At 39.0% G+C, this 285,937-nt stretch overlaps 8 protein-coding genes, 1 long non-coding RNA gene, 2 other non-coding genes and 2 pseudogenes across 14 annotated transcripts; 7 read left to right on the top strand and 6 right to left on the bottom strand.

Moving 5' to 3' along the window:
- Nucleotides 1–8,583: 8,583 nt before the first annotated feature.
- Nucleotides 8,584–35,690, bottom strand: LOC127430971 (steroid hormone receptor ERR1-like). Of its 3 annotated transcripts, XM_051681101.1 has the most exons (8): nt 35,280–35,690; nt 32,146–32,247; nt 21,124–21,513; nt 20,772–20,888; nt 20,517–20,630; nt 18,545–18,712; nt 15,148–15,417; nt 8,584–12,267 (listed from the first exon to the last, which is right to left on the bottom strand). In XM_051681101.1, exons 3-8 carry the CDS (start codon nt 21,506–21,508, stop codon nt 12,014–12,016), a joined length of 1,308 nt encoding a protein of 435 aa, XP_051537061.1. In that variant the 5' UTR covers nt 21,509–21,513; nt 32,146–32,247; nt 35,280–35,690; the 3' UTR covers nt 8,584–12,013. The 3 variants fall into 3 exon arrangements, with proteins under 3 accessions (XP_051537061.1, XP_051537060.1, XP_051537062.1); XM_051681100.1 differs by lacking the exons at nt 32,146–32,247; nt 35,280–35,690 and adding an exon at nt 29,988–30,168; XM_051681102.1 differs by lacking the exons at nt 32,146–32,247; nt 35,280–35,690 and adding an exon at nt 23,021–23,315.
- An 8,382-nt stretch (nt 35,691–44,072) lies between these two features.
- On the top strand, nt 44,073–57,475 carry LOC127430540 (hatching enzyme 1.2-like; annotated as a pseudogene).
- LOC127430970 (potassium channel subfamily K member 4) lies at nt 53,245–67,679 on the bottom strand. 2 transcript variants are annotated; one of them, XM_051681097.1, is made up of 8 exons: nt 67,435–67,679; nt 63,332–63,451; nt 62,909–63,169; nt 62,017–62,131; nt 61,714–61,874; nt 60,600–60,786; nt 57,486–57,628; nt 53,245–55,637 (listed from the first exon to the last, which is right to left on the bottom strand). In XM_051681097.1, exons 3-8 carry the CDS (start codon nt 63,095–63,097, stop codon nt 55,020–55,022), a joined length of 1,413 nt encoding a protein of 470 aa, XP_051537057.1. In that variant the 5' UTR covers nt 63,098–63,169; nt 63,332–63,451; nt 67,435–67,679; the 3' UTR covers nt 53,245–55,019. The 2 variants fall into 2 exon arrangements, with proteins under 2 accessions (XP_051537057.1, XP_051537059.1); XM_051681099.1 differs by having other exon boundaries at nt 67,462–67,679.
- A 5,669-nt stretch (nt 67,680–73,348) lies between these two features.
- LOC127430539 (protein RD3) lies at nt 73,349–87,750 on the top strand. The gene is given in 6 exon segments (XM_051680353.1): nt 73,349–73,371; nt 77,021–77,072; nt 77,074–77,127; nt 77,129–77,307; nt 83,647–83,842; nt 83,845–87,750. Coding segments are annotated over 6 exon segments (648 nt in total). The 3' UTR covers nt 83,989–87,750.
- A 33-nt stretch (nt 87,751–87,783) lies between these two features.
- Nucleotides 87,784–97,234, bottom strand: LOC127430996 (syntaxin-5-like). Its single transcript, XM_051681164.1, has 11 exons — nt 97,098–97,234; nt 96,202–96,430; nt 94,769–94,827; nt 94,561–94,616; nt 94,409–94,479; nt 94,192–94,308; nt 94,044–94,100; nt 93,847–93,928; nt 93,671–93,756; nt 93,455–93,576; nt 87,784–89,229 (listed from the first exon to the last, which is right to left on the bottom strand). The coding sequence occupies exons 2-11, from the start codon at nt 96,409–96,411 to the stop codon at nt 89,070–89,072; spliced, it is 1,020 nt and encodes a 339-aa protein (XP_051537124.1). The 5' UTR covers nt 96,412–96,430; nt 97,098–97,234; the 3' UTR covers nt 87,784–89,069.
- Nucleotides 97,235–113,565: 16,331 nt separating this feature from the next.
- Nucleotides 113,566–121,037, bottom strand: LOC127430483 (adenylosuccinate synthetase isozyme 2-like). Its single transcript, XM_051680287.1, has 13 exons — nt 120,777–121,037; nt 120,531–120,633; nt 120,182–120,250; nt 119,967–120,017; nt 119,776–119,842; nt 117,306–117,413; nt 117,120–117,201; nt 116,895–117,021; nt 115,335–115,489; nt 115,089–115,213; nt 114,853–114,950; nt 114,611–114,760; nt 113,566–114,428 (listed from the first exon to the last, which is right to left on the bottom strand). Exons 1-13 carry the CDS (start codon nt 120,999–121,001, stop codon nt 114,376–114,378), a joined length of 1,413 nt encoding a protein of 470 aa, XP_051536247.1. The 5' UTR covers nt 121,002–121,037; the 3' UTR covers nt 113,566–114,375.
- Nucleotides 121,000–143,107, top strand: LOC127430538 (CAAX prenyl protease 2-like; annotated as a pseudogene).
- A 10,518-nt stretch (nt 143,108–153,625) lies between these two features.
- Nucleotides 153,626–156,778, top strand: LOC127430482 (endosialin-like). The gene has a single exon (XM_051680286.1). The coding sequence runs from the start codon at nt 153,765–153,767 to the stop codon at nt 155,790–155,792; it is 2,028 nt and encodes a 675-aa protein (XP_051536246.1). The 5' UTR covers nt 153,626–153,764; the 3' UTR covers nt 155,793–156,778.
- Nucleotides 156,779–157,133: 355 nt separating this feature from the next.
- On the bottom strand, nt 157,134–157,215 carry trnas-gcu (transfer RNA serine (anticodon GCU)). The gene has a single exon. It is a non-coding gene; the product is annotated as a tRNA-Ser (tRNA).
- Nucleotides 157,216–158,382: 1,167 nt separating this feature from the next.
- LOC127430489 (uncharacterized) lies at nt 158,383–161,142 on the top strand. The gene is made up of 3 exons (XR_007895455.1): nt 158,383–158,598; nt 159,294–159,803; nt 159,899–161,142. It is a non-coding gene; the product is annotated as an uncharacterized LOC127430489 (long non-coding RNA).
- An 857-nt stretch (nt 161,143–161,999) lies between these two features.
- Nucleotides 162,000–229,292, top strand: ankhd1 (ankyrin repeat and KH domain containing 1). Its single transcript, XM_051680282.1, is given in 35 exon segments — nt 162,000–162,443; nt 193,492–193,645; nt 200,339–200,495; nt 202,093–202,240; nt 202,616–202,763; nt 202,904–203,137; nt 205,900–205,994; nt 206,089–206,326; nt 208,677–208,868; nt 208,962–209,071; nt 209,668–209,755; nt 209,926–210,053; nt 210,161–210,304; nt 210,423–210,525; nt 210,856–211,376; nt 211,378–211,765; nt 212,125–212,258; nt 212,377–212,488; nt 212,578–212,723; nt 212,894–213,036; nt 213,585–213,798; nt 215,077–215,252; nt 215,394–215,556; nt 215,678–215,773; nt 215,904–216,020; nt 217,789–217,954; nt 220,003–220,498; nt 220,854–221,009; nt 221,772–221,921; nt 223,981–225,635; nt 225,745–225,918; nt 227,246–227,500; nt 227,687–227,862; nt 228,031–228,195; nt 228,713–229,292. Coding segments are annotated over 35 exon segments (7,878 nt in total). The 5' UTR covers nt 162,000–162,167; the 3' UTR covers nt 228,773–229,292.
- Nucleotides 229,293–229,408: 116 nt separating this feature from the next.
- On the top strand, nt 229,409–232,879 carry LOC127430488 (eukaryotic translation initiation factor 4E-binding protein 3-like). Its single transcript, XM_051680292.1, has 3 exons — nt 229,409–229,971; nt 231,560–231,724; nt 232,337–232,879. The coding sequence occupies exons 1-3, from the start codon at nt 229,746–229,748 to the stop codon at nt 232,366–232,368; spliced, it is 423 nt and encodes a 140-aa protein (XP_051536252.1). The 5' UTR covers nt 229,409–229,745; the 3' UTR covers nt 232,369–232,879.
- Nucleotides 232,880–238,026: 5,147 nt separating this feature from the next.
- Nucleotides 238,027–238,108, bottom strand: trnas-gcu (transfer RNA serine (anticodon GCU)). Its single transcript has one exon. It is a non-coding gene; the product is annotated as a tRNA-Ser (tRNA).
- Between the last annotated feature and the right edge of the window lie 47,829 nt (nt 238,109–285,937).

Here is a 285,937-nt window from a genome sequence, read left to right as displayed (position 1 = left end):
TTTTCTAGCACCAAATTAGCAATGTAGCATGATTACTCAAGGATAAGGTGTTGGAGTGATGGCTGCTGGAAATGGGGTTTGTCTAGATTTGATCAAAAATGACTTTTTTCAAATAGTGATGGTGCTGTTTTCTTCATCAGTAATGTCCTGACTATACTTTGTGATCAGTTGAATGCCGCTTTGGTGAATTAAATTACCAATTTCCTTCAGAAACAGCAAAATCTGTACATTATTCCAAACTTTTGGCCACTAGTGTACATTTTACAAATTTTATTTTATCATCATTGATTTAGTTTAGTTTTTCATCATTTTGGTGACATTTTAGCTTTTTTTAAAATGTAGTCCATGTATTACATCAATAAATATGGAGTTTTGAAATTGCATATATTATATTGCATATATACAGTATATTGTTACATGTTTGTTGTTTACATGCCTAATTTGTACTATTTACAAGTTTTACTTAAATATGTAGAACAAGTGCTAAAATGCTACTGTCTCTTTAAGACCTGTGGCAGGGACTTTGACAGTATGTTTGTTTGGTTGAATGGCTTCTTTACAGCATACATGCTATGTTTGATTAGAATTAAATTTTTGTTTTGTTGTTTTTGATAAATAACTGACTGTATAGAACAGAAAGGATATTAAAAGAGACATTACTAAATAATAAATGGTTTGCTTGGATCTAGTCTTTGGGCTCACATACACAGAAAGAGTGAAAAGATCTCGGTGCTGAACTTCTATGCCACAACACCACTCAAACGCTGGAGAGTGAAACCTAAAAAATCACCAGACAATTTCTGTAGCAATTGGGAAGTATTTACGCACATCTGATTGTTGGGGATTGCAGATAGATACAAAGAGCGATCTTGGAATTTTAAGAATCGACACTGGGATCGAACAAATGAAAATTAGAATTAGTTTAATTAGAAAATCGATATTTTTGCTCAGCCCTAGATCCAAACGCATGAGAGAGGACCAACATGTCTGTGAGAGAAACCGTGAATCCTGCAGGATCAATTTGTCTCTTGCGTGCCTCATAAAAGCGTCTCTGACCACTGAAAATATCACGATATATCACGATACATGGATCATAAGTATCCATACAATATTGTGAGAAAAAATATTGCAATATATCGATATTTAATTGTATTGACACAACCCTACAGTATACATACTACAGACAACAACATAGCCTAAGTCAGTACAGTTCAGAGTGATGGTATCCTATGGATCAGCAGGAGTGTGATCCACCACCAGATAGTCCAAACAGAATGATTGCAAGTGGAAAGATAAACTGTCCAAACAAGAGGTTCCTGCTGGAGTGATAAAACAAACCGCAATGACCTGCAGCTCTCACGACATCAAGCGCCCTGAGCGGAGTGCAAATTCAAGGTGTTTACAGTCGTCAGAGTGTTCACGACAGTCCGGTCGCAGTGCAATGCCCAACAACACGCAAACATTATTTTGGACTGAATCCAAAAAGGTCCATTATGTGAGGAAGACAGAGGCAGAGAGATAAACAAACAGCTTCTGTGTGAAGCGACATCCATAACGATAGGTGTCAGTATAAGAGACAGCTAAAAACTTGCTGAGTGCCACTTTAAAAAGTCTGAATGACATTGCATATAACAACATTTCAAAACCAAGTGGCATCTGCAACAAATGATACTAGGCATTTTCTCAGCACAAACTTAACACTTCTGAGCCGGTTTTTCAATCACTTTTAACAAATTGATGAGAAGGTGATTTTTAGTTGACACAGATGTCCTAGCAGAGTAACCACAGGTATAGTGCATTATGTCGTATACCATGTTTGCCAACCAGAAAGTGTCCATATACCCTTTGTCTTCATTTTGAACAATATACCAATTATCATGTAAAACCAAACAAACTTCTTTTTGTGAAATGTTTTGCTATACATGTGTTTGCTCTATTTTTAAAACTTAACACCACTTGGTTTATTTAGTTAGGCTATATAATGCAAAGACATTTATGCATATTTAAGTTTGTCCAAATACTTCTTTGGGGCCACTGTATGTAAAGTAATGCAAGATTATGTTTATTTCTATGGAGCATTTTGCAATCAGGGATTACTGGCACAGGATACTTGTAATGTTTGTGGAAAAACTGACATGCAATTAGAGATGTCTGCATAAATCAGAGAGATGCATATTTACTGCATTTATTTATTGCTGTCACACCTTTCACATATTGAATTTAGCTGTTACAATTATCTATAGTGGAAATATCTACAGGAGTTTAAACCTCTGGGGTTATTTTAATGTCATGAGATTCAGTTTTTAGTCATTTGGTTATTATAGTGTTTACATAAAAACATAAATTATTTTTAAGGCTAAACCATATTTTATGTGCTCTATAAAGAACACAAGGACTCAAGAATAAAAAAACAAAGGCAAGATCCAACACTCAAAAAAAAAAAAAGAAAAAAAAAAGGATTTTTGCTGCTTGTTCAATGTACAATACTTAATTAAAATGAGCAACTGTAACACAATCACTGAACATTTTGCCACAACTTAATTTCATAGCATGCAATCCACTTAAATTTGCAAAATGGAAGTTTACTTAATCCATTTGTGTTGGGATAACATAAATAAATTTTGTTGGTCGAACTAGAAATGTGTTTCCTAGCATGCAATGCGGCATGCGTAAAAATAGTGAATTAATGTTTTAATATTTACTATTATTGCAGTATTTGCACTGGTGGTGTTGTGTTTCTTGCTTGAGTTATGTGTCATGAGATGTTAGCTTAGAGTGTATCTCCTTCGATTTTTGAGTGTCACAGTCGTTGTGATTTGTGGGTTGGATGTTAAGTACCACATATGCCTGTAAAAATGATTATTTCAAAACTCATGTGCAAGATGTCTCCATTATGTAAGACTATGAGCTCACAAGCCTGTACATTTGCAATAACAAAAGACTGGTCAAAAGCTAAAAGTGGTGAAAGTTATGTTGCCTCAACATAATTAAAATGATGACCTTTGATACATTTTTAACTAATGGACATGACAAAATTAATTTAAATTCACACAAGAAGATTAGATCAATTCCATTCAAACAAATTATTTTTTGTTGAAATAATGTAATTTAATTGCACAGAAAAGTTTTCTCTAATTTTATGAAGTTCATTCAACATTTTTAATTTTTGTGTGTACAGTACATACAATAATGTTTTTTTTTTTTTTTTCATCAACCATGTTTTTTGGACAACTTGTGATACAAAACATATTGTAGCCTTAAAGGTGCATTCAGTAATTTATTTCCTCATTTAAAATTGTTTACTTCTAAAGAAATTAATAGTAATTTTTAAACTTATGTATAAAATCATGACCATTCATGTGAGTTGAAGATCAGTCCTGTCATAACTTTATAAAAGCACTTTTATTCTACATGGAGCAGGGACGCCTCACGGTGGCAGCCATGTTAACATCACATGACCAGCTGAATGCTACTTGCTTAATTTCAGTAACTGCCCTGTTATTGGACACTTTCACTCATGGATTAAATTAATCCTGGCTCACTGTGCATAGTGAATTTCTACAATGGCATTGATAACTGAAACTGTTTCCCCCAACAGTCCCTCATCCTCTGCAACTGTACTGCAACATCACATCATTGAGTTTCTAAGCCATGTCTTGTTTTGATTTATTCTTTAGCTACTCATTAAAACATACTCCCTTTCCTGAGATGTTTATTTGCAAGACAATTTTGAGGAATTGTTACAACTGTCAATCAAATAAAATAAAAAATAAAAAATCTAAGTTTTAATAATTTATTTAATAAAAAGTTACACAATTCAATTTGATGGAATTTTGTTATGAAATTAAAATACGTAAATCTTAAAAATAGGCTAAAATATTATTGTTACGGCGTATGTCCATTCATTCTTTCGTTGTGGTGTTGGGATTTTGAGGAGATCATGTATGATTTCGTATGGACATACATCAGTCACTATATCAGTGTCTTACTGAATGTTAATAAACTGCAAAAAAGTCATAAAGACAAAGAAAGTTCAAACAAAACCGGCACACTGTTTCTCCCAGATGCAGTTGAGATTTAATCTAAGCACAAACGCAACATTTCGAGCAAAATTATCGGTTGTTTTTGTGGAGTACTTGTGTTAGTTCAGTTTCAGGAGTGTGTGCTTGTCATCTTGTCACCCTGTCCAATTAAAAAAGAATGGCCTCTTGTCTCCTCGCCAGTGGACCATCATAGAATGTCTATGAAACGGCCGCATTACGCTAATCTATGCTAACCTTGTAGGCTTCCTATCAGAAGTGCTTTGGTGTAGTAGTGTAAAGCCACAAGAGGCGGAATAAGGTATAAGTAAACTCAGCAAAAAAAGAAACATCCCTTTTTCAGGACACTGTATTTTAAAGATAATTTTGTAAAGGGTTTAAACAATGTTTTCCATGCTTGTTCAATGAACCATAAACAATTAATGAACATGCACCTGTGGAACAGTCATTAAGACACTAACAGCTTACAGACGGTAGGCAATTAAGGTCACAGTTATAAAAACTTAGGACACTAAAGAGACCTTTCTACTGACTCTGAAAAACACCAAAAGAAAGATGCCCAGGGTCCCTGCTCATCTGCTTGAACGTGCCTTAGGCATGCTGCATGGAGGCATGAGGACTGCAGATGTGGCCAGGGCAATACATTTCAATGTCCGTACTGTGAGATGCCTAAGACAGCGCTACAGTGAGACAGGAAGGACAGCTGATCGTCCTCGCAGTGGCAGACCACGTGTAACAGCACCTGCACAGGATCGGTACATCTGAATATCACACCTGCGGGACAGTTACAGGATGGCAACAACAACTGCCTGAGTTACACCAGGAACGCACAATCCCTCCATCAGTGCTCAGACTGTCCGCAATAGGCTGAGAGAGGCTGGACTGAGGGCTTGTAGGCCTGTTGTAAGGCAGGTCCTTACCAGACATCACCGGCAACAACGTCACCTATAGGCACAAACCCACCTTCGCTGGACCAGACAGGACTGGCAAAAAGTGCTCTTCACTGACGAGTCACGGTTTTGTCTCACCAGGGGTGATGGTCAGACTCGCGTTATCGTCGAAGGAATGAGCGTTACACCGAGGCCTGTACTCTGGACCCGGGATCGATTTGGAGGTGGAGGGTCTGTTATGGTCTGGGGCAGTGTCACAGCATCATCGGACTGAGCTTGTTTTCATTGCAGGCAATCTCAACACTGTGTGTTACAGGGAAGACATCCTCCTCCCTCATGTGGTACCCTTCCTGCAGGCTCATCCTGACATGACCCTCCAGCATGACAATGCCACCAGCCATACTGCTCGTTCTGTGCATGATTTCCTGCAAGACAGGAATGCCAGTGTTCTGCCATGGCCAGCGAAGCGCCTGGATCTCAGTCCCATTAAGCACATCTGGGACCTGTTGGATCAGAGGGTGAGGGCTAGGGCCACTCCCCCCAGAAATGTCTGGGAACTTGCAGGTGCCTTGGTAACATCTCACAGCAAGAACTGGCAAATCTGGTGCAGTCCATGAGGAGGAGATGCGCTGCAGTACTTAATGCAGCTGGTGGCCACACCAGATTCTGACTGTTACTTTTGATTTTGACTCCCCCCCCCCCACCCCTTTTGTTCAGGGACGCATAGCTCCATTTCTGTTAGTCACATGTCTGTGAAACTTGTTCACTTTATGTCTTAGTTGTTGAATCTTTTTATATTCATACAAATATTTACACATGTTAAATTTGCTGAAAATAAAAGTAGTTGAAAGTGAGAGGACGTTTATTTTTTCGCTGAGTTTATATGCAGACAGCATGATGATGGTGAGCAGTGTTTCTCCCTTAAAAAGTTTAGAGCGAATGATAATAATAAATACTATCTGAATTTGCAGTACTTCTCTGAGTGACTCCTTAAAGATAAGATATTTAGTCAGGGCCGTAGCTGGGTATTCTGGGGCCCCTGACTGTATATTGCTTTGAGCCCCTTTCCTATTAAAAAATAATACAGTTTAGAATCTGTTGTGGGGCCCCCCTGGACCTGTGGGCCCCTAGAATCATTACCACCTTTCACCCCTCTAGCTACGGCCCTGGTTTTAGGGTTTGTTGACATTACATCGTTATGGTAATGAAGTTGTAAAATTAGCTATAACTTTACACAGAAAAGGTTAGTAAGGGATTTAAATCATACTAAAATCATGTTTACACGCATATCTTTTATATCCTGTGGCTATACATTTGAAACAGTGAGTCTTTTAACATTCAAAAATTGCCCCCCATTCACTTCCATTATAAATTACCCATTGTAACCTTGATTTTTGCTTTTTTTTAAAGAAAAGGAGCGAGGAGTCAAAATTAATTTTTGTGGTAACCAAAATTAGGCCACAAATGCTGTCAATTGAGCTTAACTTGTATTGAACCCGGAACATTCCTTTAGAAGTACTAAATTAGATTAGAATATTATTAGATCCTCACCGACTATAGTGACTTAAATCTCATCTTAAAATCTCCTTTTTTAATTTGGCATTTGAAACAGAACAATGAAAATGGTGTTGATGAGTTGTTTGAATGTATGATGTTTGATTTTATGTTCTTATGTGTCTTATTTGTATTGTCTGTACTTTCTGGAAAGCACTTTGGACAACTGAAGTTGTTTTAAAATGTGCTATAGAAATAACATTTTTTATTGTATACAGGGGCGGAATTAGTGATTTGAGGGCCCTAGGCAAAGTACAGGAATGAGGCCCAATTTAATGACACACATTTACGTCGAAAGTTATCACTGAAATATAGTAAGTGTCCTCAGTCTCTGTGACAGCACTAGATTGCAAGCAGCAAACAAAAATGTGTCTGTGGTTGTGTCTTTCCCCCTGGTTGTGCCAACTTTCTAAAAAAAGATTGAATAATAATGTCTGACAACACATTATATAAAAAAAACACAATCTGGCTACTATGAATTACAGTATATACTACTACAATACCTCTTTCTCCCTTTTTCTTAATGCACTTTTCCTCCATCATCTTGACCTTGAATTAACTATATCCAAATGATTAGACTAAAACTTGACTTTGCAGGTTTCCAGAAGGCTTTGATCAACTTTTAAATTTGAAAACATACAAAAGTTTGCTAGATTTACATTGCTAAATAAGGCAAAAACATGTCTGGGTTTCCATCAAAATGTTTTACATTTTTATACGCATTTCTAAAAATTTGACTAAAGAAAATACGAATCGTTGCGCTTTCCATCCACTGCTATGTCATGCGCATTATCTTAAGGGAGCCGCCTTACATTTTATGCAAAAGTTTATTCGCATATCAAGCATTTCCATTCAGGATTTCTTATGCGCAATTTCAAAATGCGCATAAAAATAATCGGATGGAAACCCACTCTGAGAAAAATTTATTTTTTTCTTTACGAGTGTCAACGCCAAGAACACAATCATCACCAACACTGTGTATTAGCGACTATCGATCTTATTCACACTAGCGCCATCTTTGGCTGTGAGGGATAGAGTACCATCTCTTCAATGGCACGAACGGTATAAAGCTGTAGAAAGCTCCTAGATCACATCTGATTTTCCACAACTCATGTTTTCTGGAGTTCTTTGTATACTGAATGTTCTTGGAAATATTTTTTTCAAAGTTTTGTCCGCGGAACGATCAAAAAACACTTTAAACTGCAGTACAGCCCATTGAAGAGACTGTAAGTCTACCCCTCACAGCCTCGTTGTAATTCCCATTAAAAAAGATGGTGCTAGTGTGAATAAGGTCTGTAGTGAGTGCTGTGCAGCCTGTGCTCGTGGGAGCAGTGGCGGGCGGCGGTGCAGGTTGTGCAGCAGTCTGATCGTTTGGTAATACAGTGTTACCTTAGGAAGTTCAGATTCAGTTTATTTTTTTCTCTCCACAAATTCAAACCAAACTGAACTAGCAACAATCTAGCTTAACTTGTAACTTGCAACAGAGTATATGGTGAAATCACACAAAACTTTCAGAGCGGTTTGGCTCATGTAAATGCAAAATAATCTTGGAATATTCCACTACAGCCTGATCTGAGGGGGAAAGGGGTTGCTTGCATTGATGGTGGTGAAAATAACAGCAATATCAATCATATCGGTGTTGTTACAGTGATATTTAAAATTTCAGCACATGTTATTTAGCATTAATGATAATAACAAAGCATATTATTTGTATTTTTAGGGGGCCCTTGGCTTCTGGGGGCCCTAGGCGGATGCCTACCTTTGCCTAGTGCTATGTCCGCCCCTGATTGTATAGATTCTAAAATCAACAGTTGGATGGACATACAATCACTCAGGCTAATATTTATGTAATTAACATGGATATATCTCTCTTGTTGATTTTCTTTCTTTTTTTTTTTTCCAAGATTGCTACAGCTAAATGCTATTAATGAAAGGTCTTCACCACTTTTAAGGATTGCCTGCAACATGACAATAATGGAATGGACCAGAGACTTCATATGAATGGTGTTTATAAACTGTCTTTTCTCTTACTAATGGACACATGAGCCTTGAATCTACTGAACATTTGTTTTAAAGACATGAGAAAATGGACAGGATGACAAAATGACATAGAAATCCAATGACAAGTGATGACGTGTGCTAATTTATTACAAAACACAATGACACTGACAATATGTTAAAATACCTCTATTGTTCCTGTAGTGTTTTAGCGTTTGCTCTTCACAGTGATTCAATATGAACAAAGTTTTAAAATAGTTACTACTGCAGAACCACTGAGCTTTACAAAAAAAAAAAAAAAAAACAGACATTTACAATCATTTGACCTAAACACGCACAAATACCAGAACAACATTAATAAACATCCGCAAATTGAGTAAAAAATAGATTTTAATCTTTTAAATACAACATTTTTGAATACAAATATTGATTTGTTCTTTACCGTATTATTACTATCGACTGTTATCACTAGTTTTACTGTTGAGGTTTGATTTAAAGTATATCAATATACAGAACAATTTGAAAACAAAACGTTTTGGTAAATTCTGGTATTGCTCATTTACATAAATATACACAGACACACAAACACCTAGCCATGAATTTAATTTATCTCTCAATCATGTTATGCTCTAACTTCGACAGACAAAATGGCTTTATATAATGCTTAGCCTTATGAAAACACTTCAGTAATATCATTGTTATATTAGAGTTATTATTGACACAAACATTGACATATTTTACAGCTGTCTTTAAATGGACCCAGTCATCCATGGTTATGTACACATTCCACCCAATAACCACTTAGGAGAGACATTAACTCCTGCATACAAAAGAGAAAAAAACATGTTAAAAAAAAAAATAAATAAAAAAAAACATACTGAAAAGGTTAAAAAAAGGAAAAGCATATTTCAGCTCTTTTCTTAGCTGTCTACATTGAAATGAATTGAAAATAAACTGATTTTATTGAAGACTGACAAAGTTCCCTTAACAGACAGACTGGTTTCATGTATCTAAAAGAAAGAAAGAAAAAAAAAAAAGGAAAGAAAAAGAAAATAGGAGTTTTACAGCATTCTGTAACACTATGCTTTTGTGTTAGCGCCTGAAATCTGCAATATTGTCATAAAACTTCACAACAAAGAGAGAGGAATAACTTCCACTGGCTTTCATTTTTCTTTCAAAGTTAGTATGTTAATCACAAAAAGAGAAAGGACATCTGAAAAATAATTCAGTACAAAACAGACATTTCATAACATTCTCCCAAATGGATTGCTTTATTTCAATACCAAACCTGAGGCCAAGCTTCATGGTGAATATATGGAAAAACTAAAGTTAAATTCAACCAGAAACTGATATTAGCTGATTAAAAATGTTCCTAAAGGCCTTAACAACAATACATCCCCTCAGTATTTTGGACTAGTAATCTGAAGACCCAGATTTAAACTAATCTTGAGCTGAAAATATTTTTTAAAAAGAGATCAACCGTGGACTGTACTTTTCAGTTCAGAATGCGGTTTAATCTGCGGCTTTATCCCTTACGTATATTTGCTATTAGTTGACGTGAACCACTTTCAGAGTGCACATACAATCATTGCTGCTAACAGAATACAGTGAAAGCACCCTGAAGATGTGGCGTCACCTCAGAGGTCCGACTGTAGAACAGTTGTTTTCATTTTAGTACTTAAATTGGTAAGAGGCCAAAGAGGCAACTGGCTTTTCTTCCTCCTGTTTTCAAATGTGTATAATAAATAAAAGGTAGCAGAGTTGTAGCACTCTGAATGGAGTGAAGACTGAATCGTCTGCAAACAAACAGCTACGAATAGACCACACAGCAGTAAAACCAACAAATACCTTGAAAGAACCAAAAAAATAGTCACAGACTGAGGGCTCTGGTTGACCCCATATTGTGAGGCTTTCCAATTTGCATTAAATGTTGCTCTGAGCCACATAGGCTTTCAGTATGAACATGACACAGACTCAAAACCTCCTGGTTTAAATGAACCAACAGAGGTCGTCCTGCTGTGTCCATGTATAAATGGAGGATAGAGTACGACATTTTTTCTTCTCTCCGCCGAGTGAATGAAAACATCGTTCAGTCTCTCGAAATGTCTCAGAATGCAGAAGCGATGAATGGATTTGAGTTGAGTGACACCAACAGTGCTGGCTCAATCTGTCACTAGCAGGCCAGTGTCATGTTGTCATCTGAAGAATTCAGGACATCGCCAATGCGACAAGGTCCCACAGCGTCTTTTAAATGGGAACCAAACACAAAAAACTCACAGCAAAAAGTACAGTAGTAGCTGGAGCAGGCTGGCCTACAGGAGCTGAAGACTCCTCATTTACCCTGATTTAGATGCACCATCGTCGGTTCAGCTCAGCATGTGCACTTTGCATTTGTAGTACCCATAATCTCTCATTCACACAATCCACATCTAAAAATGATTATGGTTAATCTATTGGAACAACAAGCAAATACACAAAGGACGGTGGCGTATACCAGAATTATGAAAAACATTTTCTACAATCCTACGCAACATCCTTTTTTTTATTATAAAACTGTCTTTGCGATGCAACTACGCCACTACTAAACTGCGCTTCAAAGCAGGACATGGCAGGCCAGCTCAGTGCAGACATTTTAAAAATGACTGACATCAAATGAATGAAATCTTTCCTATTGCTTTCCATAATATTAAATGTTGCAGTAAATTTTCTTGTAGTGCCAGTGTATACCAGTAAACTAAGCTGAAATTTTTCAGTATACTGTGTAATCACTCCTGTAGGTCTTCGCTTATGTTCATCGGTTTTGCATATTAAACCAAGAAAAAAAGCTATTGTAGCTGGAAAAATTTAAATAGCACTTATAGTATGGCGAGTGCATTAAAAAGACATTAATAACTGTACATTAGTGCCTTTAATGCACAGTTTTAAGGAGAAAAAGCTTACTCTCTTGACTATTGTAACTGTAGTTGTGGTGCTGTGGTTTCAGACACGTTGTTTTGTGTTTCAATGGGCAACTATCAGTAAAGATGGAGATATCAAAGCGATATCATTAAATCAACTGTTTGTGTGATTCCGTGAAGAGTTCGTATTGCTGCAGTCTCAGTAGGCGCCCTTGGCAGGTGAATTTCTCTGAGTTTAAAGTAATGGTTAAATTCTATTAACACTTATCTTGAAGAAACAGTGAAAGAATGAATAACGCATTGTCTGTGGTTCCCCTAACACTGATAGAAATATTAACTTTGTCTAAACTGACCCAAAAAGTTTGGATGACATGGTACCTATAGAGAAAATGGAAGAGAATTTGTTGTGAAAGACCATTCCTAAGGAGTAACTCAAGTTATCAGCAGACAGCTACGATTACACAAAGCAACCTCATATTCTTCATATTCAACCCTTCTGTCAAAAAGTTTCTCTTTTGGGTTCTTTAGCCCTTGCACTTGTTCCACAAAAAAAGACTTAGGGCTATCTTTCGCCCGTTTCCTTCGTCCTTTCTCATTCACTCATTCATCCATCCATCCAAGTGTCTTCTCTTCTCTAGGGTGAGTCCATCATGGCCTCCAGCATCTCCAGGAAGAGCTTGTGCATTGGCACCCCGCCACGGGTCTTGATGCTGTAGAAGGTGGTGAGGGCCCGGCCGGCGGTCTGCCTAAGGAGGGGCAGGGTGAGGAGGAGACGACCGGCACGCTGGGGATCATCAGGGCATCGCTGGACTTCCAGCTCCAGAAGAGCTTGGTGTAGAAGGTCCCTCAACTTCTGCACAGCTTCCATGTCCTCAATGTAGACCGAATCTGAGAGGGAAAAAAAGAGAAAGAGATTATTTTAGGGTGAGTGTAGAGTAGGATAAGAAATGAACTTTCCCATTAAGAGGCAATATTTGCCCCTTGGGTTTGATATTCAGGGGCATTTTGTACCTTGTGTTGGCCAAAACAAAATATAAACTGTCATCTTTTAATGTCAAATACTTAAATTTAATCAACCGATTAACAAATTCTCAATATGAATAACTTTATTGAGAATTTATTACCTCTTAAGCATAAATTCAATCATCATCTCCTCATACTTTATACAATAATATGTATAATTAGGCCTAAATAGATGATTTCATTGAGGCATTTTTTGCCCTTGTATTTTGAATTTCAGGGGTATTTTTGTCACTATCAGTGGCATTTTTGCCCGAGCCTCCCTTAATTTCTAACCTTGGTGTAGAATAGAGATGTGCATGAGTAATTGACTAATCTAGTGGTCATTAGGGTTTAAATATTCGGTTAGTAAAAACAATATTTTATTTTCCTTTTCGCTTTTGCCTGCCATAAGCAACAGTGAAACCTCTTCTATCACTTAAAGAATCACAATATCACACTCGCCATTACAACTCTATGCACGAGCAACATAAGTGACATTGGAGCAACATTAGGGGAAGTATGTGATGACATCATTTTAATTTATGGGTGAACTATTTCTTTAACAGGTTACGGAGCAGAATTCACCATGTTTTTCTGAATAATAACGTGATGTGAAATGATACAACGTGATAGCCTTTGTGTTGACAGTGTATATGTGCATTATGCTGATGGCAGCAATCTAATTTTCAAGTTAGTGTCTATGTAAGGTCTCTGTAAACGCAAATGCTATTTTTCAGTTATCATATTGGAATCTAGATTCTGTTATTTATGTTTGTTGAAGTTACTAAAGTTATAAAACCCAATAGGACATACATTTAATGTAGGTGTCAGTCTCTTTATTTTGAACTTAAACTCTTAATTTCAAGTAATTGATTACTCAATTTTAATATGTGTGACTACAAAATTACTCAAAATGCCCATCCCTATACTGAACTGCCCTAATCCACCTCTCTCTATTTTTTTCTTCTTTTGGAAAATCGTGGGAACTAAATAGTGGATTTTTTTCTTTTGCTGTTGGAGCAAATGTGAACGCAAGAGTTGCTGTGGTGTCCAATTCACTGCTATAAAAAGATTATCCAACAATTGTTTCCTTCTGTGTTCTAAATACGGAAATAAAAAATAGTCCACTGGTTTCTATCTAAGCTCTGTGCGAGTGCATCTGTATTTTTAAACAGTCATTTTTTAATCTAGATGTTGTTCATGCATAGTGCCCATTTTTGCAGAAGAAAAGCATCGGTTGTTGAAGTTTGCTTTTTTCAAAACTTTTAAAAGGGTGACATTTGTGAATAAAACCCAATAGGCTACACATGTAATGGACGTGTCATACATAATTTCTTTTTACTTAAAATCTACATTTGAAGTATTCAATTGCTGATTTTTTATGTGTTAGAGTCAGTAGCGATTGCTTTGACAACACAGGAAGCACGGCTTCCATTAAAATGTCATTAAAATTGCACAATGACATGTTTATCAAATTGCATGTAACCTCTCTATAATTCAGATAATTATTGTCCCAGTTCAGTATTTTAGGTAACAAAAGTGTGCAACAGCATACAACACTTTAGCGATGTTTGTTCCGTTAATGTTATCTGCATGATTATGTCCGAAGCCCTGCTTCAATGGGAGTCTACAGCAAATGCATGTCCTATTAAAATTGAGTTCAGTGGAGCAAAAGATCGATATTCATTGGACAAGAGGCTATGCGCTATTTTGGGTCCCGTCGGGACACCATGCGTCTCTGGGGGTCTACGGGAGCTTCATTAGCGCTATTTGCATGATAATTTATTGTAGAGTGGGCTTTCAATGAATGTATTTCTATCCCACCTGAAAGCCTGGCTTCTCTACTGTATATGATGACTGGTCAAGCTCTCAAACAGGCTGAACTATGTAACAAATAGCCAATCATTGAAGCGATGATGTACGTGAGTGGCAGCATTTAGAATTAATACACAATCGTTGTCATCCATTAGGTGCAGAGCGATCAGTGGTGCAGAAGATATTGATTGGGGTTTATTTAACCCAATTCAGTTAGTGATTATAAATCTTCACTTTTGCCATTGGCAAAAACTGGCAAAAATAAAATTGTAAATATAAGGTTCTGTATTTTTGTATTTTATTTTCGTTCAGTACGTTTTTTGTGAGTTAGCAATATAGCTTCTTTTGGGGGCAAAATGACAGATACTGCTAATGTTGCTGACTTCATTTTGGAGAAGTCAATAAAAAATAAATAAATAAATAAATAAACAATAGGAGAGCAGACTTCACACTTTTGTTTTTGACTGACATCTGTTCTTACCCTCTTTTTTAAAACCACCAGTCGCCACAGGTTAGAGTGCTCAACAACAAATGTAGTTAAAACATCCATTGGTGGGGGTTCATGTTTAGCATGTACACACAGATATGCGAGATGCTAGGAAGAGATCCTGGGTGTGTTCTTTATAAAAAAGTTAGATCCAAAACATGTGACTCCCAGTATTTGCAAAACAAATAGAGATTCTGTGGGTAAGGCAGAGACGAGGGTTGTATTTACTGTTTACAGTAATCAAAAGCATCATGGGTCTTTCCGGGTGGGGGGGGAAATTCATACCACCAAACAGTGACAAGACTGTTAAGTTTACAATTCAAAACAGAATGTGGTCTGGTCTCAATTAAGTGAAATATGACTCTGGTTTTACATCAGAGGGTAACCAGTCAGTCATCGCACCAAAATAGAACTGGAATGAATGAGTCATTAATAGGAAATGTTGAGTGCAATAGGAAGTTCACCTGAGTTGGTGAGCGCGATGGCTTTGAGCATGACAAACTCCTCGCGGTCCAGCTGTAGGGCCCTGAAGCGCCGCGCGAGCTGGCTGATGGCAGCGTTGAGTTCAGTCAGGCCAGCCACACGAGACATCTCCTCATCCAGCACAAAGTCCTCTGCGAACACCACCTCATCCTCACAGCCAAGAGAACGGTAAGCCACCCCCAACACCAACACCTCCAGCCACACCGACTGAAGCACGGACATCTGGTCTGCCAGGGATAGGGAGAGGAAGCCTGGATGGGGGATAAAAAAAGAGAGACAGAGGTTAATGGTATATGTCCACTGGCAATGAAGAAATCTGCTCAATACAGCTCCAAACACTTGATGCTTTGAGTCTAAAATGTAGTATGGATACCTTCTGTATGGTCTATGACTGCATACAATACACAGTCAGTCATTGCACTACAAATAATTATTTTCTTAATCAGTATTTGTTTTTGTTTTCCAGTTAAAATATCTTAATATCTTTATAACAAGACATATTTACTTGAGAAGCAAAATTACATAAGAAATTAAGTCTTGTTTTCAGAAAAATCTAACAATATTAAGTGAGGTTTATGCTTAAAACAAGAAAAAACTATTTGCCAAATTTATTTTACTAAGCAGTAAGAAAAATAATAATATAAAAATAATATTTGCAAATATTTCATCTTGCTTTAAGCATAAACCTCACTAAATTTGTCTAGACTTCTCTGAAAACAAGACTTAATATGTTAGGTCATTTTGCTTCTTGTTTAGTTAAAAAAAAAAAGAACAAAAACAAAGAACAAAATACTGATTAAGGAAATTCTTTGCAGTGCATACTGTATATACGAGACTACAGTTGGAAATACGGAAACAGCTCTTTTAGAAAGCCCAAGGTATACATGAAGTGTGCAGACTAAATGTAAAATCTGTGAAATCTCTCAATGCGATTCAAGCAGTGAGTCCAGCTCTATCGTCAGATTTTGAAACGCTTATGAATGTCACTGCCTTCACCTCACATTGAGATTAGGTGCAGCCAACCATTTTTCATTTCTCATTGGCATAAAGTTTAACATTTCTCAACTGACCTGTTTTCCCTCCCAATTCCATCCAGTATATATTGGTGAAATAGTGACAACTGAAGGAGGTAAGTAATAAAACCAAGTTGTTACACAACATTTACCAGTAAAAAGTGGCTGTATAAAAGGCCCGGATATACTTCGGTCAACTGCGCTGCTCTCCTGAGTATACTCCATTGACTCTGAGTGCAGACGGACACGTTCAACACATGCGTACTACGACTGCTTTGTGATACTCTTTAGTTGAATCAATGACCACGATGCTCACAGACGATGACCGCATCTGCAAGTCGACAAAATCTGGCCAGCGCGCGGTCAGGTGGCACAGACTAATAATTAAACTTACAGTACGTTACGCATACTGTGCACGGAGCAATCGGCAACGCGGACAACCGAAGTACACTCAGGCCTTAACTACCCAAATCACTATTACATAAATTTGATGAACAACCTCTATCACAAAGGAAGAGAGGTTTCAAGAGGCTGTCTGTTACATCATGCACAGGGTTAGATTTCAGTTGATGTTTGCCACTACAATTAATACCAGCGGTTCTAAACCGGAGGGTCACAGGTGTGTTTTGATAGGATTACAGACAGGAGGGTAAAACAATTCTAAAAAGTACAACCCCAATTCCAAAAAAGCTGGGACATTGTGCAAAATGCCAATAAAAATATTTAAGTGATTTTTAAATGTACTTTGACTTGTATTCAAACAAAAACAGTATAAACACAAGATGCTTTGTTTTACTGAAATCAGCAACATTGCTTTTTAAAGATAGATGCTGTTTTCTGAAATTGATGCCTGCAACACATTCCAAAAAAGTTGAGACATGCAATTTAGGACTAATAACAATCTGCCAAATTGAAATGACAAGATGATGTGAAACAGGTAATGTAAAACAGGTGAGGCAGTAGTGTTATGGTATCTAAGGAGCCTCCAAAAAAAAGCCTAGTCCTTCAAGAGCAAGGATGGGTCGAGGCTCGCTAATTTGCCAACAGATACGTCAAAAATTAACCCAGTGCCTTGAAAACAATGTTTCCCAAAAACAAACTTAAAGGATTTGGGACATTTCACCCTCTACAGTGCACAATATAGTTCAATCAATGTATTCCTTGAAAAGATTCAAGGAATCCGGTCAAATCTCGGTGTGTAAAGGGCAAGATGAAAACCACTTCTGAATGCTTGCTGTCTGATCTCTCAGACATCACCGTCTTAAAACCGTCATGTGTCTGTAATGGATATCATGACATGGCCTTGGGAATAATTTGGTAAACATTTGTCAGTCAACTCCATTCACTGCTGCATCTACAGATGCAAGTTAAGGCTTTTCTATACAAACCAAAAGCCATACATCAACACTGTCCAGAAGCGCTGAACCGTGGAATCATGTTTTGTGGTCCGATGAGTCCACATTCCAAATAGTTTTGGAAAAACAGTCATTGTGTTCTCCCGGGCCAAAGAGGAAAAGGACCATCCAAGCTGTTATTAGCGTCAGGTCCAAAAGCCAGGTTTGGGGGTGTGTCAGTGCCCATGCCATGGGTAACTTGTACATCTGTAAGGGCACCATTAATGCAGAAATATATGTACAAATTTTGGAGCAACATATACTGCCATCCAGACACAGTCTTTTCCAGGGATGTCCCTGCATTTTCCAGCAGGACAATGCCAAACCACATACTGCCCGGATTACGAGTGCATGGCTACGTAAGCAGAGGGTGCAGGTGCTAGACTGACCTGCCTGCCCTGCAGTCCTGACCTTTCCCCAATTGCGCTGTGCATAATGAAGCACAAAATACAGCAAACCTGTAAAGGCCCTGTACAATTGCACAGCTATGGCTTTTATAAACTCCTTGCTAGCACATCCGAATCCCATGCTGGGGATCACCAGCTCGAATCCCGCCTGGGGCGGGTCGAATAATACCGGTGACATATACTGTCCTGACGTTTTTGTAAATAATAAAAAATAACTGTAAATTCTATCTTTTATTTTTGAGGTCATATTTTGGTGCATATTCATCAGTCACTTGGTAGTTGCATGACATCCCCTCATTCTTGAAAACCATGAACAAAACTATGCAAGGTAAAAGAAAATATAAATACTCAGACTACATTAAATAAGGTTTAAGAATTTGGTATTGTTTTGGGTTGCCACTTCTTGTCCAAAGTGAAATATTAGAATGCATTAGACTACTAAGTTCTGCTGAAAAAAGAAGAGAAACAAGAGAGCGAGTAACTAGTAGCTCAACACCAGAATTGCCTCCTTGACACGGTCTCCTTGCCAATCCTCTTGCTGTTCCTTTTCTTGTTCTCACTTACCAGGAATGTGCTTGGCCCACCCGATGATGACAACTAGTTCCCGGTCAGCCAGGTCACAGAGAGTGGTAAGCGTGCGCTGGGCCGTGTCTGGCTGCAGTGGGTCTGGCATAGCAAACAGCTTTTCTGGCTCCGCCACCAGCAGATGTGACACGATAATGCTGGATGAACCTGACAGACACATCAATAACATTATTCTGTTGAATGGTCATTATAATTAGGCATTTATAACATTATGATGATAAGGGATGAGCATGAGTAACCATGTACACTGAAAAGTGATAGTGATGACTGATCATGAAATCACAATAACTGCTAAACATTTGAGAAGTGTTTTTAAAAGTTATTGTAAACTTCTTTTTAACTTGATATGCCAATCTTTTTTTTTTTTTTTCATAATTTGGAATGCCCAATGCGCTCTAAGTCCTCGTGGTCACGTAGTGATTCGCCTCAGTCCGGGTGGCAGAGGACGAATCCCAGTTGCCTCCGCGTTTGAGACCGTCAACCTGCGCATCTTATCACGTGGCCTGTTGAGCGCGTTGCCACGGAGACATAGCGTGTGTGGAGGCTTCACGCCATCCACCGCGGCAACCACGCCCAACTCACCACGCGCCCCACCGAGAACGAACCACATTATAGCGACCAAGAGGAGGTTACCCCATGTGACTCTACCCTCCCTAGCAACCGGGCCAATTTGGTTGCTTAGGAGACCTGGCTGGAGTCACTCAGCACGCCCTGGGATTCGAACTAGCGAACTCCAGGGGTGGTAGCCAGCGTATTTTATCACTGAGCTATCCAGGCCCTTGATATGCCATCTTAAAAAGCAGGGACAGAAAATGGTTTAAGGAACGAGAAAGGAAACTGAAAACATTATTATTATTTTTTTTGCAATGTGTAAAGGTAACACTTTACAATAAGGTTACATTTGTTACATTAGTAAATGAATTAGTTATCATGAACAATTAACAATATATTTGTTACAGCATTTATTAATCTTCGTTAATGTTAGTTAATAAAAATAAAGTTGTTCATTGTTAGTTCATAGTGCATTAACTAATGTTAACTAATACAACTTTTGATTTTAAAAATGTATTAGTATATATTGAAATTAACATTAACTAAGATTCTTAAAAAATATTATTCATTGTTAGTTCATGTTAACTAATGTTGTTAACTAATGTTAACAAATGGAACCTTATTGTAAAGTGTTACCAGCGTAAACATAAACTAAAATGAAGTCTCTTTCAATTGTTCTATAATGAAAATGTTATTTTTAAATGCTGGTAACCGGTTATTAACATTATTATGTTATTCCTGTATTTTTTTCAGAAAGACCGAAGGGTTTAATTCCAGTAAATTATCGTAGTTGGATCACTTTCAGTTGCCTGAAAAAATTAGGTTTGCCTCTTGTTTTAGATGGCCAGCTGTATATTTGAAATATTTTCATTATTTTTGGGGAGATATTTAATATTAAGGATACATTTATTGAAAAGACATAATTTTATATAGGCTACTGTATAGCCTACTATGCATGTTATGATTTATATGCTGATCAATCCCCCACACAGGAGAAAATTGGATAGTTTATTTTCACTTATTTTAATGAGGCAAGTGGCTTATTTGGGCTTGTTTTTACAGACCAGGTCACTCGTTTCTCTTGAGAGATCTGGCAACTCTGCAAGTGGTATATCACTCACCCTTAGCATAGAGTACTGTGATTTTAAAAAGAATGCTATTCACCATTCTTTTTTATTTCGTTGTAACCGGTTACCATTTGGAAAGGAGGCAACGAAATGTTGGACCCGAAACGAGATGCTGAAAAAAAAGCAAGATGCAATGACCAAGGATGTACAAAAAAAATTTGCACATATAAATCTTGCTCCACCTTCCTGAGTAGATTTAAAGTACTCGTACTCAAATAGTCAAAACGCTCATCCCTGGTTATGAAATAATTTTAAATATTACATTGAATTACCTTTCTCTCCCTCTTTCCTTAACGGTATTGGTGCACTCTGGTATGTGGCATTCTCCACCTCTGGACGTCTCTTGTACTTCTGCCGTCCTCCTCTGACCCGGTCCAGGCGAACTCCTACAGCAAACACACACACACCAAAGATAGAAAGAGGATTAGAGCATTGGCATTGCCTTTGTATCACACTACACATTGCTGAGGTATTAGGTATTGTAAGACAGAGAAAGGATTGGTTAAATTGCCCAGGTGCCACCTCACCTTCTTTGAGCATGCCTACTTTGAGGCACTTGGTGAAGCGGCATGCCTGACAGGCCTTCCTGCGGCGCTTGGTGATCTCGCATTCATTGGAGGCTGGACAGCTGTATTCAATATTGCCTAGAGTGGATAAAAGTGATGATGTTAGATGAGCATTCAAGGACTCAAATAACATGTTTACACCTGCTATTAAGATGCGTTCTGGGTGATCCAAGTCGATCGTTGTGATCAGATCACCCAAGACAGATCTTAATACCAGTTGTAAACAGCACCAAAGACACAACTGGCTGTTTAGGCCAACAAAAAATGTATCTGCAATGACAAGTGAATCTGTTACGCAGTACGACAAGCTCACCCTGTATGGTTCTTTTGAAGAAAGCCTTGCAGGCTTCACAGGAAGCCACTCCATAGTGATAACCAGAAGCCACATCTCCACACACCAGGCATAGCCTTTTGGGAAGTGTGCTTAGCGCATACTTGCAGCGGCCGCCCCCACTACCTGTAGAGCCCTCCTCTGCTCCATCCGCGCCCTCCTCCTTAAAATGGCATCGCAGTGCGGGCGTGTACAGGGGCGGGGAGTAACGCCCAGTGCCTTCTCCTCTGGATCCGCCTCCTGCACTTTGTGAGGAGTCTGAGGAGGCACCTCCAGGGCTGGTCCTCCCACCACCACCTCCTCCTCCCTCGGGACTGCTGGGTTCAGCCTTTATGTAAAGGTCGGAGCGTCGCTCTCTGGAAGACATGATATCTGTGGAAGAGTGGAGAAAAAAAGAGGGACCTTTGCTGTTTTAGCTTTATCATCACTTCCAGGTCACAAAGTCTCCTTTAAAACAAGATGTTTAAAAGCAGCAGGAAGTGGCAGGATAAAACATATGCAGTTACTAGGCATGAACCAATATCATTTTTAGAGATAGTGTGACTACAAATAATTTCGCCCACAGTTGTATTTGAACAATTAGTTAGTTTACATGCATGATCTTACACCTTAATAAGGCAACAATGTTTATGGTCGTGTTTGTGTCTAAATTGTTTTCTTTTATAAGGGTAAGTTCATAAACAGTTAATGGTAAAAACCAATCAGCAGGCATGGATTTCTGCACATTACCCTCATTTCTCTCTGCATGTAAACACCATTACCAGCATTCTAATATGTTTATCTAATGTGCGCAAATGTTGTGCACATGACTGTTTACGCAATGACATCAAAAGTAGTTTGAAACGTTGAAAAACACATCCGAGATCCCTGTATTATGTTGTGCTCAGTCCAGCTATCTTTGAGCGCAAAAGCGCATCTGTGAAAGACTGCTGCCTGTTGTCCATGTTGGCTGGACAAGGCGTGTAGCCTATACAGCAAGAGCGCTTACTGCCCCCTTCTGCCACATCAGGGTGGTACGTCAAGCTTGAATTGCTCCAATGGTTGGAACATTTCTTACTATGGAATGAATGTACGGACAATTAATTATCTTTATATTATTTTAGGGCTGTCGATTTAACACATGAATTTAGTGCGATTCATTATATAAAAAATAATGTGTTAATATCACTGATATATAATATAGAACTGCATTGCCCATGACATCATAACAGTGAAGCCACTGCGCCGCCATACTGCTATGCCTAAACGTTCCAATGTCTCTATTGACTTAATAGGAAATCATCTAATTTCAGCGAGTAAACATTAGTCATACAATCACCGATTTTATCTGCCTGTACATCCCTACAATGCAAACATCCTAAACATGTAATTATTTATTTATTTAAAGTCTGGAATTTTTCCTGTTTTTTGAAAGCCAGAGAGAGTTACGTGTATTTACAGTATATCAAACAGTATCCACCTCTAACAAATTTCAGTGGCGAGCTGAATGTAAACGAGTTCACTGAAACTGAGGTAAGACACAAACAGACATTTTCAGACTAATGTTTATGTTTTCGTCAAAAAGTGCCTTGTTCTCGTGGTCACTTGAATTAGAGCACGCTTTCTCTCTCCCTCTATCACACGTGCAGCGGGCGCGCAGAGAGGGAGACATGCAAAGGTGGTTCAAATTAAACTGATACGCTAGGATTAAATGGCAAACGAACATGTATTCATGATATGTATCCATGTATATTACTACAGAGAACACTTCAATATGAAAACAAGCAAATCCCGATCATTTAAGGTGATTTAGAAATCCAGGTCTGAATTTTTTAAAGTCCCGTTCGGGGGTAAGAACGTATTGTCACCCTAAACAAGCAGATATTACAGCCTTTCCTACCTTCGGTGATTGTTGTGCTGCATTGACCGGGGCATGTGAATGCTTTGACATCACAATCCGTGTATATCTTCTCCCTCGTAACGAATAATATCCAGAATGAGCAAATTAAACATTAAACAGGATTGTCATTAGAGGGTGAAATGCGACTATTGTGTCCGGAGATCAGAAATGGTGAAATGGGGGCTTTTTTCGCCTGTCAGTCATTGATGCTCTATGAGTTTGAGCATACCAAGATGGCTGCTCGAACACTTCCAGTGGCTTCAACTCCTGCTGGTAGTTTACCATTGCATCAGCGATCCAGTTCTATATATATATATATATATCAGTGGTTAATATGAACACAATTGTTCATGCCCCTGCCACACAGCACAGCCACAGAATGAGAATCGCTCACTTAGGAGCAAGCACAACAGAATACAGGGATCTTGAAATGCAATGTTCAAATTTTCCACTGCTTTTAACTAGACACAGCATCCTAAAAATGCGCCGTTTGAGAGACGAAATACCAGAGATGCTCCAAACACATCCATCGGCACACACAAGTACATAGAGTGACAATTAAAAATAGTGCAGACGGAACGCAATAATGCGTACTGCGAGAATTGGACATACTGACGAACTCAAAGCAAAACAGGTTGCTGTCAACTGTAGGCTTGCTCAATGATATGAGATTAAAACAAACAATATATTGAGTTCAAAAGCCCCTTTTTTTTATTGTCCAGGGGTTCTCAACGGGGGCAGCACCACCCCCAGTGGGTGTTCAAAGGATGCTAGGGGGAGCTGAGAGCAAATTAGTAGAGAGGGGGTGTTAGGTTACAAATGGGGGGCGTTTATCAGTCATGTTAATGAAATCTATCGTCGAGTTCCTGTTTGCATTAAAATGTTTATTTAGACTCCATTATACGGGTTGGTATGCATTTGTACCGCAGTTCATCTGATTCTGAAGTCTAGCAACGCATCTGAATTATCTGCTTTAGCAGCATCAAATAGACAGGCGAAGTCACAACCTCCACTAATGCACCTGTATGGCTCTGCAGGTGGATACAGCTCAATGGACAGTGCAGTGCGAGCGCAAAGCAGGTGCATTTTTATTCACAGACTGGTCTCAAGCTCTTAAACATGCTCCTCTGATCATTGCAGCACTGTGAGAACCAGCGAGAATCATGGCGCAAGACGTGGAAACCATTTGAATTTGGCACAGAATTCTACATGACCACCCTTGAATTTATTATAGTAACACTAACTGTACTTTAGGCAGAAATAGATTCATAACACATATTAGCATATCACTACTTCAGCTCTATTAAATTTGTCATTGGCTACATTCGGGGAGTGAGGGAATATAATACATTTTTGTTACAGCTTTTAAAATTTTTATATTTTGTCTTTATTATTTTTACATGTTTAGAGTAGGCCTACTGTTTGTAATTACAAAAATGCCATAATTTGTTTTATAGAAATCATGTTACTTCTAACCACGGTAGTGAAGAAGATCCATGCTTCTAGGTGCTTACTATGGTCTTGTTACAAATACCACTGTAAAAACTATAAAAATAAATAAATAAATACATTTAAATTTTCATAAGGGTAAATGCAAAATACACAAATTATTATTATTATTTTGTTTTTTGGATGAAATAGAAATGCGTAAATCCTAAAAGATATATTTATTTATTTATTTAATATTTTTGTAAGAAAATATAACTGGTTGTGTTTGCCTTCAGAAATTCCAAGAGATGACAGAATTTGAATCAATAAGAACCTAATGAAAGGAGTTCCAACTCAGCCACACTTTCAGAATAATTTAGTCACATAAATTAGGTGTTAACTTTTTACTTTTTATAGATGTTATAGATAACCTTACTGTTGTTGATACCAGTAAATTTACATCTACATCCAACTCAAAATCAATGCTGTAATGTAGAATGAGCATTTCAGTGGGACAAAATATGCAATATTATTGGTATTTTCATTTATTTTTTAACTATAATAACAATACCACTTTTATTACTAGTTTCTGTCTTCACATTTTCATTTTATAGGCCCCAGATATAGCCCTCCATCTGCTTAAGTTTAAGAAACGAAAGTTTTGGTCTCACATTCATGATGCATAAGCCTGATGATTTTATTAACAAAACTTTAAAATTATGCAATGCATCGAAGTTGCATTGAGCAAATTAAGCAAATAATACAAATACTGAGTTTTGTGTTTTATGTTTTTTTCTCGGTAACACAAAGTGTCCACTTTCAAATTATGTCACATCATTATTATTATTTCAGCTGGTATTATATATTTATTATTTTATTTATTTATGCATTTGGCAGATGCTTTTATCCAAAGCGACTTACAGTGCACTTATTACAGGGACAATTCCCCAGAGCAACCTGAAGTGCCTTGTTTGATGACACAATGGTGGTGGCTGTGGGTTATAGGCCCTACATATTATATTTATAAATATTTGAATTATTTGCATTATTTATATGAATTATCTTTATTTGGGGGCCTTTCTCTGCAAATGATTAATGCAATTAATTTGATTAATTAATTGGCATGTCATGTAATTTATTCCATAAAAAAATTGAATCTATTGACAGCCCTAATTATTTTTCTTATAATTAATTGCACTAAATTAACATGTAAAACATCAGCCCTAGTTAAAAGCAGAGAAAATCTGATTATTTCAAATCTCATGTAAACGCAGGTTTCTTATGTTGCCATCAGCATGTTGTTGTAATTTTTGAGTACAGAACAGTGAGACTCATGATTTGAGGTTAGTGTGTTTAATATTTTTGCAAATTGTTAAATCGACTATTAATCCAATCAAAAACAGGACACTATAGCTGATCAGCAAGGCATCATAATCCAGATTTATTTCATTATTTTTTTTATTTTATTTTACATATACCAATCTATTAAATAAAGATAGGAATATATCAGGTGGCCTAATTAGTATAGGAAATACAGATAACTACTTTTTAAGTCATTTTACAGTATGTATAACAATAAGAGCTCCTGTTACTTTCACTGGGCTTCACTTTTTATAGCATCAATTCAGGGTCACATAAGAGTCGGTGCTGAACACTGCTGATCACATTTTCCTGTAATGAAGTAATGTATTGTGTTAAATGCATGATTTTGTTTTGATCACAATGATTCCACTTCCTTTCATTTAGTTGTCATGCATGAGCATGATGAGCAGACTGCAATCGAGTGCAGTGAAGTGTGGTGAAGAGTGAGTGTATTGAGCACACTGCCCTGTGTTCACTTTCAAGTACTGTTGCAAGTTGCATTGGTTTTTTTTTTTCTTCAACTAAACAAAAATGAACCAATTCACAACAATTAATCAAACTTCCCAATGCTACTCAAGGGATGGGGTATTCTAGGAAAATACACTTGCGCATCTGTATGCTCATGCAGTTATCAGCTCACAGAACTGTAGCTCTACACAGGCAATGCATTTAGATGTCGTTAATCTTGCTATGTCTCGAATATGCTGGATTTTGTTCTGCTGCAGGTGTTTATTTGCATGGTAACATTTACAGTATGCAACGAATGCTGTATGTAGGCAGCATTCTGACAAGTACGAGTACACAAACACAGTATTGAACCTAATACCAGTATTGGTATTACCGCATCACTAGCAGTTACAGTTCAGGAACAGCGGGACACACATACTGTCTGTCAACCCTGACGTTTAAAGAGGATAGGATGGGTGTCAGAGACAGAGTACATTCAGCAGGCGTAAAGTGTAGGAAATGACTTAACATCAGGGCCAGCGCTGACCAAATCGATGTCCTATGTAGAGTTCTGCGATCGTTGGATGTGGGGGTGGGGGGGTGTGAGGGCACCCTATGGAGTTTCTTGGTGCCCTACGCAGTCTGCGTAATATACGTATAGGGATTGGCGGTACTGCATAACATGTAAACTAGATGGTAACAATGACCACTAAATGTTACACGTCCATAATTGTTTACTAAATATTATGCTTTCTGAACAAAGTAAACAGTATGCATGTGTGTACAAAATAATAATAATAATACATGTAAATTAACTTCAAACCTTGCAGTGCAGATCTATCAAAACTCAACAGCTAGACTAGATTCTTGAGGTAGCAGCTACAGGGCAGCTTGCATAGCTAATGAAAATGGATGAAGCTGTACCAGGAGGGTTCTCCCAGTGAGCAGAAAGCACATGTGTGCATGGTAAAATTCTGCTCAAAGTCTGTCCATAATCCCAGTATCATTGCCTCTGCCCACACCATATTATGGTCATTAATCCAGGAGTGAGGAGAACCAATCCTCTAATTATACCTCCACAAGAGATGCCCTACTCTCAACCACTCTACAGCCCCCACACTTCACGAGTGCCTCTCAGGGACAAACTGACCTATGATACCATTCCTTAAATTTGCTGATCTTGCCATTTTATACATTTATCAGAGCTTTTCCCATTAGGACATACAAAATTACCCAAACTGCAGAATGACTGCCAAGCAGGGAACACAATCAGACACTAGCAGCTCCTTGTGGTTGTGGACCTGAACAAATGTTGGGCTGCTAGTCATACAACATGATTAATATACTGTATACTATATAGGCTACTGTAAATTCACTGACTCGTATTGTGGCCATACATTGTCTCCTTCAGCCTACATTTCCACCTTTATCTGTCCTCAATCAACATCTCTCTCTCTCTCTCTCTCTCTCTCACACACACACACACACACACACACACACACACACACACACACACACACACACACTCCCCCCAACCCATACCAACAGAGATGCTCCCTCTACTAGAACAGAAAGACGTAAGAGAAAACTGTGTTTTTTAAATTAAAGTAAATCCACAGGAACAATTATGTCATTAAAATTTAACTTGTTCTTATCACTTGCTCAAGTTTGCAAATCCCTAATTTAATACAAATGCTTCTAAACCTTGTAATGATCATGCGGCTAAAGTGAGGACACGTGCTACTGCGCTGGTTCAGGGTGGGGGGTTAAACCAGAAAGTAGGGATGGGTGGATCGATCTTGAAGTATCGATACTTCCAATACTGATGTTATATCAAAAATATCGATCCTCACACAAAATAACATTTTGTGAAAAATTTGGTAAAATATTGATTCTAAAAAAAAAAAAAACAATTAAATAGTGATTATTATTTGGTTACCATGAACATGAACAATAATCATAAGCTTCAAAGTGAAATAAAAAGGATTAGGCCATATTAGCAAACACTTGTGCAGGATGGGAACTATTTCTTCTTCCGCTCATCTTAACATGCATGCTGAAAGACACAAGCAGACAAGCGCTTGCACCTTCACAACAATCGTTCAAACAAGAGGGATCACTGTCATGTAGAGGTAATGATAGAAAATAAGAGAAACCGCTTCTGGTCTGGAGTAAATTCACCCTAAAATAACAACATATCTAAAGGTGACATTTCTTCTTTCTTATAATTTTACAATTGTGTGTAATTGTTGTTAATAAGTAATTAAAAAAATTGTTAACCATGGTTTTACTATAGTAATTTTGTAGTAGTAACCATGGTTAATTGTGTGGTAACTATGGTTTAACTAAAAACCATGGTTAAACTATATTACTGTAGCAAAACCATGGTTAATTTTTGCAAGGGTAAACAAAACAGAAGTCTAATAATTTTGTTTAGTCTCACAAACGTAAATAAATAATGACTTGAATTATGACTAAAAATACAATTTTAAATTACGCATTTCATCCCAAGAAATCACAAAATAATAATAATAATAATAATAATAATTTAATAGAAGTATCGGTATTGGTATCGGTATCAACGATACTGGACTTAAAATTACTGGTATTGGACTGGTAGCGCCCATCCCTACCAGAAAGACTTTGGTTCAACTCAATCACGTGACATGATGTCAAAAAGCAATCTCTAAATCCATCTGTAAACTAAAGAACCGGATGATGGAGAACCATCCTGGGCTGCGTTCCACTTCATTTTTAACATCACTGGCTAACTCCCCTAAGCACGTCCCCTCTAGGGAAACCCTGCAGCCATTTTGGAAGTCTGTTCCACTTCATTCAGTGAGGAGGGAAGTTTCTGTTGACAGACCCTCAACCCCTCGGTTTTGACAGAGGGAGCGAGCCTACTCTGATGTACGCTTCAGGCAGCTCCATATCCCACAATGCAACTCGACTGACAGCAGATTGCACTTCATAAACCCCACCGCCACACAACTCTAATATATGATGGAAGTGAAGTTAGATTAATTAAGCAGTTTACTCTGAAATCAATCTCCGAAAACATTGTTTTCTCAGGTGCAAAAGTCACTAAATAATTCCACAAAGTGACATGAGCCTTCAACATGCTCCAAGTGATCAAGTGTTCAGGGTGTTCCAGTTAAACCCATTGCAAGTCTTCCGCCATTAGTGGACACTCGCGCAACGTAAGCAGTGACGTACATCCGAGTCCATGAGATGGAGTGAAGTTTGCGAGGGAAGGGTTTAAAAATGTAATGAAAATGGAACGCAGCCCTGTTCAAATATATGCAAATAAGGGAAAACCACAAAATGAAAAGTCGTAAACTGATCGCGTGGCGTTAACGACAGTAAACACACGTGCTTCTCTCCGGCAGGGGTTCACCTCGTCGACGTGACACTTCCGGCTCGGTTCATCACACCAAACTGAAAGATTTCAAACTGTGGTCACCTTTGAAATGTAAAATGTGGAAATTGGCGATATTTTGTGCGTTAATTTACACCTTTATCAACGGTGTCAGACGTCTTTCTATAGATCAATAAAGCTTGTACAGCTTAAATATGTTCACAATATGTCACGTTTGAAACAGCATTTTTGATTAATTATGTTATTCCCTCGCTGTAATTTTACAGAAGCTTTAAATGCCCGATTCTGCGCCACTCTTTAGAACCAGTCAAACTAGCTTTGCCAAAATAAGCTTAGCTTTCGCTAACTTACCTTTACACATCTAAGAAATATGGCCCACCTCCTCCAAACCTCTTCCCCGATGTAATTTACCCCCCAAAAAACATCTATTCATTGACGTCCCGGCTTTTAAAAACTGGTTTGTACTTCCATAAAATTGGCTGAATATGCGCCGAGTTTAGTGTGCAGTGCTGTTGTTGTGTGCATTTTTTAACTTCACTTTTCTCCCGACAAACGTGAGTCATTGGCTGCCTTCAGGAGGGAGGAGAGTTGCTCATGGGCAGCCACATAAACACTCTAATTATTACAAAATACATTAAAATAATTACGCAATAATTTAGAGGACGGGAAATGATTGATAAAGAGAAAAACCTTTTGCATTGCTGACAGATTGTTCTATAATATAGTAAAAGTGAAGGGAAATGAATGAGCCCCTGATGAAAGTCGTTTGTTTTTCATGTGCTTGAGGCAGTTATGTTAATAGGTTTGATGTAGTGAGAAACAGAAAAGGCAAGAGTGAGTCAGAAACTCAAAATATAGAAAACAAAAGTGTCAAAAATATATATTGTAACACTTTACACTAATGTTTGATTTGTTAAAATTAAATACATTAGTTAACATGAACTCCTCTTATTTCTTCACATACAGTATATTGTACATTATGTCACTTATCAATCTTGGTTAATGTTAATTCCAACATATACTAGTAGGGTACAATGGGGCTAAAGGCCCCCTAGGGTAAAAGACACATTATATTAGATTTTTCCCCAAAACAATAAATAGCATTAAAAAACTACCACAGTACTTTATTAACCATCCTAATGTCTAAAGGCTGATTTTGAGGCAGTTTGATCTAAAATGTTGCACATTTTTGTTGCTAATAAAAATCCCTAAAATGATCACATTTATTCTGAAACAAAATACTTATTTGTCATTTGTCACTACCCATTTCCGAGCGGGTATGCACAATTAAAATTTGCGCCCCGTGTATCTGTCGAGATGTGATGTTGGAGGGGTGGAGCGGGCTGATTGTGCCCCCTTTAGTGAGCCACCGGTGCCCCCTTTACATGGCGTCCCTATGTTGCATACCTTGCATATATGTATTTTGCTCCTCTGGTTGCAGAGGCTAAAGGCCCCCATTAAATACATAGATTTTCTTAACCTTGTGCATCCCTGGGTCCACATGCTTGGACGTAGTATTTTGGCTTTGCTATACACAACACATAATTTAAACCGACTGAATAATGTTCACAACACTCTATACTGTCATTTAGGGTTAAACATCTGGCGCACTGAGTCATGTGACACAACAACATGACGTTGATTTTCATGAAGCCCTTCTATGGGTGCAGAGCCAACAAAAGTGCCTCTGGTAAGAAACCCCTTTTAGAGTTTTCATTTAAACCTGTTGGGTGTAAAGAGTAGCGTCTCTAGTTTTGTTTGATATGCCGCTTTAAAAAAATGCATTCAATTTTTTACACGCCAGCGTCATATGTGGATTTTGGGACATTAATCCCTCAAAAGTTGAAAAAACATGTTAGTTATTTTGAATAACTTTCATCATTAACAGATTTGTGGGTCATTTAGCTTCATTTTAATATAAAGTTTGTTATATTTTATTTTGTTATCACTGTACAATACGGTTCTATTCATTAACATTAGTAAAGACATTCCTATTTTCACTGTGCATTTTCCTGGTTTCATCCAAATGTTGAAAAATGTTGCTTTCAGAGGCTTTATATGGAGTTAGGATGTACATAAGGTGCATTTGAACTTACAGTCTTGATACACTTTGTGTTCAGAAAAAAGCTAATTTTCCTTAATATGTGCCTTTAGCCCAGTTATACCCTACATTGTTTCCATTAAAATATGTATATTTTAACTTTAATTAATGCATTATTAACATAAACTATAAACAATTGTACATTTATAAATTAACATTAACCAAGATTAACAAAAACTGAAACTACTAATTAAAAAAAAAAACTATTAATTGTTAGATCATGATACCTAAAGCATTTACTTACGTTAACAAATCAATTCTTATTGTTACGCATTACCATTTATATGAAATTAAAGATTGATTCATGATTATACATTGATCTATCTCTAATATTTTAAATGTATTAATGCTAACTACAATTTGTTCTACCGTGAGGTCCAAAAAAACTGTTTAGACAACAAAGCTTACCTTTTTACTCAAGAGCAGTTGGTCTTACGTATACTGAAAAAAAAAAAAAAATCTTTTGGTGCCAGAAGACTACAGGTCAGTTTAAAGTGAGCATCAGGAACCCTGTCAAGAAAAGAGAAAATTAGTGAGACATTAACCAATTTATGAGACTGAATAAACACAAGTATAAATGTAGTCCAAAATAAGGCCCATAAATTACACTGCTAATTGTATCAGCAAGTCTAACAGCAGAGGCACATTTTCCAAACAAATGGCTAATTGATAAATAAAAGAGAAACCAACATTAGCCTGAACCACATCTTCTTGAAACTAAAACTAAATTAAACGCCCCACAAAAGCTGTGCAGGTATCCAAAATGTACTTCACAATGCCAGATTCAATCAGAGACAACATTAGTGGTAATAGTGGTCTCAGCAATAGGACTTGCATACTGATTTATCTCTCCCTTGTTTAAACAAAACCTGTGAGCCTGGTCAATGTCACACAAACATCTTTGCAGCACTGTATAACACAGCCTGATCTTTACATCAAAATAATCTGTGTCTATTACACCATATTAATGTTTTCCCCCTCTCCACCTACACCGTTAGGCACACAATGCTGACTGGGGGAGAAACAGTTTCTTAGTCTTTCACCCAAGCACCTAATCACTGGTCTTGCTCACTGTCATTCACTCTTCACATGCATTCGGACACTTGGATACTCTCATATGATTTCTGCACACAACATTCCCCCTCCCCCTTCCACCCTGACACATTCCAAATGTCAAAGTCACTGGAGGGGTTTGAAGGACAGGCACAGTAACTCCAAAAGGTCTCTGGGTGACAGCAGTTATACATGAAGAACAAAATGGTTTACAGCTGAGAGATAATTTACTAAGTTCAAAGAATATTGAATGTAAGAACAGATACGGGCAGGCGATAGCCTGGATATGTCTCTAGTACAAATTTTTGTTTTACTTTGATCAAATATAACAGGTATTTTGGTACAGGCATCTGAAATGTTTATACTTGAGAGGGTCAAACATTGGAACATGCCAATAAAAAGGTTATATATTGTAAACTGACAATCTGAGTTGGCAAATTTGTCTTACCATTCTCAGAGAAAACCCTAAAGCCTAAAAAAATTTGCTCAAAGACTGGACATGTCTTCATACTTGACAAATTAAATTTAGAGACGACTCAGATCATAGCACCCCCAATATAACTTTCAGTAACCCTTATCCCTTTGAAGATCACCTGCAGTAAATTAAATCACTTGGCATAACAAACAGCATTGATTAATAACGTTTTTTTTTAATTAACTACATCTTTTTTGCTCCTGTTTTTACATTTACAAATGTATAGTAAATTTCATTGTTTCATACTTCAATGTTGCAGTTCTTCTTTAATGTTAGATAAAAAAGGTGGCTATTTGGTTTTTTTATGTCAATTAAGGTACACTGTTCAAAGCACTAATTAGGGACAGGTCTACTTAAAATTGCGGCCTATGACATCATAGACATCATAACTTCTTTGTGTTCTGTTATTGTAATTGTCATTTGGTGCTATGTGTCGAATTAAAGCATAGTAGCAGTGATCAACTGATTTCCTAATCTGTGTTAATCTGAGATAATTAGTGTGTGTTAGCCTTTGAACTTCGGCTACAATGTGAATGCATGCAACTGTAGAGCAAAGACTGTCAGGGCAGACCTCAAGAGGTGACCTTGTTCACCGAGCCTTGACCATTGAAAGGTTAATTGCTAAACTGGATTACAACTTCTTAAGAGCAGAGATTCTCAATCCCGTCCAAGAGGGTTCGTCACCATGCTGCACTTCAAAGAGAGGTTCTATATGCATAATACACAGCCATTACAATATGTATCCCACCCAGCCATATGTGACTAATCTATATTTCAATACATTAGTATCAATGCAATTTGTGTGAAACACACTCTATAATGCAGCTTTACAAATGACCATAGTCTTCTTGTCCTCTCTGTGAACCCTGACCCTTTAATTGAATTTTGAGGCAGAACACTAACCCTTTCCTCATCTGTTATAGTTATAGCCTATATGCAACAGCTCACAGTTGAGTGTTCCTCAGTTTTTGTGAGCATACCACTACTTTTCCAAAACATTTGGCACAAGTGGAAACTGCCTGAGAGCACAGAGTTATAGAGTTTCTGATTGGCTGAGCATCTGACACTTTGCACTGAGTCCGTTTAAAAGCACTTTAAAAGTTTTATTTCAGTCGGACTGAAGCAATGATTTGTCTTTTTAAAATGTTATGTGAACACGATAGTCCGACTGAAATCGTTCCAGTCCGGTTTTTGCGAAATCGAAATAACAGACCTAGATAATGCGATTGTAGCTCGGCTCCGTCCAGAATTAATCGATTAAGACGCTGCAATGCTTTTGCTTGCAATTTAATATAAATTACAGCTTTGATCAGGTTGGACTACATGAGCTCTCAACACTAAAGGCAGCTTCTCAGAGGGCACCCAGACTTATCATAGCCAAAGAAAAGTATTGCATTCTTGTACCAATTTGAATACGTCGGTCACGACGTAAAATGCCTTGAATACAAGAATGCCAAACAGATCCGTCGCGTCTAGGCAGTTGTTTCCAGACTGAGGGGCTGAACTGGGAAATGCGACATGAATCGAGTACTAAGTAAAATCTCCCTCGCTGACACAATGTATGGGCTAGGGGACAACTCGATCAAGGTCAGCCTACTGCAAAGTGTTACTGCGGACGTTTTCATTTTTTTTCCTCCACTCATTTCCACTCAACCATTCATTTATATGCAATGAATACAGTCAGACAATACAAATGTTATGAACTCAACTGGATATACCAAGGCATGTTAGTAGGCATACAAGCAAAGTACTCGAACACACTGATCCATTTATAGTAAAGTTTTTAGTCTTGAACGAAACATGGGAATATTGGTGGCGACAACATGCATTTGCCAGCGATAGCCTGTATGACATCAGAATTATGATCACAGACTCTCAATACCAGCGACCATTTACACCCACATTAACATTAAGCGTGCTCCAACCATCAGTTTAAATGTGAGCGACACTACACTCGCATACAATAATAGAGGATCACTGCGTTGCTCGTTGTCGGCTGAATGCATCTACTTACCAGTATTTTAGAGAACATTGCTGGTGTGAGATGCCTTGAAGCCGACCAAAGAAAGTCTTCAGCAAAACAGTCAATCCGATTTTTATTATTATTATTATTTTATTTTACATAGGCTATATATCATTTACACATAGGCTATATAGCAGCGCTGTATCTTCTCATAAAGGCCGATTTACGAGCAGATGCTCTGCCTATTTGCTGAAGTGGGCTGCTATCTTAAATTTGCGCTACTTTAGCAATTCTGGTGCTCTAATAAGTAAAAAAACAAGGATTTTGTGAAATAAAATAAATGCAACAATTCGTCGATGTCGTCAATGAATGGCGGCGCAGATATTAAGTGCTATCAATTGAGCTAAAGTATATGTTTAATCCATAAGTTTGATTCGCTCTTCCCTGGACTAGTTCCCTATATTGCTGTTTCGGTTGTCACTGGGAGCCTCAATCCTGTCTTCCGCTAATACAGCTGAGATCCCGGTTACGTATAGGCCTATCCTCGTTTTTTCTCCTCCCTCTCTCCGCTTGCGTCTGCTGTTTCTCATTTACGTCCGCTCGCGCTGCCAATCACGCTTCCTCGCGCCTCCGTCACCACCAGCAGCAGCAGCGCTTGAAACAATATAGAAACTGACCTACTGTATATGTGACTCGCGAGTTAACACACTTTTGATCTATTAGCTGTAGACATTCATGCAGATTTCTTCAAACCTGTGCTATTTTGGGGACTGCTCGAGGGGTAAATAAAACAAAGAAACGTGGTTTAAACAGTCCGTGACTGTCAGGTTTCATTTTGAGGACATTTAATCACCAAATAACTGTCATGATTCGTGACTACGTAGCCCAATGTAATTCGGCCTTCCCTCAGGGTTCTTCAAAGCTCCAATCCTAAACTCTGAAGCTAGCGCTAAAATGTTGCCTAACCTGAATTTCACTTAACGCAGTCATTTAAGAAAGGAAGTCACACCATGATAAATTTTCCCACGAATAAAGGGCCGTGTGAACCCGTTTTTGTGTCCGACAGAGCTCCTTTTCCTAGTCGGACGTTTTGGCCGCGGCCCGCGGTCTTTGCGGCGTCTCGTGCAGCATTTAAAACAATAACGCAAACTTTCAAAAGTGCGTCTCGAGACACCGGCGTTCGACCTGAACTGGTGTGATTTAATGCAAATCATGAAAACCATACAGACTAAACAGTCTTTATGAACGGAACGCAATTATATATGCTAGCCTACTCATTTATTTGAGTGTAGCTCGTCCAATACGTTCAATTCAAATAAGTGGACGTAATGCGGCAGAATGCATTGCATTTGTCTCACAGAAGCTCACACGACAGCTGTTAATCACATACACATCGCTTTAGATGGCATGGAAAATATCAGTATGCTCTCGGTCTTGTGACACTGACCCAGCTCGCTGCTCTAGGCCTCCTTCAGTCAGCTGGTTCGTAGTTTTGGGCTCTGAGCCAGAGAGTTCACAGTGACTGCGGATAGACGAGAGGAGTAAAAGAAGGAGATAGACTACAATTCTCCCCGTATTGATCACGGCAAGGTGTTGAGGGGTGCGTCTCGAGCTACCGCTGCTGCAAAGGAGAAGAGTCCCGTGTTAAGGAAATTATTATAGTGGTCTATTTTAGGAATGCACACCAGGCAGCGTGACTGAAACCTGCCCACCTGCTCAGAAAACCGTGGCATTTTTGTATAATGAGTGTATGGCGAATTAATAGGGAATATGGCACAACAATAGAGACTAATGAAACCAACATACATGTTAATGCGTGTGTGTGTGTGTCGAAGCAAAAGGCATGGAAAAAAGGATTAAAGGAAGCAGGAAGCCCTAGTGTTCCCGTTGTCATTGAGAATGTGCACGCGACCTTGAATCAACGTCATTCCAGACGCAGCTTACGCTGCATTTGATCCGAGCTGCACACTTCCAGTGCTGCTGCATTCTGTCTGGAGCTCTTGGGTTCCTTCAGTACATTTCGTTAAATGCATTCTTCATTTTAACAGTTCTGTCGGTTTTACAGTTTGATAGGGTTTACTACACGTTGTCTCTTTTACAGAGCATCATGAGACCTTTTCGGATTGAAGCTTCTGTGTGAATTTGGTTTATGACTTTACCACAAAAGGTCACACCTCGGTGCTCTGGAATGCTGAAAGAGGTCATGACCCCAGAAACAGGTGTGAACAACTGCACAAACACTAATAGCCCCACAGACAACAGCTGGGAGGTGAAGGCTGTGCAATACAGGGGCACTGAATCATTCTCATGTTAAACAACCTTAAATGACACCTTATTTCTCTTTTCAACAAATGCAAACACATATGATTCTTCTGTCCACACAGGCATGGTGCCTGCACTTCATTACATTTTTAATTATTTTGAGTCAAACTATGCACTGGCTTGATGTGCAAAAGCAGACAAATGACCCTTACCAGCCATTTTAAAGGGTATTTTCTGTAATAAGCACCAAATTACAGAACAATTTATAGTTTACATTTTTTGTCATTCATTTAATCAGGGGTTGTAGTTATCATAAAATCAGTTTGGAAAGTCATCACTCTTAAAGGAACAGTTCACCCACAAATTAAAATTCTCTTATCATTTACTTACCATCATGCCAACCCAGATGTGTTGTGTGTGATTTTCCTTTTTCTGCAGAACACAAATGAAGATTTTTAGAAGAATATCTCAGCTATGTAGGTCCGAGTGAATAATGACCAAAACTTTGAAAAAAAAAAAAAAACACACACACATATGGCAGCATAAAAGTAATCTATATGACTCCAGTGGTTTAATTAATGTCTTCTGAAGCGATCCAATCGGTTTTGAATGACAACAGATCAATACATTTACTATAAGATTCACCTTTTACCATAAATCTTGAAAACAGCAGTCTTCTTGGTGATCATAATTTCAAGTGACATCTAGCATGCACATGTGTCAAGTTATGATCTAGCCTAGAGACTGCAATGACAAGATGTACAGTGAAAAATGTCTTATATTTTGGTCTGTTCTCATCTAAAACCGATTAGATCGCTGTAGCATACATAGATTAAACCACTGGAGTCATGAGGATTACTTTTATGCTACCTTTGTGTGCTTTTTGGAACTTTTAAAATTTTGGTCACCATCACTTTCATTGTATGGGCCTACAGAAGTGAGATATTCTTCTAAAATCTTCATTTATATTCTGCAGAAGAAAAGTCATGCACATCTGGGATGGCCTGAGGGTGAATAAATGATTAGATTAGTTTTATTTTTGGGTCAACTATCTCTTTAATTACTCAATCTGATAAAATTACATATACTATTCCTTAATATAACCTATATATATATATATATATATATATATATATATATATATATATATATATATATATATATATATTTACTTTTGAATGCAAAACAAACTTTCTTCATGTATGTGTAGTATAGATTAGAGTGATCAATAATGAATCCTACAAAATAGGCGAATAGTGTAATTACATCACAGAAGAACAAGCCAGGCTATTTTAAGTCACACTGCAGCACCATCTAGCGGTGAAGTGATTATTCAGCAGATAAGTGGATTGTGCCAGTCTGTCGACTAGTGACGTCTATAAACAGAGTGTCCTCGACCACAAGGTCATATGTTTCCGTGCACGAAAGTTGAGACATCCAAGCATGTGGCCCAGTTTAAGCTCCTGTAGTGTAGCAACAATGCGAGAACAGAGTACAATGAGAAATGAAAAGATTCAAAAAGAGGTTATAAAATAAAGAATAGAAGTGAAATGATATAAGGAGCGAAAAGTGATTGGTTAAACTATTTGGTATATTATATATATATATATTTAGTTTTTATAGTTTTATTTCTGAATCTCATATTAGTCATGGTACCATCAAGATTATCAGATTATTCTGTCATTTTCAAAGTCAAATCATGTAAGGTCATTAAACTATTTATGTCAGATAATAAGATAATTGACATCTTTAATCTCTTGGGTTTGTTTGTACTTTTGATTTTACTGCACTTTACAAAGGAAAAATACAGTAACTACACATTTTAGTCATAAATTGAACTATGACTGAAATAAGGTCTTTTCAGCCATCTTTACACTGCAAACGTGGCACAGAATCAGAACTGTCAGAGCAGGCTTTCACACTTGAGTCCTCTTTAAAAAAAAACAAACTCAGACCCCTTTAAGTGGACCGAGTGAAAAAGGACCCAGTTCTTTTTGCATTCACACTGTCTGAGACCTTGTAAGTGGGCTCAGATCTCTTTTTGGTCCACTTTACCAGTTAAGGGGTCTCAGTCCTTTTTGAAAATTGAAAAGTGTCATTTGTGGGACGAGCCCACTTTAAAAAGATAGTATTTATTATAATGAATATTATTGGGGCTATATTTAATGTTTAGAGTACAAATAGCTCCACGGATTAACTTAAGTTAATATAAACATGTTTAATGCTCTCGAAATGAATAAGCAGCATAAGATCAGGTGTCTATTTTCAATAAAACATCATTTATTGATCTTTAACATCGATATTATGTAATTCTTTATTATTACATATTGTTTTATACATTAAAGGAGAAAAGTAATGCAACAGAACTGAATACATTGTATTTTAAAATAACAAACATACAGGAATTTAAAGGCAAAATTCAGCATTCAGTCTTGGTAGATTAGTATTATTAACGACAAACAATAAGATTAATCATAATTTATGTTTGATCTACTGACAGCCTCGGGTTACATCCATTCATAGAACACGATAAATATTCCTGTTGTAATTTCTTAACTTTCATACGGCTTTCAAGGCATCCAGTTAAATGTTAGAATCGTCATTTGCACAGAACACTAAAGAAAAACATTTGAGTTTGTTTTGTGTGCAGTTTACAATAGTTTTAATATGCTTCTCCCTCTGTCATATCCATAGAAATAAACTAAGCAGCTCATCATGTCTCCAGAGACTTTGGTGTCTGACCTGTGCTCGCGTTGTCATTTTCTGAGTATGGGAACCTGTCAGGGTCAAACATGTTTGGCATTACGCAAATGGGAAAATCAAGTGAGCCCAGAGTGCTTTTTATTCACAATGCACGTTATTAGCGAACCGAACCAAAGACTGCAAGTGAACCATACTCAGACCACCTGCCGAGAAAGACTCAGCTCGGTTAGCTTTTAAGGGGTTTAGATCATTTGGAGTGTTCACATATGGGCCAAAAATCCCCCGGATCATGCTCAGATGCCTGAAACAGACCAAGTGCAAAAACACCCTTAAGGGTGTGTTCACACTTGTGGTTCTCTTGGTTCTCTTGGTCCGGACCAAAAAAGAAAATGATAAATTTAGTCCTGGTTCACTTAGCGTTCACACCGGCATTTTTAACACTGAACCTAAAGATACAAAACAAAAGGCATAAGGATAAGGTCACTACCTGATTGGACATCTTTTATGACGTATATTTTGCGACGGAACTTGCCGAACATCCAAAACAATGCTGGCTGCTGGGCTAAATGTGCTCGTTGGACCCACTTTCCCTTAACCTATCACTGAACATTTTGAACACTTGAGCATTTTTGTGCGTTTTTTCCAGTATACTGGAAATATGCTTGTCAGACCAAATGATAATAAGGAACTTTACCTCCTCATTGCTCCATGTTTGCTCTCTGCTCATTCTGTTTTGCGTACACTGCTCTTACCGCTCTTTCTATGTTGTCAAATCACGTGATTTTTAGGGTCACATCACATCCTGTTATTGGTCCGTTTAGATGTCTTTGGTCCATATTGCATTCATATATCAGTTGAACCGCACCAGAGTTCGTTTGGGAGCGGACCGAGACCCACTATTCAGGGGGTCTCGGTCCGCTTGTTTGGTACGCACCAAGGTTCAGATGGCAATGTTCACACTTGTTCAAATGAACCACACTAACAGAGCAATCAAACCAGAGCTCATTTTAATCGAACCAAACCTGCCAAGTGTGAACACACTCTTAGTCTGACTTTTATGTGCCATTGTGTCTTTACACAGAATCTTGAACAAGCACAGAACAGATTTAACTCTTCTAAAAGACACCCTCAATTTAAAATCCACATTTGGCTGGATAGTTTCAGTGTTCACCTTCTGCTCTTCTGTTGACCAACACAGCATAAAGCCAGATTAATACATTTTTCTTGAGCAAAATTTTAAATCAGAAGTCAAAGTGAACATTTTCACTATATTCATAGAGATTATTGAATGTCAATCTTAGACATGTCCTACTTTTTCCAACCCTTTCTGAGGGTTTAAGAATGGGAGTGGTGGTATTTCCTGTACAGTTCAGTGAGACCTTGTCCACAAAATAAGAATGCAAGGACATTTTTTTAAAATCCTACAAAATTGTTGTCATTCAAGGTATTCACCTGAGAATGACAAATCTACAATGCAATAATTTAAACCATATATGATACCTGGAGACTATAGAATAGTGACTGTATCTGTAGTCAACAAAAGAAACTTAATCACAGGTGCAGTGCCAGTAAAACAATGTGTATATTATTATATTACCCACATTTTGGGAGTATAGTTCAATAGTAATTCTCTAAATATCTATGGAATTTGATGGAGTGCTCAGGTGTGGCTAAACTTTGTGAACAGTGTGTGTGGCACAAGGGTCAAACATGGCACTTTCAATATTTGCCCCCTTATAGATATCTGGAACATAAATCAACCCATACTTACAAGAATATTCCAGGTTCAATACAAATTAATCAAAATCAACAGCATTTGTGACATAATGTGCCACAATGATTATCACAAAAAATTATTTAAAAACGTATTTATAAAAAAAGAAATATCTGTTACAATGAGGAACTTACAATGGAAGTGAATGGGGCCAATCCGTAAACATTAAAATACACATAGTTTCAAAGGTATAGCCAAAAGACATAAACATAATACATGTTCACATGATTTTAGTTTGATAAAATCACTTACTAACCTTATCTGTGTACAGTTAGATATATAGAATAAACTGGGATCATAGGGTTTCGTTGTCATGACAACAAAGTTTTCATATTAATTAATATAACTTTACACAGATGAGTTTCGTAAACAAGTCTACCACACTAAAATCATGTTAATATGTATAATATATACATCTTGTGGCTATACTTTTGAAACAGTGTGTATTTTAGCATTTAAATACTGGCCGCATTCACTTCCATTGTTAGTACCTTATTGTAACTGTGATTTTAGCACTTACAGTCATAGCCAAGCTATAGATACATAAATAAAAAACTCAAGAGAAGCTATCCCCAAAGTAAGGTGCATCTACCAGTACAGATGGGGATCTCTGCCATTTTCAGTGTAGTCTTATTTCAGCACTCCATATTGGGTTTTAAGGTAAGCTTTTAGCCAAGGATTATGGCAACCTCACCCACTGAGTCGGATTACATTTGTTTAGTTCACTGTTGCTCAAGATGTTTCAGCTTTCATTCATAATGCATGTCCTTATTTGGCTTACAGAGCAGTTTCATGTGAAATTGAGCTCACACAGTCATAGGTATGAACTGTAATAGACTGATGTTCTCAGTGATTTAAGTCGTAACGTTTCTAAATAAATTCTGACACAAACAGTGCTCAAAGAACATGCTGCTTTTAAAAACATAAAGTGGTGTATCATATCGCACTAGTCTTCTGTGCCATGTGTACTTGTAGAACGATCTCTATATCTTTGCCATCTTAAGATATTGAAATGTAAGTAATACAAATATTCAATGATCTGATAGCTATGATCTGATTAAAATGATGAAAACACTTAAACTCAACTCAAGTAGCTGAAACTACTGATACTACTAAACGACTACTGGTGACATACATTTTTAATACATTAAAAACCTTAACCTTAAACCCAATGGAGGACACTCCCAGATGGGGAATATACAGTATAAGAAAGGCTCCTGCTCAGCTCCCTCACGGTTCAAATCGCTTTGATTTGATTAAAGTTCAGTGAGAAATACTTTTTGAGACACACTGAGGGAAAATGAACCGTGTATTCCTTTTCTCAGTTCTCGCCATGCTGCTGAATCTCTCTCAAGCACGTCCTGCAACGGTAAGATCTGTGGCTCTCAGCATTGAACATCCCTCACTCCTTCACTCAGTGTGTATCTGCTCTCTCCACAGGGTTTAATCAACAATCAAAGTGAGTTTCTATGCAACTCTTGTTTGTCTGTTCTTCATCTCTAGATTATTACAACAATATAATGTAATAAAGAAAGTATGCTTTAATGTTTTAATTTTGTCTTCAGATATTCACTCTGAGAAGCATAATGAAAAGGATATTTCCTCGCAAATTCTGGAGGCAAACAAAGGTAATAGTAACAGTATACAGATAATTCCTCTTAAGTTGTATTTATACAGATAAGTCAAGGCTGCCCTGTGCAGGTTCTGTGACTGTGCCTGCCCAAAATTCTGTGTTATGATTTCATGCCACGTAAAAGTCATAGTAAAATATGCCAAATAGTCCCTAGTATTAAAGGTGACCCTGATACTGATATATCAATGCAGTCATACATTTTATCGTTATATATCTGTCAGAAAGCAAGAGACTCAAGAGCAGAGGAACAGTTCACAGGATTTATTGACAATAAATTAGAATACTGCAGGGCTGGCGAAGCATGGGGAAGTGGCACCGACTGCAGCAGGAAGGCGGTGAGTGTGATTGTAGATGTGTGCATCGTGGTTGTGTAGAGAGCAGATCCGTGAGGAATCCTCCGTGAAGAGTGTTCGTAGGCGTGTATGCATCGTGGTAGTAGGGAGCAGATCTGTGAGGACTCCTCCGTTGAAGAATGTATGGGCAGAAGTACAAGCGCAGCAACAAACTGGAAGGTAACTGCACTCCAGACACACGGGCAGAGACGGGCAACCAATACAGATACATGAGACAGGACCATCTGAGGCAGAGAAAGCAAGGTCAGTTACTTGAACACACAACAAAAATCTAGCAAAGATCATGACACAACGAAGGGTTTAAGTAGGCAGAGAATCAATAGAGAACAGATGCTGTCAGCACGCTAATTAGTGGCATGATCAGCGTTCCTATGGATACAATCAGTGTTCCCACGGAAACAGCGAACACGCATGCTGGCAGCACCTGAGACACATGAGGGAGAGAAAAACAGAACAAACCGGCAAATTCACTGGGACCGTGACAATATCAGGGTATATTTTATGATTTTATGTTATGATTTTGATAATTTCATATTTTATTTCTAATTTCATATTTTTCATGCATAACATTGTTTCTGCAAGTGACATCCTGTGTAAATGCATTTATACCACCTCTTTACATCATTAAGCAGTTTGTGTAAAAAATGCTGTTTGTGGTAAACCTGCCACATCATATGCAGCTTCTGTGCCCCTTTTGCAATGTGAAGATGGCATTGGAGACTTATAAGATGCTCGATGACATGGAGAAATTACATGTATTATCTCATTCTCTTTGTTTTAATGATTCAGAGATCAATGGAATGCTGCTGGAAGGAGATTTGGCCATGCCCAAAACAAAGAATGCCATGAAATGCTTGAAAAACTACTGCAGATGGCCAATGAACACTTCTGGACTGATCGAAGTGCCTTACACCATTTCTGCCTCCAACGGTAAGAGACAATAACATCTATCTGTATGTACTGTATACTGTATGTACTGTATGTACTATTTCAAAATCCAGTAACCTTCATCTGGATGTAATAGTTGTTTGCCTTTCACCCAAATGAAAATATGAAGACAATGATTGAAAGTGCGATGAAGAGCATTGCTAATAAAACCTGCATTCGTTTTGTGCCTCAAAGTAATCAAACCGATTATATCAGTATTGAGAGTCTAACAGGGTGAGTTTGTACAAACCAGAATAATTAACTTAATGCACGCATTAAGTTTATTCACTTAACCTAATTACGTAAATAAAAAAAATATTTAGAACTATACATTTACCATTAGGTTAATAATTAATGAAGAAATACATTCAGCATTTTAAAAGTCATTCAAAAGTGCAGTTCAAAAGTCAACTTGAAAAAAATGTATTCTATTTTTACATTTATATAATTTAATACATTTTTTAAAATATATTATATTATCAGCATAACAGTGATGCATGATCCATGCCAGCATGATTTGAGAACATTCCAAAGAGTGTCTTGTGTGCTTCATTGAAAGCAAAGACATTTGCCCTTTTTTACAAATTAAAAGTCCTAAAACTTTTTTTTATTATTATTTCTTTTTAAATTAGATTTTGAATTGCAGATTTTCAGTGTGGACTTAGAACAGCACTGTATTTCCTTATATGCAGGTGCTGGTCTTATGTATGAAGAATTGGAGGTAAACAGAATATATCTGGACCATTCTACTCAATTGGTGCAAACTCAAAGGTGGAAACATTTTTAAAAAATTATGTTTTTTCCCCAAAACTTTGTCCACATATATATTTTACCATATCTTAGGTACATATATATAGTAAAAGAACAGTCAGTTTTCATATTATATTTTCAGAATTTTTTGTAATGTTTTTCTTTTCCCAAAATGTCACTACCGAAACATAGAAATACACCAAAATAAAAAGGATTATATTTATCTATTAAGAATTTGTTTCCATTCCCCCTCTAAACATTATTTGTATGATTTTTTTTTCTAAAATATTTTTATAGCCAAATAATAAAAAATAAAATTTTTAACAAATTTAAAAGTCCAATTTATAAGTTTAATAAAAATCTAAATGCAAATATTCTCTGTAAAATACATACACTTCATGATACTGATTTAAGAGTTAATGATTCATGAAACTAAATATATATTTAATCAATCTTTATCATAAACTTTTAGTTAATAACTCAATTTTCCTTTATTTATTAAATAACACCAGGTGTTTCGGTAGTGACTTCACTGTTTCGTTAGTGACATTTTGAAAATTTGTTTGAAAGGTTGTGTCATATTCCCTAAAATATTTTGCATAAGCTTATATATATGTATATATAAATGCTTTATGTTGAAAATATTACAAACACAAATGTTTTATGATAAATAAAATGTAGTTTAATAAAATGTTTCTATCATCTGTATTTGGAAGGACAAACACTACTTTGAATTGTCATTGAAGTTAAGGACTGCTTGGTCATACAGCTTGTTTTCCATACACATGAAAATAGTTTAAAATAAAAAACAAGTGGTTTCAGTTTAAAAATAAAAGCTCAACAATAATATTAGTATTAAACCTTAGCTGTCTGACTTTCTGAGCACTTTGTTCACAAATTTATCCTACAAAAAGTCTGTAACAAAATAATAAGATCTCAAAGAAAAATACAACCAGGAAGTGAGACTGCATCCCTGTCCATCATGGCCATATGGTCAGTAGTCAGATCCCATCATTTTGAAGTAAATGTGCTCCAAAGTCTGAAAAACAGTGTGTAACTTTAAGAATGTCACTACCGAAACACATATTCTCTGCAATTTAAAAAAAGGGTTTAAATCTAAAATAATGTTTGTATGTACAACTGTTCAAAGCTTATGACTGTTTCCTTAAAATTAATAGTTGAAAATAAAGTTTTGTCACTACTGAAATAATCACGTCATTATTGAAACTTTATTACTGTATGTCTATGTACAGTCATGTGAAAAAGAAAGTACACCCTCCTTGAATTCTATGGTTTTACGTATCAGGACATAATAAAAATCATCTGGTCCTTAGCAGGTCTTAAAATTAGGTAAATACAACCTCAGATGAACAACACATGACATATTACACTGTGTCATGATTTATTTAACAAAAATAAAGCCAAAATGGAGAAGCCATATGTGAAAAACTAAGTACACCCTAACTGCTGCCATAGGAATTAAGAGGCTAAGTAGGTGCTGCTAATCAAATGCCCTTGATTAATTGATCATCAGCAAGTGTGACCACCTCTATAAAAGCCGAAGTTTTAGCAGTTTTTTGGTCTGGAGCATTCAGGTGTGTATTAACACAATGCCAAGGAGGAAAGATATCAGCAATGATCTTAGAGAAGCAATTGTTGCTGTCCATCAATCTGGGAAGGGTTATAAGGCCATTTCCAAAAATTTAAAGTCCATCATTCTACAGTGAGAAAGATTATTCACAGGTCAGACTGTGCAATGCTCAGAGAAATTGCAAAAAACCCAAGAGTTACATCTCAGACTCTACAGGCCTCAGTTAGCATGTTAAATGTTAAAGTTCATGACAGTAAAATTAGAAAAAGACTGAACAAGTATGGTTTGTTTGGAAGGGTTGCCAGGAGAAAGCCTCTTCTCTCTAAAAAGAACATGGCAGCATGGCTTAGGTTTGCAAAGTTGCATCTGAACAAACCACAAGACTTCTGGAACAATGTCCTTTGGACAGATGAGACCAAAATGGAGATATTTGGCCATAATGCACAGCGCCACGTTTGGCAAAAACCAAACACAGCATATCGGCACAAACACCTCGTACCAACTGTCAAGCACGGTGGTGGAGGGGTGATGATTTGGGCTTGTTTTGCAGCCACAGGACCTGGGTGCCTTGCAGTCATTGAGTCAACCATGAACACCTCTGTATACCAAAGTATTCTAGAGTCAAATGTGAGGCCATCTGTCCGACAGCTAAAACTTGGCCGAAACTGGGTCATGCAACAGGACAATGATCCCAAGCACACCAGGAAATCTACAACAGAATGGCTGAAAAAGAAAAGAATCAAGGTGTTGCAATGGCCCAGTCAAAGTCCAGACCTCAGCCCAATTGAAATGCTGTGGCGGGACCTTAAGAAAGCTGTGCATAAACAAATGCCCGCAAACCTCAATGAACTGAAGCAACGTTGTTAAGAAAAGTGGGCCAAAATTCCTCCACAATGATGTGAGAGACTGATAAAGTCATAACACGATTACTTTAAGTTATTGCTGCTAAAGGTGGTTCTACAAGCTATTGAATCATAAGGTATACTTAGTTTTTCACACATGGCTTCTCCATTTTGGCTTTATTTTTGTTAAATTAATCATGACATGGTGTAATATGTCATGTGTTGTTCATCTGAGGTTGTATTTACCTAATTTTAAGACCTGCTAAGGACCAGATGATTTTTATTATGTCCTGATACGTAAAAACCATAGAATTCAAGGAGGGTGTACTTTCTTTTTCACATGACTGTATATGTTTTGGTAGTGACAGTTTTAGCTAATTTTGAGCATAACTCAAAGTTTGGGTTTTTGGGGTTTTAATCTTAAATGTTATGTTTTATGTATGTGCAACTGTTCAAAGCTTGTAATTATTTCCTTAAAATGAGACGTTGAAGATAACATTTTGTCACTGCTTAAAGTAATCATGTCAAATATTTCCCAATAATCATAAACTAAAATTAGCTCAAATTAAAATTAGCTAAAATTGTCACTACCAAAACGGTCACTACCGAAACATATAAGAATGTTTCGGTAGTGACCGTTTTGGTAGTGACAATTTTAGCTAATTTTAATTTGAGCTAATTTTAGTTTATGATTATTGGGAAATAATCAAATGTTTTAAACAGCTGTACCTACATAAAAACAGAATATTTAAATTAAAACCCCAAAAAGTTTATTTAATTGCAGAGAATATGTGTTTCGGTAGTGACAATTCTTAATGTTACACACTGATTTTAGAGCACATTTACTTCAAAATTATGGGATCGAACTACTCACCATACGGTCATGATGGGCAGAGATGCAGTCTCACTTTCTGGTCAAAAATGCAGGGATGTGGCTCAACCAATGGACTAAAACATTTTGTGTTTCGGTAGTGACATAAAAATGAGGAACAGCATTTTAAAATATAGTTTAATTATTTATAAATTAAACCATCAACAGAATCTAAATAATTTCCTTTAACTTTAAATGAAATTATTCTGATATGTTGAAATTTAAGGGTGATGGTTTGGGACAGCCACCTCCTAATAGAAAGTACTGTATAAATTATGATTTTGTATATATTTAGCTTATTATTTTCTTAATGCATTGAGTTTTAATAGATAATAACATATAATAGATAATATCTTATGACATATCTAATATCGGAATTCATATATATTTTTTAATAGTTCTTTCTACCAATTCGGTAGAATGGCCAATCTATATCTATGAGTGGCTGTGTTAATCATGGAATCATTGAGAACGTGATCCTTCATTCTCTGGGATTCTACCATGAGCACACAAGGAGCGACCGAGACCAGTATTGCCTTATCTGTTGAGAGAACATTGTACCAGGTCAGAGGATGTGTGTGAAAGCAAAGTGCAAAGATCTCAAATTCTTTTTTTAAATTAATTTTTATTTATTTATTTTAGTGTGAGGAAAATCTCATTTTTTCCCTTTTGCTTAGCATCTGTAAACAACTTTGAGATGGACACAAATAATTTAAATACCACTTATGACTACACCTCCATCATGCATTATGGAAGGTAAAACACCACCCTTATTTATTTTGAAAACATGCTTCATTATCAGTTTGTGAATGGAGAGTGAGTTCGGGAGACGAGAGCGGTAAGGATTTATTTCTAACAGCTATTTTGTTTCCTATTTTGCAGTGAGCGCTCGAGGGGTATAAGAGGGAGCCAGACGCCAGAGGAGGGGAGGCACGTAAAGTGCAGTGTGTGTTTTGGGAGCTTCACTGCCAGGCTGAAAAGCAGCAGATTTCATGGGATGCTGAAAAACGCTATTTTTGTTTGTATTACATTCAGAGAGTGTGTAAATAAACTCACGTGGTTCGCTGAAGTATCCGTGGGTCAGAATCCCGGCTTCTTCTCTCTCTCCTTTCTCTCCTCCTTCCACCCCCTTCCCTTCTTCCCGTCCTGTTCCTACTCCCCAGAAACAGGGAGTCCCTACTCCCAAACCGGCTCCCCAGGCTCGGGGATTGGTCAGGCCCAGGTGGATGAATTTGCCACTGCGTGTGCAGGCGTAAAGCCTGTGCCGGTCTGTTGGAGCTGCAGGGAACCTGGGCATTTCAAGGACTGATGCCCAGTGATGGAGGTGGGGGTGTTGGTCCGGAACCCCGATGCGCCGCAGGCTGCCCCTGATCGAGCTGGAGCATACCGGATACCTGTGAGTAGTGGGGGGGTACATACCAAGCCTTGGTAGATTTGAGTTGTAACCAAACCTCCATCCACCAATGCTTGGTTCAAGAAGAGGCTTTGGGTACAAGCCGTCAGGTGAAGGTGAGGTGTGTGCATGGGGATATTCATGATTACCCCTTAGTGTCCGTCATTATTTAATTCAAAGGGCAAAAGCATGGAATGGAGGCGGCGGTTAGGCCCCGCCTCACCCATCCACTAATTTTGGGTATGGATTGGCCAGCATTTACAACCTTATTGAGGGGAATATGTGTGGATGGGCCCTGCAGCAAAGTGTATCTGTGTGTGGTGTGCGATTTGCTGGCTGGGGAAGCGGTGCCAGGGCCGTCTAGGAGACTCCAGGGAGGGGTAGGTCTCGGCTTACCCAGCCCTTAGAGGATTCCCTTCAGGGGATTTCCCTTTGGAGCAGTCACGAGACAAGACCCTAAGGTACGCCTTTGACCAAGTGAAAGTGATTGATGGTCAACGCCTCCGGCCAGACATTGTACTCTCATACCCGTATTTTTCAATTATCAAGGATTGGTTGTATCATGTGATGCAGGACACTCAGACAAAGGAAGATACAACCCAATTGTTAATATCGCTGAGCCGTCGGGAAGTAAGGATCAGGCAGGATGGCTCCCTGGCCTGAGTCATGCGATGGGGGTATGTGGTGATGGGGGCTTGGTCGAGTGCCCATTTGTGAATGGAGAGCAAGTTTGGGAGATGAGAGCGGTAAGGATTTTCACCTGGAGGGAATTATTTCTTACAGCTGTTTCCTATTTTGCAGTGAGAGCTCAAGGGGTATAAGAGGGAGCCAGACACCAGAGGAGTGCAGTGTGTTTTGGGAGCTTCAATGCCAGGCTGAAAAGCAACAGATTTCATGGGACGCTGAAAAGCGCTATTTTTGTTTGTGTTACGTTCAGACAGTGTGTAAATAAACTCACGTGGTTTGCTGGAGCTGCCTCCCGCTTCCTCCTTCCCATATAACAAGAAAACTGCTACACTTTGTTTCTATGATCTGATTATAATGATGAATACACTTAAAATGAATTCTGATTGCTAATACTACAGCAGGACTACTGGTGACTTACCTGTCTCTTTTTAGACTTTTTGACTTAGCAAAACCCATATGGATAACAACACTGCTGAAGCCTGAGGCTGTTAGCCTAATTTTCAAATAAATAAACAAGTGTATTCTTAATCAGTGGGTGAGGCTCACATATACCCATGCTAGAAGCTTTTTCAATTATTTTCAAACTGTCTAGGTTGTTTTAACATTAAACCAAATGGTAGACACTCCTAGATGGATAATATATCAGAAAGGCCCCGCTCAGCTCCCTCACAGTTCTACTCTTAGTGAGAAATCCCTGAGAGATCTGCGGCTCTCAGTATTGAACATCTTTATTGTATCCCTTACACCTTCACTCACACATTCTCACTCTGTATCTCTCCACAGGTGTTGACCGACAGTCGAGGTGACTCTCGTTTGTGTTCCTCACCTCTAGATTAATTTAGATCAATAAAATACAACATAATAAAGTATGATTTAATATTTTAATTTTCTGTCCAGATATCCACTCTGAGAAGCATGATGTAAGGGATATTTCCTTAAGAATTCTTGAGGCAAACAAAGGTAAGAGTAACTGTATCATATTATCTCTCTAAAACGTTTTGTGGGTTGGTGGGTTGCGAAAATTGTAATTTTTCCACTTTTCAAAGTTTTCAATGTCATGTTAATAATTTTGCAACTTGTTGGGTGTATGCAGTTCATTGTAATATTAGTATATTTCAATGTTTGTTTATAAGGACACAGGGCCGTTTCTAGTTATAAGTGGTATAAGCGGGTACTTAGGGCCCCCCAGCTAATTTCTTTTACACTTTCAAGTAGGATCGCTTAGGGCTCCCATGCTCTTCTGTTTACTTTTGTGTGATAAACAATTTTGGTACTTTGTTGGGTTGGCACTTGATGGCCAACGTAAATTTGTGTCCTAAGCTAAACCAGAAATTATCTCACTTCGCGATTCACTACTAGAAGAAGATTTGGCCATGGATTTATTTTTTGTTTGCCTTTGTCCTAGACAACAGTAAGAAGACAATGATTGAAAGTGCGATGAAGAGCATTACAGAAAAAACCTGCATTCGTTTTGTGCCTCGAAGCAAACAAGTCGACTACCTCAGTATTGAGAATCTAGTAGGGTAAGTTTGACCAAATCTAAATAGTTTAATATAAATGAAAGTTGTATCACATAATTTAACCATACATTTATCATGAAGATGAAAATTCAAAAATCCATAACAAAAATAAAGAGAAAGTTTTAGAAGTTTGAAAAACGTTATAATGTAAAATGAATAAGATATGGTTAGGATTCCACACTATTTCTAGGTCACTAATCAAACTTGTGATGTTGACCATGCTAACCTCTTTGTACGATGCTCTTTCTGAAATCATGCTGGAATAACATGATCAGGTGTTGCACAAACCTGCTAGCTTGAGTGCATGTTGTCATTAAAGCAAACAGGGGACATACTGAACACTAAGCAATTCTGAAATTCTACTTTTCATTCAAATTACTATGCAAACGAGAATTTTTTTTTTTTTTTAACTAGTGGACTTTTGTCCAGCACTGTATTTCCCTATGTGCAGGTGCTGGTGTACTGTAGGCAGAACTGGAGGTAAATAACGGTGTCTTTGTCTGTGGACGGCTGTGTAATCATGGAATCACTGAACATGAACTCTAATTCTTTGGGATTCTACCATGAGCACACCAGGAGTGACCGAGACCAGTCTGTCCATATCAACTGGGAGAATATCCCCCAAGGTCATGGTTGTGTATGAAAGCAAAGTGCAAAGATCTTCGATTCAGAATTTTTTTGTGTAATGAAAAACATGTTTTTTTCCTTTGGACAGCATCTTCAAACAACTTTGAGAAGAATAATACAAATAATTTGAATACCCCTTATGACTATAACTCCATCATGCATTAAGGTAAAACATCATCCTTATTTATTTTAAAAACATGCTTCATTATCAATATAAAAAGTGTGTCACTTTCCATTTTCAGGACTGCCTTCGTCATACAGTCTGGGAAGGAAACCATCACTCATATTCCTGACTCTTCAGTGAAGATCGGACAGAGGGTGGAAATGTCTACCATTGACATTCAGAGGATCAACAAGCTCTAGGAATGTGGTGAGTACATTATATGCATACATTAAAGGTATTGTTCATCCAAAAAGCTTAATGTTACCCTCAGTCACCATTCACATTTACTGTATGGAAAAAAGAAGCAACAGAAGTAAAAGGGGACTGAGGCTAACATCTCCTTTTGCATTCCATGTAAGAAAGGCTTTGGTTAAGGATGACAGAATTTTTGGGTGAACTATCCCTTCAAGCATGTCTGCACACATAAACACAGACACACATAGTCTTGTTTATTTTAAATAGTAAGTTGGTCAGTATTCTCATACACTGTACAAAATACTGTCATGACAATGGAATACAAGTGAAATGTATTTCTTTTTTACCTGCAGGTATATAAAGTGGAAGATTTAACCCAGTCAAATAGAGATTGTAAAAAAATAAAAGGGGTTACTACAGCACAGTATTACTGAAATACATATTTTCTTCTTGGGTGTAACTTGACCACATAATGTAATGGACTGCAGTGATGTAGTCCACACACACACACACACACACGCGTGCGCGCGCACACACGTATCGTCTACCTCGCGCGCACACGTATCGTCTAGCTCTCTATGCACAATCACATTATTGACCAAGTAATGTTCAGTTTGATGTACACAAGCAGTCAGCATCAACTGAGATGAGGTTGATTATTAAAGGGATAGTTCACCCAAAAAAATTACAAATTCTGTTACCATTTAACACAAAAGGAGATGTTAGCCTCAGTCACCATTCACTTTCACTTACATTGAAAGTGAATGGTGAATGAGACTGAACATTCTGCCTAACATCTCCTTTTGTGTCCCACGGAGGAAAGAAATTCATGCAGGTTTCGAACAACATGAGGGTCAGATAACAGAATACAGAATTTAAATGTTTGGGTGAACTATCCCTTTAGCATCTGCATCCTCTTAATGGAAGGTGTCATTCCTTTATTATCAAGCCATGAAATAAGGAAAGGAGCAAAAGGCACACAGAATAAAACAGCAACTGAATCTGTACACAGCATGTGCAATAACATTAATCAGCCATGTGCAGAGAATCTGACTGCAGAACTGTCCAGTAGATGGCACTAAGATTCTAATCTTAATGGACTTTCTGCATATGGAGTTATGACTAATGGTCATTGGACCACTATCTGATTACCCAATAAAACTTCTCACCCGTTCGTTCATGCTGTGTTGTCTAAGATGGGACCTCATCCTTTTTTTCCCTTTTCATTTTAGGCACATAGATAGTTTTATACTTTTAGACTTCATTGATATCCCTTGTCTAACTTTTTTTTTTTGCTGTAGGCAAGAGTCCCAGTAAAATTTGAGAATAATGCCAGGTGCCTTCACAGTAAAGCACAGCATACGCTAATGCAAGCAGTAGCAAAACTTTATTCCAGTGACACATATTACATGTCAAAGAGGAGGATGAAGGCTTTTATGAGGAATTATAAACCCCATGAACACCATGCTTGCTCAGCTTCGGTGGAGAGGGTTCTTTTGGCTAAATGTCTCCATTTGGCTTATTATTATCTGGTTCACCTGGACTGGTTTTGGTAGACACGGGTTTCTGAGGATCCTTGTATTTCTTCTGTGGATTTCTCAAGTGTCTCCTTTGACGTCTTCTTTTGGCCTTGTCTTTAGAAGCCGGATTGGATTCAGGTACATCCAGGAGGGGGTCCAGGTGAATTTTCCCACTCACTGCGTCTGAGGACTCATCAATGTAGGCAAGATTTTCCCCAAAGTAATCCAAGGGCTGAGAGAAGATGCGATCTTTGGCAATGGTGGGTGCTTTCGGCTTTTCCTCTTTCTCAACATCTTTGACGACACCTCCCTCCAGCACCCGTTCTGTCTCGGTCACCTCTGACTCAGTCTCAGAGCTGCCCTCCGACTCGTCAGATGAGGCGGAGTAAGAGCCAGATTCTGATTCGTACTCCCCCCTCCTATCCTCTCCAGCTCCACCAGTTTCGCCCTGGCTGTCGCTGCGTCTGTGGCGCCTGTGGCGCCGCTTTCGCCTGGTACGCTTGAAAGGATCTTCCAGTTTTCCAGCAATGTTGAAATCCACGGACATGTTCTGAATGTTCTGAGTCCAGTCTGAGGCATGTGCCCTCAACTCCTCCATCTGAGAGAAGAAAGTAGGGCAAGAGAAATGGAAAGGCTTGAGAGTTATGGAGAGATTTGTATGTCACAAGGTGCAGAATGATAGAAATTTGATACAGATTTTAGGATAATAGTAGTTGTGAAGATGAATTACGGATGTGAGGAAAAATGAAAAGAAGGTATTCATGAAGATAGAAGGGATGGGAATTGAGAGAGACATTAATAATCTGATTTAAGTTGCAGTGTTGGAGAGACACTTCCCTGTGTGAAGCCCCAGTTGACTGGGGTGGGGCATGAGGACAGTGGAGAAGTGTGACGTAGGTCTTTATACCTAAAGAGTGTGGTACTGCTTGAATTCACTACTGGGATGTACTGAGGAAGGCTGTATTCTTTATTGAACCCCTTATTCCGTATGTTGCGGTCAATGTTTTAAATGATTGTCATTAATAAATTTTCCTTGTTAATTTCCAACTTGAGTGTCTTGTGTGGTGTGCCTGGGCAGTCCGAGACTGGACCATAACCGGATTATCAAAGGTGCTGGCAGCGTAGAGTTTAGAAACATCCCTCGAAGTAATAACCCTCAGCCTAGTCTTATTACTGCACCAGTTCTAGCTTTTCCCAATCTCCAGAAGTCCTTTATTTTGACATGGATGTGAGTGACGCTGGTATTGGGGCAGTCTTTTCACAAGCAGAACGGGGTTGGAATGGATAATCGCCTATGCCATCCAGGCACTGACGAAGGAAGAGTGAAAATATGTGACCACCTAGAAGGAATTGTTAAGTACGGTATTTTTTACCAAGTACTTTAAACATTACTTATTGGGGAAGTAGTTCATTTTAAGAACTGATCATAATTCTTTAAGGTGTCTGCATAACTTACGGGGGCTGGAGGGTCAGTTAGCTCGGTGGCTGGAACAGCTGGCCAGTTACCAATATAAGATTGTCAATCGGCCTGTTAAGCGGTGGAGGCAGTTCAAGGGCATCATGCTAAAGGTTGAGGTTGGCAAAAAAAACAGTTTGATTTCCGAGTGAACTTTCAGTATTACATGGAGGGAGAAAAAGTGTGGGTACATAGCAAATCAAGAAAGCGAGGGCTATGTCACAAGCTGCAAAAGGACTATAAGGGCCCATTTGTAGTACTGGAATGTTTATCGGAGGTCTTATTTAAGTAGTGCCAAGGGGCGGGGGTACAGAGGAAGTCGTATATTTTAACAGGCTGAAGCCTTATGTATGTTTGTTACAGGTAAGCCTAATGCTGTGGAGGAGATGAGAGGATATGACCAACGGGTCAGGATGAGGTGCTGGGAGAACAGAGCATCGGCCCGATTGATGCGAGTCCTTTGAGTTTGAGGAGTGAATGGAAACTGGAGGATCCAGGGTAACCTACCATCATGGAACAAGGTGAGTCTTCATTGGGAGAGCAGCTAACTGAGTTAACGGCACCTTCAAGTTCCAGGGAAATTTCTGATGCTGCTCCAGCTCCACGAAGGGATCGACCTGTTCGAGACCGCCAGTTGCAGGTGCGGTTTCGGGATTATGTTGACTCGGGGATGAGTCTCATCTAAGAGTGGGGAAAATGTAATAGACTTCCCTGTGTGAAGCCCCACTTGACCGGGGTGGGGCATGAGGACAGGGGAGAAGTGTGACGTAGATGGAGCGTGACGTCACCTCATTCATGGTGATTCCCTGCACCTGGGGGGACTAATGATCTGGCTTTAAAAGACTGTAAGAGGTGATGAATGGTGCAGCGGTTTGGGTCTTAATATATGGTGTAATACATGCAGGATATACTATTCTAAGTAAGAATAGTAAATAATTATTACAATATTAAAAAAAATAATTTGAAATCATAATTTAATCATAGGCTTACCTCAGCGCGGGTTTTTTTGGTTAGAACCAGAATCCAGTTCCCAATCATGGAAAGAATGGACACAAAGTAGGCCAAACCAAACAAAATCCAGAACCAGACCAGAGGCTTGTACCAATGATTTTGACCTGCATCACCGCTATCACCTGATGGACAGGAAATGCATAAAACACATACAGACTGAGTCATTGACTTAAATCAAGTACATGTTTCTTCAGGGAAGGACTGGACAATGGGAGCACTGGGACTTTTCCCAGTTGTTTGATCATCTTATGCTGTCGGAACCAATTTTAAATAAAAATGAAATATATAAAGATATTAAAGCGGAAGTGTGTAGTTTCTGTGACACTGGAATCACCAAATAGAATTGCAAAAATAAACATTGTTTTCAAACAGATTTTCCAAAACACCTTCTGTCTGCTATCGATTGAACTAATAGATAGTACCGCACCAAACTCAGGCCATTGGTTGAGTCAATGTTGCTTTGTCGGGCTCAATGGTCCACTCAAACAATCAGATATTTTTGAAAACACCTCAGATCCAGTGTTACACTTTTAGCAGAAATCAACCTATGAATAGTTTACCTTTTGTTGGCTCAACATATTAAGCTGGAAAAAGAGAAAGTATATTAACATTGAGAAAATTGCATAAATTAGATTTAAAGAAATGTTAACCAGTGATTGCATTTAATATTTTGACTATCTACCAAAACATTGTACATGCAAAGAGATTTACTGTTCAATTTTATTGCACTGCCTTTGTGCAATAGACATTCCAAATATCAAAATACAGTGACAATCAAAATGAACAAGGTAAATTGTATCAGTTTCTATTAGGCTGTCATAGTTCCAGGCTGTTCCTAGAATAACATCCCAGTCCCAGTCCATACCTGAGTGCAGTAGAGGGAGGTATGTTTAGCATTACTATTCACTTTTTGATTTCTGCTGTAGCATCGAAAATCCCAGTAAGAATGTGTTGCTAAATAATGCAGGAAATGGAGGACTGGCACCATCGATATGTCGTTATGTCGGTCAACACATTTAAAGGGATAAAATGAATATTCTCTCATCATTTACTCACCCTCATGCCATCCCAGATGTGTATGACTTTCTTTCTTCTGCAGAACACAAAGTTTTTTAGAAGAATATCTCAGCTCTGTAGGTCCATACAATGCAAGTGGATAGTGGCCAGAACTGTGAAGCTCCAAAAAGCACAGACAATTGTAGTAAAAGTAATCCATATGACTCCAGTTGTTGAATGAATGTCTTCTAAAGTAATGCGATCACTTTGGGAGAGAAACAGATCAATATTTAAGTCCTTTTCACTATATTTGTTTCACTTCCAGTTGTATTGCATCAGTTCTTGCTTGAACATGCTAATGCGCTTATGTCATGAGAGAGGCTGCATGAAAGGTTTCTCATGACACACACTGGAGAGTGACCGGAAGTAAACAATTAAAGTGAAAAACGCTTAAATATTGATCTGTCTTTGCACATAGCACGGGCTCTCCCATACAAATCACAGTGTGAGCTCTCTCATTCTAATGCAACGCAGGCTCTCCCTTTCAGATCGCAGTGCAGGCTCTCCCGTTCGAATGCAGTGTGAGCTTCATGTTATTTCCATCATGGGCTCTACTGTTCGAATCACAGTGTGGGCCCTCCCATCCTATTGCAGCTTGAGCTCCATTCGGATACAGTGTTGGCTCAGCCACTCGGATGCAGTGCGAGCCTCTATTCATGGTCGCAGACTCTCTCATCCAAATTGCAGTGTGAGCTCTCCTGTCTGAGCGTAATGCAGGTTCTCATGTTCAAATCGCAGTGTGGGCTCTCCCGTTTGGATGCAGTGAGAGCTTTGCGCATGGCACGGGCTCTCCAGTCCGAATCACAGTGTGATCTCTCCCGTTCGTACACAACACAGGCTCTCCCTTTCGGATCACAGTGTGGGCTCTCCTGTTCGAATGCAGTGTGAGCTCCATGTTATTTCTATCATGGGCTCTACCATTCTAATCGCAGTGTGGGATCTCCAGTCCGAATGCAGTGTGAGCCTCCGTTCGGATGCAGTGTGGGCTCTCCCTTTCGGATCACAGTGTGGGCTCTCCCGTTTGAATGCAGTGGGAGCTCCATGTTACCTTCATCATGGGCTCCCCCATTCGAACTGCAGTGTGGGCCCTCCCATTCAGAAGCAGTGCAAACCTCTATGCATGGTCACAGGCTCTCTCATCCAAATCGCAGTGTGAGCTCTCCCATCTGAACGCAACACAGTTTCTCAGGTTCAAATCGCAGTGTGGGCTCTCCCATTCGAATCGCAGAGTGGGCTCTCCCATCCATTTGCAGCCCATCATACCACAGGCTTATTCCCTCGGGATTTCAGCTAGCTCAGCCTTTTGGACACCGTTTTGGACAAATCCAAGTCTCAGTCTAATCACAGCTCCCACTGGAGCAGGTTTTATTCATTTACCACCGGGGTGCGGTACCTTTTACTGCCCTCGCTCTTGTATTTGCACTTCTCTCATAAGCCTAGACATTCCTGCTGTTCTCACTTTTTTGGGGGGAGGGGGCCTAAATGTCATGCTTAATAATTGGCCTGGTCACACCATAATTCGTCGTACTTCACATACATGTCTAAGAATATATGCTAAAGCGCTTGCTGTACTCATTTTACCTTAAGCACTTTTTTGGGGGTAAATTAGTGCTTGAGTCGAGCCTCATCCTTGAGCCCCTCCTTTGTGGACAGCAAGCCACATACGTTTTACCTACATCACTCAAAGATTATATAGGCAGGTGAGCTCATGAAATTAAGTTGATAAAAGAAGGTTTATTAATCTAATAAACTAATTAGCTGTAGAATATATAAGCCACTGTTTACCTCTCCCTGGCAACGGTCCTTTTGGCATCCCTCCACCTCCCATCTCCATCCCCTATTTTAAGAGTTCCTGCTCTATAGCTATTTTAATCTATTCACTAGTCCCAAAAGGGGGTAAATTAGTGCTTGAGTCAAGTCTCTTCCTCGAGCCCCTCCTTTGCGGACAGCAAGCCACATATGTTTTACCAACTTCACTCAAAGATTATATGGGCAGGCGAACTCATGAAAGTTGCCAAGTGAGGAAACCAGTGCTACCTGCAACATAGTCTCCGAAGCCCACAGTCGTGAGGGTGATAACCACAAAATAGGCAGATTCTAGAAGAGTCCAGTTTTCCACCTTCTGGAAGACTAAAACTGGCACCAAGATGAAGAGAACACAGCCCAACAGGATGGACAGCACTGCGGTGATGACACGCACAATGGTTGGGCTCACCTTCCATTTCTAAATGGAGAAAATAAAGAAGACTTAAAAGTGCACGCAATATTTTTTTTTTTAATGTCACCTTGAACTGACACTTAGTGGCGAGGATGCAGCATCATTCAAGCACAATATTTCTCAGTTACCAGTGCCATTGTAAAAATGCACTATTCACATTTAGCCATGATTAATTTAATCCAAGAGTGAAAGTGTCAAATAACAGGAGGGTTACTGAGATTAAGCGAGTAGTATTCAGTTGGTCATGTGATCCTAACATGGCCGCCCTCCATGAGGTGACCCTCTCCATGTAGAATACAACAGGTTTTATAAGTTTACTGATATAAGTCTTCATCTCATGTGAGTGCTGATGATCTAATACATATGTTAAAAAATTACTATACTTTTTTTAGGAGTACATTTTTTTTAATGCGTAAACAAATTACTGAGTGCATCTTTAAGAAAAAAAGATTGTGAGAGGCTTGAAATGAATTAATGCAACAAAACATTTGCTTTAAAATGGTTCTAACCTAAATTATCACCTAAATGCTAAACACTTTTAAACTAAATGCTAAACCAACCTGAAAAACATGTTTAGAAGTTTCTTGTGTTTGTAAAAATCAAAAATGTGCCTTCCAGATCATGAAGTAGGTATTTTCTCTGTAAATGTATTAAAGGAATATTTTGCCCCAAAAATGAAATTCCTGTCATAATTTACTCACACATTATTGTTTCTTTTGTGGAACACTAAAGGAGATGTTGGCAGAATGACAGCCTTAATCAACTGAAACTAACGTCCTCCCTAACATCTCCTTTTGTGTTCCATGGAAGAAAGAAATACATATGGGTTTGGAATAACTACTGATGCTGATTAATTGCTTACAGATTTCAATATTGGGTAAACTGACACTTTAATGATTGAAATGTGAGGTCATATTTGTCATCAACATTTACCCATAAAAGAGCTTCAACTTTTGCAATGGCATTCCTTAGCGAAGTCCCCAGATGATCTCCTGCTGCACCCAGAAGAAATCCAAACAAGGGAATGCCCACCAGCGTATACCAGATACAGAAGAACTGACCCCACGTTGTCTTTGGAGCGATGTTCCCATAACCTGGACCACAGACAAACACTTGCTGTGATCTGAGAGCAGTTATTTTTAGACATGTCACAGTGCCAATGATCCCCAGAATGCAGAGGCCAGGCCAGGCCAGGCTTTTTCTTTAACATGCAGGTGTGTTCAGCCAGTCCCATACCAATGGTGGTGACAATGGTGCCACAGAAGAAGAAAGCACTGGACAGGTCCCAACTGGAACTGTATGTGGCATTGCTGCTAGGATGAATTCCAACACTGATTGCTTCTGCCACTTTCTGCATAGAAAGAAGGGAGTATTGAAACACGGGATTATTCAGAGTACTATTTTATTGTTCAGAGGTTGTTCTTTTAAAGCTCAGGAGACCTATTGGAGATTTAGGTTTCATTTAAGCATTAACTTTGTCTCTGATGTTTCTCCTAAAATTCCTTAGGAGAATTAAAAATAAGAGCTTAATGTGGGTATCGTAGTTCAGATAATCTGGTAAATATTTGAATCTCTTCTGAAATTCTAGATTAGACACGTGAGGTTACATGGCTTTTTTTTCTCAGGAGAAAAATCTGAGAATCAGGTGACAATGGAGAAGTCTCCATTTGTTATACATTTAATCTCATTGCTGTCAGGAGAAAAAATAAATAAATGTAAAAAGGATAGTTGGACCAACAATGAAAATTCTCTCATCATTTACTCACCACCATGTTGTTCCAAACCAGCATGTCTTTCTTCCATGGAACACAAAAGGCAAATGCAATGATGACAGATAATAACTATTCTTCCTATGTCTCACCTTATGTGCTCCACAGAGGAAAGAAAGTCATGCTGGTTTGAATTATCCCTTTCAAGCGATTTGTCAATCCTATTGGTAGACATAAAACACTGTCTGATAAAAATGAGAATATGGATGTTATTCTGTTGTACTATCATGTTTTCATGGTTGATCTGTGTCTATTAACATTTCAGATACAGTACCAAGATTCTTGAGGGCATGTTTTGAAGCCAATATTTGCAAGACAGTTGGATATGTTTCCCTGGAATTGTGTCATGTATAACTTACATCTAACAGCTCCTTCAGATCTTCAGGGTTCACACAGGTGTTATTGCCCAGAAACTCCTGACGGGTGATTTGCAGCCGGATGTGGTGGCCTTCCTCATACGGGGCCTCAAGTGCATTGAACACCAGTGCCCCCATCACTAAGTACAGGAGCACCCCAGTAAAGATCAATGTAAGGGTGGAGCCATGCATGACTGAACGTCTACTGTATTCTGTCCGTTCTTGTGGTTTCTACTACTGGAGTGTGTCCTCCTTGGGATGGAACTGCAAATCCAGCCATATCCATTAAGAAAATTGCAAGCACTTGATCATAAAAGCTTAAATATAATCACATAAAAAATATTTATCAATGATTGTGATCAAACCCATTATAGTTTCAATATTAGTTTTAGTCTATTACACACAAGAAAAACATTAAAACCACACCTTTCTTTTTCCTCCTTTTCCGGCTTGTACAGTTCTGTCTGTGGCAGTGGTTAAGGATAGAGTCTCCGGATCCGTAACCACGTGGAAACCCCTCGTCCTCGCAATATGATTGAAGGGACACTAAAGAGGACAAGTGTTTTGGAAAGAAGGTACATAGTGTAAATATTATATACATATATGTGTGTGTGTGTGTGTCCAGGTTATCCCCAAATGTCCCCACAAGGATAGTACTTTGTAGACTTTGTGGGGGCAATCAGTCGGTCCCCATGAGGAAAACAGCTTATAAATTATACAAAATGATGTTTTTTGAAAATATAAAAATGCAGAATGTTTTCTGTTTGGGTTAGGTTTAGGGATAGGGTTAGAGGATAGAATATAAAGTTTGTACAGTATAACAACAATTATGTCTATGGAGAGTCCTCATAAAACATGAAAACCCAACATGTGTATGTAACATTTGTAACTGTCAACATTTATACTTCTATTACTGTAATGATAATCTATTATCCCATCTAACATCTCCCCAATTTCTTCATTTTTCAAGAATGTCATAAAGGGACTCCCAATTATCTTCAAAAGCTTTATATTTATCTTTAATAATGTATGTTATTTTCTCCAGTGACATGTTAATTGCCATTTCTTTTAACCATCTCCCTATGCTTGGTCTTTCAGTTGTTGTTTTTTCCTAATAAAAAGCGGTTCTAAGTGGTAATAAGACACATTGCTTGGAATATACACAGATCTATAAATGTATATTCCTTTCTTCTCAGACTCAGATTATGTGGGTATAAATGAAAAAACAAAACAAAAATTGGTTCGAGGGATAGTCAATTTAATGACCTTATCTATCATATGGTTTACTTCTTTCCAGAATTTCAAAATCTCTTCATACTACATAATTTAATTATTACAGTAAAGCACACATCATTTAATACAGTACATTGAATGAAGATTGGTATACCTTTATACAGGGGCACCGTAACATGGGGGAAGATTAGGACGATTCTAAGGGCCCTGGACAGGCAAGGGGCCCAGCAGAGCTCCCAAAGAGTTTTTCTGTGTGATTTTGTTATAAATGGTCACTTTGCACTGGTTAGCTAAAATGAAGACTGTTCTTTCTTAATAATAACAAAAGATGATCTAGTGTGTTGGATGACAGGTATCCCCCTTAAGACGTTCAGTGGTTTATCCCAAAAGCGTTTTTTAAGCACTAAATGCGCTTCCTATCTGTACAGAGCATGGCATGCTTGTAAACCAGGCTTGACTGGATCGTGCGGAGCGTGGCATAGACCCCAAAACCTAAATAAAATTGATTATATTCTACTTTGAAGCACTTTCCTTTTCAAGGAAAATTAACTCTAACGATAATTTTATAAGTCATTTAAATGTTTAAATAGTTTATATATATTTTATTTAATGCTTAAGACTGAAGACACATTTGGATGAGAATGTAATATGAAATATGGGCAATTTCCATGTTTGGTGATAAAATGTGAAATGTCTCAACAACTCTGCCCACACAAACACATACATATAAGTACAATGTACTAGGATAAATGTTTTTTTTGTTTGTTTGTTTTTTAAGCTATTTTACTGAACATTTCAAACTCAAGTTTGTTTTTTAGTGTCTCTTATTGAATGTGCAATCATGCTATGTTCACGTTTCTATACTATATATATAATAATAATCAAAAAATGCTGTAAGGGTTGCGATAAGATAGAGGGCCCAAAATGCAAAGTTGTCAGGGGGCCCAAAAATCCTAATGGTGCCCCTGCCTTTATATATCACATATGATAAACCATCAGTAACTAGATAGGTAATGTTTGTCAAGAAGAACTTTGATGTTGACTTGACAAAGCCTTGTCTGAAAGTTAGATAGATAAATAGACAGACAGACAGATAGATAGAAAGATAGATTGATAGATTATATTCTGTAATACAATGCAAAGACATTCATAAATTCTTGAGTGTCCAAATAATTTTTGGAGCCCTTGTATGGATTACAAAACATCTATTTAAAGATATGTTTGCTGATATAAATTAAATGACTTTGATGGAATGCTGTCAAGACATAAAGCAAAAGAGCCCTGGTGCTCAACGTCAAGCTGTTCAGAATGCTTTCCTAACTTCAAACAAATGTATTTTTGGCTTTTGATGGACTGTGCTACTGACAGGTATTACAATGTAGGTCTATGACAGCCAGGTGGCTCCTGTCATGTCACAAAGTTCCCACATTCACATGGTGTTGTGAAACAAAACAATGCATGGGTGAGACAGAACTCATCTTTCTTTGGATGTTACTTAAGTGGACGATGTGCCATGAGCAGCAGCCATAGAACATTAACCAGCTGTTAAGCAAACCTAATAAACAACACATAGGTGAGTTGGGCTTTGAGACGCACTGGCTGAATGCTTTACTAGAAGATGCCTCTCAATACAGAAGAGGAACTGCCGAATCAAATTACAGACAGTGAGAATTAGAAGCACTTTAGAATATGTGAAAGCTGAGTTGTTTGTGGATAAATAATTTCACACTGAAAACATTACACCCTTCACCATTAAGTGGAACTGATTTAGAAATTATTATGCACTTGTCTCATGTGACGTGTGACCAAATGATTAAACAAGATTCATATTTTTGTTTTATAGTATCAAGGGAGATGTTTGTAATCCTATACACTCTGGGTTATACTGAGGACATTATTTTTGTGTTTACGAGTACACAGCTAACTCTCTGTGTGTGTGTGTGTGTGTGTGTGTGTGTAAGAGAGAGAGAGAGAGAGAGAGAGAGATCTGAGATGCTTCAGATGCCAAGAGGGGTCTGTGGCAGTTATTGGGTTCAGAGTCTGATTCAGGGTGCAGTAGGATCTGATGACTGCATAGCTGCAAGCTCACTATAAAATAGTGCATGAGTAAATAGGCAATATATACAGACATGTTGCTAATTAATCAACCCAAAACCAATCATATGAATTAATGAATAAACCTATCAAATAACTCGATTTCATTGTGTGAATGCCTAACTTTGAGTGCTTTTATATTTATATACACTACCGTTCAAAAGTTTAGGGTCACTTGACTGAAATGTTTCTCATGATCTTAAAAATCTTTTGATCTGAAGGTGTATGCTTAAATGTTTGAAATTAGTTTTGTAGACAAAAATATAATTGTGCCAACATATTAATTTATTTCATTATAAAACTAAAATTTTATTTAAAAAAAAAAAAAAAGTTTTTTGAAATTGATGACTTGGACCGAATAATAAAGAAAAGCAGCCAATAAGTGCCCAGCTTATATGGGAACTCCTTCAATACTGTTTAAAAAGCATCCCAGGGTGATACCTCAAGAAGTTGGTTGAGAAAATGTCAAGAGTACATTTCTGCAAATTCTAGGCAAAGGGTGACTACTTTGAAGATGCTAAAATATAACACAGTTTTGATTTATTTTGGCTTTTTTAGTCACAACATAATTTCAATTTCTATTATTCCATAGTTTTGATTACTTTACTAGTTTTCTAAAATGTGAAAAAATAAATAAAATAAAGAATGAGTAAGTGGCCCTAAACTTTTGAACGTAGTGTATGCTTCGATGACATTTCTCTATTTCTGTTGTAATTCACATGTTGGTGACAAATGTCCAAAGCATGCATAGTTTTGGATCAGTTCTGTGAGAACATAATAATGTCTTCATATACATTACACACATATTATGATCATACATATCATTATTATATCTATTTGTGGGTCATTTGATTTATGTCCTTGTTCAAATTATACTGGAAAAGTCAAATATTTAAACTTCTCCTTCCTTGCTCCACGGAAGAAGAAAGTTGTACGGTTTAGAAACAACACGAGGGGGAGTAAATGATGATAGAACTATAATTTTGGGTGAAAATCCCTTTAGATATTTGACTTTTCCATGCACAATAACTGAAATAGTATACCATTATACATGCATGCAAAACAGCCTAAGTAAATCACTTTGTCCAAAACTTCATACGGATCATTACAGAGTCAATCCTTTTCCACGCAAGAACCAGACACAAATTTGTACACTCACATTAGCACTAGAATTACAACATAAAATAGGAGCAGATTCTTACACACACGTCCTCAAGCCCATCTCCCACCTCAGACACGGTCCTGCATGTCCAGAGAGCTGCAGCCGCAAACTGCAGGATTCCTTCCAGGCAATCAATATAGAGGGTGTGTAAATATGTGTGTGTCACTACAGAGGTGTGTAAGTAGATGTGTGTGTGTGTGTTGGAAAGAGACTGTTGCTGAGTGTCTAAGAATGAAAAGGTACTCAATAAGACAGGGTTGAGAGAGTGACCATATCTGAGAGAGCCAGCATGTTTGTGGGGTTTGTGTGGTTGTTTGTGTGTGCATGTGGAAGAGGGTGGGATCTGAAAAGCAGGGAAGGGCTGCTACAGCAATGAAAAGGGATGGAGAATGAGAGACAGGAAACAGAGAAAGATCAGGGGAAATAGAGAGGGTGGGGTTGATGCAGATATTCTGAGATTAAATCAGTTTATTGCACTTTCAGTTCTGATCACTCTTTTTCTGTTGTTCCTCTTTTGGTGTTCACCCCCAGTCCAGTTTCACACAGTTTAATGGGGTGGTTATATGTTCTGTTTTCAGAAAGAGAGAAACTTACTTCCCCTCATCCATGCCACCTTCCATTAATTTGACCAAAAAACACTTTTATTTACTATACATGTTAATAGAATAAAATCATAGAATAAATAGTCTTTTAGAAAGAAGAATAAAACAGTAATGATGTAAAATTCATTAAATGTGTTATTTTTATTGCCTTAAACATCCATCCATCCATCTTCTATTGCCGCTTGTCCTGTGTAGGGTTGCGGGCAGTGCTGGAGCCTATCCCAGCTGTCTTGGGCAAAAGGCATGGAAACACCATGGACAGGTGGCCAGTTCATCACAGGGACACATCCATTCACACTCTCACCAATTTATGGGCTATTTAGGGTCTCCAACTAACTTAACATGCATGTCTTTTGGACTGTGGGGGAAACTGACCAGAGGAAACCCACATGAAAACAGGGAGAACATGCAAATTCCACACAGAATTGCCCAGTTGAGCCAGGACTCAAACCCGGGCCCTTCTTGCTGTGAGGTGACAGTGCTGCCCACTGAGCCACCATGCTGCCGCTGCCTTAAATCTATTTAATTAATATTTTAAATTAGCACATTAAATTTGACAGCCCTATATGTATATTTTGTAAAAATTCTGCAGACCCCCTTGCACCCCTTGTGGCCTGTTTGAAAACCCCTGTCAGACGAATTTGGTTTAAACATGCTCAGATTCAGAATACAAATAAAATAAAAAAAAAATAAAGAAAAACAGAGTGAGAATATTTTATAATCTACATTTGTCTGGATAATCAAAAAAGCTTTTTCTGTCTCAGTGTTGGCGTAGTTACTGTATTTTGGCTTTGTAGGGCAAATTTCTCCCAGAATTACAGGTTACTTTGATCAAACTTTTTTTTTTATATACTGGAAAAATAACTTTTACTGGCAAGTCAGTCCTAATATACTGCTCTGGTGTCTCCTTACATTATATTGCCTAGTACATTTGATTTATCTCCCTTCTCTGTCTGTCTCTCCTTCCTTCCTCCATTTTCTTTCTCTGTTCTTCTCTCACTCACACGCTTCCCACATGCTTGTGTAAGTATCAGAGTGACACGCAGTGCATGCCAGCATGCATAACTCCTTTTTTCACTTTGTGAGACTTGGAGCAGCTTGTGCAGCTGTAACACTGCATAGGTTGCACAGCTCTGCTCTAAGCTATATGCCAGCAGCCATGTCTTCAAGCAGATCTTCTGGAGATGTGCTTACACTTCTCAAGAGGATCTGATGTGACCATGACAGTTACATGTGACAGAGAATGATTGTACATAATAATGTTTCTCCACCTTTTATTGATTTTGCAAGGGCAGATTTCCAATCTTCTGTTGCACCAGGACTACTAAAGAAATTCAAAAAATTATTTGGATATAATATTGGGTGTAACACGATAACAAAGCAGCTACTGTAATCCGGTAATACTTTTTAGTGAAAAGATTGTCTAATGGATTACATTTTAAATAATGTTAATGACTATCTGACTATCTATCTGGCTTTCATTTACTTTATCACTTGGGTTACACATTTATATACAGTACATATATATATATATATAGAGAGAGAGAGAGAGAGAGAGAAAACAGTATAGCGGTGTAACAGTAATATTCTACAGCCATCACCAACAAGTACATTACATAACCAGACAAGGAATCCATCAGCAATACTGTATTATTAATAACGATGTATCACAAGGCCACTAAAGCAGCCTCTACAAAGAGGAAGCAACACTATAGTTTGTACTAGTGGTCTCTGTGTTTCCTTTCTTTGAATCATGCCCAACCCTCTTCACACCAAAAAGCTTGTCTTACAGGGTTATGTCAGTAGCCAGAGATGGAAAAGTCAGTCCCCTGTGGGCTCTTAAATAGTTTAATGAGCAAAGGTGTAACATTAGCACTCCTTTGGATCACATTCAACAGGCACAAACATGCAGATGAAGCTCCATGCCAGTGCACTTTCCCTGACTGTCTGTTGGGGGGTTCTTTCTGTTGAGTCTATTTACTGTACATGTTTACCTGCCCCTTTTGTTGTCTGTTTTGTGCTGTCTGTGGAAAAAGTAACAGGCATATGAAGATTTCATCAAAGCAGCTTGGTTGCATTAATCCTTTGTATCATGACATCTATTAATTTGCTGATCTACAAAGGCAAAACGCAGTAACTACGCCAACACTGAAACTGAGAAAAATGGCTGTAAAGTTGGTTTTCCAGGAAAATGTGTTGTACATACACCCATGACAATGCCCTGATTAGACAAATAAGAATCTAAGACAGGGGTGGGGAACCTTTTTTTCATTAAGGGCCATTCGAGTATTTATGAAATGATTTGCGGGCCATACAATTGCTTGCAATTTCTGATTGTGGGTTGAAATTAACATACACATTTTGTTATATGCTCAAGCACCAAGAAAAAACACTTGGAATACAGTCTTTTGTGTTGTTATTGTTTAAAATAGTTTTTAACCATTATTTTAATTGTAAAAAAAATTTCACAGTTAATTGAATCAAGGCCATTTTTTTGCTTTTCAAATTATTTCTCAAATGGCCTTGTGGGCCTTGTACGGCCCTGAGGCCTGATGTTCCCCACCTCTGGTCTAAGAGACCTGATTTCAGTTCTAACTCAATTTGGATAAAATGTGTAATCACTGCATGGGAGAGTGGACATTTAAAAGACATTTTTGATTATTGTGTGGTATTATATACAAATCATGGGTGATTATCTTTGATTCTTACACATAATTCTATCACTGACTCTCCTTTTTATGGCACAATTTTTTTTTATTTTTTTTTTTTAACATGACAATTATTTATCATTTAATTATTTGTATATATATTATGTATGTATGTGTGTATATATATATATATATATATATATATATATATATATATATATATTTGGGATGTTGATACCATTTTTTGAGAACGAGTACGAATACTACTTTTTTTCTAAACACCATATCAATAATGTATTTCAATTTTATCATCAAAATGGTGTTTAAATAAATGAATTCATTAAAACTTTAATCAAATGAAAATATAACAATTAATTTTCAACATAATATTGTATAATTGTTTTATCAAATGAAGTGCTTATATACAGAACCTCACAGCATAATCCAAAATACAACATTTGAGTTATATTTTGTCAAATAAAGTGTGCTGCATAACAGAGCATCACAGATGTTAGATACTGCTTAAGTATAATACAATTACTACTGATTCATTATTAATATTATTATTATTATTATTATTATTATTATAGTAGTAGTATTACAGTGAATATTACATAACTTTACTGTAGTGATATATTTCTGTCATACTTTTTTCATATAAATTTACCTTTTATTTTGAAGTGTTTCTGTGTTGTTTGACCAAGGAGCTCTGACGTTATGATGGCAGCTTCTCACGCTGGAAAACGAGAGACTCAAAGTGATTATTAAACTGCAAAAGGCTGCTATTTAATTAAATAAGTATGTGCTCTGTATGTGCCTCGCGCTACAATGTGAATTTGCACTCTGTTTACTGTCATCTGCTACAAACAGAACGTGCAATGCTCATGATGGTGTTTCCCTGAGCCTTGGAGGAGCCTTAAAAGGTATGAGCAGACGGCGTCAGCACAATACTGTTTCCACACATTCACCATCGCTCACATTTGAATTACGTACAGACTATATATTTATCTCATTAAATCGTAGCTTTTGAATTTAAATAATCTCACTAGGACATAATGTGATTTTAATTTATGGGCTGAATTTTGTATGTAATATATATATATATATATATATATATATATATATATATATATATATATATATATATATATATATATATATACAGGAGAGAGCAGGTACAGATGTATAATTCTCTCAAAATACATTAAATCTTAAATCATTTTGGAAATAAAATATTGGGAATTAATAAAAATATTTTTCCTTTGTGATTTAACAATTTATGCATTAAAGAGTTAAGCAGAGTAGACATCCCATTGTCAGCATTGTGTTTGCAATTAACTGATGTAGCTGTATGCTGTTTACTGGGCTTGGTGCCAACTCTACTGAAGATGAAATAAGTTTGGCTTTTACTCATTATAACAAGACTTGGACTCTGATACGAAGAAAAAAACATGCTTCAACAAAGACCTTAAAAGCCACTCCCTGTCTTTTTCTCCCTCCGTGGACAATCATTATTGTCAAACACACATAAATACTGTAGGTGACAGCAAACTTGCACTTCACATACAATGATGCCACTACAAAAAGAGTGAAAAAGCGTATCTTCTCTTTAAACAAAAAATTGCTTCGCATTATAGCCAGTATTATCAATTCTTTAATTTTAGGTATGTAGACATAGACATACTGTAGATATAGACCTCAAATGCCTAGTTGACTTTACCTAGACATTTGATTCATATTGCACTCTTTAAATAGACTTTTATACCCACTTTGATCCCTCTATGCAATTTGCAAGAGGGGCTCTGGATCACCTCCTCAAATTGTTGGCTGGGCTCCACAAGCAATGGAGGACTTGTATTACTCAAAGGCAAGCCGAGGTAAATCAGACCCGAGTCCTGAACAGATGCATGCGGGAGATTTATGGTGACGACCTACTGGGGATAAATATAAAAGTGATCAACAAGAAAGGGGTGTTTGTTTGTATTATACATTTGAAGGATGGAGACAATCATAAGGTTACATGAAGAGTTAAAGGGATTGTGAAGCATCAATAAATACATGATGATTTAGTCTTTTTTTTGTAAGGGATCATTATTTTTGATAATATTTTTCCTTTCTATCAATTTATATTAGTTACATTTACATTTTACATTTAAACATTTATCAGACAATCTTCTGTAGTGTTCATGTGTTCATGTTACTCTGTAATTGCTTGTAGAAGCTAACACCAGTGGCGCAACTTGGATCTTACGGGCCCCAGTTGAAAGAAACTGTTGGGCCCCCTCCTTGGGGGGCCTTGATTGTTTTTTTATCACCCCTCGGGCCTGCTGTAATTTTTATGGTTTCTTTTGGTCGACCGTTGCGGTCCCCCTCTCACCCTGGGCTCTAGGGTGGCTGCCCACCCTGCCCTCCCTCTAGTTACGCCCCTGGCTAACACTAATGAACAAACAAGTATGTCATTTTGTGGTGCTGCATGTAATTACACATTGCTACTGTTATTTCGGATGTAATTATTTATTATAAGTGAAAACCATGGACACTGAATTGTCAAGTGTTACCAAAACATTTTCATTAACAAAAATCGAATTCCTTGAAATTTTAAAGGTGCCATTTACTGATGAAGCCATGCAGACCAAGCATATAAATCCCAAAGCCATTACAGAATTAAGCATTCATTTGTTACTTTTACCAACTTATTAAGCAGATGTCAATGGACATTCAGGCAATGTGAGTCAGTGATACTTATTCTCAATGCACATTAGACACATAAATGAATTTTTGGAGATTTAATACTTGAAGACGTCTCAAGTAACCTCTGGGCATGGTTATAATGACATTGTCATTAGAATACACCAAAGCACTGATAAAAAAACAGCAATCAGTGAAAAAATTCAAACGATTGACGAGCAATATGGCTGACCTAGCAACATTAGAACTCTGTATTAGCCAAAAAAAAAAAAAAAAAAAAAAAAGGGACAAGACTCTTAATTTTAGACTTATTCCAAAGAAAAAAATAGATTAAAAAAATTAAGATTTATTGACCAATAGGTGGTGCTGTCCTTAATCTGCTCTATTAATGACAAATACCAGCTTTTGTTTCAGTTGGCCAAAGCGTTGCAAAGATACAGCCTCGCTTCTTGTTTGCAGTCCTCACCATACGAGAACAGTTTGGTTGATCAAAATTTTTCTATTTTGAATAACTGATGACCAGCATGAGCAGCAGATGGTTTGTCCCAAATATGGAGAAGATTTAATGAAAGCTGTAGGAGTTCAAAAAGTTTTTGACAAATGGTGGAAATCACCAGGTGTATTGAACTCAGCATAACCCAAGGAATCAGAGGAAAATGTTTCCAAGCCATTCGGTTAAAAAGTTATAAGCAGAAACATGAATGCAACTTTGAACTGTCCCAGACCCAGAGCAGGGGTGGGTAATGTCAGGCCTTAGGGCCATATAAGGCCCGTGAGACCATATACCGAGCCCGAGAGGCCATTTTAGAAATCATTTGAAAAGCAAAAAATGGCCTTGATTACGTTAACTGCAAAAATAAATAAATAAATAAATAAAAAATACAATATAAATAATGATTAAAAATAATTTTAAATAACAACGCAAAATATTGTATAATAGACAGACTTTTAAGTATTTTTTTCTTGGTGAGTGAGCACGTAATGGAAAGCGTCCGTTCATTTCAACCCACAATCAGAAACTGCAAGCAATTGCATGACCCATGGATGATTTTGTAAATACTCAAATGGCCCTTATTTGGAAAAAGGTTCCCCACCCCTGCCCTAGAGGATCTGAGATAAAGACCCCAAAATTGCCATAATAATAGTTTAGTCTCTTCCCTGTAAGTGTGCCAGATTACTCAGCTGTCTCACAGAAGAAGTTTTAATATCACGCAAACTGAAGTGCTTTCAGTTGGGTATGAACATGAATATAAATTAACTGATTCTTAGAACATTTTCCTTCAGACACTCCAGAATACAAGAATGTCAGTTTTGTCTAGCTGAATGCTATTGTATCACACTGAGCTTTTTAGATACCGATTTCAACAGTAGGTAAAAGGATATGCACATTTGAATGTATACAGTAAATTAATTTTTGTAGAAATGTGTTGCATGTAAACAGAAAATTCACATTTGCATGTCAGTTTTTACACATTTCTTACATATAAAGTCATATAATGAACAGAAAATTACCACAAAATTACATCCATGTAAAAAAATAAAAATAAAAATAAAACCTGCAACAATAAAAAAACCTGCAGTAGTTCTGTAAAAAAAAACGATAAATTGTACCACCTCACAGTACGTAACGCTACAAGTTCCCTTCTTCTTGGTGGACATCCTGTCACTCTTGTTGATCTGGCCAAAGATTTAGCAGACATCACAAACATTCCGTGTCATAGATATTTATAGAATATACATGTATGTCTGACAGATTTTGATAATTGAATGGATCATTTTGCATTTGGCTCACATGATGAAAGAATGTTTAGAAGTTGTGAAGAATATGACAATTTCACTGAGAATCAACTCATCAGTTCTGATCAGCAAGCCATGTTCATTTAGTTATTGTGCAAATTGTAGAAAATTGTACTTACTCTTTTGCACATGTGCCAAAACACGTGCAATTTGCTTAAATGAATAAGAAATTCAAATCTGGTGTGAACAAGAAACTTATTGTTCAGAGGTTTGAACTTACTGTTTTGAAAAAAATAATTCTCATTCGAGAATTGAGCCAAAGCGATTGAGAAAAACTGTAAATATTTTATCTTTTCACATTAAATCCACACTGAAACATTTAAAGAAAAGATGGCAGATAAGTACACTAGCAACCGTAACTGTGGAAAGCGATGTGATAATGCAGAGTGTTTGAAGTTGAGATGGGAGAGAAATCTAAAACTTCAAAATTGATTGAACTTAATGGTAAGTTATTTTAGCAGGAACTGAACTTGCAGAGTGGGAGTGGGTGTGCAAAAGGAAATGATGATGAAGAAAAGGATGTGGATTATGTCCTCTCCCATTTTCTCCCATTGACAGCAGGCAGGCAAGCAAGACCACTGCTATACACATTTTAAATAAATGTACAAAAACAAAATGCAGTAAAAATAAACATTTTTTTTTTTTTTAAATAGTCTTTCTTTAAATTCTTGAAATCATGAACAAATTATAGGGTATGCATTTTCTGACCCATTAAAAAAAAATCCCTTGACTCATTCATAAGATATGACAGATATGAGAGTTTGAAGGCTGCTCATTGAAAGAACAAGAGCTTAGTTGGCTTTTCCCTTATTTCTGCATGTAGTCTGAAAGACATGCAGAGTGGCCTGCTCTCACCTGAACACCAGTACTTAAGAACTCTTATATTACACATTAATCTAATCCTAGCAACTTCCCAAGGCTTTTAACAAGAGTGAGGAGACAGAAGGGGAAAGAATAAAAGTAAGAAGTTCAAATGTATTGGGATCATAATAAGAGAACTTTGATTTCCAACTTCTGTTTGAAAGTGAAGTTCTATTGTAAGAAATTATAGTATTATCTCATACTCTTACTAACATTTAGTTTTTTTTAAAAATCACTTTCCTCCTAAAGTGTAAAATGGGATGAATTATGTGAATGAAACTGCAAAGCTCTTGTTTCTAATTTTATCTATTTTCTTTTTTTTTTTTTTTTTTAATAAAATGATTTCAGGGGGTCTTCGTCTTCAAACAGTGTCTAATAAAATAGGATTTGAGTGTAATCCAGTGTTATGTAATCCTGACAAGAAATAATCCAGTTCAACAGTAAATGGCATCAGTATGAATAGGCTAGATGTCCACCTGAGCACAATTTGTGTTTGAATACGTCAGTATGTGTGGAAGGACATTTACTGCTATCATAAAACAGACTAAACTAAGTTGCTATTGTCTCTGCAAGTAATGAAAATTCACCACAGACTGTAATCATGAAGGATTATCTTTAGCCCTTTCTTAAATTGAGAGGGACAAAACTTACAGCCTTCCACCACCCATATGGAAAAGACATGCATTTTCAGTTTTACTGTGCAATCTTTTGGAAATATTTTTTAATTATTCTATGAAAACGAGAATCTAAACAACCCAATTAATATCAACAAGACTACAAGGTAAGTCCTATAGCTTTTGAGAACTGCAATTTAAAGAAAATCCTTCAGGTGTGCCTCTTTATTTTCTTATATATATATATATATATAAAACTGATGATATTTATTTTAGGAATAGAAATGTGGTTTTGAGTCCTACTCAAATCTTCTAAATATGGCCTTTTCTGTTGTCAAAAGGCTTTGGTTTGCAAATAATTACAACACATTTGCTTTATGATTTATTGCTCACTACACCAGACATTCCCATTTTAGATGTTCATCAGTGTTCTCCAAAGTACCCCAAGTTGGTAAGCACTCACCTCAAGGAACTGGTAACTAACATGCTCATGTTGGAGTTGGGCTCTTAGGTGAAGCGCACTTGAGCGCCTCCGCCAGGAGAGGGTAATGGAGAACCACAGGCGCAGCTCCTCTGTGGATTACAGCTGGCTGACTGCATCATCACAGAAGTCCTCCTATGAAATTCCACCTGGTGAGATGCTGGAGCTCCAGGACCTGTGTGCTAAGATCCCTCCCTCCCAATGCTGACCCCTCATTCTCAGGTATTAAATAGTACGCCTTATAGTACAATAGTACAGCTTTGAAGCAAACAAAATAGGTGGCACTTGGGTTGATAGAATTAGAGGTCAAACTGTAGGCTAGTCTATTATATTGTTATTTATACTGTATGTTGGTCTGTAGTCTAGACCTCTGGTCCCATGAAAACCAGAAAGTAATTGTTTTCAACTAAACAGTGGTGAGCGTGATTCACAGAATGCATTTTCCCACTTAGATTACATTTCTACTCCAATGACTTTTAGGTTTAGTGTTGGGATTTGGGCAGGGGGTACAGTTGCATTCCTGACTGTATCACATAATTTACTACTAAAAATACAACTCGCTTTTGGTGCCATTCTCTGGATATTTCATCCTGCGAACAGGCTGATTTCAGCAGCCCTCTTTTTGATGTGTGGGTTTTCACTTGGATGATGCATTTTTATAGATTGTTTGCTCATCTGCAATATGTACATTCAGCAGATGTCTCTGAGATGTTAGATGACGTTAGATAGACGATTTAGAATGCATGTAAATTAGCTTTTTTTAAACATGTTTATCATTGATTCTTGTATAAAAAAACAGAACAAATATATATATATATATATATATATACACACACACAGAATCAACCCCTGTGAATTCCCCCTCCCCAACCCCACCCTGTCCCTCAACAAACATCCCTGTGGTCAAAGCCTAAATTATACAACGCACACATATAAACAAACAAACAAAAAAAATTATAAAAATATAAAAAATATAAAAATCAACAAACAAAGAGAAAAGAAAGAATTCCACAAAGAACAGAATCCACAATTACTACCACAATTTTGTCACTCTCCACATGGTCCTCACTGAGAGCCTTCCAGAAAGGACAAATATTGGTCCCATTTCTTATCATACACGTCCAATCTGCCAAGCTGCTTATATGGCATCTTTTCAAATGCCGCCACCCTGCCCAATTAAATGAGGGAGCGCCAACTGACTTCAATCCTCTAAGAATTATTTGTCTGCCAATCATTACACTTGTCTGGACCCTGTCACCTACTTTAATAACCGAGTATTTAAAACCTCACGGATAAAATTCTGGACTCTTACCCAGAATTCTTGAATCTTAGCGCAAAACCACACAGCATGGGCTATGTCTCCACCCTCCAACTGATATCGCCAGCAGGTAGGTGTGTCTTTTAAACAAAGGCTAAACAATCTAGTGGAAGTCCAGTAGAAACGATGCAAAATCTTAAACTGAAAAAGGCGTACCCTTACATCCCTAGACATGGTTTTACATTTTTTTTTTTTTATTCTTTCCCACTCCCCATCCTCCAATACCAAGTTCAGATCTCTTTCCCATAACCTCTTAAGAGCTGTTAAGGCCCCTTCACCAAGACTCTGAATCAATTTGGAATAATACACTAATACACAGGGTGTCTGCAGCTTTAGGGGGCTGTGTACTACCACCAAAAATAGTACAAAGTTGATGGCGCAACTGTAAATACCTGAAAAATTGAGATCTAGAAATCCCAAATTGCTGTTATATTTTCAAATGATCTCAAAGCTCCATTTTCATAAAGGTCACCAAGTATAGCAACACCCCTCGATCCATTCTTTCCAGCAAAAGGGGGACTTGTTAATAAATAATTTGTGGTTCAGTCATATGCTTGAGGAAACATTTAGGTAAGTATCAAAATTGAACATACAGGAAACCTTTGTCCATACTGAATTTAAGTGTGAAATAATGGGATTACATTTACATTTATTCATTTGGCAGACGCTTTTATCCAAAGTGACTTACAAAAGAGGAATACATTATAAGCGAATCATCTTAAGGAGACAGTGGTACGAAAAGTGCTGCATTACAGAATTTCACTAGCATCAGAATAGTAGTATTCAAGACAGATTAAAGTGCAACAAGATTTTTTTTTGTGAATGGTTAAGTGCTCATGGAAAAGATGTGTTTTTAGCCATTTTTTGAAGACAGAAAGTAAATCAGCTTCACGGATGGAGTTGGGAAGGTCATTCCACCAAAGTAGTACGATGAAACCGAAAGTCTGGGAAAGTGTTTTGGTGCCTCTTTGTGTTGGTACAACAAGGCGCCGTTCCTTAGCCGACCGCGGGCTTCTGGTGGGAACGTAGCTCTGCAGAAATTATTTTAGGTATGCTGGAGCAGACCCAGTGACTGTTCTGTATGCCAGCATCAGAGCCTTGAATTTGATAGGTGCAGCCAGTGAAGAGAGACAAGGAGTAGTGTAACATGCACTCCCTTTGGTTTATTAAAGACCAGATATGCTGCTGCATTCTGGATCATTTGTAGGGGTTTAATTGTGCATGCAGGGAGGCCTGCAATGAGAGTGTTACAGCAGTCCAGTCTAGTTATGACAAGTGACTGAACAAGAAGTTGTGTGGCATGTTCAGAGACGAAGGGTCTTATCTTCCTGATATTGTAGAGTGTAAATCTACATGATTGTGCTGGCTTTAGAGATGTGGTCTGTGAAAGTTTGTTGGTTATCGATGGTTATCTCTAGATTTCTGACTGTTTTGGAAGGCGTTACTGTAGTTGAACCCAGCTGCATGGTGATGTTGTGTTCAACAGCAGGGTTGGCTGGAAAGACAAGGAGCTCAGTCTTAGCTGGGTTAAGTTGCAGGTGGTGTTCCTTCATCCAGGCCGAGATGTCTACCAATCAGGCAGAAATTCGAGCAGTCATCGTGGTGTCGTTGGGCTGGAAAGACAAGTGTGTCATCGGCGTAGCAGTGGTAAGAGAATGATGGGTCCCAGCGATGTTGTGTATATAGAGAAGTGGCCAAAGCACTGAGCCCTGAGGTACCCCAGTAAGTAGCTGATGTGAATTGGACACTTCACCTCTCCAGGCTACCTTGAAGGACCTACCGGAGGGATAGGAATTACACCAGTCAAGCACAGTTCCTGTGATACCCAGAGAGGGAGGAGAGTAGGATCTGATGGTTGACTGTGTCAAAGGCTGTAGAAAGGTCCAGTAGAATCAGGACGGATAATCTGGATACAGCTCTCGCCTGTCTCAGCAACTCAGTGACAGACAGCAGGGCAGTCTCGGTGGAGTGTCCAATTTTGAAGCCTGACTGATTGTCATCCAGCAGCTTGTTCTGTGAGAGATAGGCAGAGAGCTGATTGAAAACTGCCCTTTCAGGTGTTTCCGCCATGAATGGGATGAGAGAGACTGATCTGTAGTGTTCTACTTGTGTGGGGTTAAGTGCAGTTTTTTCAGCAGCAGTTACTCGAGCCTGCTTAAATGTAGTGGGAAACATGCCTGTAAGTAGAGATGTGCTAATTATGTGTGTGAGTGCAGGTAGGATGGACGGAGAGATGGCCTAGAGAAGATGGGAAGGAGTGGGGTCAAGGGAACAGGTGGTGGGGTGGCTGAGAGGAGGAGTTTAGAGACCTCAGTATCAGTCAGAGGAGAGAACATAGAGACAGAAGAGCTGCATACAGGAGTAGGGTGTTTGAAAGGGTGTGGTGCTGATGCATTTTTACTTCTCTAGGCAGTTTGACAGAAAACTTTACAATGGTGAGATTGGGGTAAGGACCATTTGTTCAATGTTGTACCAGGGAGGGGGTCTCTCAGGTGGAATAGATTAATGAGCCAAGTGTCTGTGACTAAAAGCATAGTAATAAAGTCTTTATTGTGGAGGCCTAAACCTCCTTTGTCAATTGGTCTATGTAACTTATGAAACCAAGGTCATTTACCATTCCAAATAAAAGACTTAGATATTCTATCAAATTGTTTAAAATTAGAAAGAGGAACATCTAGAGGGAGAGACTGTAGTAGATAATTGGATTTGGGGATATAATTCCTTTTTATAACATTGACATTCCCTGCCATATACAAATGTACTGTAGTGAAGCCCAACTAACCACATCACACGAGAACCTTTTGATTAATGGGTCAAAATTAATGAACTAAATCTCTCATATTTGCTTGAAATAAAATGCCTAAATACCTAATGCCTTGCTTGGGCCATTGAAATGCGCCAGGTTAGAAAGCCATGGCAGAGCATTATGCTGTCAGAGCAAGAGCTTCCGATTTAGACTAATTCACCTTGTATCCTGAAAGTTTGGAGAAAGACTTAATAATTTTATGGAGGCTAGGCATAAATCTACTAGGGTCGGAAATAAATAATAATGTATCATCTGCGTAAAGCACCAGTAAATGCACCACACCTCCTGCTACAATGCCAGGAAAATCATCCACTTTTCTTTTTGTGGCTGTTAAAGTTTCCAGGGCAAGACAGAACAATAAAGGGGAGAGAGGACAGCCTTGCCGGGTTCCCCTACCAAGAGAAACAAATTTAGACAAAGTATGTCTGTCTTGCCCTGAATAACCAAAACTCTACCTTCTGTGACAAAATAGTATTGTACATATACTTTAGCTGAGTCAATTCTCTAAGACCACTGGATGACATTTGGCGCTTCAGCTCTGTTTCAACACTTTTAATACTTTTTCCAATTCTATGAATTCCTGTGCTTTGATCTTTTTAGTGAATGAGGCATATTGTATGATCTGCCCCCTATGAACTGCCTTAAGCGCCTTCCATGCCATGCCCACAGAGGACACTGAGGACCAGTTGGTTTCTACATAAACACTGACATCTGTCTTTAACATTTGTTGAAATTCTTGGTCCTGTAGAAGGGATGTATTAAAGCACCATCTTCACTGGCGGCCAAAAGTTTGGAATAATGTACAGATTTTGCTTTTATGGAAAGAAATTTGTACTTTTATTTACCAAAGTGGCATTCAACTGATCACAATGTATAGTCAGGACATTAATAATGTGAAAAATTACTATTACAATTTGAAAAAGAAAAAATTATAGGGTCCCCAGCCCACTAACATTCCACATGGAGAGAAATATTTAGCCTATATTAAAGCGTGACCTATTGACATGCAATGAAATATTGTGTAACCAAGGATAAATTATATAGACCACTATCCAACATTGATGCAACCATAAAATCCCCAACAACCCACAGTTACGACTTTTACTTCCTCTAGATAGTCAAGTTTGATCGTCTTCTCGGTGCTCCGCCAAAGCCCGCAAGGAGCCCCGGCGGGGTCGATCCGAGGACCTCACTAAACCATCCAATCAGTTGTAGCAACAGGCGGTGTGTACAAAGGGCAGGGACTTAATCAACACGAGCTCATGACCTGCGCTTACTGGGAATTCCTCATTGATGGGAAATAGTTGCAATCCCCAGTCACAATCATGAGTGGGGTTCAGCCTCTCGGCACAGGGTAGACACACGCTGATCCACCCATTGTGGCGCGCGTGCGTCCCCGGACATATAAGGGCATCACAGACCTGTTATTGCTCCATCTCGCGTGGCTAAATGCCACTTGTCCCTCTAAGAAGTTGAACACCGACCTCACGGGGCCGTATAACTATTTAGCATGCCGGAGTCTCGTTCGTTATCGGAATTAACCAGACAAATCGCTCCACCAACTAAGGTCGGCCATGCACCACCACCCACAGAATCGAGAAAGAGCTATCAATCTGTCAATCCTTTCCCTAACCCTTCCTGGGGATAGGAAACTCCCAGTTTCCTATCCCCAAAGGGACCCTAGTGTGAGGCTGCCTCCACTAACAACCCCAGCTTGTTCTATCATACTTTGGCACCCCTGCCCACCTCTCACAGGGCTCAGCAAGTGCCTCCCCCTTCCCCAAACTCCTTTTGGGGGGTACAAGAGGTATCATAAATAAATACTTCATCTCATCTCAAATGCAAGAGGTATCATAAAATACTTAGTCTCATCTCAAATAAAAGACTCCATAGACAACAGCTCACTGTCCAGTTTGGTATTTGTGCTCAGGTCAAGCCTTGAGCCTCAAACCCTTCGCCCATGAGAGCGAGCCTCAAATGTTTACACTGTCCTCTAAGCAGCATTACATTAACTTGCGAACTACTGAAACAAGTCTTAAGTCATTATGAGGAAGTATGGCCCCTGGGCTCCTGATTGAGCCCCCATGTCTGCTCCCTCAGTAATGTACAATGTACTCAAAGGTCTCCCAAAAAAGGCCAGTTTAGCCTATAGGGCAAAATGGTTGTAAAGTTTCTCAAAAAGCAAACTAACCTACATGAACTGAATTGACATGTAACATACATTCAGACTGAATTAAAATGTTTTTTTTTGTTTTTTTTGCAGGGCTGTCACTAGAAATCAGGGGTCCTCTATTCCCTGGGCCAGATGAATAAGCTACATTATAGTGGACCTTAGTGGGGCAAGACAGACTGGTTGTCCTCTCTTACAACTGTTCTGTTTCAATGACTTGGGCAAAGAATCTCTAAAACATAACCTTCTTTTGTACCTGTTGTTAAGACTGAGGAAAGTGGTGACAGAGCTAGAGCCAGACATGACTGAGGTGTCTGGCCTGTTCCGTACTGTTCTGTGCAACTACCTGGACGAGGAGGAGGAGGGGGCAGCCAGGGAGAGAGCACTAAATGCCCGGGCCAGCTGCTGGACTGAAAACCACAGTAAGAGCATGTTTATCATTAATTTGCGCTCATGGCTTGCGGAGCCATGGAACCGCTCTGGAACAAAGTCACAGTGGAACGGATTGGTGAGAACCTGCCAGAGGATGATGATGATAATATCCACAGGAACAGGAGGATTAAAAGCATGCCTGATATTACTGTAGTGGAAGAAAGAGCTGAAACCTAAAAAGGATGGAATAATATTTGGAGGCCCAGTTGACACAAGAAACTCTTAGAATACTGACAACTAACTGGTTTTTGGACCTTAAACTGACTATTTTATAGCACTGCTTGTTGGCCGCACAACAAACTATGTGCAGAAGAAAGCTTTACTAGAATTATTCCACAAATATATTTTTCTTGATTCAAGTATTATTTTAAAATTTTTATAGCATAGACTTGCTGATCCATGTAGACGTCCCTTAAAGGGATAGTTCACCCAAAAATAAAAATTCTCTCATAATTTATTTAACCTCATGCTATCCCAGATGTGTATGACTTTCTTTCTTCTGCAAAACACAAACAAATATATATATATATATATTATTTTCCCCTTTTTCACCCAATTTGGAATGCCCAATTCCTAGTGTGCTTTTAAGTCCTTGTGGTGGCGTAGTGATTCGCCTCAATCTGGGTGGCGGAGGATGAATCCCAGTTGCCTCCACGTCTGAGACCATCAACCCGCGCATCTTATCACGTGGCTTGTTGAGCGCGTTGCCACGGAGACATAGCGCGTGTGGAGGCTTCACGCCATCCACCGTGGCATCCGCTCTCAACTCACCATGCGCCCCACCGAGAACGAACCACATTATAGCGACCACGAGGAGGTTACCCCATGTGACTCTACCCACCCTAGCAACCGGGGGCCAATTTGGTTGCTTAGGAGACCTGGCTGGAGTCACTCAGCACAAACAAATCTTTTTTTAAAGAATACCATAGCTCTGTTGATCCTGTGAATCAACAGAGCTGACAAGTGTCTGACAAGAAGTCCATAAAAGACATAATGGCATTATTAAAGTAATCCAGAAGACACCAGTGGTTAAATTCATGTCTTCAAAATGTATATGATCGGTGTGGGAGTGAAACATCAATATTTAAGTCTTTTTTTTTATTTATTCTATAAATCTACACTTTCACTTCCACAATCAGCCACCTACTGGTTGTTGCAAGTTGGAGATTGATAGTAATAAAGGACTTAAATATTGATCTGTTTCTCACCCACATCAGGTGAGATCTCACCTTGCATCAGAAAACATTTTATGCTGCTTTATGTCCTTTTTGGACCTTCTGAGTTCTGGTCACCATTCACTTGCATTGTGAGGACCTACTGCTGAGATATTCTTCTAAAAATATTTGTGTTCAGCAGAAGAAAGTCATACACATCTGAGATGGCATGAGGGTGATTAAATAATGAGAGAATTTTCATTTTGGGGTGAACTATCCCTTTAAAACAAATGTGGGATATATATTAAATGCAATTTAACTTTATACTTTTGGAGCACCACTTTTGATCTGCAAGTACTCTTAAAAAAATCCACTTTATTCTATATTACATAAAGTAATTAGAAATGCACCACATGTGCTACAGTAAAGAAAAGTAATTCACAAAAAAGCAATACAACAAAGTATATATCTCTGTTTCCATTAATACTTTTTTTTAACAGTATGCATTTTACAAATTGTGGCATTGGACTATTCCCTTACCCAAGAGTGTCTGGGTAAGCACAAATGGATGTATTCTCTAAAGATCTTGAAAACCATACACTTATAGATCAAAACCCCAATTCTGAAAAAGTTGGGACAGTATGAAAAATGCTAATAAAAACAAAAAGGAGTGATTTGTAAATTATGTTCACCATTTGCTATCTTGAAAGCACTACAACTAAACATTATATGATGATTTACCTTGTACATTTCATTGTTTTTTTTTAAATGTACAGTCATTTCAAATCAGATGATTGCAACACACTCCAAAAATGTTGGGACAGTTGAGTGTTTACCACTGTGAAACATCACCATTTCTTCTAATAACACTTAATAAGCATTTAGGCACTGATGAAGTTTGTTAAATTTAAAAAGTGGAATTTCCCCCATTCATCCATTATACATGTCTTCAGCTGCACAATTGTACGGGGTCTTCGTTGCCATATTGTGCACTTCATAATGCACTACACATTCTTAATTGGAGATGGTCAGGACTGCAGGCAGGCCAATCTAGCACCCGCACTCTCTGCTTATTCTGCCAATGTGTTGTTTGAAGTTTTCCTGCTGAAAATTCCGGGACGTCCATGGAAAAAATGGTGCTGGATGGCAGTATATGCTGCTCCAAAATTTTTACATATCTGTCTGCATTAATGGTGCCCTCACAGATGTGCGAGTTACCCATCCAATGGGCATTGACACACCCCTGGCCCATACAGACACTGGCTTTTGGACCTGATGCTGATAACAGCTTGGATAGTCCTTTTCCTCTTTGGCAGGGAGAACACAACGGCTGTGTTTTTCAAAAATTTGAAATGTGGACTCATCGGACCAAAAAACACGGTTCAACTGTCTACTTTCCATCTAAGATGAGACCAAGACCAGAGAAGTTGGCAGCGCTTCTGGACAGTGTTGATGTAGGGCTTCTGCTTTGCAAAGTAAAGTCTTAACTTAAATCTGTGGATGCATCGGTGAATGGAATTGACTAACAAAGGTTTACTAAAGTAATCCCAAATCCATGTTCATGATATCCATTACAGATGAATGATGTTTTTTAAGACAGTGATGTCTTAGGGATCAGAGATCGCATGCATTCAGAAGTGGCTTTCATCTTGCCCTTTATGCACCAAGATTTGACCATATTCTTTGAATCTTTTAAATATATAGTGCACTGTAAAGGGTGAAATGGCAAAAATCCTTCCAATTTGTCTTTGGGGAACATTGTTCTCAAAGTGCTGGATTATTTGCTGAAGCATCTTTTGGCAAATTGACAAGTCTCGAATGATCCTTGCTCCCAATTTGGAATGCCCAATTCTCAAAGTGCTTTTTAAGTCTTCGTGGTCACGTAGTGATTCGCATCAGTCCGGGTGGCGGAGGACAAATCCCAGTTGCCTCCGCGTCTGAGATCGTCAACCCACGCATCTTATCACGTGGCTTGTTGAGCGCGTTGCCACGGAGACAGCGCGTGTGGAGGCTTCACGCCACCCACGCTCAACTCACCACACGCCCCACCGAGAACGAACCACATTATAGTGATCATGAGGAGGTTACCCCATGTGACTCTACCCTCCCTAGCACTGGGCCAATTTGGTTGCTTAGGAGACCTGGCTGGAGTCACTCAGCACGCCCTGGGATTCGAACTAGCGAACACCAGGGGTGGTAGCCAGCGTCTTTACCACTGAGCTACCCAGGCCCCCCATGATCCTTGCTCTTAAAGGACTAGGCTGTTTTTGGAGGCTCCTTATACACTTATCAGCCACAACATTAAAACCACCTGCCTAATATTGTTTAGGTCCCCCTCGTGCCGGCAAAACAGCACCAACCTGCATCTCAGAATAGCATTTTGAGATGCTGTTCTTCTCACCACAATTGTACAGAGCGGTTATCTGAGTTGCCGTAGACTTTGTCAGTTCAAACCAGTCTGGCCATTCTCTGTTGAACTCTCTCATCAACAAGGCATTTCTGTCCACGGAACTGCCGCTCACTGGATGTTTTTTGTTTTTGGCACCATTAGGAGTAAATTCTAGAGACTGTTGTGTGTGGAAATCCCAGGAGATCAGCAGTTATAGAAATACTCAAACCAGCCCGTCTCAAACCAGCCCATCTCCTGTTTCACATTGCCTTGTTTTTTTAACTTGTCAAATTGTTATGTCTTAAATTGCCCATCCCAACTTTTTTGGAGCGTGTTGTAATCATCTGATTTGAAATTACTGTACATAAAAAAACAAAGAAATTCACATAATATAATGTGTAGTTGTAGTGTTTTCAATTTCTAAAGGGTGAGTTTAATTTACAAATCACTTCTTTTTGTTTTTATTAGAATTTTTCATATGGTCCCAACTTTTTTGGAATTGGGGTTGTAATATTTAAGATGTGTGTTGGTGTAAAAAGTTTGAAATAAAAATCTTAACTCCTGTTTGAACACGTTATGTTCGACTTTCATGTAAAAGTTCTAAAGTATTTCATATTACAAAATACTAATGATGCATTGCAAATAATTACAGACATGGTTTAAACATTCTCAAACAACATTAACCATTATTTCTTCTAACTTATAAAATGTATAAGACCAGTAAAAGGGACCAAGGTCATTGTTTAGTCAATGGCTTGTATTCTGTTCTGACTAGGATTTAAAAATGAAAGCCACTTACTCCAAATATTGATCCCCCAGTAATATCAGTACGGAAGCACTGCTGTCATTTAAGACTGCTTGGTGTTAGAATGCAAGAGGGATTTTAATTGAATATATAAACCCCTGCACAGTTTAGAGTTTTGTCTAAAAGGATTCTCACATAACAGAGAAAATGTATTTGAATGAATAATAAGTTCTTAGCGTTATTCAGCCATTTAACAATTGATGTTTGAGGGTCACATAAAAAGTATGTAAAACAATTAATGCTGATCACAAAACCTAATGCATTTTGGGTAAGTGTTCCAGAATATGTTAAAATAAGGTTCTTTACCCAAGATACTTAGTTCAAAATGAAAAGAAAACAAATTAGAGAGTTTGTTGGCTGCACTCAAGGATATGAGGCCTGACAAGTATACCCTGTTTTGAATGCAGCTGTGCTTTGTACTCTAACATACAAAACAGAATTAAATGGCAGCTGTAAGCTATGGTGTTATTTCACTGATAAAGTAATTTTGTGAAGAAGAAAATCATTTTATCAACTCATTGTAAACTTATTTCCTCTACATGTGAAATTAAAATGGACAAACAGATACAAATTAAACTTGTATATCTTCTAGATCTACTGCAACAATTGTCCTGCCAATATTGAAATTAAAATGAGAAAACTGAAAAACGTCTTATTAAAGAGATATCAAATTTCACAAATTTTGGAGAACAAACTAAAGAAAAAAGATTACTAAAGAAGAACTCAATATTTAGTGAGTGAATACTAAACACTCCACATCAGATGTAGAACAAAGAATGTAGACCAGAGAAGAATCAAGAAAGAAAGAAGAAACCGAGAGAATTGCCCCTTTTACCCTTCAAATACTGAGAATCCCCCAATTCCTCAAATCTCCTCTTCTCAAGAGTGTATCATGGCAGACCGCAGGCTGTCAGGTCATGAAAACCACAAAGACAATAAAAAAGATGATGAGGATGAGGAAAATCTTGATAAGAAGCCAGCGGTTGTTAGACACAGATTGAAAATATTTAAGTATCTCTGCATGAGCTAGATCCACGTTCAGCTGAGTGTCCTCTACATTAGCATCAATTCTGTAAGGGAAGAAAAAAAATTCTCACACACATTAAGAACATGTCTAAAGATGCATCTCTGGAGTCAAGATGCAAGGTAGGCTGAATCAGTTACTAATACCATTTACTACTGAAGGTGCTGCTGGCTAACTGTTATTACAGTATTATAGAACAGCAGATTACAAGGCCTTTCATTATGGTCATAAAATGACCAGAGTAAATGGGAAAATAACACTTGTTTATTGATTAGAAACTGAAACTGTGGAATCCACAATATTCTCAGTGAGTCCACTGTATTTCTCAAGGTGGGTGGAATTTCCAGTTGGCTAACGGAAGTGTGATTGGTTGGCGTTTTGTGTGTAGACGGTCTCTGCTTGCTTGTGTGTCATGCGGTTAGATTCTTGTTTTATAAATGTTGTAAGATGTCTTAAAAAATTCCCGGACAATGTGTGCAGTTAATGGTTATCCTAATAATCAAGCAAAACTAAAGTTTTGTCTAAAACAGCAATGTTATGACCAGAAACCACTCGCAAAGCACAGCGCTTCTGTCCCAGATGCTGCTGCTTCCATTGACTGCCTACAGAAGGATTGACTTATCATCTGTTTGAAAAAGCTTTGGAATAATTTGTTTGTGTGCTCTTTTCACTTTATTGGCAAGAAGTCAACAGTGGGGATTACTTATATTATCCACCGTTACGGTCCAGCTATGATAGACGCCCAGAAATGGAGAGCAATGAATAACATACAAACGATAGCATTATTGTGCAGGTGTGTTCATGTGCTGAAAGTTTTTTAGACATTTTGTTCATTTCTATTCAGCATCTTTTTTGTGAATGCTTCACATTTTTTGAAATGGCATTACTGAGTATGATGTTTTTCCTGAACTGTCTGTGAGTAGTGATGATATTTTCAACTGTTTTCATGCTGTGATGCTAAATGAATAAATTCTACAGTGAAAGACCATAATTATTAGATGAGACATGTACAGTAGTGAGATGTTTTATCACGTTTGAAATTAACTGTATTCTGATTTTCCTCTGCCCTGCATTTTTCCTGCCTACAGTTCACTTTCTTTTGAGTGTCTTTACAGAATGTGCATGTCTTCCCTTAAGGGGGAAAAGGTGATTTGGAAAACAGTGTGGACATTAATTCAGAATCAATTCAATGTATTTGTACAGCTAGTGATTTTAATAATACATACTGTTTTATAGTTGCTTTACAGAGAACATTGAACTTTTGTGTACAATGTTTATTATGTATGTCCAGATAAATATGTTTATTTATATTGCATGTAATTCTTTTTGTACAGTCCAGTTTATTGTGTGGCTGCACAATCATCGTTATTTCCTACACAAGAACAATAAATTCAATCTATCAACAGGATCAGTTGTTCAGTCAACACTAAAACATTTCATGTAGGTTATAGCAGTTAGATACAGAGATTATGTATGTAAACTAGAGCCCGACTGATATGGGATTTTTGAGACTGATACGATAGCGATTTTAGAGAGGGAAAATTCACCGATTACCGATATGGTGGCCGATATATATACTTTTTGAGCTGGAATGAAAACAGACCTTTTCTATGTGGATTTTTCACCGATATGACTATGCAAAGGTACTCAGAAGGCTGCTTTTTATCAGCAAATATTTTTATCAAAGAATATTTGACATTATTATTACACATTGTCAACAAATTCTAGAAATGAACACTGAGAAAATAAAGAATAAATAAAAATAAAATAAACATCTAAATAAACATCAGTACTGTATGTTCAGTATCAGTAAATTGCTGACCATTTATATAAAAAATAAATAAAAATAAAACAAATAGCTAAATAAACATCAGTACTGTTTAGTATAGGTCAAATGCTGACCATTAAAATAAAGAATAAATAAAAATTAAATAAATAGCTAAATAAACATTAGTATTACTGTTTAGTATCAGTCAAATGCTGACTATATTAATACTGCCGAATCAAGATAAACAGTGGCAGTGGTGTTACACCGTATTCTGCTATACAAATTCAGGGGAAACATTCAACGGTGGAAAACCAGACTTTTAAATATTACATTTTATAAATGTAACGACTGGAATTATTCGGTTGAAGGGGGTACCAAACTGTGAAACTCTGAACAAAACAGTTTGGTGAATACATGTTTAACCATTAGCTTCCACTCAGCTGACAACAATGAAAGTAGCTTCGTGATTAGCTAGTTAGCTATAAGCTCATTGCCACGGAGAGTAAAAGACGGACGTTGTTTATTTTACTTTCCAGCACTGTGTCTCACCAACTAGCTAACAACATAGCATGAAATCAACACACAACAGACAAAATCCACCACTGCACCATTGTCTGCTGAGCTGCAAAAAGATACTCTGATGTTTACCTTTCAATCTGCTACTTTACTGACTGCACTGATAAACTATAGCTGGCTAACAGCAAACAGACATGAGTGACATGGTTGAAAGGAACAAGGTTAATGTTATATTAGTTATATTAAAAAGGGAAAATAATGGGGTCATTGTTTAAGTTTCCACTATGTATTTCACAAACTAGTTAACTTACCGAGACACACAGCTCAACTCCGCCCTGTCTGCGGAGCCACCGTCAGTTCAGCTCTGTAAACAATGGAGTCGGAGCGCGCTCTGCTGGACAAACTACGCTATGACACCAATTCTAAAGCATTGTTTTCTGCATTAACTTTTTTCAGAACATATTTCATATCGCCGATACCGATATATCGGTGAGCACTAATGTAAACTAACAATTATAAAGCTAGATTGCGCTTACTACACAGTCACCTGCCACAAAATAATTGTATTTTCAGAAAAACGGCAGCATGACAGTCTCATCGCCTCAGTCCTGTAATACACTAGCATCCTGCTGTCTGGACCTCCCCTGTATCTGCAGTAAGTACATAATCTCAGTACAACAAACTCTTCAGGTTCTGACTAGACTCAATATATGCTTTAAAATAAACATAATTATCTACAGTTCTCAAAACATGTCCAACTTTACAGCTGTGAAGGCGCTAATAGGCTACATAGCTTTTCAGGTTAGTCTGCTCAGGTTCTTCCATCGATGAATAAAGACTCAACAAAATAACTAAACTGCTTCTATTTGCGATATTTGGCCATCATCCTCAAACATACAATAATTAACAGATAGGTGAGGAAGAACGATATTGCCTCGCTATAATTCTGTGATCATTTGTTCTCAAGTTTCTGTCATTTTTAATGCTGTTATGACATAACGATTGTTTACGCCTAACTGGAAGTTCCACCCACATCGCCCCCAAAGCATCATGGGACTCAGGAATATTGTGGATAGAAAAAATTCTCTCATCATTTACTCACCCTCAGGCCATTCCAGATGTGTATGACTGTCTTTCTTCTGCAGAACACAAATTAAGATTTTTAGAGGAATATCTCAGCTCTGTAGGTCCAAACAATGCAAGTAAATGGTGACCAGAACTTTGAAGCTCCAAAAAGCACATAATGGCAGCATAAAAGTAATACATTTGACTACAATGGTTAATTCCATGTCTTTTGAAGCGATATAATAGGTGTGGGTGAAAAAAAGAAAAAAGATAAATATTCGTGTCCTTTTTTACTATAAATCTCCACTTTCACTACCACATTCTTTTGTTTTTTGGTGATTTGCATACTTTGTGCATATCACCACCTACTGGTCGGGGCTGGTCAAAGCTGGAGATTTATAGTATCGAAAAAAAAGACTTAATGTTTTTCCACCCACACCTATCATATCGCTTCTGAAGATATGGATGTAACCACTGGAGTCGTTACTTTTATGCTGCCTTTATGTGCTTTTTGGAGCTTCAAAGTTCTGATCACCATTCACTTGCATTGTATGGACCTACAGAGCTGAAATGTTCTGCAGAAGAAAGTCATACACATCTGGGATGGCATGACGATGAGTAAATCAGAGTAAAAGTCATTTTTGGGTGAACTTTTCCCTGAACAGCATGGTTTTGAGAGGCAACTGAAATTTGGCAACTGCCCAGCTATGTGCAACTACGCTGTAGTAAGAGAATGGGTAATAAAATGGGAACCAAAGTCTTAAAATACCTAGTAGATCTGCTAATATTCATCTAAATGAACCCAGAATACCCACACACCTCCCTAAGTTAAATTATCTATCAAATATATGTCCAGTCAGACATGAAAAGTAAAACAAAATAAGAAACCATTGGGCTTTATTCCTCCTCCTCTTTTTCTCACCTCTGTATTGTGTCTTCCTGCTCTTTAACCATATGAGCCAGTTGCTGAAATATTGAACCAAGCTCCACAATGGTGGACTCTATATTCTGCATAGTGTCTGCACGGTTCTGAATGTATGACTCCTAAACAGACACATGACAGTGGTCAAAACACATTTTAAGTTATCAGTTAACCTGCATTTGTACTACTACAACACAACTGATGAGCAAACAATACCCGTTCATTGATTAACTGCATCTGGCTGGAGTGGAGGTCCATATCTATCGATATATCGCTCTTCTTGGAATCGTCCTGCATAAGTACTGAATTGTTTGTTTAAAAAAGGAGCAAAAGTCAAGGATAACAACTTGAATGTGTAAATCCTGGAAATTCTCTTTGTTTCATGTTCTTACTGAAGCTGTTGTCATGGAAAGAGGAGGTAGAGGCAGAAGACTGTGAGAACTGCTCCTGTCTGCTTCTCTGCTGCTTCAGGTTCTAACAAAAGGTGAGAAAAAAAGAGAGAAAATATATCCTAAATCTTATAAAATAGCAATCTGAAATCTGCCATAACACAATCAAGATTAAGAGTAAGTCAGTCATATTTATTTACCTCTGTTCTGACTTCCAGTACTGATTTGAAGTCGCTTGACATCGACGCCAGTTTGGACTACAAATAGAAATTGAAGTGTTTAATTGCGGGCAAAAGTCAACTACACAGCTTTACATTGTGATTAAAAGCTAATGCCAGGTGTTAAGACCTGCAATGATACTACAATGGTGTTGGAATGTGTCTGAAGATGTCTGCCATTCTGTCCACTCCTGGATCGAATGAGTTCCTGTAACCCAGCTATCTGCTTATTCAGACTGTTGATGTCCTGAATGACACCAGACAGTTAAGAGTCATATTTAAGAATTAAATGAACAGGCAGAATAACAATGTGTTCCTGGCAAATCTGAAGTAACAATCAATCTAACCTTTTTCACAATGTAAGTGAGCTCATCAATTTCAGTAGCTTTATCATCGAAAAGGGACTTTCTTTTGGCAACTGCATGTGAACATAGTTATGCATCAAAAATAACTGAGATTGGTACATGTTTGAGAAGCGTAGGGTAACAAGGTTTCTTACGAATTGTGAGCTTCTCCAACTTGGCAAAAGTGTTGCTGAGGTCTCTTCCAATTCGCCTGTTAAAGAGATGCGGTCAATATCTCTCACGAGGCCAAATCGTATAAAGCAGGCCATTAAAAGTTAAGTAGGTCTGAATAAAGTATTGGTCAAATGCAAGTCTCTGTGCTGATACTATATAGATGAAGCATTAATGATAAGATTCACTCACTTAGCCATGAGAGTAAAATCACTCCGCTGTCTGATTGCATTGTTGACAGGTCTGACGGACTGTGCTCCATTTTGGGGGGGTGGGGAACAACCATAAACAAGATACATTTTCTAAAATGTTTGTTTTCTAACAATATTCCACTTTCAAAAATCAAAACAAAATGAAAATTCTCTCATCATTTTCTCACCCTTATGCCATCCCAGATGTGTACGACTTTCTTTCATCTGCTGAACACAAATGAAGATTTTTAGAAGAATTTGTCAGCTCTTTTGGTCCATACAATGCAAGTGAATGGGTGCCAAAATTTTGAAGCTCTAAAAATCACACAAGGCGGCATAAAAGTAATCCATAAGACTCCGGTGGTTAAATCAATGTCTCCAGAAGCGATCTGATAGGTGTGGGTGAAAACAGATCAATATTTAAGTCCATTTTTACTAAACTTCTCCTCCCTGAGGGAACAGTTCCTTAAGACCTTTACCTTTTCCTTTACCTACATCTCTACGAACGTTCATGTAGACACATTTTGCAAGAACATGTTATGCAAATGTTTGTTCAATTAGTCTACAAAAGGAATCAAGTCTACTGTACACAAATACTCCTAAGTGCACATTCACTCTGTTGTTTGATATGCTGCTTCACTCATGTGCCATCTGCAGCCGAAAGCCATTCACACATCTGCCCAAAGTAAGCCATGCCTATCATCATCTTTTGTCTGTATTCTATCTATTAACACTCTTTGACAAAACCATCTTTGCAGTAGGATCAGTGTCATCACAAATTACAATAAAAGAGTGTAACCGGTGTATGTTATGGCCACTTATAGCATGTTAGCGCCATGTCTGCACAAGGTAAACATTACAAATTACATTTAATCTACTGCATTTATATTACTTTAATTAATCATCGAGTAGTTAAAACAGCTTCTATTACTGATCTTGTGTGAATTCTACTCATAGAATGAGGTATGAAGTCATTGATAACACATTTTAATATCATATTAGGTGATGTTTTACATCTAGTCTTGAGCGTCCCCATATTTAAATGTACCTCACGCCTCCCCCAGCATTTTGCCATGAGTGTGCTGGGGCCTTTAGGACTGGCAGTTGACCATTTACTTTTATTATACCCCCCAACCCCTCCACAATGAAAGTGGATGGTGACTGAGATTAATTGGTCTGTCTAACATCTCCTTTTGTGTTCCATGGAAGAAAGTCATATATTTTTGGAACAACATGAGGGTGAGTAAATGATAACAGAATTTTAATTCTTGTGTTAACACTGCCTTTATTAGTGACTCACAGGCAACAAAAGTGACACTTACATCATTCTATCTATACAACATCACACACAACATAATAACAGAGTGCTGTGGAGTCATTTATTTGTAACATCACATTAATTCTTTAAAAACATTTTATTAATAGTTTTCTCACCTGTCTTCCCTGCAGGGACTTGCACACAGACTGAAACTCACTGGTTCGGTCTCGGCAGGACATGCTGATTTTGTCTATGAAAGGGGCAATGGGTGCTGGGACAGCCAGGGGGGTTTCCAGCTGCTGGACCAGCTGGGACTGGGTCTGAGATGGCCCAGTGCACACCCCTTCCTGGCTGCTTCTAGGAGCATGGCGGCGACGTGTGTTCATTGATGCACCAGCTCATCACCTTATGAAGAGGAAATGGTCATACAACTCAAACTGAAAGTATTGGAGCAGGTTCATAGCAATGGGGGTATCTGTATTTGTCTGTCAATATAAAAACAAGACACAAAGATTCTGATGTGCCCCTTACGTTTTCTAACTTAATGCACCATTCCAGGAGACTTACCCAAAACTGAAATCCACAAATAACAGCAGTACAAGTAAACAAACACTTTGGCTATTTGTCTCATAACCTAAAAACCTGCCTACAGTACATAGATGGCCTTTTGGGAAATGTGCCAATTATTTCCAATTATGTAGGCAGCTCACGAGGTTTTGAGACAAAACCTTTGTTTTAAAGAGAGCATGTCTTGACAGTTTCCAGCTGTCTCCACTACTGGTGCTAACTCTGTTGTGATTGTTCAGCACCAATTGCTTATTGTCACCGTTATAAAAAACACAAGTAACAAAAGTCACCAGTATACTATCTGCATGTGTCATTGTCTTACAATAATATTTCATTCTATTTTCCTCATATTCAGCTCAAGTTAACAGCTAAGCTAGCCATGTACTTGTATTTGTGATTAACCAAGATTTTTAAACGGTCAAACAATCAACAAAAGGACAGACATATCTGAATAACTGAACAGTATTGTTGTGTGGACCGAAGAAAAGAAGAATTCATTGCTCACCGGTTGACAGACAGCGTCTTCTACCTGATGATTGAACTCTGAACTGTGCAAGTTGTTGTGAATATCCGGGTCTTGACACAAATATCGACGTCATTGTTACGTGTATGTGTGTGTGTGTGTGCGCAGTGTTTCCAACTATTTCTCATGGGAATTTGCCAAAGGCTCGCTGAAATGTTGCTAAAAGTAGCTAAATCACGTGATGAATCATTTATTAGGTAATACGTCAAATTTTCATATGTAATTGAACTGGCGTAAAGAGCTACGGCAATTCCTTAAAGGTGTAAAACCACACACACACACACACACACACACACACACACACACACACACACACACACACACACATATATATATATATATATATATATATATTCTTTTTATTTTTTTATTTAACTAATGATTTAACAATTAGTATTTAACTACTAATCATTTAGCCATCACTAATTTAACTTGTCAAATATTCAGACAGAGGGGGATTTATATTTATTTATTTATTTTGTAATTAAACTGCATTATTGAACAAGATCAAAGTCCAAAATAATCCTAGCAATAGCAACCAGGGTTAGGCAGCGGTGTATTACTTGTGCCAGTGTTAATGTGTCACAATGACTTTTTACAGTGACACCTCATCTGTTCATATCACTTTATTATAGATCAGGAGTTCATATCTATTCCATTCTTTCTCTCACCCTTCTAGATAATTTCTCAATGCTCTTCTATCGCTGTAGGCTTACATTTCACGTGAATTGAGGTTGAGACTATATTGCCAAAAGTATTCGCTCACCCATCCAAATAATTGAATTCAGGTGTTGCAATCACTTCCATGGCCACAGGTGTATAAAATGAAGCACCTAGGCATGCAGACTGCTTCTACAAACATTTGTGAAAGAATGGGCCGCTCTCAGGAGCTCAGTGAATTCCAGTGTGGTACTGTGATAGGATGCCACCTGTGCAACAAGTCCAGTCGTGAAATTTCCTCGCTACTAAATATTCCACAGTCAACTGTCAGTGGTATTATAACAAAGTGGAAGCGATTGGGAATGACAGCAACTCAGCCACGAAGTGGTAGGCCACGTAAAATGACAGAGCGGGGTCAGCGGATGCTGAGGCGTATAGTGCGCAGAGGTTGCCAACTTTCTGCAGAGTCAATCGCTACAGACCTCCAAAGTTCATATGGCCTTCAGATTAGCTCAAGAACAGTGCGTAGAGAGCTTCATGGAATGGGTTTCCATGGCTGAGCAGCTGCATCCAAGCCATACATTACCAAGTGCAATGCAAAGTGTCGGATGCAGTGGTGTAAAGCACGCCGCCACTGGACTCTAGAGCAGTGGAGATGCGTTCTCTGGAGTGACGAATCACGCTTCTCCATCTGGCAATCTGATGGACGAGCCTGGGTTTGGCGGTTGCCAGGAGAACGGTACTTGTCTGACTGCATTGTGCCAACTGTGAAGTTTGGTGGAGGGGGGATTATGGTGTGGGGTTGTTTTTCAGGAGCTGGGCTTGGCCCCTTAGTTCCAGTGAAAGGAACTCTGAATGCTTCAGCATACCAAGAGATTTTGGACAATTCCATGCTCCCAACTTTGTGGGAACAGTTTGGGGATGGCCCCTTCCTGTTCCAACATGACTGCGCACCAGTGCACAAAGCAAGGTCCATAAAGACATGGATGAGCAAGTTTGGTGTGGAAGAACTTGACTGGCCTGCACAGAGTCCTGACCTCAACCCGATAGAGCACCTTTGGGATGAATTAGAGCGAAGACTGCGAGCCAGGCCTTCTCGTCCAACATCAGTGTCTGACCTCACAAATGCGCTTCTGGAAGAATGGTCAAAAATTCCCATAAACACACTCCTAAACCTTGTGGAAAATCTTCCCAGAACAGTTGAAGCTGTTATAGCTGCAAAGGGTGGGCCGACGTCATATTAAACCCTATGGATTAAGAATGGGATGTCACTTAAGTTCATATGTGTCTAAAGGCAGATGAGCGAATACTTTTGGCAATATAGTGTACCAACAACATGTAAGCTCATCAGTCAATCGATTTATATAGAACACCCTTATGCACATAAATCCAACTCCTAATGGCATGCAGGTCTGTCATATTAATGTAAACACACGGGGGCGCGAGAAAAATGAGACATCATTCACGATAGAGCTGATGTTTTTTGTGTCGCCAGCATTTGATCACTTTTCAAAAGTTGTTAAATGTTCCAAATAAATGTGCATACTGCTGTCCTGTGACAAATGAACGAACGACTCGGACCAGAAGACTCGAGAGGTGAACTAATCATTTCTGTTTCCTGTGTGAGCAATACATAGCGTATACGTCTGTCACGTGACAAAAGAACGAACGACTCAGACCAAAAGAGCTGAAAGGTGAACTAATAATTTCTGTTTCCTGTACAGCGCCTATGCGGTTTTCACGTAACAAATGAACGGAGGTTGTGCAATGCACATGCGCGGTCAACACAAAATGAACGAATCACTCTCTGAGACTACTCGTTCTTCTGAGTCACATAAAAGATTTGTTAAAAATGAACGAATGGTTCATGAACGACCCATCACTACTTCAAATTATCCAGAGAAGGCGGCTGCTGAAACATGTTAAACATAAGTTAATTATATACCTCAAATTAATTATGAAATACAATTATTTAGTCTTACTATGCACCTGGTAGTCATGTTAGCATTTATTTAAAAAAAAAAAAAAAAAATGTATTTGGTTCATTTCTGTGTGAATACATAGGCTATACTTCCTGTGTGCAGGGCGCCAGCCAAATGAGTGTGTGTGGCCCTGTCCCAATACCCACACTTGCGGTATCTTGGACACTTGAGTGCACGTGCACGCGACAGGAAGTAAGTGTTCAAGACATGCCAACATGCCAAAGCTCAGTGTACTTAACCCACACTAAATCCACACTAGTGTGAATACCGCTTCGGAGCGGTCTTTCAGGTTAAGTGTATTCCAGAGTTCATCACGATCAGAAGCCCACACCCCACCTACCTGAGCGATCTGTGTATTTTTGCCATGATGACGTCAAGGGAAGCTTTTCAACAGTTAGTTATTATAATCAGATAGTGAAGCATATATTTATTTTAGTATAAATGAAAGTATTCAACGTTATATAACGTGTTTGGGATGACAATATCAGCATTATTATTTATGCATATATTTATATACCTCTTTGTTATCCTTCTCGCCTAGTAATCACCTTATTTTGTTTGTTCTTGCCTAATACTGCTGGTCATTTTGGTCATTTATCAGCCAGTGTGGCATACAATATGCGGTCTAGTAAATGTTGTTTTAAAGTTAAAAAATTATTAACTACTACCATGGTTTCTTTCTCATCTTTATGTATTTAAGCCCTATATGTTTTAATGCTTTTTATTTGTTGTATGAAACCACTTACTGATAAGTTGTGCAAAGCAGTCTTTGGTCGTCTTATATAAATGACAAGCCAAAGCATATAATTTAAATGGTTTGTATTAGTAGCCAGGGCCGTAGCTAGTGGGGTGAAGGTGGTAATGATTCTAGGGACCCAATGGTCCAAGGGGCCCCACAACAAATTTTAAATTGTATGTTGTAATAGGAAAGGGGCCCAGAGCAATATACAGTCAGGGGGCCCAGATTACCTTACTACAGCCCTGTTAGTAGCTATTAATGGATCACACAGGTTTTTTATTTTTTTTAATTCAGTTTTATGCAGTGTATTGAGATACAAAGTAGAAAGCTACAGAAAAAAAAAAAAAAATTCGGCTGCACTGAAGGTTCCCAAGAGCACAGTGACCTCCATAATTCTTAAATGGAAGAAGTTTGGAACAACCAGGACTCTTTCTAGAGCCAATCTGAGCAATCGGGGGAGAAGGGCCTTGGTAAGAGAGCTGACCAAAAACCCGATGGTCACTCTGGTTGAGCTCCAGAGATCATGTGTGGAGATGGGAGAAACTTGCAGAAGGACAACCATCACTGCAACACTCCACCAGTCTGGGCTTTATGGGCTATCAGTGCAAGGCAAATTAAAGCCCACCTGGAATTTGAAAAAAGCACCTAAAAGACTCTCAGACTGTGAGAAACAAGATTCTCTGGTCTGATGAAACGAATGAACTGTTTGGCCTCAATTCCCAGTGTCTTGTCTGGAGGAAACCAGGCACTGCTCATCACCTGTGCAGTACCATCCCAACAGTGATGCATGGTGGTGGTAGCATCATGCTGTGGGGGTGTTTTTCACCGGCAGGGACTGGGGAACTGGTCAAGGTTGAAAGAAAGCTGAACACAGCAAAATACAGAGATATCATTAATGAAAACCTGGTCCAGAGCGCTCAGGACCTCAGACTGGGCCGAAGGTTCACCTTCTAACAGGACAATAACCCTAAGCACAACTGTGAATGTCCTTGAGTGGCCCAGCCAGAGCCCGTACTTGAACCCAGTTGAACATCTCTGGAGTGACCTGAAAATGGCTGTCAATCGATGGTCCCCATGCAACATGACAGAGCTTGAGAGAATCTACAGAGAAGAACGGCAGAAAATCCCCAAATCCAGGTGAGCAAAGCTTGTCGCATCAAACCGAGAAAGACTTGAGGCTGTAATTGCTGCCAAAGGTGCTTCAATTAAGTACTGAGTTAAGGGTCTGAATACTTATGTCAATGTGATATTTCAGGGGGGTTTTTTCCTCCCCCTTTTCTCCCCAATTTGGAATGCCCAATTCCCAATGCACTCTAAGTCCTCGTGGTGGCGTAGTGGCTCACCTCAATCCAGGTGGTGGAGAACAAATCTCAGTTGCCTCCGTGTCTGAGACTGTCAATCTGCGCATCTTATCACGTGGCTTGTTAAGTGAATTACCACGAAGACCTAGCGTGTGTGGAGGCTTCACCCCACCGAGAGCGAGAACCACATTATAGCGACCACGAGGAGATTAACCCAATGTGACTCTACCCACCCTAGCAACCAGGCCAACTGCATAGGAAGCCTGACTGGAGTCACTCAGCACACCATTGATTTGAACTTGTGACTCTGGGTGTGGTAGTCAGTGTCTTTACCTGCTGAGCTACCCAGGCCCCCAGTTTTTTTCTTTTTAATAAATTTGCAAAGTTATGAAAAATCTGTTTTTTGCTTTGTCATTATGGGCTATGGAGTATGGATTGATTTGAATTTTTTTTTAAAGCATTTTCGCATTAGGCTGCAACATAAACAAATGTGAAAAAATTAAGGGGTCTGAATATATTCTAAATGCACTGTATATATATACACACACACACACACACACACACACACACACACATTTTATATACACTGGAATAATGTACAGATTTTGCTCTTATGGAAAGAAATTGGTACTTTTATTCACCAAGGTGGCATTCAACTGATCACATTGTATAGTCAGGACATTAATAATGTGAAAAATTACTATTACAATTTGAAAAAATATTTCAGAACTTCTTAAACTACTTCAAAGAGTTCTCATCAAAAAAATCCTCCACGTGCAGCAATGACAGCTTTGCAGATCCTTGGCATTCTAGCTGTCATTTTGTCCAGATACTCTCTGTGCTTTCTCAGATACTCAGATGCTTTCTGTAGCACTTGCCATAGATGTGGCTGTCTTGTCTGGCACTTCTCACGCACCTTACAGTCTAGCTGATCCCACAAAAGCTCAATGGGGTTAAGATCCATAACACCTTTTTCCAATTATCTGTTGTCCAATGTCTGTGTTTCTTTGCCCACTCTAACCTTTTCTTTTTGTTTTTATGCATCAAAAGTGGCTTTTTCTTTGCAATTCTTTCCATAAGCCTGCACCTCTGAGTCTTCTCTTTACTGTCATTAACATGAAACTGGTGTTGAGCAGGTAGAATTCAATGAAGCTGTCAGCTGATGACATTTCTCAAACTAGAGGCTCTGATGTACTTATCCTCCTGTTTAGTTGTATCTGGGCCTTCCACATCTCTTTCTGTCCTTGTTAGAGACAGTTGTCTTTTGTCTTTGAAGACTGTAATGTACACCTTTGTATGAAATCTTCAGTTTCAAGCATTGTATAGCCTTCATTCCTCAAAATGATGATTGACTGACGAGTTTCTAGAGAAAGCATTTTTGAACTAATATTGACCTTAAGACATTCCAGTCTATTGCATACTGTGGCAACTCAAAAACAAACACAAAGACAATGTTAAGCTTCAATTAATGAACCAAATACCTTTCAGTAGTGTTTGATATGATGGCAAGTGATTTTCTAGTACCAAATTAGCAATTTAGCATGATTACTCAAGGATAAGGTGTTGGAGTGATGGCTGCTGGAAATGGGGCCTGTCTAGATTTGATCAAAAATAACTTTTTCAAATAGTAATGATGCTGTTTTTTACATGAGGAGGTTACCCCACATGACTCTACCCTCCCTAGCAACCAGGCCAATTTGGTTGCTTAGGAGACCTGGCTGGAGTCACTCAGCACACCCTGGGATTTGAACTAGCAAACTCCAGGGGTGGTAGCCAGCATCTTTACCACTGAGCTACGCAGACCCCCGTGGCATATATATACAGATGTTACTGGAAGAATCAATTAACATTTAGAGGAGGGAAACAACAGTAGCTTGGTCACTAAAATATTTTAGAATATTTTTTATTAATTATGTTGTCAGTCATACTTTCTCAACTGTTCCTAATTGGAAATGATAACTGAATAAAATAGTCTTATAAAAGTGATTAAATTATGCATTTGGTTTTTGTGTGTGTGTGTGTGGCCTCCGTATGGACAGAGACTTTGGTATGATTGGTCTGGAGTGTTGGCATAATTCTGTATCAAATAAAACATCATGACCAATGTCTGAACCTGTCAAGAAGTAAAAAAAAGGAACAAATACTTCAACACCTTGAAAAAGTTAACTTGGCCACATATTATCCAAAGCAGCTTATAAAAGAGAAATAATACATCATAAGCGATTCATCTTAAGGAGACTGTGGTACGAAAAAGTGCTGCATTACAAAGTTTCACTAGCATCAGAATAGTAGTGTCCAAGACAGATCGGAGTGCAACAAAAATATGTATATACTGTATATATATATATATATATATATATATATATATATATATATATATATATGTATATATTATGAGTGCATGGTTAAGTGCTCATGGAAAAGATGTGTTTTTAGCCATTTTTTGAAGACAGAGAGTGAGTCTGCTTTACGGATGGAGTTGGGAAGGTCATTCCACCAACGTAGTACAGTGAAACCAAAAGTCCGGGAAAGTGTTTTGGTGCCTCTTTGTGTTGGTACAACAAGGCTGACCACAGGCTTCTGGTGGGAACGTAGCTCTGCAGAAATGCTTTTAGGTACACTGGAGCAGACCCAGTGACTGTTCTGTATGCCAGCATCAGAGTCTTGAATTTGATACATGCATCAACCGGCAGCCACTTAAGAGACACAAGGAGTGGTGTAACATGCGCTCTCATTGGTTCATTAAAGACCAGACATGCTGCTGCATTCTGGATCATTTGCAGGGGCCTAATTGCGCATGCAGGGAGGCCTGCAATTAGAGCGTTACAGTAGTCGAGTCTAGTTATGACAAATGACTGAACAAGAAGTTGTGTGGCATGTTCATAGAGGAAGGGTCTTATTTTCCTGGTATTGTTGAGTGTAAATCTACATGATCGTGCTGTCTTTGAGATGTGGTCTGTGAAATTAAGTTGGTTATCGATGGTTACCCCTAGATTTCTGACCGTTTTGGAAGGCATTATTGTAGTTGTACCCAGCTGAACGATGATGCTGTGTTCAACAGCAGGGTTGTCTGGAAAGACGAGGAGGCTCAGTCTTTGCTGAGTTAAGTTGCAGGTGGTGTTCCGTCATCCAGGCCGAGATCTCTGCCAAACAGGCCGATATTCGAGCAGTCACCGTGGTGCCGTTGGGCTGAAAAGACAAGTAGAGCTGTGTGTCATCAGTGTAGCAGTGGTAAGAGAACTCATGTGCTTGAATGATGGGTCCCAGTGATATTGTGTATATAGAGAAGTGGCCCAAGCACTGAGCCCTGAGGTACTCCAGTAAGTAGCTGATGTGACTTGGACACCTCACCTCTCCAGGCTACCTTGAAGGACCTACCTGAGAGATATGACTTAAACCAGTCAAGCACAGTTCCTGTGATGCCCAGAGTAGAGAGGGTGGACAGTAGGATCTGATGGTTGACTGTGTCAAATGTCCAGTAGAATTAGGACGGATGATCTGGATCCAGCTCTCATCTGTCTCAGCGACTCAGTGGAATATCCACATTTGAAGCCTGACTGGTTGTCATCCAGCAGCTTGTTCTGTGAGAGATAGGCAGATATCTGATTGAAAACTGCCCTTTCAAGTGTTTTCGCCATGAATGGGATAAGAGAGACTGGTCTGTAGTGTTAAGTGCAGGTTTTTTAAGCAGCTGGATTACTCAAGCCTGACTAAATGTAGTGGGAAAATGTAAGTAGAGATGTGTTAATTATGTGTGTGAGTGCAGGTAGGATGGATGGAGAGATGGCTGCAGTTGATCTTAAAGTCAGAACTTTATAAGAGAAAATACTGTGCAGTCTCACCTGCACTGACAATGACTGTGTTAAATAAATGGCAGGTCAACATTCTCTCAATAATCACTCTGTGTTCCATCTTGACGAACTGCTTCAACTGTGATTTTGTTGAAAATGAGAGAAAGAACAAATTTTAAAACAAAACTCAATCAGTTATGTATAATTCACAAAAAAAGCATACTCTCTCAGGGCCACACACACTGAAGTTTAATCAAGCAGTAGTGTCCACAATGCTGCAGAGGCACACAGGTGGGCCAAACATCTTTGGGTATCAGGGAATTCATGCCACACATTGACTAAAGCCATCCAAGCTGTTATTAGCGTCAGGACCAAAAGCCAGTGTCTCTATGGGCCAGGGGTGTGTCACATGGCTGGTAAATGCAGCCAAAATGGGACTTCACAATTTAAATCTTTTAGACAGCGCAATGGTGGCGGTGTGTGGTATCCATCACTCTGATGTAGTTTCAACATTTCTTAATTTCAGGTTGAAGATGTAATACATCATTCATTGTTGTCAAAAACTGTTCAAAAGGAAAATGTGCAATGATAATTATGTTGTTAATAAAGGTATATCCAATTTGATTCCACTGAATTGTATTTACAAATGGGGCGGATTATGACTAGCAAGGGCCCTGGGGCCAATTTTCTTTTAGGGCCCCCCCCCGGTCCAATTATCTTTTAAAGTTGAGATCTACGCAATCTATTTTCATTGATTTAAGTCTCATTTAATACTTGTTCTGTTATTTATAGTCAGATTAATTCAAACACACAGCACGGATGTGGTAAAGAAACTACTCAACCAAAACATGTTCTCTGAACAGCCACCGTTCTTAAAGAGACAGTACCATTTTAACATTTATTATACATCATGTAAACTCAATGTAAATACTACAAATTATGCATACAAAATGCATATATTTAAAGGGGCCACAATAAATGATGTCATATTTAACTTCAAACACTTTAAATATTGATGAATATAACAAATATAGTAGGTTCCTAGAGTATCTATGCAAGGGTTTAGTGAAATTTGGTAAAGAGTTCAGGCAGTTCTGTTGTGAAACAGGAGATGTTAAACAGGTGAGGCAATCGTGTCATAGTATATAGGGAGCCTCCAAAAACAGCCTAGTCCTTCAAGAGCAAGGATCATTAGAGACTTGTCAATTTGCCATAAGATGCTTTAGCAAATAATCCAGCACTTTGAGAACAATGTTCCCCAAAGACAGATTGGAAGTATTTTGGGCATTTCACCCTCTACAGTGCATAATATAGTTAAAAGATTCAAAGAATCTGGTCAAATCTCGATGCGTAAAGGGCAAGACGAAAACCATTTCTGAATGCACGTGATCTCTGATCCCTCAGACGTCACTGTCTTAAAAAACAGCATTCATCTGTCATGAACATGGGCTTGGGATAACTTTAGTAAACCTTTGTTAGTCAACACCACTCACCGCTGAATCCACAGATGCAAGTTAAGACATTACTATGCAAAGCAGAAGCCCTACATCAACACTGTCCAGAAGCGCTGCAAACTTCTCTGGGCTCGGTGGAACAGTGGAACTGTGTTTTTTGGTCCGAAGAGTCCACATTTGAAAAAGTTTTTGAAAAACAAAGCTGTCGTGTTACCCGGGCCAAAGAGGAAAAGGGCCATCCAAGCTGTTATTAGCGTCAGGTCCAAAAGCCAGTGTCTCTATGGGCCAGGGGTGTGTCAGTGCCCATGGCATTGTGAGAACACCATGAATGCAGACAGATATATATACTGCCATCTAGCACCGTCTTTTCCAGGGACGTCCCTGCAATTTCCAGCAGGACAACTTCGAACCACATACTGCCCGGATTACAAGTGCATGGCTGCGTAAAAAGAGATTATGGGTGCTAGATTGGCCTGCCTGCATTCCTGACCTGTCTTCAATTGAGAATGTGCAGCGCATTATGAAGCACACCATACGACAACGAAGCGTTGTGCAGCTAAAAACCGACATAATGGATGATTGTTGGAAAATTCCACTTTCTAAACTTAACAAATTTGTGTCTTCAGTGCCCAAATGCTTAAATGTTATTAGAAGAAATGGTGATATTTCACAGTGGTAAACACTCAACTGTCCCAACTTTTAGCGTGTTGCAATCATTGATTTTAAATTACAGTACATTTTCAAAAAACAATAAAATTCACAAGGAAAAACATAATATAATGTGTAGTTGTAGTGCTTTCAATATAGCAAAGGGTGAATATAATTTACAAATCACTCCTTTTTGTTTTTATTAGCATTTTTCATACTGTCCCAACTTTTTCAGAATTAAAACTAATTTAAACTTTCAGACAAGGTTTTGTCAGACCAACATTATAGTTTGTCTCAACAAACTTTACAAATCTAGTTTAATCAGTACTTTTGAACCACACAAAGTAAAACATAAATATTTTCTTTTTCCTAACCACCTAAGCCAAGTTGTTTTTTTTTTGTTTTTTTTGTAATATATGGCAAACATGCAGTTATAGCAATGAACACAATAAATGTTTTTGTTAGACAGCCCTTTTATACAAAGAGTAAAGCTTAACCATAAAACTCCTAACATACGAAATAATAGTCAGAAAATTATAATTTTTAAACCTTTTTTTTCTATAAAATAATTAAATTCTTAGCACACGTTGCTTGAATTCAATAAATACTAATGAAATATCAGTAACAATATAAACGTTATTGTTAATTTTACTTTATACAAATCAGCAAAGATTTCACATAAAAAAATTGAGTGCATCAAAATATGGAGGTAGCTATTTTGGAAATTATGTTAAAAGGTCTTCTACTTCCAGAAGAGTATGGAAACTTTCACCAGGAGACAGCAGACATCTCATACACATCGTAATGATGTAGAGGCTTTAGAAAGTCATGTTTCAAATATGATACGTGTGGCGGTATAAGAGCTGCTCAAAAAATCTAATTAGAAACAGGAAGGCAAAAGGGTCCTATAAGAGGGCTGGGGGCCCTCATAGTCCCTGGGGGCCCCAGGACCCTGTTGAGGGTGCTTTGCAGAGTTGGGGTACTCGAACTCGAGTCCAATTTTGAACGAACTCAGACTTGTCACGCACTCGGGTGAATTTGTACTTGGACTTGACATGGACTTAGACATTTTAGACTGAAAATCAAGTGTAACATGAAAAGAAAGATGAAAAAACTGCAAAAAATTAAGATAAGAAATTAATTACGCCTGTAATTTTTCGGCACCACCCCGGCAGGCAGCAGTGGCATCTTCTTATGCTTGCAGACAAAACACACACATCACACACTGGATCGCAATGCGTGTCTAGGACAATGTCTTCAAAGTCAGCAATAATTTGCTTTTCTTATGAAAATCATAAAGAATTTATTTGCAAGACATCTGGTAAAAAGAAGCACTCTGCGGATTGCAAATTTTGCAAATCAACTCTTACTGAAGTGTCTGGCACGACTTCAAATTTCTACCGACATGTTCAAAGAAAACATAAAGAAAGGTAAGTTGCTTATTATAAACTTTAATACCAACTTAAATCCAAATAACATTATTAGGGCTGGGTGATATGATATATATCGGCTTTCAGTATGCACACACTTAAAGCGCGTGGACAGAAATGAGGCCGCTTCATCGTGCATCATCAGTAATGAATTATCTAATGGCTTACGCTTGGACGGTCAAATAAATTCACACACATCATGTCAAAATGCAAGTCTGGCCGAGTATTCATGTAAACACAGTCGGTTATGTCTTAAGTGAATGTAAATGTAAATAGTTGGGAAAGAATCGTCAATATAGTATATTGCACCTGTGCATTAGGTCTTAAAGTGACAGCAGTCCAAGTGCTGCTGTAATGTTAATCAAACAACAAAAGACAAAGAGAAAACCACTCACTCACTCACTCTACTGATTAATTTTAGTAAATGTAATAAGAATAACTGTATATGTCATACAGTCAATTCTGTTTTTTTACAATTAATTGCTTTATTCAATTTCTGTAGTATTTCTTCTTACTTGAATACTTCTAATAGACCTACTTGAGAAAACGTTTCGTTATGGTGAAATAAGATTTTCGTATCGCCCACCCCTAAACATTAGCATTTGGTGATTCCAGTCTTGAATCTTTCTTAAAATGTTAAATGTAATTCTTAATGTGGTGAATATCATAAACCCTGTTGATTGGGACTTTTTTTTTTTTTTCATTTTAGTAAGGAAATTAACATATCACCACAGAAATGCAGTGACTGTAAATGTAGTCCTTTTAGATTTAAAATGTGATGTGCTCTAATGTAATGTAATTATTTACATTCAATTACGTAATGTGCTCTGAATTGCAATAACTAGTTAAGTAGCTTATACAAAACTTTGGAAATGTTTTTGGCACATTAGATTTGTTTTACATTTTCCTTCTGTTTTTGAATCAGTAAGAATTGCTAAAATCTTCATTTTTTTTGTCCCAGAATAAGAGAGTACCAAAGACAGCAGCAACCAGCAGATGCTGCACAGCCCAGCATAGCAGGATTTGCAAGACCAGAATTGGCAAAACAAGCAGTGCAACTTTATGATGCAAATTCTCCAAGACAACAAGAAATTCATAATGCCATCATTAAGGATCTGCTCATTGGCTGCACTTTACCTCTGTCAGTTGTTGAAAATCAGCATTTCAGGCATTTCTTGAAAGTAATGGACAACTAATACACTCCTATTGCAAGAAAAACAATCACTGAATAACACATTCCTTTGTTGGTTGATCAGGTTAAGGATTCAATTAAAAGAAAGCTCCAGACCCAATCATCTCTGTCCATAACAGTTGACATATGGTCTGATCGAACCATGCGGTCCTTCTTCGGTGTTACAGTCCATGGATTAAACCAAAAGGAAAATCAGCTGGAGTCCTTTCTTTTAGACTGTAGGAGGTTTTGTGACAGACACAGTGGAGACAACATAGCCAGGGCATTTGATGAGATCATTGATGAATATAACATAGCAAGTCAGGTACATTATTACTGATAATGCAGCCAATATGAAGTGTGCGTTCAAAGTCAAGCTACCACAAGAAGAGCAGCACAGTGATGGCAGTGATGCAGAAGATGGAAACTTAGATGATGAGAGTCTTTGGGAGGATGTGACCTGGGAAGATGAGACTATCCTGGTGAGAACAAGACAAAGGTTGTCATGTTTTGCACATTCTCTGCAATTAGTTTTGTATGATGGAATGAAAGAAGCCAAGGGCTTTTCTTCAGCACTTGCCAAAATGTCAAAATTCACCTCATTACTTCACAGTAGTACTCAGTTTAAAGAGCGATTTGAGGCTGAATTTGGGACAGATAGATCAATTCCTACAGCTACATCCACACGCTGGAACAGTACTTTCAAGCAGATACAGGCCCTTACAGCACTTGACCATAGGGCTCTAACACAAATTTGCATTTCAGACTTTCAACATGTTCTTTTTTCAGTTTGTGAATGGAATCAACTGATGGATTTAGGTTCTGTTCTCTTTCTTTTTGCGGAAGCAACAGACCTTACAGAGGGTGAGAAAATGTTCACTATTAGTATGGTGGTCCCCACTCTACTGGACTTAAACACTCATCTGCTCCAAATATCAGAGTCAAGAAGTCATTGCTGGCCATTAGCCACAGCCCTTCAGCAATCACTTTTAAAGAGATTCTCTGGGATCTTTGTGAGAACCAAAATGGTTGAGCAAAATGGGAAAGAGGACCAGTTCAACCATAATGTCTATTTCTTGGCTACAATGCTTGATCCTCAGTTTGGCCTTAACTGGGTTGATCTAGATGTAGCCAACGGTAAGAATCCAGATTCGGTGAAGAAATTCAGAGAGGATCTGAAAAGATCACTTATAGGTAATGCATTTTATTCGCTTTAATAACCTAACAATTATTTGTCTGCATTTTATTCTGAAACAATTTTCTTATTTGTCCACCATATACGCTGTATATTGCAGAGCACAAAAATATGCAGTAGGCGTACAATAATGGTCCTTAGGTCCCTAAATCCAAATAATGCATTTTAACGTGTTTGTGCATTTTTCATATTTTTCAGATACTTTGACTGCAGAGGTTGAGGCCACAGCAGATGGAGACATGCTGCATTCTGAAGTTAACAGTGATGCTGAAGCAACCACAGATTCTCCTCCTGGCAAATGCCCACCACTTCTAGCTCGCTATCAAGCCCACAAGCACCTAAGCCACTCAGCTAAGGATGCATGCATTTCAGCTCAGATACATAAGTACTTTGATGCCATTCAAGACACAGACACAAATACAGCACTTTAATTTTGGTCTACAAACAGGGAGAGATTCCCGCAGCTCCACTCTCTGGCAGTAAAAGTTTTGTCTATACCAGCATTCTCTGCACCAGTAGAGCGTGTCTTTAGCAAAGGTGGCCTCATCATGAGACCACATCGTGCACACTTTACTCATAAAATGGTCAAAGCGCTTGTATTTTTGAAAAGCAATATGGCCCTGGTTTAGTGCTTGACTGTGTTCTACAGTACATTGCATTTTCAGTGTTGGTTACAGCTCATGTTACAAGATCAGAGCTGTGTTCAGAAATGAGTTTGTTGTCATTCATAGACAGATTAAGCACAGTAATAAGGACTGAAGCTCATTGTTATGACTAGCTGATAGATTTAACTCTACTCTGATTACTCTCTCATCCTATATAAATGTGAGGGAGAGGCATTAAATAATTGAAATGTCAGCTTGAACTGGAGGACACAATATAGTGTGATACAATAACAGGTTAATTTGTTTTTTCATACACTTGTAATATAAAATTTCTGCATATACCTCTATATCCCTTCTTTTTTTTAAACCATTTTTTTAATAGGAAACTAGTTGAGGTTCTGTTGACAAAATAAAAAATATTAAATGGCAATGGCAAGATGTAATAGTGGTATTTTATGTTACATTTTTATATTGCCATTGGTTTAATGGGTTGAAAGGTTAAAATATTAATGGAAGGTTAAAATTTACAATAGCGATTTCAAATATTTTTTCAATTTAATTACTTTCTGGACTCAGGCGGACTCGACTTGGACGTTAAGAACTTGTACTTGAGTCCAACTCAGCCCCTTTTGGACTCAGACTCGATTGATTAACGACTTGGTCTTGACTCAAACTCGACAAAGGTGGACTCAGACCCCAACACTAATGCTTTGTATAAGCTCTGATGCCCACATATTTAAGCATATATAAACATTTGTTTTTAAGGTTGATGTTACTCGAGACCTTGCAGCCCAGGGTCCCACCGGGCCCCTGGTAGTCAAGGGCCCCTGAGCACTGCCTGGTCCGTAATTCACCTATGCTTACAGATACTGAACAATACTAATAGACACTAATGGCTTAATTTCCTGATGGAATAATTACTCACCATATACTTGTGACTGTTATTGCAAAGTATTTAAAAAGAATTACATGAAACTTGAAATTACAAAAACTTGCAAACCTGTGATCATTTACATTCATGGTAACATTTTACAAGTTTCAATTTGATGACATTAATCCATTAGGTATCATAAACTAACAATGAACAATAAGTTTTTTTGTTTTTGTGTTTTGTGTTTTTTTTTTTTTACAGTATTTCTTAATCTCTGTCAATGTTTGTAAAAATACAATTGTTCATTGTTTGTTCATAGTGCATCAACTAATATTAACATATACTTTTGATTTTAAAAAACGTATTAGAATTCACATGGAAATTAACTTGAACCAGGATTAATAAATGCTGCAAAAGTATTGTTCATTGTAAATTCATGTTAACTAATGTTGTCAAATTGAACCATATTGTAAAGCGCTACCACATTCATTTAAAAGACTGAGCAGAACAGGTTCCTCAGTTAATACAGATTCAGTAAACATCTCCTGTTCATACCACTTTTCATGTTAAGGAGAACACTTCACCATTCACTTAAAGCCACAATCAGTAGCAAAGTTTTGCAGTTTATTGTTAAAAAAACCCAGCAGCAAATGAGTTTGAACCCCAGGTAAATTGCGATGTATATTTGTACATACATCGGTGTCCTTCCTTTTTTTTTTTTTTTTTTTTTAAAGAACTCTGACCGAGTGAACTATCACTGACAGAAGGTTAACAATGCCTTTTTTTCCCTTTCATTATCACAAAGTCTTGTGTGAAGGTCCTTTTTGGTGTTTAAACCATGTCAAACCATTCTCAAAAGTATTCAAAAACAAAATTAAAAAGACAAAACGAGATTCGCTTATTCCACAGTCAACACACTTCATTACGTAAAAAATTAACAGCGCACTACATGACACCTTAAAAATCAGTTTGGTTTTAACCACCTAATAGCAATTAATCTAGTATTTTGCTCAATGCAAAAGGTGCAAAATTTCATTTGAAGAGATATTATAAAAACATGACATGCTTCTCTCTGAAGCTCAACTATTCATTACATTTTTGACAAAGGCTTCAGCCTACTACTACTGATTAATAGGTATGTTCTGAGCAGTTCTGGGAAGCGCTTTGGAAAAAATACATACGAGTCCAGAAATTATGATTGCAGGGAAGCAAGGTCAGGTTTATCCAAACCCAACCTCTAGACACATTGCTGGTGTTCACTTTGAGTGGGACATTCTATGGATTCTAAACCCACGGTCAGTCTTAAACTCAGCGCTGATGCATATATAAAAAAAGTTCTGGTTCCCCAATTGTCATGATGTCAGACATCCTGGCAGACCATCAAATGAAGTTCATGTTTTCAAATTCTTCTCGTCAGAACAGCTTTATCATGCTTTCTCTTGACTTGCCAATTCCCACCCACTTCACTGAAAAGAGAAAATATTTTTTAATGCTCATTCTGCCACTGCCAATCGTGCAAGTAGGTTATTTTTCTTAGATCATTACATTTGTTAGACAGTATTAGTATGCGCTCTACATTCTGGCTTCCCAAGGGGTGAACAATGTCAACATCAAACTTAAAAGCTTTACACGTTATGTGCATTCTTACCTGGCAACTGTAGGAAATTCTCAATAAAGCGAATGTAAGCCTGTGCCTGAGTTGGCAGTTCATCAAAACTGTGCACTCCCTCAGTGCTACAACCCCAGCCAGGTAATGTCTCATAGGTCACTTGAACCTTGGTCAACACATCCATGTTAGCTGAAATACACAATGATAATTAAAAAAAATTGTATCACTGATTTATGTGAAACTGACAAATCTGAAAAAAATTTACAGAACAGTTAACTGACCAGGAAAACTGGGAAGAGGCTTTCCATCAACAGTGTAGGCAATGCCAACCTTTATTTCTGGCAATGTGTCAAGAATGTCCAATTTGGTCAGTGCAATGCTGAGAGAATCAGAAGAAAACGGTATTGTTACTTTCCATGTAATCAGTGAATAAAAAAATACATTTGCTAATAAAAATGTGCAGAGGTCTCATGTAGCTTATATACACAACAGAAAGCTATGGGTGTCAGATACTCACGCTGTGAAACCATTAATCATGTGGGCGTAGCGAACCAAAACCAGGTCCAGCCATCCACAGCGACGCCGCCTGCCTGTCGTGACACCGAATTCCCTCCCTCTGCTCTGCAGCAGGTTCCCGACATCCTAGAATTTATCAGAACAAAAATTAAGCACAATGCAGTTAAGACAGTATGTGATAAATATTGCTAAATTAACTTTTAACATAATTATCTATTCACTCAAACTCTTACCAACACACACTCACATTATCTTGCTCAGTGGGGAATGCTCCCACTCCGACCCTAGTGGTGTAGGCCTTCACCACTCCATACACTCGTCCAACATGAGATGGGGGGACACCAAGGCCTGTGCAGACACCTCCAACGGTGCAATTTGACGAAGTCACAAAGGGGTAGGTCCCTGAAAGTGAAGGACATTGTTTTTTATTTCAAGCAGATGTCAAGCATTTATATGATTTGCATGGTCAAATAAAATTTTCACTATTTTCAATCTGAAAATTCTGTGGCCACACTTTTAAAATGTACGATCAGATTTTATCCCAGATATAATGGATTTGATCCTGTTAAAAGTGAGGAACAAAACGAGATTTATAAAAGGCAGAAACTGACGTGAAAATATTTTTATGCATACGTCAACTGACAAACATGCAATACCAATGTTTTTTGTGCTCATGCTCCAGTGTACCAGTGCATGCTGACTTAAGATTTTTTTGTGATGCAAATATGAATAGTAAGTGACTGAGTGAATTTATTAATGAGCATTTTAACCTGAACAAGAATATTTAGATAAGAATGTGGTCCTATTTTGAACATGTATGCGTAATATAAATACTTTATTTTGGATATCCGAGGTAACAGAATATTTATTTACGTATAGTCCTATCTACAAATTTCCATAATCAATTAATTTGATACCTACGAGATAACAGGCAAGCGTAATATATGCATACATGTCAAGCACATTTGTGGAGCAAGGAGGAAGAAATATTATAGTTTAGAGCTCTTAAAAAAAAAAAAGCACCATCAATATATAGATGGGTGAGCACAGTCTCATTTTAAACATTAAATTGTTTTCAGCAATTCACCCTTCAGCCTTTTGTCTGCACAAAAAAAAATATGACTAAAATCATAAAATGCAGAGTAATTAATGGCAAGAGAAAAGTGAAAAGTGGGAAAAGAATGTGCAAGTAGTTAATATACAGAACACGATAGTAGACTGAATATTTCATTACATGTAAAAGAGCAATTAAACCTCTTTTGGAATTAAGGTGTGGCAAGAATATGGACATTAGATAACTAATTTACAGTAAACCCGTTTAATTAATGGATTTATTATTGACAATGAAAACTAAAAACTGATGTGTTTTTGAAAAGGCTGCATGACATGGGCAGAAACCAATAGATGCACTCACTTATTTAGAAAACCTTCCCAAGTGCACAAGAACATTCTTTACGAATGAATGGATGAACGAATGAATAACTTGTGCATGCGCTTTATTTGTATTCTGTCTCACCATATCAGGATATTTGTGAGCTTCCTGTAAGCAGAGTCCATGCACTTGTTCACGTGCGATTGAATTTAAGATTAATTGAGATTTTTGAAGTGGGATGCATATAGGAAATTTCTTTGTGCATCCAGACATTATATAAATTGTTTGTAGGAACCTTAAAGAAATTGTCGGATGCTCTCATTTAAGATTATTCTAAGAACATCTTTCTAAATGAAGCCCATGGAGTCCCCTGCCCACCTAATGTGGAGAACCAGTGGATCATCCTGTTTAACCACACCAAATTTCCATTCATACCAAAATCAATATCCAGTAAGGCAGCATTGGCTCCTTCCACCAGAATCTTTTTGCTTGGCCCAGTGAGGGCTTTGTGCATGAAATAAACTCCATCAGTTACTAATGGTCGTAACCTTTCAGCATAACCCTGTGGATTAAATGGGGGATATTATTCAACACATTTATGGTCTAAAAGTTTTGCAAATCACTTTGACAGTTGCCACTACTATAAACATATCTATTCACCTTCAGCTGCTCAAGTTCAGCATCAACATCGATGTTAAGTTTGGGGTATGTGGTCTGAAAATGACCAGCCAGCACCCGAAACCTGTGGATAGATTTACTTAGATTGCTATGTGATGTTCTCTTTGTTAACTATTTAATCATATACAGTTTAAGGAAATGTTTTGCTTTAATGACTTGTAAACTCACTTTTCCTCAAAGATTGAGAAGTCAGAGACCAGATCACACACTCTTAGTCCATTCCGTGCAGCTTTGGAGGAATATGCAGGGCCAATGCCCTTCTTAGTGGTGCCCAAACTGTAAAACAAATGAGGATGAACTCAATCTGGGAGCAAGTCTTCTGGAAAGGTTTTTTTTAGTGCTGGGAAATTTAATGCAATGCAATTAATGAAGTATAATTTTTTTCTTTTACTTTCTGAAACTTCACTAATGTTTTTTCCCCACTTCCTGTGGCTAAAATTGGCATATATAAATTTCCAGGAGGTACATGCTCGACTTGACTGCACATCCTAGCACAGAAACTAATTGTGTGGAGCAGTGCACTCTTATCCATTAAGCATGTCCCGGGCATAATAAACACGGGAGCAGATTTACTGTACAGAGAAAGGAGACTAAACCCACAAGTGGTGAACCAGGTGTGGGAGAGATATGGGGAAGCTGTCATATCATTTTGCATCTCCCGAAAACGCTCATTCAAGTGTTAAAAGCAAAAGCACGCAAGAGAGACCCAGCGTGTGCGAGATAGAGACTAAGGACCTCAATGTTCAGTAAGCTACAGCCAGTTATACTAGTAGAGACTGAATGATAGTGAGAAAATGGCAACACTTTACAATAATGTTCCAATTGTTAACATGAACTAACAAAGAACAATACTAAAGCATTGATTAATCTTAATGTAAACTTCAGCATATACTGAGTTTTAAAATCTAAAGTTGTATTAGTTAGCATTAGTTAATGCACTATGAACTAACATCAACTAACAATGAACAATTCTATTTTTATTAACCAACATTAACAAAAGATTATTATGTAATAAATATATTGTTCACTGTTAGTTCATGATACCTAATGCATTAACTAATGTTAATGAATGGAACCTTATTGTAAAGTGTTACCGAGAAAATAATAGTTTTGAGATTTTAAACTAAAGCAAATTAAACTTCTTTAAACTCTCTGATTCCCTGTACACGTGGAGCTCGCCGGAATAACAGGAGTACCGCATGAGCATAAACGCTTGTAAAAAGAGTGATTTTTACCTTGTGAAAGTGTGTGATTGTGTATTTATCCACCCGAGGCTTACCGTAGAAACCATATGTCCATATGCAGCTTTCCGTGTGTAAAGAAATTGCATTCAATAAAAACACACTGTTGTGCCTCCTTCTGATTTCATCAAGTCATGTGGCCATATTAGGATGTGAATCAGCATTTGAGATGATTTGCAGCTGAGTGCGAAAATTTACATCAGCTTGATGTGTCGTCAGTTCTTCAGACTTGAAGCAGTGCATGTTGGTTCGAAATTCTGTCCAACTTGAGACGGCATGCCATCAAAGGACCATGAGAATGGTTCAAGAACAATGGTGTGTTTCAAGAGCTGAGTTCGCAATGGCATACTACACATTTTACTATTACTACTTATATGTTAATTTATGGCAGAAATAGTATGCCATTACCAAGGTGTTTATTTAAACCTCCAGTTCCACTGAACTAACAAATCGGTGTTCATATAACAGTACATGATGTTTATTTCATGTTCATCATAATGATAAAATGTTTATTCATAAAAGCAAGTAAACCGCAAGGTGCATATTAAAATAATAAAAAGAAAAGGCATGCCATGAACATTTTAAGCAGCAAATAACCTTTTCAAATGAATAAGGTTTCTGGTAATTACATGTAAAATTCAAGCATCTGTCTATTTGAATTCGACTTCTTCTGCAATTAAGAAATCAAACATCATATGATCTTCCGTGACTGATGTAGGTTCAGTACACGATAGTAAGTGCCAAAGTGTCCGGCTTGATGGCTCTCTTTTCTACTCCTCCCCCAACTGCAACCGGCAAGCCGCAGTTCAAATCGAACACACCCAACTCATTTTTCAATTATGCCTGATGTGCTTTTTCAATTTTTGGAGCCATTAACACAGCAGGGAGTCCTGGCAGTCAAGTCCTGATAAATGACCTCCTGCTTCATCTCCCTTTGCCTGGCTGGCAATTATGTTAGTGAAGCTCACACCTGAATATCACTGGAAAAATTGGCTAGTGTGGTGCCACCTTAAGTTTTTCTTGCCAATTAAGCATGACAGGAATTTTATCTGTTAAAAAAGATTTTGCCTAAATTTTAATTACAGAATGTCAACTGATTTTATTGCATGTATACATCTGCTTGTATCAAAGATTTATACCTGTAAAATGTGTCTAATTACCTCTATCTGCAAAATAAACTGAAGATTTTAACGCATACATATTTAAATAATTAAATTATGACTAACCAATATCTTGCAAGTTTTTGAAGACAAATTATAAATCAAACATATTTATGCTTATTTTATAATGTTTGTTGTAATTGTTATTAATCATAAAAAAGTGCAGTTAATTTATTAAAACTTCTTAATCCTATCACAGCACTAATATTTTTTGATAGCAAGAGATGGAGAACTCACTTCTTCCCTGCCTGCTCCTGTCTGAGCTGCTCCTGTATCCCATCAACTGCCTGATGGAAGTTGAACACTACAAGGAAAAATACAAAAACTGTAATAAGAACATAGATAAAAATGTCTTGGTATTTTCTTTGCTGGACAAAGGCCATTTATTGTCAGAGTCATGGCCTGATGAAGTCAAAACAGATCTATACCAATATGTGCCCGGTCGGATATCTTCAGTCGTTCTTCCCATCCTTGAAGTCCTAAAATAAACAAGAAGTAGTCTTTATTAAAAAGTTAACACAAAAATAGTCAATCTGACAAAGCTGAAAATGTATAGTTATGAGCAGTAAATTCATCAAGCAAAATATACCACAATGACATAGTGCATAAACTAACTTATTTACACCCTATACACATCATTTACCATTGCCTTTCTGCAAGTTCTTCTCAGCCTCCTCAAACAGCCCTGGCAGGTGTATCACAACACCATTTCCTGTGGGAAAGAGTAAGGAGGGACCTTAGCAAACAAACAGCAGGTCAACAAAACAACAGATCATTGTTTCATGCAAAACAATGAAATGAGATCAGTACAAAGAGACAACAATGGACCACTTGAGCTGACGTGTTCAGAGGATGCACTCAACAATGCTACTTTCAGTTTGAGGAAATCTGAGGTGGAAATGTACATGCATACTAAAAAAGGAACCAGAGTTAGATAAACTAGAGGGCAGTAATGCAACATGTTATTCATAATAAGTTCAAACAAAACATACCAATGAAAGAAATGGCCTTTTTGTTGAGAACGCCACTCGGCAGCAAGTGAAAATCATATTCCACCAAGTCGACCACCACTGTGTGTCCCGCGTTATTTCCTCCCTGACAACAAAAAGTTGTTATTAACACTAGCACGTGCGTAAGAATCAGAAGTTGGTTTTAGAAGTATAAAGCATACAGCATAAAGTATGAAAAATTTCATGAACAAACAATGACTCGGACGAATTGAGAGGACGGTCCCCCACCTGGCATCTGCAAACAATGTCGGCGTCCATAGCCAAGAGGTCGACCACTTTCCCCTTCCCCTCATCTCCCCACTGAGCGCCCAGCACTACCGTCACTTTATTCTGAGGCTCCCGCGGAATCCGCAGAGATTCCACCCCTCCGCTTTCCCGGGAACGCTTGAGCGCGGGCTCGCCATTCAGGGAGGCGGTTTCCTGACCGTTAGACATAGTGCTGTCCGCAGCCATGCCGAAAGTGTTTAAAGAACAGTGTGAAAGCGGATACGGTACTCCAACAGGCCGCCAACACTATTATCTTTCAAAATACAAGTCCTGTGGACAAACTGTAACAAAAGAGATGGTTGGATTTGCCCACACGATCGTGAAAACTGGCCATAATGGACATGCGCGTGCTTGAAAGAAAATATAAAAAAAAATGCAGAAGATAAAAGTGAGGGAGTGAGCCACGTTATATGGATGCAACGAATTTTAAGTTAAATTCTAATTTGTGTCTTACCTAGTTTTGAAATTCGCGGCTTTCCATGCTTATAACTGCTGACTTCACAGCATGCCGATTTTGGCGGGTACATTCTGAGGCAAAATTATTCACTCTAGCGCCATCTTTGATTTTTAATGGGAATGACAACAAGGCTGTGAGGGAGAGACTTACCATCATCTCTTCAATGGCACGAACGGTATAAAGCTGTATAAAGCTGCTAGATAGGGTTGCCACTTTTGAAATTTTAAAATAAGGGACACTTAAATGCGGGGGTTGGGCACGGCTCCTAATCACATCCTCCACAGTTTTAGCAATAAATGGGTTAGGAGTTAATATGCGTTATTAATAAAAATGTTATACCCTTTCTTATATGCTGAAATTAGAACTTTCCTGACCCCTGACTTATAAAAGATTTTTATTTTTTTATATATATATATATATATATATATATATATATATATATATATATATATATATATATATATATATATATATATGTGTTAACAATATAGGTATTTGTATCTTTTCGATTATTTGTCTCCTTTATCTTATTTATGTATACATTTTGGTTGGTTTATACATATATATATATATTTTTCTTCCTTCACCTGTACTTGTCTTTATGACTCAGTGATTGTATTCATACATTGTTTGATCTTACTGAACATTTATATAGAAAAAACAAAATCCACAGTTTTAGCACAATTTGTGGACTTTTCGGACGGTCCTTTACCCACCATAGGCACATTTTCCAACTTATATCAATGTTAAATTAGCGACCTGAAACGATTTCACCATCTGACCAGCTTAAATACGGGACAAATCGCGGCCCGTATTGATTCGATATGGGACGCATAATTGTATCTTTAAATACGGGACGATTCCGTATTTTACAGGACGGGTGGCAACCCTACTCCTAGATCACATCTGATTTCCCACAACTCATGTTGTCTATAGTTCTTTGTATACTGAATGTTCTTGGACATATATTTGATCAAAAACACTTTAAACTGCAGTACAGCCCTTTGAAGAGACTGTACATCTACCCCTCACAGCCTCGTTGTCATTTCCATTAAAAATCAAAGATGGCGCTAGCGTGCATAAGATCAGTGTTGTTTAGAATGTTGATTTTGTTACAGGTCGAGATGTCCTCTTTATCGTTTGTTTGATATTATTAAGTGTGTGTGTGTGTGTGTGTGTGTGTGTGTATATATATATATATATATATATATATATATATATATATATATATATATATATATATTGCATTTGTTCATATTATCAACCACTGCGCTAAAAAAATTTTAAAACTTGGCTTTTAAATGAAATAACCGTCCGATCTGAAAATGCACAGGTTCACAGTGTAGTCAAAACTGATACACTAGGTGAATATGTTTTCTTATTTTTCATCTGTCAAAATGACAGACAGCATTTAAAAATTTCCATCAATCTTTCAAAAAAATCGGTAAATCGGTAAATTTTCGGTTAACGCAACCCCTACTGTCAACCTCTCAACAACCTATTATGACTTTTAGAGGCCTGAACATTTACTTCAAAATAAAACGTAATGCCTGTCTCCAAATAGCTTGTAAATATCTAAATCAGTCTGAGCCACCTAACATTCCTGGGGAAAAAATTTGCAAAAACAACCCCCCCCCCCCCCCAAAATCAGTCTATATACACCACAATTATTTTAAACCATTACTTATCATTTAATTGCTTTATGAATAGTTGATAAATACATCCATATATAAGCTAGCTTAACAGAAGAAAGTATGCTAAAATAATACCACACTATTGGACAACTGAGACTAGGTCATGGTCTGAAAGCAGCCTAAACTCATTATCTTCTGTCTGCTCAGGATGTTAGAAGATGGTTCTCTGGAATAACGGCCAACGTTATCAGTCAAGAACAACATCCACTCAAAAACATCTGAGGGAGAATGTTGCATATCTGTTATTCCCTGTTTATTTCTTGGCTGTTTGTATGTATGGAGGAGCAACTTACCCAGGTGAAAATGTGTCTGTACTTAAACAAAGCACTGTCCTTCTATTTCTCTAAATGTAGATAATTAATGGAGCTGATGCAGTTTTAAAATGTTGATATGATCCTATATACTGTTGTGTACATTCTTTAGGGATCACCCAAACACAATAAAGAAGCATTTAACCAGTGTTCTGTGTGTCAGCTGTTTCTCCACTGGTTGTATGGGCATGGACACATTCAATAAAAGACAGGGTGAGTGTGTGGGCTGCCAGAGTGCCTCATATGCTATTCACCATCTCATTTAATTTTCACCAATTCATTGATCATTTTCAAATTGAGAATTTATTTTGAACAACTTAATCAGATACTAGTACCCCAAAATGCTTCTCTTCTTTGATATGGGGTATATTTGGACTTCTCACAGCCAAGTCCACCCTTTTTGGCACTTCTGGGCTTTTGTTTAGAGGGCTTTGTGCCTGCCGCTCTGCTGCCACTAACTCTTAAAATGGTAATGTTAATGCTATCCACTCTCTAATCTTCTTCTATTTTTGTAATGCATGGAGATGTACAATAAAAGGGATACTGGTTGTCTGCTGGTTAAGAATCAGGCCAGCAAACCAAAAGGTTTACTTTACCTTTTATTGGTTACCTAAGAAAAAAAGAAAAAGAAAAAAAAATCCAAATCTATCACCAAGCAGGCAAGCACTGAACCAGAAACTTTTCCACAGCTTAAGTACCTCTGTCCTTCTAGTCACTATTGGTAAGTTAAAAGGATAGTTTACACAAAAATGAAAATTCTCACATTAAAGGAATAGTTCACCCAAAAATTTAAATTCTCTCATCATTTACTCACACTCAGGCCATCCCAGATGTGTATGACTATCTTTCTTCTGCTGAACACAAACAACGACTTTTAAAAGAACATCTCAGCTTGAATGAATCAACATCTCTGTTGATTCATTCAATAGCCGCATTTCCACTATCAAGCTTGAGCTTCCCTCTTGCTTGTGAAATGGGCGGCATATTAAGGGCGGGTTTTAGGGCATCGCTGTTGGGCTATTGGCACGATGGTTGAAACACAGATTGATTTTGGCATCGCGGCTCGACGTCTGAGGCTATTGGCCCCCGCTGGACAACTGATAGCCCTGGCTCGCACTGGGACGATAGTGGAAAAACGGCTAATGCAAGTGAATGGTGGCCAGAACGTTGATCATCCAAAATGCACATAAAGGCAGCATAAAAGTAATCCATTCGACTCCAGTTGTTAAATCCATATATTAAAAAGCGATATGATAGGTGTGGGTGAAAAACAAGTCATTTTTTACTACAGATCTATACTTTCAACAGCCCTCCTATGCATGTTCATGAGAGGACCAAGTTTTTTTGCCAATTTGCATTGTTCGTACATATCGCCACCTACTGGGCAGAATAAAGAAAAAAAGGGAGGGATAAAGCAAAGGAAAAGAATAAATAAATCATATTAGCTCAAACGCCCAGCTGGTGGCAATATGCACGAAAAATGCGAATCAGCAAAAAACAGTAGCAGAACTCTCGTGAACATGCATAGGCGGATTGTGAGAAAGTAGATTTACAGTAAAAAAAAGTACTTAAATATGAATCTGTTTCTCACCCACACCTATTATATCGCTTCAGAAGACATGGATGTAACCACTGGAGTCTTATGTATTACTTTTATGCTGCCTTTATGTCCTTTTTGGAGGTCCAAAGTTCTGGCCACCATTCACCACCACACATATAAACAAACAAACAAAAACAAATATTTGAGATAATCAAACATATAAAAATCAACAAACAAAGGGAAAAGAAAGAAATCTACAAAGAACGAAATCCACAATTACTACCACAATTTTGTCTCTCTCCATATGGTCCTCACTGTGAGCCCTCTAAGAAAAGGACAAATATCTGTCCCATTTCTTACCATATGAGTCCAATCTGCCAAGCCGCTTATATGACATCTTTTCAAATGCCGTCACCCTACCCAATTCGGTGAACCACTCTTGAAATGAGGGGGCGCCAATTGACTTCAATCCTCTAAGAATTATTTGTCTGCCAATCATTACACTAGTTTGGACCCAGATTTTTGTATATTTGTCACCAACTTTAATAACCACCTCATCATCCAATATACATAGTCTGGGGCAGAATGAAATTATGTAAAACATTATGTATGTAAAACCTCACAGATAAAATTCTGGACTCTTGCCCAGAATTCTTGAATCTTAGCGCAAAACCACAGAGCATGGTCTATGTCTCCATGCTCCAACTGAAATTGCCAGCAGGTAGGTGTGTCTTTTAAACCAAGTCTAAACAATTGATGCAAAATCTTAAACTGAATAGACAGTTTTTTTTCTCTCCCCTTTTTCTCCCCAATTTGGAATGCCCACTTCCCAATGCATTCTACGTCCTCATGGTGGCGTAGTGACTTGCCTCAATCTGGGTGGCGGAAGACGAATCTCAGTTGCCTCCACGTCTGAGACCATCAATCCGTGCATCTTATCAAGTGGCTTGTTGAGTGCGTTACCATGGAGACATAGCGCGTGGAGGCTTCACGCTATTCTCCGCGGCATCCACGCACAACTCACCATGCGCCCCACTGAGAGCGAACCACATTATAGCGACCACGAGGAGGTTACCCCATGTGACTCTACCCTTCCTAGAAACCAGGCCAATTCGGTTGCTTAGGAGACCTTGCTGGAGTCCCTCAGCACGCCCTGGATTCGATCTCGTGACTCCAGGGGTGGTAGTCAGCGTCTTTACTCGCTGAGCTACCCAGGCCCCTCCTAGACATAGTTTTTTTTTAAATCTCACAATTCTTTCCCACTCCACATCCTCCAATACCAAGTTCAGATCTCTTTCCCATAACCTCTTAACAGCTGTTAAGTCCCAGTCACCAAGACTCTGAATTAACAAGGAATAATACACTGACACTTCATGACTCTTTCCAAAGGCTGTGAGCACCATAGAGAGAGTGTCTGCAGCTTTAGGGGACTGTGTACTACCCTCAAAACTAGTACAAAGTAGATGGCGCAACTGTAAATACCTGAAAAATTGAGACCTAGAAATCCCAAATTGCTGTGTTATATTTTCAAGTGATTTCAAAGCTCCATTTTCATAAAGGTCACCAAGTGTAGCAACACCCCTCTCGATCCATTCTTTCCAGCAAAAGGGGAACTTGTTAATACACAATTTGTGGTTCAGCCATATGCTTGAGGAAACATTTAGGTAAGTAACCTTTGTCCATACTGCATGTAAGTGTGAAATAATGGGATGCATTTTTACTTCTCTAGGCAGTTTGATAGAAAGACTTTGCAATGGTGAGATTGGGGCAAAGACCACCTGTTCAATGTTGTACCAGGGAGGGGCTCTCTCAGCTGGAAGAGACCGATGGGCCAGGTGTCTGAGACTAAAAGCATAGTAATAAAGTATTTTTTGTGGAGGCCTAAACCTCCTTTGTCAATTGGTCTATATAACTTACTGAAATTTACGGATGTTTACCATATAAAAGACTAAGATATTCTATCAAATTTTTAAAAATTAAAAAGAGGAGCTTCTAGAGGGAGAGACTGTAGTAGATAATTGAATTTGGGTATACAATTAATTTTTATAACATTGACCTTCCCTGCCATAGACAAATGTGGTGAAGCCCACCTATCCACATCATGCGAGAACCTTTTAATTAATGGGTCAAAATTACCTAACTAAATCTCTCAAATTTGCTGGAAATAAAATACCTAAATACCTAATGCCTTGCTTAGTCCATTGAAAGGCACAAGGTTGGAATGCCATTGCAGGGCAATATGCTGTCAGAGCAAGAGCTCCCAATTTAGACCAATTCACCCTGTATACTGAAAATTTGGAGAAAGAATTAATAATATTATGGAGGCTAGGCATTGATCTACTAGGGTCTGAGACAAATAATAATATATCATCTATGTGAAGTAGTAGTTTATGCACCACACCTCCTGCTACAATGCCAGCAAAATCATCCTCTTTTCTTATTGTGGCTGCAAATGGTTCCAGGGCAAGACAGAACAATAAAGGGGAGAGAGGACAGCCTTGCCGGGTTCCCCTACCAAGAGAAAAATAATCTTAAATGAATCCATTATTTTGCACTGCCACTAACGGTTGATTATAAAGAAACGTAATCCAACCAATAAAAGTGTCCCAAACTCGTAAATTTCCAAAATCTTAAAAAGATAGTCCCATTCCACCCTATCAAACACCTTCTCAGTGTCAAGTGAGATGGCAGCGATCGGGGCCTGATCATTCACTACTGACCACATAATATTTATAAAACGTCTAATATTATCAGAAGAACTATGACCACGAATATAGACCACTTGATCTATATGTATAATAGATGTAATTACTCGACTTAATCGATTAGCCAGAATTTTAGACAACATTTTCACATCTAACTGGATCAGGGAAATTGGATGATAACTTTTACACTCATTTGGGTCTTTATCTTTTTATGAATGAGACCAATCGGGGCTTGCGTCATGGTTGGCGGTAGTTCACCTTTCTTTAATGACTCTGTGTAAACTTCTAACATAAGTGGAGCCAGTTCTGTGACATAAGATCTAAAAAATTCTGCAGCAAAACCATCTGGCCCCAGTGCCTTACCTGTTGGCAAGGCTTTAATTACCTTAACAAACTCCACCAAAGTAATATCTGACTCAAGAAATTATTTTTGATCACTTGTTAATTTAGGGAGTTCTAATGGCTCTATGAAGCTGCTAATATCCTTATCGGTAGACGTGGATGTGGAACTATAAAGATCGAAATATAATTCTTTAAAGGTGCTATATGTAAGATTGACAACAAGCGTTTGAAATGGGTACTGCAGTCCAAATTAAAAAAATTGGAGAGTTGTCTGCCCCGCCCCAGACTCGAAGACTGCCAGAATGTTGACACACAAATTAGCCAACTCAGCATCCGTTTTAAATAATTTCTGGGCTTTAAGCTGTTTCCATCTTCCAAAGGCATCTCCAATATTTATCCTTGTTTTACTACACCTCTGGTCATGGTGGTTTTTAGATGGATGGCAAGGCTTTTTAGGTCGGGTGGAATCTGTTATCTCTGATCCAGTTTGTTTGCTGGCTTCCATGGCAGCAGCATGCAGTGTTGTTTACCTGCAAACTTCTTCAAATTCTGGCAACCCAGCGGTGTCGAAATACTATTGGTGAGTGGGCAGTGGGCGGGATCACACAGGCCAAAACATAAACAGAAATTCCGGCCCGGAATGGAAACTTCAAAGTAGAATATACTGGCTGTAGCATTGTTATCGGAGAAGCCAGTATTTCAACTTAGCATGTTTCCTAATTCTCTAATGACATATTATGGTAATTTTATGATTTAGTACAATAAAAATATTACATATAGCACCTTTAAAGGCTTTATTAATATCTGTGGCAGAAGTAAATATATTTCCTCCAGAAGACTTCACTGAAGTAATGGTGGAAAAAACCTCTCTCTGTTTTATGTATCTGGCCAGGGTTTCCCTGCTTTGTCCCCCAACTCAAAGTATGCCTGTCTTGCCCTGAATAACCAAAACTTTACCTTCTGTGACAAAATAGTATAGTACCTATACTTTAGCTGAGTCAATTTTTTAAGATCGTTTGATGACAATTGGCACTTCAGCTCTGTTTCAGCACTTTTAATGCTCTTTTCCAATTCTATGAATTCCTGTGCTTTTTTTTTTTAATGAATGAGGCATATTGTATGATCCATCCCCTAAGAACTGCCTTAAGTGCCTCCCATGCCACGCCCACAGAGGACACTGAGGACCAATTGGTTTCTACATAAACATTGACTTCTGTCTTTAACATTTGTTGAAATGCTGGGTCCTGCATAAGGGATGTATTAAAGCACCATCTATATGATTGTCTTTTCTCTATATGCGGCAACATCTCTAAACACACCAAAGCATGATCTGAAACTAAAATATTCCCAACTGAGCAGTCAGTGGCAGATAGAATAAGTGACTTAGATATATAAAAAAAAAATCTATTCTAGAGTAAATCTTATGAACTGATGAAAAAATTTTTTAGTCTCTCCCAGATGGATTCAGGAGTCTCCAAATGTCTGTAAGACCAAGATTTTTACACATTCTCTGTAGTGTCAACGTTGCTCTAAAGGGTCTACACACCATCACTATGATCAAGGACTGGATCCATTAAAAGATTGAAGTCTCCACCCAAAACCATATCACGAAGGATCCCAGCTGCTTGTAATTTTCCCTCAAGATCTATAAAAAAGTTCTGATCATCAGCATTAGGTGCATAAATATTAGCCAAAATAAGATTTTGCCCCTGTATTCCAGCCAAAAAATAATGACTCTTCCTAAATTATCTTTGATCTGTTTGAGACATTTGAATTGTAAATGTTTACTGTAACAATGTTTACAGTTAGGGAAAAGGAGGAAGAGGGAGACGATGAATCCAACTCAAACAGTATGTTTTATTTCTTTGAAACTCAATATTTACGTTTTTTAGTGATCACACTCAGAAACTACGCTTTTCAGCAGACATAAATTCACACAGTCTTTCTCCAGCTCATGTCTCGTAACTCTCTCCTGGGACTGGTGTCTGGCTCACTCTTAAAGCCCGTCTCGACTCTCACTGCAATGACAAACAGCTGTTAGAGACAATAATTGCCAGGTGATGATCCTTACGTTCTCATCTCCTGATCTCGCTCTCCATTCACAACCGGCGCTTCACCAAGCCCCCACCACCACACTTACTTATCAGTGTGATGATTCCCCTGCTCTTACTCAAACCAGTACTGCAAAACACATGCCCACCCCATGCCCTGCCAAGTTTTTCAGCTTCCTGTGGAGAAAGGTGCACTTCTTGAAGGAATACTATATAACATTGTTTATGCTTAAGAAAAATATAACCTTCCTTCTTTTTATAGGGTCCCTAGCCCATTAACATTCCATGTGGAGAGAAACATTTTAACTATATTAAAGTGTGACATATCGACATGCATAGAAACATTGTGTACCCAAGGCTAAATGATATAAACCACGATTCAACATTGATGTAACCACAAAATCCTTAATAACCCATAGAAAAGAAAAAAAAAAGCACTTCAACCTCGTGCATAACAGTCCCAACTGGTGTCTATCCCCTGGAAATCCGACGGTCCATGCATGCTCACGAGACCCTCCACGACACCATTGCAACAAGATTACTTCAGTCCGATGTTTTTTTTTTTTTTAAACATACACCATACAATTGAACTGCACACGGTTTTCAATTAAATAGGCCTAGTAAATAACAACATCAAACCCACAAAATGAACAAATAATCTCAACAATAAGCCAATAAAGGAAAAGAGAAAATAATAATTTAAAAAAGTAGATTGAGAGAGATAGACAGTGGGTAACCAACCGCATAACAAACCCTCTCAGACCACATCAGCAAAATGCACAATGTGTAGTCCCGCTGATTCAGTGCTGGCAAAGCCACCCACTTACTCCATTGATTTAATGACAGCCATAGCTTCTCGTGGGCATGTGAAAGTCTTACGTCCGTCCTTGGCATCAATTCTCAGTTTAGCCGGGAAAAGAAAAGTGAAGTTCACATCCTGTGCATGAAGTAATTTCTTACTCTCTCCCGTTTCGCTAGTGTAACACTTGCAAAGTCCGGAAAATCCATAATGTTGTAATCCTCCCAGCACAACTTGCCTTTATTCCTCGCCGCACGTAAAACAAAGTATCTGTCTGCCAAACGCAAGAATCTTGCTAGTATGGATCGGGGTCTGTCACCCGCTCTGGGAAGCTGACCGAGAGCTCTGTTTCCAGATGACAGCCTGCTGTGTCGAACAAATTTTGAATAAGCTCTTCCAGGAACTTAACCATATCTTAACCTTCCTTTCCCTCTGGGATTCCAACGAAACAAACATTATTACATCTGCTTTGATTTTCCATATCCTCTAATTTTTCCAATACTTGATCCATATCAGATTTGGTTAGTCTGCAGCTCTTTTCTGGATACTTCCAGATACTCGATTAGCATTTCAGCCTTGTCCATTCCTGTGATCAGGGCAGAAAGTTTAGCCTCCTTAGATGTGATCTCTCGATGTATTTCCGTGAGGCCCTCCATGTCGGTCGAGATTTTCGTTAGCACTGCATACATTTTCGCATTATCTTGATCTACATCCTGAGGAGCACTGTCATTCCTTTTTTTTTTTTTTTTTTTTTTTAAGAAAAACCACAATGCATTTTATTGTAAATGTACTCATTATTCAAAAAGTTTTGTCATTTTCTCCCTTACACACAGATGTTTGATTTTAAATTATCTGAAGATGACATGCAGCAAATTGAATCATTCAATAGCAATGAGAGGCTGATTATTCCAACAATAGAGGTAATTATGAATTCTTATTACAAATTTTAAATAAAGTGCATTACTGTGTTTAAGTAAATGTCTGTTATATTATTTTTTCCACTCTACAGAAAGCTGGGAAGAAGGTTTGGAGGGATGCACACCATCCTCTTTTTCCCTTCCACGATCTATATTGATAACTGAAAATACAATTAAAATCTTTAAACAAACTGTTCAAGTTACATGTCGAAATCATTTTAAATGTTGCATCATTTTTCCAGTTTTTAATATTTTTTTTTTGTTATTAACAATTTTATTGATTCCATATAACAAATAAAAAAAAATTAAAAACAGAGAATATTTGGAATCACATTATATAAATTCACAACCCTTCCCCCTGAACATTAACCCCTACACCCAACACAAACAGACACCCCAGTGTTCAAATGCCAACTGACAATGTCAAACAAAACAGTAGAATATATATATATATATATATAAAGGAGACGTTCAAAAGCAAAAAAAAAAAAGGTTACAACACACACATTTAAAACAACAAGTCTCCCTCCACTGCCCCTCCCCGAGAGCCTTCTAAAAAGGCTAAATAGCTTCCTGTGGAGCCGAGGAGGGCGGGGCCGGGTTGGAATGAGACACACCCGGTTCCCAATCAGCCTGATGGGGCGCGCGAGGGATAAAGGCGGCCGGGGACGACAGTTCGAGAGACTCTGCGACGGGAATCCCTCCTCCTTCCCGGGTTTCGGCACCAGTGTAAGGGGGTTTTGAGGAAAGGAGGAGGCGAGAACCGGCTTGACAACTTAAATAACAATTTATTAAACAAAAACCCAACCAAAAACACACAACTAAAAACACAGCACAGCTGTCTGTAATTCTCTCTCTCCCGAACTGTCGTCCCCGGCCGCCTTTATCCCTCGCGCGCCCCATCAGGCTGATTGGGGACCGGGTGTGTCTCATTCCAACCCGGCCCCGCCCTCCTCGGCTCCACACTTCCTCATTTCTTATTGAATAGATCTATGTTGCCTAGCCTTCTATGTGACAAATCTTAAAATGTCGCTACCCTGCCCATCTCCGCATACCACTCACGAAAAGAGGGCGCTCCAGCCAACTTCCATCCCCTAAGGATGACCTGTCTGCCTATCATAACACCGGCCAGGGCCCAATTCTTCATGTACTTATCCCCTACATCAATGACCACCCCATCACCTAAAATACAGAGTCTGGGGCAAAATGAGATTTGAGTACCCAATACATCACTCATAAAATTCTGAACCCTCAACCAAAATTCTTGTATCTAAACACACCACCAAAAAACATGGGTTGTGTCCCCATCTTCTGATTGGCATCGCCAGCAGGTGGGTGTGTCCTTAAGACCTTAAATTGCATAAGGTGCACCCTTGCATCTCTAGATGTAGACTTGATGTTTTTTAGAATCCTAGCCCACACTCCCACCTCCAATACCAAGTTTAGATCTTTCTCCTATAATCTCTTTAGAGAAGTTGAAGCTCCGTCCCCCAGACTCTAAATTAGCAGGGAGTAATACACTGATGCCTCATGGCCTTTTCCAAATGCAGTAATCACCACTTCCAGAGTATCAACCACTTTAGGGGGGTGTATGCTACCCCCCAAAATAATACAGAGCAGGTGGCGCAGCTGTAAATACTTAAAGAACTGAGATCTGGGAATCCTAAAATGTTGAACCATATTTTCAAAAGATCTCAACACTCTACTCTCACATAGGTCACCGAGCGTATTAACCTCTGTCACAATCCACTCTGACCAGCAGAAAGGGGACTTATTAATACGTAATTTTGGGTAGATCCATATGCTCGAGGCGATATTTAAATAAATGTCCGAATTAAACACTCTGGACACTTTTGTCCATACCACGTGCAAATGCGAGATAACGTGGTGTGACTTAACTTCTCCGGTTAGTTTAATAGAAAGGCTTAGCAATGGCAAAATAGGGGCAAGAACTTCCTGTTCAATACAAAACCAGGGAGGGGCTCTCTCAGGTGGAAGTGACCAATGAGCCAAATGTCTGAGGCCAAATGCATAATAATAAAACAAAATCTTGGGTAGGCCTAGCCCACCTTTTTCAGTCCTCCTATGTAACTTATTGAAATGTAATTTGGGACGCTTTCCATTCCAAATGAAGGACTTTGCTATACTATCAAATTGCTTGAAATAAGAGAGGGGGACATCTACAGAGAGAGACTGTAGCAGGTAGTTGAATTTTGGAATACAATTCATTTTAATAACATTAACCTTCCCAATCATAGATATATATAATGAAGCCCACCTGCCCACATCGCTCAAAAACCTTTTTATTAAGGGGTCAAAATTAACTCTAACTAAATCACACAAATTTGCTGGGAACAAAATGCCCAAATACTTAATGCCCGATTTAGGCCACTGGAAGGCGCCTGGCTGAAAAGTTGTTACTGGGCAGTACGCTGTCAGAGCCAAAGCTTCTAGTTTAGACCAATTGACTCTGTATCCTGAGAACTTAGAAAAGGAATTAATAATTCTGTGGAGGCAAGGCATAGATCTAGTGGGGTCGGAGACGAATAATAAAATATCATCTGCGTAAAGCAAAAGCTTATGCGCCATACCTCCCACTACCACCCCTGGAAAATCATCTTCCTTACTTATCGTGGCTGCTAATGGTTCCAGGGCAAGACAGAACAATAATGTGGAAAGAGGGCAACCCTGCCGGGTGCCCCTGTCCAGAGTAAAGTAATCTGATTAATCCATTTGTTTGTACCGCCGCTACTGGGTGTCTATAAAGTAACTTAATCCATCCAGTAAAAGTATTCCCGAACCGTATATTTCCAAAATCTTAAAAACATAATCCCATTCTACCATATCAAACGCCTTTTCGGCGTCAAGTGAGATGGTAGCGACTGGAGTCTGATCATTTGCCACTGACCACCTGATATTGCTGAAACGCCTAATGTCATCAGAAGAGCTGCGGCCCCGAATAAACCCCACCTGATCTATATATATAAGAGATGTCATAACTTTACTTAATTGGTTAGCCAAAATTTTTGACAATATTTTTACGCCTAGTTGGATCAGGGAAATTGGATGGTAACATTTACACTCGCTTGGATCTTTGTCCTTTTTAAGAATCACACTGATCCAGGCTTGTGTCATGGTTGGCGGAAGCTTTCCATTCTTTAATGATCCCTTATAAACTTCTAACAAAAGTGGAGCCAGTTCTGTAGCATAAGATCAAAAAAATTCAGCGGCAAAGCCATCTGGCCCCGGAGCCTTGCCTGTAGGCAAGGCATTAATTACCTCATCAAGCTCCTCCAAGTTTATCTCAAAATCAAGAGAATTGTTTTGCTCAGTCGTAAGTTTAGGGAGATCTAATGGTTCCACAAAGTTTCTAATATCTTCATCAGTAGACGAAGACGTGGAACTATAGAGATCAAGATAGAATTCTTTAAAAGCATTATTAATATCAATGGCCGAGGTAAATATTTCACCACCAGCAGATTTCACTGAGGGAATGGTAGAAAAAGACTCTCTCTGCTTTATATATCTAGCCAAAAGCTTCCCTGGCTTGTCCCCTGACTCAAAGTATGATGGTCTTCCGCGACACAATGGTATTATATCTGTATTTCAATTGGGTCAGTTCTCTGAGGCCATCAGACGACATTCTGCACTTCAGCTCTGCCTCGGCACTTTTAATATTCCCTTCCAACTCCACGGGTTCTCGTGCTTTGGATTTTTTGGTGAATGAGGCATACTGTATGATCCGACCCCTAAGAACCACCTCAAGTGCCTCCCAAGCCATGCCCACAGAGGATACTGAGGACCAGTTGGTCTCCATATAAACACTGATTTCAGCCTTTAATATTTGTTGGAATTCAGGATTTTGCAAAAGGGATACATTACAGCGCCAACTATATGATTTTCTTTTCTTCATATGTAACACCTCTAAACACACCAGGGCATGATCTGAGACTAAAATGTTTCCAATTGAGCAATCAACAACAGATGAAATGAGGGACTTGCAACATCCCTTCAAGATCTATAAAAAAAGCCCTGATCATCAGCGTTAGGTGCGTAAATATTAGCCAATATCAACCTTTGCCCCTGAATTTCTGCTAAAATAATAATGACTCTTCCTAATTTATCATTAATCTGTTTGAGACATTTGAATTGTAGATCCTTAGTTATCAATGTATTGACTCCCCTACTCTTACTTGAGCCAGCACTAAAGAAAACATGTCCACTCCATATCTTCCCAAATTTTTCAGCTTCCTGTGGGGAAAGATGCATTTCTTGAAGAAACACAATATCATATTTCTTACATTTAAGAAAAGAAATAACCTTCCTTCTATTCATGGGGTGCCCCAACCCATTCACATTCCACGTGAAGAGAGACGATCCACTCATATTAACATTTGACATATTAGAAAAAATAGATTGTGTCAAAAATAAAATTATAACGAATACATTCCAACATTAGTGCAACAGTCAAACCCCGAACATCCCCCCAAACAAAAAACACAGAAAAAAGAAAAACGTGCGCATTAACCCTGCGCATGACAGTGCCAACTGGCGTCCATCCTTCTAAACTCAAACTGTCCTTGTATGCCTACGAGAGCCCCCACGACAACTTTGCCGTCGGATTGCCGGATTTGAGTCCGGTGCTTCTATACAAATTTTGTGAGGCAGAATTACACAACAGAAAATAATCTATAAAACAAACTCCAGCCAATAAGAGGCATAAGCATAAAGAACGTGTAGATTCATCCACATAACTGTTCCGAAGGTGTGTTCCTCCACAAAACAAACTCCAGCTGCTAGGCGCAACCAGCACAAAAAGAAAAAAAAAGGTGCCCAGTTTCCTCGGACAGTCAAGTGAATGTTCAGTGAGTCAGGCCCACTCGGCTATTACATGAGTGCAACAAATTCCCTAATCACTCCAATGTTTTGCAAGAAATATTCCACAGAACAAACTCCAACCAATAGGAGGCATGATTACAAAGAACATGCAGATTCATCCACAAGCTGTCCTGAATGAGTGTTATCCCACAAAACAAACTCCAGCTGCTGGGCGGAACAGCACAAAAAGAAATAAATAAGGCGCTCAGTTTCTTCGGACAGTCAAGTGAATGTTCAGTGAGTCAGGCCCACTCAGCTGCATAGAGAGTATCACACAATGACTTACTCATTCCATTGACTTTATGAAGGACATCACTTGCTGTGGACATGTAAATATTTTGCGGCCATCCTTAGGATCTATTCTCAATTTGGCCGGGAACATCAGTGCAAAAGCGACCTTCCATTGATATAAGAGTTTCTTGCATTCGTTGAATCAATCACGTTTCTCTCTTGTCGAATTTGCAAAGTCTGGGAACAAGAAAATGTTGTGGTTCTTCCAAGAAAGCCTTCCTTTACTCCTCGCCTCATGTAACGTGAGATCTTTATCGGATGATCTCAGAAATTTGGCCAGAATTGATCGGGGCCTGTCTCCTTCTGCTGATCTCCAAGCCGGTACCCTGTGAGCTCGCTTGATTCCCAGCTTATGGCCTGTTATGTCGAGCAGACTCGGGAAGAGCCCGTCTAGGAATTTCACCATATCTCGGCCTTCTTAGTCCTCTGGAATTCCAACAATTCGGACTCCAGATAATTGATCCGTTTCTCAACATCCGACACTCTTGCAACCATCTCAGTGAATTTCGTCTCTATGGCAGTGATCGATCGACGTATTACAGCAAGATCCTCCAAGTCAGCAACGACCTTCATCAGCATTGCCATCATGTTCAACAGTTGACGCTGAATCTCTTTCACCACACTGGCCAAATTGAGTCCTGGGCTTTTGGCCTGTTGCTCAGGGGTTTCAGCTTGAGAACATAAGTGTCTTTTAATGTCTCCAGAGCCTGAGGATTTTAAATTCTTTGACATATTGTCTTCCTAGAACAGTTAAGAATCAGAATGTATCAAATCTCACCGGTTTATGACATAAAAGTATTAAAACTAGCAAAGTGCGCAGAGCTCGCTGTACACACGTCCGACACTCGCATGGTGCCACTCGACTCCTCGCGCTGTCATTGCTAACCAGACCCCCACCATCTTGCTCTTGAGAGGCGTTAGATGTGTGTGACCATTAATGCTTTTTAATGTCCCCACAGGCCAACGATTTCGAATTCTTCAACATCCTACACTCTCCGCACATTTTAACAATCAAAACTTAATCGGTTCTCACAGAGTAATGTTCACTGAAAGGATAATTGTAGCAAAGTGTAGTGGAGAACACCACTAGGCTGCTTCACTTGCATAGCGTCACGTGACTCCCCTTTCTTATTATTATGGAATTATTTATTTAACTTGATGACAGGTGCTTTTTCTTGGACCTCTAGCGACTGACAGCCCAAGAGGATTCTTCCAGGATGTTAAAGCAGGCTTTAGTGAGTATGAAAATTAAATATAATTTTTAAAAGTATTTATTACTTTTTGCATATTTGTGTGTTGAATCTGAATATATTGCTTATTACTTTTCACTGCAATGTAATACTGCAATCAGATACTCAGTTTTGGAGCAAGTGTGTGAAAGATTTGCGGTGGCTGAGTAACCAAGTGTTGGCCCCACTGACAGAGGAATTTGTATTTCGAGCTTGCATGATTCCCATGTTGGTGTCATGCACTGGTCCCACTGTTGCCATCTTAATCAGTCCGCTCTTCTTTGGCGTGGGTATGTTGACAAAGCAAGATGGTAATATTTACTTATACCTCAGTGTTTGGAGCTTACACTGCCTTCATATTCATAAGGACAGATGAGTATCAATGACAAATATTAATACAACTCTTATGTAGCTCGCATCCAGTGGTGGCCCATGCATTTTAAGTCTAGGCCTTCAGTGTGATTCATGCAATTAAGAAAACACAGTTTCACAATGAATAAGACACCGTATGCATTACGTGGCAATCAACTAATAATACCAATTGACATTTTAAAAACACGTCCACGCACAAAAGCCAGAACCAAGGTGGTCTAATATGAAGAAAAAGCTCTAAAAATATTTGCGATTTAAATGTTGCTTGCAATACATTTTGTTTCTTAAAGTTTACACGGTTACTTTTCAAAACTTGATACAACGCTAAATGCTCCAGCAGCCTAATTTACACTTAGAAAACTCCTTATGTTGCTATAACAATGCAAAAAGCACTTACCAATTTGCTTGAAGTGAAAATCAGTCCTCTTTTCCTGTTTAATTAATCAGTTGCATGATCATGCAGAACATCTCAGGTTTTTAAATCCATAAGGATCTCTTTCTTAATGATGAAGAGGCAGTGATGACAGCCGTCTCGTCAGCAAGATCTCGCGCTCTTCGCTTTCAAATTACGTACATCACTTAAAGCATGATTGCGTCACTCAAGGCCAGCTAGAAGGCCTGGACTGGGACATATCCTACAGTCCACACCCACCAAGAACAAATAAATCAACCTGATTGGCTGATGAATCTGACAATCTGACTTTAGATGCCCTGCGTGAGATCGCAGTGTTGAGGGATTCTGCAGAAATTCTGAAGGCCTGACGGGGTGGAGCTCAGAATTACTTGGTGCTTTTGCTAAGGAGCATGTGATTTGTGAAACAGCTGACACGCTTTGCTTATAAGCATCGAGGGATTAATTCTGATTGGATAAACTTTAAATTTTTTGCTATTCATTTGTAGATGAATTAGGAGTGGAAAGCGATTGAAAATACATAGGCAAAAAGGTGAATGAGAATGAAAGGATGAAAAAATATTTATTTATTAGGCATGTTATGCCAGCAGAGAAGGCTTTGCTGGCCCTGAGAAATTGCCACTGCTTGCATCACATCTTAGATTGTAATATCTTATTTTGCAACTGGATAGGTTTTCCGACCATTGGCTCAGCTTTGCAACACCCGCAGAGGCCTATGATCCTGTTCTCCTGCCAGCTGGGTGTTCTGCTCTTCCTCATCCTCCTCTTCCCCTTCACAGATCCAGCTTTCTATGGAATGACTCCCATCTGTAATCTACTTCTTACATCTCGCTCTGTCTGCACCTGGCACCTCACTGTATACCTGGCTGGAAATGTACACTATATTGCCAAAAGTATTCGCTCATCTGCCTTTAGACGCATATGAATTTAAGTGGCATCCCATTCTTAATCCATAGGGTTTAATATGACGTCGGCCCACCCTTTGCAGCTATAACAGCTTCAACTCTTCTGGGAAGGCTTTCCACAAGGTTTAGGAGTGTGTTTATGGGAATTTTTGACCATTCTTCCAGAAGCGCATTTGTGAGGTCAGACACTGATGTTGGATGAGAAGGCCTGGCTCGCAGTCTTCGCTCTAATTCATCCCAAAGGTGCTCTGTCGGGTTGAGGTCAGGACTCTGTGCAGGCCAGTCAAGTTCTTCCACACCAAACTCACTCATCCATGTCTTTATGGACCTTGCTTTGTGCACTGGTGAGCAGTCATGTTGGAACAGGAAGGGGCCATCCCCAAACTGTTCCCACAAAGTTGGGAGCATGGAATTGTCCAAAATCTCTTGGTATGCTGAAGCATTCAGAGTTCCTTTCACTGGAACTAAGGGGCCAAGCCCAGCTCCTGAAAAACAACCCCACACCATAATCCCCCTCCACCAAACTTCACAGTTGGCACAATGCAGTCAGACAAGTACCGTTCTCCTGGCAACCGCCAAACCCAGACTCGTCCATCAGATTGCCAGATGGAGAAGCGTGATTCGTCACTCCAGAGAACGCATCTCCACTGCTCTAGAGTCCAGTGGCGGCGTGCTTTACACCACTGCATCCGACGCTTTGCATTGCACTTGGTAATGTATGGCTTGGATGCAGCTGCTCGGCCATGGAAACCCATTCCATGAAGCTCTCTACGCACTGTTCTTGAGCTAATCTGAAGGCCACATGAACTTTGGAGGTCTGTAGCGACTGACTCTGCAGAAAGTTGGCGACCTCTGTGCACTATGCGCCTCAGCATCCGCTGACCCCGCTCTGTCATTTTACGTGGCCTACCACTTCGTGGCTGAGTTGCTGTCATTCCCAATCGCTTCCACTTTGTTATCATACCACTGACAGTTGACTGTGGAATATTTAGTAGCGAGGAAATTTCACGACTGGACTTGTTGCACAGGTGGCATCCTATCACAGTACCACGCTGGAATTCACTGAGCTCCTGAGAGCGGCCCATTCTTTCACAAATGTTTGTAGAAGCAGTCTGCATGCCTAGGTGCTTCATTTTATACACCTGTGGCCATGGAAGTGATTGGAACACCTGAATTCAATTATTTGGATGGGTGAGTGAATACTTTTGGCAATATAGTGTATTTAAAAAGTCTAAAAGCAATGACATGGGAAAGAGATCACACCCTGAGAGTAATCATTCTTTTATTAATGAATGAAATAAATGAATGAAGCATGGCTATTTTCATTCAAAGAACTATTAGAATGTTCAAATTAATCAGTGTAGTTGCTAAGTTAATGACTGTCATTTTTCATTTCTTTGCTTTTTTGTGGTGACAGTTTTCAATTTGGGGTACTTACCAAGTTCTCATTCAATCAAATGTTTTATATTCTTAACTATGCTTCAGCCCATATTTCCCTTTACATTTTTTTAAAATACAGTTACCAGCTGTTATGTTGTTAAATTAAAACCAGATATTAACCTGCATAGAAGATGAGATTTACCATTGGATTTTCAAAACACATTTCAGCATTCTCTGCCATGTACTCTAAAATCAAAGACATTGATTATATTTTTGGTATCATTGTATTTAAAGCTACACTATGTAACTTTTGGCCCTCTAGCGGTTGAAGCATAGAACTTCAAGTTACCTGCGGAGAAACATTGTTTTGGTAATTATGTGAGATGTGCTCTGGCTCTGCTCTTCTGCGCGGATTAATCTAATGGTTTGAGGAGAACCAGTGTAACCATAGTTCCATGGTTCTGATCATCTTATCAGAGCGAATGTCACTAACGACAACAAAACTTGCCCCTTCCCCTCAATAAATAAATAAATAAATAACGAAAGGAAGAAAAATACGGATATCAGAAAACTATGCCTTATGCAGGTAAGTAGCATATCTTTTGTTGTTTTGACTTATTGAAAACTATTGTTTTAAAATAAATAGCGCTACAAAAGTTAAGCAAAGATGACATTTGATTGTTAGTCATATCAGATAAAGTCAAACAGTGTCAAACTATTACAACTTAGCTAGCAGACAAATAAACCATGGTAGTAACTGGTTTAGAGATTAGAACTGTTACCAGCATAAAGTTTTTTTCCCATTGTCCTTCCTCGAATATGAAATTACCACAATCCATTATAAAATGCCCCATTAGAGTGGCTAATGCTGTCTAACGAACTACTGCACTACACTCTTCAAGGTTCGAGGTTTCTTTATTTTGAAACCGGAAGATTCCCCAGAGGGTTGCCTTTTTGAATGATCCATGGTCAATGTTGCTCATTTGTTGTGGCTACAAGCTTTCACCTTCAAACTACTACACCTATCACCGCACATATACACACGCTGTATGGCTGGACCTTCTTTTGTTTATTTACGGACATGATGTAAACACGCACGGACGAATGACGGAAGTTTGTAATTTGGCTTACCGTAGTGAATCTGGGTACGGCAAAAACATGATTTGTAAAATGGAGTGTTGGTGTACTTGCTCATTAATAAAAAAAAATTCATTTCTAACAAAAAATTATAACATAGTGTAGCTTTAAAATACAGAGTATAACCCTTCAATGTTTCATGAGTATACTTTTATGGTCCTGTTTTTGAGAAGGACTATAGCAATGGAGACCATATCCAAGGAGAGAAGTACATTACTTAGCAAAGAGATACATAGAGCTGAAAATACCTGAAAATCCTGGTGTTTTACTTTCTCAAGTGTTAGATCCTCAGTTATGCTAATACTATGGGGAATCTTGGCAAGATCCTTACAGATATTCTTGGAGCATGGACTTGCTGGAATTTACCAACAACTTGATTCTTCCTGCAAACACACCGTTCTGGTTTAACATGCTTTAAATGTATACATTTTTTATTTAATACAGTGTACTTTTTCCAAAAACATGAAAACTATAATAGTAAACTTAAAATGTGCAAAAAACAGACATTTCCTTCGTACAAAAACAACATTTCCTGAGGTTTTGCCTTTGAAACTTCTCAGATCACAGCACAAAGAAGTCTTCTACACAGTGACTTATGCCAAGTATGTATTTCTGTGGAATGTTGTTCTTTGAGAGTATTTGATTTCAAACCAGATGGTGGGCATCAAGCATGTGCTTACCAGCTGTCAGTCTTCCAACAGTGATTGCCAATCAATACAACAGGCTCATCAAAATGATTTAGTTTAAAATTCCTCAAAAAACAAACACTGAGTTCGAGAGTGCCTGATACTCTGAATACGTGTCAGCAGATCGACTCTTTTTCTCCTCTCTGTGTTTGGCATGCTCAGAATGGTTCTGCTGAGGTAGACTGAGACTCCAGGAAAGTTTAATTCCAGGGTCCTCTTGAGGCCCAGTGGAAACCCACATGCAACGTATCTGGGAGCTGTAACAAGAGAAGCGCGGCGGGACACACAAGGCTGTCTGAGATTTATTACAATTCTCTAAACAGAACTGTTGCCCTCTGCTTCATCTGCACTGACCCTCGCATAGAGGTTCGGGGCAGCAGCATGGAGTGAAGGAATTCAGTAGGGGAGTCAGTCTCAATTTAAATTAAAAGGTTTCATTGAAAGTTATGTGTGGTATTATAACATAGACTCTAGGTATTCAGAAAATGAAATTGTTTTACCAGAGAAGCCTCACCAGAAGTCCAGAATCTCTTACTTTAGGCAGTCAATGATTTTCTGTGATGAATTAACTGTCACCCTCATGAACATTGGCTGACTGTTAGCGGTTAGGGGCCCGATGTAATTCTAAGGGCAGTCATTGTGTTTTGATACCCTGAAGCTTACCCATGATATTTTGGCTCCCGGAATATTTTTACCATATTTAATGCATTCACCATTCTCCTGTTTTATATTCATATATGTGTTTCATTGACCTTATGTGAATATACGGTTTCCACTGGCAATGTAAATGTCAAAACCATCAGTGCTGGTGAAAAATGGCGTTAGTTGGTGGATTCTGAAACCAAATGTTGTTTTATTTTGTGCAAGAATGATTTATCTGTCATTTTGTATCAAATATGTTCTGTTTTTGTAATAACCACAAACTGTTATCAGTGCCCACCACCAGAGTTGTCATCCAACTGAAACACATGGTGCAATTTTATAGTAAAAAGTAAAAATGTATGTAGTGATAAGCATATTAAGAACTTTCCATTGAAAGAACGTATTGTTTTAATTTTATGGAGAAATTGGATTAGAAGAATATTGGAGTCAACATCTGGTTGAGGTCAGTGGGCTGCCTTCAAGACAACCAGAGATCATGGAAATGCTGAGAGCCTAACTTCACTTCATCCATTTTTACATCATTTACATCATCCCTCTCTCCCTATTCCAGAACTTTCCCCTTTATTGGTCTCTTTTGTAGCCTTTTAGCCTGTGAAATATGGAATATCTGATCATCTTTTTATTCTTTTCCCACCAGCACTCTCTGCTGGTTTAGTCTTCTTGCCCTGTTTTTCCTCATAAGCAAGTGTCATTTGGACTTTGACTGAGTGTATGCTGTGTTTACTACCAAAGAGATTAGACTGAAAATATATTTATAGACCTGGAATCTCCATTAATTGATTAATCAAGAATGGCATTCTTGCCAAATGTTCCTCTTATCAGAACATTTGGAAAGACTGAAGACATGGACCGTGAACCTAGATTACTGATAAATACTGCTGCGCCAAGTCAAGTGTTGTTCCTTGACTTCCCATGCCCATTCTCTCATGTGTGCAAGGAAATAGTGAGATATTGACTCAAGGGAATTGAATGTGATTTAGAAAGGCAACATTTTTCATCTTCAAAGACAACAAGGGGAATTTTTCCATTTTCAATGTAATGACAGGCTGGTTACAATTTCCTGGTGGTAAAACTATTTTTGCTACAAATTTACACAGATCTTTAACGCTTTCATCTTCTCTGCTTTAATGGCATTTCTTTGTTTCCACTGTTCTATCGAAGAGCCACATATTGTTTAGAAAGTCTCTTTCAGAAGTCCTGTTGTAGATGAAAAACAACACCCATCACAAGCTATCTATCTTGTTCCTGCTTTTCCCTATCATCTTATATTGAATTTTATGAAGCCCACAACATTCCATTCACGGTTTCACAAACAGATCAAACATTTGAAGATTTCTGCTGTGAAATGACATTGTCGCTAGACTTTACCAAGTCCTTTTCCTTCATGTTGTGAGAAACAGATAACTGGAACTTGTTAAATCTTCTCTGAGATTTAACAAATCTTCTCCAAGATTTAACTTTGTCTCCAAAACATCCGGTCCACAATGCTAAATGGGCTGAATATTACAACAACAAGGTCTGTGTAACGTATCCTGCGGATATGTCACTATTGTTTACCAGTGTTCTGGAGAGAAATTCAAGATTGAGACAGACTCAGATGGAGTGGGCCTTCTATAAAAATCCGTACAGGGAGCGGGCTGTTTCTTGGCTAGCTCAGCGAGATGAGAAAGCCAGGGCAGTATTTGAGTAGCCTTTTCTCAAGGTGAAAAATTCTAGGGAATACATTCTCCTGAATTAATTTGCCACGTGGTCTTGACTAATAGTTTCAGTATGTCTAATGAATGATGAGCGGCTGGTGCCTCCTCCTCAGAGGCCACTGCAGGGGAGAGCCTTGGCACTTGGAGTCAATAAACAAATGATGGAACCTATTAAATTTATACGCATATATTGAATGAGAGATCAACACGACACCTTGTTTTTGTAAAGCTCATGATCATTGCTGGATGCCTCAAGGTAAAGTGTGTCAAAGGTTTGTGCAAGGGAAAGGCTCTGCTGAAGGCCATAGCAAAGCAGATGTTTTTTCTCTCTTTTTAATTTAGTTAAATTTTTCTTGGCATATCACGGCCACCTGCTTAAAAATGGTCTACACCATTCAATGTATCATCACAAGCTTCCAGATTGTTCTCATTAACCCCTGCACCTCTCCTGGTGGCCTTTACTGCTCTCCCTGTAAGGTCCAACTGTGTGTAGACAGATATATGTTATTGCATAATAGTAAGGTTGAAAATATAGCATGGGACTAGTTCTAAAATGTTACTAAATACTATGGAACTGCATTTGATGGCAGTGAATCAAGAATTTTTTAAACAGTGGAGGATTCCATAAGGGGTTTGCTTTGTGCTTTGCAGCAGCAGAAGATACTGAACATGTGACCTCAACAAAGTAATACCACATTAGTGGTGTAACCAAACACTAAGCCTGCCAAAGCTTTTACTCCAAAGGGACCTCAGAGATACTGGGAGGACTTTAAGATCATAGACTAACCAGCAGACACCAAACACTTAAAGCTTCTGGAGATTTTTTTTTTTTTTTTCAAAAGATGTTTTTGTTTTGACCTTCACAAACTATTTTTGGGCTGTCTAGACTGAGAAAAGGTTCTGATATTCAGTGAGGTTTCTGTTATTTGGTTCTTTTAGTAAAGAATTACTGTAGCTGTTGAGACATCTGAACAAAGGACTCAACAAGAGCAGGGAGGAAGCCTCTTAGGAATGTGAAAGAGAAAGTTTTCTCAATCCAAGTAAGCAAATCTTCAGAGGGAGAATGAGCAGATGCTATAAAGATCAGTCGCAATGGGGCCAGCATATGCTATATACATCATCAGTCAGAAAAGGGTTGAGGTAATAAAGAAAATGGAAATCATTGTAGACTTTCGTACCTGGCCTGAGGATCCTGAGTGAGATGGTTTTATAGATCAAAGCATCCTACAGTCAGAAACTATAATTGAAAAAGCAGGTAGCAGAGAGAAAGGGATGGAAGAGGCCAGTCTAAATGACTAGCTTTTGTCTAAACTCTGAAGAATAAAGACTGAAAAAAGAGGATGGGAGATGAAGAAAACAAATGTGGGGAGTTCTGTCTGTGAAGTGCTCATGGTGAGACTGCTCTCAAAAATCTGATGCCATACAGGAAAATGTGAGGATCCTTTCATGGATAAACTAGTAAAAAAAAAAAAAAAAAAGATTTATGGGTTTATTCAGTACTGTATGTCAAACATGTGGATTTTATTGATACTGTATCAAAGTAATCATGATGATTAATTTTGTGTTAATAAAGAAAAGTATACATGCAGTGCTTCAACTTTGGCTACAAACCTTGTCTTGGCAGTGTGAGCAGTTGATGACAGAATAAAATATATGACCTGCTTGAATACTGAATTAGAAAAGAATTACATAACAACCCATAAGCTATCAGTTTTTCCCCCTCCACCAACAGACATATTTTGTTTATTCATGTTATAATTACATTTAAAAGTAAATTTAAGTCACTTAAAAAATAAATAAATAAATAAAAGAGTATTTTACTGTTTTGATTCATGTTTTTTTCCTGATGACAAATTCATGTGCTCAAATAAATATTTCAAATAATGAATTTGATAACTTCATTCCTACATCTGCCGCAGTTGATCCTGGGATTTTGTTAGTCAGTGAATAATCAACCTGGAGAGCATTGCTTATTGGTCTATATAGCAGAAACATTTTCACTTTGAATACTGGGGATTACGGTAGGGATGGGTGATACCACTCATTTTCTTTTTGATCTGATACCAAGTATTTTCAAGGTTAATATCATTGCTATCGATACCAATACCAACACCTCTTAAAAACATTTTTCTTTCAATTTCTGATGATAAATGGGTAATTTTAGCCATTTAACATTTGTATTTTAAAAATATAATTAAAAGAAACTGTATAAGCCTAAACTGCTAATTATCAGATATCGATTTTTGTTTATCATTTATTTACAACAGAACATTTTCAATCTTTTAACAGATTTTAATTTAAATAAATGTATAACAAATGATCACTGTCTGTGGCTGCTTGTGTCTTTCAGCATTTCTGTGCATTAAGATATATAGTAGATCCAGTCATATATATATATATATATATATATATATATATATATATATATATTATCCCCTTTTCTCCCAGTTTGGAATGCCCAATTCCCACTACTTAGTAAGTCCTCGTGGTGGCGTGGTTACTCACCTCAATCCGGGTGACGTAGGACAAGGTTTAGTTGCCTCCACTTCTGAGACCGTCAGTCCACACATCTTATCACGTGGCTCATTGTGCATGACACCGCGGAGACTCCCAGCATGTGGAGGCTCATGCTACTCTCCGTGATCCACGCACAACTTACCACGCACCCCACTGAGAACGAGAACCACTAATCGCGACCATGAGGAGGTTGCCCCATGTGACTCTACCCTCCCTAGCAACTGGGCCAATTTGGTTGCTTAGGAGACCTGGCTGGAGTCACTCAGCACACCCTGTAATCAAACTCGCAACTCCAGGGGTGGAGATCCAGTCATATTTAACTATTTGCTAATATTCACGATTTGTCACTTTCAATCCTAGGAAATGCAATAGTTTTTATGGAAATTAAATAATATAATTACAAGTTTAGTAAAAACATTTAGTATCCATGCATTTTTATGTATGTATTAATCCTCTAGATACAATATCTGTATTGGAAGTATCAATACTTGCCATTCATTATAACACAAACAAACATTACAAACAATAATGACCATAAAATCAACAGCAATGTCATTGCTAGGTCAAAGTTTTCATCTAAAAACACTGAAACGCTTTTAACCCTTACTGCTTACTGATAGTCCATCACCTTTCCAAAGCTGAGGTGCAAGATATTATCTTTTGAACAGCAAGAATATTCTAAAAGAGCAGAATATTTTAAAACAGCAGAGTTCCAACTTGATGCAGTTGACTCTACTGCATCAGCAGCAATAGTAGAGCGATGGGCTTTGTTTCATATTTCTGCACTTTATTCAGTTGAACTATTGTGTAACCTGTGGGCAGGACCCTTAGAGATGGCATCCACTAGATCCTCTGAAGCAATTAAGTTCAATGTGTGAGCTGCGCACCATTGGTGTAATTTCATTCTTAAAAATGAAATGATCCCTATATTATCAGTGGTTAAAGGCTGAGGTAGACCTCTCCATCTTCGCCTGGCTGGCTAGTAGCGAGTATCAGTTTTAAGTGCAATACACACAATCCTCCTTCTCTCTACTGAAAACACTTGAAGACTTACCAAACGTATATCAGTGGTGTGCTGATTTAGAATGAAAAATGTAAAAGATTGAAAAAGATAATGATTAGGATGATCAATAAATTATTAACAATTTACTGCCATTGCCTTGTTAATATTTAATCATGTAATCTATAAAAAAGTAACTGTAATCCAATTATGAGTATTTAAAAATGTAATTTAATCCAATTACAAGTACTTGATCTTTGTATTCTGAATACGTAATCAGGATTACATATAATCCGTTACTACCCAGCACTGTCTGTATTAAACACTTCATCACGCAATCTATTTTAAAAAGGGGTGGGAATAAAATTGGCCAAGCAAAAAGTGGTGGGGACATGTCCTGCACATCCCACCAATAAATGACTCCTGTGTTTAAAACACTCTGAATATCCCTTTTGATCCGATAACTTCAAAAAGAGCACAAACCATCCAAAGTGTCAAGATGTCAGTGTTGCAGTATTTTCCTATTTACGTGAAGACTTTTCTGAGCTGTAAGAAATCAATAAAGCAAGAAAGCAAGAAATCAAGAACATATAAAGGTGAAAGGTCTTCCAGGGTTGTAGAGGTTAGCAAAGAGTCCTATTAAAACAAAGCTAATCCAGACATTTCTAGAGGGCATTCTGATCTCTTAACGTAGGGTGTCGGAAAAAGGAGGGACAGGAAGTTAAAGCAATCCTCCCTACAGAATGAGCAAACACAGTTTTCCAGCATTCCTCATCAGGATATTCCCAGTGTCAAAACGTTTAGCAAGCTAAGCTTCCAACTACTCTACAGAAACATTAGTTAAGATAAGCTAAAATCTACACTTCAGAGAAAGTAGCAAGTTACACTACAAGCTACGCATCAAAAGTTGCTTACTACATTTTAAGCTACTTAAGCTACTATATTTTTTTTCCAAAGAGATGCACAGAGCATACTGTCATAGACAAAGCATCTAAAATACTTATTCACATAATGTTTATCAAAGCCATGGTACAGCATAGTACAGTATAGTGCAATACAGTATAGTATCAGGTATGCAGTATAGTGCAAATAATATGCATGTAAAAAACATGTAAATTCATGTTTACTGTATACATGCTACCTGTACAAACCCATGTGTTCAAAATGAAAAATCAAAATTGCACTGATGCCATGGTACTTTTTTGATGTGCTTTCGTGTGGGCTACTAAGTGTTTTGATACTCTTTTGGTGGTAAAATCTTTACCTGCAGTGCCATTCAAGCTGTACATATGTTGAACTTAATAAAGACCTTTTGTATCACTAACAAACGATAAGACACATTTGCAGGTTTGGTTTCCATTGATTGTAAATCCACTGCAACCAGCATTATCTTTATTTTCCATATTTTAAAATATTCTGTGAGCATGTTGGCAAGTGAGAGCGTACACCAAATGATTCAGCAGCGCACAAGTAAGCTTTGTGAGTCATTCAGATTGAATTGTGAACCGATTCAGACAGCTTTGCTCTAAAGTGTGACCAATTCATTGTAAAGAACTGACTCAGATGAGCGATTCATTTGTGTGACATTTTTAGTTCTGATTCAAAACTGGCTGTGGTAAACACCGGTGTGATGTATGATGTAGCGGTATAGCTTTTGTCAAAGCTACGTACTACCTAATCAAAATATAGCTTCGCTACTGAAAAGCTACTTGATTTAATAACTAGCGAAGCTACCACCTCGCTACTCAGAAATGTAGTTAAGCTAATAGCTTTGCTACTGCCCATCGCTGGATATTCCCCTAGGGCTCATCACTTTATGTGCATACATTGAGATGGGGCTCTCATGCTCTGCTGGCAGCAAACATACAAACAACATAATTTGTTAGTAATATAGACTCAACAAAGCTTTGACGTGGTAAGATGTGAGGGTTTGGCTTTAATTACAAGCTGTAGCTGTTTGACTGAGTGGTGCACATTTCAGACAAAACTGTTTATGATCCTCTTAACCCAAAACTGAAAATTCTCTCATCGTTTGCTCACTCTGATGTTGTTCCAAACCCGTATGACCTTCTTTTCTTCATCAAACACAAAAAGAGATGTTAGGAGCAATGTTAGACTCTATCACCTTTCGTTTGCATTGTATGGAAAAAAGACGTAATGAGAGTGAATGGTGATTTGGTCTAACATTCTGCCTAACATCATTTTTTGTTCCACAGAAGAAGGAAAGTCATATATCTTTGGAACACTGGGTGAGTACATGATGAAATTATTTTTGTTAATGGGTTATTTTTTCTGCCGTAGCTTCTCTTTAACATGTGGTTGAACAATGTATATTTGTGTTAAAATTTTCATTAAAAAGATAAAAAATATATGTTAAGATCAAGAGAGAAGGTGCAAAACTTGCAAAAATAGCTTCTACTGAGGTTGTATCCGCATGATACAATCTCCAGTTTGCAATATTCATGACCATTATTTATTTGTGTTGAAATTACAGTTGGAGGAGAGGGCCAATCTGATGTCGCATTTCTTTTGTGAACTGATCAAACGGCTAAGTCTATCTGTCTGTTCAGCTGAGAGCTCTGCAAAGACTAAACTGAATAGGCAACTTAAACTTTGTGGATTTGATTATTGCCATTTATCTCTTTAATATAGTTTTAACTAGCTTGTTAGTGTGCATAATGAGGGCTTCTAATATACTATCCAAAAGTGTTCAATGTAAGTACAAAATGATACCGAAAGTAATGGGGATTGGCCAGGAAAACTGTTTCAAGCTGTGCAGATTTCACTGCTGAAATAGTGCATTTGGCAAAATGATGGGTCTTTTACTAAGTCGTTTCTCAAAGTGGTGAAAAAAATAAATAAATAAAAAAATATTCAGTTGAAATATTATGTTTCAATGTGCTCAAGTAGCATATAAGAAATGTTCCAAAATATGAAACACAAGAGTAGTTGTGACAGTTCAAGCTTATATTCCTTCTGATCTCCAAGAGGAAGCCTTATCTCACACAGGGAAAGATGCAAATCTATCCTAAACATTTAATGTGAAATAGCAGGCAGATGTGTCCACAGTCTAGACTCCAGAAAGACATGTTTCAGCATCTGGACAATTGAGGAAAAAACATGGCCCATTTAGATGAGTGTCATTGGAGGATTAAGTAAACAAAACAAATATTTTCAGCTGTATAATTTCCATTTTAAGATCATGTTTTTACACAATATATTTGTTGCACATTCCTTCTTTTATCTCCTTTATGTCAATAAATAATTTAAAAAACACTGTTGGTTTAACTATCCCTTTAAGAAGTATTTCAGAATTGTACTTATCTTATTTGAGAATGCTGAGGACATACAAATGAACGCGAGAAAGGAAAGTCTACACCAGGACAGCCTTATTTGAATTGGAAAAGGCCAGAAAGATTTTTGGGATGGATTTTAGAGGGGTGCCTACTGGATAAGAGAAATAAATGTAAAAGAGATTGTGGAGAGTGGGGATATGTTCTTCTGAGAAGAGTAATTGAAAAACTGAGATACAATCTACATACCTGAAAGGTCTGAAGCAAAGACGAAAAACAGCCTGAATGTTGAGCTGCTGGCTTCTGTGCTGGTGACTGCTGGAACAGTGCCTGATATCCATGTGCTTACAGTGGATCCATGTCTCCAATTTAACTATCAAGATCTCCATAATGACAACTGAATCTCATGAGGGTGTGAGTTTGAATAGGAGAACATTAGGTTGAGATCTTGGACAAACACATCTCTCCTGTTTTGAAGGGGGAAGCCTTGAACCCTCAAAGGTTTATATGCTCCATGCAACTGAGAGGGCTGGCACCATTTCGAGGAAACTTCTGCATATTCTCATGTATTTAAACATCTTTGAACTTACTTTGGTTCAATCCAATTGCAGTTTAAGTTCAGATGGCATTCCTGACTTTATATTGCTTACTAAGATTTTGTTTTTAACTGTACAACAAAAGCAAGCCACAGACATAGATGTAGAAAACTAAAGCGAAGTCATGGGAAATGGGATTATAAAATGTCCCTGCATATCCCTGACTTTCCCTTGGACTGCTATACTTCTATTGGTCTGAAAGACATTTTTCAGATTTTTTTTAAAACTGGCCAGTTGAGGAAAATCATACATTATACTCATAAAGACCACTTATTTCATTCTTCATATTTGCAATAAAACCATTTTCTTATGGTGATTTTACAGCTTCTAAAAGCTTGGATCTCAATGCAAGAGTCTCACAGTTTGTAACTGTGATATTTTACACCCATATTTTTGAATAGTACAGATTTTCATGAGATGTTGTCTAATAAGCAAACCCTTGTCAAATTAGTGTCCCTGAATCAACAAGAATTGAATGCATCAAACACATCTGGGATAGAGTGATAAAATAGAATGGACTATGCCAAATTAAGTAAGATTTTATTTTTTTTTTTTAATTGCCTCATCACTTCAAAAGAATTTAATTTCATATTCATTGAAAGACAAAGGGAAAAACAGTCTGAGCAACTGTACAAAACTGAACTATAAAATAGTGGAAAAAGAAAGAAGATCTGATCAGGGTGACCAGGACAAAGTTGTTAGAATGGATGGACGGGTGTGCAAGGGATGGAGGGTTGGGGGAGGACCTGTTCAACTATTTCCTTAAACAGACTTATGAAAACCATACGGCACAAGGGAAAACCACTGGCACCCCCCCCCCCCCCCACCCCCCGCCCGCTCATTACCCGCCCCCTCTTCCAAAAACACAAGTCTGTTCCCTCCCTCTCTATCTCTCTACTGCAGACAGACTGCAGACAAAAGTAATCTCTTTAAGCAGAGAGACCAGAGGTTTGGAAAGAGCTCATAAGTCAATTTAAATAATTTCATTATATCAGAGAGAAAAAAACAACAACCTGCAGGCGAGTACAACAAAAGCAAGCCACAGACACCTTAGGTGTAGAAAACAAAAGAAAAGTCATGGGAAACAGGAGTGTTAAAAAATGCTGTGCTGCATATCCCTGTCTTTTCTTTGGACTGCTATATTTGTTTTGGTCTGAAGGAGTTGTGGGACAGAGCTTGCATGAGCAGGATGGTGTGTGCGAAGCAGAGGGATGCTATTCGATTCACCTCCAGCGCAAGACCTTCCGTGAATCCTGGAAGAGCTGCAAGGATAAAGGGGGGAACCTGGCTACAGTTAAACGACCAGAAGAGGCATCCTTGATCCATGAGCTCCTAACGTCAGGGGTGAGACGTGGCTCACGGCCCAAAATCAGGCTGTGGATTGGCCTCCAGCGTCAGCCTCGGCAGTGCTCAGCCACACGTCCTCTGAGGGGCTTCAACTGGATCACTGGAGACCAGGAGACGCAGTATACAAACTGGCAACGCAATGACATATCCAGTGCTTGTGCTGCTCATCGCTGTGTGGTCATTACTTATAACACTGCAGACAAAAGTGGCAGTGACCAGAATAACTTCAAATGGCTGGATGGCTCATGTGCGGTGGCTGTGGAAGGTTTCCTCTGCCGCTACACCTATCAAGGGATGTGCCCAGCTCTTCAAAATGAAGGTGGGGGGCCTGCAACGTATACAACCCCATTTGACCTTGTCAGCACTGCACTAACTCACATCCCCTTCGGCTCTGTTGCAACCGTGCCCTGTCCAGATGGCGACAAGAAAGACCAGTCGGTACTGTGCATGCTGAGAGAAGATGGGAGTATTGGCTGGTCCAAGGATGCACCACTCTGCACAGACATTCTAAGAGACTGGTGCGTACAGGATAATGGAGGCTGTGAGCACTTCTGTGTGAGCATGAATAACCATTACTATTGTGAATGCTCTGAGAATTATGAGCTGGAAAAGGATGGAAAGACCTGCCAGCTCTCAGACCCCTGCCACAGTGCCAACTGTGAGTTTGAGTGCGAGCCCACTCCTAAGGGGCACCGCTGTAAGTGCTCAGAGGGGTACCTCCTATCTGGTGATGGCCATAGCTGTCTTGATATAGATGAATGCTTACAGAAACCATGCCCACAGGTATGTGTCAATGCACCTGGTACATTTGAGTGTAGATGCCTTGAGGGATATCAGCCATCTGAGTTTGGAAAATGCGTGGACGTGGATGAATGCATGGATGGAAAATGTGAAAATCTGTGTGAGAACTTGCCTGGTTCCTACATGTGCCGCTGCCATGAGGGATTCTCTCCACTGCCTGAAGATCCAGATCGTTGCAGAGACATTGATGAGTGTAAAATTCCAAACATTTGTGATCAGGTGTGCAGAAATTACGAAGGTGGATTTGAGTGTTTTTGTGAGGAGGGCTATTTGTTGCAAGAGGACCTCTACTACTGTCGGCCAATTGAAGATGTTGAATACTTGACAGCTGAACCAGCAGATACAACACTACATGATCCCGGCTTACTTCATGATCTGGTGACTGATGCCAGTCCTATGGAGTGGCTAACAGATTCCCCAAATATAGAGTGGCTTCCGACTTACCTGAGTTGGTTTACAGAAATGACTCAGGAAGGAAGGTTAACCACTCAGGAAACTGATTTAAATGAGAATGCATCTTCCAATTTACCTTCATTTAACGTTTTGATAGATACAACACCTTCCAATGAAGAGGATGCAAAACTGTGGTTGAATGAAGGGGAAATGTCACTAGCCACTGGAGACAACAGACCATCAATGTTTTCAACACCGATGACAAAGAGAAAAGGTGATTCTATCATGCTTACTCCTGCAGCATCACAAATACCAGAAGGTACATTGGCATCACCATCAGGGACAAAACAGCGTCCGGGTGACAAGAAGAAGGATGACAAAAGCTGGCTGCTTGTGGCACTGCTAGTACCGCTCTGTGTCTTTATTGTGATCATGCTAGCACTAGGCATTGTTTATTGCACTAGTTGTGCTGTAGAGCCACGAAACAAAAGTGTGACAGACTGTTACCGTTGGACCACCACCTCCAAGCCTGAAAAAACAAACACTACAAAATCTCGAGCTTGAGTAATAAACAGGTAACATGACTTTTTTTAAAAACAGCAATGAACAAAGGACTTTGTCGAGCTGTTTTAGTGTGATCACACTGATGTCCCTTTGGTATTCTGTAGATCCTGTGGGACATAAAGGGCTAAATAGTCTCTAAACAGAGGAACAATTTAATATTCTGATAATGTTTTCAGAAAATGTTTTAAAAAGGGTTTTAAAAAGCATCTACAATTCCTTTCTAATGCAAGTGAAGCAGCAACCCCTAATGCAAAAATATTTGTGTTGTGTTGCATAGAAATGTGCAACTGAAATATTGTGGAAAATGGGACATAGCAGCTTGTGTCTGTGTCAATAGAATTTAGCATGCAACCATATTCATATAAGAAAAATAAATAAGAAGTTTAAGCAAGCCTACAATTGGAATCCAAATGGATAGCAACAGACCTGCTTAAATATATTCATTAAAGTCACACAGGTTATGCGTCAGCACCCCCAACAGTGAGGTATGTAACTACAACCATTTGTATAGATTCTATGCTTGTCATCAAAATGTCTATGCATTAGAGATTAAATAGAGGATGATTTAGTAGAGATGCATCTGCTTAAGTGGCAATACAGGTTGTTCATTTATTGAGGACTACAACCTCTGGATCAAGCATACAGGTATATTGTTAGCGATTCCTGTATTACTTGAAATCACTTTCATTTTGGTATTTTGACCATTAAGGCAGATCCCTGTACTCTAGCCCAATATTCTCAAGTTTAAAGTGTTTTCAAAATAAAAGTTTTTGTCTAAATGTTTTTTGTTGTCCGTAAAACACCTTCAGCATCCCATTTCATGCTCACTGTTCTGACAGATAACAACGGTGAAGAGAATGACAACTGGCTTGACCTTTTTGTGTGTACAGACACAGTCGCACCTGTAGTCGTCACTGTTTGACATTTGAGCCATTGTACAGTATACATATATTTTTTAAACTAAGTGAATTTAATAAAATCTAAACTGGCACTCTAAACTCTGACATTTCTCAATTTTTGTAACCCTTTTCTGTTTCTGTTTCTTGTCCCTTTGCACAAAAGGTTAAAACTGAAGTCTGCCTGACATGATAAACAGCATAGTATATATGGACACAGCGCTGTAATATCTGAATAAATTCAAAACATCTTTCATTAACAGTATATAATGTTTTTTTTTACATCTAGTCTATGAGAGGATCAATATATATATATATATATATATATATAATTGGTTGTGTTCTTATAGAGAAAATAGTCAGTAAAAAACTTTAGGTTTGTCAATTTAACAGTTAATTTGTCATACTGAGACAAGCGCCTCCACAATAACTAAAATCCATAATCCGACGAGGATGGGATTCGAACCCACGCGTGCAGAGCACAATGGATTAGCAGTCCATCGCCTTAACCACTCGGCCACCTCGTCGTGATAAACACTATTTGTGTCAGCATATTTTAATATTTTAATCTACTTTAATCCTGTATTATTCGCTGACTTGATACATACAACACTAATTAAGTCACACACACACAAAAACAAAACAAAACAAAAATTCGCAGTTAGAAAGACAGTAGAAATAATTCAACTGTTAATTACAGCAATCGCGTAGTCAGGTTTCGTCGTGGACTGGTCTGTTAGTATGCTATCTACATGAAATTAAACTATCTACAGCACCTACGGCGATGACAGCTTGTTCTCCGTGAACGTTGGCTTAATATTACTGTTAATTTCGTGAACAGCTTTCATGACACTTGCCACAAGTTAAAAGAATATGATTTAAACTACCATCAGGCTAAACATCAGACTAACCTCAGACACTATAAAATAAACTCACAAACAACTGTTATTGTCAGTCAGTTTACCTGCAAGGAAAAGCCAGTGCAATATTTTGTGCGTGATAGATTAAGACTTGGAATCAGTGGAATCAATAGACAACTATAAAGCTTTCACAGTTAAAAAAATGTGCTGGAAAAACAGGCTAGCTTTACATTCGCGTTGCCTTGTCCTCTGCTGATCTCTACTGGTTAACAACACTATTGGACACATTGAACTAATTTCAACCTGCAAATTGAATAATAATAATAATAATAATAATAATAATAATAATAATAATAATAATAATAATAAACAAGTTCATGGATTTCTAATTAACTATTCTAATTAATTATTTTTAACTTTGCAACTTGAAAATTGTTAGGAGGACTACAACCCTTATACCGTTATGACTTTAGTATAAAGGAGGTTCTTTCATTTCTTGTGTGGAACAAATTGAACCTAGCTGGCATTTCACATCCTTCACCGATAAACTTTTTTTTTTTTTTTTTTTTATCAAGTAATTATGTAAAACGTGCTTTGGCCTCGTCTGCCTAAAACTTGGATTATTATTATTGTTATTATTATGTTGAATGTTATACGTATACAAGGTACATACAAACATATACAACTCACAGCAAATGTGGAAAGAGAGACGGAAATATATTTCAGCGCACTGTTCGTCCACCGATGAAACACTCTGTTGTGTAGAATTGGCCAATCACACAATGAATTTACTAGAGCCCCTCCTCCACCTTGTGCCCATGTTGACGATTTGCACTTGCCGCGAATTTCAACCAGTTTACCGTATAGGGGCGCACAGAAGCTTTTTGGCTGTTTTTTAAATACCTTTTACCTTTTGCAAAAAATATAAAAAGCAGGTTTACGGTGAGCGTATATACATATTTAATATAATTCCATGGCTACTCCTCCCAAAAGATTTTGTTCAAGCCTCGAGGCTGACCTCATTGAAGATCTCAGTAGAGGGAAACATTGGTAAGTTGGATCTAATTGTTTTGCAAGTCACTTACACAAACACACCACGCCTAATATATTATCAAAGTGGCGTTTACAGTGGACATTCCTTTTAATTTTTTGAGTAATGGACCAGTATGCTGCATTTTGGAGCTTTCTGGTATTTGTACAGTTTGGCGTTTGGCGCCAAATACTAGACGTACATTTGCAGAGCATTCAAAAACACAATTTGAATTATTAATCTGTGCTATTTAAACACTATTCGTCAGGAAATAACAATGTGCATAACGCCAACGTCCCATATTATGTCTCTGATAAGGCTAAATATTAATTTATGTAAAAAGTTATCCATTACAATTGAGGAACGGATGACAATTAAACAATTTAAAGTAAATTCACATTGTTGCCTGTGACGATTAAGCTAAAAAAATATGATCATAGAAAATTTTTATGTAATATTTACAGCAAAGAAAATCAGTGACAATTTTGTGACTGGCTGTTTTTGTTGTTATTTTGCACTAGTTAATACAATCAACTTTTACAATATACCTGTATGTCCTGAGACATGTTTCAAGGATAAAAAATAAAAGAAATTATATATATATATATATATATATATATATATATATATATATATATATATATCTTCATTATGTATATAGATCAAATGTTTCTTTGAGTGGCTTCATATATTGGATCCCATTCAAACCCTGTAGGAGCTCAGAACATCCCAGAAGAGTGGAGGCAACCTGCTGCAGATGTTATATGACAAGCCCAGCCTTGGTCCTACACTTTCCAGACCTACACCTGCCTGAGTCGTGTCCGTTCACAGCTTCAGCCTCCTTCTGCCAAGATTCAGGAGGCTGAGAAACCAGTCCAGTTCTTTGAGCGTTCGGTCTTAAGTGACCAGTACATAACATATTCTCTCCATAATTTAGAAGCTTTCCTTTGGAAAGTAGATGAACATGGTTAGGAGAATTTTAAAGTGATGGAATTGGTTGGAGTTATGATTACTTGTTTTCGGCATTCACTGAAAGTGAATATTTATTGAAAGTCTTATGTTTATGTTTTTGTAGATATGTGTTTACCTCCAACCTCTTTGAGTCTGGAAATCTGAATGAGACTGAGTGGGCCATCTACCAAGACTGGCATTCATGGCTCCTTCACTCAGTTTGAGTCTTAGATTGAGCTGGATGCCATGATCTATCTTCGTGCTGATCCCGAGGGTACCTAGCAGCTCATTACATTGCGCAGGATTTACTTGTAATCTAAAAATGAGGTGTAAGTTTCAAGAACATTACCATTTATTTATGTTCTGCAGAGATGTATGCAGCGTCTTCAGTTCAGAGGGCGAGAAGAGGAACAGGGGATTCCACTGGAGTATTTAGAGAAGCTGCATTATAAGCATGAGTGTTGGCTGTACAATCGAACCACAAAATTAGTGAACATTTTAATATGTGCTAAAACTTATTTGTGAGCTGTTTGTAGTTCGTTGTTGACCTACAAAGGTGTAATTGACAAGGTATATACAGTATATTTAGGTCTGTGGCCAGTATTTTAATATTCAGTAGTATTGCATTATCATTCTTTTGCATTTTTAGTAAAATATTTTAGAAATGCCATGTTTGGACATGATCTAAAATCACTGTATTTGTTTCTGTTATTTTCAGGTGAGGGAGTTTCTGAGCACTCTGTAGCATCGAAATATTAAGATCTGTGTATATCATGTATACTGGTGATTTATCACTAGTTTAATGGATCAATGCCTGTTGTCACTTGAATGAATTATTATGATTTTTGTTTTTCCTGCTTTTATATTTTGCTTATTGTATATATGTATTTGAATTCTGTATTATTAAAACTTGATTTGTATTATTTAACACAACTGTATATAATGTATTAGAAGCAGAACAGTATGTTAAAATATGAAGAGCACAAAACATCAATACACATGCTTGTAGTAAAAAGTCATGTGGCAGCACTGAAAAAAAAAGGATTTGTGAGAATAAAATTAGCGTGGCTTGTATTTTCAGTCATGCAACATTTGTCGTTAGAAAAAGTACAGATGTAATATGGATATAGTATACATTTAAATATGACAGATGGATGTTGTGGCATTGTTATACATTGGACAGCATTAATTTAGAGTTGGTATGACAGTGGGAGTAAAACTGAAAAGGTTCAAGTTTGAAGTAGGTCATTATTAAGATCTGAATCGATTTCCAAAATAAACTTGAATAGAAAGATAAAATGTATGGGATTTCATAATCAATAATTTCTGCATCTTAAGACACGATCCTCATGCTGCATGCTGAACTAATTACTTAAACTAGTAGACACCACAAAAGTCAAAATGTGTCATTTGGGATAATGGCTGAATGCAATTGAAGTTTCACATTTCACCAAAATCATGAGGTTGGTGTACCTATTTTGGACAAATGGATCACACTTATAAATTCAAAGGAATCTGGTTTTCAGGTTATTTTATCTCCTCTTACTATAACAATAATGACTATTGCTTTCAAGCTCCTTTCAGACATTTTTTTGAACCACTTAACTAAATAAACCTACCTGATGTGACAATATTTTCCATAATGGTTGTAAAATATGAGCTGTAACAAAATGTCACTATGCTTTTTTAAGAATGTTTAACACTGAGAAACAGCTGTTATGAAAAATTAAGAAGGTTGTTGTCTTAATTTACATGAAAGCAAAGTCACAATAAAAAATGGAAAAGTTCTTCACACATGATGGATAGATAGATAGATAGATACTTAAGAAAAAATATAAGTAAACATGCCGTGTTCACAAAGTATCTAATACACATGTATTATAAAACGCACAGAACTATAAACTTTTAATCACAATTCAGCCATTTGAAGAAAATGTCATATTTTCTTGTGACATACATTATTTGTATTTTAGTGCAATTGAATGTTTCATCTTAGTTTGAGAAACTTCCAATTGGTTTTCAATTTTACTGACAGATAAAGAAATCCTTCCAAATCCAAAATGTACTTGCAATGTAACAAAGATGTGTAACCTAAATAAGTTATCAAAACGAATTCAACAGTTAATGGCCAACTAAACTGACACCAAATATGACGCATTGAACATTCATAAAACTTCCTAAATATGTTTCTGAAAACAAATTAACCTCAACTTTCTCGATAAAGACAAAAATAGGCGTAACGTGAGGGCGGGAATGTATGACAAGCGTGCCCGCGTCCAATCGTCTTTACTAAAGATGTTTCCTGGCGTTAAATCTTAAAGCCCTCTTGTAAACCAACCTTGACGTCGCGTGCTTTCGGTAGAGTAGCGTGTATTTTGACCAATCGTGTTCCAGTACTTAAATCTCTCGCCCAATAATCTTCGCATATTTTGAACAGGGGCGGGTTAATACACAAATGGAGCGAAGTAGGGTAGGTTGTTAGAAAGTTAATGGCTTGGGGGAAAGAGATTCTCTTGTCGCTTCAGGAGAGTTTGAGGATTTTTCTGAAGTAAAACGTAATTATTTTATAACAATACAACCCCAAAGAAAGTGAAGAGACAACGTTACCTTCACAAATATACGTATTATTTAGGAAATTATGCAGGATGCAGTAGCCGGGACGGCAATGCTGACGGACGGCTTCGAGGACGAGATTGACTCGGTGACTCCGCGTTCCCCTGCTTTAGGGATGGGGGTTGGAGCTACACCAGGAGCCGGACTCGGGGGCCTCGGGATCGGCGTCGGTGGCAAGAAAGTCCGCTTGTTCGGCGAGGCTGGCGGGCCTACGACAGACAGACTTGATTTCAAACTCACAGCAGCCGCGGTGCTATCGTCGGGCCCCGGATCCGGCAGCGATGAGGATGAGGTGTCTGAGGTGAGAGCGAGTCAGTCAGCAGGAAAGTGTGTATGTGTTTTAGCTTTCATGCTATCACACGCTAGCAAACTCCATCCAGCGTTAATAGACTCCATTCCCAAACCCATCATAACCCTGCGAATTAATCACATCAACTCAAGAGGCTAATGTATCCCGTGTCACTGTTGGCAACATTTATGTAACATCAGAGAGCGACATTAGCAGCCATTTCAGCAGTTTCTATCGACCCACGTTGCCAGTTGCGTTTGTAAATAGCTCAAATTGTGGCGAGTTAGCTTAGCACGGACTCCGAGGCTAAGGCTGCGATTTGGGCCTAACGTGAATATCAGCGGGCAACGCCATCGCCTGATAGTTAGGGAACCCAAATCATTTCACCCTGTTCATCCACTAGTTTATCAACCAGTTAACACTTTAGTTCATGTAATTTGTGTAAGTGTAACACGTATAAAGTGTAACACGTGATACTTCTTGTTACTGGCCTGTTTTAGTGACAGTGTGGGCTTATTTTGAAGAATATAGTTCAGAAGAAATGTCGCTAGCTTGTAAGCTAAGTGGATCTTCGTACGTAACTAAATATTAGCAGGAAAGGCAGTTCAGCAAAGCTTATCTGCGTGACTGTGCCACTCCAGGCCAATGCACTGTGTTGGTGAACTTACGCATTTTACTTCGATCTGACATGATCTGTACTGTACGTATATGTCATTAGTTTCTGTGGATGTTACAAACATGAGTATGAGTATGTGGACTTGAGTAAATATATCCTCACTGCAGCTTCTCAAATGACACGAGTCTAAAATATCGAAATAAAAAAATAGGGTTCTTTCTCAGTCACAGTCATTTGTCAGTCTATGATTAAGAAGTGTGACGCTGGGTTTCAACACGACTTGTCATGCGGGTTTGTCGTTATCAATGCCCTTTCAATATGCACCTGTTAAGTCCTGTTGAGGTTTAATCGTAAATCCCAAACTCAGAATTCGATCACCTTCGCTTTATTTAAAGCCACTTGACATCAAGTCTGTACTTCCTCCAAATCCGAACCTCTGTAATGTTAACACAATTGGAATTTATTTACCAAAGATATGATCCAGTATATAAGCTGTAACACATCTCAATTTCAAAACATTTGCCTATATGAAAAAAGTAAGAGATTGAGTTGTGGATTTATGTCAACACCTTTGTTTACAAATAGCTAGTGTTCGCCATGCAAGAAATGCATGATGAATAATTGCCCAATGTCTACTTATCCCACTACCATGCAGTGTTATTTAAAAAAATATGATCACGCTTTTGGCTGCAGATAAACCCCTTATGCCCCATTTTAAAGTAAATGCCTGAATTCAGGCTAAGTATACATTTCAAGTCTACACACTTCTGTGCTGACACGGTCACAAACATATACACTGTTGTATTTCAGAACTACATGTGATTCCCTCCTCTGTCTGGAGTACAGGGGTGTGTCTGTTGCCTTTTATAACTTGTAATGGTTATAAATGTGTTGTTGGTGTTTGTTTGGAATTTAGGGGGAGTGGTACATGGTGCAGGTACACAGAGATGTTGTCAGGTTCAGGTAGGACCCACGTTCCCAATAAGAGTTCCAGCACTGTGCATCCACTTCCTGTTAGGTCACTCTGAGTCTGTATGCTCAGTGAACTTTAAATATACACAACGTAAACATGTTAAGAAATTATATTTGAGAGATTTGTAAGTATATCACCAAAAGTAAAGCTGAATCATGATAGCTAAGCTGAACTGGAAGCCAGATCATGTGAGAGCTTGTTATATTACGCTGATGTGATTACAGATCAATTTAATGCATTTAAGTGCTTGGCATTCTCTTCACTTTTATTAGTTTTACACTCGTCTTTGGTCCAAAAATTTGCATAGTTGGGAACAGATAGTGAATCGTATCAGAATCTTATCCCACAACAGTGAGGATAACATGTTTAGATGTATAATTCTACACCGATGCTTAAATAGATAACGTGTTTAAAAAGTACAAACTTTTTGACATGGGTAGATTTTGTCCACTACACTGATTGTAAACATATGGAAACATTACATTGTGGTGATGTAAACACCAAGTGTTGTGCACATGCCTGTATGTGTTTTGACATCAAAATCTGATAATAATTTGATTGCTTCAAATGTTGTGTAAAGCGGATTTCTCATCTTGCCGTTTGTTCTATAATATGATTTGATAGTTATCAGTTATCAATTTTACCATCTGACATTTCTCACCATAGGTCCCTATTGCAAGCAATCTTGTTGATCAGACAAGTGATATTCTGGGTTGATTAAAAGACTTTCCTGTTAAATCAATATCTGAGTCAGACAAATGTCAAATGAAAAGAACAGCATATCTGAAGTGAACAATTGGCCTTTCTGCCCTCATATCAAGAAGCTTTTACTTTTGAGAGTAGAAAAACATTTTTATATGTTTTTGGCCGTTTACTCAGGTATTTTTTTGCCGATACTACAGCTGCTGAAGTGCTCATTTGCATTACTGAACTTTGCATCTTTCTCTAGGGATCTTCCTTTCAATATTTTGCCGGTCAAATTTTAAAAAAATTAAACAGCAACATCATGTTGTCACATTATATTTTAAGACCAACGCACAATGCACATGACTGTGGCCTATGGTGACACGTGTTTCCTAATGAATTTCATATTGCTCTCTGAGGTGGGAGTCAACTTCTGTGCTATATGTGACTACATCACTACATGTGAACTCACTGTGTTTTAGCTTTAATCATAAGAACAAACCTGGAAATTCCTTTGATCTTTAATGTGATGGTGCTTGTGAAAGTGGTATCCCTACTTGAGTTCCTAACCTGTGAAACACAGGCACTTTGTGGCTGTTTAATATTTGATTATCACAAGACTTTGTTTATTATCCTATATAAGTAGATTTTGCTACTAATCTCATTGACCACATTTACATGCAAATTGTTTATTTCAGGGTTTTTGCAGGAAGCGGTGTTCTGAAACATCATGTAAACTAGAACGATGATTTCCTTAATGCCGTTTAAGGGATTACGAGAAAGCGGTTTAACATACCTAGTTTTTTCTCGGAGAACACTGCTTAATGTGGTCATGTAAACGCTTAAGCAGTGTTCTGATGGGTGTTTGAAGAGTACGCGTGCACGGAACAGTCTAATGTTGGGATAACAAACGTCAAAGGATGGAGCCCTACAACAAGTCAACATAGCGGAAAGAATTCAACATTTCTGGGAGTACAGGGGGGAAATCACATACATTATAATCTATATTCATTTATACACACCAGTGTAAAATAACGACTGTCCCTCATTTTCACATATATGTGCACATACATTGGGGAAATCCCAGAATTTTACATAAGAGGGAAACCCCGCTACTACATTGCAGCAGAATGGCAGGTCGCAATAGAATGTTAAAGGTTCACTCAAGTTTTACTTCTATAGAAATTAATAGTAATTTTGAAACATGCAGTACTGTGCAAAAGTTTTAGGCACTTGTGAAAAATTTTGCATAGTGAGGATGTCTTCAGAATAATGACATATAGTTTTCATTTATCACTTAATGTCATACAAAGTCCAGTAAACATAAAAAAAAAAAAAAACCTAAATCAATATTCGGTGTGACCACCTTTGCCTTTAAAACAGCACCAATTCTCCTAGGTACACCTGGACACAGTTTTTCTTGGTTGTTGGCAGATAGGATGTTCCAAGCTTCTTGGAGAATTCACCACAGTTCTTCTATCTATTTAGGCTGTCTCAATTGCTTCTGTCTCTTTATGTAATCTCAGACTGACACGATGTTCAGGCTTTGTGGGGGCCATGACATCTGTTGCAGGGCTCCCTGTTCTTCTGTTCTAATCTTCTCTAATTGCAAAGTAATGTTTGGGATTCTAACATTTATATTTCCTATTGACACACTAAAGATGAAGATATAAATAACCATCTTAAGACAAATGCTTTTGTGAAACATCTTATGTGCCTAAGACTTTTGCACAGCACTGTATTTATAAAATAATGACCATTCATGTGAGTTGAAGGGTCCGTCGTATCAGTAACTTTATAAAAGCTCTTTTATTCTACATGGAGCAGGGGCGCCTCATGGGGGCAGCCATGTTAGCATCACATGACCAGCTGAATACTTCTTGACACTCATTCGTGGAGTAAATTAATCATGGTTCACTGTGCATAGTGAATTTCTACAATGGCAATGGAAACTGAAAACTACTGTGTTTTAATGATGCAGCATCCAGGCCACTAGGTGTTGGTGTAAGCCAATATAAGCCACTTCGACATAAAAAAAATTACTGAGTGCTACTTTAAGGAATCAAAAACAACAACTCTGAAATATCTGGAAATAAAGCGAAGCAACGGAGAATAAAATAGCAAAGTCTTCCTCAGATCCCATGCTTGATCCCATTTTGTTTACACAAGCGTCACGGGTAAATTACATTGCCATGGAGAAAGCTGCTTACTGACCAAGCCGCAAGTATACAGGAGTAAAGAGTACGCCGCTTATGCAGTGCATGTGAACGGGAACGCTGTTTTCTCACAATAACCCACTTTCTTGCAATAAGCTGCTTTCTGGTGTCCATGTAAACGTAGTCACTGTGGCTGCTTGAGATGGTTCGTTTATATCCAGAATTTGTGTCTTATGTGTAAAGGCTAGGGTAAACGTAGTTTTTCCTTGTGCCGCTATGTCTTGTTTGACGCATGCGCACTATGGCTGTTTTGCGATACTCTTTTAGTACAGTCAACGACAGACACATTTGCAGACAAAGCGAACTGTATGCTGGTAACAAAATTTGCATCATGATCACCGTGCGAGAGACATAGTGACATGTGGAAAACCAAAGTAAACTTTGGCCTTAGATTCTCGGGTTAGCTGATGTCCATAGGCATTGTTTTTTTTTTTCTCCCCTTTTCTCACTAATTTGGAATGCCCAATTCCCAATGCGCTCTAGGTCCTTGTGCTGGCATAGTGACTCGCCTCAATCTGGGTGGCGGAGGACGAATCTCAGTTGCCTCCGCGTCTGAGACCGTCAATCTGCGCATCTTATCACATGGCTTGTTGAGCGCATTACCACGGAGACATAGCGCGTGTGGAGGCTTCACGCTATTCTCTGTGGCATCCACGCTCAACTCGCCACGTGCCCCACCGAGTGCGAGAACCACATTATGGTGACCACGAGGAGGTTACCCCATGTGACTCTACCCTCCTTAGCAACCGGGCCAATTGGTTGCTTAGGAGACCTGGCTGGAGTCACTCAGCACACACTGGATTCGAACTCGCGACTCCAGGGGTGGTAGTCAGCGTCTTTGCTCAATGAGCTATCCAGGCCCCTGTCCATAGGCATTTGTTAAAGTGATATTGAAAATTTTGGGACCTTATCACTTGATGTATTTTTCTCTAAACTTAGGAGGCTGTACATTAAGGGATCATACCGTGGCTTTGGAAGCAACTCCATATGAAACGAGTACAAACAGCATACAAGTTTTTAAAGCAGATCGTGTGTTGTATTACCAATATTCTCCTTCACTTACAGCATAGTATCAGCATAGTCTTAATTTGGGATTAACCTGGATTTTGCAGTGCTTCATCTGCAGTTCCAATTTATAATTCTTTGAAAACCTTGTGCATTACAAACTACCTTGAGTAAAATATTTGTGTGGGCTGTTGCAGCTCCAGCACCACAAACTATTGCTAGCTCTTTTAGCCAAACCTAAAAAAATAAAAAATAACTTGATTTATCAAATGATTACAGATTTCATCCATCGGTTATGGGTTCTGTGCTACGCATTGCCAGTATAGTGTATTGAAGGCTTCATCTGTGTGTATGTGGTTGCAGTGGATATAGAGACATTTTGTAGCCCCCAAAAAGCCTCCTTTTTGTGTAAAATTTCCAGCATAGATCCAAACAAAGCACATTTCAGGGTGTGTGCTATCTGTCAGGAAAAAAAAAATTTCTCCCCCCAAAAAATCTCCAAATATACACATTTATTAGACTCGATTTGTGCACAAGCTGTTCAACCCATGTTGTTTTTCTCTAAACAGGATGGCTGTACAAATTGTTAATGTTAACCCTCTACTTTAAGTCCAAACGTGACCCAAGTACACACAAGCATATAAATACAGTTGAATTCAGAAGTTTACATACACTTAGGTTGAAGTCATTAAAACTCATTTTTAACCACTCCACAGATTTCATATTAGCAAACTATAGTTTTGGCAAGTCGTTTAGGACATCTGCTTTGTGCATGACACAAGTAATTTTTTGAACAATTGTTTACAGACATATTGTTTCACTTTTAATTGACTATCACAATTCTAGTGGGTCAGAAGTTTACATACACTAAGTTAACTGTGCCTTTAAGCTGCTTGGAAAATTCCAGAAAATGATGTCAAGCCTTTAGGCAATTAGCCAATTAGATTCTGATATGCTAACTGGCTAATTGGAGTCAATTGGAGGTGTACCTGGAGGTATGTATTTTAAGGCCTACCTTAAAATTTTTGGACCTCCACAAGTCTGGTTCATCCTTGGGAGCAATTTCCAAACACCCACTTCACAAAAAAGATGGCATCATGAGGAAGGAAAATGATGTGGATATATTGAAGCAACATCTCAAGACATTAGGAAGTTAAAGCTTGGTCGTAAATAGGTCTTCCAAATGGACAATGACCCCAAGCATACCTCCAAAGTTGTGGCAAAATGGTTTAAGGACAACAAAGTCAAGGAATTGGAGTGGCCATCACAAAGCCCTGACCTCAATCTGATAGAAAACTTGTGGGCTGAAAAAGCGTGTGCGAGCAAGGAGGCCTACAAACCTGACTCAGTTACACCAGTTCTGTCTGGAGGAATGGGCCAAAATTCCAGCAACTTATTGTGAGAAGCTTGAGGAAGGCAACCCAAAATGTTTGACCCAATTAAACAATTTAAAGGCAATGCTGCCAAATACTAACAAAGTGTATGTAAACTTCAAACCCACTGGGAATGTGATGAAATAAATAAAAGCTGAAATAAATCATTCTCTCTACTATTATTCTGACATTTCACATTCTTAAAATAAAATAGTGATCCTAACTGACCGAAAGCAGGGAATGTTTTCTACGAATAACTAAATTGTGAAAAACCGAGTTTAAATGTATTTGGCTAAGGTGTATTTAAACTTCTGACTTCAACTGTATGTTTTGTGTGCATGCATACCTGACTGACTCTTGTCACATGAAATAGCAATGTGCTGTGGTGATTTTTCTGTTTTGGACTTTACACGCTGTGTGTTATTATTGATAGAAGTTTCGCTGTCAGGTGTATGTCTGATTTCTGACTCATGTTTGAGGGCCAGAAGGCTGTAATATATAGGACAATATCATTTCTGTGTTTTAAAGTTTGGAAGTAGATGGCTACAAAATACTTGCTACCTCAAGACGTTGGAATTTGAGCCATTTTGTTTTATTATTTCACCAAGTCACCCCATTGTTTTCATGTTAGTTTAGGATTACCAACCCTTAACCTATCTACAACCACAATGACCGACTACAAGTCAGACGTGTCTGTGTCAAAGCCCGATATTTGAATGTAAATTAAAGGAATTCTGCCCCCAGATCTTGCCTCTTGTTGGAAGTGTAGCACTTACACTCCATCTCTCAGTGCAGATGAGGTAATGACAGTCACTTGTTTGGATGTAGCCTCTCGTCTTGCCCTTGTGTGTGTGTGTCTCTCTTTCTCTCTGTCTCTCTCACACTCACTCACACCCTGAGACAGATGCTTCCCAGGGACCAGAGAAACAATTCCTGCCACGCCACATGCCTGCGAATTTAAATGCCCCTGTATGCTTTTAATTAGTCTTACTGCAGATGTGCTCTCTGCTTGACCACACCCGGACTCACTGCCTTACTCACCCTCGCTTTGCTTTTTGGGTCATCTCCTTCTGGCAACCCTTCTCGTTTTTTGTGAGTGTTTATCTTCACTGAAATTATGAAGCCTCCCAGTTATGACACCTCCCCAGACTTGAAACTTTAAGGGATAGTTCACCCAAACATGAAAATTCTATCATCATGGACTCACTCATGTTGTGACAGATCTGTATAACTTTCTTCTGTGGAACACAATAAGATGTTACGCAAAATGTTATGGACTGACAAACCATATTTTACGGAATATAAGTTTTCATCTAAAAGCTCCTATGACTTATATACTTAATTTATATGTTATTCGTTCTGGCCGTTTAAACGCACATACCAAAACACATATGCTTACAAACATATGAAAACATCAGTCACAGAGATGGTAGTAGCGTTTTAAAGTTCCCTATTCAGAGTATTTTACCTTTACAAAGTACATTATGGATTTAGTTTAAATATTCCGTTCACCATATCATTATTGTTCTAACAAACTCCAGACCACTGTCAAACACATCTCCTCACATGCCCACAAAGTGACGTTTCATCACACTCGTAGTAAAAACATTCAGCCAGTGAACTGGATAATTAGTGCATAGCAAAGAGGGTTGCAAATATCAGAAGTATTCAGAGTCTCTAACATTAATGAATGAATAGAATAAATCAGGCATATTGTTTTACACACAGACTTAAAGTGGTTTATTTTTTATGCAGCATAGATTAACACGTTGTGAACAGATGCGTTTTTTTTCCATGTAACGGAAACAAAATATGCAAAACTGTTGCACACGATTAAAGCAAATTCTCCCGATTAAAACAAGGCCAAATATTGCGTGATACGCCACATAGATCCTGAGGTAATCTTCACGGAGCGAATGTTGACATTCTACTGAGCAGCTGAAGGAAAGTCGGGCGGCAGCTCCCTGGTCCTAGTGCCTGCTGAATTCAACCTCTGTCAGTGTGACTTATACACAGTAGCGACTTATCTGTGTGTTATTTTTTGTTTTGTCAACATTATAAAATATTGATTTATTTTGGATTTTGTTTAATCACAACCTAATTCCCATAGTTTCATTTATGTTATTCCATAGTTGTGATGACTTTACTATTATTCTAATATGTGAAAAAAAATTATAATGAGTGTTTCAAAACTTTTGACCGGGTGTGTGTGTGTGTGTGTGTGTGTGTGTGTGTGTATATGTGTATATATATATATATATATATAATTATAATGTTTGGTTAAAAAAAAAAAAACAACAACAGAGCTTTACAGTATTATTGAAAACATTAAATGAAAACAATCTGATTACCTGAGGCAAAAGGCTGCCATGGCTGAATCACAACATGCTGATATTCAGTACACTTATGTGATATTCCTAATGCTTACAGATAATAATACTAATAATATAACCATTTAATATTATATTATTGTTACTATGAGTATTATTGCGACTGCTTTGAATATTACACTGTTATACAGTAGTAATATTTTTCTGTCATAATGTCTTTAATTACATGCAGTCAGTTGAACAGAGCTCTCATTTCAGTGGGACTTTTATTTTGAAAGATTTTTAAGTTCTCCCTGTTTGTGAGGAGCTCGTTATATCAAGCTTCCCGCAACTCGCCTGCTGAAATATCCGAGCTCCAATGGTTCATTATAGAGTTCATAACCATTTATACACTCAACACACTGATCTTTGGCTCTGCAGATGGATACTATTGGACACACTGCATGAAAATCAAGCATTAGTAGTGTGTGATGCCTGTGTGTGTGAAGGAGATGACAGGGCAGAGAGGTGCCTCTTATTCATACTGTGGCGCACAGCTCATGTGACTGAATATTATTTAATACAATGACATCCTTCTGCTGTTTAATGATAACACTTGACCATATAGAGGCTTTTTTATTATTATTTTCAAATGGTCTTTGATTTCATCTCAAAACTCTCACATTACATTACATGTTGCTAATGGCAGCATATTTTAATATGCTACCAAAATTAACAACAAGATGATATCGTACCGTTTTAAATTTTTTGGTGTCCCGATATTTCGTTATTACCAGTATACCCTAGTGCTCACCAGTTTAAACTTGAGAAAATGCACTGAAAATTGTACAAAGGACTACTTATATTATTAAATATAAATATATATTATTAATTGACTAATTCACTTGGCAGAGAATATATCCCTGTATAGATCAAGTGTAGATGAAAAATGTAACAGGTAGTTTATGATGGAGTCTTTAAGCGTTTCTCTTCCCTCTGCCACTGTGTAGTTCTGGTAGCATTATTCACAAAGCAGTTTTACCGTTTCTACCTTTCTTGTCAAAGGTGCTGTAACATGAGTGAGCGGCATGATGTTATGGGGCAAAACTTAGTCTCAGCCTCAGATGGCATGCCTACGGACTGCCCACAGTCCATGCTCTACGTCTGATGCACAGCACTCAAAATTGCAAAACGATTTCACGAGTAACTAAGTGTAAATCTGATTGACTGTTTTGATGGAACTTCACAAGTAAATGCACACAGGACTTTTCATTCATCCGCCTGGATGCTGAATCGTGTTCACAAGGTTCCATGTTGACACAATGAGTGTTTTTGAGAATTAAATAATTACAGAAGTTTGCCAGGTTTGTGACCTCAAATCTTTTAAAGATATTCAGAGTTTCATTTGAGGCAGGTAGTAGAAAGTAAAGCTGATATCCACAAGCAGAGCTGCATTTTCTGCGTCGTTCACTTGGTTATATCTGTGATGAGGTTTTCTGTTCTGTACATAGACTGTGTACCAGGTTTTTTCCTGGATAGAAAATGTTTTTTGGTGGTGGCTAGGGGTGTAAATCGCAAGTTTCATTTTGCTACAATATCAATCCTCTTAACCAGTGATCCGATGTTTGCCGATACCTCAAAGTCAGCCGCGATGCAGATTCGATTCCGGGGTTTACAGTTGATATTACAATATTATGTGCATGTATTACACAATCAGTTACATTTATTATCTCACAAATGCAACCAAAATATATTTTTTTATATTTTATTGAGCTCTCTGAAATGTGCAAATCCAGTATCCACATTGGGACATCCACAACAAAATATAATACAGAAAAATAAATAATATAAAAAATAGTCTCATGCATGTGATTATCAGTCGTTTGATGACAACTCATTACCTTATGGAATTCAGTGACAGTTTGTCATCTCTACAACAGTCAAGCAATTCTTTCAATCCAAAATACCACAACTTGTTTCCAACAGGAGAGTATATGCTATCAGTGTTTTTTCTTGGCTACTGCTTCGACAGTTGTATTGAAAAGTTAGCAAGGGCGTTGATGTGTAGATGTGAAAAGGTTACTGCTGGAATAGGTGTTAGAGAGGCCAGCACGGGGTGCTCGCCCTGCAGTCTGTGTGAGTCCTAATGCCCCAGTATAGTGACGGGGACACTTTACAGTAAAAAAGGCACCGTCTTTCGGATGAGACGTTAAACTGAGGTTCTGAATCTCTGTGGTCATTAAAAATCCCAGGGCTCTTCTCGTAAAGAGGGGTGTAACCCCGGTGTCCTGGCCAGATTTCCCCCATTGGCCCTTCTCGATCATGGCCTCCTAATAATCCCCATCTATTAATTGTCTGTATCACTCTACTCTCTCCTCTCCACCAAAAGCTGGTGTGTGGTGAGCGTACTGGCGCACAATGGCTGCCGTCGCATCATCCAGGTGGATGCTTCACACTGGTGGTGGTTGAGCAGAGTCCCCTGTTCACTATGTAAAGTGCTTTGAGTGTTGTGTCAGAAAAGTGCTATATAAGTGTGTGTGTGTGTGTGTGTGTGTATATATACACTGGCAGCCAAAAGTTTGGAATAATGTACAGATTTTGCTGTTTCGGAAGGAAATTGGTACTTTAATTCACCAGTGTGGCATTCAACTGATCACAAAGTATAGTCAGGACATTACTGACATAAAAAACAGCATCATCACTATTTTAAAAAAGTAATTTTTTATCAAATCTAGACAGGCCTCATTTCCAGCAGCCATCACTCCAACGCCTTATCGTTTTTTGTTTTGTTTTTTGTGGATTTTTTATCCCTTTTCTCCCAAATTTGGAATGCTCAATTCCCAATGTGCTTTTAAGTCCTCATGGTCGCGTAGTGATTCGCCTCAGTCCGGGTGGCGGAGGACGAATCCCAGCTGCGTCCGAGACCGGCAACCCGTGCATCTTATCATGAGGCTTGTTGAGCATGTTGCCGTTGAGACATAGCGCATGTGGAGGCTTCACGCCATCCACCGCGGCATCCACGCTCAACTCACCACGCACCCCACTGAGAATGAACCACATTATAGCGACCGTGAGGAGGTTACCCCATGTGACTCTACCCTCCCTAGCAACCGGGCCAATTTTGTTGCTTAGGAGACCTGGCTGGAGTCACTCAGCACACCCTGGGATTCGAACTAGCGAACTCCAAGTGTGGTAGCCAGCGTCTTTACCACTGAGCTACCCAGGCCCCCCCAACACCTTATCCTTGAGTAATCATGCTAAATTGCTAATTTGGTACTAGAAAAACACTTGTTGAAAGCTATTTGGTTCATTAAATTAAGCTTAACATTGTCTTTGTGTTTGTTTTTGAGTTGCCACAGTAAGCAATAGACTGGCATGTCTTAAGGTCAATATTAGGTCAAAAATGGCAAAAAAGAAACAGCTTTCTCTAGAAACTCATCAGTCAATCATTGTTTTGAGGAATGAAGGCTTCACAATGCTTGAAATTGCCAAAAAACTGAAGATTTCATACAAAGGTGTACACTACAGTCTACAAAGACAAAAGACAACTGGCTCTAACAAGGACAGAAAGAGATGTGGAAGGCCCAGATACAACTAAACAGGAGGATAAGTACATCAGAGCCTCTAGTTTGAGAAATAGACGCCTCATATGTCCTCAGCTGACAGCTTCATTGAATTCTACCTGCTCAACACCAGTTTCATGTACAACAGTAAAGAGAAGACTTGGGGGTGCAGGCCTTATGGGAAGAATTGCATAGAAAAAGCCACTTTTGAAACAGAAAAACAAAAAGAAAAGGTTAGAGTGGGCAAAGAAACACAGACATTGGACAACAGATAATTGGAAAAGAGTGTTATGGATCTTAACCCCATTGAGCTTTTGTGGGATCAGCTAGACTGTAAGGTGCGTGAGAAGTGCCCGACAAGACAGCCACATCTATGGCAAGTGCTACAGGAAGCATGGGGTGAAATGTCACCTGAGTATCTGGACAAACTGACAGCTAGAATGCCAAGGATCTGCAAAGCTGTCATTGCTGCACATGGAGGATTTTTAAGAAGTTCTGAAATATTTTTTCAAATTGTAATAGTAATTGTTCACGTTATTAATGTCCTGACTATACATTGTGAACAGTTGAATGCCAATTTGGTGAATAAAAGTACCAATTTCTTTCCATAAGAGCAAAATCTGTACATTATTCCAAACTTTTGGCTTTTCCTTCCATTCCGATATCTGATTTCTTGATATCGGCTGATACCCGATCCGAAATTAGTGTTGTTGTTTTTTTCTTAATTTGTTTAGAATATCTATAACTCACAGTGTCCCTGCTGAAAAAAAAAAAAAAAGGATTTAATGGTTTGAATTGGTTTCCATTACAGATATGTTTTGGTCTCTAATGGTATCCACTAGACATAACATGCAAACAACAGATGCAACACATTACCAGTAGAAACCCACAGGGACCATTATAGCTGCCATTAAAACCAATACAATTACCATTATAACCATTAAAATTTCTGTGATGGTTTCTGTTGTTTGTTTTTTATTAGGGGTGGAACTGTTTGGAAGTACTCTTATGTGTAAAGAGAATGTGTACAAAAAAACCCCCATATAACTACAAAATACTTCATTATAAAATATTGAAAAAACACAATTAGATAAAATGTGTATCCTATTATGAGAAAACAAATGTAACCAGTCTGCTGCATGCAGAAGCAAAATTAGCAATATTTCCACTGAAAACCCTCAGTAGGAAAGAAGTTCGGTTCTCTTTACACATTTTTTCAATTTGTATCTGAACTTGTAAATGGATTCAGATCTCTATTTGGTTTTTAGTAATAGAATGGTTCACTTTAGTGTAAAAGGATATCAGTACACTTTTTAATCACACAATAATATTGATATTTCTTAATAAATTACAAATGTACATTATTTTTATTTATTTATTTTATTAATAATAATTATTATTATATATTTTAATAATATAAGAAGAGATATAGAGATGATAATAATAGATATTTTAATTGTATTATGTAAAAATTGCAGTTGTAATTTCCTGGGACGTTTTTGACATTTATCTCGGCAGCTCAGTCCAGCAAGTCTCCAATGGGCTGCTTCACAGTAGTTTAATTTGCTTCTCATTCAACGTCTGGTGAAATTCTCTGCCTACGCCATTCTCAATGCATATTATTAGGGAACCAAAGCAACTGAGCATCTTTTCTACATCTGAGATGGAGTTTGTGTGGATCGTTCAATAATCCTTGCCGCTCTTAGGGCTAAAAATAGCAGCACACATCTTAAAACGGTGCTCACTAAGCACGCTGCACATTTAAACTGTATATGCACTAATTAAACACAGCATTTTGCGATTCACAAAGCTATTGTGTGTTTTCAAAAGACTTTGATTAAAATGCACGAGTCATATGGACAACTTTAATGAAGCTTTTTGTGGTTTATGTCATTATTTGAGCTTGATTGTTACGATCATGACAAACAATTGGTATCGAATTTGGATCGGGCTCATCGGATCGATACCTGATCCAGGTAAAAATGTCAATATCGACGCCGAAACCGATCTATATATATATATATATATATATATATATATATATACACACACATATATATAATATATATATATATATATATATATATATATATATATATATATATATATATATATATATATATATATATATATATATAATATATATACACACACACACACACACACAGTTGAAGTCAGAAAATTTACATACACCTTAGCCAAATACACTTAGACAATTCTTGACATTTAATCGTAGAAAACATTCCCTGCCCTTGGTCAGTTAGGATCACTACTTTAAATATGTGAAATATCAGAATAATAGTAGAGAGAATGACTTATTGCAGCTTTTATTTCATTACATTCCCAGTGGGTCAGAAGTTTACATACACTTTGTTACTAGTTGGTAGCATTGCCTTAAATTGTTTAACTTGGGTCAAATGCTTTGGGTAGCCTTCCACAAGCTTCTCACAGTAAGTGCTAGAATTTTGGCCCATTCCTCCAGACAGAACTGGTGTAACTGAGTCAGGTTTTTAGGCCTCCTTGCTCGCACACGTTTTTCAGTTCTGCCCACAAATTTTCTATTGGATTGAGGTCAGGGCATTGTGAAGGCCACACCAATACCTTGACTTTGATGTCCTTAAGCCATTTTGCCACAACTTTGGAGGTATGCTTGGGGTCATTGTCCATTTGGAAGACCCATTTACGACCAAGCTTTAACTGCCTGGCTTGATGTCTTGAGATGTTGCTTCAGTATATCCACAATTTTCCTTCCTCATGATGCCATCTATTTTGTGAAGTGCACCAGTCCCTCCTGCAGCAAAGCACCCCCACAACATGATGCTGCCACCCCCATGCTTCATGGTTGGGATGGTGTTCTTTGGCTTGCAAGCCTCACCCTTTTTTCCTCCAAACATAACAATGGTCATTATGGCCATTTTGTTTCATCAGACCAGAGGACATTTCTCCAAAAAGTAAGATCTTTGTCCCCATGTGCACTTGTGCAAACTGTAGTCTGGCTTTTTTATGGTGGTTTTGGAGCAGTGGCTTCTTGAGCAGCCTTTCAGGTTATGTCGATATAGGACACGTTTTACTTTGGATTTAGATACTTGTCTACCCGTTTCCTCCAGCATCTTCACAAGGTTCTTTGCTGTTTTTCTGGGATTGATTTGCACTTTTCGAATCAAACTACCTTCATCTCTAGGAGACAGAATACGTCTCCTTCCTGAGCGGTATGATGGCTGCGTGGTCCCATGGTGTTTATACTTGCATACTGTTGTTTGTACAGATGAATGTGGTACCTTCAGGCATTTGGAAATTACTCCCAAGGATGAACCAGATTTGTGGAGGTCCACAATTGTTTTCTGAGGTCTTTGCTGATTTCTTTTGATTTTCTCATGATGTCAAGCAAAGAGGCACTGAGTTTGAAGGTAGGCCTTAAAATACATCCACAGGTACACCTCCAATTAGCCAATTGGTCTATCAGAAGCTAATTGCCTAAAGGCTTGACATCATTTTATGGAATTTTCCAGGCTGCTTAAAGGTACAGTTAACTCATTGTATGTAAACTTCTGGCCCACTGGAATTGTGATATAGTCAATTAAAAGTGAAACAATCTGTCTGTAATTTTTTTTGTTTGTTGGAAAAACGTCTTGTGTCATGCACAAAGTAGATGTCCTGAACGACTTGCCAAAACTATAGTTTGCTAATATGAAATCTGTGGAGTGGTGAAAAATGAGTTAATGACTTCAACCTAAGTGTATGTAAACTTGCGTGCGTGCATGCATGCTAGTTTGAGTATTTCTGTAACTGCTGATCTCCTGGGATTATCACACAACAGTCTCTAGAATTTACTCCGAATGGTGCCAAAAACAAAAAACATCCAGTAAGCGGCAGTTCTGTGGACGGAAATGCCTTGATGAGAGAGGTCAACAGAGAATGGCCAGACTGGTTCAAACTGACAAACTCTACGGTAACTCAGATAACCGCTCTGTACAATTGTGGTGAGAAGAATATCTTCTCAGAATTCTATTCTGGGATGCGGGTTGGTGCTGTTTTGGTGACACGAGGGGGACCTACACAATATTAGGCAGGTTGTTATAATGTTGTGGATGATCTGTGCGGTGTGTGTGTGTGTGTGTATATATCATCTATCCCCATGTCGATCTTTTATTATGGTATGATACATCTCCAAAAACTCTACCTCTAAACACCATGTAATGACAAAACTGACTGTGATTGGTCACATTAACATGTCAGTTAATGGCTTTTCCTGTAAGTGGGCGGTTCTTGGCCAATTGAAGCTGCTATAGAGCCCAGCCCTTTGCTGTAGGCAAAACTAGATCATTCTAATGTCACAGGCTTTCACTGTAGACAGCTCTGTTGGTCATAAACAGGCACAATAGTTTAATCGCGTCGCTTGCAGAGACGTGGTATAACAGCATTGCATTTCAACAGGTGTATACATTTTAAACACTGCAAATATGCGACAATGTGCTTCCTTTGCTCATTGCATGCTCACACTAAATTCAGGCATCCAATGAGCTGCTGAATGTTAGTGAGGATTGCTCGTGCTGATTCTGGAAATACAATAGGAGGAAAATTATTGTTTTGATTTGTACAAATTATATTTGGTAACAATTTACCAACAGGTTCCAGTCGTTAACATTAGTTACTGCATTATGTAACATGAACAAACAATTAACAATATATTTTTTACAGCATTTATTAATCTCTGTTAATGTTAGTTAATAAAAATACAGTTGTTGATTGTTAGTTCATAGTGCATTAATGTTAATGAATACAACTTTTTGATTTTAAAAATGAATTGGTATATGTTGAAATTAACATTAAGATTAATAAATGCTTAAAGTATTTTTCATTGTTAGATCATGTAAGCAAATGGAACATTATTGTGAAGTGCTACCCTTTATTTATACAATTAAATTTCAGCATTTGCATGATTTAATACTCACACTGGACCATGTAGCAAACTGTTTATCTGGACTTGTTAAGCTTCCGTCAAAAAGCATGCATCAAAATAAAAGCATGATTCAAAAGAAAACCTAGACGCCTGAAATTAAAGAAATTATGACAGACGTATATAACTGTTAAATAAAATTTGATGTTCACTGTAGTAGTAAGAATAAATAATAATTATAATAATAATGATTAATAATAGTAATATTGTTTAAAAATAATAATAATAAACAAAAAATAATTAAGCAATATATCACAATCAAGAGTGCTGTTGTATGAAAATTTTGGTAAAAAATGCAATGGTAAAACATAAAATGGATTTCAGTAGGGTCCTACTTAAAACACTTCAGCAATGCATACTTCATTGAGAAACACTTGAAGGACACATGCATTTGTTTGAATTTATTATTTACATCGAAATGTAACTTTTTAAATAGGATAAAGGAGTGTGTTTAATAGCACATTACCATATTAGCATATTTTTGCTTTAGTTTTGATATTGGTATCGAGAACAGTGACATTTTACTGGTATCAATACCAACTGCTGAAATGTTGGTATCATTACAACTCTGTTTTACGTGTTAATGTGAATTAAATGTGTGCGGGTGTTCCCACTATTATGAACGTGGAATTTGCGGTAATGATTGAAATTGTGCGCAATACCTACAGGCCCACGGCAAATTTCAGGCCCTGTCCTTTTGTGTTCAGAAAGAAAGTTGATCAGAACAAACTTTAACTGTGTTTTCAGCACAAACAAATGAGAAAACCTTTGACAAAATTATAAGAACTACTAGAGTGGCATATTTTGTGTTTTATAGTGTTGCCGGTGGTGGCCTCCTTGATTTTGGCAAGAGAGTCAAAGTCTCCTAAATTATATAGACCGTCTGCCTGCCAGAGCACAGCACAAACACCCTTCCTCTGTGTTTGTGTGTGTGTTAGGATTTTAAAACTAATATCAATGGGTTATAACGGCTATAGCAAACATATTTTAGCTTCTGCAAAAAATCATGCATGTCATATGCATTTCAGGCATTATTTGAGCAGCTGTCACACTGGCTTTGAAGAGTGTGTGGCTAACCACAGGAACAATTAAAAACTCAAAGAAAACTCACTGGTGCTGTTACATACATTGTCTGAAATGAACAAAAAGACCATTTATGATCATTGATTGATTTAAAAAAAAAAAAAAAAGATTTCCATCAAAGAGAGATTTGGGAAAAATATAAATGGATCGAAATATTGGACAGACAGATATTTGATCATTTTTATATCATCTGTATAATCATGTCTAACAAGTTTTACCTCATGCAACTTAAAGACCAATTTAAATTTTGTCTGAATCAAATGATATTACTTCATATGAATTGCCATTGTATCATACACACTGCCCTTGAAATATAGGTATTGACATCAGCCATGAAATTTCAGGCTAAATGGATGAAAAGTTTGATGGCAGATCTCACTGCCAAATATTTTTTTTTTTTTAAAATGCTAAAATGCACAAAAGTTGGACCTATTGTGTTGATAGTGCTGCACGATAACGGTTCAAATTTTAATCACAATTGTTCTGCCCTTTTTTTTAAAATTACAGGGCTGCACGATTTGGACATTCTGTTAAAAATACTGTTGCCACTGCTTTGATACCAATTCTAAATAAAAGTATATTAAACATAAGCTCTCATGTTAAACAAGGTGTTAAAACTACAAACTTGTAAATTCCTTTTGACTGAAATTAAGTCATGTTTTGCCAGTGCTTTACTTCCAATATCAGAGTTACTTTGCAGGGTTTCACACTGAAGTTCTCTTTAAATCATTTATTATTAGTAGTATTATTGCACTCAACAATAGTAATATACACTGAGTCAAAACATTATGACCACAAGCCTAATATGCTGTTGGTCCTCCATGTGCCACAAAAACAGTGCCCACCCACCGAGGCATGGACATTGAAGTTGTTCTGTGGTATCTGGCACCAAAACATTAGCAGCAGATCTTTCAAGTCCTGTAAATTGCATGGTGGAACCGCTGTGGATGGATTTGTTGGTCCAGCACATCCCATAGATGCTCAACTGGATTGAGATCTGGGGAATTTGGAGGCCAGGGCAACACCTTGAACTCTTCAGGCGGCCTTCTTCCACTGCTCCAAGGTCCAGATTCGATGCTCTCATGCCCATTGTAGGTGCTTTCGACTGGACAGGGGTCATCATGGGCACTCTGACCGGTCTGACCGGTCTGCGCTACACAGCCCAATACGCAGCAGGGTGCGATGCAGTGTTTGTTGTGACACATTCCTCCCATAACCAAAATTATATTTTCTGTGTCACAGTAGACTTTCTGTCGGTTCAGATCAGATGAGATAGGGATGTCAACATGTTACCAGTGTAAGATTTAAAGGTTGTTGCTTCATTGCTAATAGATGTTGTATGAAATATTCACTGTGTATGTAAACATATACACTACCGGTCAAAAGTTTTGAAACACTTGAATGAAATGTTTCTCATGATCTTAAAAATCTTTTGATCTGAAGGCGTATGCTTAAATGTTTGAAATTAGTTTTGTAGACAAAAATATATTTGTTATAGACTTCTTGCCCTCATGCATTGATGTGCCTTGGTTGCCCAACACCCTGTCGCTGGTTTGTGGTTTGTCCCTCCTCGGAACACTGTCGGTAGGTACTCACCACTGCTGTCCGGGAGCACCCCACAAGCCTTGCCGATTCAGAGATGCTCTGACCCAGCCATCTGGCCATAACAATTTGGCCCTTGTCAAAGTCGCTCAGGTCTTTGCTCCTGCCCATTTCTCCTGCAATCATCACGTTGACTTTGAGAACTGATTGTTTGCATACCATCTAATCTACCCTGACCTTGGCATGTGCCCTTGTTAGGAGATGATCAATGTTATTCGCTTCACCTGTGAGTGGTCATAATATTTTGGCTCATCAGTGTAGTTCTGTAATTTAGCAGACGGTAATGCTATACTGCCTCAAGCCTTTATTTTGACGAGAGAAAAAAATGGAAGTGTGTGTGTGTCTCTGTTGACTACAGCTTTGACAGGCTCTGGTGCGCGTTCCAAACATGGTGAAATGCTCTCAACTCCTCCTCGGCCCACAAAACCCTGGTACCATGGGTTTACTTCAGATTTTTTAGACCCTTGTAATAGCCTAACACACTTGAAATTACACACATGTGCAATTGAAGTTAATCTGGAGCATTTACTGCGGTCAGTGCACGTTAGCGACACGCACAAACTGAACTGAACTCCTGGCACAGCTGTTCTGAGTATAACAAATAATCAGAGCACGAGATGGAATTCATGTGTATTGAGCACAGAACCGCTCTGAGACCGCTGTAACGCCGTGTTGCAACCAAAGTTTATTCAGCTTACTTGCTTCTGAAGAGAGTGTGATTGGTCAGTTGAGGTGAAAATAGACTTCAAAGAGCTCGTGATTTGGTCTGTCATCCGTTGACAAAGCTTATAATAAAAATGAGCAACAACTTGCAACATTACCTGGCTGATCATTTTTGTTTGCTAGCTCACTAATATCGCTGACAGTTATGCTTAATTAACCGTGAATAGCAGAAACTGTGAACGCAGTTAAAATACGATTAATTGTGCAGCCCTTATATAACGGATATTGAGATCCTTGGCAAATTCCATCCCTGATCACTGTCAGCTCGAAAAGAGATGTCTCTAACAGTCATGGGATCTGGTTGCAGCAGTTCAAATTGCCTGAGAGCTGGTGCTTGCTGAATCTTTAGGATGTCAACATGTTACCAGTGTAAGATTTAAAGGTTGTTGCTTCATTGCTAATAGATGTTGTATGAAACATCACTGTGTAATGTAAACATATACACTACCGGTCAAAAGTTTTGAAACACTGAAATGTTTCTCATGATCTTAAAAATCTTTTGATCTGAAGGTGTATGCTTAAATGTTTGAAATTAGTTTTGTAGACAAAAATATAATTGTGCCACCATATTAATTTATTTCATTATAAAACGAAAATGTAATAAAAAAAATAAAAAAAAACTTTTTTGAAATTGATGACTTGGACCTAATAATAATGAAAAGCAGCCAATAAGTGCCCAACATAGATGGGAACTCCTTCAATACTGTTTAAAAAGCATCCCAGGGTGATAACTCAAGAAGGTGGTTGAGAAAATGTCAAGAGTACATTTCTGCAAATTCTAGGCAAAGGGTGACTACTTTGAAGATGCTAAAATATAACAGTTTTTATTTATTTTGGATTTTGTTTAGTCACAACATAATTCCCATAGTTCCATTTATGTTATTCCATAGTTGTGATGACTTTACTATTATTCTATAATGTGAAAAAAAAAAAAAAAAAATTATAATAAAGAATAAGTGTTTCAAAAATAATTTGACCGGTAGTGTATACAGCTGTAAATTTGGGTTAGATATGATTTCATTAATCCACTACACAGTGTGAGGACTTTAATTACTGCTTTTCCATATACCTACTCTATGACTTTAAAACGTGCTACTGATTTCAGTCTTATAGCACCATGTAAGTCACACATGGGAGGCCATCACCACGAATCCCTGCTTATGCTAACTTGAAACCCAGTGCGGGGTGTCCTGCCCTGTGAGCGGTAATGCAGGTGTGTGGAGGTCAAGGACACAGAGAGGAAAGGGAGGAGGTGAAACTCGCTGATCAGCTCATCTTAGTACTTAAAGTAATTCCTCAAAGGCTCAGGGCCTAAATACTGTGCAGCTCCATGTCCCAGCAGCATTTGAGAGGGGGGTGGGCCTAGTGGCTAATGTGAACTTTGTCACTGGTGCCCTCATGTGTTAATTACCTGTCCCTGTTCAAGAGGACATACCTTGTGCCATTGTTTTCAGTGATTTAAGGAGACGTCACTGTGCTAGTTTATGGGTAATAGATGTTGTACTAATAACATTTGTTCCTTATGGCATTTCCTTAAGGCTTAAATGTCTTTGAACAGTATCCAAAGGTTTTGTTTTTATGTTTCTGTACCAGAATGAGTTGCTTTGCTACTTTCAGTGAGGATTTGTGTGCACAGTGTTTCTAAGGCCAGAAACATACTTTGTGCAAGTATGCGTCTGCAGATGCAAGCCCTTGGTCTCTGCATTGCCTGTACATGGTCCGGTTGAACATACTTGATGTGCATTCTTGCGTTACTGTGTCGGTAGCAAACCTCAGTACTCAAGGGGGTGAAAGTTACCTTCAAAAGTTTGACATAAAACTGGATTTGGTATTATTCATGTAGGTTGTTATTAAGCGTGTAACGATCCATTAATCTGGATCGATGTATCAGTCAAATAACCAATGATGTGATGCATTGATGCAATGCGTAAAAATCTATAATTTTTTTTAGAATACACCGTTATTTTTGCACTCTCACGTCATCCACATGCATTTCTATCGTAGTGTGAAGCAAGAACCAGGTGATGCAGCAACCCAGCACTGAGTAGTAGCAGCCAAGAAAAAAGCACGGATAAGGTATAGAAGCTACAAAGCAAACGCTCTGCTCCAGCACTCTCGGGTCCTTTTGACAGTGCAGAAAAGGAATGCTGTCGATGGGTGCTTTGCTTAAGTTGTTTGTAGGGTTGAAAAACTCTGTGTTTGAAATATTATTGTAGGATTGGTCTTTAAATTCCCATCAGGATTGGTGGATCAGGATAAACTTTAGGTTTTATATGATTAATGACATTTCATGGATCGCTGTCATCTACTTAGACCCTTTCACTTGGCAGCTGCTGTGGGTAGTTTTTCACTTTTCATGAAGGAATCACACACACTCTGATTGTAAACAGCTGTTTTCAAGTGCAATCACTGTGACCGATATGATGCAAAATATTATCTAACAATGATCTTCTATGAACAAGACCAACGAAAGATAATGGGAAGAACGGGACCCCGTCTCTAACACCGCAGTGCATAGGCTACTATTTGTAAAAGGATATGTAAAAATAAATAATGTAATATTAATGTAATTTTTCTAAAATTATGTCAGTGCATTCATTTTTACCGCAGTATTTAGCTTCAATCGATACCGGCTGTTATGAGGGTTGAAAATTTATGAAGATTGATGGTCGTGTGTGTGTGTGTGACTTCATATAAAAATAGGCACATAATATCATTTCATATCAATCGCAGGCCTCTACAGTATATCGAATTGAATCGAAATGGCATCATAGTAGACTTGGAGGTATCGGCAAACATCGGATCGCTGGCTAAAAGAATTCAATTTAAGATCATATTGTGATGAAACTGGCAATTTATTCCCTAGTTGTTATAAATGACTTAGTTGTTCAGCGATATTCTCTTCAAACTGTTGGTCTGCCATGACAGTATTTGCTTGAAAGAGAAAACTAGCTGTAGAAGTGGACAGTTCACACTAATGCTTGCAGCAACGTTGAGAATGTAACACGTAATTGTTGAGTTATAAATTATTGTCTGACATTTCAAAACACACAAAATCAAGCTTGCATAGCTAGAAGTGTCTGCATTCACTTGCGTAGAATATTTTTCGCCTTAATGGTCATTGCAGGAATTTCGAGGATCGGTGAAAGGCACTTGGATCTTTTTGGCTCTTCCTGATGTATGGTATTATCATGCTTTGCTGTTGCTTCGTTCTCTGGAGCAGACCAAATTTATTTTTCACAAGTCAATAAATTTAGTTGGTTTTAATGGCACAAAATGTGTAAGTACAGAATGTATACTGTTTTCATATTGTTTAATGAAAAATATTACACCCTCAGGCTAATTAAAGGTGCATTCAGTCATTCTATCCTCATTAAAAAGTTTGATCTTTTAAAGTAATGGTACTTTTGTGCATTACTTTTGAAAAATGTTTAAATGTACACTGACATGAGATGATCAATTCAGTCATATCAGTTAGGGATGTGCAGAACTACTTATTTCACTGACGTTTAAATGTAAATTTTGGTGTCGACTAGTCTAAAAAGTTAGGCTTAGAAAACATTGTGTTTATTTGACCTATTTAAAATGCCTTATCTATTGCAACAGCTAAATTAAACAACTAAATTCTGCTAAAAAGGGACATTTGTCTGAAACATGTTTGCCTAATGATCATTGTACATTAAAAATTGAACATGGCAGGTATTCACTTAATTTACGTTAGCGAATACAGGCATATTTATTAAAAAGAAATGAATGAATAGGCAGTGCTGGACCATTAAGAGAAAAAGTAATGGCCTGTTCTAATTAGAATTCACTAAGTTACTTAACATATTAACACAGTCAGGACATTATTGAAAAGAACAGGTAAGCCAAATCTACAAGGAAAAAGTTGTGCGCATTTCATGACGAGCATTAACCTATGATAAATAAAATAATTAGTTAGAATTAGTTAATTAGTTAAGAAGCCTGTGAGAAATGTACGATAAACCTAATGTATTGTTCTAAACATGATGTGCACACAGAATAAAATATAGTTTAACCAGTTAAGCAGTTGGCACATCGTTGAAAATAGGCTTCTTGATCAGCAGGGCAAAAATAATAATAATTAAAAAAATAATAATTAAAAGAATGGCATACCTAGCCTAAAATAGGCCTTTTCTAGGCTTCTTACTCGGAGCGTAAATTTGATGAGCAGAATTAACGTCAACTAGTGCCCGACCGATATAGGCCGTCCCTGACAACCGTCACTCATGTCTGTTTGCTGTTAGCCAGCTATAGTTTGTCAGTGCAGTCAGTAATGTAGCAGACTGAAAGGTAAACATCAGAGCATCTTTTTGCAGCTCAGCAGACAACGGTGCAGTGGTGGATTGTGTCTGAGTGTTGATTTCACGCTACATTGTTACCTAGTTAGTGAGACACAATGCTGGAAAGTAAAATAAACAACATCCATCTTTTACTCTCCGTGGCAATGAGCTTATAGCTAACTAGCTAATCACATAGCTACTTTCATTGCTTGTCAGCTGAGTGGAAGCTAATGTGTAAACATGTATTCACCAAACTGTTTTGTTCAGGATTCGCAGTTTAATACCCCCTTCAACCGAACAATTCCAGTCATTGCATTTATAAAATGTAATATTTAAAAGTCTGGTTTTCCACCGTTGAAAGTTTCCCCTGAACTTGTATATCAGAGTATGGTGTAACACCGATGCCGTTGTTTATCTTGGCTCAGCAGGTGTTAAAGCTTCTTGTTTTACAACTTGCCAATAATTGACTAGCAGTATTAAAATAGTCAGCATTTGACTAATATTAAACATTAATACTGATGTTTAGCTATTTATTTTATTTGAATTTATTTAAATGGTCAGCAACTGACTGATACTGAACATACGTTATTGATGTTTTTTAAGCTATTTATTGTATTTTTATTTATTCTTTATTTTCTCAGTGTTCATTTCTAGAATTTGTTGACAATGTATAATAATAATGTCAAATATTCTTTGATAAAACTATTTAAGAAAGCAGCCTTCTGAGTACCTTTGCATAGTCATATCAGTGCAAAATCAGTGAAAAATCCACATAGAAAAGGTCTGTTTTCATTCCAGCTCAAAAATGAACTATATCAGCCACCATATCGGTTATCGGTGAATTTTTTCACCCTCTAAAATCGGTATCGGTCTCAAAAATCCCATATCGGTCGGGCTCTATGTCAACATGGTCTGGTGAAAGAAAGGCAAGGCCGCCGCTGGCCAAATTGATGCCCTATGCAGACCTCTGTGATCATCGGACCGGGGGGGGGTTGAGTTAGCAATTGTTAGAGTTGGGGTACTCTAGTTCGGACTCGAGTCTGAGTCACAAGTCCAATTTTAATGGACTTGGACTTGTCACTGTCTCGGATGCATTTTTCGCAAGGCAGGGGACCTGACAACTGGTAAAATTGCACGCGGCATTTGTGCAGCCAAATTGTGTCCGCATCGCGGTTTCATTGTGGTTAAGAACTTTATTAAGTCAAGTCACCCACATCATGTCTCACACAGTTTACTAAAACAACATATTGGGCTATTAAGTCTTTTTAGGCATAATGTATCCACACATGTAGGCATCTCTAGTCTCTTGTGGTCCACGCAGTGTTGTTAACTTTCAGTGGACCTTGATGAATTAACTAACTTTTTAAATGGTCGGGGAAAATTTTTTTATTGCTAAAGCAGACTGCAACTCTGAAAAACAGATAAACAGCACCTATTTATTGTTTTCTATTTTAAAAGCATTGAGGAGCTGCTTAAATTGTTCTTTTACAGTTTTTGCACAATACAATGAAATATGAAGTTATTTTGGGCAGCGAAATGCTTTGTTATAATTGAATTATAGGTTGGGTGACCAGACGTCCCGGTTTATTACACAGGACAGTCCCGGTTTTTGGTAGGGTCACTGATTTTGTTTCTTAAATTAAATCTCATTGTCGCTATTATCTCTGGTATCGTTTGCAGAGAAGAAAATAAATTTTGTTGCGTCGCACGTTGATTTGAAGATACATTAATTCTAGTCTTCAGCAAATCAGCTGAAATGTGTCTGGTTACCATGGCAATGACATCATGCGCTTAGCGCTCGCACTCTGTCGCTTACTGTCAGTTAGCGCAAATGGCCTAAATAATGAAAAAATGCATTTTCAACAACGAGCTGAAAGAAGCCGATCCATGTATTCGCGCAACACGTGAAAATTTAAGCGGGGTGTTTTCTGAATGTTCGTTTTCCCCCTGAGCATGGAGGTAAATCAGACAAGTGGCACATTCATACAGCTAAACTGCACTTTTTATGTAGTACAAGCACTTAAAGGAATATTCTGGGTTCAATACAAGTTAAGCTCAGTCAGCAGCATTTGTGGCATAATGTTGATTACCACAAAAATAAATTTTGACTCGTCCCTCCTTTTCTTTAAAAAAAGCAAAAATCAAGGTTACAGTGAGGCATTTACAATGGAAGTGAATGGGGGCCAATTTGTGAACATTAAAATACTCACTGTTTCAAAAGCATAGCCACAAGACAAAGGATATGCTTGTAAACATGATTGTAATGACTAATGCAGTTTTCACTTTCTTTTGGAGTATGTTTGATTGGAGGGGAATACCAACAAATAATTTAAATATAAACAGAATGCAATAAGTGTGTTGAAGGACAGTTTTGTCTTCATACACCTAAAGCATATGCTTTCATTCTGAAACCACTTTGAAGTTTGTTCAGCAGGAAACTAATCATAAAATATAGAGGTTATTTTCTCAGTTGTGTTTTCTTAGTTGTGAAAGTTAAAGAAATGGAGTCACTGCGCTCTGCCAGTTCAGGGTGCGTAGATCCGTAGAAAACAACGGATCTCTTAGTCTAAAAACAAAATAATAATAAATAAGATATGCATTCTCAAATTCTTATATGCATTTATTCACTTATTTTTACACAGGAGAACGCAAATGTTTCGGCTTTACTGCCTTGTTCAGTGTGTGATTTCATTATACAACTGTACAGAGTTCTTTTAAAGTTTAGTATGATCTCTTTCAGGTGAAGAAGCCTTAGAGAAGCCTTTATTTTGTCACACATTGTACATTTTTGCATATATACAGTGAAATTCTTTTTTTTCGCATATCCCAACTAAGCTGGGGTCAGAGCGCAGGGTGAGTCATGATACAGCGCCCCTGGAGCAGATGGGGTCAAGGGCCCAACAGTGGCATCTTGGTGGTGCTAGGGCTTGAACTCCCAACATTCTGGTCAGTAACACAGAGCCTTAACCGCTGAGCCTAGGTGTAGGCCTTAACTGGTAATCATGGGTACTTGGAACACATAACAAGCATAATTCTTTCATTTGTTGTTTTCACAAGCTCGTTAATTGAACCAGACATTTTAATAGAGTGATCCAATGTGTCAAGTGACTAATAAACAACTTTCGTGCATCCACACCACCACCTCAATTGACAAAAAGTTCATCAAATAGGACAAAGCATACATTAATGCAGACATCAGATATGAACATACAATCCATTTTATCGCAACTATTGAGTCACAATACAGTCATAAACATCTTATCACCACATATTTGATAATTAGACAAATGCAAACATTTTAATAAATATAAATAGCAATTGACACATCAGGCAATAAATGTCATTCATAAATCAGTATCACCATTTATAATCAAATTGATCAATAGCAGCATGAAATACAGTATACCAATGCAACAGAGATTTATGAAGATTGTGGGTAAGAGATTAAAGATAACGAGAGATCAAAATCCTCATTCAAGCCCATAGGAACCATCGACTTCAAACAATGCATCCAATAGGCTTCCTGTTGTAAAAGTTTTTTCTCCACATTCCCACCTCTTCTATAACTTTCTACTTTTTCAATTCCTATACAAGTTAACTGTTTTATATCATGATTACAATCATGAAAATGTCTTGAGATTGGCGAGGTGACGTTATGTCTTCTAATGGCTGATTTATGTTCACCTACACACATTTTTAAAGGTATTGATGTCTTTCCAATATAAATTAATGGGCAGGGCCATTTTAACATATAGATTACATGTGTCATAGTACATGTGATCAATGAATTAATATGAAATATTCTCCCCATATGTACATCTGTGAATTGATTAGTTCTTATTATAGATGAGCAAGCCACACAGTTTCTGCATGGAAAACAACCCTTAATGAATGCGTGTTTCTATTCTACAACTACTTTGAGTTTACCAATTTATTTGCCAAATTACCAGATCTCTTATGGATAAATAAAGGAGGATGTTTAAAAATTGATTGTAATGATGGATCTGTAGAAAGAATGTACCAGTATTTTTTAATAATATTTTTGATTTCCTGAGAGGACTTATTGTAAGTTAGTACACATTTAACTGAAAATTGTCTTTTTTTTTTTATATATCATTCTGATATAGTAGTTGTTGCCTGTCTAGTCCTTTTACCTTATCATATGCTGACTGAAGCCAATCGTGGATATCCTCGTGATTTAAACTGATTAAACATTATGCAAGACTCCTCTGAATCACAGATTCAACGTAACCGATGGAATTGACTAACAAGACAGGATGCTAACTGTCAACTGACAGTATTGAATTTCTGTCCGTCTGTCTGTTTTAGAACTAATACGTCAAGAAAATGAATTGTATTATGACTCCTTTCCATAGAAAATGAAATGGATTCCTACCTAGAATTTAGGAAATCTACAAATTTGAGTAATGCATTCTCTGTCCATGTCCAAATTAGAAAGCAGTCATCGATGTATCTCATCCATAATTTTAAGTCTTTGATGAAAGGATTATTGTTGTAAACATAATTCGATTCAAAGTTTGTGAAAGTTAAAATAAACGTAAAATATTGATGTTGAGTTTACGGTTCAAATTTCAGTTCAGATTTATGAACAGATTCATTCGAACTCGGCCTGTTATGGACTCAGTCTTGAGTCCAACTCGGCCCCTTTCGGACTCAATTGTGTAAAGACTCTGACTCGACTAAGGTGGACTCGAACCCAACACTAGCAATCGTTGTGGGGTTATTATGCAACGTTAACGTAGCGTGGTTCGATCATCTGTGTTCCGCAACTGCTACAGGGTCCTTGAATGACGTATAACATGCGAGTAAGGATGGCCGGTGGAATTTCTGGTGCCCCCCTAGAGAGTTGATGCCCTACACAGACTGCGTAATATGTGTATAGAGAGTGGTGGTACCGAAGACAGGACCTAACTCAAGGAAGGCGATTATCCTGCACTTGAAAAATCCCGTTCTGCAAGAAAAAATCCATAGTGAAATCCACTTCCCACACCACCACCAAAATAATTTCCATAGCTACTTTGCTGGTCTTGCGAGAGGACATTTTCCTGTCCGTGACGTGAGTGAGAGAGGGAAAAAGCACGCGTGGCCTGAGGTGAAATTAAACTTGATATACATCTGCTCCAGATTTCCTCTTTTTTTAATAATTGTATTATTAATGAATTAAATTAATAAAATTATATTTAAAATGAAACATTAACATGACATTAGTTTGAGCGCATCTTTTTTTTAAATATAAAACCAAACGGAAATGTGTAAAAATGTTGAACCGATTAAAGGGGAAAAATATTGATCGACTAGTATTTCCAGTGTCTACTAGCAGCATCAATAACGTTAAGTCGACTAGTTAAGTTGTATAGTCTTGCACATCCTTAATATCAGTATCCTAATTACAGTGGTTATATTTGACAATCACATGATCACATGTCTAGCTCTTTATGTTGGTATCCCCCATTAATGGACAATTTCACTCACGGAATCAATTAATCTGTAGATTAATTGTGGCTTGATGCGACTAACACATTTGTACAGTGGCATTGGTAGCCAAAAACTTTTGCTAGCCTTTTTTTGGTAGTTGATTTATTTTTAAAACATACAAGCTGACAGTCACTGACATAGACTCTTTCTGAGCAGGTGGAATCATTCATATTGGACCAGGAGGATCTGGATAACCCAGTACTAAAGACGGCTTCAGAACTGCTCCTGTCCAGCGCTGCAGATGGAGCTGACCTCAGAACAGTAGACCCAGAAACACAGGCCCGGCTCGAGGCATTACTAGAAGCAGCAGGTATGTCCACCGGCTGATCCTGATATGCTGACATTAAGCTAGCTGATTTATCCTGTTTCTGTGCATGACTTTTCTGATTGTGTTTGTCCTCAAACATATTTTTGCAGTGCTGAGCATGAGTCGCACTTTTTATTAATGGGTCTTATTTATGAAACACAAGCAGAACGAATTTGTGTAAATCGTACTTAAGTTACGAAAAAAAAAAATTGTCGCATTCGGTTCATTGGGACAGTTTACATACAATGGATTTATAAACAATTTACACAGAAATTCTTTCTGCTCATTTTGCTTGAATAAGGCCCAATGTGTTTCAGGTTTCAGAGCAAATAGTTACAGAGATTCTGAAAAATTATACCGTTTCATTATATTTTCACATTACAGCACTCAATCACAAGGAGAATATTTCAAAAGCAGTTATTTTTCAAAATTACAGAGCATAGCCACAATGTTGATCTATTTCTCTTACGTATGACTGATGTTATGAATAGAAACAAAGATCTGTGTCTAGGTCTCCTGGTTAAACCAAGTTTACAATACATACAGGTGCATCTCAATAAATTAGAATGTCGTGGAAAAGTTCATTTATTTCAGTAATTCAACTCAAATTGTGAAACTTGTGTGTTAAATAAATTCAGTGCACACAGACTGAAGTAGTTTAAGTCTTTGGTTCTTTTAATTGTGATGATTTTGGCTCACAGTTAACAAAAACCCACCAATTCACTATCTCAAAAAATTAGAATAGATCATAAGACCAATAAAAAAACACTTTTAGTGAATTGTTGGCCTTCTGGAAAGTATGTTCATTTACTGTATATGTACTCAATACTTGGTAGGGGCTCCTTTTGCTTTAATTACTGCCTCAATTCGGCGTGGCATGGAGGTGATCAGTTTGTGGCACTGCTGAGGTGGTATGGAAGCCCAGGTTTCTTTGACACATTGGGATACTGATATTAGGGATGTGCAAGACTATACAACTTAACTAGTCGACTTAACGTTATTGATGCTGCTAGTAGACACTGGAAATACTAGTCGATCAATATTTTTCCCCTTTAATCGGTTCAACATTTTTACACATTTCCGTTTGGTTTTATATTTAAAAAAAAGATGCGCTCAAACTAATGTCATGTTAATGTTTCATTTTAAATATAATTTTATTAATTTAATTCATTAATAATACAATTATTAAAAAAAGAGGAAATCTGGAGCAGATGTATATCAAGTTTAATTTCACCTCAGGCCACGCGTGCTTTTTCCCTCTCTCACTCACGTCACGGACAGGAAAATGTCCTCTCGCAAGACCAGCAAAGTAGCTATGGAAATTATTTTGGTGGTGGTGTGGGAAGTGGATTTCACTATGGATTTTTTCTTGCAGAACGGGATTTTTCAAGTGCAGGATAATCGCCTTCCTTGAGTTAGGTCCTGTCTTCGGTACCACCACTCTCTATACACATATTACGCACTCTTGTTTCTCATTGTCCTCTTGACAATACCCCATAGATTCTCTATGGGGTTCAGGTCTGGTGAGTTTGCTGGCCAGTCAAGCACACCAACACCATGGTCATTTAACCAACTTTTGGTGCTTTTGGCAGTGTGGGCAGGTGCCAATTCCTGCTGGAAAATGAAATCAGCATCTTTAAAAAGCTGGTCAGCAGAAGGAAGCATGAAGTGCTCCAAAATTTCTTGGTAAACGGGTGCAGTGACTTTGGTTTTCAAAAAACGCAATGGACCAACACCAGCAGACGACATTGCACCCCAAATCATCACAGACTGTGGAAACTTAACACTGGACTTCAAGCAACTTGGGCTATGAGCTTCTCCACCCTTCCTCCAGACTCTAGGACCTTGGTTTCCAAATGAAAACAAAACCTGCTCTCATCTGAAAAGAGGACTTTGGAACACTGGGCAACAGTCCAGTTCTTCTTTTCCTTAGCTCAGGTAAGACGCCTCTGACGTTGTCTGTGGTTCAGGAGTGGCTTAACAAGAGGAATACAACAACTGTAGCCAAATTCCTTGACACGTCTGTGTGTGGTGGCTCTTGATGCCTTGACTCCAGTCTCAGTCCATTCCTTGTGAAGTTCACCCAAATTCTTGAATCGATTTTGCTTGACAATCCTCATAAGGCTGCGGTTCTCTCAGTTGGTTGTGCATCTTTTTCTTCCACACTTTTTCCTTCCACTCAACTTTCTGTTAACATGCTTGGATACAGCACTCTGTGAACAGCCAGCTTCTTTGGCAATGAATGTTTGTGGCTTACCCTCCTTGTGAAGGGTGTCAGTGATTGTCTTCTGGACAACTGTCAGATCAGCAGTCTTACCCATGATTGTGTAGCCTAGTGAACCAAACTGAGAGACCATTTTGAAGGCTCAGGAAACGTTTGCAGGTGTTTTGAGTTGATTAGCTGATTGGCATGTCACCATATTCTAATTTTTTGAGATAGTGAATTGGTGGGTTTTTGTTAAATGTGAGCCAAAATCATCACAATTAAAAGAACCAAAGACTTAAACTACTTCAGTCTGTGTGCACTGAATTTATTTAATACACGAGTTTCACAATTTGAGTTGAATTACTGAAATAAATGAACTTTTCCACGACATTCTAATTTATTGAGATGCACCTGTAGATCTACTCCCATGATTGAGCCACACAGAGGCTGTAGTTCACAACCAGAGATACCTGTATACCGAGAGAGTTAGCACTGAATATAGCTCTGCAAATCCATAATTCCCATTTGTTTTTACATGTTTTGCATCCTGTAGTGTTATTATAGTCTTCACGGCTCAGTGTGAGCTTTTGCTAAATATGAGCACTGAAATGTTAATGATCTACAGTGCTGAATAAGGCTATGTCTACATTAATCCGGATACATTTGAAAACAGCTTTTTTGTTTTTGAAACGCTCTCGTATGGTCTGAAACGCAATTGTCCTCGTGTTCCGTCACTGGACACCAATTCACGTAAACTTACTGTCGCCTTTGAATGAATGCAATGTGAATGTTGTACAACGTAACATTTGTCTTTAACAACGCTGTCAAAGTGAATATCTGGCACAACAGCGCCGCTATAACACGGGGCACCATCTTGATTGTTTTGGTTGAATGGATCACATGAATGCGTCACATGACAACAAATACGTCATCGTTTTCAGAAATATCTGTTTTCCCAGTCCACACTACAACGTGAAGACGACGTTTTCAAATTTGTCCACTTGGGAGAGCTTTTTCATAAAGCTCCATTTTCACTGACAAAAACACCTGACAAAAAGATGCGTTTTCAAACGAAAACGTATTAGTGTGGATGTGGCCTAAGGGGTGCTGAAAAGGTGAATGGTCATTGTCACACAACTCACTCAGACCTTGTTTTTGTTTAACAGGCACAGCGTGTGCTGAACGTTTCAAATTTGTTTTATAAACTTGGAAACTGGTGGTTGATTGTACTTCGCACCAGGTTATGCCATGTTCTGTCAAACTCGTCTGCATGCGTTGCATCATTATGTGTAGTTGGGATGAGTTGGTTTGGGTGAGGCCCAGCATGTTAGGGCTGCTTCTCTACGCTGGCCTGCCCTGCCCCGTGAGCGGATAGTTATCTCACAGAGGAACCAAAGGGGAGATTAGCAGCAACAATGGATTTCCATACAGCAGCAGCAACCTCACTCATGACTCAGCACTGGCCTATAGTACACTTGTGTGCGCTTCTGTCTGTATATGTGTCTTCATCCGTGTATATGTGAGTGTCTCTATAATTTTCCTCATCTCTTGATGTGTCTCCATGGATGGAAATCGTTAGGAATTTAAGGAGTTATTTAACGATTCCGATTCCTTAACGATTCCTTAAACAATTCTTTGTGTGCTTTTGGTGAATAAATATTTGGGAGGAAAAAGGAAATTTGCTTGTTGCATTTTCTGCCCTCAGCAATCTTTTGCAAAATAATGAGGTATTTAAAGGAATAGTTCACCCAAAAATGATAACTCTCTAATCATTGACTTACTCTTATGTTGTCTTAAACTCAAACTACTTTCTGTCCTCTGCGGAACACAAGCGAAGATGTTTTGATGGAGATATAATGTGATATATCCAAATAATGTACAATAGTGGGGTCCAAAACTTTCAAGCTCCAAAAAGGACATAAAGGCAGCACAAAGGTAATCCATACGACTAGTGGTTTAATCCATGTCTTTTGAAGCAACATGATCGATTTAGGGTGAGAACAGACCTAAATGTATCTGCTTTTTCACTATAATTCTTGACATTGCAGTATCCTTGCCTTATCATGATTTGAAGCCCGATTACAATTCTTCGCACTTGACATGGATTAAGCCATTGTATTCGTATGGTTTACCTTTGGTTTAGACCAAATTGATGTGCATTGTGTGGATATAGTCACATCACGTCTTCATCAAAACATCAATAGTGTTTAGCGTTCCAATCAGTTCATAGCTAAATACAACAGAATGCACGAATATGAGCAAGGATTAAAAAGAAAGAGTACGTTTTGGCATGCAGGTGCGAGAAACTTCATGTTATTGGAATAAAATTCATACACATCTCTAGCTGTCGCTCGCGTGCGAGTAATTATTACAAGTACCCATGGTGGATCAAACAATAATTTGCAGACCCCCTGCAGTACCACCGTGGACCCCCTGAGGGTCATGGACCCCCTTTTGAAGACCCTTGCACTAAATCATCATGAAATCAGTTTACGTGAGGGAAGTATTGCGTGCCTGTTATTGCGTGGTTAACTTGCATCAAGACATCTTTAAGTCAATGAGTGAATATTTCAGTACAGTAATATATGTTGAGTCATAAAAGCCTTTATGGTAAAAGATTGTATTGATAAATAGGTTTAGTGCATTTTCAACATGTTGTCCGCCGAGTTCGGTGTGTTCAGCGTGGTTAAAGAGCGCTTTTTGCCGCCTCGTCACTCCTCTCACTCCGTCTTCAGGGACACCGCACGTGCAGCTCATGAGCTCAGTTTAACCTGTAATCTGAAGACACAAGCTGCGTCCGAAAACAGAAAAATGCTGCCTTCGGAGGCTGTATAAGGATGGATGAATGTAAGATGAAATAAGGTGCTTTTTAAACTGTTCAGAGAGTTCTATTCATCCAAAAACACTGTTGTTTAAACCATTAACTGATAAGGCAGCTGCCTACGTTTTCCGATGCACCCGAAGTTAATATAAAACAGCCCTAAACAAACAAAAGTGTAGCTCTGATCCTGGCATCCTCCGTTGTTGTTGATTTTGTTGTTGCTATTGAAACGCGCATGCAAAGAACCTCAGAATAAAAATGGTAGATTCTAGATGACATCACTACGATGGTACTTAATGAATGCAAATGTAACCGGGGAAAAGTCCTCTCAGGTGTTCCATTCCTTGTAAGAGTTCTTATCTAGAAAGTTACTAAGGGAAAAGTACCAGGACATATCAGATGTTATTAACAAAACAGGAACTCTTTGCAGGGACATTTTTGCCCCCATAGTTTGAATCTCGGGGACATTTTTGCCCAGAGCCCCCGTTAATTTCCGACCCTGGATGGAACTCTAGAGTGATGGAGATGAGAGCTGTAAGGGGTATTTAAGTGTCTCTATTCACCGTGCAGCCTTTCTTGTCAAATGTGCTGCATTATGACTTACGAGGGAGCGGTAAGATATGAAAGGTGGCAAAACTAGCTCTTGCAGTGTTAACAGCTTTGTTGATTATAAACAGGATCGATAGTTTTATCGCATCGTTCGCTTACGGAGATGCGGTATAATGCCATTTGCATTTTGAATTAACAGGTTTAGAAAGGTTTATACATCTGTAACATCTTAAGCAACTATGCGACAAAGTGTTTCCTCACTGCGCACGTTCCCACTAACTCAACGCGCTGCTAACAGCTGCATGTGAGAGAGTGGGGGAGATATAGAGGGGATTTACTAAACAAGTTTATTGATTTTATTAGTTTGTCTGTATCTATTGGTTTACTCATTTGCAGCTGCACTGTAAAGTGATGAAAAAATGTGCACAATACCTGCAATCCCGTGCTGAATTCTAAAGACATGGATTTAACCATTGAAGTCATATGGGTTACTTTTATGCTGCCTTTATGTGCTTTATGGAGCTTCAAATTTCTGGCCACAATTCACTTGCATTGAATGGACCAACAGCTGAGGTATTCTTCTAAAAATCTTTGTGTTATACAGAAGAAAGTCATACACAACTGGCATGGCATGAGGGTGAGTAATGAAGAGAGAATTTTCATTTTTGGGTGAACTATCCCTTTAAGATGGAGAGACTATCCATGCTCCGATGAAAATTTTCATCAAAATCCTAGGTGGAATTGAAAACACTCATATACACACACACAAACAGTGCAAAATCAAATTTGTGTGTTGGAAGGGTGCATAGCACACAGACACTTCAAAGAACTGACCCTGGTTTGGCGTTGACATTTAATTATTTATTAGATATAGGGCCTTTTTTCTCATGATAACAATCAGCATCATCTTATTTTAATATTAATAGTGTGTTATGCCATTCTGAAACTGCGTGGAAGCTTTGGAATTTGAAGTTTAAATTAAGGCTTTGGCATGGTTTGAATGTAGCTAACCAACGTTTGTATTTCCTGAGTGTGATTGTGAGTTGGGCCTGTACTAACCATGGATGCGTTTGTTCTTGCTGGATGGCGTGTGGTACTGGTGTGGGGTTGGACGCTGCAGGCATTGGTAAACTCTCCACTGCCGATGGCAAAGCCTTTGCAGATCCTGAGGTATTGCGCCGTCTGACTTCATCAGTGAGCTGCGCGCTGGACGAAGCCGCCGCCGCCCTTACCCGCATGAGGGCCGAAAACACACTTAACGCCAGCCAGGCTGACAAGTAGGCATCTTTTCTCACATACACAGTTTCTCATCCTACATGCACACATCATGATGCAACATTCATAATCAACCAGCAAGAATTACTTCATATCTAATGCTCAGACCCAAGTGATTCTAAAGATATTTAAGTGTATTTAGTATAATTAATTTAATTGATATGTAATTGTCTCAGTTTGAATGTTTAAACCATACTTTAAATTGTGAGACCTTGTCAAGAGCTCTAATACCTGTAATTAGACAAGCATTTGTACAGATCTTCATGTGACTCCATGAGCCTCCAGTTAGAGTTGATAGCATACAGTTGAAGTCAGAAGTTTACATACACTTTAGCCAAATACATTTAAACTCAGTTTTTCACAATTGCTGACATTTAATCGTAGAAAACATTTCCTGTCTTAGGTCGGTTAGGATCACTACTTGAAATGTCAGAATAATAGTAGAGAGAATTATTTCAGCTTTTATTTCTTTCATCACATTCCCAGTGGGTTAGACGTTTATGTACACTTTGTTAGTATTTGGTAGCCTTTAAATTGTTTAACTTGGGTCAAACATTTTGGGTTGCCTTCCACAAGCTTCTCACAATAAGTTGCTGGTATTTTGGCCCATTCCTCCTGACAGAACTGGTGTAACTGAGTCAGGTTTGTAGGCCTCCTTGCTTGCACATGCCTTTTCAGTTCTGCCCACAAATTTCAGATTGAGGTCAGGGCTTTGTGATGGCCACTCCAATACCTTGACTTGGTCGTCCTTAAGCCATTTTGCCACAGCTTTGAAGGAATGTGCACTTCTCCCCATGTGCACTTGCAAACTGTAGTCTCACTTTTTATGACTGTTTTGGAGCAGTGGCTTCTTCCTTGCTGAGCAGGACTCGTTTTACTGTGGTTAAAGATACCTGTCTACCTGTTTCCTCCAGCATCTTCACAAGGTCCTTTGCTGTTGTTCTGGGATTGATTTGCACTTTTCGCACCAAACTACGTTCATCTCTAGGAGACAGAATGCATCTCCTTCCTGAGCGGTATGATGGCTGCGTGGTCCCATGGTGTTTATACTTGCGTACTATTGTTTGTACAGATGAACGTGGTATCTTCAGCCATTTGGAAATTGCTCCCAAGGATGAACCAGACTTGTGGAGGTCCACAATTTATTTCTGAGGTCTTGGCTGATTTCTTTTGATTTTCCCATGATGTCAAGCAAAGAGGCACTGAGTTTGAAGGTAGGCCTTAAAATACATCCACAGGTACATCTCCAATTAGTCTATCAGAAGCTAATTGCCTAAAGGCTTGACAGGCTTGGCTTTTTCCAAGATGCTTAAAGGCAGCTTAGTGTATGTAAACTTGTGACCCACTGGAATTGTGATATCGTCAATTAAAAGTGAACAATCTGTCTGTAAACTATTGTTGGAAGAATTACTGGTCTCAACGTACTCAAGTAGATGTCCTAAACGACTTGCCAAAACTGTAGTTTGCTAATATGAAATCTGTGGAGTGGTTAAAAAAATGAGTTTTAATGACTTCAACATAAGTGTATGTAAACTTCTGACTTCAACTGTAGCTTCGCCTGCACAGTCGCAGTAATTGTAGTAGTCTGGTTATTTTTAGCCGTAGCCTGGCTGAGGCCTGCTCAGATGGCGACGTGAATGCAGTGCGGAAGCTGCTAGATGAGGGACGCAGCGTCAACGAACACACAGAAGAGGGCGAGAGCCTGCTGTGTCTGGCCTGCTCAGCTGGATACTATGAGCTCGCACAGGTACTGTGTACTGACTCGCACACTCACACTAGTGCTTTGTGCTCCCACAGTATGAAGCGCTCAATACTTCCAAGCCTGAAGCTTTCCTTTCAGTTGCTGAAGGCCATACAGCATAATGTCAAATAAACAACAACAATTTTAACTGATCAGTAGTGTTTAAAATGTGAAGTGTAATTTCTGCACTATTAGCAACACCAAACAGAACTGGGCCAGCCCAGTCAGACCACTCTAACAGATTGCAGTTTTGTTTGGTGCCTCTAGTGGAACAAAAATTCTACACATTGCCTCTAATTTTAGCCTAAATGTTTGTGTAAGCATGCACTGAGCTTCTCTGAGGTCTTGGTTGATCTGAGTTTAACTGGTTAATGCTTGTAGGTCTTGCTGGCCATGCATGCTAACGTGGAGGACAGAGGGATCAAAGGAGACATCACGCCACTTATGGCTGCTGCAAGCGGTGGTTATGTCGACATTGTCAAATTGCTCCTAGTGCACGGAGCCGACGTTAATGCACAGTCCTCAACAGGTACTTTTATAAACACACAAGACAGTACTGTATGCTCATGAAGGGATGTTTATGTGCTCAATCTTGATGTCTCACATTTAGACCTTGGTATAAGGTATGTTTACCCTGATGCTGCTAAGCCATAAATACCTTTGTTGTAGGTAACACAGCCCTGACATATGCGTGTGCGGGAGGCTTCCTGGATGTAGTAAAGGTGTTACTGAAGGAGGGTGCCAACATTGAGGATCACAACGAGAATGGTCACACTCCCCTGATGGAGGCTGCCAGTGCAGGCCACGTTGAGGTCGCTCGTGTGCTCCTGGAGTACGGCGCTGGAATCAACACACACTCCAATGAGTTTAAAGAGAGTGCGCTCACACTCGCCTGCTATAAAGGTGCATCCTAGTGCATCATTGACTGCATGATGGTTGTATAAGCATCATGTAAATACATTGACCTGATTGCCATAAACAGATTAAGCCAATATTCTGATTTACAGGAATCTGAATAAAACAGCAGGCCTGTATTCATCAGAATTTTCAGGGTTCCCACGGCTCCTGGAAAACATGGAATTTTGCAGTGCTGTTTACTAGACAGAAAATGACAAAAATGCCTAAATGTCCTGGAAAATATTTTAGTATAATAAAACTGTTTGTGTCACTAACAAGGTTTTTATTACAAAAACATGTTAACGATCGGGACTCGGCATAGGTGGCAAATTCTCTAATTTGTATCGTTTTGTCACTGCCAGCGGCTGCGCATTTTGAAACATCAACGGTTGACTGCCATGAATGCAGCCCTGTCACCAACATTTTCTGCTCATCTGCTGTCATCTCGGCTTTGCTCTGATGGAATAGTTTAAGTATGAATATAGTTTAAAATATTATTCTTTCATTCCAACATTGCTGTTGTGTTAACTACAAAAACGTTTGAGTTGTCAGCTTTAGACAATGACGACGGTCGGACCGCTAATTTTTTTTGTTTTAATGAATTCACACCCCGTGGTGGTAGCGCGGTGATGCATCCTTTACGAATCGGGATGTGAATTCATTTTCAGTAATTCAACAATCTGATTTTGCTATACTCGCTGTTACCACATGCAGGGCCCGATGATTTTCTCAATATGGAAAACACGGACTGAATCACCGAATTCAGTAATAAAAATGGCATTAGTTACAAAACACAAGTTCACGGAATTTTACATGTTTGGGATGAAAATGAATGTTTGAATGCAAAATTAATCAAACTGAAATCGCGATATGTCCTGTTGTGAATATTAAACCACATATTTTTACTGACCCCAACAAACATTTTTTAAAAATAGCTGTTTTTTTTTTCAACATGCATGGCTTTAAAAAATTTGCCTGAAGCTAAATAGTTTTTACATATATTTAGTTTTTAAGACGATTTCCCCCAAAATTGGATCCCATTTATAATTAGCTGTAAATTACAGATTTATGCATTATGAAACCTTATATAAGCACTTTACAGATATGAATTCGTAAATACATGGTATGGCCTCAGCCTTCCTGCCATTAACATGTGTTTTTAAGCGAAGAGTTCAGGGGAGCAGAGGATGAGTTTTCGGTCACCTGTTTAGTCATGCTGTCAACTTTTGGGAGAGAGTTGGATTTACAGTCCTATATAAAGAAAATTGATTTCTTGTGTTCTTCTGTGGGGATTAATAATTATCACCAACATTTTGAAATGAAAAAATTTGGGTATTTCCCGCACTGTGAACATAGAATGTGCAGGGATCATTAAAAATCTTGCGTAAGACGTGCAGCCCTGCTCCAAAGTTCTTGAAGTGGGTTTTTTTCTCCTGCAGTTTTCAACACATTGGTAATAGATGCTGCAAAGACACTGACTTAACACAGAGCAAGGACAGTTCTCAGAGAGCATGTTTGGCGTCTGCATGCTGGTGTCTTGTGTGCTTACACGATTGTGCCTCACCAAGCATGTGTGCGCTCAAAATAATCATGCTCGCTTATCTCCGAGTTCTCGATTAGAAGACTGTGTTCGCTTCCTGTAATTTTTGGCCTCTCTCATTTGTAGTCTGTTTGCACTAACGTTATAAGTGCAGCACTGGTGCGATCGGATAAGTGACTGTTCTAGCAAGTCTGGCCCAGGGCCGTTGGACAGTCCTTTTTGTCGAGCCTTGCAGATATTTATTTAATTAAATCAAAGTGTTTTGGGGTTTAATAATCACACTGGGCCATGTAGCAGACTACTTATCTGGAGGTGAAAAACTACCATCAAAAGCACAGAAACGGCAAAATAAAAGCTTGATTTAAATGGATGCGTGAAATTGGGAAAAGACAACAATGTATTACTACTGTGTAGTAATGTGATGTTTACTATAATTAAATAATAAAATAAAAATAATAAATATATTAAAGCAATATCTCACATGTGTGATGTTCTGTTGTGCTGCACAAAAATATCTCCAGAGTTGTTTTGGATTGTGCTGTAAGGATTTTGTGTAAAAGCAGTTCATTTGATAAAAGTAATTCAATGTTATGTTGAAAACTTTTCATGAAATTTTCATGTTTTAATGAATTCATCTGATTAGACACCGTTTTAATAATACAATAACATTTAATTAAACTGTCAAAGAAGGAATTCAGAAAAAATAACCATCCAATAACCACAATATACATCATGACTGCTCATGTGTTTTTGCTTAAATATTAAACCCAATTAACATTAAATGTCCTGGAAAGAGTGGGAACCCTGATTTTTTTTATTTTTGTTTTTTTTTGGTCATGTAAACACCTTTTTCCTAATATTCACTGTAAATAAACAATTTAAATCTGAGCATGTTCAAACCAAGCTGAAAGTAGTTACTGATGATTGTGAAAAGTGAAGTCATGCATTTTGCTATTCGTCACACTCTTGTGTGCTATTGGAAGGACATAAATAAGAATGATTAAATTACCATTAAAAATGGCAGGAATATTCTAATAGCAGTGGAGCATGTAAATGTCATTTAAAATAGCGACGTAACCAGAATATGAACCTTAATCAGAAAATGGTGCATGTAAATATGGTCATACATTTAAAATAAAATCAACAGTTTTTTATAGGGCTTATTGTATCAATGTCTTTAGTAGTTTTTGTGGCGGTACTCAGTGACCGTATCCCCTCTGTCCCTCAGGGCACTTGGACATGGTCAGGTTTCTCTTAGAAGCGGGAGCCGACCAGGAGCACAAGACGGATGAGATGCACACTGCACTCATGGAGGCCTGCATGGTAACACCACCTCTTATACACACAGTCCTGTAACTACTGTTTGTGCAGCTTGTTTAGTTAAGTTAGTAGTTCTTCATGGTTGTGTCCTGTGTAGGATGGCCATGTGGAGGTGGCACGGCTGCTGTTGGATAGTGGGGCGCAGGTAAACATGCCCGCTGACTCATTTGAGTCACCACTGACGCTAGCTGCCTGCGGGGGCCACGTAGAGCTGGCAGCGCTGCTGATCGAAAGGGGGGCCAATCTGGAGGAGGTGAACGATGAAGGCTACACCCCACTAATGGAGGCTGCCCGTGAGGGCCATGAAGAGATGGTGGCTCTGCTCCTGGCACAAGGTACTGGTCACCACAGCCCCTGAGGCAGTTTCCTTGGTCATGTGTTGTTTGGTCCTTTTTTGTAACTAGTTTCTGTTTAACTTTTATTTATTTTTTTAGTCTTAGACAATATAAAATATAAACTCTACAGTAAAGGAATGCCTGGGGTTACATACAACTTTTGTGCTATCAACAGCATTTCTGGCCTGCTGTTGATTAGCACAAAAATTTGGATTCTTTCCTCAGTTAGAATATGTGAAACACTTGTACAATAATAAACTTAAAGTGAAAGCCATTGAAGCAAGCCATCAGCCCTCTAAACCACATATTTAGAATGGAAACATTTACAAAACCTGTCTGTCCAAAGTTATATCCTCAATCTTTCAAAAAATTACAAATGTTACTTCACTTAGTATTTGCGTGAGCACAACAGGAAGTTACTGTAAAACAGCATTTACATCAGGTAGTCTCAGTCTTTTTTGGTCTGTGAATCATTTTCACAGAATTCAACTATACATTTTAGGATATCTCTGGTGTAATTAGATAATAGGCAAATTACATTATAACACATTTTACTGTTTAGCCCATTTTTTTGTTTTTGACCCTTCTAACAAGAACTATAACTAATCATTTTGGAAACCCCTTCATTTGCTAACCCTGTCTAAAGCCAAGCGCACACTACACAACTTGCTGCCGGCGCCCTGCGACTCAGTCTTGTTTTTAGTCGTGCTGGTCCGCACACTACACAAATTATCGCAGACTTGGTGTTTTAACTACACGACCATTTGTCCTCTGACTGAGGCTATGCACACACCAGGTATTAAGAAGTTTTTGGTGATCTGATCACAAGTGTACAAGTGGGACACATTGCCATTACACCTGGTCATCTCTTTAGACCACTTGTATTCAGATTTTGAGGGCAGAGTCTCTGATTACATCAGTCATTATGTCTGTGAATTACTGAAAGATAATAAAGTGCAAAATACCGGCCCACGGTTTCTCTTAATTATACTTGCATATATTAGAAGCACAAACATGGCATTTAGAGCAGAATTCTGTTCTCTGTTATTTTATTAGAATACATGTATTAACTAGTATTCTATTGCACGTACTTCTCATACCTGTGTCCCTGTGTGTTAACAGCTGACACACTGAAGAATTTTGAAAGTTCTTGTGTATGTACATGTATTCCATTTTTTTTTTTTTTATATATATATATTTTCTGATCAGACAGTTATATCCCTGTAAAATCTGCATGTATTATATACATAGGTATAGCCTATGGCTATAGAATTTATGTTGAAAAAAAATTAACTTTAAATATACCATAAAAAAGACCAGTTCCTACGATCACATAACCATCTCTGGGTTGCAACCCCAAGGTTGAGAACCTAGGGTTTACATGGAACAGTTCTATAAATTCTTCCAACAGGAATTGCTTTATGCATAACCAGAAATTCATCCACCTAGAAAAGTATTCCCACCTCAAATGGATGCATTAACAGCACCACTAACTCAACTTCCTGCTGAGTTAATAGCCATATAGACTAGAAATTAACCACCTTGTGTTTGGAATTTTTTTTCTCTTGCTGGGATGGGCTCTTGTGGCCTTGGCAAGTGACCAGTGAGCTTCTAAAAAACTCTACAGACACTGAGTGCGTTTACATGTACGATCTGACTCCGGTTATGCTTAATAAGCTGACAATGTGTGTTGTCATGTAAACGCCTTAAAAGTAGGGCTTGGTAAAGATATTGATGTTCTGATGCTTCTCCATCTTCAATTGAACGATCTTGATATAGATTCTTAAATCCTAAGATCGGATCTTTTCCTCTGTGCAACCCTCTACAATGAGAGGAAGTCACTCGCATTTGCAACCACATTCCGCAAAATCTTTTCACTGCATGTTGAGAGTAGAAGTTGTTCCCAGTAAAGCCCCGTTCACACCACAAACAACATCGAGCGACAAAGCGACACTTTGTCCCATTCATTTTCAATAAGAACAGAGTGACTTCGGGCAACACGAGCAACAGAGGTCTCTTTGGTGAGCGAGAAGACAAAGTTGAGAAAAGTTTAACTTTTATACAAATGATAAGCGACATTCAGGAGTGACAAGGGACATTCAACTACTACTCCTGTACTCATTTAGACAAGCTTAATGTTACAGGGAATCAGAGTCGTCCAGTCTGTCAACCCTGTCTTTGACCTCTGAAAAAAACAAAACAGTCGATAGATGTGACACCCCAAACCAAAATGTAGGTGTTTCGAGTCAGTTAATGAGATGCTGCTTTAAGATGTATTTACAAAATAATATTCCTGAAACATTTCTTAGCAACTGTGAAATTGTTCAATACAGTATTTTGTTGTTTCTAGGTGCAAATATTAACGCTCAGACAGAGGAGACGCAGGAGACAGCGCTGACTCTGGCATGCTGTGGAGGATTCCTAGAGGTTGCTGATTTCCTCATCAAAGCTGGGGCAGACATTGAGCTGGGGTGCTCCACTCCGCTCATGGAGGCTGCACAGGAAGGGCATCTGGAGCTGGTCAAATACTTGTTGGCTGCAGGTGAGGCCTTGCACCTGATGCATGTCTTGATCTAAGATGCTACCTCTTTCATAATGAAAATATTTACAAACATCTCTCTCTCTCTTTGTTCAGGGGCTAACGTCCATGCCACTACAGCCACAGGAGACACGGCTCTGACATACGCCTGTGAGAATGGACACACAGATGTGGCAGATGTGCTGCTGCAGACGGGGGCTGATCTGGTTTGTGCATTTTTGTTATTTCGCAGTTTCCCCTGATAGCAGTTTTTGAAAGCTTATATACAATACTGTGCAAATGTTTTAGACGGTTGTGAAAAATGTATAGTGTGGATGTTTTCAAAAATAATGCCATGAATCATTTTTATTAATCAGTTAACTTCATACAAAGTGCAGTAAACAAAAAAAACTAAATCAGTATTTGGGGTGACCACCTTTTGTCTTTAAAATGGCAACGTCCGGTGTGAACAGCCCTATTTCAAACAGATTGATTTGATTGCAAAATAAATTTCCTGTGGACTGTAGACCAGTGATAGGCTTAAGTTAAATGATATCGAATTAAAACATATAATATATGATATCTACAATACATGAAGCCATTTTTTGTAATGTATATTCAGTGATTTACCTGTCTAACACAAAAATGTAACGTCTTTCAGTTATCTTCATTTGGGGACGTTTCTCAGCAAATAATGATGTGCAGTTAATTGTGATTAATTAATTGGTATATCATGTAATTCAATTATAGTTTTTAATCGATGGACAGCCCTAGTTTTATACAGTTGAAGCCTGTTGGTGCTGACTTGTATCTTTTCCCTCAGGAACATGAATCGGAAGGGGGCAGGACTCCACTGATGAAAGCGGCCAGAGCAGGACACCTGTGCACAGTACAATTTCTCATCAGCAAAGGCAAGCTGTGATGGTTTTTAGAAAATTAGTTTTTAACTCCTGACACTGACCGCTTTGTGTTATTCAAATATGGTCACTCCTTCGCATTTGATTTCTGCTTCTGGCCTATTTATGTGTGTTTTTGTTCCATTATACTTAGAAATTAAATCATGTGTGTGCTTTGTCTGCAGGTGCTAATGTGAATAGAGCCACGGCCAACAATGATCACACAGTGGTGTCTCTGGCTTGTGCGGGTGGCCATCTGGCCGTGGTGGAGCTGCTGTTGGCCCATGGAGCAGACCCCACCCACAGACTGAAGGTGACTTTCATTTTGATGAAAAGTTCATTGCATGAACCAGATGCTAATGGCTGCGATGTGGTCATATGACCTCTGTCATAATTAGTGTTTGATCTTTCTGCTCACAGGATGGCTCAACGATGCTGATTGAAGCTGCTAAAGGGGGTCACACTAATGTGGTGTCCTACCTGCTAGACTACCCAAACAACATTCTGTCAGTCCCTGCCCCAGACCTGTCCCAGCTCACACCTCCATCTCATGATACGTCTCAAGTAAGCTGAAATGTGTTTCCCAATATCTGGCATAGCATCACTACAAATTACCCTCTTACAAGTTATATGACATGAGTACAGTTTTCAATAGATTGTCGATTTTGTTTTATATGTGCAGGCCCCTCGAGTCCCATTCCAAGCCCTGGCTATGGTGGTGCCCCCCCAGGAGCCAGACAGAGTGCCCTCCACCATCCCAACACCCCCACCTATTACAAACAAAGGTTAGTTTGCTCTCAAATCCTTAAGAGAGAACATTCAGAGAAAAGAGATGTCTGTGAAGATTCTCATTTGAACAGGTCATAGAATGTCTAGTAGAGTTATTCTAGTCAACTGGATGTGTATGTCTGTTGCTCACTCTTCATCAGTGATCTGATGGTAGACAACTGATGGAGATACACTTGGAGTAGCGAAACATCTCGAGCTTTAGAGAAATGCCAACTTTAGATTTGACTAAAATAACTACAAGACAGTTTTAAAGAGTTTATATTAAATACAGCAGGAGCTAATAAGCATGGTTTTGGGTTTGAGTATTCATTTGTTTTGTCTCTTAGGTGCATCCAAACAGAGGCTGAGCTCCCTTCAGAACAACTCTGTGGCCTCAGGTGGCCTAGATGCTGACCTGCTGCCACCCTTCCACCCTTACCAGCCTCTGGAGTGCATCGTTGAGGAGACAGAGGGCAAGTTGAACGAGCTAGGCCAGCGCATCAGTGCCATCGAGAAGGCCCAGCTACAGTCGCTTGAGCTCATCCAGGGCGAGCCGCTAACCAAAGACAAGATCGAGGAACTAAAGAAGAGTCGAGAAGAGCAGGTCCAGAAGAAGAAGAAGATTTTGAAGGAGCTGCAGAAGGTGGAGCGGCAGCTGCAGCTGAAGACACAGCAGCAGTTCACCAAAGAATACATGGAGACTAAGGGGCTCAAGGATGAGCTGGGCCAGGCGGCAGGGGTGGAGATGCCCAGCACCCCCCTGCCCCTGCAGGCCACACAGCTGGGCATTGACTCTGAGAACGAGGCTAACCACAAAGAGGAGGACCATCGGCCCACCCCGACCAATGAGGAGGAGGAGGAGGAGGACGGACGACGACGATGATGATGATGATGAAGATGAAGATGAAGAGGAGGATGACGAAGAGGATGTTGACTGTGCCAAGCTGCCACAGGTGGACACCATTCTCTACAGAGAGACAACACAGCCACCACCACCTCCACCTCCTCAGAATCAGGCCCTCCAGAGTCCCCCGCTGCAGACCAGCTTCGTTCCCATACAGCCTTTGGGCATACAGCAGTCCACAGACTTCAGTAACGCTGAGTACCCAGGGAGCAGCAGCCCAGACCTACAGAGGGTGTTGCTGGGCCAGCAGCTGACAGGTTTGGGGCCAGGGCTTCTCGCACAGGCACCCGATGGACTCATGGTGGCCACACCTGCACAGACGCTCACAGACACGCTTGATGACATCATGGCGGGTGAGCTTACTGTAACTGGAGCAGCATTTTCTTCCCTTCAGGATGTCATTGAATCATTAGAAATTCATTAGCTGTATTGTCTTAGCTGCATAATCATGGTTCATGGCTGTGATGTTAACAAAATGCGACTGGCTATTTACAAAAAGAGACTAGTCCTTCCTTATGTCCCACGTGTTTCAGTAGGAAATGTGTGAACAGAACAGAAAACCGGACACATCGAGCCATTTCATGGGGTCTAGCTTTAAACCTTATCTCTTTTAATTGCTTTTTGCAAATTTAGTGAATTAAGTACAAGGATTCATTATTGAAGCTGCTCTTTGTTGTAAAACAATGTCTCATTCCATTCTTCCTCTTTGCAGCTGTGAACAGCAGAGTGCCTGTGGTAAACACTACAACCTCGCCCTCTCCTCAACCCTCCGCACAGACGCCCATCAACACAGTCTCCCCATCCTCCATGCTCCCTCTGTACCCCTCAGTGGACATTGACGCACATGTAAGAAAGACCTTCCTCTTCTCTGCACGTAACATACAAAATACAAGACATTTTCAAAAAGCTGACTGCAGAATTGTTTTTAAGCACTGAAAGTATTTTATTCATTCTTCACCTTCAGACTGAGAGCAATCATGACACGGCACTGACGCTGGCCTGTGCAGGCGGCCATGAAGAGCTCGTCTCGGTGCTCATTGCGCGTGGGGCCAACATCGAGCACCGGGACAAGAAGGGTAAGAGGCTCATTCAAATGTTCTTTGAAGTCAAAACACTATGGCAAAATTACAGGGATGTTGACATTCTATTATCTCTCTGTCCACAGGGTTCACTCCCCTAATCCTAGCTGCCACTGCAGGCCATGTTGGTGTGGTGGAGATCCTGCTTGATAAAAGTGGGGACATCGAAGCTCAGTCTGAGAGGACCAAAGACACCCCTCTGTCCCTCGCCTGCTCGGGCGGCAGACAAGAGGTACCCTCACAAACCTGGCTCCACCTCCATGATTTAGGACTAAAGACACATTTAAAAGCTACTTTCATTTTTAGAATTGAAATTGTAATGACTCTGACCTTTCATTTTGCTTCGTTTTCCAGTTTAAATGATAGCTTTATGATTAAAGCTTTCTGTCTCTTTTATTGCAGGTGGTGGAGCTGTTGTTGCTTCGTGGTGCTAATAAGGAGCACCGCAACGTGTCTGACTACACCCCGCTCAGCCTTGCGGCCTCAGGGGGCTATGTTAACATCATCAAGATCCTCCTGAACGCTGGTGCTGAGATAAACTCCAGGTCAGAACACAAGCCTACACACTCCCACCGACTTGATTAGTTGGCTTAAGACTGATATTAAGAGAAATTAATTGTGCTGTAAGCTGTTTTTTATTTTATGAAATGACATGCAGAAAATGCCGCTATTCCATTGAAGGTGTTATTGAAATAGGTTCCATGAAATATCACACCTGTCTCTGTGATAGCGCTATCCTCTGTAAACAAAAACAATAGCGTTCAGTTTGACCATTATCAGTTTAGGAATGCTATTTTGCTACCGTGTCTTTTCACTACTAATGTCACGGAACATGTACAAGGTCAGTGTTACTGTTCAGGTTTGCTGACATCAAACTGCATGTTTATGTTTCATACCTGGAGTAGTAATTTTCTCTCTGAAAACAGTGGTTTACAAGCGTCTCTGGGAGGCGTGTCTTATTCAGTGGCTAATTCTTGTGGACGTTCTAAAACTGTTAAAATTGCTTAAAGCAACTTTAAGACATTCTCATTCTTTTACGTCATAGTTTAGCTCTCTCCCTCTGGCCACTGTATAAACCCTGTTACTCTTTCAGGACTGGAAGTAAGCTGGGCATTTCTCCGCTCATGTTGGCGGCCATGAACGGCCATGTGCCTGCGGTAAAGCTGCTTTTGGACATGGGGTCTGATATCAATGCTCAAATCGAGACCAATCGCAACACAGCATTGACCCTTGCCTGCTTCCAGGGTCGAGCAGAGGTTGTCAGCCTGCTGTTGGACCGGAAGGCCAACGTGGAGCACCGCGCCAAGGTTTGTTCCCACCTAACTTCCTGGAAGTATGCCTATGAATATGTGTATTCTTATCTTGAATGAACCTGAGATAGTCTGGCTTTTAAATCTGGACCAAATCCTTAAATTGTGTACAGTTGTAGGAAATAAAGAGGGGAAAATGTTGTTTTGCTAGTGTAATACAATGCTACTTACCTTATTTTCTGGAAATAAAAAAACACATACAAGTTGCATCTCTATATAAGTCGCACTGACAGCGGGTGCATGCAGCAGGCACTAGCAGCCACTCAACTTCTCTTCACCGGTTTTAGAGCTCCTTGACAGGCTCAGAAGTCAAATGCGCTCCGTGAAGATTACAGTACCTCAAAATTTACACATCGCTGTGTTTTTGGACTTCTTTTAAACAGGAGAATTTGCTTTAAGTAATCGTGTGTAACAGTTTCTCATATTCTTTTTGTTTCATGAAAGAAATGCGACAAGTAAGCCACATCTGTTTATAACATCTGTAACCCTATGCTGTGCACAAATAAACAGCTTTAAGTCTGTGAGTAAAACAATACGCCTGTTGTATTCTATACATTCATTAACGTTAGTGAAGGTGGATACTTATCAGATGATATTTGCAACCCTCTTTGCAATGTATTAATAATCCGGTTCACTAACTGAATGTTTTTACTACGAGTGTGACTAAACATCATGTTGTGGGCATGTGAGGAGTTGCATTTGACAGTGGACTAGATTTTTTTTAGAACAGTAATGTTATGATGGACAAAGTATTTAAACTGGTTGCAGAAAGTACTTTGTAAAGGCAAAATATTCTGAATTGGCGACTTTAAAATGCTTCTTCTGTCTCTCTGTCTGATGTTTTCATCTGTTTTTGTACATGTGTGTTTTACAAGCCGGCATCAGTTCCATATAAATGATGTATATTTATTTATACATAATAATAAATCGCTTCGGACTATAAGTCGCAAGACTTTTCAGATGAAAAACAAACGCAACTTATATTATGGAAATTACAGTACATGTTAAACTAAACCCTAAAAATCAAAGTTGTATTGTTAAATTGAATTTTTTCTTTTTGTTCCTTTTTTTTTTTTTTTCTTTTTTTTAAAGGAGGGACAAGTCTAAATTAATTTTTGCAGTAATCAACATTATGCCACAAATGCTGTCGATGAGCTTAACTTGTATTGAACCCAGAATATTCCTTTAAAAACTAGCAGAATGCTAAACTGGAGCAAAATATGTCAAATTATGAAATGTCAAACTAAATGGTAACAGTACCTTTCCTTCCTGCAGACGGGCCTCACCCCTCTCATGGAAGCTGCATCAGGTGGTTATGCTGAAGTTGGTCGTGTCCTGTTGGACAAAGGGGCAGATGTCAATGCCCCTCCGGTTCCCTCCTCTCGCGACACCGCTCTCACTATTGCTGGAGACAAGGGTCACTACAAGTTCTGTGAGCTGCTCATCAGCAGGTGCGTCTTTATGACTGTAGTGCATGAAGTGTTCAGTGCAGGCGTTCTTCTTATATGGGTTTCACTCACAACATGTAAGATCTTCTAGAAAGTTTCATCTCTGGCACTGCATTGATCATTTTGCTTTTTCTGTTTATACAGAGGGGCTCACATTGATGTGCGAAATAAGAAGGGGAACACCCCTTTGTGGCTGGCTGCTAACGGAGGCCATTTTGACGTGGTGCAGCTGTTGGTGCAGGCTGGAGCTGATGTGGATGCAGCTGACAACCGCAAGATCACCCCCCTCATGGCAGCATTCCGCAAGGTAAACTGTTTTACCTTGAAGTTCATGGCCACTGGTAGTTTTCTTTTGAGAAGACGATAGATGGAGAATGATTAGAATACACCACCATGAAGCACTAAAATGTGTCTGGATTGTTTTTTAGGGCCATGTAAAAGTGGTGCAGTACTTGGTGAAGGAAGTCAACCAGTTTCCATCTGACATTGAGTGCATGAGATATATTGCAACTATTGCAGATAAGGTACAAAAGATCATTGCAAAAAATAACTGCCTTTGTCATGATCATGTGGAATGTATCCAGGGAAGAACATTTCCATAGCTTGATTTTTCTTGTGAGACTTTTATTCATGCGTTCACATTAAAATCTGTAGGAACTGCTGAAGAAGTGTCATCAGTGCATGGAGACCATTGTCAAAGCCAAAGATCAACAGGCAGCTGAGGCGAACAAGAACGCCAGCATTCTGCTGAAGGAGCTTGATCTAGAGAAGGTTTAATTTGTCTTCAGATGTTGACCATAATAATCACATGCAGTGTTTTCCCTAGAATTTTTTTCAGCAGCAGTGCTGTTGTGCATGCGTCCACGAGCCCATAACGCCGGACACGTATTTACGCACGGCGGTGGAGGAATAGCTTTAAACGACCTTAGAATCATTATAGATGGGTTATACATGTTCACCTTGTCATTTGTGTGTTTACTGGGGGCTTTTGAAGGGCTCTGGGGGTACAATTTACTAAAACATCTAAACATTTACAACAGTCTTACCTAAATCTCACGGGGGTTACAATTCTTACCTCTAGTTTTATTCAGATAGATTTTTTAAGTATATAGCCTAATTATGGTCCTCTGCTTCAGACACTTGTTTCTCAGCAAGACGTTATGCCGTGACAGTTGTGCGCTGACTTACATTTATGTTGTTGTTCTTGGCAGATACCTTTAACAAAGACTTTAACAGGTAGTCAAAGGGCAGTTCACTTGAGAAATAAAATTTCTGTCATTACTCACCCTGAAGCCTGTTGGAATTTCTCTCCTCTGTGGAACACAAAAAAAGATGTTAGGCAGAATGTTAGTTCCAGTCACTATGCACTGTCACTTTTTTTTCCCCCATACATTCTCCCTAACATTTCCTTTTGAGTTCCATGGTAGAAAGAAATCAGAAACTTTTGCAAGTGATAACAGAATTACTATCACTTTAAGAGTACAAGTCAATACTCACCAGTTACATTAAAATGGCCATTTAATGTTGTCAAAATGCATTGAAAAATTTTAACAGATGAAATCCTGAGAGAACCTTGCTTATATGTATATTAAAGATTGAAAAGGATGTATTTTCATATTATGTATATTATTAATATTATGGTATTTATATTACTATATTATTATTATTTATGCATATTTTTACATACTAATTAAAATTTACTGACAGGGCAGAGAAAATACCTGTACAGTTCAGATGGGGCTCCAGAGAGATGGAGATGACAGATGTAACAGGTGTTTAAGTGTTTCTCTTCTTCCTGCAGTAGGTTCTCTTCACCCAGAGTAGTTCTGGTTTCAGTTTACACAAAGCATTTTTGCTCTATCTGCCTTTATTTTCAAAGGTTCTGTAATATGATATGAGGGAGCGTTATGAAAATGCGGCGATATGACAGGTGGGAAAACTAGATCACTCGGTTGTGCGCATGCAATTTTGACAGCTTTGCTTTGTTGATTTTAAACAGGAACGATAGTTTTATCTTATCGCAAGCTTACAGAGACACGGTGCAATGCCATTCGCACGTCGAATCTTAAGTTCAATAAATATGCAGCAAACTTACTTGTGACTTTCTGCATGCACGCTTACACGAAACTCAACAAGCGTTCAGTGAGGTGCACAAGAGAGGGAGAGAGGAATGCGGAAGAGCTGATTTACTCATGCTTCTCCGTTGCAGGACAGACACACGTTGAACTGCTATATGGTGATGTCACTGTGACTACGTGCGTGCATTTGTGTGTGTGCGCAGTGGGGTCCCTTTCGTTTCATACCAGCCCCATTTAACAGCATGCAGTGTAAAAAGCGTTATGTTGTGTAAAGAATATTAAAGAACCTTGTGAAATCTCAGCTCAGCCGTGCGCTGCTGCTGAATGCATATAGGGGAAACACTGACATGCCTAATGTGCATTAATTTAGCTAGTGGTTGATGGTCTTGCTGTTAGTCATATTGTGCAGCAGAATGTTGTGTCATGGTGAACTAAGTTTTTTCCAACCTGTTTGATGACAGTCTCGTGAAGAAAGTAAAAAACAAGCTCTGGCTGCAAAGCGAGAGAAGAGAAAGGAGAAGCGCAAGAAAAAGAAGGAAGAGCAGAAGAGGAAGATGGAGGAAGAAGAGGCAAAAGTAAAAGAGGTGTTTTCTGAGATGCAGGATCAGAAGGATGACTCTGCTGAAGGTGAGAGTTGGTTCATGCCCAGATGTTGTATAGAAAACATCACTCTAGGGCTGGGCGATATGACTACATAAAATATATGTCAATATTTTTCTCTATTGACTATATTCAAAATACACAGTATACTGTATACAGTTGCAATCAAAATTATTCAACCCCCCTGACCAGTAATACATTCTGGTGATGTGAATTAAAACACATCAACTAAAACCTCAGTAAACAGTCAAAGTAAGTTTTTAATAAACATTTGAGTGATTTTGAGAACAAAGAGTTCAGTTTACCCAAATTTTAAATTCTCTCCACAAATGTCATGTCAAAAATATTCAACCTCCAAAGTCAATCATTTGTGGAGCATCCTTTATCCTTAATAACGACAAATAAATGTTTCAGGTAAGTGTTCACAGGCTTCGGACACCTCTCTATTAGAATATTTACACATTTATCATGAGCAAAAGCTTCCAGCTCACTGACATTCTTTGGTTTCTGTGCTGCCACTGCTTCCTTGAAATCGCAACAAAGGTTTGCAATGGGATTTTAATGATGGACTGAAAGGGCCATTTAAGGACAATCCACGACCTATCCCTGAACCAGATTTTGGACAACTTGGATGTATCTTGGTGTTATTGTCTTGCTGGAAGGTCCAATGATCACCAAGCTTCAATTTACACACTGAAGGCATCACATTTTTCATGTCAAAATGGCCCGATACCTGAAAGAATCCATGGTGTCAGTCACATAGTCAGGAAAGCCGTTTCCTGCAGCCGCAAAACATCCCCCTAACAGGACTGACCCACCTCCATGCTTGACTGTGGAGATGGTTTCATTCTTTTCATCACCTTGTCATCTTACTCAGATGTACTGCTGACCCATGGGTCTAAAACTCATTTTCAGTCTATGTAACATCTATAAAACCTTCTTCCAGGACCCCACAGGTCTTTCTACTAGGGGTTGAATAATTTCGATTGCAACTGTATATCAGTAATTATGTGTTTGCTATGAAATGGCTTAACAGTGATGGTTTTTTTTTTTTTTTTATAAATGAGAGTTGCCATCATTTTATCCAAATAGCCATTGTTGTAGATTCAAAAGGCATTGGATAGAAATCTATTTAAAAATAATAATGGCATGTTTCCCACAGTTTTTCACTTAATGAACACGAGGAGAATGAGATTGAATCATTTTCATGTATATGCACTTTTGTATTTGTATTCCACATACAATGATACATAGTAGCTTAATAAAAAGCATTAATTACCTTCATATATTTTTACTAAAACATTTTTGGTGATGAACAAGGTGTACAAAAACTACTTAATTATTTTTTGTAACCCAGTTGAATATTGCAATACTAAATTATTACTGTGATACCCAGTCAGGATTATTATAATAATAATAATAATAATAATAATATATTATTATTTTCAGGATTAGATTTGTTTTATACAAAAGTCATATATTTCTGTCCTGTTTACTTCACCTTCATCTGGAGCTTTTATTTTGACACCAAAAGTGCTTTGTGTAGTTTACTATGTTCTGCATCTGGTGAAATGCTGTCTTCATCCGTTTCTGTTATACTGTGCAGCAATTCTAAATTTGTATAATACCTCGTAGTGGTTACCAATATTTTGAATTTCAGGAATGCTTGAACCTGCAGTACTTTGATTTTACAGTGTACATGAACTGCTATGAGGGCGCTGAAAACATTAGCCCCGCTCGTGCACATAGATCAGCACGTCACCTGTTTATTCTGAAGCGAGCACAGACCATGTTTATCTATCTTTATCTCTGCATTTTGATGTTTTTATTTTTTTATTAATTCATAATTTTTTATGAAATTGGTCTGCTGGTGCACTCTTTGTCCAAATAAAAAGTGCATTAAATCATTGCGACATTCACAATATTGCTTAATTTTATATCGTCAGCAAAATCATCACGATTATATTGTGAATGTTCGATATATCATCCAGCCCTACATTACTCTCTGCAGTTTTTAGTTTTGTCAAGGCTTCCAGTAGCATCTTTTGACCTCTTTTGTCATTTTTTTCCTGTAGAGTTGGAGGTGCCTATTGAGCCCCCAAGTGCTACCACCACCACAACCATTGGTATCTCCGCCACCTCCACGACCTTCACCAACACTTTCGGTAAAAAGCGAGCAAATATCGCCACCACGCCAAGCACCAATCGCAAGAGCAAAAAGAACAAGACCAAGGATTCTCCTAGTGAGCCCATAATTCTTCAAGACCCACAGGTGGCGCTGGCGCAGCAAAAGGCAGACAAAAACAAGATCCACGGAGAACCTCGTGGGGGTGGGGCACCGGGAGGCACCAGTGACTCTGATAATCTGGACAGCACTGATTGTAACAGTGAAAGCAGCAATGGCAGTAAGAGTCAGGATCTTGCAGACCCACCATCATTGTTGTCCTCTTCATCCTCTGCCCCTCTGGGCTCCCACCAGCCCCAGATCACAAGTGAAAAGAGACAAGTGCTATCACTGCAAGGCTCTCGTGAGGAGAAGGTCATAGTGTCCATCTCCAAACCACAGCAGAAGTAAGAGTTGCTCTACTACTACTTGCCACTGCTGTAGGGTTTATTGTGCAATTGAAGTCACAATTGCTTAGTGCAGGGGAAAATGGCACATCATTGCACCATCCAAAATATGCAGAGAGTAGACATTTAACAAATCTTACATATTTTTAATTGTTTATTTTCTTGTAAATTTGGCATATTTCACTTGCAAACAATTTCAGTTTAAAAAAAGTCCATTCATTTGTTTGTTTAGTTCTATTGTCATTGAATCAGGAAAAAAAAGCCAACATACCACATTTGCATTTTGCTGCTCCTTGTGAAAAATTGATCATGGAGAGCAAATGAAACATCTTGATGTATTTTCATTTGCTAACAGATCTTATGAGATCAACAGTGACTTGACCCCCAGTTCCCTGCCCTCCTCATTCAAGACCATTTCACTGCCAGTCACCTCGCCCAACAGTAAGATGAATCTCACAAGCCCAAAAAGGGGCCAGAAGAGAGAAGAGGGGTGGAAAGAGGTGGTTCGGAGGTGAGGGGCGCACAAATATTTCTTTATTTTTGTATGCTGTTTTTTTTTTTACCTTAAAGGAATAGTTCACCCAAAAATGAAAATTCTCTCATAAATTTCTCACCCTCATGCCATCCCAGATGTGTATGACTTTCTTCTGCAAAACACAAATTATGAATTTTAGAAGAATATTTCAGCTCTGTAGATCCATACAATGCAAGTGAATGGGTGCCAAAATTTTGACGATTCAAAAATCACAAAGGCATCGTAAAAGTAATCCATAAGACTCCAGTGTTTTAATCCATATCTTCGGAAGTGATAAAGGTGTGGGTGAGAAACAGATCAATATTTAAATCCTTTTTTGCTAGAAATACTCCTCCCTGCCCATTAGGGGGCGATATGCATGAAGAATGTGAATCACCAAAAACACAAGAAGAAGAATGTGAAAGTTAAAGTTGAGATTGACTGAGCGGTGAGGAGAATTTAAAGTTTTTTTTTATATTGATCTGTTTCTCAACCACACCTATCATATCGCTTCTGAAGACATGGATTTAACCACTGGCGTCTCATTGATTACTTTTATGTAGACAAATGTGATTTTTGGAGCTTCAGAATTTTGGCACCCATTCACTAGCATTGTATGGACAAACAGAGCTGAGAAATTCTTAACTGTGTTCTGCAGAAGAAAGAAAGTTATACACATCTAGGATGGTGAGTAAATGATGAGAGAATTTATTTTTGGGTGAACTATTCCTTTAATTGTGCTTTATCATTTTCCCATAGATCCAAGAAACTCTCCGTCCCTGCCTCTGTGGTGTCTCGGATAATGGGTAGAGGTGGCTGCAACATTACAGCTATCCAAGACGTTACAGGCGCACACATTGATGTGGACAAGCAGAAGGACAAAAACGGAGAGAGAATGATCACAATCAGGTACAAATAAGGCTGAAGGTCCTCAGAACATGTTTAGAGGAGTAGTAAAATAATACAGAACTGTGCAAAACGATAAAGGCAGTTGTGGAAAATGTTGTATAGTGAGTATTTTTCAAAAGTAATAACATGTATCATTTTTATTTATCAATAAACTTCACTAAAATGCAGTAAACATTAAAAATAACTAAATCAGTGTTTGGTGTGAACCAGTGTTTCCCACAGAATTTAGCTCAGCCCATATTATATATTAGTAACATTTTAATTTTTAAATGTATTTAAAAAAAAAAAATCTATTGCAAAAGTGTATCTGTAGCAATAATATTATATAATAATAAGAAAATATTATTACATCCAATGTAAACAAAATAATAATGGTTATTAATACTACATTAAGAAATTAGAGAAATATATTACAATTGTATTATAATAACTAATAATAACAATATTATTTGTATTATACAAGTAATATTTCTCTAATAATTTTCTCTTTCTCTCTAAACTTGGTCACAGCCTTATTATGATATCTAGTTAAAAACTGCAGGAACTTTCTGTGTGAAGTCGCATTAACAATAGCCTTTGAATGAGCGCCTATTAATTCCACATATGGTGAAATGCTCTATTCTACGCTTCTGTCCATAAAAACCTGGGGCCTCATGTATAAAACATTGTGTAGAATTAATACTAAAAGTGTGCGTACACACAAAAAGCCAAATTTTGCGTGCGCACAAAAGTTTTCAGATTTATAAACTCTACATTCTCAACAACCTGCACAAAGTTTATAAATCCCAGTTAGAGGATGATTGCACGAACATACACGTGATTTATTCCCCACCCCGTATCTTCCTTGAAATAACCATAGTACAACGACTGCTTTTATGATGCATTACCTCATCTGCATATAATTACCATATGCATATTGCCATATTTTTATATTCCACATGTGGGCTATTATATGAAAAAGCTTATATGAAGAGTTTATCATCTGTCTTGAGAGATCATTACTTGGCCAGTTGGAGTCGCCAATTCATAGACATTTGTAAAAGGGTGCGTACACACAGTCAAGAGTGTGCGGACGGTGTGCACATCTATACCAAATTTATTTTTTATAAATCCATTGTGTGTGCAGAAAGTTGCGTATGCACATTTCAATGCCTATTTTGTGCGTACCCAATGTTTATACACCAGGCCCCTGGTATCAGAGGGTTGTTTTTGGGTTGTATAGTAACTTCTGGCCAATTAAAGTGAATTTAGAGCACTATAATAGCGCACATTACCAAACCAAATCGAACGCAACACATCTGTTATTTTCTGCGATTTAAATTCATTGAGTAAGCACAGAATCACTTCAGGTGTGCTCAGAACAGAGCTGCACACGAGCAGCACGTGGGCCAATCAGACTGTTTGGTTAAATCACAGCCCTTTGCATTTTCATATTTACACATGGCCATATCTTGATTTTAATTTGATGAATTGTTCAGCCCTTCACAATGCAATAAAAAGACGAGTTGTTTTTGCTGTATTTCACAGCAAATGCTTTATCGCATCACATTCAATTCAGACTGCAAGCTCACAACTTGGGTATCAGTCTTTTTCCATGGCGCTGGAGATTCAGTATTGCTGGAGCGCCGCAGCTGAAAACGGTGCAGGAAACACTGGTGTGACCACCCTATGCTTTTAAAACGGCACCAATTCTCCATGGTACATTTGTACACAGTTTCTCAAAGTTGTTGGCAGTAAGGTTGTTCCAAGCATATTGGAGAACTTGACACAGTTCTTCTATGGATATAGGCTGTCTCAGTTGCTTCTGTCTCTTCATATAATCCCAGACCGACTCAATGTTGAGATCCAGGCTTTGTGGGTGCCATACCATCTGTTTCAGGACTTCTATTTTATTTGCAATAGCAATGTTTTGATGTCAAAAAAGGATATTTCATATTGACAAAGATAATAGATAAGATATAAACCATCTTAAGACAAATGTTGAAATGTTTAATGTGCCAAAGACTTTTGCACAGTATTACTGTATGAAATTTCACGTGCTCTCTTGCTTGGTTTGCAGAGGTGGTACAGAGTCCACAAGGCATGCTGTGCAACTGATCAATGCACTGATCCAGGACCCTGCCAAAGAGCTGGAAGACCTGATCCCTCGTAACCACATCCGGCCACCTGGCACCAACACCAAAATCAGCTCCACCTACACAACCTCCACTGGGGCCACCAGCACTACTGCAGCCAGTTCAAAAGGCCTGCCATCTGTGGTGCCCACCTCTAGCATGTCTTTCCAATCCACCGCCAACTCAACAACTCAGCAGGCTGGCAAGTTAGTCAAAAGTATGGCACCTGGTGTCAGGCCCCCCTTCGTTTCTTTGCCACCACTTGCTTATGCTCATCCTCAGCTGGCTCTTCTTGCAGCCCAGACTATGCATCAGATCCGCCACCCTCGTTTGCCCATGGCGCAGTTCGGCGGCACTTTCCCATCCTCCCCCAATACGTGGGGTCCATTCCCCGTGCGCCCTGTGAGCCCTGGTAGTGCTAACAGCTCGCCCAAACACAGCAACTGTTCTGCTACACGCCCCACCATCTCGGCTCATGCCCATACTGATCACCCTGCTGCTGCTGCATCCAGCACCTCAGCTCCCACTGGCTCCACCACCTCTCCCACCAGTACTGCACCTACCAACACCCCCACGCCTTCCTCTGTTAGGAAGCAGCTTTTCTTGTCAGAGCCCAAGTCAGGGGCTGGAGTAGCTGTGCCCACTACCGGCAGCAGTGCTCCCTCAATGCAGGTTGCTGGCTCTCCCATCAGCTGTGTTCCCACCACACCTACAACCCCTCCACCTGCACCTGTGCCCATTGTTTCACCCTCACAGCATCCTCCACCCACCAAGCCAGAGCCAGTCAGCCTCAGCACCCCTGCTAAAGAGAAGCCCTTCATGGAGCTTGCTGCACCTGCTCCATCTGATTGCTCCAGCCCCTCTGCTCCCCTTCATTTCACTTCATCTCCATCAGGCCCCTCGATGCTGGCTGTACAGCCTGAGAGCCGGCAGCAGCTTCCGCCACACTTTCCCTCCAGCACAGAACCCAGTTCCTCTTCCTCATCTCAGCCAGGGTCATCTCACCCTGTCACGCGCCTACCCCCTCCCACCGGCAACAGCACAGTCACTAACACCAGCAGCACCTTACCTCATTACGCCACCCCCACTGCACCCAGTGTGTCCCCACGCGTGCAGCCACCGGCACACTACTACACCTTGGCTCCAGGTGCCTTGCAAGAGCAGCAGTCTGTGTTTGTGCCTCCAGGAGCTCCACAGGAGCCACTCAAACAACCACTGCAGCAGCAACAACAGCCTGCACCTCAGCCTAACCTGGCTCCGACAGGTATGCCCCCTCTCTCTCTTCCAATATCCTCCACCATGGGCATGATTAACGGCTCTCAAATGCACCTGCACAGCGGAAAACCGCAATTGCCCCCCAACTTTGGCCCTGCAGCTCTCTTCAGTCACTTCAGCAGCATCTTCGACAACAACCAGGTGGGCAACAATCAGGTTTGGGGGGCCTGCCATCTACCTGCACGCACCCCACCTGAGCAATCCTACAGTGCTACCACCTACATAGGGGCAATAGGGCAAATGGAAAGTGTCATGCCGCCTCCTGATGACTCGAAAGCTCCAGGGTATCGCTGCTCCTCACAGAGGATGGTCTCCAGCCCCATTGGTGAGTGCTATCTGTAAATAATAAGCTCTCTTGCTTAAGACCTTTCTATTTATTGGCGATTGTAGTTAAATAATGTTTTAGTAAAGCACTTATGATCTCTCTGAAACAGGAATGCATCCAGTGGACCCCACAGGCAACTCCATGTCCTCGTCTGTTGCACACACAAGCTTTACCACAAGCATGTCAGCCAGCCCTGTGATCCTTCACGGTCCAGCTCCTGTGGGTGCACCCTCCTTCAGCCGCCAGCACTTCTCTCCCCATCCCTGGAGTGCCTCTACTTCCTGTACGAAAATGTCTTTCTTCCTTTTAATGCAGATATACCAAGCACATCACTTTTTATTAGGGCTGTGAATCGATAAAAAATATATAACTAATAAATCACACATTTATCTGTGATTAATTGCAAATTCGCTATTAAATTGTGGTGCATGATCCATTTCAACAAACATTAAAAAATCATAAATATATTTACTTTATAATTTGTCTCAAATAACTTCCAAGAAATTGGTTTGTCACCATTTATTTTAATTATTTTAATGTTATTTAAATGTTTACATGTACGATATTTTTTCTTTCTTTCTGATAGTTAATTAGATCCATTTTTACAGGTATTAATCTTTGATACAAGTATTTGTATACATGCCATAAAATCAGTGGGCATGATGTAATTACAATTTGGGCAAAATCTTTTGGCATTTTCCAGAGGACTTTTTTAATAGGATAAAATGGGCAGATTCAATTCATATCAAATTTTATTGGCAGGAGAAACTACATTGCCAATGCATTATTAGACACTATACATACAGATATAAAACATATTGAATGCTGAAGTTTAATTTGCTGAAAATCTCAAAACTAATTTTTTTCTGGCGCCATTCAGTCTCTACAAGTATACATGGCTGCAGCTTGCTGAACGGCCAGGTTGTTCAGTCTCTATCTTGCGCACGCTGGGTCTCTATCGAGCAGTTTTGCTTTTGAAACGGGTTCAGATAAAAGTCAGTGAGCATTTTCGTGCGATGCGAAGAGATACAGCAGCTTGCCCATATCACTCGGCTGTTTGTGGGTACAATAAACCCGCTCCTGTGTTTATTATGCCCGGGGCATGCGTCGTGCACAATGAATAAGCGTGCATTGCTCCACACAATCAGTTTGTGTTAAGATGTTCAGAGTCAAGCGAGTACCTCCTGAAAATGTATATATGTGAATGTTAGCCACAGAAAGTGGGGGAAAACATTGAAGTTTTGCCTATTGTACAAAAGTGCCTGGGTTTGTTCCCAGCAGGCAGCAGATGTCCTAACCCTGCCCCCACCCTAATCCAAGCCTGAGTAGCCTGCCAGGAACAACTCGGGACACCTTTCTGTTATTGCGTGAAGTTTAAGGAAGTAAAAAAAAAAATGGATACTACGTTAATTGCTTTAATTTTTTTTTATGTGTTAAACAAAAAACAAATCTCAGAAATTAATTTCCCAGACCTGCTTTTTTATTCAAGATTATAGTGATCATGTTTTCTTCCGGTTGTTACCTTCATTTATATTGGATCTAATCAAATGTTTTTTTGTTTTGCCCTGTGTCTGTCTCTCTTCCTGTCTAAATTTTTGTGGCTTGCTTAGGTGAGTCTCCAGTGCCGTCTGTGTCCTCCGGGGCATCCTCACCTCTTTGCACATCCACGGTGACTCCTGCACTGGTCCAGGTGAAACCCAGTAGCTCCAACCAGCAGGACCGCAAAGTGCCCCCTCCCATTGGAACAGAGCGTCTGGCCCGCATCCGGCAAACTGTCTCTGTCAATCACACCATGCTGCCCACCAGCTACACACCACCAGTTGGACAGGGTGGCATCTGGTCTTTTGGAGTGGGCAGTGCCTCTGGTGAGTCTGCGGCTCAGACATTCTACCAGTCAGTATGTTACAAAATATGAAATATTTGTAGCAACAGTTGCAAATGCAGTGCCTGTTGTGATTGGTTTTGCTTAGGCAACCCACTTTGCTAAATGTGGTGATCTGGGAAAGGTAGTGGAGTTGGAAAATAAATAATTCTGTCTGCATTGTTCACAGAGACAATGTCAGGCTGGTCTCAGCCCCTGATGGGAGGGCCAGTGATGCATCAGCAGATGCAGGAGCAGTCTGCCTTCTCCCAGCACCAGGCTATGGAACGAGATGACACTGGGATTGTGGCTCCTTCTAACGCTTTCCACCAACCCCTGCCCACCAACTTCATGGATTTTCCAAAGGTGTGGTAGTAACTAATGAACACACATTCTTTTAGAATATAATTTCAATTTCAAAGGTTGTCTTAGTTTTTTTTCCCTTGTTTATCTAAAAACCTACATATAGATGGTCATTTTTAGTTCAGTTCAAAAACGGATTGGTATTCATTGTTTTTATTGATCAATGTCTAGGGGCTACCAATGTCAATGTACGGTGGCACGATGATCCCTCCTCACCCTCAGATGGCGGAGGGTCCTGGAGGCCCTCTATACAATGGTCTTCACACATCTGACCCTGCCTGGAATCCCATCCTAAAGGTTGTTCCCAACTCTGCTGAGAATTCAGACCCACAGCAGGTAATGGCTCTTTAGGAGGTCGCACACCAGACGCGTCTGGCGGATGATATGGCGCATTCTAAAATTCGAAACAACTGTTTTCAATGAAGGTTTCGCACACTGCCGCCATCATTTGGCGGCGCCAAGCTATTACTCCAGAGGCTACTCAAATTTCTGCCACGCCACGGAGCACAACTCGCATAGTTTCCGTTAAATTCGACCCAAATCATTATCAAAGGACATAGATTATCTACTCTAGCTTTGTTCATTCTCAAATAAGGGAAAAACCTTGGTAAATTTTGTGTGCACTGTCTGCAACCTGAACCGCATCAACGTGCACCGTGTTTGATACCTGTGCCGTATCCTAACCGTGACATGGCATGGCGCTTCTCATCCAGTGTGCGACCACCTTTAGTCAACCTCTGCTCCCACTAGAAGTGAAAGCAGACTATTTTGTGAGTTTATGCTCACCACTGAAACTGTTTGTTAATTGGAGCTCCTTTTGCTGTACTGTAACTCTTAATCCTTGTTGTTGCAGGTATGGCCAGGAACTTGGGCTCCACATGTGGGAAATGTGCATCTGAATCATGTCAACTAAACACAGTGATCGAGAGGCCTAGGAGCAGTAACAAGAAACATGTTAAAAAGAACAAGATAATTACTTAATTACTGAGACGTGGTATTAACCTAGATGTGTCCCCCCCAAAAAAAAGTTGTGAAATTTGAGACCTGGACACCCTCGATGTGCCTAACTAAAAAGAAAGAATCCAGTGTGGGATTTAATGTGTTTACCACGGTCTATGAACAAATCGATTGCCTGTTCAACAGGATACATTCTGAGTAGTATAGCCATTTTGACATACAAGCCCCACGTAAAAGTGTTTTTGGTCGGCAGGGCTCAATAGGACAGTGCGCTATTTATACTTGGCCAAGAACTAGATGATTGCATAAAGAATGAAATCAGACCTTTTAGAGTGGTAAATAACTGTATAATTGTTTACAAACTGAAAAAGGGTTAAAATGAGAGTAAATTTCATGTCGTATAGTGGCTCTACTTTATGTAGCCTGTATTAATGTGAAATATTTACCTTAATATTCAATAAAAGGTTGGAAATGTATCTGGTGTGTGTGAAAGTCACTTTGGTTGATACTGTGTGATACTGATAAGTTAAAAAGCACATTGCCAATACTGGAACTGGATAAAGACATGAAACCAAGTGCAGGGTGGTCACTACAAAGAAAATATGATGGGAAGTATGACATTTTCTGCAAGACCATTGAATTATGGTTCTCACATTATGAGATGTAGTATTAACACCCAAGAACAATTTGTTTTACCACATTATTACATAGCGCGCTGTCATATCGTGCTATTTATACCATGTCACACTGAAGCACTTCCAAGAACTGTTCGAACTTCGAAGAGTTAGCATTCTAGAAACTGGCTCTGAACACATGCTCCTTATCCAGGACCTCAGCGCTGCTTTGATGTGGGTGGGTACATCCTTCTGATTGGTAAGGTTTCGCTAGTTTGCAGCACGTGAGAAATCTCCTCCCTCCAGTATTCCAACATGTGTAGCGCACAGACACGCAGAGCAACAGCAGATCGTGTAAGAGCACATTTGAAGAGAGGCCTCAGCTTATTTCAACCGTTAGCAGAAAATATGTCAACCAGCTGCGAAGCTTCGTCGACCTGCCCGATACCAAGCCGCTGTATCCTTGAAAAGACCTGGTCGCATCTCCCAGACTGCTACAGTCAGACTCCAGGAGGAACAGTGTTTTCAACAACTCCCGGTGGTAAGGTGTAGACTTATATTTCTCTTGCATAAATTTTGTTTTAACCGTATGATATATTTTAGAAAAAGTTTCGCGAGTTTGTCACTTGTTCTTTCGAAATTCACGGTGTGTTTGGATGAGACGAGTTGAAATCGGTTGACGGCGCAGTCTGTAAGTTTTACCAACACCTTTGATGTGAACGACAGATCGTTTTAAAGGGGTTTTTGTAAATCTTGAACATATTTACAAACTATATCACGCAATATTAAGAGTCATTATTGATCACTAGTTGAAGTTAACGTGGAGAAATTTGAATAGCTTTGTTTTTCTTCAGCAATGGCCACCTTTGATACTGTTGATTTAAAATAAAACTCTAATCCCCCCCCCCAATATGTACCAAAATACCAAATGTCGTCTTAGCAATAGCTAATTTCATAGCTAGCATTTTATGTATCCTAAATAAAAAATACACAAGGCACTTGTTGCACAATCTGACAAAATATCTGCTTTATTGGAAGTGGCATATACACATTTTCTCGACGTGACATTCCCTTTATTTTTCATTGTTTGATTCACACATCACATATTGTACTGTATATCGTATAAAGCAGGTGTTTTCAAACTTTTTGATACCAAGGACCCCCAAATATGATCCCTTTGCATGGACCCCCTTCCAAAAAACAAAGGCAACTAGAAATTTGAATCTATAAAAAGACCCATTTCACTGAGAATTTTTTTGTTGTAAATGTTATATATTAAATAAAACATGTTTGTATTTCAAAATAATTTGCATTGTACTAAATCCAAAACACATTCAGTTTAAATCAAATATCTGGGAATCTTTTACTGTACTAAATTGACAGTGTGTCTTTCATAGAATAAAATAATCACTATTAATCTAATTATTTCAGACCATTCTTCAGAGAGAATGAAACGGGAATAATGTCTAAAAAATAAAATGTTAAACATTTTATAAATTCCCCCAACATTTTCCGCAGACCCATGGAGGTACCGGGACTCCAGTTTTGAAAGCCCCTTATATTAAGCATGCTCTTCAGAAACACTGTTGTCTCCTTGGTAAACAAGTACACTAATATTTAACAGTGTCCTACATTTCCCATGTCTCGAGTATGCATTTCATGAGGAGGCTGTGTCATATTGTGAAACTAATCATTTTTGGCATATCACTTAAGTATTGAAAATCTTGGATAGTGATATCCAAGAGCTGCTGCTTAATGATATTCTTATTTGACTCCGAGATCAGTAAGAACATAATTTTTTTAGGAACCACGGCAATGTCGCTCAATTTCCCTGCTTCATGGGGTTCTTGGGTTACTACTGGACATCTAAACAGGAGCACCTTGCTTTTGAGATTTCTCACCTTTGTATTTGGACAGCACCCCCTCATCAGCTCTTTACCCGATTTTTATTGCTCGGAGATGAGCAAAACCACTCCACATCTCCATTAGTGACAAGACGTTTTTCTGTATTCTTGGCTTGAACAGATCTCAAAAACACAACAAAGTCCTTTTGAAGAAAATAATGCTTTGAACTTTTGTGAAGTTCTGAGGGTGAACTGTTAGAGCTGATACTGATATTTGCCCTGCAGGGACGCGGATCATCTATGATCGAAAGTTTCTCTTGGAATGTCGAAATTCGCCTATTGCACGCACCCCACCCTGCTGCCTCCCCCACATTCCAGGGGTCACCATACCTTCAGTGCAACCCCAGAGTAAGCCAACAGAGCAGGACTATGACAGCAAGGATCTCTCTGGTAAGAGACTCATGTCTACTCTCATATTCAAACTTATGTTCCTTCTATTTTTGTTTTTTGATTTTTGGTCTTCCACTTGCCCTAAGCAACAACCATATCTGATTTCTCTCAGCTCAGTGATGTGTGTGTGTGTGACTGTCGCACTTGAAAACCATTTTCGATTTCTAAATCGGCAGTCTCAAGCAAAACCTGAGTAACATCAAGTTCTTAATTGATTGCATCCCCTCCTGTGTGCCACAAGCACTTATACATTTGACTGACATGTTATGATTGTCTAGTAGAATGCAATGTGTGCGAGAGAAAATTTGATATGTGAATTTATAATAGTAGATGTCAAGATTTGAATAGTTTTTTTTTTTTTTATTTTAATTATCACACTAAGGTTCATAACATTGAAGCCAATCTAGGCTCATGGTCACGCTTCAGTGTGACTGAAGACACTTCATGAGAAAAGCAAACAAATGTGCATCTGACCTGCTCTGCGTTGGCAAGCCTGATTTCCCTATCAGTGGAATATACACACAGTGTGTACCGTGTTTCATGTGAAACGCATATCAGAGATCACACAACCCTTTGAACCATCTAACTTTCCCTCTTTTTCTCTCTCCTCAGTTGATGATAGCCTGTTTATGATGGATATGTGATTGATGTCTCCAGCTCCTGTGGAAAAATGGACCGTTTCAGCCTTTTCTACGAGTGCTCATAATCTGGGGAAAGAAAACACCAGCTGTGGATTCTTTTGTTATTACTTCCATGATTTTTATTTTTTATTTTTACCTTGAGTAATGAAATGCTCAGAGCAGGTAGCTCTGTTGTGGGAAGGATTTTGAGTTTGGTGGAAGTTAAGGTGAAAACTTTGCAAGTAGTAGCCTCTGCTGGTTTGAGGTTTAATTTCAGCAGCTGCAATTCAGTACTTTCTCGTCTTACAACCATTATGAAGGTTACTGTATGTTGTCTACATTTTAATTTGTGGATAGTTGAAATGCAGCTCTGTTTTTGTAATGGGACTTAACAGACTAAAAGAGTCTGGACCCTATGAGGCACGTTTAAAGTCATAAGCCAGAAATCAACAGTTGTACTGTTTGCTGTTTATACTCTGGATGTTATATGACCATTTGTAATAAAACTAGAACAAAAAGAAAATGTTACTCTTGCACTTGCCTATTTTTATGTGTTTAAAATGACATTGCATGGTGTGAGGTTTTATGGTAGTGGTGGGTCACCACCTGGAAGGGAAATTAGCAACTGCCTCTAACCAAAGTGGCTGATGATTTTGTATTATCAACTACCCACTGTGTCGGGCTTTTTGCTTTTTTTTTTGTTTTTTTGTCTTTTAAAGAAGTCTCAATGTGAAAGAGATAACGGCAGTAAGAATGCAATACTTTGTGCATTTATTCAATTTCACATCGAGTAATTTTATATATAAGAAATTGAAAAATAAAAGGGTGCTTCAACTTTGGATATGCTTGGCACTGTAGAGTTCGAGAAAGTAAATCTTAAAATTTTTTTTTTTTTTACACTTGTTTACTAGTTAATGTCCAACAGTGTAGGTACAAGTTTAACAGGAGATTGTCATTTCTTGTAATTATTTCTGAAATTCCGCCATGCGTAAAATCCTGTACTGTTTAAAAGAATTCTGTGGTGGAAATAACGGTGATGGAAATGATTTTTTGACTGATGTAAAAAAAAAAATTTTTTTAAGAAAAAGGTCACCTTTTTTTGACTTGCTAAGACAAATTTCATAGCTAACATTTGATGTATCCTAAATACACACAATTAAGTAATATTTTCACACTTTTTGTGTAATTTGGCAAAACGGCCATTAATATCTTTCTGCTCAACTGTGATATTTAGCTTGAACGACTTTTTCTTCAAACATATTTCATTTCAAGCATGCTATTCACTGACACATTTGTTGACTGTTAACAAATACACTAACTTGTGAAAAAAAAGTGTTGGGCTCAAAATTGTTAGGTGTGCTGGAAATGACACCGCAACTGTGTGACAGTTGCAATTTTCAAAGAAACTGATGCACAAAAAAATATTGGATGTATTTGGTTAAATTATAATTTTGTTTTAAAAACATAAAAATTTGCATTTTTATAATGGATTTGCATAGTTTAATATTGAAAGTCTTTGTCTGGGACAAGGCTAAAACAAAATATTTACATAAAAGGCATTCGTAAAGTAACAAATATAAATTAAGACATGGCAAAAAACTTCTACGGCCTTGTTCAGACTGCCACTATTTTTTTATTATTATTATTTTTTTTTTTTTTTTTTTTTTTTGCATATCCAGATTGTATCCAGATGAGTTTTTGATAGTCTGGACAGCAAAAAAACACAATCTGATTTTTCCGAATCTGATTCAAACCACATCGGGAGGTGATTTCAAATACGACTGAAATCTGATTTTTTTCAGATGCATCTCAGTCTGGACGCTCTGGCTGCTCAAATCGGATTTCAAATGGTCTTTTGCGTCTCTCTTAACGCGACACCCAAAGATGACGTCAAAAATAGGTGACTGCGGCACGGAACATCACAATATTTACCAGTCTCCTCCATCGCTGAGTTTTTCTTGTGAGACGGAGGAGTTCTGCACCGCGACTGGACAGGGCGCTTATTTGGAAAGCGAAGATGATGCATCTCCATTTTTCCCGCATCTGTTTTGAAAGCATCGTCACGTGGGTACGCCTACGTCGTTACCAGAGCAACCCATTCAGATAGGTTGGTTATGTCTGAACGCGCAAATCTGATTTGATCACTTGCCATTAATAATGCGGACAGTCTGCCTGAAAAGATCTGATTTGAGAAAAAATCCGATTTGCCTGCAGTCTGAACATAGTCTAAGTCAGTTTTAATGTGGCTGATTTAACAAGAAGAAAAAGTTAAAATAAAACACTTGAGAGAAAAATGAAGCCACACTCAGCTTCTGTTTATGCATTGCAGCCTATGTCATGTTAGTAATTTTACACCACTGGGCCTATGCAGTTCATGGTGATAATGCAATGATATTTTTCAATGTTTGATTTTAAGGAAGTTTTTGTATACTTAAGTAAATTCAGTTGGTACAGTGTTGGGTCTTGATGCCCACCCTTCTGATCCCAGTGTTCTCAGCGGATCAGTGTAGTAGCAACAACAGAGTATGTCCTATCTTACGTCACCCAGGGCAAAGTACAATACAGCAGCTACTGAGAACCAGGACACTGTAGTCATGTGGGAAAGACTTTTATTAACACTCAGTGGAACACAATCAGTTAATTAGGACACCTTAGCATCACTGTAATGTGGTCAGCCTTTCAGCCTCTCTCTTTTCTGTCAGGAGTATTTTTGTTTGTGATATGATACCAGAACTGTGCCTTTCTTACTTTTTCATTTAACCTAATTTTGGATAAAGCAGAATAGTTTTAGAAATGTACATGACACAGAAAAAAAAATGCATGTTCCCATGAAAGATCATTAACTGTAATGAGGATGTAAGAAAGTATTTCCTTGGGACTATAATGAGCTCATGGGACCCATTACATATGACAACTACTTACACTCCAGACCTCACCTATTCAAACATGTTTTCATTTGCACTGCTGATCAACTCTTAGCCCTTAGATTTTTATCATCTCTGTCTTTCCACCTGCGATTCAGAAAGTCCTAAGCATGTACTCAATAGAGGTCAATTTGGCCACACACACACTGTCCTGTTCTGAAAATGCCATTCTGTCAATACTGAGAAAAATGAAATGGCATTAGGGCAGTGCACATCTGTTCTGTCCCTGAACGATGACCAGCACTGGCCAGTCCTTCTCACAGTAGCTTGTTATTCATGCATTCATCATGTGTGGTCGCTCACAAATGTGTCAGAGAATGATCCTTAGATGATTGTTTTTCCTTTTAAATATTTTCTGCAATTATTATGAAGGCTCTGAATTTCTAGAAAGCAGGTTTTGTAAATGTATTCTTTATATTAGGTACAAATTGAAATTGCTTCTATATTAATAAATGCCTCTGAAATATTGACTCGTTAAAAATTTAATTCTTCCAATGCATTGTTAGTTTTGAGTTGGATCATTTGGTTTTTAGATACATTTTCATTTTGGATATGGATGTGGGCCAGTGCCAGTTTGGTTAAAGCAGAGTGATGTGAACTTGCATGATGTCAGAAAGATGTAGTGCCTTTGATACAGACAAAAAACACCTGCTGTTTTGTTTAACACCCTCCTTATCCTTATCACATTCTTCTCATCCTTGAACTTGAGACTCCAACTCACAACTGGCATCCTGTCATGCTTACAGCAGCTGGTGTCAATTTTCTCATCTTTTGGAGCTTTACACTGATCAGCCACAACATTAAAGCCACCTGCCTAATATTGTGTAGGTCCCCCTCATGCCACCAAAACAGCGCCAACCCAATTCTTCTCACCACAATTGTACAGAGCGGTTATCTGAGTTACCGTAAACTTTGTCAGTTCAAACCAGTCTGGTCATTCTCTGTTGACTTCTCTCATCAACAAGGCATTGCCATCTGCAGAACTGCCGCTGACTGGATGGTTTTTTGTTTTTGGCACCATTCTGAGTAAATTCTAGAGATTGTTGTGCATGAAAATCCCAGGAGATCAGCAGTTACAGAAATACTCAAGCCAGCCCATCTGGCACCAACAATCATGCCACGGTCCAAATCAGTGAGATCAAATTTTTTCCCCATTCTGATGGTTGATGTGAACATTAACTGAAGCTTCTGACCCATATCTGCTTGATTTTATCTGCTGCACTGCTGCCACAGGATTGGCTGATTAGATAATCGCATGGATGATTGTTGGTGCCATATGGGCTGATTTGAGTATTTCTGTAACTGCTGTTACAATATTAGGGTCCATCTGTTTTTGATGACTCCATAGTGATTAGTCAATTGGTTGATGACACGGCATTATTTTTAAAGAATATTGATCAGGTTCCAAAAGCTCTCCAAATTATTAATAATTTTTCCAATGCCTCTGGCTTATGTCTTAATCTGAGTAAAAGTGAAATAATGACTTTGAAAGAATCTCATTTTACAGCAATTTGTGGTATACCAATTAAATCTAGGATTAAATATCTAGGGATTACAATTACCTTCTCCATCTGGCAATCTGATGGACGAGTCTGGGTTTGGCGGTTGCCAGGAGAATGGTACTTGTCTGACTGCATTGTGCCAACTGTGAAGTTTGGTGGAAGGGGGATTATGGTGTGGGGTTGTTTCTCAGGAGCTGGGCTTGGCCCCTTAGTTCCAGTGAAAGGAACTCTGAATGCTTCAGCATACCAAGAGATTTTGGACAATTCCATGCTCCCAACTTTGTGGGAACAGTTTGGGGATGGCCCCTTCCTGTTCCAACATGACTGCGCACCAGTGCACAAAGCAAGGTCCATAAAGACATGGATGAGTGAGTTTGGTGTGGAAGAACTTGACTGGCCTGCACAGAGTCCTGACCTCAACCCGATAGAGCATCTTTGGGATGAATTAGAGCGAAGACTGCGAGCCAGGCCTTCTCGTCCAACATCAGTGTCTGACCTCACAAATGCGCTTCTGGAAGAATGGTCAAAAATTCCCATAAACACACTCCTAAACCTTGTGGAAAGCCTTCCCAGAAGAGTTGAAGCTGTTATAGCTGCAAAGGGTGGGCCGACGTCATATTAAACCCTATGGATTAAGAAAGGGATGTCACTTAAGTTCATATGCGTCTAAAGGCAGATGAGTGAATACTTTTGGCAGTATAGTGTATATGCTGGTTTCTTGATCGTAGTACAATATATGACATACAATAGTGCAACATAACTGCAGTGCAACAGTAAACTGTCTGGTATAGTTCGGTAGTATGTTGCTGTATGTGTGTATCGGTATGCTATGTTAGCTGATCAGTAGTTTTAGTTTAGTCTCAAAAAAAAAAGTTTGCAGTAAAACAATCATAACTGTGTAATATTAATTATGCTACCTCATCTGTCAGCATGATGCCGGTGAATCACATTGTCTCATTGTATGTTACGTCATTGTTTTGGCCGAAGGGTTTCTGAATCTTACATACTGCACCTTTAAATTGTACAAAAAATGCTAAACACAAATATTTGATTAGTGATATTTGACTCTTTTGTACCAAGGAATTTCTTACGAATGAGAAATTTCTGATATATGTTGCTTTGTAAACATTTTGCAAGAAGGATGTGATTCAAAGGGGAACGAGCTCATTAGGAATGTTGTGCACACTATTTTCAAAACCTTCAATCTCTGTGTGATGATAGTTTGTTGGATAATGTGTCACAATAACATTATTTTCCAACAAGGATGGGATTCAAACCCAGGCATGTAGTGCACAATGGATTAGCAGTCCATCGCCTTAACCACTCAGCCACCTTGTCATAAAATTAATGTAAGTAATACAGATGGTTTTTCAAGCAAAACTATAAATATAAAGGACATTTGGTGCATCAGTTCTTTGTGCCCAAGAGGTCAGCCCTTCTTGTCACTCTCTTTGTGTACATGCAGTGGAAAAACAACATTCATGGCGTGGATTCTCCTTGCTTCTCCTGTTCAATAGCTGCAGAAAAAAAAGGGTTTTCACACAAGATGTCAGACCTTGAGGAGTTTTAAATGAATTAAGTGAAATTTTAAGCAATTTCTTTCTCCAGAGAGAAATAAGTGAATGTTGAGTACAAAAAAGGGGATGTTAGGAAATATAGGCCATTAACCTCAGTCACAATTCACTTTCATTCCATTTTTCCCCCTCTTCATACAGTGTAAGTGAATGGTGACTGAGACTGTTATTTTGCCTAACATCAAGTCATACGGTTTGGAACAACATGAGGGTGAGTAAACAATAAAATAATTTACATTTTTGGGTGAACAATCCCTCGATCTGACAAAAAGCAATGCACTGAGTATAAAATAATCACAAAAGACATCCTTCGCTATGTTTCAGGATCAAAACTCACTTTTTTTTAATTGGCAAAGGGTTCTTCTCTTGGATGTCGGAGTTTAGTTTTATCAAAGGTTGTGATTTCTTCAGCCATTTTTAGGACTGCAGACACAAAATTACAAGTTTAATATATCTATTACTTACACAGATTAATTTATTTATGAGTTCAAACAGCTCATCCTGTATATAAGAATCCGACATAAACAAAATAGGTTTTACGTTAACAAGCGCAAACACAACACAAATGAACCAGAATATAATTTTACTGTGTTCAACTATGAACTTTCATTTTGTGGAAAAATGTTTGATTTTGGTGAAAAATTGCCTAGCTGATCATGTCTAGCCATGTATTCTGTATAATCATTGCCTGTCTGAGTCAGAAAACTGTTGGCCATCCTTTCTCTGTCTGGGAACTGGGAATGTCTTGTCTCTGCTTTTGTTGTGTGAACTGTTTCTCTGGATAATTTCCCTTCTTCTAACTTAAAATCTCCATACATATTTTTCCCCAAATCTTTCTCTGAAAATAAGCATAAAGAACACAAACCTTGTTCTAAATTCATATAGATGATTGAAGTGTAAAAATGGAAACAGTCTTACCGTGATGTACTCTATGGACACAGGAGTTGAATGGGAAGTGTCTGTCTCTTTGTTTGTAGATGAAACAGCAGGGTCTGCATTATTTGCGTGTATGCTATGATGAGGAGGGGGCTGCACAGCTTGTCCACAGGGCAATTTGAATGGCCAACCCCCCTACTTTTCTTTGTTTTTCTTTCACACTCACATAGCATGAAATATTCATAAACTTGAAAGGGACGGGGTAGGTTTTATGTGTAAACCTGCTGATCTTGCAAAAGTGTACCAAATCTTGTCCAGTTAGGGTAATGAGAGCCAGTTATGTGAGAATAAGGGAGTGGAACACATTAGCTAGACATCTGAGAATTTTAGAAGAGTCAGAAATAAAATTGAACATGTTGTCACTTTTAAAGGTGGAAAATGCTATGTAAATAATCCATGAAGATGTACTTTATGTATACATTTTACAGTTTGTAATCCAAGATGATTTTTAATGGGTGTATGAAGTCAGTTCCCCTCAAGTTCACACTGTCCTAGCAAATTAACCACAGGTGCAGCTCCTCACACTCACTATGGACTTGTTCCACTAACATTTGACATCCAGAAAGTGTCCAGATAAGTTTTGTCTTAATTTTGAACAGTATATCTTTTGATTAATTAACCTAACAAACGTTTTTGTAAAAAGTTTTGCTTGAAAGTTGTTTGTACTATCTTTCCTTACAATAAATGTCACTTTATTTGATATTTTGTTTTTTCATGCAAGATGTTCATACGTTTTAAAGTGTGGCTTTAAAGGGATAGTTCACCCCAAATTAAAATTCTCTTATCATTTTACTCACCCTCATGCCATCCCAGATGTGTATGACTTACTTTCTTCTGCTGAACACAAGAAGATTTGAAGCTCCAAAAATCACATAAAGGTATCTTAAAAGTAATACATATGACTCCAGTGGTTTAATCTAGAGATCTTTTCGGGTCCTAAGACCTGTACCCGACCTGAATTGACCCGAATCACTTCTTACCCGAACCCAACGTGCATAAATAAATACAAAATAAAGAAAAGAAAAACCCGACCCGAGACAGACCCGATAAAATTAGACTGGAGTCCAGTCCAACCTGATGTAATTTTTTTTTCTAACCCGACTGGACCTGAATGTAAAAGGCAGTGATGTCTGCACAGTCTGCATGCACCAGTATGGATTGTCAGAGAAGAGAGAAATAGTGAGATAATAATGTTGTTATAGAATTATTTAATATGTATTTGTTTTAAATAATAAACAAAATGAATAATGGAAATTTCGGGAATTCGGGTCTCATCGGGTCCATTCGGTAAAAGCAAATTTATTTAAAATTACCTGATTTTAATAGACAGAGGCTACTAATATCAGTCTCGACCCTTGTCCGAACCTGCACGGTCTGGGGTCGGACTTCGGGTTTTCGGATCCAAGTGGACCCGTGAAGATTTCTAGATTAATTAATGTCTTATGAAGCGATATGAAAGGTGTGGGTCAATACAGGTCAATATTTAAGTCGTTTTTTACTATAAATTCTCCTCCCTGCCGAGTAAGTGGCGATATGCACAAATAATGTGAATTGTCAAAAAAAAAAAAAAAAAAAAAAAAGAATGGGAAAGTGATAGTAAAAAAAAAAAAAAAAAGGATTAAATATTGATCTGTTTCTCAACCACACTTATCATATCGCTTCAGAAGACATGGATTAAACCACTGGAGTCGTATTACTTTTAAGCTGCCTTTATGTGCTTTTGGGAGCTTCAAAGTTCTGGTCAGAAAGTCATACAGATTTAGTATGGCATGAGGGTGAGTAAATGATAAGAGAATTTTCATCTTTGGGTGAACTATTCTTTTAAGTGTTCAAATACTTTTTGGTGCTATTGTACATACATGTACTACTAAAATAAAGTAATTCACTCAATCTTCAGATCTTTATGACCTCGTTACATGTACATTTCCTTTGAATATCTGAAACAGACATTCTCTGAGACAGAGGATGTCTCGTCTTGCATGACTCTGAACAAGTGGGCAAGCATATGGTTTAGTGTGTACCAACTGCTTCAGACCATAGAATGGTGTGCGCCCTGGCTCAGCTGGTATGTTCCTATACACAGAGCCTAAAACACCAGACATGTGCCTCACAGCAGCTGTGTCTGAGCTACTCCATATGGAAAAGAAGTGACTAGTAATCTATAAGTACTACGCAGCTGTTCCTGCTCTGCTGGCCAAGAGACAGACCTCTGGCTTTTCAGAAGGTGTAGAGATCACATCTGTGAACACTAGTCCATCTCTTTTTGCATCATTGAGCACATTTACATGCACACCTGTATGCTGATAACTATAGAGGTGTTCAGGCTGTATTCAAAAAATTAAGAAGAGAATTAAAATTTTTGAGCCATGGGTTCCCTCGGGATTTTCCTATGGGATTTTCCTATATTCTCCTTCCGTATAATGGCAGTTTTAGAATTCTAAATAAAATAATGTCAGTGGTAAACATTATGATACTTGGACATTTTGTTTTAAAACATAAATTATACACAATCAGTCCCCAAATGTGAATTCTGAAGCTCTTGTGTTTTTAAATTATTATTATTATTTTAAGTATGTTGCTAACAAATTACTAAATATGAACTACGACAGTTGTCTTTTCATCAGGCATGTCCACTCATATGCTTGTGGTAGTTGTAGTCCTAATTTAGCAACTTTGTTAGCAACTTACATTACTTTGTGGGGGCCCCTGAGCTGCCGCTTCTAGCGCTTATAGCTGGAAACGGCCCTGAAAGCGTCCAACTATATTCAAGTAATGTTTGCCACAGACCTTATTTTACACATTAATTGACAAACACCATTATAAAAACCTAAAGGAAATTCCAGAGGGAACCCATGGTGAATTAGCTTTTTAAGATTGTTAACAGCTCTATTAAAATCAGCTTATTCAAAAGATCGGATGACACAAGAAAATTACGTAATAGGTGATTTGAAACAATGGTGTTATTTTCTGCATGCACACAACACTTGCGTGCATTGGATAAGCTGGTTAGGATGCAGGTAAAGGTGTTTACATGCTGTAAGACATTGGGGTAAAATCTACATTTGCCGATCGGTTTACGCTTAAACCGCTTGTGACCTTACTCATAATTCTGTATTTCAAATAGACAATATTTCCAATATTCACATTTATAAAATACATATTTTATTTCCTTATTTATTTTGATGATTTGTATATGATTTTCCTGCTTTTGATTTTATAATACTTGACTGGCTATCATCACAAGAATCTATTCATTCCGAATATTTCAACATAAATTTCTACACAGTTATTCATACTCACCACCAGATGGATCCAGTGTCTTAGAAATAGGGCCTACAGTGCAAGGTCGACAGTGCTAAACTATGCACAAGCACCTTGAATACATTTTCCCAGGAATAAAGCATTAGGAATAGTGGATAGAATTTAAAGGGATAGTTCACCTAAAAATAAGAATTTCTGTTGTCATATACTCACCATTGTGTTGTTCCAACCTGTATGTTGATGTTGCACCCCCCCCCCCACAATGAAAATGAATGGTGACTGAGGCTTACAGTCCTTAACAATCTGTCTAACATCTATATTTGTGTTCCACTTAAGAAAGAAATTAATACGGGTTTGGAACATTGTGAGAGTTTTGGGTGAAATATCCCTTTTTAAATCCCTTTCTTGAAATTTGAAACAACGAGATCCTTGGCCATTTCTGATTCAAAGCACACACAATCTATATTTCTCTTAGATGTCTACTATTTAAAAAGACCAATTCTGAGAACTTGTATGTTTGTTGAGGAAGTATAATTTGTTTGGTGTTACTCAGGGTGTGCATTAAATAGCCGTGCTCCGATTCTTTTCTGTGCTCCTTTCACATCAGGGGTGTTATTGACTGTTTCTGGAATAGAGCCAATTAGTTCAACATGTTTTGGTTTAAAAAAAACAAAAAACAAGTTTGGATGAATCCCTTGGGAAACATATCCTATGAGAAGTGTGAGAGAGTTCCAGCCAGCCAGTAGGGGGAGACGAGGTGGCTGAGTGGTTAAGGTGATGGACTGCTAATCCATTGTGCATGTGTTCTTAAACTATCCTCGTCGATTTGTAATTAGTAATTATGGACTGAAGATTGCTCAGCTTTTCACAGATGTCATTCCAAAACACTGGAAGTCTTAAGTTTGCAGATTCAAAATGATGCAAATCACTCCTACTTTATCAACACTGAACATGTGAACATAGACTACATTACCAAACATATGTGGACACCCAAACACCACTCATGCTTGTTGAACAGTAAATTTTTTTCACCATGAGAATAAATATTGAGTTGGTCCTCCCAGCTTCCACTCATCTGGGAAGACTTTCCACTACAGTAGATGTTGAAACATGGCTGTAGGGATTCGCTCCCATTCAGACACAAGAGCATCAGTGAGGTCTGGCACTTAGTGTACCAATTTATTCCAAAGGTGAGGTTCAGGTCTGGGCTTTGTGCAACCCAGTCAAGTTTTTCCACACCAGACTCAGCAAACCATTTCACTACTGACATCTTATGACAGTGCCATGTTGAAAGTCACTGAAATAGTTGGTACATCTACTGAAAATAATTGTCTAAGGAAATTGCATGGCTGTATGCTGGATTTTATGCACCAGTTAGTAATGGGTATAGCAGAAATAGCCAAACCTGTTATTTAGAAGTGGGTGTCCACATACTGTTTTGACCATATAGGGTACTGTACTTACCACAAAGAAACAGCAGTCCTAATTTATTAACTATAATGTGCTTTTTAGACAGTCAATCCAACAGCTAATTATTGAATAACAGCAACCTCATTGATTTGCCCTTTTGTCACAAGAGGAGAATGGAAATGAGTGTTGTTTATTCATAACCTCTGAGTAACCCAAGGAAAGGCCCAGGGCTACTTTAAGAGATTTGTGCAAATCTCACAATTGCAGAAAAATTACCCTGCACCATTTTGTCTCCTTCTCTCTGCCACTCTATTTCAAGCAGACTGCACTCTACATGCCACAGCTGTGCTCAGCAGAGCAAGGCAATGTTCCCCCTTTTCAAAGTCCACTTCCCATACCTGCCTCCATCCCTGCACCTCTTAGCTAACACTTCATCCATTCAACATCAACCATCGTCATTGAGAGGGTTGTCTGTAGTGCCTCTTAAAAGGCAGTCACATATAAAATGTGCTTAGAATGGATTTATATCCACAAACCTCCAAGAGCAGGGAAGATATAGAACAACACTGTACTGTAGGTCCATGAAATGTATTTGTCTAACGTAGCAAACACCTGCTCTGTGATGTGTTGGAGCAGCTGCAGGATAGAGGCTATACACCTGTAATCAGATGGTTTATGATTAAAATCCCAGTTGGGGTATCTATTCATCCATTCAGTCAGGGTTGGTTTTAAAGTAATTGCTCATCATTTGACCACTGTTGTTGAGAATGACACTTAATCCTATAGTTACAGTGGAGTTGCTCTAATATGGCCATACAGTCCCCATGGTTGTTTGTAAACAGAGGCTGTGTCCCAAATGATGCACTATACACTATGCACTCTGCCAACTAGTGTATGAATGTTAAAAGTGTAGGACTGACCCAAATGGAACACTAAACACTTTTTTACTACACCGAAGCACTCACTGTTTTTCAGTTGACGAAAGTGATGTTTCAAAAGCATGCAATGTATTGCCACTAGCTTTAGCTCACTGCTGACCAAATAAATCTATGTATTCAAACAGCAGACAAGGTACTGTAATTTTTATTCATGTTGTACAGTGTCACTCAGTGTTATGAAATACTCATGACCTTGTACCGCCTAAACACCTCAAACAGTCAACAGGTATGAATCGCAATGCGTTCTGCTGCTTATACTAATCTAGGGCAGCGTTGACGTGCGAGTCAGTCTGAGCCAAAAAGCTTAGTTTAAATCTTAAAAGAGCCAATAGAACATCGATCCTTGGAAACTGTGGAGAGCTTTCATAAGAGCCAGTTGTCATGGCAACTGTGTACTAATGGAAGTCATGACAAAAGGATTGCACACGGTGCCCAGGTCTGACAGAGTCACAGGCAAATGGCTGTGAATGCTTGAGGACAAAAGCAGAGCAGAGATGGAGGAGAGGCTGCTTTCGTGCAGGAAAACACTTTGGTGTGACTGTGTCAAAGTCTGGATGTGTTTGTTACAGTGTTGAATACCCAGTTGTGTGCACATGGGGTGTATAGAGAAGTCTGTATGCTAAGGACAGCTCTGACATCAGAGCTCCAACATCATAGGGTGTCTAAATGTGCGTTCACTCATAATCAGTTACATAAGCGCACTGTGTATGTGAAGGAGGTTTACATAAGAGCTGTAGTGTAAAGCTCCATTACAATGCTGCACTGTGCTTGACGTATCACAGCATGCTTCCGGTACTTATGAGACATGTCCTGTCTCTTTTTCTCCCCTGTCAGCTGGAGTTACGAGGTTGATTTGCCTGCAGTAGCTCAGATGTCTCTTTACAAACAGTGCCTGAAGAGTTAAGTGAGAGGTGGAAAGGTCTACACTATTTGGGAAACAAATCTGGACTCGTTCATGAGTAACTGCCCTCAAGAGAAGCACTTACGTCTAGATTTCTCCATGGATTCAACATGGCATCTGGCTCATCAGATCTTTCTTTCTCCCCAAGGCAATGCTTTCAATCAGAATATGTTTTTAAATACACCAACCATTGTAAATAAAGGTTAAAACTTCACAATGTTTAAGCTGCTGGTAAAACCTACTACACCTAAAATGGAAGCTTAAAGGAACTGTTCACCCTAATTTTAATATTCTGCCATCATTTTCACACCAAACCTGTTTGTGTTTGTGTGATTGACAGCTTCAGTCACCATTTGCTGTCAGTGCATCTTTTTTACATACAATGACAGTGAATGTTGACAGTAGGTCGAAAGTTCTTCGGTCTGTGCAGAAATTGATCTATTCTTACAGAAATTTGAACCACTGCTCCCAGTGGCCAAAGGTGGAAGTGGTGTTGAACATATGGGTACATGTGAGTAGAGGTCTGCATTCCCACAGAACTCCCGCAGGATCTGAGGGACCCGATCAGAAATCTTGTGGCGCAGGATTAAATTTCCGAGTTGAAGACGGCAGAGGACGGTACGTCCATGAGTTGTGTGCGGTAGCGGGCTGTCAGAGAAGAGCCTGAAAAATCCAATGTGGATATCTATTTTTATATTATTTATAAATGCAAAAAAAGCAAAACAATAATTATTAGTTTATTTTACAGTTAATTTTAATTTTGATAACAATAAACAGAAAATCCAATGTAAAAATGTGCACACAGCATGTGCATAAAATGATCCAATATTTAGAGCAGGCTATAGTCAACAGAGCTTTTCAAGAATGGCAGAGCAAAATGCGGACATGCTGTGTCATCAAAGGATGTGAAACTTGGACTAGAAAATGGTCAGTATATGTGTTAAGAAACCAACTTCAGGCAAGTCATATGGGCATCATGTCACACGTTATCTGATAATATTTGTGTACACTTGTCTGTTTGTATGGCTTTTGCCCTATGTGGAACACAATGCGGTGTTGCGGAAACGGGAGCATTCGGGAAGAAAATCACTGCGGGCAGAGAGTGGGTGAACATGGAGTAAAATTCAGCGTGAGCATTCGGGTGCAGGAAAGAAACTTGCGGGAGCTGACAGGAGCAGGATGAAAAAAACATTCCCGTGCAGACCTCTACGTGTGAGCTCCTGTTTCTTGGTGAAATGTAATACAGTCAACAGGAATGCATATTTTATTAACCATATGCCCTAACCCGAACCCTTAATCTAACCTTTAGAAAAATGCAAACTCTGCTTCATGCCAATAATTGTTTACACCATGTAAAAAAATATATATATATTTTTTTTTTGGTTCCTGGGTAGTAAGTGTTATTTCCTAATTGCTTATGCCTCAAAAGTATAGAAAATGGCTGTTATTCCCCACAAACTTTGCTTTTGTGACCAGGACAGTGATATTTTGAAATATACCTATTTTCTAGAACATTCCAGATAGATTCAGTGCTGAGTAAACTTGGAGTAACTTCTAGAACTTTCTGGAACTTTCCAGTAATATAAATAGTAGTATAAATTCAGGGGCCTTAAGCCCACCAGTTCAGTTTAGTTCCAGCTGCCTAAGTGGATACATGTCTGCATTTTTCTGAGATGGCATCAAGAGGCTGCAAGCATCCGGCAGATGCATTTTGCTTTGTCTGCTGCCAATTTATCAAGACAAGAGCGAAAAAGTACTCCGTGGAAGCATCTGCTAAGATGTGTTAGGCCTACGAGTCATATTTCGGCATGCCTGTCAGGAATCAAGACAAACCCTGGGCACCTCATTTCACCTGCGAGCACTGCAAAAAAAAAAAACTCTGGAAGGTAAGATGGACAATTGTTGCTTGGAATTTTATGTTATAAAATTTGTTAATTTTTAAAATTGTAAAAGTTTTTAATTTAAAACATTTTTTTGGGACACCTTTGGGACAGCAGGGACACCAAGGCGCATTACCACAGGCGGGACTGGCCACAGTGGACTGAGTTCTCTGTGGGGAGGAACGACGTCAAGTGGGAGCCACTGGTGGACCCCCAGAAGGTGCTGATGCCACCGCTGTACATCAAATTGGGCCTTATGAAACAATATGTCAGAGCTTCAGATAAGGAGTCAGCAGCCTTCAAGTACCTTCAAGACTTCTTCCCTAAGCTGTCTGAGACAAAGGTTAAACCGGTTTCTTCATCGGACCACAGATAAAGAAGATCCTGGAGTGCAATGAATTCCCCAAGAAGCTCACTAGTAAGGAGAAAGCGGCTTGGAACAGCTTTGTCACAGTGGTTCGGGGTTTCCTGGGCAATTACAAGGCCGAAAACTATGTGGAGCTTGAGACTCTGGTGAAGAACTACATCACAATGGGCTGTAGGATGTTCCTCAAAGTCCATATCCTTGATGCTCATCTTGATAAATTCATGGAGCACATGGGAGTGTACTCGGAGGAGCAAGGCGAGCGCTTCCACCAGGATATACTGGACTTTGAACGCCGCTACCAAGGACAGTATAACGAGAACATGATGGGAGACTACATTTGGGGGCTGATTCATGAAAGTGATTTACAGTATAATCATAAATCTCAAAAAACTACTCACTTCTAAATCTTTTGTAGTCATTTTTGTATTACTTTAGTATAAATGCATGTTAATTTGGATTCATATGTTGTTTTTTCTGACTTTATGTGAACGAAAAGACACATTTGCCCATTTTCTCATTGGAAATAGGTACATTTAAAAATATTACTGTCCTGGTCACAAAAGCAAAGTTTGTGGGGAATAATAGACATTTCCTATACTTTTGAGGCATAAACAATTAGGAAATAACACTTACTACCCAGGAACAAAAATTGTGTTACATAGTGTTATATGAACGCAACTCCTGATTTCCACGGACCAAAACCTGTGTCTTTGAGGCTTCTTGCATAACACGCTATCAGCAGCGCCATTGGAAAAAGTAAGCACATTTGAATTCTTGTAAATATGTCTGATTGGAGATGCCACTTGTCAGTAACATGGCAGAATGGGGTTGATTTCAGGGTACTGGAACATTACAACATGTCGATTTCCTGTGTGATGGAAGGGTCCTTTGGTTGCTCAAACAGACTTTGATGGACACACACTAACAACTGTCCTAGGAAAATACCCAAAGGGATGGCATATGGCAACATCTGAACCACAAAGTCCCTAGAGTCTTTATTTTGTAGTCTAAGTTTTACCTTTGGTGCCCAAGAGAGCTTTATGGTCTGTTGGTAAATCCGTTCAGGGAATAGAAATAGAGAGATGAGAGAAGACAGATATATCTTGATGTCCTATTATCCCCCTGGAGTGCATGTTTTCCCGCTTTTTCCTTTTAACACAACACAAACATTCTAATCATAGAAAAGACAATCTGGTTTGGTTTAGATTGGATTAGATGAACTTGAATGACTGATATAACGAGGGTGTAAATGAGTGTCTTACAGGGCGCTTATGTTTTAGGAAGTTGGTGCCTGTTTTTGTTATTTGCCTTTTAATTCTATTCATTTGAAAGCTCTGATGACTTGAAATGTGACAGGAAAAGGCCACCTTCCTTGAAGAAAAGAAAAGAAAAAAACATTTAAAGACACAAAAGGTGTGACTCACAATAAAGACGCCCACTTCATAAGGAATCTATGGCTGTTGTATCAAATAAAAATGACTCCGCATCACACTTCTCTTGGAGGCCCCACAGGGACACTGATGAATAAACAGAACGGCCCATCGCTCAATACCTTTCAGCTCTGTTTTTATGTGATATGCATAATCTCTGCTTATAGCTTCAGGGTCCTTTGAGAGAGCACAGGGAAAACAAGAGAAGGAGTGACTGCTAAAGTAGATCTGAATCACCCGCTCAAAAAATCTATCATCGAAAGTTTCAGCTGTGAATGCCTTGCCACCTACTGCTCCATATTTTTCATCTGACTTTTACTATGAACTAATCTCAAACTAATCTCACAAAGAAGGGAATTCTTTGGAAAAATGACAGGAGGAAGTGTAGGTGTATGAGCTCTCATATTCTATTGTTAAATAAGAAGAAGGTTTATGAAGAAGCACAAAGAGGAATCAGCCAACTCAGAGGCTGCATGTGGTTTAGGACTTTTCACTCTCTTTGTTCAATAAAGTGGGGTGATTCTCACAAAACCTCTTGATAGTATGTCCTGGTCCTACATGTAATGGTAATGAGATTTTGGGAGGGGAGTGTCCTGAAATATATGTGTGTATATATATATATATACTCTTAGAAAAAAGGTACCATTTAAGGTGCAAAGCTGTGCTCAAGCCTCTCCGTTATGGACAGCAAAGCCAAATACGTTCACCTTCATGCATTGAAATAACAATGAACTATAGTGTTTTTATAAATTAACATTAACCAAGATTAATGAATGCTTTAATAAATGACTGTTCATTGTTAATTCATGATACCTAATGCAGTATTTGTATTGTAAAGTGTTGGCATTGGATCCATTAGGAGGTTTAGCCTATAAACTGAAATAAACATTTTAAATACTGATAGCATTTAAATCGTATGGACCCAATTGCCAGAGACACCCAAGCCTGACCTCCAGATTACAAGCAATTGGACGGGTATTTTGTGGTAAAGAGGGAGGCCAATTCATTGACATTTTTACAAATCCTTCTCTCATCCATCACACTAGAAAGTAGTCCTTCTCGCCCATCAGTGCCCAACTCATGAGGCTGCTAACTTTTTTTTCTTATGTAGAGATAGAAGCGTTTGTGTAACATTTATTTATGACATACTACAGTTCCACATGCATATACAACCAAGTACTCATAAAAAGTATGTTTGTGCTATAGTTCTTTAAAATAATCGCCCTTGGTTTGATATTTTGTTATAATGACATTCATACATTTTTAGGTGAAGCCTAACTATTATTCAGGAATAAGTAGCGTATCCCTAAAAAAACGTCTCAACTGGGGAATGCATTGTTTTTGTCTAAGGATGCAAATCAGTGTGAAGGTTTTTCACATTTAATTCTATAGTTTAAGCGATCATGCATGGACCATATGTACAGCATGTCTCAGGGTAATGGCTTTCCCATCCATTTAAAATAATTAAAGACCTTTCCAAGACATATGGAAAATGAAGGAAATGCTGACAAAAACTAATCCCAGATCAGTATTTGTACTCCAGATCACTTTACTCATATGGCCACTGATATATTCCCTTTAAGAAAGATTCTGTTTGTGTGTTGTTGCAGTCCTGGAGCTATAGACTTCTGCAGAGGCAAAGCATATGCTCTATTCAGAAAAGCATCAGAGCTCATCTGCAGGAGGCATGAAGGAGCATCTTTATTCACTGTGTGCAGTCTGTGGTCATTGCTGAAGGGCAAAAAAAAAAAAAAAAAAAAAAGCAGTAGGAATGGGGTTGACTACCAACTATACCTCAACAACTGTTGAGCAAACATGGCTTCAATGAAATTTTCCACAGAAATGGGCATTTCATTGATAACCACATGCTACATCTATGTGAATGCTTTAATAAATTACTGTTCATTGTTAATTCATGATACCTAATGCATTAACTAATGTTAATTATAAAACTTGTATTGTAATGTGTTACCATTGGATACTCTTTCTTCTCATGTTTACATACCCCTTTGCAGAATCTGTAAGATGGTTCACATTTAAAAAAAAAAAAAAAAATAGAAATCATATGAAAAGAGTGTGAAGATCATAAAAATGGTATGTAAACTTTTGAGTAGAACCATACATGAGACAGAGTGATAGAGAGTCAAAGATAAATGAAAGCGAGAGTAATGCCTAATAAACCCCTGTGATCCAGACCCTATATAAGCAGATTATGTGAGCTCCGCATATTACCATGTTCCACTCTCCGGAATGGAGTTAATACCTCTCATCAGAACAGGATTCCTGAGCAATCCCTCCTGGCAGGTTCCAGACATGTCACTGTTTCTCCATCAAAGTTTCCTACTAGTTATCCTAACTAATTTATTCAGACGGTGTTGTTGTAATGTATGGAAGTGCTATTATTATGTATGTGAGTATTTTAAGTTGGAGTCAACTTGTTTTGCCCCCAAGCATCATGATTGCCAGGTCATGTAAAAAACATATAGAAACATGGAGACAGGGGTAGTGGAAATCATTTTGATGAGATTCACATTCTCACTGAAGGAGTTAGAGATGTAGGAGATGTTGATGGAATTCAGATAATGATCCAGGAGGAAAAACAAGATAAGAGGTAGTTTTCTTATGGACAAACTACTGTACAGTATACTGTATAATAGTTAGTATTTCCATCCTTTTGCAAAAAGTTTTTGCAAGCTTTTTGCTTTTCTGTTTTGTTCTATTTTTCTGGCTACAACTATGATTTATATAGAATAATGAACATGCTTTCACTTAAGCCTCAGTTATTGATATAGTAGCATCAGAGATACATAACTTGTTTGTTATGCAACTATGCTTAAAGTGGTTATGTGCACTTCTGCATTTAAAACAGTTCAGTTTGTCATGTGAAACCACTGAAACCAAAGCATGTTTGTTTAGTTACCTTTTCACATAATGTTTGCATCAGATGGGGGATTAGGCTAGTTGAGGATTATATCATCCATCTCCTCAGTAATAGCATTTTCATGATACATTTTAGCACCACGTTTTTAACATACTATAACCTGGCACTGCGATTAACATAACAACAGGAAGCTCTTTGAAAAGAGTGATGCCACTCTATGACTCTGTCATCAAAGATACATTTATTTAGCCCCTCCCTCCTTCTATGATTTTGAATGATTTGCCATTATGTTCATTTAATCTGGTCTTGCTCTGCAATCAAGTGCCGTTTGCAAAGCACTGTATTTGCGTGCAACACCATGTATTATTTTCTGCTGAGATAAATGTTGGCATTTGGCGCCATATTGATTTGGTGATTAAGATGATGAAAATAAATGACTCTGTTGGTGCACAGAGGACTATTTCTCATAGATTTACTCAGAGTCTACAAAGTATAAGCCATTTGTTTAGACAATATTTGGATGAGTCATTAAAGTTATAGGCACAAATCGCAGAGTACTGCCAGTACTGCCATTTTTCTTTTTTTTTTACTGCGTTTTCATGGCTGGCTTAATCATATTAATCTCAAATTGTGAGGTTTAAAATGGAGAGTCTAGACATTTTTCAATCAACAGTCCTCCTAGATCGATGAAGAGCGTATCACCAGTAATTACATATTGTACTGTGAAAGACAGTCATTGAAATCTGGCAATTTCTCTGTGAGCAAATTCAATGGGTTGAACTGACATTCACTTCTGAAGTACATGCTATGTTGCTTTTTTATTTAGCTGGCAAAGAACAACAACAACAACAACAAATGAAAAAAATAAGGGATGAAAATTCATTATTCCATTTCTGGTCTTGATGTAGAAATACAAAATGTGTTTGCATGCTCTCGTGAGCACCATATAAGCAGTACTCCCGGCACAAATCTTTATGCTGACTTTCTCATTCCATCCATGCTTTAAGAGGATCAACTTTGATGGCATAAATGGACTGCAGTGAAATAACTGAGTCACGCAGAAAGCTGTGGAAAAAGCTTCCCGGATATATTTTCAGAGTCATAGATTAAGTAGAGCCAGTTTGATCTCGCTTCCCAAAGAGCATGCACCCAGCTGATATATGAATATGGGTGGAGGAACAATCAGAACATTGCATTTGATTTGCCATCTGCATGCTTGTCTCAGAGACTATAGGCCTACTCTAAGAAAACATTGCACACGTTTTTCCAAGCTGTCTAATTTCTTTGAAAAAATGTTTGTTCAAGCTTGCTGTGTATAGATTATTATACAATAAGGAGTAAGGACAAAATGTCATCCAGTTAACAGAAGATAAGCTCATGAGATGGATTGACAACTTTAGGATGGATAAGATCTCAGGAAACCAGCTTCTTCAGAGCCAGAGTTTTGCAACGCTTGCGTGGAGCTGGAGATAAGCTTTATTATATGCAAAAAACACTGAAAAACTATTCAAAGTATTGGAAAAATGTACAACCAGCTTTAGCCTATGGAAACCATTGAATTCTGTTCATAAATGACAGAAGGTACTGAGTCTGGAAGAATTAATATGGGAAAACGGGACTGTCTACAAAAACCTATACAGCATAAACCTGTTTTTTATACGTACTAATTTTATTTGTATTTTTTTATATATTAAACATTCTGTTAAATGACCATCTGGCCAGACACCAACTGGGTATTGCTGTATAAATATGACATTAAACACAATATCATTAATAAACTGTAGTTCACTTGAACAGAAGAAAATAAGGGAAATTGTAGCTTAAACTGTTTCTAGGCTCTCAAGTTTAAATATGCTGCTCTTAAGTATCTCTCTTTGTACGTTCTGTTTATTAACCAGCTCTGAAGATTTCATACTCAGCTCCCTTTATACCCAATGACAGCTGCAAATGCGTGAAATGTCAAATGGCCAGGTTGTGTTGCACACCTGAGAGGCTGTTCATTTCACTTTCTGTTATCTCTCTCCAGGGAAAAATGCTCAAAACACTGCCGCACTGCTTAACTCAGCAAAAGGTTTCCCAGAGCTTCCCTGTCACCGTTTCTGCTTTAGTTGTGTACTGCTTGCACAACAAGGTCAGAATTTTAAATCTGACAACAGACACAAAACCTGAATCGTAATTGTGAATTCTCCCAAAATATTTTTCTCCAGCAGCTGAATACCTGCCTTTTCATGAAAGTTGTCAGATAATCGGAACTGCGAGAAAGAGCTGCTGAAGCATTTAGAGGCCTTCCTTTTTGCCTATTCTCTCCTTGTTGTCAGCAGGTTCTCATTGTTCTGTCAGAAGCAAAACTCAGTTATAATGTTTCCAGTGTTTAGATTTTGATTGAGTCCCACATAATTTGCAACCTTCATAAATTTTTTTTTTGTGGTCTCCAGACTTTATTTAGTAAAACATAAATTATTAATACCAGACAAACGACCATAAAAAATATATAAAATGTATATATTTAATTATAAAATTTTTAATAGATTAAAAATCTATTTAAAAATGGATCTCTTAATTCGGCAATGTTCTCATACTTCAAGTACTGGGAAAGATAGCGATAGATTGTAGATATGCATTCAAAACAGAAGATGACTTGGGAAAACCCATGTGATGTTCAAGAATGTCAACCTATAGAAAAAAAAAAACAGTTTGATCTTTTAAAAGTTGCTTACCGCATTTTCACTAGACATATAATTTAGTGTATAATATTTCACATCAAATATTGCAGATCTTGTATGGTAGTCATAGTATAGGGAAATATTGTACAAATATATATACATTGGTGGCCAAAAGTTTGGAATAATTTACAGATTTTGCTCTTATAGAAAGAAATTGGTAGTTTTATTTACCAAAGTGGCATTCAACTGATCACAATGTATAGTCAGGACATTAATAATGTGAAAAATGACTATTACAATAAACTAAACTTAAACTACTTCAAAGAGTTCTCATCAAAATTTCCTCCATGTGCAGCAATTACAGCTTTGCAGTTCCTTGGCATTCTAGCTGTCAGTTTGTCCAGATACTCAGGTGACACACTTCACCCCACGCTTCCTGTAGCACTTGCCATAGATGTGGATGTCTTGTCGGGCACTTCTCACACACCTTACAGTCTAGCTGATCCCACAAAATCTCAGTAGGGTTAAGATCCATAACACTCTTTTCCAATTATCTATTGTCCAATGTCTGTGTTTCTTTGCCCACTCTAACGCCAGATTCACATATACTCCATCAGCAGTGCATGAGCGAAGCATAAGCTACGCTTTTCATTTCCGCGCCCATGTTAACAGATGACAGCCATTTACACTGCAAGCGTGTGCCGCGAGGTGAAGCAGCCTTAGAAGTGTCCCAGACGCTGCTGTGAACAGATAGTTTCGGCGCCAAGCCTATTTTTGCCGCACGGCTCACGCTGGACTTGACAGCTCTATATGCAGTAGAACATGAAAATAATCAGGATATTAAAGTAAAAACACAAATGTGTATAAAAATTATTCAAACCTAAGTACACTACAATTTATAGATTTGCATCCAAGCAAACTGAAATTTTAACTAAATTAAGAGAATAATGAATAAACTGCTGGACATTTGCCAGTTTGTATGTTTCACAGCATTAACCGATCACGATCAACTTAGCAGATGATAGACATGCACGTGACTGCCTGCTGTTGTTGCTGAAGAAGAGATTTACCTCAGCTTTGCAAAGCCATAGTGATGGATGACACCAGACTAATTGTGGAGATGGAGAAATACGAAGTGCTTACAACCCTCAGCATTCATTATTCAAAGATTTGTTAGATATGGAAAAGGTTTGGGAGGCTGTTGATTCGACAATTTGTGTTGATGGTAAGTCAATGTACACTTTGTGTCAATTCATGTTGTGAAAATTATAGTCTACACATCTTTGTCATGATTTAAACCTTATGTGCATTTATTTTTTTAATGATTTAATCTTATAACTCAATACTTTAAAGTTTGCAGTAGTTTAAACTTTGTCATACAGGTGCATCTCAATAAATTAGAATGTCGTGGAAAAGTTCATTTATTTCAGTAATTCAACTCAAATTGTGAAACTCGTGTATTAAATAAATTAAATGCACACAGACTGAAGTAGTTTAAGTCTTTGGCTCTTTTAATTGTGATGATTTTGGCTCACATTTAACAAAAACCCACCAATTCACCATCTCAAAAAATTAGAATACATCATAAGACCAATAAAAAAAACATTTTTAGTGAATTGTTGGCCTTCTGGAAAGTATGTTCATTTACTGTATATGTACTCAATACTTGGTAGGGGCTCCTTTTGCTTTAATTACTGCCTCAATTCGGCGTGGCATGGAGGTGATCAGTTTGTGGCATTGCTGAGGTGGTATGGAAGCCCAGGTTTCTTTGACAGTGGCCTTCAGCTCATCTGCATTTTTTGGTCTCTTGTTTCTCATTTTCCTCTTGACAATACCCCATAGATTCTCTATGGGGTTCAGGTCTGGTGAGTTTGCTGGCCAGTCAAGCACACCAACACCATGGTCATTTAACCAACTTTTGGTGCTTTTGGCAGTGTGGGCAGATGCCAGATCCTGCTGGAAAATGAAATCAGCATCTTTAAAAAGCTGGTCAGCAGAAGGAAGCATGAAGTGCTCCACAATTTCTTGGTAAACGGGTGCAGTGACTTTGGTTTTCAAAAAACACAATGGACCAACACCAGCAGATGACATTGCAACCCAAATCATCACAGACTGTGGAAACTTAACACTGGACTTCAAGCAACTTGGGCTATGAGCTTCTCCAACCTTCCTCCAGACTCTAGGACCTTGGTTTTCAAATGAAATACAAAACTTGCTCTCATCTGAAAAGAGGACTTTGGACCACTGGGCAACAGTCCAGTTCTTCTTCTCCTTAGCCCAGGTAAGATGCCTCTGACATTGTCTGTGGTTCAGGAGTGGCTTAACAAGAGGAATACGACAACTGTAGCCAAATTTCTTGACACATCTGTGTGTGGTGGCTCTTGATGCCTTTACCCCAGCCTCAGTCCATTCCTTGTGAAGTTCACCCAAATTCTTGAATCGATTTTGCTTGACAATCCTCATAAGGCTGTGGTTCTCTCGGCTGGTTGTGCATCTTTTTCTTCCATACTTTTTCCTTCCACTCAACTTTCTGTTAACATGCTTGGATACAGCACTCTGTGAACAGCCAGCTTCTTTGGCAATGAATGTTTGTGGCTTACCCTCCTTGTGAAGGGTGTCAATGATTGTCTTCTGGACAACTGTCAAATCAGCAGTCTTCCCCATGATTGTGTAGCCTAGTGAACCAAACTGAGAGACCATTTTGAAGGCTCAGGAAACCTTTGCAGGTGTTTTGAGTTGATTAGCTGATTGGCATGTCACCATATTCTAATTTTTTGAGATAGTGAATTGGTGGGTTTTTGTTAAATGTGAGCCAAAATCATCACAATTAAAAGAACCAAAGACTTAAACTACTTCAGTCTGTGTGCATTGAATTTATTTAATACACGAGTTTCACAATTTGAGTTGAATTACTGAAATAAATGAACTTTTCCACGACATTCTAATTTATTGAGATGCACCTGTATATTGTGCAATTCAAATGCCCATCGTCCTTCTCCAAACCAAAAATCAATTTGTATTTATTTTATTTATTGGCCAGGTAATATCATATTTTGTAGGCATTATGTATAGTAGATGCAGGATCAACATAATGCATTTACACCATTTACTCTAATAAATGTAATGTTATTAAATACATTTTTAAGTGAAATATATGTTACTACATGTACTGTACAGTGTACACTGTAACCAGATGATAAAACAGAGTTGTACTTCATTTGTGTTGGCAGCTGATACATGTAACACTTTAGGTATTACTCTACTGTAGAGATCACCATGTGTGTGTTGGGAAGTCTATGCAAATTATTTAGCAATAGCATTGTGATGTGTGCACCTCCTACTCATGAACTTACATGAATAAAGAAATTATTAACCATTTTAAAATATATTTGTAGGTAATTTAAGCCATTTTAAAATTAAATATTTGACACTGGATTCCAGAGAGAACATTATTTTCCACGCAGAGACATTTGCTGTCTCACAGAAGAGATGCAGCCAGTGTGAAAGCCCAATGATGATGCCTCGATCATGCACCGCTGACGGAGTATATGTGAATCCGGCATAACCTTTTCTTTTTGTTTGTCTGTTTCAAAAGTGGCTTTTTCTTTGCAATTCTTCCCATAAGGCCTGCACCCCTGAGTCTTCTCTTTACTGTTGTACATGAAACTGGTGTTGAGCGGGTAGAATTCAATGAAGCTGTCAGCTGAGGACATGTGAGGCGTCTATTTATCAAATTAGAGACTCTGATGTACTTATCCTCTTGTTTAGTTGTACATTTGGGCCTCCCACATCTCTTTCTGTCCTTGTTAGAGCCAGTTGTCTTTTGTCTTTGAAGACCTTTGTATGAAATCTTCAGTTTTTTGGCAATTTCAAGCACTGTATATCCTCCATTCCTCAAAACAATGACTGACAGATGAGTTCCTAGAGAAAGCTGTTTCTTTCTCAAGGATAAGGTGTTGGAGTGATGGCTGCTGGAAATGGGCCTGTCTAGATTTGATAAAAAATTACTTTTTTCAAATAGTGATGGTGCTGTTTTTTTACATCATCATTAATTTCCTTCCGAAACAGCAAAATCTGTACATTATTCCTAATGTTTGGCTGCCAGTGTATATATATATATTTAGAAAGTGTCAGGCTTTTGTGTCATGATTTTGATATAGAACGTGTTATGAAAATAATGGCTGTTTTGTGTATTGTGCCTGCACTTCTATGACAATACTATGATGCAGATCTCAGCATCTTGTTAGATGTACTGTTTGTATTACACTAAAAAATGCTGTCTGCCTGATTCCTCCATTGTTTTTAGGTCATGTGTCGTGCATCAGACCCTGTGGAGTGGAGTAGCAATAATCCATGACGGCGGAAGTCTTGCTCCCTTCTCCTCATCCATTCACATGTGATATACTGCCAAGTGTGCACATCTTCTCCAAGAACACAGTTCAAGACTCAGAAATAGATCCCAGTGGGACTTGCTGATCATATACGGAAGGCTGTGGTACCATCATGCCTGTCCATTTTTTGCTTTGCTATATGTGTATCAATCTGATATAATTTCTCAAAGGTGCTGTTATCATTCTATTGATGGGTTTTATTACAGTGTGGCCACAGAAGCTGGAGATAGCAGTGAAGCAGTGAAGACTCTGTATCACTGTAATGAGAGGTGGATGTGTTTCTTTTCCTTTAAGTAGTGAATGAGCAGTGAACAAAAGCAGTGAAGATTGTTTGCAGGTGTAAATTTGGATAGATAATACCCCTGCTGAAAATCTAAACCAGATGGTTTTGCAGGTTGCTGGTCTCCCAGCCTGGTCAGGCTGGTATTTTGTCTAGTATTAGAGGGGTTTTGGGCACTTCTCAAATTGGTCAAGCTGGGACATCAGCTAAAACCACCTTAAAACAGCTAAGACCAACAAAACAAAATGTTTCCAGCAAGGACTACATGAAAATATATGCTATGTACTTAACCTAACAAATCTATCATGAAATGCAAATTACTTTATTACTTTGCTTTCAGTTGTTTTTGTCAGGGATTCAAATTAGTCTAGCAAACAATTGAGACATTCTTTTCTAATTTATAATGGCAAAAGTGATTTCCGTACAACTGTTTAAATCACCATCATTGTGCTAAGCCCATCAGGCTTTTCCAGGATCTATCCAGAGAAGCATAAACTCATAAACACTGAATTTTCCAAGGAGAACCAGCAAACTATTCGAAAGCTTGGAATTCAGTGTTCTCTCTTAACTCTTAATTTTTCATAAATCCACCCTAATTTTGTCAAGAGGAAATTTGTCCAGCCAAAGCTAAAGCTAAAGCAGTGTGCTGTATACAGTATCTCTACACAGCAGAATTGGCTAAGTAACAATTTGATAATCTTTTTCAACATATTACATTATTAATATTTTTCTTACAAGCAATATACACAAAAACAAACAGAAAACACACCACATTTGCACATTTGGTTTTAATGAAATATCACATGACACTGTATACTCTAAATCTGTGACATTGAGGTTCTATCTGGGGATGCTATGATCTCAAGTCAAGACTTATTCATTTTGAACCCTCTTTAAGCCCTCTGTTTTTATACCAGAGAGTAGACATAGCACAAGCAAACAGTTTCCTCCTTATCACCTTCAAATCCTCCTTTAATTAAGATACCAATTTCCCTTACTGAAGTGTGGGATGAAGCAAACCTACGAGTAAATTTTTTCCTGGAAATGATTATCTGTGATTTAATTTGAAATACAGGAATATTTTGCCAGCAGCTTTAATTGGTATGAGTTTTCCTTCTGCTACTCAGAGAAGTGGTTCTTTTATCATTTTATTATAAAACCTTAAACACAATAAGACTTTACAACTATAGAAAACAATAGCCTACAAGGATTTTTACATAACATTTGCAAATAGCATACATACAGTACAATAAAAACAAAGATACAGAAACACTTTTAAAATAAGTTTCTAAACCTTAACATTGGTAATGCGTTAGGTATCATACACTATGAACATTAGTTTTACAGCATTGTGTGTAATGTTTCTGTGTGGATTTTTCTGGAATTTGTTTGAAAACTGTGATTATTAAAGGAATTTTCTGGGTTCAATACAAGTTAAACTCAACTGACAGCAAAAAATTATTTTGATTGTCCCTCCTTTTCTTTAAAAAATAGACAAAAATCAAGGTTTCAGTGAGGCACTTATATTGGAAGTGAATGGGACCAATTTCTGGAGGGTTTCAAGGTGGAAATGTGAAGCTTAATTTATTATACAAAAGTTCAGAAAGTCAATCAATCAGATTGGACGAGAGGCGTTCCAAGAGTCCTGATGTCTCAGAACAGCAGCTCTTGGACACTTTATTGTTTGTTTCACTCCGCTTGTGTTCGTGGTGTTCTAAACTAAAGTGTAAGAGCAACGCAGATGTGTAAAAGAGCAGCCAAATTTGGGAATTTTCATTTATCTCTGTGACATTTAAGGTTTTAGCCAGCAGGTGGTGACAAAAGACCATTTTTATGTGTTGTGAGCCAGTTAAGTTTGACGTGCATTGAGTCAGCGCACATCAGTCAGTGAGTAGATTCTTTGAAGTCCTCAGCGTTGTCTCTCACTCCAGGTTCACTCAGATTACTACTACACTACATCTGGGAAATGGAGTTAAACTAACAGCTTCAGCATTAAGGCTTATCACAGCTGAGGGACACGACAGATGAAGTAATCACACATAATCAAGGTGCCTACCAACCGGAGATTCTGCTTTGGGAGGAGATGTAAACATGGTGGAGGAGAAGATGACCGGCTACTGTGACATACTCAAGGGAGGACCCCCGCTCAGACGGCTATTTTTACACAGAGAAAATAGGATGTATTTGACCAAAATTCCATTATCTTCAGCAAGCTGACTAACACTACAGCTGAGGAATAGGGTTAAACAGCTAAATCTTTACTGTTCATCACCGCTTGGGAGTCACGACAGACGCAGGTAATCGCACAAGATCAATCGCTCTCTCTCTCTCTTTCAAACACACACACACACACACACACACACGCATGCATGTTGGTGTGGCTATCCTTATGAGGACTCTCCATAGACATAATGATTTTTATACTGTACGAAATATAGATTCTATCCCCTACCCGTACCACTAAACCTAACCCTCACAAAAAACTTTCTGCATTTTTACATTTTCAGAAAAACATCGTTTAGTATGTTTAAGCGATTTGAATTATGGGGACACTAGTAATGTCCTCATAAACCACATTTATAGCATAATTGTAATTACCAGTTTGTAACCTTAAAAAATGTCCTCGTAAACCACCCAAACCTGCCCAGACACAAACATGCAGGTACGGCTATCATTATGAGGACTCTCCATAGACATAATGATTTTTATACTGTACGAACTATAGATTCTATCCCCTAACCCTACCCCTACCCCTAAACCTAACCCTCACAATAAACTTTCTGCATTTTTATATTTTCAAAAAAACATCGTTTAGTATGTTTAAGCAATTTAAATTATGGGAACACTAGAAATGTCCTCATAAACCACATTTATAGCATAATACCCTTGTAATTACCAGTTTGTAACCTAAATCAATGTCCTTGTAAACCACCCAAACCCACCCACACACACATCCTTGTTTCTCCAATAACTTGTAAGAAACAACCCAAGCCATCGTTACAAGTTCTAAAGCAACGTTTATGAATTAGTAAAGGGGGCTTGTGCACATCTTTTGAACTAGCAACAGCAGATCCTGATCCGTAGCATAAGAGAGTAGTTCCACACACAACTGCATTTTTTTGTTCCAGATGTTGGGCCTCATATACTCAGATATGAGACAAAAGGCCTACATACAGTCATAAAGCCTGACTGCAGCCTGTAGGAACACTAGAAGCCTCACAGCCACAACAACAGCACCAAAATCAAACAAAGGGAGTTCAAAACTGATTACAGATCTCATGAAGCCTTGCTCACTTTATACCTATGTGTGAAATTCTGAAGGATCGAACTCTCAACTCCTATTGGATGAAACGCACGACAGAATGCGTCCCCCAACCATGACTTCATCGAGAGCATAAAACCCAGAAATTTCTTCTACGCTTTGGTTCCAGCGACAGTAATCGCCACGTCTAGTTGTAGCCCTGCTGCTCCCAGGTGTAGCCTTGCTGCCCAAGGAAGTAACGTATGTACCTGAACACTGGCCATATAATCTCCTTCTCGCTGGACGAGCTGAGATATCACTGTTGTGAGTCTTCTTATATGAAATCTAGGAGTAAATAAATAGATTAATGATCAATTAATTACCAATATTGGGAAGCAATTAAGGTGATAGGAAAAAAGGGTCGCCCATGGGGAGCACTTTAAATATGGGAGACAGGAAGGGAAAGCTTCCTGTGTTTAATCTAGGACAAAAATCACTAGACTATAATGATTACAATAGCTGTTTTTCCGTAAAGAAAAAATAGCTAAGGTAATTATAAAAAAGTGCTTACCCATGTGAAAGGCGCTTTCTTAAAATAGATAGAAGAGACTTCTTCTTACATGTAGTCTAGGAATAAATCGCTAGACTAGAACGCTAACAGTAAATGTTTTGCCGTTCTAAGGAAGCAGTTAATGTTGATTGAGAAAGGGTTCCCTCTTGGGGAAGCTCTGTACTGGTGGAAAATATGATATTTAACTGGCTTACTGCTGGTAGGATGTCCGATAAGGACAAGCCTTTTGCCCATGTCCAAAAGGAAGCCATGCCCCTTGTAGAGTAGGCTTTAACCCCTGCCGGACATTCCAAGCCTTGTGATTCGTCTGCTAATTTAATAGCATCTAGCACTAAGTGAGACAGCCACTGTTTAGAGACTGCTCTGCCTTTGGAAAGGCCTCCAAAGCATACAAAGAGCTGACTCGACAGCCTAAGGTGGTGTGTATGCTCAATGTACTGTAAATGTGCAACGCTCGCACTGGGCTGAGTGTGTGCAATAAACTTTCTTCCTCCAACTGAAAAGGAGGGGGGAGAGAATGCCTGTAAGGCTATCATCCTGCGCTCTAAAGGGGTTGGAAAAAACCTTAGGAATGCAGCCATTTTAAATTTCAAAATGTCTTTTGAAAAACCTGGACCAAACTCTAAACGGGAATTTTCCACTGATTGAGCTTGGAGATCTCCCATGTGCTTCACCAAAGCGAGGGCCAGTAGTAATGCATGACAAGAGAGCACACAATTCTACTGTTTCCAGTGGCTCGAATGGAGAGCCGTATAGTGCTTTCAGCACCAAGGACAGGTCCCACACTGGGACTGTGATGGGGCGAGAGGGACTGAGACGTCTTGCTCATCAAATTGCCACAGACCGGGGTGTGGTACGCTACAATAGCTGCAACCAGGGGGCAGAAATTATCTGGTTAGCAGGTACCCTGCTGTTAGATGCTGGAACTACAACCTCCGGTGTTTAAGAGCATGTTTCCACATTGACAGCCATTCAAAAACAACCATGTATTCTGATGAAATAATATTTTTTACAAGAAACATTTTGATCACAAACATTTTGTTACATTGTACTACATCTTTTTCCGGTGACCATTTTTTTTTTTTTTTTGGTGGGCTGCTAAAAGCATGAAATTTACTTGTTTTTCCCCATCTCATACTGCTGATGTCAGAGCTCATGCATGAGCCTGAAACACCGACCAAGCTTGAGCACCCACTTGCGTGATTAACAAACTTAATTCACATCCTTGTTTGACAGACAGCAAGAGATGATGTTAAGACATGTGTTTACTACACTTCACGTGCATTTATTGTGCATTTGACAGCCTGAGTAAGCAAATAAACAAACGGGAACTCTTGATTTTGCAGTCTTCTGTAATGGTTATTTAAATAGCATTGATTATAGCAGTGTATTGAAAACTATATAGTGATGTAATTTGTAATGCATAATTCATGATGTACAGTATCACTCTGGAATTATGCCATTTTTAAGACAGAAGATTTAATTTGGTGAAGGATAATGAAAGTAAGTATTGGGTCAATAAATTAAATAACCCTTTTTTATTTTAAGAAATCAAGGAGCACTTATATAATATAAAAATTATTCCAAAATATAATAGTTATAGTTTTTGTATTAATGTACGCCTTCTGCAAATGATCATTACAGGTCAGCGATAAGGGATAAAGTTAATCAGTATATACGTCATAGTGGCTGTCAGGTTTGAACGATTTATGTATTTTATTTTGCATTAAAAGCCGACATGCGAACACGTGCAGCTTTTAATTGTGCTAACTGCAACACTACAGGGTCTGGTGTAAAATTCCGTCAGCAAGATATTTCATTAATTATTAACACATGCACTTTGTGTTGTGAGGACGTCATTTTTCTGCGGCTGTAGAGCAAACTGGTGCTAAGATGGCGCCTAATTTCGGGGTAGTCACAGGGACCCTGCGCCAGCTGAGCACTGCAGTAGAGATGAATGAGACTGCTAACTGATAGCTCACTCCAGGTATTTTAGAGCTCCTTGGCTGCAACATATACTTTTAGCATTGATGGGGAAAAAAACGCATCCAAGCGCTCTTGCAGGAAATGAAGCATCACTTTTACCGAGCAATATTATGGGTTTTCATTCTGTGATGAACACCAGTCTGAAAGGACTCGCCAAGTGGATAGAGCCAAACCCCACAGCCAACATGAAGTTGGATCAACTGCTAACAAGAGGAGTTTACCAAGAGGGAACACTCTTTTGTGCAGGTAAGGAAGGGGATAACCTTCCGAAGTGAGTTCTTAGTGTAACTAGCCAAACGGGTAGTGTACAAACAGACAAATGCCACTAGAGCAGTATTAAACTGCTCTTGTGCTTAACAACTCAGGGAAAGGTGTTTTATAGATCGTAAAACAACCTTTTTTGTGGTTTAAGTGCGAAGTCTGAAAGAGACATTCATACTGTAACTAGTCCGGTGGGGGGAGTATACAAAATTTGTGTCATGAGGCAGATGCTTCAGTGCTGTTTTATGTTTATTAGCCTCCTATGTCAACTGAATAACAAGAGGTGTTTACCAAGAGGAAGTCGTTAACCTTCCTGAGTGACTTCTTAGTGTAACTAGCCCTTATGGGGTAGTATACACAAAGATTCATGCCACAAGAGCGGTATCTGCCAAATACGCTCATCGAAAGAGAGGATGAGAAAGCGTTTGTAAGGTTATCACCTGCCTTGAAGGAGGTGAGTAAACCTTAGTAACATAGTCCATTATAGCTTAAAAATGGCTTTTGAAAAGCCTTGACCCAACTCTAAACAGGAACTTTGTGTTTACTGATAGAGCTTGTAAATCTCACACATTATAGAAGCCCGTATAAGTAGCAAGATGGTCTTTACAAGAGCTACTTATTCCATTTAGATGGAATTAGCCATAGTGCTTCCAGCACCATGGACAGTTCCCATGTGGTATTGAGGCCTGAGGGTGCTTTCAGAACTAGGGACAGACCCCACACCGATCCGAATCACACACAGCATCTGAATCTGGAGGAGCCTGACTCATGGGCGAATGCCAGCTCCATGAATTCATTGGCCGGGAAAGTTTGAACTGCCTGGACCAATAATTTGAAGGTGTTTTGATACTGCAAGGGAAGATGGTGCATCATATTCAACAATGGACGCCACCAACCTCCTTTCTGGTGTATTTTAAATGTGTCACAACTGACGTGTTGTTAGTTCAGTAGTTCGCAAGTTAATGTAATCCTGCAGTGAGGATAGCATAAACATATGTGGCTTGCTGTCCCTGGTGGAGGGCTTGAGGCTCGAGACTTGACCTGAGCTCGAATGCCCCCTAAAAGAAGACAAGAAACAGAACAGCAAGTTGCTGGTGTCGTAGCCTCGTGAGATGCGGAAGTGATGTGTTGGCAGGAATAAGAGGAACCAAGGAAGGTGCCAAGGAAGATAGCATGAGCGGAGCCGCTTGCGGAGGCAGCCTCACGCTAGGGTCCACTTGGGGGATAGGAAACAAGTAGGTGTAGTATAGGGAGAAGTTGGGGAGTGAAATTTAGGCTGAAACACTGAAAGACAGTGGCGGTATCAGCTGCAGATAACGCAGGGGCACCCCAAGAGAAAGGGCAGGGTCACCCTAGATGGAGGCGTGAATCCTGGCCACCCAGGCTGACCTTAAGTCTCCCTCCTGGCTTGGTTTGACGGAAGGGCTCGTGCGGCAAATGGTGCGAGCTCCGTGGGAGATGTGTTTTTGAATTCCCCCATGATTGGGTATTGCAAGACATCTGCAATCGTACTTGTTGAGAGTGACGTTGTAAGTGTGGCATCTGCGGATGCCTTAGGCTTAACTGTATGATAGATTAAGTGACTGGAACGTATGTGAAGCAATGTCAGAATGTAGGCTTGCATGTGCATTTGCGATATGAACGAGCGGATCCTCAGCGCAGGACCGCACTGCATTCAAAGGAAAATGTACGATTCATGGAAATATTTTTGCTGTATTATGACTGAGCTCACTTGGAGCTGCAAGGCGACTGGGTCCGCAGGCATGGGCCCATACGGCATTTGATGGTAGAACAGTTGATTCTTGAGAAAATGAATAAATGCTGAATTTTAAAGAACTCCCTATGCGAAAAGAAACAGGCTGAATCCTAGAGCACGGGACCACGCAGCGTTTAACCGGCGGAGCCTGTGTTTCATGCTAAAAATTGATGCTGCATATATACGAGAATTCACTCCGCAAAATGAATGCGTTGATTTGTCAAGCACGGCATTCGACATATGGAGTATGGTAGGCTATGTTCTAATTAAATTGATTGGTGCAGAGGTGCGGGCTTATGGTGAAATGTTTAGGGATGACCTGAAACGGCCCGACTGTATCCATCACTGGGTGGTAATGGTTCGTTTGGTATGAGTGGCACGATGTAGGTAACGGGCCGTGGATGCTTAGACGCATAGCTTAAAAGACGTGCCACGGTTGTGGTCCGTGAATGGCGCATTGTGCTGTTTGCAATGTGGTAGGATTTTGCTGCGTGTCCCGTAAGAAGCCATAGTTGCGGTGCTTGGACGGTGCGTTGCGCTGTTTGCAGTGTAGTGGTTGTCATGGCAAGGCACTACTGCAGCAGTATCAAAACGCAAAAAAGCGCATTTGCGCTGTTTTGTAGTGTAGTGGGAAGTTTAGTCGCATGGCAAAGTTTAGTCACACGGCCCAAAAAGACACCACAGTTGCGGCACCTGGATGTCACATTTGCGCTGCTTGTGGAGTTGTGGGATTTTGTCACATGGTCCGAAAGACGCTGCAGTTGCGGCACCTGTACAGCACATTTGCACTGTTTGCGGTGCAATGGGAGTTTGTCACATGGTTGAAAGACACCGCAGTTGCGGAACCTGGGTGGCACATTGTGCTGTTTAGGGATGTATGCCAATATTTAACATGGATGCCAGAACATAACTGCTTGCCAGGTTAAGTGTCGGGAACATATGTGAAGCAATGTTGGGAAAAGAGCTTGCGTGTGCTTACGTACAACATCATTTAAATTGGTTTGTCATGAAATTAGAAGGCACCTAACTCTACGTAACCAGATAAATACCATAATCTGGTGTTTATTTAACTTAGACGTTTGGTTGGTGTTTTGTCGATTGTTTTCTAATGTAATGAAAGTAATTTCATGAACTCTGAAAAATGTTATGCGGGGTGACGAGGACATATGAATCGTTTGGAGTTTGAACCTGAGGGATGGATTTAAAAGATGCTATCTGGGCGCCGTTTGCAGCTGTGAGGAGAATAAAATGACTTGTTTATATTGATGACCTGTAATAATTTCTATGGAAAATTGAAATATTGATGTGTAAGCGAGGGGCCGAGCCGAATCATCCGCCGTTGATTTAAGCCTGTTACTTTAAACTTGGGTGGATCGTAAGATTATGACAGATTGCTGAATGCTTCTTAAATTCATGCATCCATTAGGTTCTATAGTTGAGCTTGTTAAGAGTTTGTAATCCGATGATTCGGGCAAAAGTAGAAGGCTGCCTGTAAATTAAATTAGTTGTAGAAGCGCATGCTTCGTGTATCGGGGCTGCGAGGCGAGCTTGAATACTGTGAGGCGAGATGCGTTTGTTGAATGTTTTATGAATGAGTGTGACATGGCGCGTGATCCGCCTCTTGCGGTGCCGAAATCGGCTTATGTCTGTATGGACATAGGCTGTGTATAGCTATCGTGAGCTGTAAAGTGGTCAAAGCGGGAGCTGGTGCGGCAGCGAGTTCGCGCTAAAATATCTGTGTTGATTTGAGAAGGTGTAATTAGAGTTATTGTAATTAGAGTGAGACTGTTACTGCTTAGAAACTAAGTGAATGACGGCATAGAAAAGTCATTAGAATAAAAGGGCATTGGCTCTAGCTGCTTTGCATATGGAATGTGGGAGGAATGGACTTGCGATCAATTATTATTGAAGGATTCACTTCGCTTGTGGCCATTCATTCCTTAGGAGAATTTTCCGCCACCTGCTGTACGATGTACGTCTTGCATATGCGAAGCATCGTATAGCAATAGTTTTGTGAGGAGGGAATGCTCCAGTCAACCCCCGGAGAATCGGAGCCCAGGCTACGGCTGGCGCTGCATGTTCAGCTCCTACAGCTTTCATGCTGAGCTCCTCAAACTCCAGTACATGAGGAGTTTTCTCAGACGAGCTCGGGTGCTGCGAGGAGGCAAAACGTATGTCAGAGCGGGTGCTGCAGTGGCAGCCAGCTTGCACTAAAAATATCTGCATTGATGAGAGAAGATGTTGTAATTAGAGTAGTGTTGTTTGGAAAGAGTTTGTTGTGTGATTGCCCCTGAGTTCCTAATTGGATAAATCATGCTCCGAAGGGAGAACAATCGTGATATTCGTGTTGGAAGATGACTTAAAAACGGAATCGCTGAATGGATCACGCCCTAAACGAGCTGCGTGGCGAGGTAACGAGGCTGACAGGAATCACCTGTTTGGGAGAACCAGATTGAACCACTGGGGAGCATTGGCATGATGGTTGAATTAAATATTTAATCTTTGTTTCACTCATTCGAATAGAGCTGTAGTAGAGCTCGCATAGCGTGAAGCCGGAGCAGCGCCCATTTGCAGAAACAGCTCACACGATGGACCGCTCCGGGTGGGAGGTTTAGATAAGAGAACATATGAACAGTCAAAGAGAGCGGTTACACGTGTATGAGGCACCAAAGTAGCTGGTTTGCGGAAGCAGCTTCATGTGAATGGACCACTCCGGGTGGAAAGAATAGATTAGGAGGAAAGACATTAAAAGTAGCATTTAAGTGGTAGCAGTCAATGCTTCTGTAGAAATGAGATGATTTAGATGGAAGAGCTGTTCTGATTGTGGTAGAGTGGTGTGCAGAGTACCATGACTAATTGAGTTTAATTAAGAAGAGAGAGTTAGACTATGTCACCCTGGTAAATGTACCAGGGAAATGCCCAAAGGACACACAGATTCGAATTTCCTACAAAGAGACTCTGAGACGTGGATATGAAGTAATACAACACTTTATTAAACACCAATAAATATTTTAAGACTAATTAAAATGCAAGCATATCCACAGATGGCTGCTGCCAAATTAAAGACACAAATGAAAGAACCAATCTTGGAGTTACCAGAAACAGGATGAGCTAGCCCCAGACTTGGATGATCCCTAGAAAGCAATGCAGCACCCACACATGCACAATTTCTCACACACGCACTTCAATACGAAGCTCACTTCAAAAGGTTTGCACACCACACTCCGTGTACAGGGGAACCACCACCACACGGGAGAGCTAGCCCGCCTATTCTGGGCCCACAGCTCCTGAAAATACAAGAACAAAACACAAATTACCCACAACAAACCCACAAAACTAATAAACAAAACTCAGGAAAATTCTCAAACAGGGGTAATAACTAACCCCACGGTCAAAAATAAGAAATGAATCCTTCAGACAGAAATAATTCAAATCATAACATCCTACAACAAAATTTATACGACAAAAATAAATAAATTAATAAATAAAACCACTCAAACCTGGGGGTTTGCAATAGTTAGAGGCGCAGTGCCACAAATCTGCCCCACTCTAACAGCCAACATGCGACCTCAAGGGCAACTGATGACTCTGTGCCCTAAATTAGCTCACAGGTTTAGAATGGCAAAAACTATAAAAACAACAAACACAAAAGGTGGATCTCTTAACCCTAAAACAATTTAACTAGAAAAAAAACAAAAAAAAAAACACAACAACAAAGAAAAACAATCAGAACAAAACAGTTGAAACAAAAAATGAAAACAAAACAGCAGAATCAGGGGTTCAATCCATGCAGATCTGGCATAGAAAACACTCAGATATGATGATTAGCTCACCTGTAATATCAGAGATACAAGCTAAAATACATGCACCAATCCGGTCGCCATTGTCGTACAGATAGATTTCACATACCAGACATGTGGAGACCATGCCATTCATCTAGCAACCAGCACTTACGACTCCAAGAAAATGGGCTGGAATACAGAAATCCTATAACTAACAGCACACACACTAATATGAAATAAACAAACGCCTATAGGCAAACAAAAAGATATACTTTAGAGGAAAGCAGCAGTCAGCCAATGACGCTCTAATGAAATCTGTGTGAGCTATAATACACGGAGCAAGAGGATGCAACACCAGCAAGGGCGATCAGTCAACACGTCACACAAAGCGCACACATACACTACTGCAACGAAAAAATTTATTGTTAAATGCTAATGTAAAAGAGCGAATTACCGCAAGACATCCAGCAGAACATACCTTCCGCACATGAGTGTGACATGGGAAAGGAGCGGTCGACCAACAATGACATCACACCCAGTGGCCTGCAGCTACCATAATATACCCCTCTGGAGTAGGACACCAATGATCTACACACACCTAAGGGGCGGGGTAATCAAAACCCAGGGGGAGAGATGCAGCAAAATCCTACACTTTACTACATGATGAAGGCAGAGGAGTTGCAGTCCGACGATCTGGGTCACTTGCATGGGTCTGTTTGTGGTCAACGGTCGGGGCTGAATGCCAAAAAACGTAGAGGTAAGCAGCTGTTTATATACTCTTACTCTGGCTGCGTGATTGGTCAGATTAAATGAACTTGCTCCTCCCAAACTTTGTTAATAAAACACCATTTTGAATCACACTTCTTTATACTCCTTGGAGTTCTGGTTGGAATGATTTTGGAGCCAGAAATACTGCCAGTTATTTTAGGCACTTTATATGCCATTTTAGCACTATTGGTTTTGTTTGTGGTTATCATACTGCAAACGAGTGCTTCTTTTCAAATAGACAGTTTGCATGTCGTTAGTAGATGATGACGTCAAATCATGTGTTCCATAGCACTCTTGCACCGACCCACATTGAAGGGGTCTCATGTGCAGTGAGCCCAGCGGTGTGGCAGCAGCTGAGGTGACCATCAACCCGGTTACTCTCTGAAATGCGTTGAAGCTTTTCAAGTGATGGAGAATAAATTAACTGCATGTGTGTGGAAGTGCACGCATTGTGTAAGAGAACTCTTTCTGAGTTGACTCTCAACCTCAACTGCTACAGATGTGCGAGTAAAAATGTTTTTGTGCTTGCCACTATGAGCTTCCGACTGCAACTAGCGTGAGAAAAAATGCATCTCTCTTCCAGCTTGGCACCATTTGATGGAGCTGAAGCTGGAAGAGCATTAGTTTTGGCAGGGTGTGGCACTGACGAAAATTGTGAGCGAAGCGGCTTTTCAGCGGCTGCAGCATGAACAGGCAGGAAATGTTTCATAGCCTGCAAGTGCTTCTTTGCAGTTTAGAGTTTTTCAAAGAAAATGTATTTGTGTCTCCGAACAAGCTTGGCTGTGACACCAGAGTGTCAGGAAGCCTTACCTTGTTTGCCTTGCGCATCTCTGAAATCCAAACTGTCCAGCGATCCTCAGGTGGTTTGGGCAGTCATCTCAGTTGTGCGCAATGCGAGGCATGTGCAACTCTCTGCAGAGTGATAAGTCGGGATTCCACTTGTCCATGTCCTCCAGGATTTTTCCTGAAAGACCTGCAAAACTGCAGGTCTGATGTGGCTCATTCTAGGGCTGGGGGAGTGAAGGGTGTTACTTCATAAAACCCTTCTGCTCTGTGTGGTTCAGCGTGGTAGAGGCATTCACTCCTGAAATGTTGCGTGTGAGCCGAGTAAGGTGCACAGCACATTCTGGAGAGCTCGGCTCTGTGAAGAATGACACTTTTACGCTGAAGAGCGGATTGACACCATGCATCAGATACCATTCTCCCAATCGAGAGTGTTCGGACTCGGATGGTGGAGACCACTCGAGCCCGATGCCTCGTTCCAACGCAATGATGTGACACCACACAATCATCTGGGGATATACCAAATGAAATTGGATCATCATTCGAATTTCATTGGCAAAATCCGTGGGCGAAAATGCTATAAATGGAGAGCAAGAGGCCCACAAAGCTTGCGCCGGTGGGAGCCTTCATGAACTCCACACTCCATGTCTGAGCCTCACGCAACACCTGTCTGTGTTCCACAGAGTAGGTGTTGCCGGAAACTGTAGACCTGGCATCGTTCTTCGAAAAGAACGCCTACCGTGAACTACCTGTGAACTACCCTCTTAATTCTCTGCAGTTGCAGAGAATACATTGTGCATTATCGAACATTGCTTCAGCGTGGGCGCTGCTCAAGGCTGAAAGACAGCAATCCTTCTAGCGAAATACATGTGCGATTATTCTGTACTGAAAAGGACGTATATATCACAAGCGTTTGCATTTGTTTATTTTGTATATTAATGAAAAGAACACACAAAACAGTATTTTATCAAAAGGCTTACCAATCATCTTTAGTAAATAGAAGGATACTCTTCACTGGACACCCAGGGAACAGAAGGTCTTCTGCTGAACCTTGTAGGCGATAAAAGTCATACTGCTAGGCAGGAGGGAAGATGTCTCTGTCCGCTGAATTCTGTGCACAAATCTCAACATTGGTTGTGATCCACAGAGAGAGATCCGTTCTCACCTCTGAAGGAGAAGTTCTGAGGAGGCTGTCTTCCAACCCACTGAGCATGGAAGGCAGGACTTTGAAAAACATTTGCCAATGAAATGGCAGTGATGGAAAACCATTCAGAGAGATCGGGGCTCTCAGGAGTGACCCCTAGCGTCAGTTCACTTATGTAATGTCAAGTGACTGACTTGAAAGGGAACTAATTATTATTTATAAAATTGTCAATTACAGTATTTTTTTGACACATTATATGATCTGGTCTGGTTCATATTACCACCATAGACATTGAAAGGGACTTGTCCTTACAAATATAGCGTACTGGTCAAATGTAAATTAATGCATTTGGCAGACAATTTTATTCAAAGTAACTTAGTGTGTTTAAGGCAATTTATCAGTGGTTGTCTTCAAACCTATGGCCTTAGCATTACTAGTGCCACTCTCTAAAAGTTGAGCTACAGAAAATCTAAAATTTTACCTTTGCTGTCCTCCAATAGTAAGTATTTGGGTACAGCCTTGGCATCACAGTAAAGTAGAAGTAGAAAAATCTGTGCGGATTTGCAATTGGAATATATATTTTATAAATGTGGAGAGCTTAAATTTCCCTGAGGATACCAAAGAAATGCGCTATGCCTCTATTTATATTCATAGTCTCACAGCTTTACGAAGATTTCATTTTGGGGAGGGAAATCAGCTATTCTGCAGGCTGCTGTTGTCTTAGATTGATCCATGCAATCCCTGAATGAACCTGCTATCTGTTTCCTCATTCCTTTTGTTCCTTCACAAACTATTTACTTAGCACCAGTTCACAGATTCATCTGAAATCCCCCTCTGATAGCATATTCCTGTTATAACATACAGTTCAGTAGTAATGCAAATTAATTCATTCCCAGTAAAATGGAAAATGAGAAATACTCACTGGCTTTTTATGTCACAATTCCTTTCTTCAGTAACACAGGAAGACCATGTCATTTCTTGCTCCTTTAATTGCATGTAAGTTTACTGCATTTATTCCAGTCAACCTTCCCCAATAGACCTATGCAGTCTGTTGAAATAACTGTCACTAATGTGACTTATTCTCCTTAAACTAAAATTTATGAGATTATAACACATTAATTTAATCTATATAGGTGGTGTTTTAAACAAAAAGTTTAGGCTCACTGTCTGCAATACATACAAGAATGAGTGGCTTCAAACTCAGAGGTTCCCTGTGTTTCAGGTCTATAATACCTGCACAAAGCTGTCCATTAGCATTTCCATTCATCTCAATTGCAGTTGCTTGGCTGGCGTATGACCCTCCAGGCAGGAACATGTGATGCGCTTTCAGCCCTTCTTCGATCATGTGCGTTCTAGAGTTGGGACGATATAGTTATCTCACAATTCGGTTCGATATAAGATATGAGGTTCACGATTCAATATAATCTCGATTCTATATAATAAATCTTAAATTACAAAATATAACATACATTTTTTTATTTTCTGAAAAAATGTTTGAGCAAAATACACATTATAATTTCTCATCAAAATAAAGTTCTTTAATACACAATATAAATTCTCAAAGTTTAAATAATAAGAGTTTCTCATATACATTTCTCTATAAGAAAAGATCACAAACAAATAAACTTGCAAACATAGTGGGGTACATTCAGGCTGATCAGATGCAGGACAAGCAATAGAACAATAGTTGTCCTGAAAAAAGTATGAGAACGTGAATATTTTATTTTTTAATCATTTGTTTGTCATCATTATTATAATCACATTTTAACTTTGTAAAAATACCAAAATTCTACATTCTATTCATTAATATTATATCTTGAAATGGTATATATAATAATGATATGAGCTATCACTGTATGCTAAAAGAACGCTAAAAAGGCACTGTCACTTTAAGAGTTTCAACAGTTCAGCGAACATCAACAAGAATCTCGGGTGGGTCTCAATCAGCTCCCTAGTTCAATAGTGAGGGCACTGATCAGGGAGTCAGCCATTTTTAGGGCTGTCTCAATCGCTAAATCATTCCAGTGCACTGAAACTTTCTCTCCCTAAAAAAATAACACAATGCACCGTAAAAACCAGGGAGCATCGTTGCTCACTAGGTGCATTCCAATTGACCATTAGGGTCCTCCGAAGTGGACTTCACACGGTGTTCAGCCATCTTAAGGGAGATTCCAATCCGAAGGGAACGTTTATGTGCAGTTGAAAGGACACTTCAACGGCATAGGGAATAATTGTACATCGATACATCACTTCACAGTAAGTGGAGAAAGAAATTTACCCATCAGTCACTGCAAACCAGCAGAGTACTGACTGTGTCTTGTTTGGAAGGCTGTGTGCTAGGTAGGAAGTGTCCTTTGAAAGCTGCAGTATACCAAGCGTCCTACTTTAAACAAGTCTCGTTTAAACCAGGCGGTCTTCGTAGGAGAAAAGGTAACGGAATGTATCATGGTTGCTATGACAGCACGCCACTCTTTAACAAGCGTGAGCGCTTCGTGTGAGAAGGTAGATCAACACTTCAGGAACCAGGGAGGTGGAGAAAGATGGCAAAAGAAAGACGCCGTGGCGGGTCTGGCAACAACTGTGATGTGAATGAAGAAAATTAAGGAAGTAATGTAGATGGAGAGGAGGATGTTGAAGACATGAATAGTGAAGAGTGGTCTCATGTAGGGCAGATCTTGCAAAAACGGAAAGACAGAGGATCAGATTCTGAGGAAATCGTAGGAGAAGGAGGAAGGAGTAAAACGATGAGTATGGAGGTTGAGTACAAAGTTATATTAACATTTGCAACAATGGGTGAAATGAGTAATCCTATGCGGCCAACAAAAGTACTCAAAAAAGCAGTAGGAAACATTAAATCAGCAAGTTTCCCTATCTGTCACTCACTCGACGTTGTGTCAATGTAGTGACACTAGGGGTCACTCTTGGGAAACCGAGACACCTCTGGTCTTTGATAAAAGGCCAATGAAAATTGGCGAGTGGTATTTGCATGTCACTCCCCCAGACATACGGGTATAAAAGGAGCTGGTATGCAACCACTCATTCAGATTTTCTCTTCGGAGCCGAACGGTCATGCTCACTGAGCTGAACTACTACTGTTCATTCACCTCTGCTGGATCTGATGGCGCATTTCAGCGGCTTCTCCCTCCTCTGCACTGGTGCACTGCAGAGAATGCCCCTGGGCGCTTCGGCAGAAAAAAGAGAGTATATTTTCTGAAAGAGTATATTTCTCTAAATGAGTATATTTCTCTAAAAGAGTGGCACACACGGAACATCTTTTTAAAGACGCGTCTTTTTAAAGATGCCTTTCCTATTGTGTGTTATTCCTGGTTGCGGTCGTTATCTCTCAACTTCGGATGGTCATGATCGCTGTCTTTCATGTCTGGGCGTGACCCACACGGAGGCAGCATTCGTGGATGGTTCGTGTTCTCACTACGAGAACATGACCATGGCAACGTTGTGGTCGCGGCTTGCTTTCATAAGAATACCCTCGGTCCTTCTACCTACGGGTATGAGGCCAGCGCGGCTAGCACTGGGGGCGGTTTGGGGACCCCAATGGGATCGCCTCCACCAGGTATCCCCCTGCAGACCTCCCATTTCCCAGCACGCTCGTCTGCCCCAGTCGGGCTTCCGGATGAGTCCGCCGGCTCGTCTCACTGCGAGTCTGGCCTCTTGTTAGGAGCCCGTGAGGATGATGAGCTCTCGAGCGCAGCATCGGAGAACATGTTTGTCCAGCTGGGCTCCCCTCCTCAGGGACGATTGCCCAGTCACAGGCTGATGCAGAAATGACGGACATGCTTTCACGGGCAGCCGCGAGCGTCGGGTTAGAGTGGAACCCTCCGCTCTCCCCTGAACCCTCGATGATTGGTTCCTGGGCTCGCGGCACCGCTCAAAGCAGCCATGCCCCGCTCCAGTGCCTTTCTTCACGGAAGTGCACGAGGAGCTGACGAAATCGTTGGGGGAACCTTTTACTGCCCGGCCCCGATTCCGCAGTTCCCCTGTCCTCACTACCCTCGATAGTGGGGCGGCCAGGGGTTATACGGCGATTCCTCCAGTGGATAAGGCTCTCACTGTGCACCTGTCCCCACAAAGCACCGCCACCTGGCGCGGACGCCCTAAGCTCCCATCCAAGCCCTGTAGGTTCACGTCGTTCCTGATGGCTAAAGCCTATAGCGCTGCTGGACAAGCCGCCTCTGTCCTGCACGCCATGGCTCTCCTGCAGGTCCACCAAGCCAAGGTGTTGAAAGAAATGCATGTGGGTAGTTCCACCCCAGATTTGATGCAGGAACTGCGCTCGGTGACCGACCTTGCTCTCCGAACGATGAAGGTCACGGCACGGTCTCTCAGGCAGACGATGGCCACATTAGTGGTCCAGGAGCACCACCTTTGGCTCAACCTGGTCGAAATGGGTGAGGCTGACAAGACACGGTTCCTTGCTGCCCTCATTTCCCAGGCTGGCCTATTCGGCGACACCATCAAGGACTTTGCCCAGCAGTTCTCAGCGATGAAGCAGCAGACGGAGGCTATCCGGCATATCCTGCCCCGGTGCGGCTCAAGATCCCGCACCCCGTCTGCTCGTCACCAAGGGCATCCCCCTGCGGTGACTGCACCAGCTCCGCCGCAGCCCGCCCCTTCATCCCGGCCCTGGCGTGGAGCCCACCGCAGGAAGCAGACGCCACCCGTCTCACAGTCGGTCACTAAGAACCCACGGAGGTCATCAAAGTGCCCCTGAGACGGGCGACCCAGGGATGAAGAAATTCACTCACCTGGAGCTGGTAAGAAGACCACTCCATCCCCCAGTGGAGGGCCGGGTGGAGAATCTTTTGTTGCCTTTTTGTTTGATTTTGCCGCATGCCCAAATGGCTGCGGTACCCAACAGTTCAGCAAAAGAGCGGTTTCCTTCTTCCCTGGGTCACATACCCGGTGTGCAAGGTCGTCATCATGACTACCGTCCACGGGTTTTTCCTTGCAGGATTGGCGCTCCAGTGGTGGTTTTCCGCCCCTGAGCGACCAGCTGTGGCACACAGCCGCCCCCGATATGGCAGTCTCCATGGGTTACGAGGACAGGCCTCTTCCTCCCCCATCCCAGTCTGTTCCGGGGGTGGTCACAAGGAGCCAGGTAAGTGCTTCGATGTCCCTAGACTCAGCACGGCCACGACATGGTGTGGCACCTCGAGCTCCACCCCGCCGCGAGGCCCCACCTGCCGGTACCACTGTGCAAGGTCAGGGAGGATGAGGAGCAGGTCGTCCTGGTAGCACCCTACTGGCCCACCCAGATGTGGTTCTCGGACCTCACACTCCTCTCGATAGCCCCCCGGCGAATTCCCCTGAGGAAGGACCTTCTTTCTCAGGGACAGGGCACCATATTGCACCCGCGACCAGACCTCTGGAATCTCCATGTCTGGCCCCTGGACGGGACGTGGAAGACCTAAGCGGTCTACCACCCACAGTGGTAGACACGATCACTCAGGCTAGGACCCCCTCTACGAGGCGCCTGTATGCCTTTAAGTGGCGTCTTTTCCCTAAGTGGTGTTCTTCCTGATGGGAAGACCCCCAGAGATGCGCAGTCGGATCAGTGCTTTCCTTCCTGCAGTAGAGGTTGGAAGGGAGGCTGTCCCCTTCCACCTTGAAGGTGTACATTGCCACCATAGCAGCACACCACGACGCAGTCGACGGTAAGTCCTTAGGGAAGCAGGACCTGATCATCAGGTTCCTGAGAGGCGCCAGGAGGCTGAATCCCTCCACACTGCACCTCGTTCCCTCATGGGACCTCTCTGTAGTTCTTCAGGATCTACGGAGAGCCCCCTTTGAGCCTTTGCAGTCAGCTGAGCTTAAGGCACTCTTCTTGAAGACTGCCCTCCTGACTGCGCTCACTTCCATCAAGAGGGTAGGATACCTGCAAGCGTTCTCTGTCAGCGAAACATGCCTAGAGTTCAGTCCGGACTACTTTCACATGATCCTGAGACCCCGACCGGGCTATGTGCCCAAGGTTCCCACCACCCCTTTTAGGGACCAGGTGGTGAACCTGCAAGCACTGCCCCAGGAGGAGGCAGACCCAGCCCTGTCGTTGCTGTGTCCGGTGCGTGCTTTACAGATCTATTTGGATCACACGCAGAGCTTTAGGATCTCTGAGCAGCTCTTTGTCTGCTTTGGTGCACAGCGGAAAGGCTCATTGACGCCATAGCTATGGCATATCATGTCCAGGACATGCCGCCCCCGGTAGGGCTACGAGCCCATTCTACCAGGGGTGTAGTGGCCTCTTGGGCCCTGGCCAGGGGTGCCTCTCTAACAGACATTTGCAGAGCAGCAGGCTGGGCAACACCCAACACTTTTGCATGGTTCTACAACCTCCGGGTGGAACCTGTTTCGTCCCAGGTAGTGGCACGCAATACAAGCGGATAAGCCCGGGATAGCCGGCCGGATGTATCGCTTGCACATAGTGCCTTCCACCTCTTTTGAGTTGGACGTGACGTGTACCATTAATTCCCAGTAGTGTTCACAAACTATGTTCCCTGGTTGACTTCCTCCGAGCCCTGTGGCAGTCGAGTTTTTGGAGAGACTTGCTGCCGGCCCAGTACACGTGCTAACTAAGACCCCTGTTCTGGGGTAGGTGCTCTGCATGTGGCGGTTCCCTGTTAGGTAAAACCCCATGCGATGTATATCTTCCGCTAATTCGTTTCCCTGTTGGCACACTGCGTCTTTCTTGGGCAGAGCCCCTCTGCCCCAGTCTCCATGTTTGTAGTAACTCCTCCCCTGCTGGGCAGGATCTACCTTGAAGACTCTCCACATGGTCGGCAAGACCATGTGATGTATTTTTCCACTTAAATATCCCCCCCTCTCTTTGGGCGAGGTGTGGTGTCTGCGGTGTCCTCCCCTTGGGAGGGACATCCCCCGACTAGACATAGCGGCCCAGTCGGATAATCCCTCTTCTTTTTTAGGGAGTGGAAGAAAAGAAGGGGAAAAGAGGCCACAACTGGGTTAGCCTGTCTCTATCTTTTGGGTAGTCGACTTGTCCCCAAAGGACACTCATAAATATGTTGGGGGAGGTTACGTGTTGACCTGGTGTGCTGGCTACGAGGCACACAGTGGTCTGCCCGTCACACACTGCCAGTTCACGTAACACAGTTCAGCCAGTTGTGGCGTTTCGTATAGGGACCCCTAGTGTCACTACATCGACACAATGTCGAGTAACAGATAGGGAACGTCCTGGTTACTTGCGTAACCTCCATTACCTGATGGAGGGAACGAGATGTTGTGTCCCTTCTGCCACAGTGCTGAACTGCCCGCTGAAATGGTCGGACCTTGTCTCGGCTCCTCAGCATAAAACCTGAATGAGTGGTTGCATACCAGCTCCTTTTATACCCATACGTCTGGGGGAGTAGCATGCAAATACCACTCGCCAATTTTCATTGGCCTTTTATCAAAGACCAAAGGTGTCTCGGGCTCCCAAGAGTGACCCCTAGTGTCACTACATCGACACAACATCTCGTTCCCTCCATCAGGGAACGGAGGTTATGCAAGTAACCAGGACATTTTGTTTGAACAAGAAACAACAAGTGGTGGCTATCAAAAAGAAGGATTTGGGGGAATAGAAATGAAATTCCATGTACCAGGTGAAATGAATAGTATTAAAGGGGTGATAACTGGGGTTCCAGTATCATTAACAGATGAGGTAGTAAAAAATCAACAAATGAAAAGGTAACAGATGTGAAAAGATTGACATCAAATAGAAATGGGAAAAGAGAAGCGAGTACAACAGTGATGATAGTAGTGAATGGTAAAATACTACCAGAAAATGTAAAAATTGGATATGTGAGCTATCCAGTACGTCCATACATAAAACCTGCATTGAGATGCTTCAACTGCCAAAGATTAGGACATGTGGCAGAAGTATGTAAAGGAAAGAAAAGGTGCTGTAAATGTGGAGGAGAACATGATTATGGGGAGTGTGGAGAACAAGTTGGACCTAAGTGCTGCAATTGTGGAGGCCCACATAGTGCAGCATACTTAGGATGTACAGCACAAAAACAAGCAATGGAAGTTATGAAGTACAAATCAGATCACAATGTATCATATGCACAAGCAGTAAAGAAGATTCTAAATGAGCAAGGAAATAAGATAAGTGATGGGAACACTCATAATGATACAAATGAGATATCAAACAAGGGTACAGATACAGATAAAGTGAATGTTAACTCAAGTATGCTCATGGTTAGTAAAGTGAGTTTCATTGCATTTATTGCAGAAGTCATTAACTGCACAGCACAAACAAACAAAAGGACAGAGAAACTGAAAATAATCATATCTGCAGCAACACGTCAGCTGGGTATAACAGAAATAACAGTTGAGAAAATTCAGACACTCCAAGGTCAGTCTGAGAATAATGCAAATTCTCAGGAATTACCAGACAAGCAAATGTTAAACAAATAATATGACATTCAGGATAGTACAATGGAATGCCAGAAGTCTGATCACAAATGGCGAGAAAAAAAAGAGTTCAAAAGAATAGTACTTAAATTAACAAATCCTCCAGATGTTGTATGTATCCAAGAAACATGGCTTAAACTTTGTTATTCCAGGGTACTTATCTGTGAGAAAAGATAGAATAGAAACAAATGGTGGGGGGTGTGCAACGTTTACAAAGAATGGGGTGGCTTTTAGGGGAGTAAATATAGAAACACAATATGAAGGTCCTAAGGTGGAGGTATGGACACAGTTAGAAAAGTAACAATAATAAACTATTACAGTCCATGTTAACAGTTATCCTTAATAGGATTAAACAAAATTTGGAGTAAAGAAGAAGGTATGGTGATATGGCGTGGTGATTTTAATGCGCACAGTGTTACATGGGAAAGTTTAAACACAAATAAAAATGTCATAGTGGTGGAAGAATATATGGAGGAGAATTTATTGGTATGCTTAAATGATGGGAGTGGAACAAGGTTCAAAATCAGAGATATTATATGTATAGATCTAACAATAGTATCAGCAATAATAGCAGTAAAATGTCAATGGGAAATACTAGATCAGTCAACAATTGGGAGTGATCATTAACCAGTAACCTGCACAATAGGATTAGAAATGCAAAGGAGTGTAATAGCAAAACAACTAAGATGGAAATTTGAGAAAACAGATTGGGTGAAATGTAATAGCATATGTAAGACAGAATTGATGAATTATAGTACGGAAGATGACATTGTTGAGTGTACAGAGAAATTAAGCTCAATATTAATCAGAGCGGCAGAAGAATCAATCCCTACAGGGAAAGGAAATGAAAGGGAGAAAGTTGTTCCATGGTGGAATGACGATTGTTCGAATGCAATTAAAAAAAGAAATAAGGCATTTAGAATATTAAAAAGAACACTGACACCAGAAACAGTGCAAGAATATCAGAGGGAAAGAGCACAGGCAAGGAGGAAATTTAAACAGGCAAAAAAGAGATACTGGCAAGGTTATTGTTCTTCTATAGGTAAAGAAACAGGATTGGGTGAGGTATGGGTTATGTTAAAGAAAATGATTGGGATATATAAAACCAGAAATATACTGATATTAAGAGAAGGAAGAATAGCTATTACAGAAAAAAGACAAGGCAGAACTATTAGTTAAAACATTTCAGAAGGCACATAGTAAAGAAAATCTCGATGAGAATTATAGAAGGAAAAGACAATAAATTTTGCAGCAACATCAATATATGTATAATAAAAAACCTGATGGGAGAGGAGCAATAGACGTTGCATTTGAAATATGGGAACTTAAAAGAGTATTATATCAAATTATACAAACAGCACCAGGAAAAGATCTGGTATGTTATATTATGCTAAAATATGCAGACAACATAATACTTAAAGCAGTACTGGACTTATTTAATCAGATATGGGTAGAAGGGAGGCTGACAAGATCATGGAAACATGCCATAATAATTCCGATAGCTAAGCCGGGGAAAGATGTATCAATTGCTGGGAATTATAGACCAATAGCACGTACATCTAACCTATGTAAATTGATGGAGAAAATGATTGTAAATAGGCTGTATTATGTGTTGGAGAATAAGGGATAGTCAGCGCCTTATCAAAATGGTTTTAGAAAAGGTAGATCAACATTGAATGCACTAATAAAATTGGACAGAGATGTTAAGAAAGCAAAAGCAATAAAAGAGGGGTTAGTGGCAGATTATTTTGATATTGAGAAGGCATACGACATGATGTGGAAAGAAAGTTTATTATTAAAATTGAAGAAAATTGGAATAGAGGGAAGAATCTATAATTGTGGTTTAAGTTTTTTATTTGAAAGAACAATCCAAGTTCGAATAGGTAACGAATTGTCTCAAAATGTTAGAGTGGAGAACAGAACACCTCAGGGAAGTGTGATAAGCCCTATATTATTTAATATTATGATTAATGACATATTTGAAGGAGTGTCATCAGGAATTAACACAGCTTTATATGCGGATGATGGAATAATGTGGAAAAGAGGGAGGAATATATCCTTTAATATGGAGAGAATTCAAGGAGCAATAGGGATAGTTGAAAAATGGTCTCTAGAATGGGGGTTCAAATTTTCAATGTCCAAAACATGTTATCAGATATTTACAAAGAAGAAAATTAAAGAGAACAAACAACTTAAATTATACGGTACATAGTTAGAAAAAGTATCTAAGTTTAAATATCTGCATTAAGACTCATTTTAGGAGCAGTTAAAACTACACCAATTGCAGCATTACAGGTGGAAACATCAGAAATGCCACTGTATATAATAAGAGAGAAACTAGCTATGGCATACTGGATTAATCTTCAGGGCCAAAACAATGATCATCCAGCAAGGGGAGTACTTGTTTAAAGGAGGACACTCAGTATACTGCAGCCTTCAAAGGACGCGTCCTACCTAGCACGCAGCCTTCGAAAGGAGACACAGCCAATGTCCCTTTAGAAGGGAAGGTATGAGGTACAATTTAGGACGTATGCGGCAGACAAATGCGACCTCCGGAGAACGCAGCCTTCCAAACGAGACACAGCCATAGTTTGTCTAAAATAAACACTAAAATCAAATAAACAAAAGGAGTTTGTGATGCTGTCCTTTAAATTAAGCTTAATTTATCTCAGGTGTGCTTTCTATGTGGTTGTGCTAGAGAGCAAAGCGCACGAGATGCGACCGTTACATCCATTATCATGATTTATAACAGTTAAGAGGACACATATTTTATAAAATAATGCAAAACATTTATTTTTTTTTAACTAATCAGCAACAGTTATTTAACTTATGGGTGACAAGTCTAGAGAAATATATTAATTTAAATGTATAACAATACATTTTTATAATTATGCATGTAAATGTATTTTATAAATGGTTATTTATTGTACATTTATTTGTATTTACACGAGTATTTTGTGTCATTTTACTTGAACCCCGTGATCAGTGCGACTCAAGCATCGTCTGTGTTTGATGACGTTGCAGTGTATTCCAAATGAAGTGATGTGAACTTCAACAGATATCCCATGCTCAGTGAGTAGGGAGCAGTGAACACTGTGTAGGGACCCTGCGGATTGAAACACGCCTACTATGTTCCCTTAACGGAAACGACGTCATGTCTTCTGCAGTCTATGAAGTCGTTTGAAGGCAAGCACAAGTGTAAAACTATGAAGTCCAAGCCTTATTTTCTCTTAAAAAGAGATGTTGTTTGTAATGTCTTTCATTCATAATCACAATGAAAGGGACGCAAACAAATATTTGAGTTGTTAAAAGGTTTAAAATACACTCCTTTATATATTTTTTTCTTTATTTAATTTGATGCATCTTTCATAATAACACTGTACGTGTATTTTGTATATCGTCAACGAAAATTAACGATTGTGTCATTTTATATATCAGTGTTGTTGATTAATAACAGCTGCACTTCAGTGTGTTGCAGGTGATTGAGTCATAGTGCATGTTGGTTGAGAGGAGGAATTATGGTGGAAGAAAAAAGTATA

The sequence above is a fragment of the Myxocyprinus asiaticus genome, chromosome 40 (assembly GCF_019703515.2).
Source record: "Myxocyprinus asiaticus isolate MX2 ecotype Aquarium Trade chromosome 40, UBuf_Myxa_2, whole genome shotgun sequence".
Taxonomy (NCBI): Eukaryota; Metazoa; Chordata; class Actinopteri; order Cypriniformes; family Catostomidae; genus Myxocyprinus; species Myxocyprinus asiaticus.
Note: the sequence above shows the minus strand (reverse complement) of the source record. Positions and strands in the feature narration are given on the sequence as shown.

What these genes read in the sequence shown, in the direction of transcription:
- LOC127430488 (XM_051680292.1), top strand. Translation starts at nt 229,746, where the DNA reads ATGTGTAGCGCACAGACACGCAGAGCAACAGCAGATCGTGTAAGAGCA. An exon ending in GTTTTCAACAACTCCCGGTG is followed by an intron (nt 229,972 to 231,559) that starts GTAAGGTGTAGA and finishes TTTGCCCTGCAG; the next exon opens with GGACGCGGATCATCTATGAT. An exon ending in TGACAGCAAGGATCTCTCTG is followed by an intron (nt 231,725 to 232,336) that starts GTAAGAGACTCA and finishes CTCTCTCCTCAG; the next exon opens with TTGATGATAGCCTGTTTATG.
- LOC127430970 (XM_051681097.1), bottom strand. Translation starts at nt 63,097, where the DNA reads ATGCATGGCTCCACCCTTACATTGATCTTTACTGGGGTGCTCCTGTAC. An exon ending in AAGTTGAAGCTCTTTTATGG is followed by an intron (nt 60,787 to 61,713) that starts GTAAATGTTGAT and finishes TTCTCCATTTAG; the next exon opens with AAATGGAAGGTGAGCCCAAC. An exon ending in CTTCGGAGACTATGTTGCAG is followed by an intron (nt 57,629 to 60,599) that starts GTAGCACTGGTT and finishes CCTGTCCATCAG; the next exon opens with GTGATAGCGGTGATGCAGGT.
- LOC127430482 (XM_051680286.1), top strand. Translation starts at nt 153,765, where the DNA reads ATGGGAAACAGGAGTGTTAAAAAATGCTGTGCTGCATATCCCTGTCTT.
- LOC127430971 (XM_051681100.1), bottom strand. An exon ending in CTTCAAAAGAACCATACAGG is followed by an intron (nt 20,889 to 21,123) that starts GTGAGCTTGTCG and finishes TATCCACTCTAG; the next exon opens with GCAATATTGAATACAGCTGT. An exon ending in AAGGAAAGAGGGAGAGAAAG is followed by an intron (nt 18,713 to 20,516) that starts GTAATTCAATGT and finishes TGTGTCTGTCAG; the next exon opens with GTTCATCCAGCATTATCGTG.
- LOC127430996 (XM_051681164.1), bottom strand. Translation starts at nt 96,411, where the DNA reads ATGAACACACGTCGCCGCCATGCTCCTAGAAGCAGCCAGGAAGGGGTG. An exon ending in TTTCCATGACAACAGCTTCA is followed by an intron (nt 93,757 to 93,846) that starts GTAAGAACATGA and finishes CAAACAATTCAG; the next exon opens with TACTTATGCAGGACGATTCC. An exon ending in TGCAGTTAATCAATGAACGG is followed by an intron (nt 93,577 to 93,670) that starts GTATTGTTTGCT and finishes GTGTCTGTTTAG; the next exon opens with GAGTCATACATTCAGAACCG.
- LOC127430483 (XM_051680287.1), bottom strand. Translation starts at nt 121,001, where the DNA reads ATGGCTGCGGACAGCACTATGTCTAACGGTCAGGAAACCGCCTCCCTG. An exon ending in CTGAACTTGAGCAGCTGAAG is followed by an intron (nt 117,022 to 117,119) that starts GTGAATAGATAT and finishes TTTAATCCACAG; the next exon opens with GGTTATGCTGAAAGGTTACG. An exon ending in CTTACTGGATATTGATTTTG is followed by an intron (nt 115,490 to 116,894) that starts GTATGAATGGAA and finishes CTTCACTTTCAG; the next exon opens with GGACCTACCCCTTTGTGACT.